Below are 288,358 nucleotides of genomic sequence, written 5' to 3' on the forward strand. Positions count from 1 at the left end.
CTTAAATCAGCAGAAACCCGATTTGTTTACATTTTGGACTTGAGGCCTTTTCAATTGTTGGTCTTGATATGTCAAAACGTGAGTGCCCGTAAAACATCGCAACGCAATTTCAAAACAACAGTCACCCAACGGCTCCCCATCCCACTCTAGCCAACAGGTTTTCCCGTAAACACGCGGTTTTCCTCTTGCTCCACTCTCTTCTCTCACGACGAGCGCTCATAGGGAGAGACGAGAGAGAGGCTCCACAAACGCAGCGAGAGCCCCAACTCATTCGAATCGAGTCGAAAACGGAAACCCGTCGTTCTTAGTTGGAGTTGACTCTACGCGGATTGCGGACGTGTTTGTTTTGTATCGCGTTTCTCCGGCAGTGCAAACTCGGGTTTGGAGCCTACCTACAATAACCTACGTCACTGTGTACCATTTGGATTGGATTGGAGTGTGTGAAGTAGGTAGTGTCCGGCTGGGAGGCATTCCGTTCCCATAGTCAACAACCATCACAGAGCCTCCAGCAGAAGATTCCTATACAGCTGGCTGCTTTTGGAGAAGTTGCATGTGGTGGCCGTTCGAAGTTTGCGCTTCTGGTTACGCGATTTGTCCCGTCTTACGAGCCACGCAAGTTTTGGATCTTTACTGTTTTGTCGCTGGCTATCTTGCAAAAATCTGATTGTGAATACCATTCGGGGAGCTTGCTATAGGTAGTGTAGTGTGCGATAACAATCGAAGAACAAGAAGGTGAAGGCTTCTCACGGTGTGCCTGAAAACGTTGTTAACGACAAAAAAATCTATCAATTGTTCATCATCTCATAGAATTTGAAATACATAGGGTGCCGGTGCCATTAGTGGACTACCTAAGCTATAAAAAATCATAACAAACTAACGAAAAGCCTTAACAGAGATCTTTTGGCGTCAAAATAAAGATTTCAACCTCTACTATATGGGAAAAATATAAAAAGATTTATAAAACTTTTTTTTAACATAAAATCGCTTGAGCCACTATTGGTACACGTGTTCCAGTAGTTGCGCTAGTGCTCCAGTAGTAGACGTTCGGGAATGATACAAGGAATTTTGAACAAACTGGTATTTTTTTTACATAGGTGTAATATTTTTCTTTCGGAACAGCAACTAATATCTTTCGAATGAAGCATAAAGATCATCTCTGGGACTTTTCTTCATTTTTATACATCAATTTCAAAAACTGCTTCCATCCGTTGATCCACTACTGGAACACGACGGCAACTACTGGTGCAAGGGAGCAAGTTTTTTGCGTAAACTTATTATCTATATGACTTTTTGATAAAATAAAAAGCTGAAATTTGGAAAATCGACTAAACTAGAGCCGATCTATCCACCAAAAATAACACATGTCGTTTTTATCGAAAAATGTACGTTTTATGCCATAGTCCAATCTGCTGGTAAACTACAATCATTGGTACCGGCACCCTTCCTATATTATGAGGGGAATGAAACTAATCGTGATTTGAAGGGTTTGGGCGATTTCGAATGATTAATAACATGCTTTAAAATATTCCATTCAGTGCACCAATATTAATTTGTAAAGCAACTAATCAGGTTTGCATTCAGTATTGAACCTTAAGCCATCATTCAATCATCAGTAATCACCAAAATTAAAAACCATTTATGTTGTTCAAATTTAAAGAAATTCGTATGAAATTCTACCACTTGCAATGCCGATCCAAAGAGCAATGCTAATTATTAATTTTCATGAACATTGCTTAGACCTTGAGCAAAATAACTGTTTTTGAAAATTTGTAAATCGATTAAAGCCAAAGCGCTCGTAAGATATGATATGCAACAATCTTTTCTGTGAATTTAGAATGATTTCTTCGAGTGAATTAGGAGTTACACTTACCATTTTTTCCAAGTAGTTTGAATTACAGTAGAAGCTAGTCATAACGACAACTTTTATAGTGACAAAAGCTCTTTATAGAGACATTTTCTGGTCCTTTAAAAAATATGTTGATGTTATACCTATTCTCTATAACGAATTTTCTCTCTTACGAACGTCCCTATGTCGATGCCGTTATAACAAGCTTCGACTGTAGTCGATTTATATGCATTTGTTATATTAATATATGCTATTTATAAATACAAAGGCTTTACAACGGCTGGTATCCAAAGACTACCCTAGGATTTCCTCCAGATGTTTTTCCACTAATTCTTCAACCGAATTCTCCAGTTGTTACTCCAGGGAATCTACCAAAGATTCCTACAGAAAACCTTCCAATAAAATCCACAAAAGTTTACTCCAGAGTTGCTGATGAAATGCATTTCGGGAGTTTTTGGCAAGACATCCTACTCCTTTTCATCCACGCTTACTCTCAGGAATTGCTCCAAAAATTTCTTGAGGAATTATTCAAGAAAATCGATCACGAACTTTTCCATGAATTCATCAGTAGATTCATCATTAAGTCCCTATGCATTTTTTTTCAAGAATTTCTTCAACATTTTACCTGTATTTTTCCAAACATTTCCTAATGAATTTATCAATAAAAAAATCTTAATGGAGTCTTCGAAATTCAATTATGGTTTAACACCAGTTAACACAACAGCACTTTGTTCACGGAAATCTTCCTACACAAACATCTTTAGGGATTCCGTCCGATTTTTTGCAAAGATTTGCTTAAGAAAATCTTGCGGGATATTATACAGATATTCGATTGATTCTTTTTTTTAACTATCTTAGCAATTTATCTAGAAAAGCTCCTAAAACAAAACTTCCTCAACCGTGAGTTCTTTCAAAACTTCATCAAGGGTGATTTTAGAACTTATGATTTCAACAGATTTTACTTCATAATTTTCTTAAGAAATACTTCACGATTTTTTTTTTTCAAATATTTCTTTATTATCTGAAAAGTTTGTTTCACGTTTCAAGCATGACTGGAAAATGCCTGGTCAAATTTTTGAAGACTTTCTTGAAAAGTTTTTAAAATTACGATAGGAATTCCTAAAGAAATCTTAAAAAAATATTTCGGTGTTAATCTATGAAGGTATCCTTAGAAAAATTTCTAACAAATCCTTAGTGATATCTCTGGAAACATTACTGATTGAATATTTGAAAATGTTCTGAACGGGAGTCTTGGATGATGTCGAAATCGATGAAGTTACTGATTGCATATTTGAAAATGTTCTGGATAAAATCCTAGCGGAGTCAAGACTTATTTGAAACAGAAAGAGAATTGCTGAATAAAATCCTGAGGATACCCAAAACGAAATTCTTGATAAAATAGGTATATTTATTTATACATAAAATCTGGAGTAGTTTTTAAATCTTTAGACAGATATCTGAACAAATTTCTGCTGAAATTAAAAATAAAAGTATGGAAAAATACATAGCGGTATTAAGGACTATTTATTTTGTAAAGTAGACACCCTGTGCATGCTATATCTTTTTAGTTTATCAATAAAATCGCATTCGTTTTTATATACATCGTTCGATTTCTAATTGTACGATGTGATAATAAAAAAGACACCAACATAATTATATTTCACACGAATAAAGAACAACGTTTAGAACCGTCGATTTTTTGAACAAATTATTATTGAATAAATTAGCTGAAAAAAATCAAAAAGGGTTTGTTCTTCGAAAGCATCATAAATACGAAGCCTCCTTAAAAATACATATAGTTATTTTTGTAGCAACAGTTTTCCAGATATCATAAAAACAATTCCATCGATTTTTTTTGAAAAAAAAAATATTTTAAATAAAAAGGGAACTGAAATGAATAGAATTTTTAGGTTTAAAGTACGTCCTGGCGCAAGCACTGATAAATATGAAAAATAATCTACGTCTTCAAATTTAGTTCCCACGTTGTATTTGAAGTAATTATATTTCACACGAATATTTTCAGAAAATAATAAAAATCATCAAAAGTAGCAATATTGCTGTATCGAAATCGAATCAATTTTCCATGTATTATTAGTATTATATGTTTTTCATAGATTACCTATTGAAATATTTGAAGAAAACGTTTAAAAACTGCTGTAGATTTGCAAATATGCGTAATTTTGTTTTAGAAAATAGAGATTTTCCAATAAAACAATCATAATGATTAAAATTTATTCCTTCGAATGCAGCTAAAACTTCCGATTTAGCTCTCTATCATACAACTATAGTTTCTTCAGTAATCTAAACCAATTTTGAACACGTTTTTTATTTTACTTTTTTCAGGGAGTAAAAAGGTGATAATTCAGCAAATTTAACCTTCAATGTATAAATCACTAGAGCGAATTAGTGCCAGAGATTGGTGGAATATTATTATCTTTCTTCAGTAGAATAGTGATGGATACCAATAACAATTTGTTCATAAAAATGAGGACTTTTCATTTACTTAAAACTATTCAGTTCTTCAACCGGAAGCATTTGGTTAGATCTTATATTTTCGTAGCATTGTAGAATAGTAGTTGAACGATGCACAGAAAATTGATTACGATTCCATTATTAAACAAAAAATCTATATATCATATTCAAGGTGTCCATTTGATACGATTTTCTAGAGTACAAAGAGAATCAGACAAAATTTTGTGCTGAAAATTAAATTTTGATTGATTGGTCACTTGCTGGTAAAAAATCGAGGTTTGGTTTCAATATATCATCTTCTTTAAAATAGCCCAAAACCCTCAAATCACGCAAACTTTTGATTACCTCGTTGAAATATATTCAAATTCTTGGAGATGATGCTCGAATACTATAACATTCGAGTGGTGGGTGCCAAATGTGTAGACATTTGTTTCTGTTAATACCAATTCCAGACACACCGTGTTCGCCACTTGCAACCAAAGTGCTGCTGCTGAGCTGGAACTGGAATAATCGTTGTTCTTGGTCTTATTGTTGCTCCGAGTGTGTGAAGAAAGGGGAGCGGTTTCTGGTGTGTGAGTGACCTGGCGAAGAAGCCTGCGATAGGCACCTTGCTGTGAAAGGGGCCACCGTAGTTTAAAGGTGATTTTTTGTGACCTCACGCTTCCATAGCTCCAACTCAATCTGCGAATCTGCTTAAGATACCTAATTGAAAATGTGGCGAAAATTGAATCCCGCCACGGGGCATTAGTGCATACACCGTGAAGTGAAGTGAAGTGAAGACCCCCCCTCGAAAGTGTTTGGCGTGCTTTGCCAATTCCCTAGAGCATCTTCTGTTTTTGGGGCCACCGTGACCGAACAGCAGAAAAGTTTCTCCAATTAGCGGAATTTCGGAAGTAGTGTAGTTGCAAAAGAGCCAAGAAAGAGCCCAACAAGAGCAACAGCGAAGCAGGAACGGAACAACGCCGCAAAAAACATGTCATCAACGGAGCTTTATGTGAAGGTAAGTGTAAATACGTGGAACCTTCTTTAGGCTATGGGGGGGTATTTCGTCACTCGACTGTCTGCGAGTGCGATGCGAAACGAGCTGAGCGCTTTAACGCTATAAGGGAAGGAAAGCATGTGGAAGAGTTAGGGCGAGAATTGCGCCAATTCTGCGGGAGATTTGTTTTTGATACAGTGATGGAAAGCCGAGGAAAAATCAACAAGCGAAAATTAGGGGTTTTCCTGAAATAGCGTGATAGCAAACGTCGGAATTGAGCGCGCTGGTTTCGTAAAGTGGAGCATAGTCGATGAAGGTATCGCAAATCGATAATGAGACAAATTTTATTTTGTTAGTTTTTGAATGTGTTTAGACTTCATTCCTAAATGTATGACATTTTTCTACTTCTTGCAGGATATTTTTGTAAAATCAAACTGTATGTTTGGACACTTCTTGTTTAGAATTGTAATTCAAATTGGCGGTAATTTTGTTGTTCTACGATTGAACAAGCGAGAAAGTGACATTTAAAGTCTTCAAACTTGAGTTTTTAAAGCTATCATTTGTGTGATGAATTATTTTGAGTTCTATGACCGAACACTAAATTCTTTAAGCTCGCATAAGTATACTTCTTAATGGATATCATGGATAGGGTGATGTGCCAGTATCCATCGTATTAAGCATTGATCAGTGAGAGCTGCAATTTTCCCAGTATTGCAGTGAATGATGCTGATACAAACCGATGCCAAACAATTCTTTCTTAAAACGGCTTTAGCATTGTACAATAACATTTTGATAAATCTTGATCTCTTTTTGGAAATAATGCAAAGAAAATGCATCTTACCGTATTCTCAGTCCGTCGTATCGTTTTCAACTCCGTCGCAATCAGTTTCCAGATTCGTTTCACAACTCACGGCTCACTGTGTGTATTGAATGGTTAAAACACAACATATCAACGCTATAATAAAATGTTTTACTAGAATATATAGATCTACGGGCATCTCTCTCCATTCCACCAGCATGATGGAATATACTAATTTCCTTAAAAATTAATTGTTCGTCATCAAAATTCAGCCCAAATATATGAACACAATTCCTTTTGACCGTACAATTATGGCATTTGCCCACAGTACAGCGAAAACAACACAATCAAAGGAATCGTATTTTTACGTCGAGCGTCGCGCACACATTGATGCGCACAAGCTTTTTTTTCTCAGTACGACGGATTGAACTTTGTTTACATTCTCAATTATACGCGGCGGTTGAGGAAATTTCGTAAAATTTGCTGATTTATTGAAGTTTTACGGCGTGTGATTGCAATGAAATCCTTCAGTGAAGAAGTACGAAGGTTTTCCATAGTGAAAATAAGTGCCCGGCGAAGTAAGTCACCCACGGGGGCGGGAAGAAATTTGTGTTGGAAAGTGGTGTGGCTCAGTCGATCGCTAAGCATTTCTCTCAAATCGTGTTCGTCCATGCGATTTCGGTGAAAAAGTGAAAAGTGGATAATTGAGCTGAAGTTATTTACCGAAATACAGTAGTTTTATTGCATTTTTGGTGTACAAGTGTACAAACCATAACAGCTTTCACAAAATTACACTTGGATAATGAATCTATGTTGCAGGTAAGTTTGGATATCCGCCGTAGTGGAGCATTTAAAGTTTGATACGACGAATCGTAGCGCTTACGACGAAGTAGAACAAAACCCTATACAAACAAATATTGTTTGTATGAAGTTCTAGCACGTGTTTTTCATGCATCATATCAGTTGGGTGCTGTTTTAAGCAGTTTTATCGACAGACGCACTGCAATTTATGTAGTCCAAAATCAGGCTAAAAACTTCGACTCAATTGCATAATCTGTGAAGGCAGAAACGGCATTTGTGGTGTTTGAATATAACTACTCTAAAGATTCAATGCCAGAGGCGTCGCGTGACCTAATTATCCACCTGTGCACTGCTTACTTAACTTTATCTCTTTTTTGCAATATGTATGCTCCACTGACATGCTATGTTTTTTACTATAAAGAGCGTAATCACCATTCTCGAATATGTGTTTTTCTAAGCTTTTCAATAGAATTAAATATTTTATATTTTATTTAGTAATCAAGCTCTTTAGTTGAATTTATCAATAGAGTTGTATATGGGTACCGTAATTTCGGGTGAAATTGATCACTTTTCACTGTTTTCCATGTCTGTTTTCTATGATGTTGCCAATTCCAAACAACTTAATGCAGGAAAACAAGTACGACAGTGAGCCTCATTGATTTATATACTCACATTTTCATACAGTTGTGATTTTAGTGCTGAAAATCGTCTCTAAAATAAAAAATCAAGGAATTCCATTTCGGGGTGAAATTGATCACCTGTGAAAACCATTATTGTTAGTTTTGAAAACAACTTTACTTATTTAATTTGAGCCTCCTGAATCCAAATATGCTTGCCAAATTCTTAACAATGCATAATTTATGAAAATAATAAACAATTAATTTTCACCAATACCGCAGAAAACGCCTAAATGTAGGCAATTTCTGTAGGAATCTTCTGATATCAATAAAAACATTCAATTATTACAAGAAAATGAACAAATTGGTACGAATTTTGATGATAAAATTCGTTTTGGGGATATATTTAAAGCATCCTTACAAATTTTCAGGTTGACACCATGTCCAAGTCCTTGTTTAAAACTATAAGTTTATTGATGTCTGCCAATACCACACAGAATACGATTATGGAATTTTCAATTATTTTCATAGAAATAAATATTCCTTAACACAAAAAGCTTCACAACATGCAATTCGACAATAGTTTACGCAAACAACGTTCATTTACGTAGGTTACATTGATTTCTGTGCTCTATTAGAGGGAAATAAAATCGTGTGACACAGTGATCAATTTCACCCTACTGATCAATTTCACCCGAATTTACGGTATCCAATTTATATATTCTAAATCTTCGTTAACTAGAATCCTGTTTCAACATTTTCCATGCCCTGAAACTGTTAATCCCCCTTCGCAAATTTTACTACAGGACGAGCTGTCGGGATGAGATATCATTGAGCTTGAAATCTTTTTGATCATTCAGAATATCAAAAATAAGATGTCGATAATATCGTATAATATCGTTCTAAACAAGAAAAAAGTGCGCTTTCGGTCAATGGATCATTAAAATAATCAAAACGGCCGCAATGAAAAGAACAGATAGCGCCACCGTAGTCTTGTGTGTTTGACATAACAGCGATGCTGTCACAATGTTAAATTCCATATACGGTAGCGCCACTGTTTTGATGCGGTGAGTACCGAAAGAGTTACCTTCAATGATCCATTTATTCGTGATCAAACGTCAAAATCCCACCGCAAAATCGCTAGTGTTTGGAGGTGATGTTTTCTTCCAAAATGCAAAATCATCACCTCCAGTTTAATTCTAAACCCACCGTTATATGAATAATGGGGGCGCGTCAGTCGTCGCAAGTTTCTTGTTAACCCTTTCTTTCCCACGAGGTTTTTCGTAGTTTAAAAATATAAAATGTGATATATAGATAAATCACCAGAACAAAAGATGTAAAGTTTTACTCGAAAAAATTAATAGAACTGAGAAAAATATTTTTTGTGATGGATCACCTGTGATCCATTGGGAAGATGACTGCAACTAGGGTAAGACAGAGGCATCAATATTTTTTTCCATGTTATTGTTTTTACTCATACATTTTTTTCATTTACTCATACAGTATGTTTTGCACACCTCTCGTCAATTCTAGAGGAAAATAAAAAGCTGGGAAGAAGTTTTTGTCTTTTTTGAGACACAAGTAAACATCACACTTAGTGCATTTTAATAAACTGAATGATCATTGATATTTGCAAAGAACGGTATTCAACGGGCCAATGTTCTACTCCGTCATACCGTGATTATAGTTGTTGCTGAGTATGTTAGTTTGTTGATCGTCCTCAGCGTCTTACAATTTCCTTTTCAACTTAAAATCATTTTCCAAGACATGGTGATAGTTTTGTTTTCAAAAAGAGAGGTTAGAATAGAATTGACGAAAATGTCGTTTTATTCCCAATGGATCACCAGTGATCCACCTAATTTTCCGCAAAATCAATAGTTTTGTGTAAAGAATATTCTAAAAACTGAATCTTGGAAAAATAATTCAATTGAGCTTGTTTTTATTTTTGTTTGGTGAAAATCATGTTTATATTTCTAAATATAGAAGTTGGAAAATCCACTTCATTTAAATTGGAAAAAATGCTGACTTTATTTCGGTTATTGTGCTTTAACTAAAAATTCAAGTGATTATTTTTGATGAAACTTCGTACATTATTTCATGAAACATATGTGGACATGTGGTGAAAAAATGGATATGATCTAACTTGTACATTTTTATACGACGTACGCAAAGTGGTGGATCACCTGTGCTACCATGGGAAGGAAAGGGTTAAGCAGTCAATAAAAACTGGTAAATTTGTCATCGCAAAATAACCCAATAATCAGTCATCATTCAATGATGAATCCTGAAGAAGTAGTGCCAATTTCAACAGCACTGGTTTCAAACTAATCATGCAATTTAAAACTGTGACTATCTATGGTCACCATGGTCATGTATATCTTCACATAGAATTGAACCAAAACAGTTCGCATCGTGTAAAATACTCGCTTGTGTTACATATAGAACAAGCGTGGTGACGACGATGGCGCTGGGGGTGGGGCGTCCATTCTACGATTAATTATTGCAAAAACTACTGCGCAGGATGCGAAAAGCGAGGTTTGATTACTGAAAGTCAACTAAAAAATAATCCACCTTCCGCTGCCTGAGACACACCCGCGCTTCACACCACAAGCATGGTGATCCTGATTGCTGACGGCGCGAATTCCAAAAGAGAGCAAGCAAAATGAATCTCTCTCGTGGATTGATTTTCTCTCTTTTCATGCCCTTCTGCACTCTCACACTGGTCGACTTGGTTGCTGTAACAAGATGTGCACTGGTCGGAATTGACGCTTTGGCTACTCACACACTGGCATTTGTAGTTCAAAAAGCTCTCTGGCAGCATTGCGTGTACGATACCGGGCAGCCCGTTTACCGATGAAAGTGCACTCGTTGGGTTTCATCGCCCCAGCCAGCAATGTGTAGCGTGGGATAAAGTGTTGCGCAGCATGCTTCGCGCTGTGCGTGAGCAAAAGAATAGTTCTCAGATCGTGGGTGGCACGAAAATGCCTATTTCATTTCATTTGCAAAGCAAAATTTTAACAACTATTTTGATGAATGTAAATTATTTATCAAACTATTGATAATAGTGATACTTGTAAAGGGCTATATTTTGTTAGGTGAATTTATTAATAAATTGGCATTGATAAGTTATACATATTGTTGGCGGTCAGGATGAACGAGATGCCACCTGTGCAGTGCACATGTTGCACATGCGGACGCGACGCCTCTGTTCAATGCTAACATTAACTAATAACTACCAAAAAGGTATTGTATTATGACGTTTAGTTCTAACATTGCTGTTGGTTTCAAAAAAATGTCGAGTGTCTGGGCATAGCGGCTGTCCGGTCATACAGGACTTTTCCCTATTCATCTCAATAGCCAGTGATGTTTAAAGAAACATACTTCACTCATACTTCACTGTCTTCAAATTCTCTGAAAATTCTGATCAGGATTCTGTAAAAATCTTTCCGAAACTTTCTCCAGCTCTAGGATTTTTTTACGGATCTTCAAAGGGGTTCTTTCGTGAAGGAATCCATCAGGTGCTTCCAAATGCAGTAGTACAAGTAGTTTCATTAGATATTCAGTTATAATTTTCTTTGAAATATTACCTGGAATATTCTTGACAATTTCCAGACGGAATCTATGGATTTTTCACAGAAATTTGTGAAGCAAGCCTAGGTGGAATCTATGCGATAATTCGTGGGGTTATCATTAGAGAACTTCTTGGATGTATCTTCAAAATATGTAAAACAATTATTAGATACTTCTTCGAAAAATTTCAGGGCGAATTTTTGAGGAATCTCAGGAGCTTTTGAAAAAAGAAGACAATACTAGTTGTTGGGTCAATAGTTTCATGAATGCAACCAGTATTTTTTCCCTTTTTCCAATTGCTCCTGATATTCCTCAAGTTTCTATCAGAATACTAGTAGTTTCAGCCAGTAGTACCTAAATCACACTTATTGAAACTCTGGCATTTTCACCGAAATCTCCCAATACCTACTATAAAACCATAATTCTGGATAATTCTCAGATTTTCTACTGAAAAATTTCTAAAGAAATCAAGAACCCATTGGAAATCCAGAAGTTTCTATCAAAATCCTAGGCTGGCTTTCAAAATTCCAGAAATTATATTAAAATCACATCGGAATTCAATAATTCCCTCATAAATGGCATCTACTTCTTCCACAGAACTCCCATTTAGTATGGCCCATAAAAAATGCGACAATCCTATTATGTTCCATGTATCATGTGCTATTCTATTTTTATTTGGAAAATAGAAGCGCATCACACATTTTATTTATTATTTGATTTGTTAATCTCTATAGACTCTGTTTTTAGTTTTGGACTTGATTTTATTTATCATTTTCCCCTTACATGAGAGGATTTGGAATAATACCTTCTAATTTTATCCTGCAGTTCAATATCTCTCTAATGGAATAGTTTTAAGCGTCAACGTTTCTTTACAGGCCTTGTCTCGAACATTCGCCTGTATAAATATCATATCGTTAGAAAGGATTTATATCTAGAGTGTGAATATATAAACATATTTCAGCATAAACTACATATTTTGAAGAACCGCTATTGAGGGTTCATTTGAGCGTGATATGCGGCTTTGTCGCGCTTAAAAACTATGAACCGGTGTTCATCTTAGTTGTTTTTTCAAACCTAGAATAATAACTTTTTATTGAACTGTGACGGATTACGAAGCCACATTAAACCCATAAGACACCAAAAGCATGATTCTGGTAGAATATTTTATGTCCTACAGTAACTATAAACTACAAATTCTACAAAAACAAAAAATAACGCGCACAATAGGAATACATCCCATTTTTTATGGGCCATACTGGAAAAAAAGTACACTTACTTGAGCACCAGGATTCCTATTTGGTTCGCAGAATTTCCTTTAAAATCTTAGGTTCCATTCAAAACACGTAGAATCACAGAATACTTCAAGTTCAAAGATGTCTTTGAAATTACAGCATTCCCACCGAAATTTTACAACAGGCACTATAGAATCACATGATCTTTTCATAAAGGAATTTTTTTTCGATTCCCAGGGCATAGAGTATTTTCGTACCTGCCATACGATATACACATGCAAAAAATGTCAATCGGCAAAGAAAGCTCTCAGTTAATAACTGTGGAAGTGCTCATAAGAACACTAATCTGAGTAGCAGGCTTTGTCCCAGTTGAGACGTATAGCCAGAAAGAAGAAGAAGAATCACAATTTCCACCACAATCCCATAATTTTCGTTGAAATGTCAGAATTACATTTGGAGTTTCAAAATTTCTTGCAATATCTAGGTGGATGCATTTTTCAATACCAAACCTTCAATTGAAATCTTAGAGCCCAAAAAAGAAAATTATCGAGAGTTTCTTTCGGAATCCTATTATTTTTTTTCTATCTTTATTAACGAGGTTTTTAGCCCTGGGCTAGTTCATCTCGGGACCAACGGCTTTACTTACCTTCCGAAGGAAGTCGTCACTACATCTTTTTTGTCCGTGACTATCTCGGGGATGAGATTCGATCCCAGGTCCTCGGCGTGAGAGGCGTGTATTCTAACCACTACACCAGGTCCGTCCCCGAAATCCTATTAAAATGCCAGGTTTCTCTAAAAATCTTATAATGTATATTGTAATTTCAGCAATTTCACCGACAGTGTTGAACACACTACAACTACTGCAGAGGGAAGATAAACTCTCTTTGTTACATTGGTCCTTAAAGTTTAACGAGAATTTCTATTGAAATTGGTACATTTCTACCGGAAATTCCTGGTCACATACTAGAATTGAGAAATACCATGAGCATGAGCATAGATGACTGTTAAATTCGTAGTTGCTTCTGCGTGATTGACCAGAACGATCCAAATTGCACATAGACTTAATGAATGGGGCTTGGGATTAGCTCACTACCCTCAATGTGTACAAATCGAGAGCTCAAAATTCAAAAGTATCTAACGGCGCTGGCCACGTTCTTACGGTCATCGGGGTAGGTTAGGAATGTTAGTTAGACAACCATTGTTATTAGAGATCGAAGAATCTTCTGCACCTCCACAATTATCATGGAAAGGATATTGGGTTACTGGGATAAGGTAACGATCTGGGAGTCACCTTTGAATGGTGATGTGATCCATGACATACTCACGCCTAACCGAATTTGCAATATTACTCGATTACGCATTGCTTCTGTAGGCTTCCTTCCGATTACTGCTGTAGACTTCCAGTCCCATCGCTCGCTCTCGCTGAAGCAAGTGATGGATGGACCAAACACTACTCTTTACTAAAATTCCATTATTTATTCAAAGTGATTTCCCAGAGTGCTCATCGAAATTTATTAATTCAGTCGTTTTCATTACTTTGAGCACTTAAATTGGTTGATTATTAACAGAGATACAAGCAAGTAAGTGAATTAAATGGTTTGTCTTGCGTTATTCGAAGCCACAAATTATTCAAATACTCGTAATCTGTCGATTGACATAACTTTGGTGGGCTTCGTGAAGTTATCTGAAATTTGGACTGGATGTTAGTCGAGCTACTAAATGTAATTTAAAAGCCAAGAACTTTTTGATAATGTGGAACAGTCAAGTGTTATTTGTTCCACGGAAAAAAATCCGTTACCGATTTGATGAACAAAAAGGCATGAAATCATTTTTTTTATGTATCATGATATCATGAACAAGTCATAAAACTAAGTATGATTATTCTGTGGTGTTTTCAAGTGAAATAAAAAAAAAATGTTTGCGAAAAAGGATTAATTGGAAACCGTGCTTTTCGGAACTTTGTCATTTTTCGGTGGAATTCTTGGCGCCATTTCCGAGAATTTACAAATTGTTTCACGACTCAATTAATCTACCGGTGCCGTTGGATGTTCCAAAATGTACTTGCAAGCTTTCAACGTTAAGCGAAGATTTTGCTTGATAAGCTCGTTGGATGTTTTAACTCGAATGTGATACGTTTCTCCACCTCTTACAATAGAACGGCTCACTCAAGCAAAATGTTCGAGCTACACTTTCTACGTCAGCAAAATAGTGACACCATCGTAAATGACTATATCATCGCCAAACTATCAATCAGCATTTTGTAAGTTCAGGAACGATTTGCCACTTCAATTATCGCATAAACTTGAGATCTCACCCCTAAAAGCCATTGGTAACCGAGTGTGTAGCTTGATGTTACCGAGCAATCGAATGGATTTACACGTTATTCAATAATGGCTACGATGAAGAGAAGATCCTCCTCTATCTCCCAGTGGTGGTTTCATCCTGGTCCTTTCAATTACTTGGAAACGAATAGCTACAAACTCGGTTACCAATGGCTTTTAGGGCGAGATCACAAGTTATGCGATAATTGATGTTTGAAATAACATTTTCCGTAGAAACCTAAGCACCAGATGTTCGCGGATCTCCAACAGGGATGTGGCTTTCTTGGTGACACTCGTTACGGTTGAAATTTTTGGAATGTTTTTCACGCTTTATTAATCTTGTTTCTGTCGCGGTTGACAATTTGTCACCCCTGGGTAAAGAGCTAACGCTGTGACTATATGCCCAAAGAATAATTCGACACGCCCGCATAAAAAATAAAATACAAAAAAACAGTATAACGTATTGTAACAGTTCCATTAAAAACATCGGAAATACAAAACAGTATTTTGTAAAATAACAATACATTTACAGTACAATATATTGTTTTTAACGATTCACTGTATGATATACGAGGATTTTTTCAATATAATGTATGGGTTGTTAAGTATCGTAACAATACAAATATTGATATTTTCTCATACATTAATTTGAGAACAACAATAAGACTTATTGTTTTTTATTGGTAACAAAATTTAGCAGATTACTGTGAAATATATTGTTTTTGTATTGTTTTGAATGGCAATTTGTGTATTGTTCTACTATACCCAAACAATTCAAGAAAATGCATTTTGATTGGCGGTGAAAAGAATAAATTTTGTATATTTTTGGGTTATCCCCAGCTTACCGGATATTTTTGTCAACAGTAGCAAAAGAGCTTCAACTCCTATATAGAGGTATAGATCTTTACCATTGTTGTATTCTTCCTTAGAAAATCATGGTTTAAATCACTTTTTTACAAGACTAAATATTTTTACTTTTTAACTATTTTTCACTCAATATTTCTTGCTCTCTGAACTTGTTTTGTTTACTTCTGTCAGTCAAGCTACACAGGAAAATTTACACGAAAATAAATTTGACCAAAATTGTAACGTATAAAATAATTAAATACCAATACCGTGTTCTGTTACAATACATTAAATTGTTATTGAATTGTATATTCAATCAAGAATAATGTGGCGTCGACATTCAATTACAATACACTGTATTGTATCTAATACGTTATATTGTACATTATTGGTTTATTCCATTCATTAAATGGTTTGTTTTTATTCGGGCGGTTTATTCCAAAACAATAGGCACAAAAGCCGGAACGATTACAATCTTCATGTTATTTGTTTACCTGTGACAAATATAACCTGGAATCTTAATTGACGTATAATGTTTGTTTCCATGAAATGAGTTCATGATTCCAGATCCTGCTTCATGATTTCATGACTCAACTTGCCAGTTTTCACAACAAAATCGGAATAATAAACGACAGGGCTCATTTTTTCATGAACTGTATTTTTTCTAAGATGAAATTGCAACATTTCAGAAATAAGAATAATAAATGACCGGTAACTAAATCCATAAATATGTAGTACATATGATTTCATGAATTTCATTCGTGGTTCCATGCATATTTCGTACTTCATAATTTCATGTCAATTTACACTTTTCTTCGCTAAAAATTAAAAAAGTAACTTACATTTGATTTCATAAATTTTAGTCATGATGTATTTTCATAACACAAAAATACACGTTCCTCCTAATGTCATGACTCTTTTTACTTGTTTGGATACGCATTTTTCAACTGATCTACTGAAGTCAAAAATCGATCTAGTCGAACTTTTCAAAGATCATTCAAATCGTTTTCGCTACTTCGCGTTCCCCTCACGATGTCCATACCGATCAACTGCTCTCCTTCGCTTCCAGCCCAGCAGCAGCAGTATTCTGCTCAATGGAATGGAGCAAAAGGAAACAAAACAGAAACCCAAATGGAAAACGGCCCCAAAGCCAACCTAGAAAAACGGAATGGAGTGAAGAGAGCAAAGGTAAAGTGCCTATCTCTATACCTTCCTATAAGGAAAGGTATTCGATTACCAATCCGGCTCTTGACTGCCTCCCCCAACCTTACCCCGAACATCCTCAACACAATGAGCTCCCCGCCAATCAGCTTACCCCAACGCTAAGTTACCCGAGCAAGAAAAAACTGCTGCTGAATATCAAATTGAGGTGTTGCATACCAGATAATTTACAATACTTACTATCGATAGCCCTACACAAGAAGTAAAATACCAAAAATAATATATCTTGCATATTGTACAAACACTAAACTGGCAATTGGATCAGGTTATTGCAATACATGACGGATTTTTCATATAAAACCGATTTTTTTCAATAGTGGCGTAATACCTCAAATAGACCTCAATAGCTTATCAATACTTCATTGAGTTATTTTTGATTTTTTTAAGTAATAGAGTAAGGTGGGGCAAAAGTTCGACCTTAGTAGTAAAATCAAAGTTTCCAGGAAAATAATAGCAGATGAAACAAAACAAATACCATACAGCGAACCTTCAACATATTGGCTATAACTTTGCTGAACAAACTTGTGTCAAAATATTTACCCATTTTTAGTTATAACAGTTTCAAAATTGATTGTCTTAAACGAACTTTTGCCCCACCGATGGGGCAAAAGTTCGAATCTAGTGTGGGGCAAAAGTTCGTTGGCTAAAACACAAAATATCAATACTTTTATGCCAGGCATACTTTATACCAGCCGTAAACTTATGTTTGCCGAAAAATACACACTAAATTTTCATCAAAAAATGTCCAAAACAGGGTTAGTTGTAATACACCCAAAAAATAGCAGTTTTTCGCAAAACTAAGGGAAAATGTAAAATTTTTGTGACATTTTTCGCACGATCAGGCAAATTTCGCTACATTTGAAGATAATATGTAGATTTCAGGAAATTTGAAAAATTCTCCGTGGGTTTATACATAGGTCGAACTTTTGCCCTGCAGATTCGAACTTTTGCCCCGCTATGGGCCAAAAATTGATCCCAACTATTTATAGAAAAACTAATACACGTCAAAGCATCCTTATGATATGCCTAGAAACGCCCTTACATAAAATATTGAAAAATATTTTATCTTAATTTGGTTCCATGCATCGGAAGTTTGACCAAATATTACAATATTTACGTCGAAAAACAACAAATTGCCATAACTTTTCCAAATCTCAATCGATTTTTATGATATTTGGAGTGAAAGTCTCTTACTTGAATAGCATTCGAACCACCATGACATTTCTAAGTTTTGATTTGATTTGAGCTAGAAATCTTAAAAAGAAACTCTTGCCCCACTCGAACTTTTGCCCCACTTTACTCTATTTTAAAACCTTAATAATACCAAATTGAGGTATAGTCAATACCTTGATTACTAAACGATATCTAGTTATGGTATAATACCGTTTCTGCTCGGGTAAGGGGTCGATTTCGATCGACTGCTGGAAGTTTGTCCGGCTGTCTCGCGACTGGCTGCTTGTTTGCTAGTGAACCCTGGATGGTGTCTGCCAAACCAAACCGACTACTAATGGCTTCGAGTTCGAACTTTCGATTCGGTCATCGTCATACTTCTTGGATCGGTTGTTTGCCAGCAATGCATTGGTGCTGGTGCTGGCTATAGAGATGACAGTATGCGCTTCCAAAAGGTTGCGATAATCTTCATGGCATCGGTTATTACGGAGCCACTCAGCGTTGCGATTGGTCATTGTGTTTGTTTACTGTTCTTATCTGGAGGGAAGAGGCTTACTTGACAAGATAAATTTGGCGAACGACAATAATTGTGAACAATTATTGTGAAGGGAATCATTGTGGGATAAGCTTCGAGATTACTAATATTGAATTGAAACGTGTATTTGAGTAGAGGTACATAAAATCTATTCATAATTGACCAAATTAGGTCAAGCTTAGTTGTTTAAGACTATCTGAATCTACATTGAAATGAAACAAAACTAAAATAAAAAATGGTGGCTTAAGGGGACACGGGAGACCGTGTTATTTTCCCTATCTTTTGTCTCACTATAACAATTATCATCAAAACTTTGCGGAAGCAAATCTCGAGTTTTAGTGAACCGATGAAGCTGAAAATGTATTAGGTTGTGCACTACATATATAGAAACATAGTGATACATTTTTCGCATCGATATATGGAGTGGTTCTTGGGATTTGCTTCTTCAAATAGATAGGGTGATTATGATGACGTCCCGTGCGGCCTTAAAGCTACTTAGAAAGTTGTGAAGAGCTGATTTTATATGAATTGCAATGTCATTAAAGTTCTTCTTCTTCTTCTTGTTCATCTCTAGGACAGAGCCTGCTTCTCAGTTTAGTGTTCAATTAACACTTCCACAGTTATTAACTGAGAGCTTTCTTTGACAAAGTTGCCATTTTCGCATTCGTATACCGTGTGGCAGGTACGATGATACTCTGCCCAGGGAAGTCAAGGAAATTTCCATTATGAAAAGATCCTGGACCGACCAGGAATCGAACCCAGACACCTTTACCATGGCTTTGCTTTGCAACCGTGAAATCTAACCACTCAGCTAAGCAAGGCCCCTCATTAAAGTTGAACAATTGAAATCTTTGTTCATAATTTATTGTACTAAAATTAAAATATTGAATCATAATTGAATTGTGCTAAGTATAAAGCGCATTGCGCACATAACCATAAAAGTTCACGGTGGAAAAAATCGTGTGTTATTCAGCATGAGATGACGAATAAGTGCAGCGAAGACACCAAACCGATTCGACGTAATCCCGCACTTATATTTACGATTCCTTACTTAGAGGAATGCAATTTATAATATTTAGAAAAATGAGCTCATTCAAGCAAACTCGAGCAACAACAAAAACTGAGACTTTTTCATCACCAAACAACCCAATTAGCAAGATTGCGAGATAATCTTACTGAGATTACCATTCTGAACACAGAGAACCTAATTTTATTTATTTATTTATTTATCTAGGAGAAAGCTTTTGGAGGGTTAGTTGTTAATTTTCTCAATTTCTTGGCTGCCCATATTCGCAAGATTGACGTAAGCGCCATTGCCAATTTCAACATTTATTAAGCGTATGACTGCAATTAATATGATTTGATATCTATAGGGCGTTTGGTCTTACCCTTATCTAGATATCTGCGTGAAAAAAAATAGATGATTTGTTTTTTTGTCGTTGAAACAACAAAAATATGCCGAAAATGTCAGTGATGCTTACGTCATCCTTGCGAACATGGGCAGTTGAGCGTAAGCATGGTTTCGGAGCTTATAGTTTAAATGTCACTACTTGAAGGTCATAAAAGTCGCTTCTTCCGGAAAATATAGAGTTTAGTAGAGTTCGACGATTACAGTTATTAGTGGAATATCGAATATTAATATTAGCGATACTCCAATTATACTTAAGTCGCTATTATTATAATCTGATAACAAAAAGACACAAATTTGGATGCGTTCATCAAATCAGAACAGCAAAACAATAAATTTTGTAACAGAGTTCCGTCATTCTTTAAATATACCACAAATTATTTTTAAGGAAACACTGGTATATCTTTTGAAAATGCTAGGAACAACTCACTCAATTTTTAAAACAACTCAGTGATGATCAGTATGCCTAAAGAATAATCGATAAATGAATTGCTCAGGATTTTCTCAAAATCTCACAATTTTTCTTATCTTTAAAAACACGGGGATCATTAAAACGAACAATATATTTGGAAATCATAGAGATTTGCCATATATGGTTTGTAAACTGTGCATATATGTTATTTTTTTTACTTTTTTATAATCAAAACTTAACTTACTTTCAACTAATCAACACTCTACTTAGTCTGTATATTTAGAGATGACCAAACAATGAATCATTCTTGTGCACACTCACATCCTTCTTGACTTTAACAACGTCCCGAAAAAAAGTGTAATGACATATACTTGTGGGATTCTGTGGATATCCCCAAAAACTGTACGTGTTACGAAAGTTCTGAAAACAGGTCTAAACAGATCTGCGAGTCAAAATTTGTTTGAAACATTGCAGAAATCAAAGTGCGTGAGAAAAGTTTCAATTTTGTTGACTAGGAAGCTGATGATTTTTACTAGAATACATTTAAAAAATCCACCAAGAATGTCTTTATAATTCCTATCAAGAACTGCTTCGGGACACCTTACAGGCATGTTTTAACACTTGTCCGCCTAAGATATTCGTCACTTACACGGACGACGAAGCCTCAAAATCAGTTGGAACGCTAAATTCCACCCACTATATCTCGGCTGTCCTGAGCCCGATTTACAAAATTTTGGCACCTACAGAAATGTATGGGCTTCTAGATTCATGATAGATTTTTGAAATATTTTTGGGAACTACTGTTTGATTTGTAGTACTTAAAACATCGGAGCAAGTCCCTAAAATAAAACGAAATTTTGCAAATGCCTGTACACAACTTGAAATTTATCGCGATAACCTCTAGATTTTTTTTTATTGTATGATGATTGAATTAGCGTAATCAAACATGTGGCATTGAATTTTTGATTTTTAGCCATTCAAATAACTGCAATATATTCACAAAACTGCGTAGAATACAGAAAAAATGCATTTTCAACTATAACTTGAAATTTATCGCGATGACCCAAACATTTTATGATCTTAAAATATACTCATATTTAAGGCCATCAAATTTGCAGAACACTGATAATAAATTTCGGTACGGAAAACTACAATATTTTCACAAAATACTGAAAAAATTCAGAAAAATATAGGTTTTCTACAGTAATTTCTTATATATCGTAATGACTCATCAGTTTTATAATTCTAAACTCTTTGTATGTTCATGAGAAACAAATTTGCTGAACATCGTTGATCGCTGTTTGTTCAAAGAACTACAATATATTCACAAAACTGCGTAGAATACAGAAAAAATGCATTTTCAACTATAACTTGAAGTTTATCGCGATGACCCAAACATTTTATGATCTTAAAATATACTCATATTTAAGGCCATCAAATTTTCAGAACACTGATAATAAATTTCGGTACGGAAAACTACAGTATTTTCACAAAATAGTGAAAAATACAGAAAAATATAGGTTTTCTACAGTAATTTCTTATATATCGCAATGACTCATCAGTTTTATAATTTTAAACTCTTTGTATGTTCATGAGAAACAAATTTGATGAACATCGTTGATAGCTGTTTGTTAAAGAACTACAACATTTAAACAAAATCTTGTATAATACAGAAAATTCTTAAATTTCTTCTGCAATTTATTGATTGCCTTTAGATCAATTAAAAGATTTGAAGTATTTTTAGTTATAAACATAAATATATTCACAGAACATTTTTGATATATTTTAAAGAACTACAACAGTTTCACAAAACTATGAATAATTCAGGGAAATTACGATCCTAACAACAGTTTGAAATTTATTGCAATGATACATGGATTTTGTGATTTTAAAATATTGTCATATATAGGGTTATCCAGTTTTCACAATATAATCGATATAACTTTATTGAAAGAACTACAATATTTTCACAAATTACCATATAATACAAAAATATTCTGTTGCTACCTGCTATTCTGTTGTGTATTTTCAATAAAAATAAGTGTGCTCAAAATTATTAGAAGCTGTTTGTTCCAAAAACTACATAATTTCCACAAAATCATGTATAAGAACTTTTCGTTCGCTGTCAATTCTCACCATTCGACGTTTCGTCACCCAACCATAAAAAACAATGATGAATCCAACCAGTTTTTGCTGTTTTTTATAATTTTTTTATTAGCATCATTTCAAACATTACATTAATTTCTTATATCTTGCTGTTCTGTGTTATTAGACAATCAACTAATTTGTATATGAAAAAAATAGCTAAAATATGGAAAAATCAAAACTTCACCTATGAGATGAACCAGCCTAGGGCTGAAAGTTTCAATAATAAAGAAAGAAAAAAAAACTTCACCAATATTGTTAAACTTTCTAATTATGAAAACATAACCCAATTACTGAACTGCAGCGGAAATAACATTCGATTTGCATAATCTGCTGATTTAGGTGATAAATTCTAGCAATATTAACAACTTCAAATGAAGTCGTCTGACTTTACTTTTATGTGACAAAATTATTCTTTATATTAAAAACACAAGACGTCGTGAGCGGCTATAGGATTAGTAGGTATTTTGTATGTTTCAATAATCGCTCATTCAAAATATTAATTATTATGTATACTGATTCTTTATGCTGAAGTAGGTATAATTTGACCATAAAAAATAGCAGGATAAATAACGAAATTCTAATTATGTAATGCTTTTTATCCAGTATGTTCGTCACGAAATCGGTTTACCGTGAGCGGAATAGGAACACTTAGATGCAGTAACAATTCCAATTAAATATTTTTTATGAAAGTATTTCAAATAATTTCTTTATTAACGCTGATCATCTATACGTGGAGCTACAAACTCAATAACGGTTTTCAAAAATAAAATCAATTAGTCATCTTGATAAATATGAAACAAGAGCAGAAATAGTATATTTTTGTATTACATGGTATTTTGTGAAAATATTGATGTTTTCTAACGAAACTTCATCGGTTAATTTATACAAGCTTGTCAACTCTAAATGATAACATTTTATTTAACATTTTCAAATCGTAAAATCCATGGAACATTGTGGTCAATTTCAGGTTGTTATTATGGTCTAACTTTTCTGGTATTTTCCACAGTTTTGTGTAGATGTATTAGTTCTTTAGAAATCACCAACAATGTTCTGCAGATATATTTACTTTCATATATAAGTATGATAAAAACCCTTAAAATAATATGGTTTTGTGAATATATTGTAGTTATTTGAACAAACAGCGATCAACAATGTAAAGGAAATTTGTTTCTTATGAACATACAAAGAGTTTAAAATTATAAAACTGATGAGTCATTGCGATAAATAAGAAATTACTGAAAATATTGTATTTTTTCCAACAGAAATTTATTATCAGTGTTCTGCAAATTTGATGGCCTTAAATATGAGTATATTTTAAGATCATAAAATGTTTGGGTCATCGCGATAAATTTCAAGTTATAGTTGAAAATGTATTTTTTCTGTGCTCTACGCAGTTTTGTGAATATATTGTAGTTCTTTGAACAAACAGCGATCAACGATGTTCAGCAAACTTGTTTCTCATGAACATACAAAGAGTTTAAAATTATAAAGCTGATGAGTCATTGCGATATATAAGAAATTGCTGTAGAAACCCTGAATTTTCCTGTACTTTTCAGTATTTTGTGAAAATATTGTAGTTTTTCCAACAAAAATTTATTATCAGTGTTCTGCAAATTTGATGGCCTTAAATATGAGTATATTTTAAGATCATGAAATGTTTGGGTCATCGCGATAAATTGTAAGTTATAGTTGAAAATGTATTTTTTCTGTATTCTACGCAGTTTTGTGAATATATTGTAGTTCTTTGAACAAACAGCGATAAGCGATGTTCAGCAAATTTGTTTCTCATGAACATACAAAGAGTTAATAAAACTGATAAGTCATTGCGATATATAAGAAATTACTGTAGAAACCCTGAATTTTCCTGTATTTTTCAGTATTTTGTGAAAATATTGTAGTTTTTCCAACACAAATTTATTATCAGTGTTCTGCAAATTTAATGGCCTTAAATATGAGTACATTTTAGGATCATAAAATGTTTGGGTCATCGCGATAAATTTCAAGTTATAGTTGAAAATGTATTTTTTCTGTATTCTACGCAGTTTTGTGAATATATTGTAGTTCTTTGAAAGGCTAACAATGAAAAATTCAATGCCTTTTGTTTGGTTACACTAATACGATCGTCATATAATAAAAAAATCTATAGGTTATCGCGATAAATTCTAAGTTATCTACAAATTACTGCCGGTTAGAAATTTTTTTAGGACTTGCTCCGGTGTTTTAAGTACTACAAATCAAACAGTAGTTCCTAAAAATATTTCAAAAATCTGACATGAATCTAGAAGCCCATACATTTCTATAGGTGCCAAAATTTTACAAATCGGGCTTAGGACAGCTGAGATATAGTGGGTTGAATTTAGCGTTCCAACTGATTTTGAGGCTTCGTCCTCGGTGTGTTAAGGAATACCTTCATATTAATTGTTCCCAGAGTTTTCCCAGAAATTTTCTCTTGGAAGCAGGGCTTTTTAGAGACTCTATTTTAATACAAGTCTCTATTTTTAACGGAAGGTTCTCTAAAGACTCTATTTCAAACAAAATGGTCTTAACTTAAAGTCACGTTTTTCCTTATACTGTTTAAATAATAATAATAACCTTTAGAGACTGTTACGCGACTATTTCACGGGATAATCATTTTTGTCGCCGGTTTCTCGTCGAAAAGTTTCATTTGTGCTAGTGATTGCTTCAGAGATATTTCATCTGGCTTTTTGGGGTTCCTTCAGAAACTCTTCTAGTGATGTCTCTTCCTATTATCCCAGAAATTCTTCCAGCGGTGTCTCAGGGACTTTAGAACTTTAGAAACTTTAGAATTTGCTCCAGGAAATGCAGAACTATTCCCAACGCTTCTTTTTCCAGTGATTCCCCATAGACTATCTCAGGATTTTCTCCAGATTTATTTTGAGTTATTCTTTCACCGTTTTCCCCAGTTGTTATTATAAAAAAATAATTAAAATATTGATACAGGTCTTATTACATGATGTTTCATATCTGATTTTTTTCAATTGCCCATGGATTTTTCCAGGAAGATCTACATGAAGTCTTACGCCAATATTTGGCATAATTCTATCAATTCATCAACATATACACCAATTAATTACTCTAAAAATTCCTCCAAAATCCGAGAAAACAAAATGCTGTTCAAGGATAAAGGATTAATTATGTAGTTCTTACAAATAATTTCTCTATTAATTTCTAAAGTAAAACCTACATAGATTATTCAAAAGTTTATTTAAGATTGCATACCTGCTAATACTGCAGTAATCATTCCAATGATACCTCCGATAATTCCTACATAAATTTCTTCAAAGAATATTACCAGAGATTTGCTTGAGTATTTCTTTTAAATTCTTTTAAATTAGCTAGGAAATTCTCCAAGATTTCCTCAAGGGGTCAGGATTTCTTTCCGAGAACCTTGTAGGAGCTTAACGAGAGTTAATTTTGAACTAAATCAAGTTTCATCAGATGTTACAATAGGATTTCCTTTTTAAACAGCTCAAGGTTCAAAACAACCTACAAATTTCTGACAAAAATCCTCTGGAAAATGACTGGAAAAAATATTCGAAGACTTTCTTGGGAAACATATCAAAAAAATTGTGAAAGAATTTCTGATGGAATCTTAAGAGGAATCTCTGGATAAATTTCTAAAGACATTTTTAAAGAAATTTTAATCCTGAACGATAATTTTGTTGAAATTCATTGGATTGAATGTTCTAAACTAGACTCTTGGAGTAAATCCTAGAACAAGTTATGGTAGAATCATTGGATAGATTCATGGAGGACTTATGTTTTTCTTGGAAAAAATACCGAATAATCTTTGGAGACATTTCTAATGGAATCTCTTGGAGTGATATCTGACGGAAATTTTCAGCAAATACCTGAGTCAATTCCTACATACATCCAGGAGTACGAGTAGTAATATTTGTGGTAATGTTATGAGGAATTCCCAAAAAAAAAACTTAAAAAATATTCTTGAGGAAATGTCTGCGAGATTCGCTGAGTATAGACATCTTAACTCCCAAATCCCATTAGGATTATTTTTCTTTGTACCTATAGGATTCCTTTTTGGTCTCTTTTGGTTCCTATTTGGTCTCTTTTTTGAAGCAAGATCTCTAAAATTTTTATTTTCAAGACACTTGGTCCACTACCAGCCCTGCCTTGGGGTTCCTGCAGAGCTTATCCCAAAATATCATAACTGAGATATTTCTGACAGTACTTAATTTCCACAGCGATTTTTTCAATAATTAATCCTGAGTTTTAACAACAAAATCTCAACTTTTGTAATACATAAAAGCAGCGAACGAAATCCCTAAAGAGATAAAATCCATTTTTCTCGCTTGTTTACCATTGGAGGTGGGTGTTTTATTTTACTGGCTCGATAAACAGTCCCCGAACATCCGATAGTAATAGTATCCCCCAGTTTTGGAGCTTGTTTTGAGGCGTTTAATCATGCACTGCTATCCCTCCCGATATAATCAGAGCTATAGCCTGTTTATCCTCTCATGACGTGCAGCAAATCATGATTGTTGATTGCTAAATGAGAGATTCTCTCATATCTTACAAGAATTCCTGTTTCACACACAAACTTTTAAGTTATCGCAAATAACTTTTTTTTTTCAGAAAAACGAGATTTCATTCATATTAAAGTATTTTGAAAAAAAGTCAGTTTTACTGGAAAATGTTACACTAAAAATTTGTTTGTGTTCTCAAATTGATCATACAGTTGAATCTCCACAACTCGATATACTATATAACTCGATGGATTTTTCGGTCCCTTCAAATTTCCATATATCGTGCCTCCCATGAGTCGATATTTCTATAACTCGCTACAGCCACTAGTCGATGTCTTGTGAGAGGTAAATTTCACTCCATAACTCGATGTCTATCTCAAAATCTTTTTTATTTGAAGAAACTTAATCTTATTCTTGTTTGGAGGTGACTAAATATTTGCAAGTTGTAATAAAAGTTTAAAAACGAAAATAATAAAAAAATATCAATAAAAAAATATCGTAATTTTTGGAGCATCTCGAAAAAATTTTTTAAATAATAGTTTGTAAAATACTATCAACAAAATCATGACGGGGTTGGTGGTCTGATGGCTACCGCTTCTGCTTCATATGCAGAAGGTCATGGGTTCAATCCCAGGCCCGTCCCTTTCCTCGTACTTTGTAGTTGTATATCTCTCACCTGCTTCTATCTTTCATTCTAAATATATCACACTCAAACTATTCGTTCATAGCAAACGCTAGAACCAGAGACGGACAAGAAACCGTTTCTCTAACGCTTCCTACTTCCACGAACTGGCGTGGATGCAGTGGAATATACGGTCTACGTGTAAGTCAGTTCAATGCATCATCAATTCCTCCCCCTTCCCTTCATTGGTCTGCATTCTGACGTGGCAGGTACCATTGTTGCCTAAAAATAGAAGATCACCAGCACTTATACACTGAGGATGCCTGTTAGTCCCAAGCAGTCATTCGGTTGGTTCCTTGTGTAAGTGCAGCTGATCTGGCGTTACTGGAGTGCATCCACGGGCGGCCAATCAAGCTCAAGCTCAAGCTCAAGCTCAATAGTTTGTAAAATACTATCAACAAAATAATATTGCTTTCTCACAAAAGTTATCAAATACGTACTGGAAATACAGAAATTTGTTCCTTCGATTCTGTTTTTTTTGTTGGTATATTTTATAATTCGATAGTTCTATAAGTCGATGGCCCCTTAAATATCTAGTTATGGATAGCCGACTGTATTTGCAGATCAGTATGTAGCTCTCAACTGGAAGAACGCAATGGACTCTCGCCAGTCCAAACGATTCATTGAACCAGATGCCTATCAAACACAGAGGTTATTAAACCTCAATAAACACGATCTAAGTACTTATACTGGCTTATTAACAGGCCACTGCCCCAGCAAACGTTACCTCAAAATTATAGGTAAATTGCAAGAAGATATGTGTCGTTTCTGTAAATTAGAAAACGAGAGCACTGAACATTTGTTGTGCAAGTGTATTGCACTATACCACAAGCGTTGCAAACATTTAGATAAAGGCCTGCTAGAGCCTAATGAAATTCGAATCTACCATCCAAAACAGGTACTAAATTTTATCCGAAATGTAGTACCTGATTGGGATGCACGCCAATAGCTGTGGAGATAGTTACTTCATATAGTAATATATTTCTACAGTACGGCAAAAACAAAGAGGATAACACCACAATAGATCAAATTAATGGTCGCAGTAGTAAATGTAGCTCTCAATATATACACTTAAAATTATTGCTCTTTGAAAATATTGCTGATTTCGTCAAAATAAGAACATTGTGATAACTCAAAGTTTTTTTTTGAATCTGTAAATTAAAAAAAAAAAATAAAAAAAATTTAAAGTTATTAACAAGCTTTGTCAAAATTTCTGGTCAGACGAAGCACTAGAAGCCGAGCTGCAGGTCTCAAACTTAACCATTTTGTATGGAGAAACACGAATCTCTGAAGGAACACCCAGAGAAACAACTAGGAGTATTCATGTCAGAATGTTCAATGCATTTCTTTTTATTTGATAAAATCCTGGAGGAAAAATTAATAAAGAAATCCTTGAACGTATCTTGGAACGGATTCCAAGCAGAATTTCAGATTCTTGCAGAATACTTAGATTAGATATTAAGGTGATTATAAAACGAAGCCAAACTTTGAATTTTCAAGTGCACAAGACGAAAGAATCTGACAGCAGATCGCGTTGAAAACCAATCAACTTGCTTGCATGCAGGTTGTGATCAATGGGATAGATTTTCAACGCAGAGCGCTGTTTGGTTCTCAAGTCTTGTGCTCTTGAAAATTTGAGGTGTGGCTTCGTTATATAATCACCTTAAGATATTGTTGTAAGCAAATAGATTGGTATTACACTCTTTCTTTTACATTTGTATAACGATTGAATGGCAAACGATTTTCCTGAAGTTTTGGCAATTATTTACATATTCTCGACATTTTTATCAAAGATCTCGATTTAAAGCAACATTGCCTACTAATTTAAGTTGGAGATAAATTAGTCATGCATGAGTCATTATTTGCCATAGCAAATTCACTTTCTGTGCGACCAATTTTGATAACCGTATGTACTTAACTAAAAAAAGAAATACAACACCGAAACCAGTCACCAAGCTTTATCATAAAAAAACACCTGCTTAAAAACTCTCACTGCTTTTCTCCCGCTCTCGTTAGCGTTCAAAAGTCAACAGCATAGGGGAGACCACTGATAAGAATCCATGAGAAATTTTCAAGGCCAATCATTGTGTACGATAGCATGTTCCACTTCTGACGTTTGTGGCGTGGCGATGCAGTCAGTGTCTCATTTCATCCATCCATATGTTGTTGGCCCGAACAAAAATCAAGTTGTGAAAATTGTCCAAATTGGAGAAAAATTCACACCAATTATAGCTAAATTGCTCTGCCATTAAGTTTATTGAGCTTTTTAAAGGCAGCTTGTTCGCTGTTCACGGGCTCGTTTTTATTGCTTCCGATCGATCGACAAAAAATTGCGCTCCATAATGAAGCGTGAAATATCGCAATTTTAGAGGTATTTAAACATTGACACATTTTTGGCGCGTGCCATCGCCGAAGCTGAAAACAGGAGAAATGATCTGGGGTGACGAAAGTGGCCAAGGGTAATCATCAAAATAGGAGCACTTTCACAGTCATTCACTGAAAGCGTCGGGAGGGGCTGGATTTGAGCCTTTGTGGCGTTAGAAAGTGCACAAAGGAGCGAATAGGATACGACAGACTACAGTGGGCTGACCCTTAAAAAAAAAAAACAAAAAAAAAGAGACCAAGAGCAAGAATCAAAAAAAAAAAGCAATGAAATTAATTTTCAGTACGTCGACTGGCCCATAGAAGCCCACGAGTACGCCAGCTTCATTCAGCATGAAGTTGAGAAAACTTTGGAATGCTAAACGTTCGGTGCAACTGGGAAAATACTGAAAGAACATCAGCTGAGATGCTTTCCTTGTCTCAGTTGGAATGGTGTGCCACACAGAAGAAGAAAAGCTTGGCGTATTGTTTTGTCCGTCACTGTGTTTATCAAATAATGCTACAATCTTTTGATCTGTTTTCGAAGAAAAGAAAACTTATGCACCCCGCATATGCCAGCTGTGCTGCGAACAGCGTGACCTGATGCGAAAATTGCCGCTGCTGCCCCTGTTATTATCTATACACAGTATCGTATTCCATGCTTTTGCCATTATTGCGACCTGCTGCTGCTGCTGCTTAGTTGGGGTCTCGCCGTTTGCATCGAATCGTCGGTCGTCAGTCACACCATGCTGCAACGTTTTACTAGGTCGCGAAGAGCAGCACACCCGCACAGAAGAAAGGTGAATATCATCGCATCAACCACCCCCATGCTGTGTGCGTTGAGGGTGTGATTATAATGAGATGATCGAAGCACCTAACAGTGCGAACGGGTGGTCCCTCAGTAGATGGTCCCCTATAGACGCACTTGTGGCTTTTTTGCCGTTTTGCTATAAATCGTTGTGGAATAAAGGGTGTCCACGAAGAAATTGCCACACACAAAATTGATTCGCAAAATTCGAGTTTTCATCCAATTGCCATCAAATTTTCAGGGATTGAAAAATAACTATTAAACTTCATTTTACTCGTATTTTATTCACAATCCTTACGCAAATGCCCGCACCTTGGCCTTAACCCCGGCCATGAGATTCTGCATAACCTGTGAATCAACCGTTTTTTGCATGTAAACCCATAAAACAAGAAACGGTTGTATGAATATGGGCAGTATAGTAGCATATTTAACCCGTATAGGCCTGAGTGAAGCCAAAACAAATAAAATTCTCACCACTCACTTAGCGTAAGCAAATTTCAAGTTACCGGTAATTTCCGGAATCGGTTATAATGTGGCTACTCTATTAAATATTTTTTTAAAAGAACTCATTAGTGTAAACCTTTGGGAAACAATTGAATTGAATAACCAGATTGCTTGTATTTGATTGATCCTGTTAACGGACATTGTTTGGGTTCTTTGGAGCATCTGCAACTTACCTGAAAAGTGGCTAATTTGTTTTTAGAGATTTATCCTAATCTAATGGAAATACATTGGTGAGAACGATGATGTTTGATATCTACTTTTCAAAGGTTGAAACGGTTTAGTATCCAACAAAGCTATAGTCAGATCTTCTTCTTTCTGGTGTTATGTCCCATGGTGTAAATACCCTGCTTCTCAGCTCAGTGTTTTATGAGTATTTCCACTGCTATTTACTGAGAGCTCTTTGCCAGTTGACCATTTTTGCATTCGTATATCGTGTTGCAAGATGCAAAGATACTCCATGCCCAGGGAAGCCGAGAAAATTTCCGTTAAGAAAAGATAATCGACCGGCGAGATTCGAACCAACGACACTCAGTTTAGTATTGCTTAATAGCTGCGCGCTTCCCGCTACGGCTATTTGGGCTACAGCCGGTTCTTCTGGCATTAAGTCCCTTCCAGTGCATTCGAAACGGTACAATAGGGTAAAAGCGCCGGTTTTGGACAGTCTAACAGAAAATGTTTTTTTTTTAATTATATAAGAAGCCCTATTTATACTACAAATATGTCAAAATCAAGCCTTTAATTCATTTTATGTATGATAAATATCGAAAGTGAGCTGAAACCCTTTTTTTTCGTATTGAAAATCACGTTCGGCCAGAGATTTAGCTTCGGTTCCTAAATTGGCCAACCACATTGATTTCTTATGAGAGTGGTCAAATTAGGAATACCTTGGTCAGATAAGGTGTATAGGAATTACAATTATAAGGAAAATGTTTTTTTTTCTTCTGTTTCGAATCAATTCAAACGAGTAAATGATTGTAGCTCTATTGAGTGAATTGAGTAGATCGAACACAGAAGGTTTCATGCTGATTTGCTATGTGAAACTATGTATAATACAACTATGGCCGCAACAGGCGTATGGCCAAAGCAGGTGCTTCTATCCTACTCCTCATTTAAAATGTTTAATATAGAACCTTAATGATAATAAATCTTCGAGCTGTTTAGTGGAATACCTATAAGTAGATGAAAAACCGAATTTAGTACTATACCTTTTAATTTCACTAGAGTTTGAATCTTTTGACAGATACACGTATTTCGACCTCAACTGTAAGGCCGTCTTCAGTGTCGTGTACTAGAGTCGACTCTAGTACACGACACTGAAGACGGCCTTACAGTTGAGGTCGAAATACGTGTATCTGTCAAAAGATACAAACTCTAGTGGAATTTAATGGCAAGGTACTAAATTCGGGTTTTCGTCTACTTAAACCTTAATGATTCATTCAAGTTAAAATGATTTTCATTGCAAATAAATACTGCTAACTTAGCATGTCCAAAAAATATCTCTTACCCAACCTGACCCAGTGTCCAACCGGAACTACTCCTGCCACAGCAATAGCCCTCTAACCAGTTTTAGTATAGTATTCACAGAGTTTTAGCTTTTTGGCTTCACTCAGGTCGATACAGTTTAAGAGAAACTATTTTTATTGAACTATATAAAAGAAGAACTAAGAACTCTTTTACATCAATCCAAAGATTTTGGTCTATTCTTCATAGGAGTCATAAATAATTAAAAGTTATGTAAAAATAAGATCATGATTCGTGTTTTCCGGCGCCGTGAACCTTTTTGAAGCTACGATCCCTTTTGAAGCTCTTCAAGCATCCCACGAACCCTTTAGAATTAACCTTTTAACGTTTACTCAGTTCGATGTTATAATGTAGATAATGGAATAATACTATGAGCTTATTCGAACATTCATACATCCTACTTGTTGTTCCAACAGTGTAACCATTGATAAACAATCATAAAACTATTGATTTATAATCATAACTGTTTTTACTATTTCGATAAATTTAGACAACATCTTGCTTAGTCGAAGCAAATTTTGTTTATAGCATTTGTTCTTTTTCAGAAAATTGTCGTGAGTGGGAGTAGTGAAAGCCGAGTTCCATACAAAATGCTCAACTTTGGCATGCTGTAACGCTGTTCCTTTGTGAGCAATCGGCATGAAATTTTAGCAGAGAACTACAAGTATACTCAAATTCACTTAAATTTTTCACACTACCGGTTAAAAAGTTAAGCACCAAGTCAAATCGCTCAAAATAACAGTAATTTTAATAATTTTTTGAGCTTTGAATTTTTCTTTACTCATTGTTTCAACAATTTCCAAGGCATTTGTTTGATTGGTATTGAACAAAAATAACTATTATTTTGAGTGATTTCACCTGGTGCTTAATTTTGTAACAGGTAGTATGAAAAATTTCATATTTTGTTATACAGTTGACTCTTCACATCTCGATGTTCTACATCTCGATGTCTCTCCCTATGTCAATAAATTCATAAGTCCCTTCAGTCTGCATACATTTTCACGCTTCAGATCTCGATATCCTCCTTATCTCGATATCTTCATATCTCGATGTGTGTCTATTGATTGTTCGTTCTCAATTTTCTCTCATTATGTCGATATGATCAATATCGATGGTTACTAGACCAAAGTTTATGGGATTCAAAACAAATTAGGAGCGCAAAATGACGTCTGTTCGTGTATTACTTTATTACTTTATTGGCAACGGAGTGTTTTTCAATCTAGTTTTCATCAAAAATTTGTTCTTTGTTTCGATCTCTCCCTATCTCGATGGTCTCTTCGATATCGAGATGTGGAGAGGTAATGAACTGTAATGAAATTGAGTACATTTGTAGTTCTCTGTTTGTTCATGCCGATTGCCCACAAAGAAACAGAAATCGGCTTTCACTACTATTATCATGAATACAACTGTACAAGTATTATGCTGCGATCCTTTAGAGAAGTGCATCAAGAATATAGTTAGGATTCTACCATGTATCTTTCCAGGAGTCCGATAACAAAGTTCCGAAATTGATTTTACCAAAATCCAATAAAATACTGCAGGGCAAGTTTTACTCTACTTGAATTACCTTGGCACCTCCATAACTCACTTTAACATAGGTGGTCTTGTTTGAAAGATGCTTATACGGTGGTTGGCTGAAAGATGCTTATACGGGGCATAATTTTTTCCAAAAAATCTTTCGGAAAACCCTTCATCTAAATTTATCAAATGTGTCGGCAATATATGTCTTTTTACTTTAAAAGATTCTAACTATTAAAATTGACAAAGATTTTCCCCAAGTCTAGATTTTCCCCATAAGTTCAAACCATTACCACAATATTCGAAAGAGAAAGTCATCAAGTATTTCTAACTAATATCAGCAGACATTCAAGAAAATCTAATCTAATTTCAATTTTCTTGTCGGGAGCTCTATAAAAATCTTCTCAGATATCCATCAAGAATCTTCACATAAAATGTTCGTCACTTTAAATCATCCATTGAGAAAAAACGACAATTATTTTCAATGGCTTCGTCGACCCCCTGAGTAGCCGTCTACGGACCCCCGGTTGTATGGGTGTATGGGCGGTTTCCATACAGACTGGCAGCCAAAAATATTTTTTTCCATCTCATGTCGAGTTTTCGAGACTAACTTTTGAATAGGACCTATAGCGAAATAATATTTTTTGTTACTAATGATGTATATAAGCCATTTATGCCATTAACTTTGTGCAAACCATTATAAATATTATAACTTACAAAGAAATGATGATATGAATGATTTAGCTATATTCAGTCATTATTCAGAATTATTTTTTAGCTGTTTTAAATAGAAAATGGTTAAAAATATTGGAAAAATACAAAAAGTCCTAAATAAAAAAGTGCTAATTTGTGCAGCTAAATTCTTCACGATCCTTTAGTTTACATCTCAAAGTACCCTTAGATAAAAATTTTAGCCTGGGACAACTTGGGACAAAAAAGTATGGGATGTGTAAAGATTCGATAAAAAATCAATAATATTTTTTATATTTTTTTTTTTCATTGCACTCCCCGCATTTTTCCGACCTAAGGTATGAATGTTTATTTCATTTTATTTTTCTTAGATAGCGTTTTGAATGAGCTTTCGGACAGTGTATAAAAATCTGCATAAAATATTACGATTATGCAGTATATTGTATTCAATGTGTACCTTGTGTTTGCACTGAATTTTTTATTTTTCTTAAAAACTTTAACTTTGACATACTGTATCATTTCAACTATAAAAGATCTTGCCCTTATATTCCAGGAATATCTTAATAGAAGTGTTTACTATGGAATGATGTACAAGAAAAAACTATCAAAACAAGTTTTTTTTCAATTATTGGGGGTCTACGGACCACCGGTTGGGAAACCCTGTACGGCTCCATCCCATTACCCCGAATGCCACTACCCCGAAAGCCATTGACCCGCATGGTTCATTAGCCCAAAGGCCACTACTCCGAATGAGTCATTAACCCGAAAGTATAAAATACAGTACAGTATCTTGTCTTGTGGCCAAAAAATTTTGAAGATACTGTAATAATGTAAACTAGTAATTAATGGTGTGTAAATTTCGTCGGTAAAATGTTCACCGTAAATTTTTCCTTCTTCTGTATGTCAGCGTTTCTTTCGAAATATTCTTTTGGCAACTATCTTCTTCTTTTTCTTTTTTTTGGTGGTCTCCCTATTTCAATTTTGTTTTTGATAAATATTTCTCTTTCTTATGGACGAAGGTTTTTGTTGTTACAGTGATTATTCATGTCATAGCTGCAAGCATTTTATCATAGATTTGCCCTTCTTTCATAAATAAGATGTTCTTTCAAGTTATCATTGGAGAAGCTGGTCACTAATATCTTCATAAAGAACAGCAAATTATTTTTGTAGCAGGATATCTTTACAGTTTTTATTAAAGTTAAGGGTTAGTTAAGTTAGGAAGAATCGATCATTTGTCATGACTGAAATAGCAGTTTTCATTCTGATTGATCAACAAATCAAGAAAAAAAGAACGTTCGTGAATCATAATTAACAAAATCACGAATGGACGTTTTTATTTCTAGAATTTCTGTCCGTTTGAGAGAAATTGCCGTTTCAGTTTTGGCAAATGAACATTAATAAATCAAACCTTAATCCTGCTATAATTTTGTTCAGAAAATTTCACTACTTTTATCTTTTTGTGTTAAACAGTCAGGTCTTTTATGGATTTGCTCACCACTATTCTACCATCATCATTTATTCATTGTCTTGAACTTGGGTTTCAAGTATGCCAGCGAAACGATTGTTCATATCATGTTGGTCTTCAAACGGGTCCCATAGAACAAGACTCGTAGCGATAATATCAGAGAGATCAACCATTGCCATCGTTTAAAAGACAAAATCGTTGGGAAGATACCCAAGTGCCGTCACCTGAAAATTACGAGTGAAATGGTGCAAGGTCAAGACTTTACTCCATCATTATTTTGCACATATTATAGCTGTCCTTTTCAAAATGAAACCACCCTTCTTTCCAAAATAGGCTGTTCTTCAGATCATTACATTGTATCTGTGGGAATCTCTAAAAAATAGAGTACAAAGCCAAACGACACTTAGTATGTAAGAAATATTTGCTGAAAACATAGATCCTTAAAGATAAAAAAGATTTTAATCTTAAAAAAAAGTTAAGTCAAAGTCATTCGATGCTTATATGGAACCGTACAACTCCCTACCTTCTAATCAGAATTAATCTAAACGTGTTATGCATTCGGGGTAATGGCGTTCGGGATAGTGACCTATTCGGGGTAGTGGCGTTCGGGGTAGTGGCGTTCAGGGTAATGGCGTTCAGGGTAGTGACATTCGGGGTAGTGTCATGGAGTCCCCTGTAACAGAAATTAGAAAAAGCGCTACTATATACATGCTTATATAGCAGACTCTAAAGTATACACACAACAAATTCTAGCCACGAGTTTTTAGCTAAAGCTCTTCAATTTCTCATAATGTAAAGTGTGCAGATATACCGCTTTTCGACACAGCCCCCGTTTTTTGAAAATATGCCCTGCGCTGAAAAGCATCCCGCGAAATGTCTCGCATTTCACTCAAATTTACGAGAATGTCCCTCATTTATAGATAAGTTTTTACTAAAGCCTATTTTGCTGCTATCATTCAAAAATATCTGTGACGTTACCATACATTGAAAACTTAAAATATTTCTTCGCTTAGCAGATACATAAAATATTTATCAAGTTTCAATGATGAAGACTATGCATTTGCAACAGAAACAATTTTATAGGTTGATTCATTATTTTGGTGCCTATCTCAAACGAACTAAAAAAATCGTTAAAACTAACGAGTACCAATTAGTGGAAAAAAAATCTAGGGAATACTTAACACTGGATTTCTCATATGTGAAACAATAGCTCTATTGCGTTTACTCATATTCTTATTTAACTGTATTACGATTCTCTGAGAATTTTTCGCAGAATAATCCATTAATCAATTGCAGTCGCAATACTATGTAATAATCTTTCTTATGATCCTGTGAGATTAAGATCGGGATTTCTTCAGAATCTTATGTTTTGGAAATCCCGAAGGGCTATGAGAATTTTTTCTAGGATTCTATGAAAATCTGTCTCACATATTTTATCTGAAATCCATTGAAATTTATGAAAGAGTTCTCCTCTGAATTCTATAATAATATATGTATTCCCTGTAATTCCGGAACTCTGTAATAATTATATTTGCTTCACGAGAACATGCAAATCATACGAACAATTTTAAACATCAAACTACAATTTAATCGAAAAAACTATACTTGGGCAGTCCGGCTGGGTACAGATATTGAAAAAAACATATAAATGTCTTGCATTTGCAATGGCAAACTTTCTCCAAAATATAGATTTATATCGTTTACATACGATATAAATCTATACTTATTGGAGAAAGTTTAAAAAACTTATTTTCGTTCAAATGTTGCAACTACTTTACTCATTTGAACAGTTTCATGATCGGACATTAGGTTCTATGTATTATTTACCATAAAAAACAATTAAATCTTATTTTAAATTTGAAATTTGTTTTTTTAAATAAAACTCTATGGAAATACGTGTACAATAGAGCAGTTTTCATCACATGTTGTACATTTTATTCAGAACTGTAGGGGGAAATATGGTTAAACTCAAGAAGCAAATATATAACTAAGGGTGACCTACTTGCGCCAAACTACGCTATCCAACGAGGTCGATGACAAGTAAGACGGATCAAGTGCTGTGAGTTGCTGAACTGAATGGGGGTGAAGATGAAATATAGATCACCCAAATTTAAGCTCTCTTAAGCAATCGATTCCTAACCTACGTCACGTCTGATGCGCGGGTGTCGGCCTTCGAATAGTAAATCAACCTGCTGCTACTGTTTCGAAGTTTTCAAGCAGAGTACCGACGCGTTCACGGTAGGTTGCCTAACCAACAAGGGGGCTTCTGGGTGTAGGTCTCGATGGACTGATTTAGATCACTTCAACGCTTTTTGTACCATCTTTTGGTTGGGTTGTTCAAGACGTTGGTGCAGGTGTGCAAGAGTAAGCGGAGAACGAATGGAGTGCACGAAATTCAATAAAAAATAGGTAGTTGCCTCGTTGCGTATTTATCAGTTTGTAAACATTGTGCAGCAGAACCCCTAATTTGACACGTTTCACCAAAATCGTATGATTCAGCCAGTGCGAGCGTTGTTCGATAGAAATAAGGTGAAAATTGACAGAAACAGGTGATAAGTTAACCTGTTTGCACGTCTGGGTTGAGTTCTTCCAAGTTTGGAGGTATGATTCATTCTCTAGAACCGTTAGGTGAAATAGAAGACTCTTGAAGCACTTTATGAGTGATCGATTTGAACATTTTTAATTTTCTATGCTAATTTAAACTTAAGGCACACTTTGAATATTAAATCTTATATAATAAAAGAACATTAAATTAGATGCGTGTCTGCCAAAAACTATACATGTAATGTGTCAATTTATGAGAAGATTTACAAGTTAATTATTTAGCATGGCATTTTTGGTCAAGATGGTTTTATAAATAGCTATCTATGCAATAATTTTCTTCAAAATACTCATATCTGAATAAAATTTCTTCTAAATTCAGTCCATCACAATCTGATTCAATCTAAATCCAAACTAAACTTGATTTTACGAAAATTACAACTTAATCCAATCCAAAACATTCAATTCCAATCCATTTCAAATCCATTCAGAACCATATACTATCCAAATCTATTCCATATCCCATCCATATCGCATATCCAATCCAAATCCAAAGCATTCATTATTTCACCAAAAACAACACGAACAGACCATAGCACCTACGAATCATGCTTACCCAAGGTCAAGTTCATATCTCTCGCACCGCAAACAGCATCTTTTGTCGCACATCCTGCTGTAGCATCGACCCCCTCAAGCTACTGGTTCATCAGACGTAAACGTACGATTGCATAATACATTCATTCCAACCCATACACGTGCAGATGCTATGACCAATGGATCGATATGTGCCAGTCTTCTCTTCGTCGTCGTATGTCTATGTAGTTTCCTCTGTAACCTAGTGCATGCCCTAACTGCGCTCCACCAGACAACTTGACTACTGGCTTCCGTTCTCGAAATTGCAGCAGCAAGTGTGACATCACGACAATTAAGCTACAATTACAGTCTGCAGTGAAGCAGCAATATTTATCGAGTTTCGGCTCAAATTTAGGCTGCTTACGGGTCGAATTATGGCTTCCCAGGAAAGCGTTTGATAGCAGCATTAGCCAAATATGTCGATGCGACAACTATTGAACCCGACTTGTTACAAGACATTTGCATTTCTGATGGTAATTCAATCGTCGGCTGCTTGCCCTTCGCTACCAATTGTTGATTGGAGTTGAGGATAGTGGAATAAAATGTATGGTCCCAACTTTTGTTGATTATCTACTTGCACTAAAAATACATACAAATTCAAGTTTTACTGAGAAAAACTCGGGGATAAGGTTATCCGAGCAGAAAAAAAATGCTGCAGAATATCAAACTGCTGTTAGGGTGCCAGTACCAATGGTTGTAATGTACCAGTACATTTTTCGATAAAAACGACATGTGCTATTTTTGGTGGATAGATCTCCTCTAGTTTAGTCGATTTGCCAAATATCAGCTTTTTATTTTATCAAAAAGTCATATAAATAATTAAGTCTACGCAAAAAAATGCTCCCTTGCACCAATAGTTGTCATCGTCTTCCAGTAGTGGATCAACGGATGGAAGCAGTTTTTAAAATGGATGTATAAAAATGAAGAAAAGCCCCAGAGATGATCTTTATGCTTCATTCGAAAGATATTAGTTGCTGTTCCGAGGTAAAAATGTAAATTAGGTAGTCTACTAATGGCACCGGCACCCTAAATGTCATGAAAATCACGGGAATTAGACAATCGAATATTGCTAATATCATTTTTTTCCCTGGAAAAAGTCATCGGGAAATGTTTTTCTATTATCAGTTGACAGTATTTTCCGATACGATTTTTCGCATGGAAAACAGCTATAAGCATTTTAAATTTTCTAAAATGTTGACATTTAACAGCACTAGGGGTTTCTATACCAGATAATGTTCAATACTTACCACCTGAATAAGGTATGGAAGAGTCCTCAAATAATTATATCTCATGCATATTCTACAAATACCTTACTGATAACTAAATCAGGTATTTCAATACCTCAATAATACACTGGGGTTGAATTTTGAGAAAATAGAGTCTCTCACTTATCGCTCTCTATTCAGATCGGGGGCGAAAATGTTGCATGTAAAACTCATCTGACCAAGCTCCAAACCTGAGGGACACTATTCATTATCACATATTTGGGAACTATTTATAAGGTCAGTAAAATAAAACACCCACCGTAAATGGTAAACAAGCAAGAAAATGGGTTTCATCATCGCTCCTTCTATGGGGCTCTCATTTGCTGTCGTTATTAATCAAGCTTGTAACAGCTTGCGAAACATTGCCGATCATGGACCGATACAGGTATGAAGTTTTTCTTCGCTTGCTTTAATCGTGATCGAATGAGAACGAATTTTGCCGAATTTTGTAGTTCCCCGACTAGAGGCTTGTAACAAAAATATAGTAAAATTTTATCAGAATATGATATGCATATCATATTATGATAAAATTTTGTTAGGCTCCGTTATCCATAGAACATAATATAACAGAAATATAACATAATGTGTTTTATTTCCCTTTAAGATATTTTTTGTTCATTTTTAATAACTTTATAACAAAATAAATACATAGTTATGCATTTCAATAATATGCAATATTATCGTATATCAAACAGTATTATAATTTTGATACTTTGTATCAAACATTATAACTTGGTTTGTTATGTTTTTGATAGAATTAAAACACATTTTGTTATGTTTATGTTACTACTCATACACTTTTTGTTATAATTTTAGTTATTTTAACAACATCCTGCATCAAGTTTGCAACAACCTATGTTCGAAAAAAACTTATAACATAATAACATATGCTGATATAATTTTGTTATGTACCCTTAGTCGGGTCAATACCTCAAGCAGTACTCTTCTTCTTTTTCTTATTGGTATAACGTCCTCATTGAGACATGACCTGCTTCTCAGCTTAGTGTCCAATGAGCACTTCCACAGTTATTAACTGAGAGCTTTCTAGAGCACTTATACAATTGAGTGTGATAACCACTATACCCAATTACAGTACAACACTAAAATATGCTTCATAGGTGCGAGTGATTCGCTATTTCTCGGGTGATGGGGACATTTTGAACACCTTTCCCCAACGCGGACCTAGAATCAAGCCAAAGAAACGGAAGCCCGTCAATAGCGCACAGAAGCAAATGCCAGGCACCGTGTCCGACTGGAAGACCCAGACTTCCAGATCGGCTTACGGTGCGTAATATGAATGGCAACCATCCATGCCTAGTTTCAAGGATAGGTGCTGACCGTAGCTTACAGTATTCAAAGGAAACTTGACACCCAATCTATTCAGCTCGTTACTTACATGTTGATGTAGTTTCGCGTTCGTCGACCACCGAGGGCTATGACCTTGTTCGCATAGTTGACATAAGCGCCAATATGATCAAAATTCAGTTTTTTTGCTATTCGTTGTTTACCTAACAATATACTCGGTGGGCACGCGAACAACACATAAATTTGTACGAAAATATTCGAGTTACTAGCTTACCCACGTGCCAACATCATTGGAAAGCTAAACCCATGAACTATCAAAGGTTGTCTATGATCAATTCTCGATATGATCTAGAATCTTTTCGTTTTTTAAATTTCTTGACTTTCTCGTGGCCCTTCCATTACACATTCATTTACTAAAGCTATCAGTACAAACTTTGCCAAATGTGTAAATATTTGGCTAAGCATATATCAACAGACAAACATCGGTTTCAAGTCTGTTAAATTCTGAGCAATGTCAAACATTTGTTTGGTTCTGTAGTCTGTACCAATCCAAGCCAAAAATTTGCTATAGTGTTTTGCTTAAATATTGCAAAATCAAAATACTGCATTTAACATGTGGCCAATATGCTTATTTGTTGTAGTGTTCTACTCTCATGTTTTTTTGAAGATTGTTGTACTGTTCTAAAGGGCTGTTGTAGTGTTCCTGAAACTGTCATATGTTGAACTTCATCTTCATCAAATGTCTAGTTTTTTTAGAATTGATAACATATACAAGATTACAGCCCCAAATCGGAAAAACGCATTTTACCAGCAATGATGGTGGTTACGTCAACCATGCAAACACGGGCAGTGATGAACCAGGTTTGTTTGATGCGATAAAATATAGAACGCCCTGTCGTCGTCGTCGTTGCACGTACTGTTTCGTGCGAAATGGTAGTTTATGTGTGGGCACGTTGTTATCCATATCAGTTTTTACACCATACTGCTAGTCGATATGTCGCGCAAATTCGCTGTTTGACCGAGTTTTTGTTCGATAGTGGTTTAACTATATTTTGGCTTTACATTTCTGCAAATATGGAACAAGGGAACGTTTATTCTATCATTGATATTTCTTCAGTTATCTAAGTAGAGCAAAGGCCGCCTGTCGAAAGGCTTGGTTTTGCCTTCTAATGAGTAACGTAGTTCAAGAGCCTTATTCGATGTTGATTATTTCAGCAGTAGATTGTGTATTAAGCTCACAGATAAGCCATGACGATTCTTTTTATCAATTTTATCGATTTTGTAAGATTATATGAAACTCTTTCTGTTCAACGGCTTTTAACTATTTCGCTGACAAAACTGCATTCAATCAAAAGTGAACAAATTATGTCCAAAAGTCTCAAAAGTCTTACTAAATCTTTAACATAAAGTTGTCACAATCTCTTAAGGGTTTCAGAAATCAGGCAGGATTAGTACCGAAACTTGGAAAAGACTCACTTATTTCCAGATTAAAATGACGAAAAATCCTACACAGCCCGACTAAGGGTACATAACAAAATTATATCAGCATATGTTATTATGTTATAAGTTTTTTTCGAACATAGGTTGTTACAAACTTGATGCAGGATGTTGTTAAAATAACTAAAATTATAACAAAAAGTGTATGAATAGTAACATAAACATAACAAAATGTGTTTTAATTCTATCAAAAACATATCAAACCAAGTTATAATGTTTGATACAAAGTATCAAAATTATAATACTGTTCGATATACGATGATATTGTATATTATTGAAATGCATACCCGACTAAGGGTACATAACAAAATTATATCAGCATATGTTATTATGTTATAAGTTTTTTTCGAACATAGGTTGTTGCAAACTTGATGCAGGATGTTGTTAAAATAACTAAAATTATAACAAAAAGTGTATGAGTAGTAACATAAACATAACAAAATGTGTTTTAATTCTATCAAAAACATAACAAACCAAGTTATAATGTTTGATACAAAGTATCAAAATTATAATACTGTTTGATATACGATAATATTGCATATTATTGAAATGCATAACTATGTATTTATTTTGTTATAAAGTTATTAAAAATGAACAAAAAATATCTTAAAGGGAAATAAAACACATTATGTTATATTTCTGTTATATTATGTTCTATGGATAACGGAGCCTAACAAAATTTTATCATAATATGATATGCATATCATATTCTGATAAAATTTTACTATATTTTTGTTACAAGCCTCTAGTCGGGAGGTTAATCAATTACCCTTTTGAGCAGGATTACACTAATTTAATTTGATGTATACGAATCCGACCCAGAGTTCTCACAATTTTAGCCGACATTTTGGCTAAAATCTGAGTAGGGTTTCCATAAAATATATGACAGCATTTTTACAGAGTTTTAAGCAGTATTTCAAAAAGAGTTCCTGGTGAAATTCCAACACAATCTTTGACAAGATTATCATAGAAACCTCAAAGGCATTCTTGCACAAACCTGAGCAGTGAAGTGAAAAATGATACAACTGTTTCCTTAACATCAGTGGTTCTTCACATTCTTAAACCGTGTATACTTTATAGCTTTTGTTATAATGTTGGGGTTATAATGTTTCATAAATCACTCAATCCTACCCAACTCGAAGATGTTTGTTTTGTAGATGGCTTTGTGATGTTTACACTGTTCAGTCATGAAATTTGTTGTGTTCTTATGATTCCTACAATGCCTAGAAAAATCAAAATTATCTTATTGGTGTCTATCCATCCGGGAAATCCGGGAAAAGCGGGAAAAACTGAGATTTACAAACGACCGGGAAATATCCGGCAATTCAAAGAACACCCCGGGAAAATATGTATTTCAAACATAAAACTACCGGTATGTTTAAATTTTAACCAATTCGGGTGAAAATAGATTTTTTTCCCAAAAGGTTCACTGCCTGTCACTCGTACTTCGCATCATGACTAACTTTTAGTGAGCTGGTAGAGAGGTAATTAACGATTAGGATCAGACGGATTTCACGCCAACTCGACAAAGGGATTGGCAGCACCCCTTCAGAATTCGATGAAACTTTCTGGGTGTGAAGACTATGTGAAACTAAGATAATCTACATACTTTGTTTTTTTCAAAATCGATCTAGACTAACATTTCGAAAGGGTTCAATTTTTTTTTCTTTTTTTATAAACCCGTATAACTCGAAAACGATAAGACCTACAAAAAAGTGTTGTATGGGGGACTGTCGTGAAATTTCCTGACGTTTTAGAGAAAAAAATGGAAAAAATAAAAACACATTTTCTACACTGAAAAAAAATATGATTCAAAACTTTAAAGTCGATTTAAAAAAACGGCCAATTCAGATTTTGATCATCCTTAAGCATAAAGTTTCGTAATTAAATTTACTAAAAGTCGTCCATACATTGCAAATTGGGCATATTTTAGGGAAAAAAGTTTTTCTAACTTCAAATTTTTTAAGTCCCAAAGTTTTTTTTTACTTATTTTTATAAACCCGTATAACTCGAAAACGGTAAGACCTACAAAAAAGTGTTGTATGGGGGACTGTCATGAAATTTCCTGACGTTTTAGAGAAAAATATTGAAAAAATAAAAACACATTTTCTACACTTAAAAAAAAAATATTCAAAACTTTTAGGTCGATTTAAAAAAACGGCCATTTCAGATTTTGATCATCCTTAAGCAAAAAGTTTCGTAATTAAATTTTTTAAAAGTCGTCCATACATTGCGAATTGGGCATATTTTAGAGAAAAAGGTTTTTCTAACATCGATTTTTTTAAGTCAGAATTTTTTTTTTAACTTATTTTTATAAACCCGTATAACTCAAAAACGGTAAGACCTACAAAAAAGTGTTGTATGGGGGACTGTCGTGAAATTTCCTGAAGTTTTAGATAAAAAATATTGAAAAAATAAAAACACATTTTCTACACTGAAAAATAATTATTCAAAACTTTAAAATCGATTTAAAAAAACGGCCATTTCAAATTTTGATCATCCTTAAGCAAAAATTTTCGTAATTAAATTTACTAAAAGTCGTCCATGCATTGCAAATTGGGCATATTTTAGGGAAAAAAGTTTTTCTAACTTCAATTTTTTTAAGTCCCATGACGACGGGGTTGGTGGTCTGATGGCTACCACTTCTGCTTCATATACAGAAGGTCATGGGTTCAATCCCAGGCCCGTCCCTTTCTTCGTACTTTGTAGTTGTATATCTCTCACTTGCTTCTATCTTCCATTCTAAATATATCACACTCAAACTATTCGTTCATAGCAAACGCTAGAACCAGAGACGGACAAGAAACCGTTTCCCTAACGCTTCCTACTTCCACGCGCACGCCTTTTTTACGCCTGATATATAGGCAGTCTGCTAACCACAAAAGCAAACCTTTCTGCCATGCCTTTCCCCAATCCATACACTCCCGCATGAACTGACGTGGATGCAGTGGAATATACGGTCTACGTGGGAGTCAGTTCAATGCATCATCAATTCCTCCCCCTTCCCCTCATTGGTCTGCATTCTGACGTGGCAGGTGCCATTGTTGCCTAAAAATAGAAGATCACCAGCACTTATACACTGAGGATGCCTGTTAGTCCCAAGCAGTCATTCGGTTGGTTCCTTGTGTAAGTGCAGCTGATCTGGCGATACTGGAGTGCATCCACGGGCGGCCAATCAAGCTCAAGCTCAAGCTCAAATTTTTTAAGTCCCAAACTGAAATTATTTTTTTCAAATCTTTTGTTTTAAACCGTCAAATATGATTGTGTTTTCAAGTGATGAATGAGTTTGAATCAGAAAATAGATTGTATTTTTTATTGAGAATAGTTAAAAAACGGAATTATACAGTGATTATGTTTTTTAAATGCAGGCAATCAATGGACTTCGCCTCTGCCTATGAGAAAATCAACTCCGTCTAACAATCCGACGGATTTTTATGGTTTGAAAGGTATTACAACAGTATTGCAAACATTGAAAAGTAACAACCTTATCCATACCCCATTAAATTCTCTTCTAGAAAAAGTTTTGTGAAAAAAAAACTTACTAAACGTACCTGCGTTAAACGCCAGATGAATAAGAAATAATGAATATGTTTGTATTGTTATCTACCTAAAAAAAGTTGATAAGCTCATAACTCATGATTTTATTGCAAATAACAGTCTGCTTTTCTACGAAACAAAAAAGACTCCTTAAAACAAGGTTAAATACTGGTAATTAGCGGCTTTCCTGAAAATTATAACGCTGCTCAAGGATATCACTGGAATAATTCCCAAGCAACGATACAATAATTCGAGATTTACCATAAAAAAGATAATAAATTGGAAAATGTTAGTTTTATTATAATATCAGACCCATGACACAGTAGCAGTTCAGCTATTTATTTCAAAATTGACAAATTTTGTTAAACAAATCAAAAGTTATTTTTAAGTCAGATGGAGCTGCAGCTCATTATATAAAAAATGTCAGCTTATGTAATTTCAAGAAAATACATGGATTGGAAGCAGAGTGGCACTTTTTTGCCACATCCCACGGCAAAGGCCCCTGTGACGCTATTGGTGGCATTCTCAAGCGAATGGCAAAAACAGCAAGTCTTGCAAAATACTATGGAAACACAATCGCAATTCCGCGAGAACTATTCGACTGGGCAGTGAAACAAACTGATACATGTATCACCAAATTAAATTTCTGTTATATATCTAATGAACAATATGTGAAAATGTCAGAGGAATTGGTGGAATTTTTTGATAAGGTTAAAACTGTCCCTGGTAACCAAAAATATCATTGTTTTATGCCTATTAGTGATACACAAATTGCAACCAAACGGTATACCAATTCAGAGGATGAACCAAAAATATTCAATTTATTCAGTAAAGCCCAAAAATAATGTAAATATTTATGTGCAGATACTACGTTTTAGGATAACCACGATTTTTTTCATAAGCATAATATTGACCCTTTCCAGACACCTGTTATGATTGGCTTTGACCAAATAAGAAATTAAATATTATTGTGATATCTTTCCAACTATAAAAACCCATCGGATTGTTCGACGGAGTTGATTTTGTCATAAGCGGTTTGGTGCGAGATCAATTGAATTTAATTAAAAAAAAAAACTGTATAATTCCGTTTTATTTCTTTTAACTACTCTGCCGTTTTACGCATACTTGTCCCACGGTCCATAGGGTTTACATAAAACATGGGACAAGTAAACGTAGAAGGGCAGTACTTCCAATAAAACAAATATGATCTATTTTGTGATTAAAACTCATTTATCACTTGAAAATATGATCATACTAGACTATTTAAAGCGAAATAAAAATAAAATAAAAAAATAATTTTGGACCTAAAAAATCGATGTTAGAAAAACTTTTTTCTCTAAAATATGACAAATTTGCAATGTATGGACGACTTTCAGTAAATTAAATTACGAAACTTTTTGCTTATGGATGATCAAAATCTGAAGTGGCCGTTATTTTAAATCGAGTTCAAAGTTTTGAATCATATTTTTTTTTCAGTGTAGAAAATGTTTTTTATTTTTTCTTTTTTTTTTCTAAAACGTCAGGAAATTTCACGACAGTCCCCCATACAACACTTTTTTGTAGGTCTTACCGTTTTTAAGTTATACGGGTTTATGAAAAAAAGTAAAAAAAAAACTTTGACCCTTTCCAAATGTTAGTCTAGATCGATCTTTATAAAACAAAATATGCAAAGTATATTAGTTTCACATACTTTTGACATCCAGAAAGTTTCATTGAATTCTGAAGGGGTGCTGCCAATCGCGTGTCGAGTTGGCGTGAAATCCGTCATCTTTGAAACATTTATAGAAGGGTACTTAGGGATAGCTGTCAAAATTCTTGGTGATATTCTTGTTAGATTTCCATTTAAATCCGTTACAAATTTTCAATGAGATCTTCGCTGGAATCATAACGGGAATTGAACCAATAATTGACCAGTTTCTTAAAAATTCTTTCTGGTTATAAGATTGCTAATAAGGTTTTTAGACAGCGTCCATTTATTACGTAACGCTAAGACCCCTACCCCCTCCGTAACGCTTTTTGTATGAAAAAGCAAATTTTTGTATAAGCCGTAACGCTCGAGCTTACATCCTCCTCCCCCAAGAGCGTTACGTAATTTGTGGACTGCACCTTAGTGGATTCTAGAAAAGATCTTTGGCTGATTTTGTTTGTAAGTTTGGCATATTTCTTAGGATAAAAGATCTACTAAAATGCTGGACAGATTCCTTGGCGGATTTGTGGGGTTGTTGATGATATTGATTCTTGATGAAGCTTTGTCGGTTGCTTGTTTGACTAGTCCTTGAAAGCGTAGCATAGACTGACTGTACATGTCAATGGTTGCTACTCCGTGATTGATCCGAACCGGTAAGAATTCCCGACTAAGGGTACATAACAAAATTATATCAGCATATGTTATTATGTTATAAGTTTTTTTCGAACATAGGTTGTTACAAACTTGATGCAGGATGTTGTTAAAATAACTAAAATTATAACAAAAAGTGTATGAATAGTAACATAAACATAACAAAATGTGTTTTAATTCTATCAAAAACATATCAAACCAAGTTATAATGTTTGATACAAAGTATCAAAATTATAATACTGTTCCATATACGATAACATCCCGACTAAGGGTACATAACAAAATTATATCAGCATATGTTATTATGTTATAAGTTTTTTTCGAACATAGGTTGTTGCAAACTTGATGCAGGATGTTGTTAAAATAACTAAAATTATAACAAAAAGTGTATGAGTAGTAACATAAACATAACAAAATGTGTTTTAATTCTATCAAAAACATAACAAACCAAGTTATAATGTTTGATACAAAGTATCAAAATTATAATACTGTTTGATATACGATAATATTGCATATTATTGAAATGCATAACTATGTATTTATTTTGTTATAAAGTTATTAAAAATGAACAAAAAATATCTTAAAGGGAAATAAAACACATTATGTTATATTTCTGTTATATTATGTTCTATGGATAACGGAGCCTAACAAAATTTTATCATAATATGATATGCATATCATATTCTGATAAAATTTTACTATATTTTTGTTACAAGCCTCTAGTCGGGATTGTATATTATTGAAATGCATAACTATCTATTTATTTTGTTATAAAGTTGTTAAAAATGAACAAAAAAATATCTTTAAGGGAAATAAAACACATTATGTTATATTTCTGTTTTATTATGTTCTATGGATAACGGAGCCTAACAAAATTATATCATAATATGATATGCATATCATATTCTGATAAAATTTTATTATATTGTTGTTACAAGCCTCTAGTCGGGTTGCACTTCGATCCAAATGAATAAGGCTTGTTTGACTAGTCCTTGAAATATGACAAATTTCTTACGAGGTCCCTGACAAGATATTGTATGGATTTCTACAGATTCACAGCAAATTCTCCAGGAACCAGTCATGGGCCACCTCTATCGCATAATCCCGAATGCATTTTTAGAAGGTAATGGGTTGGCTATTGAACGTTGCCCTTTTGTGGAAGTTTACATAAACAGAGCTGAGTTTGTTTATATAATTCCAAACTATCTCTGAACTTGTTATAAGTTCTAGGGGGTTGAAGGGTTTTTCAGATATTTGAAAAAAAAAACATATTTTATATCTTTTTGTTCAAATTTTTTTCGAAATTCAAGACATTTCGAGGTTAGTATTTTATGAATTTAACAAAAAAAAACATAAATAAGTTATATTTAGTACTCCAAATTTTACAAACATATTAAGAGCAAAATCATTTTGCCATCCGTTTTTTAATTTCTTGGGCATCCGGGAATTGAAAAACTTATTTTGAATGAACACCCTGATTGTAATGAACACAAAACATCTGCTTATTCTTCTTCTTTCTGGCGTTACGTCCCCACTGGGTCAGGGCCTGCTTCTCAGCTTAGTGTTCTTATGAGCACTTCCACAGTTATTCACTGAGAGCTTACTATGCCAATGACCATTTTTGCATGTGTATATCGTGTGGCAGGTACGAAGATACTCTATGCCCTGGGAAGTCGAGAAAATTTCCAACCCGAAAAGATCCTCGACCGGTGGGATTCGAACCCACGACCCTCAGCTTGGTCATGCTGAATAGCTGCGCGTTTACCGCTACGGCTATCTGGGCCCCTACATCTGCTTATAAATCATATGATTTCCTTTTCCTGAATGTAAGATACCTGAATGCCTGCTATCAGCATGTCCCTTTTCCTCGAAAATAATCTTCCATGTTCAGCATTCTTGTCCCATGGTGGCTGGGGTTTCCTCTTTTAAAAGGACCAGTATTTTGAACAAGGTGGTGATGTGATTCAGTGGCAGTAAACTAAAAAGTGCAGGCAGTAATTATAGGAAGGAGATAGTATATTATTCTCTACTATATACTTCTTATAAAAATGACGACAACAACAAACAACAAAAATAAACTAATAATTAAGTAAATAAAGAAGAGTGTTTATAAGATTTCCACTTTATTCACCATCTGGATACTATAGGGAGCTCTGTACTGTTTTGTATGAGATGTAGATTTTACGGGCCTTGTTTTTTGCAACATTATGAAATAATGGAAGAGACTGAATAGTTTTTGTGCAGAGCCCTTTGAAGTTGTGCCAATTATGAATGATGTTTGGGGGAATGGGTTATTTGAGGAAAAAAGGTATTCAAAGAACTGGCTTTCGGTAGAGTTGCATAATTTTAGTCACATCAGTTGATCCGTCAGTTGATGGCTGATATGTATACAAAATCATTCAATGTCACTACCGAGCAAGCAATATTGTTTCGATATGACAGCTAACAGTAGTGATCTGACATCGCACATCGTTCAAAATCACTGCAAAAATGTATCTACATACGTAGGTTAACTAACATTCAGTTTTAGTTTATCTGCTGGGTGAGCAGAAGAAAAGGAATTTATCGTGTTTCATGTCGTTGTTCGCGCTTTTGATTTCAATGGGCATAAACTGGCCTTTTTCACAATATTTTTGAACAAATTTATATTTTTTCCTACAATCCATAATTAGGACGTCTTCAACATTGTCCATGCATAAAAGTAGTCGGAAAAAGATTTTGGGCTATTTAAGACCGGTGTCCGCGATTCGAAGCATCGGGACACTTTGAATCAACACGGTATAATAAGGCATGATTAATACACATGCACATAATACACAAATTTTAAAATCGCGACTAGGGAAAAAAAAATGCTCTTAGTTAACCCGTTAACGCCCAAGGTATCTCACAATTGGAATTCAGCTCCGTTTTTGTTATTCATAGTCGTATTCCCATAAATTAAACCTTAATTCACCAAAAAAATTCAATTCTATGGTGGGGATATAAAAAAATTCTTGAAAGTGTGTCGTCCATATCTAGCTGTTCTATAAGTTTATTTTCGAGAATAATCAAATATATTTTCATGCAGTTCGACCCATTACAATGTAAACAAGTTGGAAAACAACTACTGGTGAGGGGTAATTCGTAAATTACGTCACGTACAGAAGAGGAAGGAGGGGGTTACAATGAAACGTGACTACCCGTATAAAATTTGGAATCCATACAAAAAGGAAGAGGAAAATTGAGGAGGATGAATATGGCAAAACTTTGCGTGGCGTAATTTATGGACGTACCTTGATAAAGAAATTGCACCATAAAGAATAAAAATTTCAGAGGCGAAAGGTTCATGCCAGAACTAAATCATTTAGTGACTTCAATTCAATTTCTGCTCTACCACGTAAGAAAGATACAGGCATACATACATTTCCATACATGTACATGTACAATTATGCACACTTAAACCATTTATACCAAAAATTAAATAAAATCTTACATCAAATATTTTGATTTAGAAAAAAAAAAACGTACAGATGTTTCAGATTTATATAAATTATATAAATCTTGCCAGCTGATAATGGAAACATAACTATCAAAATATTTTTTTCTGGGTCAAGTTATTAGTATACAATGTGACTCGGATCTGACAGTGATTGAAATATATATTTGGCAATATCAGAATTTCGTTAGTGCTGATCAAAAGTTAGTTCTTCAGTCCAATGACAGTCAAACATTGGACTCCAACTATTACATGCTTTACAGATGTGAATACTTGAAGCCAACATTATTCGGCTATAACGTTGAAGTTACTGCATCACTGATGCATATATTCACATATTTACCGATAGAACCGAATCCACGCGGTCCAAGATTTTTGACACTAGAGCTGGCCAGAATACCTGGGGAGCATACTGAAGCGTGCCCGCTCAAATGTCACAATTCTTGGTCTTAGTGAGTTCAGCAAGGAAGGCTCTTTACTGCTACCTCAACGCGTCGCTGGTTCTAAAAAGTAAACAACCATACAAAACTACGATCAAACAATGGTGAAGGCGTAATCAATTTTCTCGAAAACATTCATTTTGGGAATTAAGTAGAATTTTCTGATTAAATTGGCAACAACGCACTTCAGTAGCGCGTAGTAAATAACTGCTTGTAAACAATATCTTTCAAGCGCATTTATTACTTTTAATTTTGCGAAAAATAATTTTTACTTTTCCACGTTTAAGTCATAAAACTGGTTCTGGACTTAGGTTGGCGGCTATTCAATTTTACTCTCATTTGACAGCCGCCCTTCACCCTTGGAGTTTAGTTCATGGATGGATAAGTCAATTTGTCGTTTTTTTCGTTCATTACTCCCTTCAAAAGATCAAAAGATCTAAATGGTGTCAAGGTTCATCTAAAAACGTAAGGAGCATTGCATCCGAAATAAGCGATTGTTGCTCGGATCGATAGTAAGTATCCATTGTTTTGATCTAGGCTGACCAATTTCTTATTGGTTGTTTCCTTGATGTTTCGCACATAATAACAATACCCAGCTAATATGTTTTTTAGCGAAAATATTTCCTTTTATGTCGAAGATACCAATTTCGAGAGTTCGATTTTTTTCAGTCTCATCGCTGGACTGACATAAAAAAATAAAATATTTGACCACTAACGCCACCTTGTGAGTGTTTTCCAAACTAATATGGTTTTAGGCGAATAGGATTCATTTAATTGTTCAACATTGTCCATGACATAAACTTTGTATCTAATCACTTGACTGAGATATTAGCAAATAAAATCTTTGCCCACTAGCGCCATCTTGTGGTTGTTATAAGGTTTTATGTGACTAAGTATCATTTAGTTGTTCAACATTGTCGAAGACAACAATTTTGTATCTCATAACAAAACTTAGATGCAAGCAAATACAATATTTGCTTACTAGCGCAATCCAGTGAATGTTTTCCGAACTAATAAGTTTTCAGGCGAATAGATCTCATTCAGTTGAACACATTTGTCGAAGACACCAATGTTGTATCTCATCACTGAACTGAGATATAAGCAATCAAAATGTTCGACCATTAGCGCCATCTTTTGAGTGTTTTCCGAACAAATAAGGTTTCAGACGAATAATTCTCATTTAGTTGATCAACTTTATCGAAGACACCATTTTTGTATCTCATAACTGAACTAACATATAAGCAAATAAAGTTTTGGCTCACTAGCGCCATCTTGGGAGTGTTTTCCGAATTTATAAGGTTCTATGCGAATAGGTATTATTTAGTTGGTGAAGCAAGCCATTTTAAAGTCAGTAAGCATCGAAGCAAAAAAAAGGTAATATTTAGCACCATTTTTGTATCTCATAACTGGGCTAAGATAAAAGCAAATAAAGTTTTGGCTCACAAGCGCCATCTTGGGAGTGTTTTCCGAATTTATAAGGTTCTATGCGAATAGGTATTGTTTAGTTGTTCAACATTGTCGAAGACAACAATTTTGTATCTCATAACTGGGCTAAGATATAAGCAAATAAAGTTTTGGCTCACTAGCGCCATCTTGGAAGTGTTTTCCGAATTTATAAGGTTCTATGCGAATAGGTATTATTTAGTTGTTCAACTTTGTCGAAGACACCATTTTTGTACCTCATAACTGGGCTAAGATATAAGCAAATAAAGTTTTGGCTCACTAGCGCCATCTTGGGAGTGTTTTCCGAATTTGTAAAGATCTATGCGAATAGGTATTATTTATTTGTTCAACTTTGTCGAAGGCACCATTTTTGTATCTCATAACCGGGCTAAGATATAAGCAAATAAAGTTTTGGCTCACTAGCGCCATCTTGGGAGTGTTTTCCGAATTTATAAGGTTCTATGCGAATAGGTATTATTTAGTTGTTCAACATTGTCGAAGACACTAATTTTGTATCTCATCGCTGGACTGAGATATAAACGAAGCAAATATTTGTACGCTGGAAAGTTGTTTCATATGTTGCTTATAAATGCGACATTTGTTGGCGTCTGTGCGCCACCTGGTGAGTTAATTCTGAATTAAAAAGTCAGCAGTCCTGTGATCAACTTTGCAGAAGACAGTTTTCTCCTAAACCTCTTTATTTTCAAGATATTTGCACTACAAGTACTGTCCTATTTATAGGACGCTGGGCGTTCGGGGCTTCTGTCCTATTTTTAGGACGCTGGGCGGATATGGGTTAATAACTGTGAAGGGCACTTAGAATACGAAGCTGAGAAGCAGGCTCTGTCCTATTGGGGACGTAATGCCAAGGAGAAGAAAATGTAATATGATTTTTATGATGTTACTTCTTCTTTCTGGCGTTACGTCCCAACTGGGACAAAGCCTGCTTCTCAGATTTAGTGTTCTTATGAGCACTTCCACAGTTATTAACTGAGAGCTTTCTTTGCCAAATGACCATTTTTGCATGTGTATATCGTGTGGCAGGCGGCACGAAGATACTCTATGCCCTGGGAATCGAAAAAATTTCCTTTACGAAAAGATCCTCGACCAGCGGGATTCGAACCCACGACCCTCAGCATTTTATGATGCTAATTCATGCCAATATTCGTGTTCAGTAATTTGTGATTATTATTAATGTTTTATATTTATCAGAAAATACTATACCAATCTCACACTCTTTTCAATCTATCTCCCCCTCAGGACGCCCGCGTCTGGATCCCCCACGCAGAGAACGTATGGCAGGGAGCGGTGGTGCTGCGCGACTACAAAGAAGGTGACACCACGTTGGAACTGATCACCGATCGCAAAGAATCACACACCGTGCAGCTGAAGTCGCCCAGCGATCTGCCCCATCTGCGGAACCCTGCCATCCTCATAGGACAGAATGATCTCACGGCGCTGTCCTACCTACACGAACCGGATGTCCTGTACAACCTGGAGGTTCGGTTTTGCGACCGTCACAACATCTACACCTACTGCGGTATCGTCCTGGTGGCGATCAATCCCTATGCGGAACTTCCGCTGTACGGAGCGGAACTTATACGAGCCTATCGAGGTCACTCGATGGGCGAACTGGAACCACATATCTTTGCCGTGGCGGAGGAAGCCTATGCCAAATTGGAGCGTGAAAAGTGTGATATTAGTATTATTGTTAGTGGGGAGTCAGGGGCGGGAAAGACCGTATCGGCCAAGTATGCTATGCGATACTTTGCCGCGGTCGGTGGTAGTGAATCTGAAACGCAAATCGAGAAGAAAGTGTTGGCCAGCAGTCCGATCATGGAAGCGATCGGCAATGCGAAAACCACCCGGAACGATAACAGTTCTCGGTTCGGCAAGTTTACCAAGCTGCTGTTTACGAATAACCTCTCGATGATGTCGCTGACCGGTGGCACCATGCAGACGTATCTGCTGGAGAAGTCGCGAGTGGTATTTCAGGCTCCTGGAGAGCGAAACTACCACATATTCTATCAGTTGTGTGCGGCGCGGCAACAGTGGCCCGAGTTGGTGCTGGATCACCAGGATAAGTTTCACTTTCTGAATCAGGGCAAATCGCCGGATATTGCGCGAGTGTCGGACGAAGATCAGTTTCGAGAGACGATAAATGCGTTCAAGATATTGGGTTTCGATGATGGAGAGATCAGTGACATAATGAAAGTGTTGGCAGCGGTGCTGCATTTGGGTAACGTCGCGTTTACACACAAATTCAAGAAGCAATCACAGGAGGTGGACCAGGAAGCATGCAACGTTTCGGTAAGTTGGCGTGCAATTTTGATTGACGAATGATTAACAAACTAATTAACATGGTTGAGTACATCTGCATCATATACTGTATCTAATTAATTTTAGCAATAACTTTCATTTTCGTTAATTTGTCAGACAATAGAAATTTACTGTTGTATTCGGATATTTTTCAAAACTATTTGACTATTGACTGTCCAATATAAAGCGCTTAAAAAAAGATCGAGAATAATCGCTATCCCTGAGACAAAAAGTAATACCTTGATAGGAATTTTATATTTCATTACATTAAATGGCAATAGATGGCTCTTTTTCAGTGGTAGTAAAACGAAATCCTGAAGCAAAGAAAGCACCATGGAAGATGAAGTAAACACAAAAAGTTATGTATTCACATTACGCTTGATTTTCAATCACTACTTTTTCCATCCAGTTTCCTTATTGCTAGTAATTTACGTTTACCATTATTTCCCATACGATTTGACAGTTCTCTACTACCATTCTTCCATGTGCTTGTGTTGGAAGTTTGAGAAATTTGAGAATCCAGCGTAGCGCGATCAGTGAGTGGAATACACACATCAGTGTCGCCGCCCAGCGGCCAGCGAGAGAAGCTGAATGTTCGAAAGGTTGTTGACTGTACTTTTTGCCGCTGGCTCCAACTGTTAGCGTTTAAGATCAAAATAAACAGTCGTTACTCTATTTCTTCTTTATGGTCTCCTGAGCAGTCATTGTATAAATCCTTGAAGGATTTAAAAAAAAAACATCAGGACAATTTTTTAAAGTAATTTTTGCAGAAAAGGTTTGAGGAATACCTAGTATAACCGCAAAGCCAAGAATCTTATGCGATTGTGTAATGATAGTGCCGTTTCTCTGCACTCCATATCACCCCATAGCATCCTTGCCTGCAATGTTAAACAGCAAATTCGAAAATGCGTCTCCTTGTTTCAATCCGTCAAACGCCACAAACGAGGTCCATCTCCAATCGAACCATCCAGCGTTGCACGTATCAGCTAAATAAGTTTCGCCGGAAAACCATGATCAGACATTATCCGCCACAGCTCATTTCTTTACGCTGCCTTGAAATCAATGAACAGAAGGAGAGGCCTGCATGTTATACTCTCGGAATTAATCTAAGATCCTTCGCAAGGTAAACATCTGCTCCGTTGCTGATCGTTCCTCACGAAAACCTGTTGTTGTTCGCAAGCGAAAGAGCGATGGTGGATCTATCCTACTTCGACAAAGATTTCCCCGACAGCGGAAGATCTCTCGAACCGATGCTATCCGGGCAGATGCTGAGGTCGGTCCTGCCCGGTTCACTGGCGCCCCGACGACCATTTGCCGGTGCAACTACGCGATCTATTCAGTTAGTCTCCGATTCTTAGCCTACTCCGAAGCTGGCCGGGCGATTCCGCTAAAAAGATGCTTCCGGTACACAGGCGCCCCGATGACCATTTGTCGGTGCTGTTTCGCGATCTACTCAGCTAGTCTCCGGCGAAGGATCTAGCCTACTCCGATTTGATGGTGGGCAGTATGGTGTCGAGGTCAGTCCTGCGATTCCGGTGAAAGAAGGCTTCCGATTCGTAGATACCCCGACTACCCATCACCGATACTACGTGACGCTTGAATTACTCGGCCATTTCTATTTCCAGCGTCTCCACCGTTAGTGACACATCATCGGCAAAACCAACAATCTTCACCTTCGAGGGTCAAGACTCCTTCGTACATCCCGCTTTAAAGAGTTGACCGAGTATGGAACCTTGAGGGACGCCCGTTGTCACTTGCATTGGCTTCTGCCTTTCATGTGTTTCATACACCTGGATACTGCTCTGAAAGTAGCTCTTCAGGATCTTGCACAGATAGTCGGGAACCTGAGTTATGTGTAGTGCTGCGGCGATGGCTTCCCAGCTGGCGCTGTTGAATGCGTTTTTCACATCTATCGTGACCACAGCGCAGTATCGATCTCTTCTTTGTTTCTTCTTCGACACCTTTTCATCACACTCGTATACTGCTCGAATTGCGTCTACCGTCGATAAGCCTTTGCGAAATCCAAACTGCAACCCGCGCTTACTCTCCGTACACTTCGTCAGCCTGTTAAGGATGATTATTTCCAGGTATTTTACTAGCGTATCCAGTAGGCAAATGGGCCTTAACGAGGCTGGATCTCCCAGTGGCTTTCATGGCTTTGGCAGCCTGGAAAGTCCTTTGTCATGGCACTTCTGCAACACCTTTCTGAACATGTCAGGGGCTTTCTTCGTTTTTAGTTGTTTCGCCGCTTCTACAAGCTCGTCGCTAGACACTTGCCGTTTCTCAGGACGTTGGATCGTGGTTCAGGAAGAGACCCTCCACGATTAACTTTGGCTTGTTTGGGCACATCACAGCTGGTGTCGCTGCTTCCCATAACGACTCGTTCTCCAAAAAGTGCTAACGGAGCCTTCATTGCACAATCGTACATCTAGCTTCGCTAAAGCTTCCTGCATTATATATCAACTTGCATTGGTCACTCTGCTGCCCCACATCACAGCCCAGGCGTATGATGTCATCCAACTGGTAGGCATTTCTTCGTTCTCCCATACCTTCAGAAGCACTCGGTGGTTGGATTGCTAAAGCTGTTCACTTCCGTGCTTGAGAAGCTCGACTGGGATATCGTCCTTCTCAGCTGCCTTACTGGTGTTCACCTCGCTGAAACCCTTCTCAGCCTCTCCTATAGACGGTGGGAGCACACGTTGCATAAAATCTCCGCATAGCTTACCAGTGCATGCTATCTTTAGTTTCAACTACCAAACTTTCTTTGTGCTGCCTTTTCTTTATGCGGTGGATTCGCTTTTCTTCTTTGTACCGCTCTCTGTTCTGTCGGTTACTGGTCACAAGCATCCAGTTTCTGGTGGCATTCTTCATGTCTGTCACTTGTTGGCACTCTTCATCGAACCAGTCGTTTCGTCTTTGAAGTCGTTGGATATTGAAGCGCATGGTTCAGTAATTTCTGGAACTCTTGACGCAGGATAACCGCACCCGAATTTTAGCAACAACGAGATAATGATCCGGGTCGATATTAGGGCCCCGAAAGGTGCTTACATCTATGACATCTGAGAAATGTCACCCATCAACCAGCACATGGTCTATTTGGGAGCAGGTATCGCCAGATATTCTTACATTCAGAGTAGGTACTGGTGATTGCCATCCTTCTAGCAGCAGCGAAGGTTATGAGCCGTAGTTTATTATCATTGGTAACGGAATGAAGGCTTTCCGTTCCAACGGCGGGCCGGAAGAAATCTTCTTTTCCGATCTGCACATTTCCATCGCCAATGGATTCCATCGTAGGCCTTATCTAGGCTTTCATAGAACTTATCCATCATGTTATTGGACTTATCCTTCGTTGGCGCATATATATTGGTTGCGCTGTAGTTGAAGAACTTGCGATTAATTCTCAACATACAGCTTCGGTCGCTTATCGGTTTCCACCGAATTACTCGCTTCATCTGCTTCCCAATCACTATAAAGCCACTCCACGTTCTGCTCTGTCGCCGCCGATGTAGTAGATGTTGTAGGTACTTTAATAAATTGTTGGCGATGAAATCTACCGCGAGGAATTCACGTTCTCCGGTTTTGGAGCAGCGTATTTCTTGGCTATCTGCCACGTTTACGCCGACATTCCGCAGTTCACGAGCGGATTTATTCTAATATTCCAAGATCCGATTTTCCCATCGTTGTCCTTTATTTGTTGCCGTGTCTGTTACCGTAAAATCTATCCGTTTGCTCTACTTTTGCCTTTTGGCAGAATATATAGCAGACTTCAATATTTCTTCAACGAGTTGGGAAATGATGGCTACATCTATTTCGTGCAAAATTTTACGAAATCTAAGAGTATTCCCTTTAAGAAGGGAGTAAGATATTCAATGATCATTAGAATAAAAAAAGTTAACTGCCAATGAATTCCAAATACAAAAAGATTTCCACCTCCAGCAAAATCGTAATACGTCCAATAATCATAATCCTTACCCGCAGTCCGACGACCTGCACGTGAACATCTTCAGTGACATCCTGAAACTGAACCGGGACGAACTGCGGAAGTGGCTCATCACGCGCCAAATCGAGTCCATCAACGACACTGTGCTGATACCACAGAGCAAGGCCCAGTCCGAGGCAGCCCGAGATGCACTGGCCAAACACATATACGCGGAAATGTTCCAGTACATCGTACACAAAATCAACCGCAATTTGGCCGGTGGCAAGAAGCAGAACTGCTTCATTGGTGAGTATTGAGGAGTTGGAACGACGCTTTGGACAAATTAGTTAGGTCTAATCTTCCCCCAGGTGTACTGGACATCTACGGCTTCGAAACGTTCGAAGTGAACTCGTTCGAGCAGTTCTGCATCAACTACGCGAACGAGAAGCTTCAGCAACAGTTCAATCAGCATGTCTTCAAGCTGGAACAGGAACAGTACCTGAAGGAGGGAATCGAGTGGAAGATGATCGATTTCTACGACAATCAACCGTGCATCGACCTGATCGAGACCAAACTGGGCATTCTGGACCTGCTGGACGAAGAATGTCGAATGCCTCGGGGATCGGATGAATCATGGGTGGGGAAACTTTTCGAGAAGTGTAGCAAGTACAAACACTTCGACAAGCCCCGGTTCGGGACGAGTGCATTTCTGATCAAGCACTTCTCCGACACGGTCCAATACGAATCGTTCGGGTTTCTGGAGAAGAATCGGGACACGGTTTCGAAGGAGTTGGTGAACGTGCTGCGGTTGTCCAAGATGAAGTTGTGCCATAAACTGATGACGGCCTCGGATGAATCGCCACAGTCGGAGGATGGAGAAGTGGGGAAGTCCGGTGTGAAGCTGGTGGTCAGTGCCGCCAGGAGTCAGGTGAGAATTAGCGACGGAGTGGTTTTGTTTGTGATGTTTCGTCTAATGTGATTGTCTTTTCTTCTGTGTTCGTGCTGATTGTAGCCGGGTGATAGAAAGCGAAAGGTTAGTATCGTCATTTATTGCGTCCTAAATATAGGACTACAAACGAGCGAACCGAACGCCGAACGAAGACGTTAATGTTTGTTTGTTCGTAGTCCATCCATGCACTATTTTATGTTCATGTGGGGACCACAAATGCATGTCGCTGGCTGGTTATTGGGTGGCGATTTGTCCTTTGCGGCGGCTATTTGATACTAATAGGATTATTGTCGCGTTGTGTCTTTTTTTCTTCTTCGCAGCCAATGACCCAGAAGCAACAGAGGAAAACAGTCGGTTCGCAGTTCCGGGAGAGTCTGACCCTGTTGATTACAACGCTGCACAATACGACGCCACATTACGTCCGATGCATCAAGGTGAGTTTTAACCATTTGTTTTTAGTATTATAAGTGTCGGCATTATGCTTGTTTTATACAATTCATATAAAATTTTTGATATTATTTAAAATATTTTTTGAATTGTTCGACATTATGAATGTTGACGTAGTTTTTAAAACTTCTATCAAAGAAATTTCTTCTTGAGACAAAAATGCACAGCAATACACTTAAGGTACCCCGGGGCAAGTGAGAATCAGGGGTAAGTGGGGCGTTTTGTCATAGCTCACTTAGGAAAAGTTTTTCATGGGGGTATTCTTCTAGAAAGTTGAAGATACAATGACAAGGAATGTATTTAGTACTAAACATTAGACTGGCCCAGCTCAGTATGGGAGAAAAATAAAGTTGTATGATTCCACGGGGCACCCCCCAGGATTATTTCTTGGGGTTAGAGGAAGCCTTTCTGAAAAATTTAGCTCATTTGGTCGTTCCATGAGCTGGCGCAATTGAATTGAAGTTAATATGGGATTTTCAGCTCAGACATATGAGCAACAGCACATCATCTACTGTTTGGTTCATGGAAATTGATGATCGCGTTGAATTGAACACAAAATGTCAAAAACACTACTTGATGTAATAGCGAAGAATATTGTAGAAGATTGTACCATGATCAAAATTAATAAAGTTGGTGTTTTAACCATCTGAAGTATATCATGCAATACTGCTTGTATTTCTTCAACATAGCTTGGAGGTAGCCACTAAGCGCTTCATAGCCACCTATGACGCTGGGCGAGCTGAGGCACATGTCGCATGCATATAAGTGACTGTACGGGAGTGCGGATCTAAGCCTAACTTTCAACAACTGAAAGAGTAATGAAAATGAGATTAAATCCAGATACAACCTTCTGCAATTATGTTCATTAGGGTATCAACTAGTGTATTTGTCATTCTGAGCTTATTTGAACGCGAACAATTAGTATACGGAACGAAACAGTGACATAGGATCAATTTTCAATATATTTGAGAAGAATATCCCATACAAACTTCAAATCGAATGCGCCAGCTGGTGGAGCAACCAATTGAGTTGAAATATTGAGAGCGCGTTTTTCTTACCCTAAGGCTCATATCTAGGGGGTGCCCCGTTGAGTTTTACAACTTTATTGTTTAAGGGCCAGTCTACTAAACAAATTGTTATTTTTATTACCATGTGGTTTATGTAACAGTTGTCAGTTCAGCGCCATTTTCAACTTGCATGATAAATTGTGACACGTTTAACGTCTTGCATTGAATCGCAAAAAATAAATGTGTTATAAATCGATTTTCCATCAGTAAGCTACAATTTTAAGTATTATTATAAGCTGCTAACGATAAACCAGTATTTTGTTTTCATTTCATATGAAATTTTTGATGATCTATCTTACCCCAAAATATCTTTGTACCCGGGGTAAGTGAGTCCTATCAAAACAAAAACCAGAATCAAAACTTTTCGTATACGTTTCATACATTTTCCTAGAGAACATCACTAAAACATTTAAACAAATGATTTTTATCAAAAGAGATCAATCTCAAATTACGTAATTGTATAAGAGGTAGAAGAAAAGTGTAATTATCCTTTATTTTGTTATTTATTTTTTTATTTTTGAAATACGACTTCATACAATTGAACAAATACAAAGGGGAAATTTTAAATACATTATGAGAACGATTACTTTTCTTTTTTATTTGAACTTTATTTGTTATTTCTACCAAAATAAGTAGTGATGGAAAACAATTCCACCCCATTAAGTTGTTTTCTGCCATGCACATAAATAATCACAAAACAAAATTTCGTAAATTATTGATTGTTTATGTGCTACATTTTAATTAACTACTTATAAATTATTTATTTTGAACATGTTTAATTCCTGTTTACGCTTTTATTGAGGAATTTTCAGTTAATATTAAAGGTGAAGTGACATACAATTAAATAAAGGTGTTCTTCCTAAAACGTTGCGTATTTTATGGTTGATCCCTTATGTACATCAAATATGTACTTAAAATTAAACATCTATGATTTATCAATCCTATTATTGTAATGGTTGACTTACTGATGTGGATTGACGCATGAAACTGGATGTGTCCCACTTGCCCCGTTTAGCGAGGTAACTGCGTCCAATGGCTCATGCTAAAACTTTCTTCCAAGGTTTGTACAATTTCGAAATTATTCGATCAATTTCATGCACACACCAGAAAATATATTGGCAAAATGTGATTGTGTTGTTGGATTTGAAAAATATTGACATTTGAAAATTTTATTGAACAATTTGTTTGAACTATCGTTTTTTTCGTTCCCACTTGCCCCGCGGTACCTTATGTAATTTTCAAACAAACTATGTATGGTTCGTCATTACAAGTGTCGGCATTATTCCTGTTTCATATGATTTAAGGCTCAAGAATCCATCATTCAATCATCAGCAATAATTAAAAATGAAAAACCAGTTTTTTCGTTCAAATTTAAAGAAATCCTCATGAAAACCTATCATTGCATTATACATGGAAAGTGTAATGCAGTGATAGATTTTCATGAACATTGCTTTAAATTTGAGCAAGAAAACTGGTTTTGAAAATTTGTAAAACGATGATGGTTATTTTCCTCTTAAAATATATGCATATATTTTTCTCTTTTCGCCATTAATAAAAACTTCTTTTGAATGGTTCGACATTTTAGATGTTGACGTTTATTTTAAATCTTTTACCAAAAACTTCTCGAGACAAAAAAAAACTAGCTTTAAGTATAAGTCGTATTTTTCCTCCTTATCCATGGATCGCATCACCAACCAAAGGTGACTCCCAGATCTTTTCCTATTCCACTAATAAACACCCTTCCCGTGATGATTGTGGAGATGCAGAGGTATTCTCGGTCTCTAGAAGCAACAATCATTACACCCTAACATTCCTTCTCCATCCCAACTGACTGTAAGGACTTGGCCTGCGTCGTTATTGATCAATAATATTTGATCTGCTAGAATTGCACTCCGAGAGTAAGCGGAAACTCCCATCCATTATTCATTTGGATTGTAGTGCAATTCTTACCAGTTCCGATCAATCACGGAGTAGCAACCATTGACATGTACAGTCAGTCTATGCTATGCTATGCTATGATAAACAATCAATTTACTATTGAAAAACAACTTAAATTTTTCGAACTGATTTCGAAAAATTTAGTCCATTTGCAACATTGTTTGTTCAAGCAGTTTCCTTAAAAACGCAATTTTCGTAAAGAATAGTCGAACAAAATTGTAGAGAAAGAAGGGTTGACAGCAAAACACAAGTGTAATTTTGCGGTGAATTCGTGGTGCAATTATTGAAGGCTATTTTGGATGAATTCTTAGCTTAATAGGAATGCCTTGAGTCGTGAATGTTTTCGTTTTTGTTGATTTATCGGTAAAATTAGAGAAGAATTGTTTTTGAGAAATTCATAGATGAGTTTTTGGCAGAGAAAAATACTTTGCGAAAGTGTGATGAAGTTTTGCAAAAAAAAATGAAGGATGTTTTTCTATGTCCATGATCCGTTTCAGTATGAACTTTGAATGTAAAATTTTGTGCAATTTTATTATAAATAATTCTAATTCACACGTTTTTATAAGGTCAAACAAATCTTCCAAGAATTATTCCAGAAAAAACTTGGAGTTTTTCCTAAGAGGTTTCTGAAACAAGTCTTGCAGAAAACTCCAAAATATTTGACAGGCCCAAGTAACCAAATAGCACTTCAATTCGCCCTGCGTGCTTATATAGTGCTATAATACAGCTGACATGCCCTATATTAGCCGTATAATAGCCCTATATGGCCAAAAAGGAGAATCAGTGGGCTAGTGTTTACTTGGGAGTAATGAAGAGTGACTTACGAATTTATTTTTTATTTATTTATTTTTTAACCCTCTAATACCCAACCCCGCCTTTAGACGGGGTACACTTTTGGAATTTTGTGTATTTTTTCGTAGCTCGGAAATCAAAATGATTTTATTTTTGGCTTATACCTTGACTCATAACACGCATATAAGAAAAGTTTTTTATGACTTTTGAAACTTTTTTGTATTTTTAGAAATTGTTTGAAAAATTGCATTCTTATATAACCTACAAATGCCTGGGCTTCATTTAACGAGTAATATAAAAAATCGTACCTTTTATATTTTTCTACAATTAACCTATCACAAACGAAGAGCTTGGTGGTAATAAAATCATTTCAAACCTGTTTTTCCGTTAGTTACACGGAAAATAAAATACGCTCCGAAAAAAAAATAAAAATTTAATATTTTCAAAAATACCGTTACAATTTAAATTTTTATTATTGCCAAAAATCAACAACTAGAAAAGGCTTCAAGAAAAAATGAAAAAAAGCTAGGGATGTTCAAAAATAAAAATTATAAAAATCAAAAACCAAAATTTAAAAATTTGCTAATAAAAATAAATAAATGCTCAAAACGTGTTTAGAACGATTTTAGATAACGAAAAATAAAACTTAAATCGAAAATAAAAATTTGGGTATTAGAGGGTTAAACAAAAAATTTTGAAAGAGGGAAAAGCCCCTTTGAGTGATTTCCTTATAAAATTCTTCTCAAAAAGGCACAAAACCTCTTTGTCTTTTCAAAATTATATTACAAAATGATAATAATAATAACATATAAATCTAAAGGCTCAGGCGGTATTTATCCATTGCAGAGCCAAATATCTTGAAAAAGGGCCATGACTCGAAATCAACTTGATGCCATCCTTAAATGAGTTTATTGAAAATGTTTCCATCAAAACTGAAAAGAGGAAAAAGAACGAGTGAATTACGAATCATTGCTGTTCTTTTTTTGAATTTGACTCCTATTTAAAACTATTTGAGTAATCCTCGAATTAATTACTGTAAAAATCTGTGGAAGGATTATTTAGAAAACTTCAGAAATTTACACATATCGCTCTCTGTAACAATCATGATACACAGCACATCATGAGAGTCTGTTTATCATCTTCTGCTACATCTCTGATCAGATCAAGGGGATAATAGTTCATAATAAAACTAATCTAAACAAGCTTCAAACCTGGGGGATACTCTTACTATCGGATGTTTTGTGGATTGTTTATCATGCCAGTAAAATGAAACACTTACCCCCAATGGTAAATAAGGGAGAAAAGAAAGTTTGATTATCGCTCTTTCATTGGGGTTCTCTTTCTTTGCTGTTATTTATCAAGCTTGTTACAACTTACGAAACATTGCCGATCATGGACCGATGCAGATAGGATGTTTTTCTTTGTGCTTCAAATTCAAAAGAGAACAAATTCTGCAATGTCTAATCAGCACACAAGATGATCCCACAAGGTAAAAAACTTATATCTTGTCGTTTTCCCTACACAAAACTCACTTCATGATTATTGCGTAAAATTACTCAGAAATAAGATCAAATTACAATTAAGATCAAATACAATAATTAAGATCAAATTATAAGAAATAGACAAAACGTCAATTTTATCTGACATCTTCCCCACGTCTTTTGTACATAAAACAAAATGCATGGATCATGGTCTAAAATCCTTTACTCGCTACTAAGAGCCATGTGTATTTTTTTAAAGAAAGGCGAAATCTGACTAAAGTTTACTAAAAGAGAGGGAATCTGTCCGATGTCAAAAATTATGTTTTTTTTTATTTTGAGCATTCTTCAGAATCCATCTGTATCGTCGTTTAATCAATTAATGTTCAGCGATCTATTGCGATATCAGAAGCCTCGAACGCCCAGTGATCTGTTTTGAGATCAGTTACTTTTATTAATCTTTTATGAATTTTTAGACAAAATGGAAGGATAGTATCTTCGGCCAAGGTGGTAGTTGGTCCCTAGTGATTTATCCTACCTCCGTTCTGGTCACGATCTTCAGATTATCGTGATTCGTCAACATTCGTATTGATAAAGTGGAGGGACATGGTTGAAATGGAGTTTAAAAGAAACGAATGTCAGAACAGGTATCCACCGGCGACGCCAAACGGACCAACGTAATGTGGTGTAATTTGGGATTTGTGGATTGAATACTGATATTTTTTGCCAAGCATCAATATGGGTGACTTTCGAGGATAGCGAAACGTAAGAGGGGTTAGGACAAGGTTGTGGATTTACTTGGTAAATCCATCATATTGGGGTTATGACTCTGTGTCTTGTCAGGAATAAGGTCTGATTGGTATGGTAGTATGCAATAGAGTTCGGAATTGATAGACAGACTTTGAGGAAAGAAGTTTTGAACGTAAGGCAGCAGCACCTTGGATCTTGGAGGGCGCAGGTCTGGAGAGTTGGGCAGCTGTTCATACTAGGTTACATTACGTAGAAAGTGGAATCTGTTTTGCCGTGCACAAATTATGGGAAGTATTTGAAAATGTTTTCTTGTTCAGATTGGGTAACGCAAGAGAGGATTTTTAGCTCTGCGTTATATTAGGAGGATATTATAGTGCATGGTCTACTGATGACTGTGTATTTTAAGGGTGATCGAATGAAAGCTTTGTTGAGTAAAGTTACCGTTGAATTTTTGCAGTTCGTAATTGTTTTGAAATGTTTGTCGGACAATAAGAAAATTTTCTAGGGTATTTGTTTGGATGCTAATGCATTATATTGATAAATCTAATTGTTCGTATCACACGCGAAGCATAGCATAACCCAATGTATAATGAAATTAGGTTCGAAGAAAGGATTAATATTTGATCACTTAAACTTTACGCTGCAAGATATTCTTAATCGTTTTTCTTTTCTTCTGATGTACAGGAATAACTGGTATATTTAGCTAAAATAATGAACAATCATACGCATAGAGCCTACGGGTCATACAGTTAGGATTGAAATTAAAATAATATTGCGCATTTCTTTCACACCACAGGTTTATCGCAGAAGTTTTTACATGTGCGCAGGCGTTGGTAGAGGTGCCCGATTGCGTCGAGTCGGGTCGGTGTTTTCAGCGGACTCATTTTTCGCAAATCGAAGGGCATCTCTCTGAGGGCATCAACATGATTCGATGAGGTCCCACACTTTTATTTGCGCTTTTGCACTTGTAAATGTCTCACTAAATAGGAATACTTTGTGTTAGGGAAAGTGCAGGAGAATAAAATATAATTCATTAGAATTTTCTGATAGAAGCAGAGTTCACATAATAGATAAACACTAATGGTCATATTTTTATATTTTCATTTCATCGCGGTCCTCATTGCTCGAGCGGAGACGACAAAACTCGAGGTGGATAGAATCGACGCAACTACGACACGGAAAAGAAACAGATGAGAAACTATCGATACATTTATTCAACTATAAAAACCACGTTTTAACGTAATGACTTTATTTCTTCTCGTTTCAACAATCCAACAACCAAACCATCTCTACTATCTTTTCATTTCCTCTTCGTTACATTTATAGTCCCTCTGGCACTGAATCGAATGACGCATTCCGCTTTTTATTAACGATGTCTTTGCTGTACGTTGAGCATGGTGTCGTAGGTGATGTGCTGTGTAGAACATCGGATGTTCTACACGGCACGCTACTTCCGGCATTTTGTTTGGCGTGCGGGATAGGCAGTGCTAGTGATGATATGAAGGCCGCTATTCGGTTTAGTGCCAGAGGGACTATATCTATTTAATGTATCTGAAGCTTGTGGGACCGCTTTAGTCCGGCGCCTGCTTGTGGAAGATCCCGGTGTGCTGAACGGTATAGGACATGTTAACGGGGGAGGCTTGGTAGGTCCTCACCCAGCCCGTGTCTAGATGGGCAGATAATTGTCTGCCAGGGTGTGGATAGAGCAATTACAATTACAATTAAAATGGAAGGATAGTATCTTCGGCCAAGTTGTGAAAGAGCTCAAGAGCAGTCTAATGACAGGTTTTTTTTAATTCAGATTTCTTCCATTGCGCTTTACAATAATCTTGGTATGGATCTTGGGTCTCTAATGCGGCTCCTGGTATTTCAGAGTGGATCCTTTGACTCCCATGTGGATAGTAGCATTGGAGTGTAGATCGTAGGACTTCCGTGTGGATTCTGGGATTGTAGAGCGGATTGCAGAGTTCCAGTGTGGAAATTGGGATTCCAATTTGGATCCTAGGATTCTAAAGTGGGTCCTGGAACTCCAGTGTGAATTATGGTATCTCAGTGTGAATTATGGTATCTCAGTGTGGATCTTTTGATTACAGTGTGGATCCTGGGTTTGTGATATGGATCCCTTTATTTTAGTGTGAATCCAGGGATTGTGTAGATCGTAGGATTTCAGAGTGGATCCTGGGGCTGTGATAAGTACCCGTAGGGTGACAATGTGGATCTTGGATTTCAGTGCGAATATTGGGATTTCAGTTCCAGTGTAAAACCTGGTATTCCAGTGTGCGTCCTGGGACTTCAATATAGACCTTGAGATTCCAATGTGAATGCGGAGATTCCAGTGTAGATCCTTAGATTTCAATATGAATACTGATATTCCAGGATCCTAATATTTCAGTATGGATCCTTAGAAATCCAGTGTGGATTCTGGGATCCTAATGTGGATGTTGGGAATCCAGTGTGAATGGGATTACATCGAGGACCCTGGGATTCCAGTATGAATTCTTAGATAGTAGTGTTTATCGTATTTATATTCTAGTGTGGATCCTCGGATTTCAGCGTGAGTCCTAGGATTTCAGTATGGATTATGGTACTCCAGTGTGGATTCTGGGATTCCAGTGTGGATATTCATGTTCTAATGTGAATTCTGGTATTCTAGTGTGAATGCTAGGAATCCAGTGTAGGTCTTGGAATTGCAATGTGAATCCTGGTGTTTCAGTGTGAATTTTAGTGTAGATTGTGTAACTGTATTGTTGATCTTAGGCTTTTTAACATGAATATTGGATTTCCCGTGTAGTTATAGTTCAGTGTGGATTCTGGGACTGTTGTGTGTTTCGTAGTATGTCAATGTGCATCTTGGTATTCCAATATGGATCCTGGGATTGGAACATGGGTCCTTAGAATACCAGTGGGGATTATTAGTTTTCAGTGTAAATCCTTGGATTTCAGAGTAGACCTTGGGATTACAGTATGGATCCTGGATTTCAAATGTGTATTTTGGGATTCCAGTTAAGATTCTTGTAGTCCAGCTGGAATACAATATTCCAGTGAGGATTCTTGTATTTCAGTTATGATTTTTGTATTCCAAAAGGAATACTGGTATGCCAGAATCTTGGGCTTTCAGCAACAATACTGCGGGAATTCTTCGAGAGTTACGTTGAAATACTGTGCAAATGTTGTGGAAATATTGCGGAAATAGTGAGCAGTGATCGGCAGTATTACGGGAGTGCTGGAATTCTTGTGTATATCTTGTGGAAATTTTGGAAAGATCCGATGTGAATTTTGGAAATCACGTGAGAGTTATGTAGCAAACAATTAGTATTCCTGAAAGAATTGTAATTAATCGATCAAAGATAAATGATATATTTTTGATCATAACAAATCAGTGAATCATAGTTTTACTAAAGATTTGGAGAATACGAACGTCACACGGACATCATCGTTGTTAAGATTGAATTAAATACTAAAATCACTTAAGTATTCCGGAGTTTTCGATTCATATTACAGTCAACTCTCTCTTACTCGATATTTCGTATCTCGATATCGGGTTAGAGAACCATAGTGAAAGTTGATTTTCATGGCTACGTCGATGATCCATTTGATCGCAGTTGCACCGGTCTTGTGTTCTGTAACTCGATGGTCTCTTCAATATCGAGTTATGGAGAGTTGACTGTGTTTTAAAACATGCAAAATATCCTTCTGGTATTCATAATACACCCATATAATGTTCTTATCTTTCGCAGCCCAACGACGACAAGGCCGCCTTCCAGTGGGAGGCTCCGAAGATCGTACAACAGCTGAGGGCATGCGGCGTCCTGGAAACGGTTCGCATCTCGGCGGCCGGTTTCCCATCCCGTTGGACGTACGAGGACTTCTACGACCGGTACCGGTTGCTGTGCAAGCGCGTCCAAATCGTAGACTGGAACGTGAAGGCCACGTGCGGCAACATTGTGCGCAACTGGTTAACCGACCCGGACAAGTACCGGCTGGGCAACACGCAGATCTTCTTCCGCGCTGGTCAAGTCGCTTATCTGGAACAGTTGCGAAGCGATCTGCGCAAGAAGCACATCATCAAGGTGCAATCGCTGATAAGGAGATTTATTTGCCGCAACAAATATCTGCGACTGAAGCGCACGGCTCTGGGGCTGCAGAGACACGCCCGAGGCATGCTGGCCAGGAAGTACGTTTTATTTGGAAGATTTGTGATTTCTGATGAAATAAATATCTTGTCTTTTTCAATTTTCAGGAGAGCGGACAACCTTCGGAAGAATCGGGCAGCTATCAAAATTCAACGGTACGTTCGGGGATGGTTACAGCGCACCAAGTATCGACGAATCCGTCGAACGATTCGTGGGCTTCAAACCTATGCCCGCGGATTACTCGCCCGGCGAACGTTCAAGCAAGTGCTGGACAACTACAAAGCGACCCAGATTCAGCGGTTCTGCCGAGGCTACCTGGCGCGAGAAAGAGCCAAACAGCGTCTGGCGAATATCATCAAGTGTCAGGCAACGATTCGTCGATTCTTGGCTCGTCGTATGTTCAAGCGATTAAAGGCAGAAGCCCGGACCATTTCCCACATTCAAAAGATGTACAAAGGTCTGGAGAACAAAATTATCGAACTGCAGCAGCGTTACGATCAGCTGTCGAAGGAGAATGCTGCTCTGAAAAAACAGAATGCCGACATACCGGAGATGCGGCAGAAGTTGGTCGCCATGAAGCAACAAGAGAACGACCTGAAGGCACTAAAACTACAGTTGGAACAGAAGGACGAAAAACTACTGGTGGTGATCAAGCAGTTGGAGAACGAACGAGACGAGAAGATGATTCTGTTGGAGGAGAAGCAAAAGGAAGAGGAAGATCGGATGAAAGAACGGGCGGCCATGGAGCAAGACCTCGCAAAAATGCGAGAGCAGGTCAATGAAATCAGCGACGTCACGAAACTGGAACGAGATCGACTACTTTCACAAGCCGATTCCAAAGAGATTCACGTAGCTTACCAACGGATGGTTGAAGACAAGAACCAGTTGGAGAATGAAAACAGCAATTTGCGAAACGAACTGCGCCGGTTGCAGCACATTGTCAGCAACTCTCACGAACTGAAAACTCACTCTCGATCGGTGAGCAACGCTTCCAGCACCAACGAGGAGGACTACGGATACAATTCGGGCAAGAACACGCTGGAGATCCGACGATCACCGCAGTCGTACGAAGGTGAAATTAACAATAACTCGAAACGAAACAATAGCCTCAGTAGCAATGTTGTTACCGGAGGTCCCAATGTGGTGGTTTCTCCATCAGCAGGCAGGGTACCCCCGGTGGTTAACTCCATCAGTAATGGGCCTGTTTCAATTGGCAGTCCTCCCCCCTCGATTGGTGGTAATGTTTCTAGTCAAAATAGTATTAGCGAAGTACCTGTACGAGCGCTGCCCAAAGATATTTCGCTTGATTTCGAGCGGCTGCTGAACAGGACTCCCCTGGAGTCGTTCAGTCTACTGCAAGGTAGGAACGTGTTTTGCGTTTGAATTGGTGTGATCAATGGCTTTTGACTAATTACTACTAACCGAGGTAAATTCAGTAAAGTAATAAGTATTCAGAGATATTGACTAATAAGTTTGTATTTCATCCAAAGGGTTTGTTCTGCTAGGATGGTTTGGTGCGTCGAATTGTTGCTCTCCTTCTCTATGGTTGTCTACAAACCCAATGGATTAATTTAGTATTTTACAGTATTACTAATTTTGTTTCTCTAATTAACCATTTGTGTTTGTGCTCTTTTTTACTGCATCATTGTAACTTTTTTTTAACTGTTTTTTTTTTAACCTTTTTTATATGAGTATCATTCCGAACGTTACCTTCATATCTCATGTTTAGATAACACTATAATCCTAATTTGGTAAAACTAATTGAGGCTACTTATTATCTTCCTGGGATTCCTGAAAAATCAGTTGAGAAATTCTGGTATTCCAGTCCATATCTTGAAATCTAGAAGACATTTTTAGATTTGATGAGAGATTTTGGATTCCTATGAGAGCGGTGTGGTAAAAACCTGAGAGAGACTCGCGAAGAGGAAAAATATCAACGTCATATGCAGCCCAGTTTCCCCTCTCACGAAACGTCAAATGCAGCCCACCGTTTTTATGGCTGAAAAAGTGAAAAGTATTGTGTTCAAAGTAAACTGTTATTAAAAACCTCAGTCAGCGGAGCAGTTTTTTCCAAAGTTGCTGATAAATCTAAGCAGAAGATTAATTATTTCTAATGGCTGCTACGTTTGCTGGCATGAAATTTCACTCAAACGGCTATCAATGATTCGATGTGATGCAAACTCAATCATTTTTTGCTGAGAAGTTCATGTGAGGATTTGAACAGCATGCGCATAATTGATATACAGTCAGGTCTCCTATTAGACACATGGTTGGGGGGCGTAATAGGAATCTACGTTATAGGAGACCCAGGGCTTATGGGATTTCATCACTTTGGGGGTGTCGTTGAATATCTCGTATGCCAAAAGACATAGTACAGTACTGTCTTCGGCGAAGTTTCAGTACTAAATACGATCTACCTTTAGGAGTTGAGGATCATCCTTTTAGTTGAGAACTTGGCCGGTAGGGGCGCTTTTTCTGATTTGCACTATATGAACCATGAGGGATAAGAATGCAAATTTTTGTAACATATGATATCTCTGAATCCTGATGTTTTGGAAGGTTGGTGTCTTCGGAAGAGTTGTTAAGTAGCTCAAGGGCTGACATGTGGTGGTCATTCTGATACGGAATTACGCCACCAGGCGGCGCTAGTGGGCATGGAATTTTTGTTTTGCGCATAGCTCAGTAGCCCGACCACTTAGAAAGATGGCGTCTTCGGCAAAGTTGCTCAGTATCACAAGGTCTAACATTATTTGAGCCGAAAGTTTCGGAATTTTTCCACTAGGCGGCGCTAGTGAGCAAGGAATTTTTATTTCGTGGATAGCTCAGTAGTCTGACCACTTAGAAAGTTGGCGTCTTCGGCAAAGTTGCTCAGTATCACAAGGGCTAACATTATTTGAGCCGAAAGTTTTGAAATTTTGCCACTAGGCGGCGCTAGTGAGCAAAGAATTTTTGTTTTGCGCATAGCTCAGTTGCCCGACCACTTAGAAAGATGGCGTCTTCGGCAAAGTTTCTTAGTATCACAAGGGCTAACATTATTTGAGCCGAAAGTTTCGAAATTTTGCCACTAGGCGGCGCTAGTGAGCGAAGAATTTTTGTTTTGCGGATAGCTCAGAAGCCTGACCAAAGTTGTTCAATATGACACTAGGCTATCGATTTTTCTCGCATTGTCACGTTTAAGTAAAAGTGCCTGGAGAAAAATATATACATTATTTTACAATCGGATAAAAGTATGGCTAGGGTCCTAGTATTTTCGACGGATTGGGAGAATTTTTGATCAATAGTTTGATATGAGAATGAGTGAGGATCCGTTTACTACTCAAATATGTGATCGTTAGCTTTTCATATGAACCAGAGAAAAAAATATGTATGTTTATTTTTATTTCGTCATTGCATGAACTTCATTTCTTGAACATTTTCCAAGGTATGGATTGGATAGAAATGAAGTTAGGTTGGAATGTAAGTCATTACTAAGAAATTGGGAAATCCATTCGCCAACAATCTTAATGAGATAACTATGACTGGCCTTATCTCTTTAGTTACACGACACTGTTGTTTGAATATTTTTAAAAAATAAACCTTCTTTTTCATAACGATAATTCAATCTTATGAAAAAACTTTCTCTCCCGATTTCTACGTATATATAAAATCTCGAAACTTTCGGCTCAAATAATGTTAGCCCTTGTGATACTGAGCAACTTTGCCGAAGACGCTTTCTTTTTAAGTGGTCAGACTACTTAGCTATCCGCAAAACAAAAATTCCATGCTCACTAGCGCCGCCTTGTGGCAAAATTTCGAAACTTTCGGCTCAAATAATGTTAGCCCTTGTGATACAGAGCAACTTTGCTGAAGACGCCATCGTTCTAAGTGGTCAGGTAACAGAGCTATGCGCAAAACAAAAATTCTTGGCTCACTAGCACCGCCTAGTGGCAAAATTTCGAAACTTTCGGCTCAAATAATGTTAGACCTTGTGATACTGAGCAACTTTGCCGAAGACGCCATCTTTTTAAGTGGTCAAGCTACTGAGTTATGCGCAAAATAAAAATTCCATGCCCACTAGCGCCGCCTGGTGGCGTAATTCCGTATTAGAATGACCACCATATGTCAGCCCTTGAGTTACTGAACAACTCTTCCGAAGACACCAACCTTCCAAAACATCAGGATTCAGAGATATCATATGTTACAAAATTTTGCATTCTTATCCCTCATGGTTCATATAGTGCAAATCAGAAAAAGCGCCCCTACCGGCCAAGTTCTCAACTAAAAGGATGATCCTCAACTCCTAAAGGTAGATCGTACTTAGTACTGAAACTTCGCCGAAGACAGTACTGTACTATCTCTTTTGGCATACGAGATATTCAATGACACCCCCAAAGTGATGAAATCCCATAAGCCCTGGGTCTCCTATAACGTCCTGGTGAGTGAGCGTAATAGGAGTGCACGTTATAGGAATGCGTTTAATAGGAGACCCGACTGTAAACACAAAGTGGAATAAGAAAAAACTCAGCAATCACAGAAAAAGAAGACCGTCTTCGCGAGTAAAAACTACAATGAGGATGCAGTTTTTTGGTGGATGTCCTAGGATACCGGTAGTTCCTCTGAGACTTTGATATGAGTTCTGGTAATAAATCTTCGAGACCCTACACTACCCGTCGATAAAGTTGATCAGAAGGTCTTGGACTTCCGAAATGCAAACAGTTTGGTTCGACAATTTGCCGCTAGGTCGTGGTAGTGAACATGAGAAATTTAGAATTTAGAGTCAATTCTGCATTGTGATCCAGGTGAAATAGCAAGTTCGAGAATTCGATGAAGTTTTCCAGACAGTCAAAGAAATCAGGAAGGCAAACAGTTTGATTAGTTATTCTCCCGCTGGGTGGCGCTAGTGAGCATGTGAATTTGAGCACATTGAGCTTGAAATTAAAGGGATCATCCTGTCATAAAACACATAATCAGTGTTACTGCGGCCCAAGGTAGTAATGAAAACCAATTTCACTCTGGTTCGTCAACTTGATATCGAGATATGAAACATCCAGTTATGCAGGGTTGATTGTACTTATACCTCATGATTTTGATAAGATAGGATGTGCATAATGTTATTCAGAGAGCCTTTGGCATTTGGAAGTAGAAGTGATTAAGGTCAAAATCATATCATATTGAAAAGAACAGGTATAATCCATAGGGGTGACCCATTTCGCATAAAGACGTTTCGCATAAAGCAGTTTCATACAAGAACAGGTAGCATTTTAAAAAAGGCATATAATTCGGATTATGCCAAATGTCCATTATACCAAACGTCCGTATGGGAGTCCGGCCATTTGGCCGAACGCCGTTTGGCTGAACGCCGTTTGGCTGAACGTCGTTTGGCCGAACGCCATTTGGCCGAATGCCGTTTGGCCGAATTACGAACAAAAACATCAAATTGACTCATCGCTGAATGTGGCCCAATAACTAATTAATTTGTTGATTTGTATTATGTGACGGGACGTCATGTTTGTCACTATATAAGTGCTCTAAGAGAACAATAAAATTGATCTGTTAATTCAGGACAAGACTCTAAGCCGATGGTTAATTCGCATGTGGGTTACCAACGTTGTGCTAGGGTTTCAAGTGTCTTTAATGGTTTTCATCAGAAATTTTTCCTTCTTTCAAACCTAGGCTATTCTTTTGAGTTTCATCACTATCGGCAATAATTCAACTTATATTTTACCTTCTTTAAATCATTGGCAGTTCTTTGTAGTTATACTGATAAAACGTTCATTTGCATTACAATTGCTTAAATTTTCTCAAAGATTTTTCCTTCTTTTGATCAAAGGCTGTTCTTTCCGGAGTGGTATTTTTCATATTTATTGGAATTGAGCATTTTAACATGTTCATAAAGTGTCCTATTAAAAAAATATTAATTCAGCTTGAGTGTTAAATTAGGTGAGATGTCATTCTCCTCCATGTTTAAGATAGCATCATGTGAACTGATCTCTGCACTATTGCTTGCGTATAGCGACTCGGTGAACACTTACGTAAAAGAAGCTCACTATTTCTCCGTTGTGAAAAGAAGAAGCCAAAACTTGTGGTCGCTAAAACTATGAAATATTTCATTTAGTATGATTCGAAGGAACTAAGCAACCCGATCCAGCAGAAGTACGGAAAAGTTATAAATCGTTTTAGTTACTGTCAAAATCTGACTACAAACGCGATGCAAAAACCTCTGCTGGCAGCTACCGTGAAGGCCCCATACTCTGCGCACTTAAGGCTTTTCAAATTTCAAACAGCTGTAATTAATTGAAAACAAAACACAATCCTCTGAAATTTTGGGAGCAAATACTTATTGATTTCATGTATAAGGAAAAAATATAAAAGCTTCACTAAGTAATGATTTTTATTGCAAATTTTTAATTTTTCTCAAGGGTGTCCGTGTTCCTAACTCTGCGCACTTATTTTTGCAATGCTCCTTATTCTGCGCATTCAGGTTCCTAACTCTGCACACTCGATACATTATTTATAACAGTTGAAGTATTTTGCTAAAAGCATTACTAGCATTCAAACTCTGAATTAATCTTAATTTTCTTGCTTTATACGGCTTTACGTCCCCAGTGGAGCGTGGAATGTCTCTAACATAGAAGTTTATTAAGTGAAGTGAATTTTATCTTTAATTCAATCCATGATAATTACTGTTACTGAATGCCATTAAGTGCAACTCTCAAAATAATCGAAATCATCGTATGATTTCCAAAACATGTAATTAACTTAGTTTTCTAAAATCCAAAGCAACATACAAAAAGGGTACAAACTACGTCTTTTTTGCATTCTCCCTTGGTGTGTAAAGGAAAATTAGCTTTGACTGTTTATGTATTTGCACTAGAAAATATAAAAACCAAATTTTCTTTGGTTCGGTTCGAGTCCGGGTTTGAGGAAAATTAATAAGAACCTGGTTCTGGTTTGTTATAAGTGGAAACCGAACATTCCTACTAAATACGAAGAATAGTTTAAGCGAAAGGGTATATCCATTCTTAATGTATTGTTCTTCACTCAATCGAGAAGTATCGCCGCCCTGTATAAGCGTGACATTATTAATGAACGATTCATATTTCAGATCAATAACATTACTTTATTGGCGTTTCTATATAGCAAATACGATTAAACCTCGATGTTTCATTACTGGATATTGACTCATGAAACTATACAAAAAATCAAAATTATTCTATTGCATGGTTAGGGAGCATTCAAAAATTACGTCATCATTCAGGGAAGGAGGAGTCTACGAAAATGTGACAATGCATCCATTAGGTACTGTTAAAATCGCGACAGGGGACGGAGTGTAGAAATCCTTAAAATATGTTGGACGTAATTTTTTAATCTTCCCTTACTATAATTGTCCCCTTAAACAATTTACCAAAGCATTTCCATTCCATATCTCGATGGTGTCGACAAGTCGATGGTTCCCTTCAATGTTGAAAATAACTGCTGCGCATAGTAAGGGACATAGTTGAAAAATGGTTCCTTACTATGCGCACTTAAGAAGAATAAGAAAATGAAGAGAAAATAAGTTGCAATTTACCAGTGATGATTGCTCGATAAATAAACTAGTGCCTACATACTAAAAATCTGAAATATATTCTCTTTAACTTGATTCAAATAACTTGAGTGATGAGGTACTCCCTTAGCATTTTTGCTAACGGGCAGTCAATTTGGACGTTTTTTAATAATTTTAAAGCTATTTTATTTTTTATTACAGTAATAAACGTAAATTTGTCAAGAAAATTCTTCGCGTACTTTTTATTACTATTGTAACAATATATGGATAACAAATTTTAAACAAAAATTTAAATGATTTACCAGATTTTGGTGGATTTTGGTAAAAGTGCGCAGAGTTAGGAGCTGCGCAGAGTTAGGGGCCCTCACGGTATTACTGCTAGCAGAGAAGTGAATAATGGCTTACATGGCATTCGGCCAAAAGACCCTTTCGGCCAAATGGCGTTCAGCCAAACGGCATTCGGCCAAACGGCATTCTGCCAAATGGCGTTCGGCCAAATGACCCGGAACCTCCGTAAGTGAAACGTCAATATGTGGAATGTTCCACCCCCGTAATCCATTTTATATTCAAGCGATTCAGATCTGATTCATATTCTAGTAATTCAGGTATGATTTACACCACGTGCGAGTGATTTAGGCCTGGCTAACATCATATTCAAATTATTCAAGTAAGAATCACTTTATATCCAAGTGATTCGGGATTGATTGTATTTATAACCAAATTGTTTACCTTCCGGATGGCCTTGACTTCCTGAATAACTTTGCTTATTATCTCCACCTAGCGGCAAAATTTTGAACCAAATTTTTTGCTTTTCGGATGTCCTTAACCTTCTGAGCAGTTTTGCCAAAGACTCGACCTTTCTGTCTCATGTGGATTACAAAATAGAACATTCTTGAAATGCTCAACTTTACATGCTACCTAGCGCCCCCTTGGGGCATAATCGCGTACCAAATGGTTTGCCTTTGGGGTGCACAAATTACGTCACGCTCCAAGGGGGGGAGGGGGTCGAGCCAAGCCTTACAACATTTTTGGAGACTCATACAAAAAGTGTGACAAAAAAGGGGGGGGGGTCAAAAGAGTTGAATTTCGACGTGACATAATTTGTGTACCATCCCTTTCTTGATCCGCTGAACAACTTTGCTGCAGATCGCTTCTTTGCAAATCATAAAGGTCGCGAGATATAGCGATATGAATTTACTTGTTGTGTTTTTAGTGTTACAATACTTTTTCAGAGAGTCCGTATTCATGACGGGTAGTGTATAAGTAGATGTAAACCGAATTTCTTCGGAAAAAAAAACTTGCATTGCGATAAGAGTTCCGAGACTTTGATTAAAATTCTGGCGCATATGGTTGATATTCCAAATTTTAAATGTACCGTGATTTTGATAGGAGCTATTTCCATCCAACCACAGGTAACCACTAGTCCACTTATTCGCCTTTTTGGCCTTATAAAACTCTTATACGGTTAATATATGGCATCTTAGCTGTATAATAGCACTATATTATCATCGCTATCGTTGAAGAAAGATCTATGAAAAATGACAGACTGGTTGGTCGGGTAGCTGAAAATTAAACAACTCGTTCTCTTTACCATTCCAATTGGGATGTAAGTTGGTTGAAACCCGGCCAACCAGTCAGTGATTTTCGATAGCGATCGATATCGATTCGTTTTAAATCTTTGGCGATCGCTTTCGCTTGACAAAGATCTATAAAGAAATAGTAACACTGGTTGATCGGGAACAGTCCCAGTTCGCGTGATTCTGTGATTTGACTTTTACTTCCGCTATTGGGTTCAAAAAAATCGAAGACTAGGATCCTAACAAGGATCAATAGGTGTAAAAAAATACCGAAAAAATATTTTTCAATAGTACTGAAAGGTCCTGTTAACTGTTTTGAGTAGTATCAAAATTTCCTTCAGCGGAAAGGATTTGTTCACTTTTTCCAATAATTTATTATTTAGGTAATTCCCCCTTTTTACTATTGTTTCATTCGAAACCTTTCTTGCGAAACTAACAAATGGACTGCATCGTCTTTTTGATTCTATTAATTCCTTGAAGATGTTTATTTTTCTCAAACCTTTAAGTTGAGATTGATCTTATTTCTTCGTTGTTATTTGTTTTGCAAATTAATACTGAAACCCTAAGTAACTAACATTGTACTGTTTAACCTTTGACTCTAGATCACTCCTCATACAACCTCAATAATCTTATTATCTCGCATAATTTACATCTCAGATCATTCCACACCCAACAACACAGAGTCTCCAGAGAAGGACCAAACGGCTATAATCTTAAAAATGCGCAAGCTTTTCGAGGAAGAGAAATCTAAAAGCGATCAGCTCCGCAAGGAAATCGCCCGATTCCGCAAGAGCGCTTCCTTCAGTACGGAGGACTCGATCCGCGCATCGGAACTGGAGGTGGAGATCGAAAAGCTTCGCCAAGATTACAACCTGCTGAGGAACAGCATCAAACGCGGTGTCGAGGATCGTGAACTGGAGGCACAACACAACGCCCTGCAAGAGGAACTGAAACGGCGACGAGACGAGTGCATATCGCTGAAGGCCGTTTTGGCACAGCAGAGCCACTCGCTGAGGACACTGGGACAATCGCAGGTTAATCCGAATGGAGACAGCAGCTTACGAATTCACGATGAAGGAGAACTGATGGAAGCGTTCCAAGCGCAGAAGTTGGTCAATAGGCAGCTGGAGTCCGAACTGCGCGCCATGATGGATGCAAGCAACGAAACACTGGTCGAGAACAATAAGGTAATCGAAGCACTTCGGAAGGAAGTTCAGGAACTTCAAATGATCCTGCAAGGAAGACTTGATACTTCAAACGAGGATAATCTGGAAGCCTTGCGGCAAAGTGATCAATATTTGAGGCACGAGTTGAAGAAATCCACCGCAGCCTATGTGGACCTCCAAGAACAGGTGAACGAGCTGCTGGCGAAGATCAACGAACTGACGAAGAAAAATAATATCCTGTCGAATCGGTTACGAGACAACGGAATAAACGAATCCATCATAATGAATGAAGAGTTCCAGTCCATGGTTGTGGTGAAGAAGAAGGCGCAGTCATTCCAAGGTATTCTGAAGTATCGACATGAAGATGAGAACAAGATCATTCAAAGGCTGGTGACCGACCTTAAACCAAGGGTAGCGGTTACGTTGATCCCAGGTTTACCGGCCTACGTGGTGTTCATGTGTATTAGATATACCGATTCGGTTAACACGGACCAACTGGTACGATCCCTGTTGACACGGTTCGTGCAGATGATCAAGCGGTTGTACAAGCTGCCCAACGTTGCCGAAGTTCGAGTCATGTGGCTAGTCAATACCCTTACGTAAGTTTTATGGTAACTCTGATAAATACTTCAACTAACCTATGTTCTTTCCCCCCATCGCAACAGCCTCCACAACCTGTTGAAACAATTCGGTGGCTATGCGGAGTACATGCAATACAACACCGAGGAGCAGAACCAGCAGCAGCTGAAAAACTTCGATCTGTCCGAGTACCGGCAGGTCATCTACGAGCTGATCATCCTGATGCACGGCGTGCTTCTGCGGCAGGTACAGGAATCGATCAAGCAGTACATCGTGCCGGCCATTCTGGACCACGACGAAACGGCCCGGGGCAAGAGCCGGGGGCGGACGATGTCGCTGGACATGTCGCCGGAGCAGAGCCGGGAACCGAAGTCGTTGGTACAGCAGTTGGACACCTTCTACAAGCACCTGAGCAGCTTCGGCATGGAAAGCAACTACATCGAGCAGATCTTCAAACAGGTAGGAGTTGGGTAATGTGTTGGGGTTGCACAGAAGTGGATATTTTAAAGGTCAATAATACATAGTTATTCGACGGATCGAACTTCGCAACTGCTGTTCCCTGTCGTACAGCATTGAATGACAATAGGGGAAAGTGGGGAAGTTTGGCCACCTTAAGAAGAAGTCGATAAAAGTGTTGAAAATATTATGGAAACTTTGGGTCTTTGCGTGATTTTCAACAATTCTTAGATCAATACACTAGATCTGTATGATTTCCGTTGTCTTATAAAATTCCCGAATAAATGATAAATTTTTCAAAATTTGTCATTTTTTGAGTCGCTTTTTTACCGTTGGGGTGAAATGAGCACCCTATTTTTGATTGTAAAATTTTCTCATATAATCTAAAAAATCAACTATTTTTTTCATCAAACTTGAAAGTTATTAGTATTTATAAACACTCCGTGCTAAAAGATTGAATTTTAAAAATTATTCTAACAGTCAAATTTCATCATTCTAAAATGATGAAATTTGAAAGAGCCATTCGGGGCAATATGGGCAATTTTTTCGAACTTCATTTATTTATTTTTCTTTGAGTTTAGAACACTAACTTGTAGCATGTCTATCGTTTCATTTCCTTGTCAGCTTTAGGGTTGCATGTTATTTCAGATGAATTTCCAGAATTTATACAGTTTTCAAGGGGTGCTCATTTCACCCCATTGGCCAAATCGCCCTGACTACCCCTACTGATTATATTTGTTTACCGGAAATAGGCCTTGACTGAATAAGACTGAACTGAATATTTTCACCTGCCAACATAACAGGTGAAAATCGTCAGTTCAGGTTCAGTTGTTTAATTTTACCATGAATTCAGTACTAAAAAAGCTAAAAAACCTCTGCAAGAATAGATTCCGCAAATGAACTGGCGGAGTTCCGGGAGTATTTCCAGATTAAATTTGTGGAAATAGTTTTACTAAATCACAGAGATAATCACTGATATAATTAATGAAATTTGGTGAAATTTCTAAGGAAATTTATGGAAAAATATTTAGAGGAATTACCGATTGAATGACTGTAGTTTTTTTTTTTTTTCAATACTGGATAAATTCCAAGATATATCATTAAAGATGTCCCTGGAGGCATAACGGGAGCAATTCCTGGAAGAATTACTGGAGAAATTTCTGATGAAATTTCAGGAGGGATCTTTGGAGAAGTTTAAGGGATCCCTTCAAATACTCCTCTACTGATTCTACCAGAAATTTATTTTTGTGTTAATCTGGGAAATCCTCAAGGACCTCCCTCATAAATTATTCAATTATATTCTAAGTAGCTACTACAGGGATTACTCCCAGTAATCAAAAATGTAGCCTATGTATGTAAGTACAAAGTACAAAAGCGCGACAGCCCGAGGGTTAATGTTGGCGTAATGTACCAAGGGCCCAAAAAATCTTAGAAATAAACTTTGATAGATGTCTGATCGGATTCTCTTAGAATTCCGCATTCAAACTTGTGGTCATTTTCTTGTCTCTGTTCAACCTCTTGTTGATATTTTTCCAAGCATGAGTCTCTGAAGTGCTTATTTTTTAAGCCTACACCAGTCATACGTTTCATTCGAAACTGTTGTTGAGTTCTACAGCGAACTATCTAAATAAAAAGCACTATTGCTTTTCAGAATCTGATAAATACACTTTTTCTATTACTAATCGTTCTCATCCCATTCACAGCTCATGTACTACATCTGCGCCGTTGCGGTCAACAGTCTCATGCTGCGAGGTGACCTATGCGTGTGGAAAACCGGCATGAAGATCCACTACAACGTGGGCTGTTTGGAGCGGTGGGTCCGATCGATGGCCATGGATCCGGACGTGTTCAAACCGCTGGAACCGTTGTATCAAATTTCACGCATTTTACAAGCCCGCAAAACCGTTGAGGATGTCCCAACGTTACTGGAACTCAGCTCGTGTCTGACGACGGCGCAAATTCTGAAGGTTTGTTTTGTTGGTCTTATAGTATTTCTTGTTACAATGCTCAACCAACGTCCCAATTCCAGATCATCAAATCGTACACCACGGATGATTGCGAGAACGAAATTACGCCGCTATTCATCGAGACGCTGACGAAGCAGTTGAACGAGCGGTCCAGCCAAAGCGAGGCGGACACCTACATGATGGACGAGGAGATCGTCAGCCCGCTGGTTGTGGTGTACAAGTACAGCGAGATCAACCTGAAGGAAATCGATCTTCCCGAGGAGCTGAACCTGGACGGTTTGGTCACCAAAATCTAAAGACCGAGGGTACAACAAGTAGCATTCATGTTTTAAATAGGATAATTGACATATTTACAGATGTATTCCAAAGTAGAATGGAATGGTCCCAAGGGCCCAACTTCTATTACAGACCAAGAGCGAGAAGTTCGATCTAAGCATTGTTATATAATTCAAATGAGAGTTTATCGTTGCATATTTACACGGTATTCGTTTGTTAAAACCAATACGAAAATATAAAACTATTTTGCATCTCTATATGCTGTTAAAAAGTCATGAGTTACTTGCGTACAAGTATGACACTGATTGGCCTTCATCATGGTTCATTTTGAATCACAAATCAACGGTTTCTATCGTTTTTTTGAATACGTTAAGTGCATTTATATCAACCCACGCGCATTTCTCGCAATTTGTATCATACGTTACGTTTTCTATTTCTCGTTAAGCCTAGCTATTCCATAAGTTGTTCAATTGTTATTTATTGCTGAAATGAGTAAGTCTGAATCCGTGTGTGAACAAAAAAGGCGATCAAAATATATATATTTATTCAAAACTGACCCTAATAAAACAGCACCTAGCAAATAGAGATTACACATTTCACCACAGCAAAGCGAAGCAAGGAATGGAAACAATAATCATGTTACTGTAATTAGAAACGAAAGTACATATTATGCCGTTAGGAAAACTAAATAGTACACACATACACCTGTTAAAGCAAGTATTTCTCCTTGTTAAAGCATTTATCGTGATATAGATGAAATTTACCTAATGTACTTACAAAAAAAGTGAGTATCTATTGAGCTAAGCGTTCGTCAGCAAATAAATATGGATGCCTAAATGCTAACGGAAGTGTTAATCCTGAGAAATATCCGTACTTTGTACAGACGATAGTTGTCTTCTGGGGAACTAGTGTACGTTGTTTATGTTCTCGTTCGTGATGTTTTTGGAATTTGAATATTTAACCGCTTATTTCTGTTGTTGTAAACAAACTTCAAGATAAGTTGGTGAAGATCGCAATTGAATTTTGGAATTTTTGGATAGCTGTCAAGAAGAATTTTTAAAGCAATCTCTGTTGAAATTTTTGGAGGCATACTACTGTAGAATTCCTGATAAAATCTTGGAGGAAAATATTTAAGAACAGCTGAAGAAATCCTTGTTTGAATTTCTGGAAAGCGGAGCATATTTTTGAATTCTATAGGATTAAAATGAATTGTTAGACAAATTTCTGAATAAATTTGTAAAGAAATGCCTTGATTCCAAGAAGAATTTCGTGTTCGGGATATTAGTAGCACTAGAGTTTACCTCTGGCAAAAAAAGGTACAAGAGTAATTCTCGCAGAGACCGGGCTACAATTTACTCTTGGGTCTTTCAAAATGTTTAAAATTATGCTCATTCGAAAGCTCATGTCGAGTAACTAAAGCAACTACATATAACATATTATAGTACCAGTACAGGCAGTAAAGTTAGCTCTTCAAGCTTTTACTCCATTGATCAATATGAGTTACTACCAACACCCTAGAATAATACCAAATGAGATACTATTGTTATGCAGGCTATATAAGCGAAGGTCAAATAAAATATTGTGCTCTTTCGACTTCATAAACCAAGTGTGTCTACAGGGTGTCCGCAAATTATCCGTACAAACTTTGAAGACATGGCTCTATACAATCAAGCATAATAAATTCAAAATTCTAGTATGGATTTAAACATTGGCGTATTATATCATTAAAAAGTAAGTTTGACACATTTCCGATTTCAAATATTTGTAAAATCAAGCGAAATGTGTAGAGGTGTCTTAAAGGGAGCTGTTTTTCGAGCTTTATGACGGAAGAGAAACGTTCATAGAACTCACTGGATTTGAACCGTATAATTTTCTATTTCCAGTTTAACTTGAAGCCACTAAACTAAGGTTGCTTCAAATAATAATAGAACATTTGGATTCATTTCTTGTGGATTTTATGGATAACACATCTCCAGTATGAATAGCGACCCTCAGGAAAAACGTTATCGGAAAATAATAATAATTTGCCTATCTCAGTAACAAGCAATCATTTCGAAATTATTTAAAGTTGTATTTTGTTTTACCATATAGATGTATTATTAAAGGTACATGGACATTGATTTTTTATTATTTTCAATGCGAGATACTTTTATTTTTTTTGTATACTTTTTAGTGGCGACGACGGATTAAAGATAGTAGCGAAAAATTTTAAGTAAAAAATTTTGAAGAACGCGGGTGTTAAGCCGAAGTAAATTTGAGTAATAGTTCACTTCAGTTAGAAGACCTTGGCAGGAATCTGTGTCTTCTGGAGAGCACTGATTGCTGAATAGAACAAAGACAGTGTAACAGTACGCCATTAGAGCCAGTAGTCTACAAGGCCATTTTGTAGTTGATCTGAAGGCCGGGTTGAACAGATCAGTGTGCAAACATAAAGAAGAACGTGTACTGAAAAGTGATCAGAACCTCGTTTGCTGGCTTTAATTCTGTAGAGGATTATAAAAAGACGTTTCCTAGTAAATGTGCATATTTCGAATCGAATCTTCTGAATCATTTCCTTCGTCGCATCAGCCACGCCATCTCCTTCGCCCCATCAGCCAGCCACCTAGCCTCCTACGCCGCTCAGACAGCCTCCTACGCCATACCAGCTCGTCGCCTTCTCTATCATTTCGGGCACATATCCTGGATTCCTTTTTTTTCGGATTGTTTACATCGATTCGATCGTTTGGAGCATATAATTTGCATTGTGGTTTGCCTCGAAAGGTTTCATCGGCTAGAGCATTAGAAGCCCGAAAGTGTCGGAATCATCAAATACAAAGTAAAAGGTACGTGGATTTTCTTTTATCTACCTTTGGCTGCCATTATTTGTATTGTTCTATAAAGATCTTTTGTTTCTTTCATTACGGTTCAGCCATAATGGCGCTATACGGTACGGTCGACCCTTATGTGCCTGGCACAAGTTTTGCGAATTATGTCGAGCGTCTTGAATATTTTTTTCATCTAATGACATTCCTGATGGTCGCAAAAAAGACGTTTTAATGAATTTATGTGGTATGACTGTGTTTGACGAACTTAAATTGCTTTTTCCGGCTACCGACCTAAAAACTATTTCATACGCGGAAATTACTAAGAAGTTAAAGGAACGATTTGATAAAGTGGGGTCAGAGATTTTATTGAGATATAAATTCCGGTGCAGAAGACAAGGTCCTAGTGAAAGTGGCGAGAACTTTATCCTCGCAGTGAAACTTTTAGCTGAAGCTTGTGATTTTGGACAGTTTCGTGACACCGCTATTACAGACCAACTAGTTTTTGGAATTTATGATAAAGAGTTGCAGCGTCGTTTATTAAATGAAGATGATTTAGTGGTTAGAACAGCTGAGAAGATTATTAAGAGTTTTGATATGGCTAATGTTAGGTCCCAAACTATGAATGAAGAAACCGGAGTTAATTCTGTCAAACATCGACTTGGCAGGAAACCCTTCGATGACCAGCGAGATCGTAGAAGAAGCAGATCTAGAGGTAGAAACTTTTTCAATAGGGATACGCGTTCATATTATAGTAACCGGAAAAATTTTAGTGATAGGGAAAGAGTTATGTCTGGACAGCGTGAACCAGGTCGTGGTCGATATGCTAATTTTATTTGCAATTTTTGTAAATTAAAAGGACATATCCAGAAGCATTGCTTCCGTTTTAAGCAGCAGAGTCAAAATCAAAATAACATGGTCAATTTTGTAGAGAAAGAAGCTAGGCCGGAAAACGTACACGACTACTTCAAGAGATTGAAGTTTGACTATGACAGCGACAGCGAGGATGAAGAAGATTATTATCCTTGTTTAATGGTTGCTTCTGCATGTCACAACAGCGAACCTTGCCTCCTAGATGCTAAATTAGAAGGAAAAAAATGTTTAATGGAAGTTGACAGTGGGTCAGCAGTTTCCATTATGAATAAAGCTGATTTTCTTAACAAAATTGGTAAAGTTGAAATGACTGAAAGCAGGAAAAGACTAATTGTTGGTAATGGATCCAAACTGAAAATTTTTGAAAAAGCTATCATAAATGTTTCGTTAAATGGCAAATTAGCGCATTTGGAGCTTGTGGTTTTAGATGAAAAACACAAGTTTACCCCATTAATGGGTAGAAGCTGGTTAGATGTTCTATGCACTGGTTGGAGAAACAGTTTCGCTAATATTATTCATGTTAATAGTACATCTTATGCAAGTATTGAAGATAGATTGGTAAATGACATAAAATCGCGTTTTTCGAAAACTTTCAACAAAGATTTCTCCTCCCCTATTAAAAGATTCGAAGCTGATCTTGTATTGAAAGAGAATCAACCCATTTTCAAAAAAGCTTACCAAGTGCCATCCCAAGTAACACATCTAGTTATATAAGAGTTAAAAATTCCAGTTTTTAACACATTCTGTTGTATTTTTCTAGTGATATTTACTTTATATCTAATACTTGTATAGCTAAAACAGCGCAAAAAATGGCGGCTTATATAACATCTCATAAGTTTGACAACCACTTATAATCACATACCATTCACGATTTATAAACATACTCTCAACATAATAAAGATGAGAATATGAACTATAATGAACAGTTGTTATAATTAGGTTATTTTTCAGCAATAAAGACCCACAATTCAAGTGTATATAACGACATACTTCATATGCTGTAATTGAGCTATTTAAAAGTACAAACCACATATATGGCACAAGATGACTAGATTATAATTCAGGCAAATGTTCTGGTTATTGTGACGTTATTTGAAAGCTATATAACTTGCAAAACACAATTATATTACATACTATCTGCTTGAAATGTCCAAAACGAAGGAACTTACAGGAATAAAACACTAAATTGCCTCCAAAAATACATGGCTACCAAATCTGACAAATGTTTCCAAACTAAAAAATCTAAGATTGTTTTTCATCACGGAGATGAATCAAATTAAAAAGGATGGTGATCAACGATATTTGAGAAGTTTATTATGCGATTCAAAATTAATGGTGAAACTTTCAATTTCACTTTTCAATAATTCATGGGCCATTATAATAATTCCTAAAAGTATAACGAAGCCACCCAAAATTGTGCAGTTTTGTATAATTTTCTTCAATGCTCACGAAAAAAAAAAGATGGCAGATTTTTAATATGGCTTACAGCGCCGTCCAAAAATATTGGAACGGTTTAATTATTTTATTAAATTTTTCATACTCAATTGTTTTATATCGCTGTCAATGACGCAACTTATCAAATTGATTCTGATTTTTAATCAATTTATTTAATTTAATATAATCGATATGCAAATTCGATTATATTTAATTAAAATAGATTCGAAGTAAGGTGATTTAAGCTTTCAACCGGTACTGTAAGCCTGATTATTTATTTAGCAAAATGTGAAATGTTTGTGTATGTTGATTCAGATATGAGTTGGAATTACGTTGTAATAACGTCTCCAGAGCACCTTAACTAGAGGATTTAGATTGACGTATAATAACGTTCATAATACATCATAAGAACATATTTTCAACATATTATCTAAAAAATAATTCTATTGTTTTCTCAATAATCTTTATAACACCCAAATAACTTAAATATAGCTTCTTGCTTAGTGGATAGATTTGAATCTGTCAAACGTCAAACATTACTCTACAAATTTCAACAATGTGAAAATTGCAGTAATGGTGAAAGACCTCACGTAGTAGCCATTTGTTATTTTCGACGATATTCATCAATTTGAGAGCCTATTCGACTACAAAAATTTTGGCCCGCACAGAAGAAACCTGCTTTATTTTAACACTAGTGAAATATACATTTGGATCATATGTTTTCTGCTACCAGAACAAATGTTGTAATTATGGTGCCGATATACACAAAATACTCTGGACTACGTGAAGTGCCATCCACGGTTTTAAAACCGTGCGTTTATTTTCCAATGTGAATATATCAAAATTCGTTATGTGCATGGGTAAAACACCGAATTCTAGTTGAAGAAGCAAACGCAGTTGGCAGAAGTTTTGTTCACCTAAAAAAAATATTTATTTTGTCAATTCGCAGTACACTCTGAAACTACTCTTTCACAAGTTTATAGTATCAAACCGATTGTTTTTTTTTGTGATAATGAAAACAACCGAACTTAGAAAACCACCCGCTAACGATATCATTACGTTCAATTTTTCTCCACAAGGTTTGATTATGGTATTTTTGTCCCAACTTTAATAGCCGATTTAGAATGACACACAACATGTATCGACGATGATGGGTTTATTGATGTTTGAATCTTGTAAAAAGATCGTTTAAAATGCATTATTACAACATACATTTTATTATGTACGTTTGTAGATCATCCAATCGACCAAGTCAGGTTGTCATTTTTGCATTTAATGTTTTGGGATGACTTGTTTTCTGATAGCTATTTTATAACATTTATATAACACAAGATGTTATGGTATTCACCATTTTAACTCTTATATGACAAGATCTGCTATCTGCTGTCTGAAAAGATGTTTTCGGTGTTACTTGGGACTTATAATCACATACCATTCACGATTTATAAACATACTCTCAACATAATAAAGATGAGAATATGAACTATAATGAACAGTTGTTATAATTAGGTTATTTTTCAGCAATAAAGACCCACAATTCAAGTGTATATAACGACATACTTCATATGCTGTAATTGAGCTATTTAAAAGTACAAACCACATATATGGCACAAGATGACTAGATTATAATTCAGGCAAATGTTCTGGTTATTGTGACGTTATTTGAAAGCTATATAACTTGCAAAACACAATTATATTACATACTATCTGCTTGAAATGTCCAAAACGAAGGAACTTACAGGAATAAAACACTAAATTGCCTCCAAAAATACATGGCTACCAAATCTGACAAATGTTTCCAAACTAAAAAATCTAAGATTGTTTTTCATCACGGAGATGAATCAAATTAAAAAGGATGGTGATCAACGATATTTGAGAAGTTTATTATGCGATTCAAAATTAATGGTGAAACTTTCAATTTCACTTTTCAATAATTCATGGGCCATTATAATAATTCCTAAAAGTATAACGAAGCCACCCAAAATTGTGCAGTTTTGTATAATTTTCTTCAATGCTCACGAAAAAAAAAAGATGGCAGATTTTTAATATGGCTTACAGCGCCGTCCAAAAATATTGGAACGGTTTAATTATTTTATTAAATTTTTCATACTCAATTGTTTTATATCACTGTCAATGACGCAACTTATCAAATTGATTCTGATTTTTAATCAATTTATTTAATTTAATATAATCGATATGCAAATTCGATTATATTTAATTAAAATAGATTCGAAGTAAGGTGATTTAAGCTTTCAACCGGTACTGTAAGCCTGATTATTTATTTAGCAAAATGTGAAATGTTTGTGTATGTTGATTCAGATATGAGTTGGAATTACGTTGTAATAACGTCTCCAGAGCACCTTAACTAGAGGATTTAGATTGACGTATAATAACGTTCATAATACATCATAAGAACATATTTTCAACATATTATCTAAAAAATAATTCTATTGTTTTCTCAATAATCTTTATAACACCCAAATAACTTAAATATAGCTTCTTGCTTAGTGGATAGATTTGAATCTGTCAAACGTCAAACATTACTCTACAAATTTCAACAATGTGAAAATTGCAGTAATGGTGAAAGACCTCACGTAGTAGCCATTTGTTATTTTCGACGATATTCATCAATTTGAGAGCCTATTCGACTACAAAAATTTTGGCCCGCACAGAAGAAACCTGCTTTATTTTAACACTAGTGAAATATACATTTGGATCATATGTTTTCTGCTACCAGAACAAATGTTGTAATTATGGTGCCGATATACACAAAATACTCTGGACTACGTGAAGTGCCATCCACGGTTTTAAAACCGTGCGTTTATTTTCCAATGTGAATATATCAAAATTCGTTATGTGCATGGGTAAAACACCGAATTCTAGTTGAAGAAGCAAACGCAGTTGGCAGAAGTTTTGTTCACCTAAAAAAATATTTATTTTGTCAATTCGCAGTACACTCTGAAACTACTCTTTCACAAGTTTATAGTATCAAACCGATTGTTTTTTTTTGTGATAATGAAAACAACCGAACTTAGAAAACCACCCGCTAACGATATCATTACGTTCAATTTTTCTCCACAAGGTTTGATTATGGTATTTTTGTCCCAACTTTAATAGCCGATTTAGAATGACACACAACATGTATCGACGATGATGGGTTTATTGATGTTTGAATCTTGTAAAAAAATCGTTTAAAATGCATTATTACAACATACATTTTATTATGTACGTTTGTAGATCATCCAATCGACCAAGTCAGGTTGTCATTTTTGCATTTAATGTTTTGGGATGACTTGTTTTCTGATAGCTATTTTATAACATTTATATAACACAAGATGTTATGGTATTCACCATTTTAACTCTTATATGACAAGATCTGCTATCTGCTGTCTGAAAAGATGTTTTCGGTGTTACTTGGGTAAGGTGTTCTGCTCATTGGACTTAACAACTGCTTATACACAGTTAGAATTATCTGAAAAATCTAAGGAATTTGTAGTGATAAACACTCTTAAAGGTCTTTTCAAATACAATCGACTTCCTCAAGGGGCATCATCTAGTGCTGCCATATTCCAGCAAATAATGGATGAAATTTTAAAGGATATAGAATTTGTATATTGTTATTTAGACGATGTCCTGATTGCTGGAAAAAATCTAGATGATTGTCATAAAAAGTTGATGTTAGTATTAAAACGCCTGGAAGAATTTAACATCAAAGTTAATTTTAAAAAGTGCAAGTTCTTCGTTACTGAAAATTCCACAGAACTTAAAGCCTTCCTAGGTTTAATCAACTATTATGGAAAAATTTTACCTAATTTAGCTACAACTTCATTTCCTTTGTATAGTTTGTTGCGTAAAGACACTCGTTTTGTTTGGTCCGATAAATGTGACGAAGCTTTTCTAAAGAGTGATGATGATGATGATGATGATGATGATTATTTAGCCACCATCAGCGCAAGGATTACCTATGGCTGCAGAATCATACCGGGATGGTATGATCTACCTGATGGTTTGTTGTAGCAGGGCTAGTTAATATCTTTGAAGACCTTTGGAAGACAACACTAAGGCTGTTTTCTCATGACAAAAGGCTGGCGACCCCACGCACTTTCATCCAGTCACGAAGCTTTTCTAAAGAGTAAGCAAAAACTTTTAGAAGCAAATTTATTGACGTTTTGCGATCCAAAAGAAAACATTGTAGTTTGTTCAGATGTCTCATCTTATGGCTTGGGAGGTGTAATTTCACACATTATTGATGGAGCAGAGAAACCTATATGGTTTACTTCCTTTTCATTAAACCAAGCACAAAAAACTTATCCAATTCTGCATCTAGAAGCTATGGCAGTTGTTTCAACCGTTAGAAAGTTTCATAAATTTCTGTACGAGCAAAGATTTACAATTTTTACGGATCATAAGCCCCTAATAGGAATTTTCGGGAATGAAGGTCGTAACTCTATTTCAGTGACAAGACTTCAGCGTTATGCAATGGAATTATCAATCTACGACTATGAAATTATTTATAGACCTTCCAATAAAATGTCGAACGCTGATTTTTGCTCACGCTTTCCACTAAAAAAAGAAGTTCCTAAAAATTGGGATAGACATTACATTAATAGCCTCAATTTGTCTACAGATCAGTGATGAGAAAAGTACTGGAGCAAACATTTACCGCCTCTACATTTACATCTTTCTACACGACCATCAAAATCCAAAGCAAACCATGACCGTTCAAAACCAAAAAATGTCACGGCTCTTCAAAACTGTAATCTTCTTCTTCCTAACGTTTTTCAACCCCGAATGCGAAATGACTCGAGCACAGTGGTGACACGATTTTTGCGGTTTTCGGGGTTTTGCATTTTTGCTCGATAAAGGTAGCATGAAATTGAACTTGTTTATATGTATCGCCACGGAATGATTGTGCTCTTTCTGTTAGAGCTAATAGATTTCAATTAGTTGAAAACACTGGCGAAATATTAGCGATTGAATGATTTAACACTTTTTTCAATCATTCACTTTGGAATGGCTGCCCGAAAACGGTCATAGTGGAGAGACAAAAACAGTCAAGCAGTGTGTGAACCGTTGGCAGCGCAACGCCTGATGGTATTGATGCTGCTGCTGCTTTGTGTTTTGGTTGAATGGCAGAATCGATGAACTGTGGTGAATTGTGGTCACAGTTCCCAAGACTGCTACAGATATGCCTATTGATCATAGAACCGTTGCAATAGAAACTCAAAAGGATAAACTTTTACTCATATTACTCGATTATATAAAGAACGGTTGGCCTGAGCGAATCGATAGATGTTATAGAGATATTTATTCCCACAAAAATGATCTTGAAGAGGTAGACGGGTGCCTTATTTTTCAAAATAGGATGGTCATTCCAGCTTCTCTGCAGAACAAAGTATTATTGCTTCTACATGCCAACCATGTTGGCATTGTTAAGATGAAGCAGCAGGCGCGTAAAACTATTCATTGGTTTGGAATAAATAGCGATATTGAAACATTTGTGCAAACTTGTGATGTTTGCTTAAAAATGGCAGTGATTCCGGGTCAAAACAAAACGTCTAAGTGGATTCCGGGTTCAAGACCATTTGGCAGAATCCATGCTGACTTTTTTCTTTTTTGAGAGACAAACTTTTCTTTTTGTAATCGACAGTTATTCAAAATTGAAATCTACTGTATGAAATACAGAACCGAAGCAAAAAAGGTTGTTAAGAGATTTCATACATATTTCTCAACATTTGGATTACCGGACATAATAGTTACGGACAATGGGCCTCCATTCAATTCGGAATATTTCGTTGGATTTCTTGAAAGACAGGTAATTCAAGTTTTTAAAAGCCCTCCATATCATCCACAAAGTAATGGCCAAGCCGAGCGTTTAGTAAGAGTAACCAAAGATGTTTTAAAAAAAATCATGTTGGATCCTAAAACAAAACATTTGGACATGGAAGATAAAATTAGTTATTTCCTTATGACCTACCGAAATACTTGTTTATCCGACGAGGATGTTTATTCGTCAGAAAAAGTACTATGTTTCCTTCCTAAAACAATAATTGATTTGATAAATCCGAAGAAATCATATAAACAACAATTGTCAACACAGATAACTGATACAAATATTAAAAATCCGAGTATGAAAAATGTGAATCTTCAAGTCACTAAATATAAATTAGCTACTTTAACAGCAGGGGATAAGGTTTATTATTAGAATCCTAACACTAAAGATATTCCCAAATGGATTGAGGCTGTTTTTATTAAACGAATCTCTCAAAATATCTTACAGATTTCCATCGGAACGCATATCATCTCGGCTCACAAGGGGCAGGTGAACATACCACGCAAATCCGGACCCAGGCGTAATGTTACGTTCCGGATAGGTGGGCAAGATACCCAGACACCGACGACATCTACCAGCCGTGACTCTGAAAATAAATATGTTCAAGATCGTCGAAATGATTTGGGTCGAGAATCGCAACCGATGCTCAACAGAGATAGAGCCAAGAAAAGAAAGTATGGGAGTATCGATGATGAAGATTCGTTCATAGGATTTCCATCCAATGATTATGCTCCACCTCCAGCAAAATGTGAAGTGCATCCAACAGTGTTGCTATCGAATGAAGGCATGCAATCGAAAAGTGAATTAAGAAGATCTAAGAGACTAAAGCGTAAATGTTCGAAAGAAGAATATATATATTTTAAGTGAAATTTTAATTATAGATGAAACAAATTGATTAGTTAATAATTGATAATAGAATCGAGTTAAATTGCATGAATGAAGTTTTAATAATCAGTTCTGATTGATTTGATAATTGTAGTAAGCATTTCATCGGTTTCAGTAAGAATGTTAAATGGTCTAAATTTTTAAAAATGTATTCTATGTTCTCAAGGGGAAAGATATAACATATTATAGTTTCAGTGCAGGCAGTAAAGTTAGCTCTTCAAGCTATTATTCCATTGATCAATATGAGTTACTACCAACACCCTAGAATAATACCAAATGAGATACTATTGTTCTTCTTCTTTCTGGCGTTACGTCCCCACTGGGACAGAGCCTGCTTCTCAGCTTAGTGTTCTTATGAGCACTTCCACAGTTATTAACTGAGAGCTTACTATGCCAATGACCATTTTTGCATGCGTATATCGTGTGGCAGGTACGAAGATACTCTATGCCCTGGGAAGTCGAGAAAATTTCCAACCCGAAAAGATCCTCGACCAGTGGGATTCGAACCCACGACCCTCAGCTTGGTCATGCTGAATAGCTGCGCGTTTACCGCTACGGCTATCTGGGATACTATTGTTATGCAGGCTATATAAGCGAAGGTCAAATAAATTATTGTGCTCTTTCGACTTCATAAACCAAGTGTGTCTATACTTTTTACTACATTCGGTTGGTCAAATTGATGGACCCCCGGTAGTTATAATCAAAACCGACCCCTCTATTTTTGACAGTTCTTGCCTCACTCAAACTGGCATAACTCGAAAATTTATTTAACAACCCCTTCACAATAACATGATTTAGAAAAAGAAAACATCACGCTTAGCCTGCTCAACGCAGCGCATGAGTTAAGACTACACAGAATGAGGCAACCAATGCAGGACTCTCTGGCTGAGTGAAAATTCTGTGTTAGTCGCACTCATGCTATGTGTAAGCGATGTGTTGGCCATTGGCTGTGCGCGGATCGATGGAAATGGAACTGTCAGTCATCTCCCGCGCGGCAGCAAGCAGTTGGCCATTGGTAGGATGCGAAGTTTTCCGGGATTTTTTCAGACGAAAAGGCTGAAGATGAACGCAATTGCGGAAGTTTTTTCCCCATTTGCTTGCGCTTCGGCTATTCGAATGAAAAAATCTCTGAAAACTTTAAAATTTGAATGTATTTCCAATGTTTTCAGAAGCAAAAACAAAAATGGAAGCGTATTCCGCATTCCAAACGTTCCTCCTCTGTGCGCTTTTCACTCATTCGGTTTGTTTACCACCGTTTGCACAAAACTGTGTACAGCCCCCTTTGCACAGAATCTGTGCTGCATGAAGAGAGGCTGATTTTGTGTACTCGGCACTCATTTCTGAGCGGATGAAGTTAAGCGTGATAGGAGCTTCATTCGCAAAAATAAAAATATTTGGCGGCCGTATTGAATTTGGCCGCCATATTGGATTTTATCAGAAAAACTGATTTCTCATTATGTTCGCAACATCCGATTTTAAGGGGACGGACCTGGTATAGTGGTTAGAACACACGCCTCTCACACCGAGGACCTGGGATCGAATCCCATCCCCGAGATAGTCACTTATGACGTAAGAGTTATAGTGACGACTTCCTTCGGAAGGGAAGTATAGCCGTTGGTCCCGAGATGAACTAGCCCAGGGCTAAAAATCTCGTTAATAAAGATAGATAGATAGATAGATAACATCCGATTTCAAAAGTTTTTTCATCACTGAAAAGCTGAGCTAGTTTTACACAAAATATGAAAAAATAGAGGTATATGTTTTTTCAAACAAAAGTTATGTGCGATTTTGTAGACCATTTATTATCGCGCTGGTGTAATTTGCGGTCATATAATGGTGCGGTAGCGATTTACGCTTGCTGTGATGTATTTTAAATGTGAAAAATTAATTCCATAATGCTTAATACCTAGGATAAGTGTACCAGTTATGGACATAGTGGTTCCCTATTTCGTCATACGTGGTTTTTTTTTATGTATTCATATATTGAAAATGTTTGTGTGTTGTAGCAGTTAGATTTAAGATATAGCATCCAAAAAGATTTTAAATGTGAATGTTATCAAAATATTACGTATGGCCAAATAGGGAATTACTATGGCCATAACTGGTACACTTTCCCTATGTGATATTATACGCAGTATCATATTATGTATTAAACTTTATAGCTCAGCTTTCCTGGGATGGTACACAAATTATGTCACGCTAAATTTCAACTTTTTTGACTCTCTCCCCCCCTTTGTCACACTTTTTGTATGAGTCCTCCAAAAATTTTGTAAGGCTTGTCACGCTTGGCAGGACCCCCTCCCCCCCTTTGAGCACGACGTAATTTGTGCATGACCCCAGTGATAAAAAAAACTTTTAAAATCGGTGGTTGCGAACATCAAGAAAATTCAGTTTTTCTGATAAAATCCAATATGGGCGCCAAATATTTTTATTTTTGCAAATGAAGCTCCTATGTTTTTTCTTTCTAAAACCATGTTATTGTGAAGGGATTGTTTAAGAAATTTTCGAGTTGTGGCAGTTTGAGTGAGACAAGAATTGTCAAAAATCGAGAGGTCCTCAATAACGGTTTTGATTATAACTACTGAACCGTAGTCAACAGAAATAAAGTCATGACTTTGATGATATTCATATCAGACTCACCATCTGCTCAGAATGATGACTAAGTATGTTATGAAAATCTGTCATTACGGAGTTAGTTTTCAATCACGAGATACAATGTCGCTTGAGTTATTGCCATGCAATCTAAATGAAGACGAAACTCTTATGCCTGTATTGAATGTTCGACCCCAGGCAGAACCTACACTTCAGGACGAACACCATACCGTATCGAACATGAAGTATCGTCTCAATGGCTAGACAATGCATTTCCATATTCAAACTTCGATTTATTTCACGCTAAGAGTCGAACTGGTTCGAGTGGCAACTGCATGTTAGTCTTAGAGTGAAGTTTTTTCAATCAAAGAACTAAAAAAACGGAAGCGAACTAAACAAGAATTACAAAGATATATGGAAGCGAGTTGTTTATGAAAACTTTGGATGCCTATGAGGATCCGTACGATCAAAGTCTATACAATAAACCAAAACATCCTAATTATTACCTCAATTATTACTCAAAATCTCAATTAAATTAAAAAGACAAACATTTCAATTTAGGTGCCACCAAATTTGACTCCACACCGGGCCCTGAAAACCCTAGCTATGCCACTGCAAGTGATTTTCATAATGATTTCACAAGTTTTTTAAAAACACTTCCAGGATCACATATTTGGAAAAGCTAGATTCTGATTTAATTTGCAACGAAAATTCAGAATGTGTTAATAACTATAACCCAATTAGGGGTGATTCAAAAATAATTTCCACATCAACTTTGATCAAATTTTGAAAACTTGGATTATGGTTAGATTTGCAATGTAGATGTAAGGAACAGCCCACGCAACAGCTTAATTATCACTACCAGGTACCAGAAGATCGGCTCTCGTAAATTGGGAGATTTGATTTGAGGCACGTTCCCCGCCAATCGGGAGCTAACAACGCCATATTTAAGTCTATCTACCCGATGGGAAAGGAAAAGGAAGGGAAATAAGGTTGGGTCACTTGAACTTAGGCTGGAAAAGACTAACGACGTATCTTCTTTCATTTTTGAAAACCATTTTGATTTTCAGTTAAATATTTTTTATTAGAAAACGTAGAAGGTATATACAAAAGTTTTTTTTTATCATTTTCTCATAAATTCGGCAGCATTTGGAATACACAAAATCTGATGCTAAGTACAACAAAGGAGAAACGGCTTCCCCATTGCAAACCGTACGGAACGAGGACCCATGTGTGGCTTCCAGTTCGTTTGCCAAGAGGCAGAGTTGAAAGGGAACTCCACTACGGGTCCTGCCTGTCGTCGATGCAATGGAGGCACGGGAGGTATTATCGAACAAGGCGGCTCACGACAAAGCCATAGCAGTACTGCGAATCCTTTGGATTGTTAGCCGTTGGCGCACTGACTCGCGCCTGAATGGTGTGGATCAAGTATGCGATGGAAGAACATGTGGAAGAATGAAGCCGGAAATGGATAGCACAGGTACGAAACACGGGCGTGGCCTGTCGCAGGACACGGAAGGGGATCGATGAAGGAGACAGACTCGTTTAGTACCAGTATCCTCCGTAGCGGTAGTATGGGTATCCACCTGTTTGAAAGAAAAGGTATGGTCAGAGATTGAAAGTTGAGAAGCTTTTGGGGAACTCACGACCATATCCGTAGTATCCAGGATAACCGTAGTATCCACCGTAGTAGCCGGGGTAGCCGTAGTATCCGTAGCCGAACGAGGACGCACCCTTCAGGTCCTTGTCTTCGGAGGCAGCTTCCAGGTCATCGGCTGGAGCGGGGCCAACTCCGGCTGGGCGGGGAGCAATCGGTTGCCGGGCCGCTGGCTGCTGTGGAGCTGGGATGGCGGATACGAGGGCGAACAGGGCAATGACGGCGAAGAGGATGGTCTGTTTGGAAGTGAGAGAGAGAGAAAGAGAAATTATATCCTGAGTCTTTGTAACAGATTTATGTGACGAACAAATTACAGTAGAACGTGTCGTGAACCCTTTTTATATGAAATTCTCGATAACTCAAAGTAAACTGATAAGACAAAATTGACTCGCTCATTGAGTTTCCTTGAATTCTGAGGTGATTGTGACTTTCAATTGTTTAGTTTTGGTTTAGTTTTTTTTTCCTTAAAAGTGCCCTGCTGTGAATCGCAAGTCAGTCCCATCTGCATTTTCGTCATAATTGAGTTGAGTTAAGTTTTCAACATCTCTTCCAATGCTCTTTCCGCTGCACTAATAAGATAATATGATTTTTTCGGAAAAAAATAGGAAAAAACAGCAAGTCAAATTATCCCATAATGAAAAGTACAGTCGAAGCTCGCTGTAACGACAACTTTTATAATGACAAAAGCTCTCTATAGCGACATTTTTCGGTCCCTTGAAAAATATTTCAATGTTATAACTATTCTCTATAGCGACTTTTCTCTATTACGACGGTCCCTTGCGATGTCGTTATAACAAGCTTCGACTGTAATCGCATATCAGTCCCACTACAGACTTTCGCACCGTGGAACAAAAAAATGTAACTTGTTTTGATCGTCTTTATATTTTTATCGGAAAGATATCGTAGTGAAAAGCAAGTTGTGAAAGTCCCAAGGAACAATTGGTAGCTTTTAAGATACTTACGTGCTTAATACAAGCTGCATAGCAGCAAGCATTGCTGAACAAATTTTTAGTTGAATCATTAATTGAATAATATTAATTTCCGCTTATAAAAAAGCTGTTATTCCACTTGCAGTTTGTGTTTTGAATAAGAGCTGAATAAACTTCCGAAAATGCAAATATAGTAGCTTTTGTTCTACAACACATAAGAAATTTAACAATTGATTGATTAAAAGCTTCTATAGGTTGTAGCCATCATTTTAGTAGAATATTGAACATTTGATTAACAACAAATCGCTTCATTAAGATTGAAAATATTCTAATCCTCTGGAATTTTCGAATATTCGTATGGAAAACGTGTTTGAAAACCTCATAGCGCATTTTCTTAATGCCTACTTTTTACAGATGGCACTGACTTGCGATTCACGGCAGTGCCCACCACGCAAGACAAAATTTCATCTACACAAAAAATAGCCATTTTTCAAAATCGTCTTTAAATATTAAAAATCGTTTTTTTTTCAGTGTAGGCCACAAATGAGATATTTTTAAGTATTTTAATTAAAAAAATTAGATAATATCTACATTACAAGCCATCTATACAACACTTTTTTGTAGTGGCAACGCAGCCATTTTTCGATTACATTATTTTGAAAAAAAAAAACGGGTGAGCAAGTTTGGCACGAATGCGAAAATTACAATTTTGGCATAGAAAGCTCTCAGGTTATAACTGTGGAAGTGCTCATAAGAACACTAAGCTGAGAAGCAAGCTCTGTCCCAGTGAGGACGTTAATGTCAAGAAGAAGTTTGGCACTTTTCAGTCCAGATACATTTAGGAAAAACTAAGTATGCAAAGTGGGTTACTTAGCTGAGTCACTTAGTCACATCCACAAAATTTCTTTTAAATCTGAAAGGGTGCTGCCAGCTCGGATTGCAATTTGGCGCAAAATGGGTCTGTTGGTAAATTGCCACATAGAGTCTCATCGTCGTCGCCAAATGATATAAAAACAAGAAAAAGCAGCATGGTAAAAAAAAACAATCAGTTGATAACATTTACAAACATACAGTTGATAACATAGAAGCTAAGAAGCAGACTTTGTCCCACTTGGGAAATAATGCAAACAAAAAGAATAATGATGGAAATTATTTTGGCTCTCTTCATAACTTGATTCATAAAGCTCCAAATCAATGCATTGGTGATAAAGAAATGTTAGTTGCTTGTGTCCTAGAGAGTCAAAGACTGCGGGAATCTACAATGACCCTGTACTGTTTCGTACAGGGAAAAGTTTTCCTAAGTCTGAATCGCAGTAATTAGATCTAAAAATATAATCCAAAGTAATCCATCGGAAAATTTTCCACCACATTCACCCTAGTCAGCCATCAAATACTGAATAAAAAGGGCCCTTTTTTTCAGTCAGTCGTCAATCAGTACGGACGTGTTTTTTAATTGCTCCGACCCCGCGCGTGGTTTTAATTTTTTTTAATTCGTTAGTTAAACATATTTTTTGAATACGTCATGAACTGTGAAATTTGTGCATTGGATGCCTCCGTCGATTCGGCTTTGTGGACATGTGCGGGGTGTCCACGTAAATTTCATGCCGCGTGTATCGGCGTTACTGTGCACCGGAGTTCAATGCGGAGGAAGGACAAAAAAGTGGTGGACTTCAGCTCATATGTTCTGCCTTGTTGCGATAGCTGCCAAGAACTTCTCCAGGCGAAATTGGATTTTAATCGCCTTACTGAGCAGCAAAAGCTTCTTACCGAGCAGCTCCATGCAAACACCGAAGTGGCTCATCGGTCTAATCTGCAGCAGAACAAACAAAGCATGGTAAATGAAGCTTTCGAAGGGCTCGAGATTTTGATGACCACAATAAAGAATGAGCTTGCTACCATTAACAAAACCAGTAGTCTAGCTGGTTGCGTAGTAGCCATAAAAAACCACATAACGACAATACTTGATACTGTCACTAAAATGACGAACGATAACATATCGAAGTCTTCCGAATCTGTTACACTAAAAGTGGAAAGATTTATTATTCAATGTTCGGTTTTTGAATCAATTTTTTTTAGAGTGTAAAACAGAATCAAATGTTTTATTTTTCTCTGTGTGCTACCGGCGCAGACGACAGGAGGTGTAGAAAGAAAGCGAGGGTTTGTGTAGATTTGGCGCGATGCGAACGGAAGTAGGAAGGAGAAAGGAAAGAAGGAAATCAAAAAAGTAGAAAATTCCGTCGAGTTAAGACGTGTTTGTTTTCGTTAAATAAAATTCTTAAAATACAGTCCACTTGCTTTTCGTCCCTGAACTATCCGAAGAACATTTTGGTCCTTCGAGCCGGATGTCGGATTAGTGGATGGAAGCAGATTAGATTCTCGATTCGTGCGCGGAACGAGAAAGAATCGACGCGAGTTTCGGCGGTTGCGACGGTCGAATCGCGAAGTGAATCCGATTGCATGCGTTGCATCGGATAGTGTTTTCCGACAAACGTGGTCGGAAATTGAATTCTGTTCCCGATTGAGTGGTCGAAGAAAGCTCCCGGATACTTGCGTGTTCCGGAAGTGTGAGCTGCTAATCGGACGGCAGAATACAACTTTGAAAAGTGGAGGTCAAGCCTCAACGAAGAAGAAGAGCGTGAAAATTGTGCGGTAGTGAGAAGAAGAACTAAAAGAACTATTCGCATGTAATGTTTTTGCGTTCTGGTAAAGTGAAGAAAGTGTTGTTTCCGTCGACGCCATTTTCAACCCCGACCGGCGAATTCGGTGTGCATCGTAGTGTGCGTGAGCAGAAAGAGGAAGCCGAACAGCGGCAGAAAGAGAAGAAAATGGCGGCAAGTGTTGTTGCGTTAGAGCAGTGTTGCCACGCTGCAAGGTCGAAAGTGGAGCGAATAAAGTCGGCCATTTTGAATGCAGAACAGGATCCTGAAAAGTTCACGCATCATGGCTTGAAGCTGTATCTGAAGACGGTTGATTCTTCTTATGAGGAATACAACAATTTTCAGAATCGTATTTACCTCACCGAACCACAGAGAAGAGAAGAATTCGAGCCAAAATTCGTCGAATTTGAAGAGCTGTACGAGTTTGTTCGAATTTCCCTCTGTGAGATGATACAGCACTACGAAGACATCGAGAAGGCCATTGCGAACGAGGCAGCGTTGGAGCGAGAGAAGCAGCTGCTGGCTGTGAAGTTCCAATGTAATACTGTGGCAATCGGAGATCGTGCTGGATCCAGTGGCGTACCAGAAAGTGTCGTGCCGTATAGAATGCCACCATCGTTGTTGTTGCAGCAAACACCATTGCCAACATTCGACGGCAAATACGAGCACTGGCACAAGTTCAAGGCGCGATTTTGCGATATTGTCGACCGGTGCACCCAGGATTCCCCGGCGACGAAACTCCATTATTTGGATAAGGCGTTGGTCGGAGAAGCGAAGGGGGCAATCGATGAGCAGACCCTCAACGACAACAACTACGACGGTGCATGGAGAATTCTGGTCGAACGTTACGAGAACCTCTCGATGGTGATTCATGGCCACGTGACAAGGTTGCTGAATTTGAAGCAGATGGCCAAGGAGTCGTCAGTCGAACTTCGAACGTTGATCGACGACTGTACGAAGCGTGTGGAGTCCCTGGAGTTCCACAAGCTCAAGATGGACAAGATGTCTGAAGCCATCGTTATCACGTTGCTAGCGTCAAAGTTGGATCCGAGTACCCGAAGAAGCTGGGAAGCATCTTGTGAACACGGTAAGTTACCTGTGTATAAGGACACGATTGCATTCCTGCGAAAGCATTGCCATGTTCTGGAGCGGTGTGAACAAAATGTCATGCCAATCAAGAGCAAGATCGTGCCGATGAAGACCCAGCCATCTATCATTACCAGTAAGACGCACACTGTGATGATTTCGAAGACGACCGATGGATGTCCCGTGTGCGGAAGTGCTCATTCGATTGATGCATGTGGAGCGTTCAAAAGGTTGAATGTTGACGAGCGGTATATGAAGGCGAAGCAGCTGGGATTATGCTTCAGCTGCCTGCTACGAGGACATCGAACGGTAGCCTGCAAGAGCGGTAAAACGTGTCCAACTTGCTCGAAGAAACATCATGCACTGATGCATCCGGAAGAGAAGAAGCCTGTTGCAGTTGAATTCCCTCAGCCACCTGCGGCAGAGCAAGCAACGAGTTCCTCCCATCCACTGACAGCAGCAAAGTGTACGATTCCAATCGAGCCAATGCAGCCGAAGCAGATTTTGTTGGCGACAGCTATCGTGATGGTGTATGATTCCAACGAAGTAGCGCATAAGTGCCGTGTGCTGCTGGATTCCGGAGCGATGGCAAACTTCATGTCAACCAGAATGGCGGAATTGTTGCGGCTGCGAAAGGAGGGTGCCAACATCCCAATCGATGGAGTGAATGGAATGAAGACTGTCGTGAAGTACAGAGTGAACGCTAGAGTGGCATCAAGAACAACTGGTTTCCAATCATCGTTGGATTATCTGGTTGTGCCCCGAGTGACCGGTGCATTGCCGGCTTCTAAGATTGACAAACACAGCTGGCAGATTCCCAAGTCGGTGGAACTAGCAGATCCGCATTTCTACGAACCAGGTCGCATTGACATGCTACTCGGTGCGGAGCTGTTCTTCGAAGTGCTGCAAAAAGGTAAGATCAAATTGGCCCCGAATCTACCATTGTTGCAGGAGAGTCAGCTTGGATGGCTCGTTTCTGGACCGGTGTCCGACTCTGCGGTGATCGGAACCGTGAAGGTGTGTCAAGCTGGAAAATCGGTGGAAACCGAAGAGCAACTGTGCCAACTGCTGCGGCGGTTTTGGACTATCGACGAGTTTGGAGGTGATGCATCGCCAAGGCCAGACGATAGATGTGAACTAAGTTTCCAGGAGACGCACAGTAGAACCAAGGATGGCCGTTACGTGGTAATGCTGCCATTCCGCGATAATGTTGGAGAGCTCGGAGAATCCCGGAACCAAGCGATGCGACGATTTTTGTCTCTGGAGCGTCGCTTAGAAGGTCAGCCGGAGTTGAAGCAAATGTACGTTGATTTCATCAGCGAGTATCTGACACTTGGTCATTGCCGAGTTGTTACGGATCCCGAATGCGTTAGGCCGGAGTCTGTCTACTATCTTCCACACCACTGCGTGATTAAACCGGACAGCTCAACTACCAAGTTGAGAGTGGTGTTCGACGCTTCGGCGAAGAGTAGTACAGATTTGTCGTTAAACGATGTGATGGAGATTGGGCCCACAGTGCAAGAGTCACTCTTCAATGTGATATTGAGATTTCGCTTGCATAAATTCGTCTTCACCGCCGACATCCCGAAAATGTATCGGCAGGTGATGGTTCACGAGGCTCATCGAAAGTATCAGCGAATTCTGTGGAGAGAAACGAAAAATCAGCCAATGAAGGAGTTGGAGTTAAATACTGTTACTTACGGTACAGCTGCAGCGCCTTTCCTGGCGACACGATCGGTTGTCCAGTTGGCTAGAGACGAGCAAGGAGATTTCCCAGCAGCGAGCGAGGCAGTTGAGAAATGCTTTTACGTCGATGATGTGATGACTGGTGCTGACACGCTTAGCGATGCTAGGCAGCTCCAGCGAGATTTGATCGCACTATTGAATAGAGGTGGTTTCCAGCTTCACAAATGGTGTGCGAATGATGAGGCGTTACTTGAGGACATTCCAGCAGATGCCAGGGAGAAGCAGATGAACTTCGAGGACTGCGAGATCAACGGAGTGATAAAAACTCTTGGCATTCTTTGGGATCCCTCCAGCGATGAATTCCTGTTCCACGTGAAGCCAATTAGCGATGGCTCTGAATTTCCCACGAAGAGGTCAGTGCTGTCCGATATGTCAAAACTGTTCGATCCTCATGGCTTACTAGCACCGGTGGTACTCATCGCCAAACTGGTAATGCAACAGCTATGGCAACAGAACGTAGGATGGGATGATGCGATTCCAAAGGAGCAATTTCGTATATGGAACCGATTCAGATCCGAGCTTTGCTGTTTGAATTCCCTCCGGATCGATCGGCGGATTACTATTGACGATACGGTTGCTGTGGAGCTGCATGGATTTGCTGACGCTTTTAAGGTGGCGTACGGATGTTGCATCTATATGAGAAGCGTGAAGAGTGATGGTGCTGCAGAAGTTCGACTGATTTGTGGCAAGTCACGAGTTGCCCCAATGAAAGAACTACAACGAGACATCAAGGTGGACACAACCCCTGATGAGATGACGATCCCGAGGCTAGAGTTATGCGCTGCGTTGCTGCTAGCGGAACAAGTGGATAAAGTGCGCGAAACCTTAGCATTAACAACCGCAAAGGTGGTGCTTTGGTCGGACTCGAAAATAGTGTTGAACTGGTTGAAACAAATGAAGCCAAATACCCCAGTGTTCGTACAAAACCGCGTAGTGAAAGTAAGAAAACTTTTTGCGTGGCACACGTGGCACTATATTTCGACTCAGCACAACCCAGCGGATTTGGTGTCACGTGGTGTATTCCCTGAGGATTTAATGCGGTGTGAAGAATGGTGGTTTGGCCCAAGTGTGATTCCTATTGTTGAAGACGATGAATGTGGTGTGGTGGAGCCACGAGAATATGCCCATAAAATTGTGACGACTTTGGTACCGGAACGTGATTCTGTAATACCGAAGAAACAACTTGAGCCGTACGAAGTGATCCTGAAGTACAGCAGTTATCGAAAGCTGCAGCATATTTTCGGGTACGTGGTTCGTTTCTTACACAACTGCCGCTTGAAGGGTAACAAGACGACGCGCAGAAGTGGTGCACTGATTAGCGAAGACTACACCGAAGCACAGAAGGCGATGGTGACCATTGTCCAGCTGGTGGTCTATAAGGAAGAAATCAGTTGTATCCAAGCGAATCAATCAGTGAAGGGAAAACTGCGCAATTTGAACCCAATGTACGACGACAACGAAAGGCTTCTGCGAGTTGGCGGTCGCATAAGGAACTCCGACTTGCCGAAAGACCAGAAGCACCCGATGATTTTGCCGGAGAATAACCACTTCACGGAGGTGCGAATAGAAGCGTTGCATCGTGAGCATCTTCATGTCGGTTTGAATGGACTTCTTGCGGTGGTTCGACAGAAATTTTGGCCTGTGAACGCGAAGCGAACTATTCATCGAGTCCTAAGAAAATGTGTAGTTTGCTTCCGGACCAACCCCAGAGACGTACAGCAGTATATGGGCGATCTTCCGAGCTGCCGAGTGACTGCTGCCCAACCTTTCGCCAGGACTGGAATTGATTTCGCAGGACCATTCTTCATTAAGGTTGGACGAATGAGAGCCCAGGTGAAGGTGTACATGTGTCTTTTCGTATGCATGTCTACCAAATCCATACATCTCGAACTGGTGAGCTCTTTGACGACTGATGGTTTCCTGGCAGCGCTTCATCGATTTGCTAACCGACGAGGAAATCCATCTGAGCTGTTCTCTGACAACGGAACTAATTTTCGGGGAGCAGACCGAGAATTTTCCGAACTGTTGAACCTGCTACAGTCTCAGGTGCTTGACGACAAAGTAAACGAGTTCTGCCAGCCCAGAGGAATCAAATGGAGCTTCAACCCTCCCAAGGCTCCACACCAGGGAGGTATTTGGGAAGCTAATATCAAATGCATGAAATCCCATTTGTGCAAGACACTAAACGAGAGCTATTTGACATATGAAGAGTTGAACACTTTATTGATCCAGATAGAAGGTGTATTGAACTCGAGACCTCTTGTGCAGCTGACGGATGATCCCTTGGATTACGAAGCGCTGAGCCCAGGACATTTCCTAGTTGGACGGGAATTGACGGCGATAGCAGAACCGCTGTACGATGATTTGAAGGAGACGAGCTTGTCACGATACCAGCTGGTGCAAAAACGAATGCAGCATTTTTGGCAACGGTGGTCGAATGAGTACGTGACGAGTCTTCAGAAGCGCAGCAAGTGGTACAAGGACCCTACGTTGCTGCGAACTGGATTGCTGGTAATTCTGAAGGAGGACAACATGCCACCCAAGACCTGGAAGTTGGGTCGCATTGTTGAAACGCATCCAGGTAAGGACGGAGTGGTACGTGTGGTTACGATCCGCACTAGCAACAGCATCTACAAGCGACCGACGACCCAGATCGCTGTGCTTCCCATCGATGACTGCACTGATCAAGCAGAGCCCAAGGAGAAGTGAGACCTTCGCCTCACCCGGGGGAGTATGTTACACTAAAAGTGGAAAGATTTATTATTCAATGTTCGGTTTTTGAATCAATTTTTTTTAGAGTGTAAAACAGAATCAAATGTTTTATTTTTCTCTGTGTGCTACCGGCGCAGACGACAGGAGGTGTAGAAAGAAAGCGAGGGTTTGTGTAGATTTGGCGCGATGCGAACGGAAGTAGGAAGGAGAAAGGAAAGAAGGAAATCAAAAAAGTAGAAAATTCCGTCGAGTTAAGACGTGTTTGTTTTCGTTAAATAAAATTCTTAAAATACAGTCCACTTGCTTTTCGTCCCTGAACTATCCGAAGAACAGAATCTGTATCATCAAACTTGGCCACTGAGCTCTAAAACATTAATGATGGCATATGTCAAATCAATCAGCTGCACCTGGATTTGGCAGCCACAACCGCAATGTCTTCGAACCCATATCTAGGCATTGACATTCTCGACGAATTGAAAACTTGGTCAGCGAAAATCATAGCCCCGAGGAGCACTGAACCTTCTACTTCGTCACACGGTTCATGCACCAGTTTGAACCGCGAAAATGATGCCGATAACTCAGGTTGGCGCTGCCTTGGAACAAGAAAGGTGTGGAGGGCTGACTGGACGGACTACGATGCGCGCAAAATAGTCCGCCTTAATCAGCAAAAACAGGCGGCAAAGGCTAAGCGGAGAAGGAAGCAAAAAATCAACCGCAATAACACAGCTGACAACGGAATGAATCATCATCCAAACGACAGTCGAAATCGGAATAGTGCGGGTCGACTGGATGGAGACTTCATAGCGGCAGGCGGTCACAGCTTTCTACCACCGGACCGAGTACTTTTGGCAGCAGCAAAGGAGAGATTTTCCAGACCACCACAGTGCTCATCATCAGGAACACCGGCTGCTCAACGGCCCATACAATTTCAACGAGGAGAAATTTTGAATCCCAGCCGGACATGCGTCGAAAATCAGCAACCTGCGCATGGCAGGCAGTCACATAGGATTTCTACCGGATGCTCATCAAATTCAGCTGCATCATGTGAAGCGTGCCATGCTCAACATTCGTGTTTTCGGCGCAATCGACGCACTCCTTAGAGGTAGGACTCGACTTAACGCACTCTATAGAGGTAGGACAAGATAGAAGTTTACTGTACTTGACACATTCCTCACACAGTGAAGAGGTAAGAGACAGCCAAGAATCAGGTATTCCAATTGACTCAACCCAGAACACTTCTTCAAATCCAACACAAATTGGAACAGAAATCGTAGTATATTGCCAAAATTTCAACCGAATGAAAAGTTCGTTGAAGATAAGAGAAATTCATAACAAAATTTTGAGTTGTTCCTTCCCAATAATTTTAGCAAATGAAACAAGTTGGGATGAAGGAGTTAGGAGTGAAGAAGTGTTTGGGTGTAACTATAATGTTTATAGAGATGACCGGAATTTTGAAACGTCTGAAAAGAAGTCAGGGGGTGGAGTTCTAGTTGCTGTTTCAATTCAATTTAATTCGGAAATTATCAGCACTGAAAAATGTGAAGAATTCGAACATGTTTGGGTGAAAATACTTGTGGAAGGCGAAACACATGTGTTTGCCTTGGTATACTTTCCCCCAAATAATGCTCGTAAAAACTCTTATGATAAATTTTTCCAAATCGCTGACGAAATCATGTCTAAGCTCTCTCCAGAAGTAAAAGTTCACATATTCGGAGATTTTAATCAAAGAAGCATTGACTTTATTCCAGACGCTGACAATGAGTGCATCTTGCTTCCAACCGTTGGTGATAACGAAACATTGCAATTTTTATTTGACAAAATCGCTAGCTTAGGCCTCAATCAAGTTAACCACATTAAAAATAAGCAAAATAACTATTTAGATTTTTTATTAACGAATATGTATGAGGACTTCTGTGTGTCTGAATCACTAACCCCATTATGGAAAAATGAAGCATTCCATACGGCAATTGAGCTCTCAATTTTTGTACACAAGAATAACAGACCTGATGACTGCGAATATGAAGAAGTTTTTCAATATCATTCGGCAAATTATGAAAATATTAGGCAAAGGTTAAACAGGATAGATTGGCAAACGATTTTAAGAAGCGAAAGAAATCTCGAAGCCTCAGTCGACGTATTTTACAAATTGTTATTTGAAATTATTCTTGACGAGGTTCCATTAAAAAGAATAAGGCGAAGAAACCATTCCAAGACTCCAGTGTGGTACAATGAACAAATAAAAAATTTGAAAAACCGCAAGCAGAAAGCACATAAAAAATACAAAAGAAATAACAATAATGAAAACTTAACAAGCTATCTATCAATTTGTGATCTACTTAATCAAGCCATAGATAACGCATATGAGGATTACAACTTAAAAACTGAAAATGAAATAAAATCTTGCCCAAAAAATTTCTTTAATTACGTCAATACAAAACTGAAGTCAGATAATTTTCCCTCGATAATGCATCTTGACAAAAACGTTGGTGATAGCTCCGAGAAAATTTGCAATCTTTTTGCATTTTTCTTTCAAGAAATCTATACTACTTTTGATGATGAAGACCGCGATTGCAATTACTTTGATTTCTTACCAGAATATACTAGAGACATTGAAATCAGTCATATCAACGTAAAAGACGTCATGGAAGGCTTGAATAAGTTAGATGTTTCAAAAGGGTCTGGACCATATGGAATTCCACCATTATTCATGAAGAGCTTAGCTCTAGAACTTACAACTCCATTGTTTTGGCTTTTTAACATGTCATTAGAGCCTGGTACTTCATGGAAAAGCTCATACCTGGTACCCATCTTTAAAAATGGAAAAAAATCTGACATAAGGAATTATCGTGGAATTGCCATTATTTCTTGTATTCCTAAACTATTCGAAGCAATCATTAATGAAAAACTATTCAATAAATTAAAAGCAGAATAACAAATGCTCAACATGGATTCTTTAAAGGACGTTCAACAAATACAAATCTAATAGAATTTGTCAATTACACACTCACTGCAATGGATAATGGTCACCATGTAGAGGCACTTTATACTGACTTCAGTAAAGCATTTGACCGCGTTGATATACCTATGCTACTATTCAAATTACAAAAACTAGGAATAGAGTCTAATCTTCTGAAATGGATTGAGTCCTACTTAACCAACCGTCAACAAATAGTTAGATTCAAAGGAAGTAAATCGAATCCCATTCAAGTCACCTCTGGAGTCCCTCAAGGTTCCCATTTGGGCCCTCTTCTCTTCATACTGTTTGTCAACGACATCTCTTTGATCCTTACACACATAAAAGTTCTGATTTACGCTGATGATATGAAACTTTATTCAGAAATTATTAATAAAGAGGACATAAATATATTCCAAAATGAAATAGAAGTCTTCTACACCAGGTGTAATAAATCCCTGCTGCAATTGAATGTAAAAAAATGTAACTTAATAGCTTTTAGTAGAAAACGAGACACGCCAAACGTTACAATCACCCTAGGAAATCAGCCAGTGGTAAAATGTGACAGAGTCAGAGACTTAGGTGTCATCTTAGATTCAAAACTAACATTCATTGATCATTATAATACAATCATCAACAGAGCAAATAACATGCTTGGATTCATAAAACGGTTTAGTTATAGTTTCCATGACCCGTACACAATTAAAACGTTATATACTACATATGTAAGGTCAATAATTGAATATTGTAGTGTAGTTTGGTCTCCTTTTTCAATAACACATGAAGAACGGATAGAATCAGTACATAAACAATTCCTACTGTTTGCCCTACGTAAATTAGGTTGGACAAGATTTCCTCTACCTTCTTATAAAGCACGCTGCATGCTTATCAACATACAAACTCTAAAAGTGCGTCGTGAATTCGCAATGGTGTCCTTCGTAAATGATATTGTTTCACATCGTATTGACTCCGCAGAACTCTTAGCAAAACTAAATTTTTATGCATCCTTCCGACAACTGCGAAACCGGAATATATTCCTTACGTGCCATCATCGTACTAACTATGCCAAATATGGGCCTCTTAATCAGATGATGGCAACATATAATAAACATTGCGCTAGTATTGACTTCACAACGACAAAAACCAAATTGAAGCGATATTTCAATTCAGTTCGATGATTGTAAACTCGTTTATAAAACATTGCAGCATAAAATGTTCCTTTATAATTCCTGTTAGAAATAAGAAAAACATGTAAAATTAGTGTGTAATGAAACGGTCTACTATTGATTGACGACAAATAAAATAAAAAAAATAAAGGCCTGTCTTAATTTTAGTACCAAACGCTAGGATCAACCCCAGTGTCGACTAAATGAACGTCAAACATGATCAAAAGTGTCATGGTTCACTTTGTCTTAAGCTTATAAAACCCACCAATTTAGCCTCATGATGTTGGTTTCGCATCTTTTCATAAGAACTATGCCATTTAAAAATAAATAACTTCAAAAAGTATTAGCTTTTGAGCTTCTCAAATATCATCCAAAATAACCTATTTTTCAACGCTTAGGGTCAGTGTGCCCGAATTCTAATTGGAATGAACATCGCATGTAATTTTATTTGTAATGAAATTTCCTTCTTTCCCATGGTACTTACAAAGCAGATGTTAATTGCTATTTTAAAAAAATATTTTTAAGTTGACCGTCATGAGAGGATGCTTTATAATTAACAAGACTCATCACATGCGGAGCTCTTCACTAGTCAATTCGAATAAATAAAAAGTTTTGTTTGTGTCTTTTCAATATGATCTGTGTATTACTCTTATATTACGGCGGATGTGGAGAATATTACACAATATCAGCACTGAATAACGGTAAAATCTTGATGTAGATGTAGTAAAACAATACTCAATACGCCGAAAAACATGTTATTATTGAATATTTAAAAATTTAATTTTGGGTGCAAATTGTCAGCTATTCCCGTACTTAAGAAACCACTACTGGTGTCTCTTTTTAGTTTATTCTTATGATATTGTTGATAATGTTTATATTTTTATAAATATTACTCCAGCAAGTTTCGCCAAATACAGTATGGCCCATAAAAAAATGCGAAAATTGTTTGAACGTGAATATAGCATCCACAAGCGTTATTTTCATTGTTTATGTTAGTGAATGTAATTTCTGATTATTTTAGTATATTCTGACATAACTTCGCTATCCAGGACAATTTTTGTCATATTTTTCTTACTGTCCTAAATAATGTAATAAAGCAAAGAAGTTCAAAGGTTTTGTCCACCCAAAGCAAGAAACAGCGTCTGATTGTCGTATACTCTGGTGATAAACTTTCCACCTTCAAAATTCACACTTTATTGTTGAAAATTTTAGTTTGTTTGGTATCAGAGGATGGAGGAGTTCTTATTGAACGTGTTTTTCATTATCACAATAAAATATATTGCCAGGGTAATAGTTTTGAGGGCATTTGCGTCTTATAGGTTTGATATGCCTTTATTTTTTGTTAAAGTTGAATAAAAAATAAATACGGAGGCCTATAACAAATTTTTGAGGATGAAATTTGTTCCTTTGGTTAGAGACAACTTATATCAATACTAGTTCATAGGTTTTGAGCAAAACGGAGCCGCTTATCACACATATATGAAGGTTCAATAAAAGCTCTCCAAAATTAGTCGTTTTTTCGAAAATATGTTTAAGTCTCCAATAATACAGGTATGAACCAATTCTATCATTTGATCTGGGCGTATGCTGGAGACAAGGCCTGTGAAGAAGCTGACGTCATTGTTGATGTTTTAGAAGCTTTCATCACACAGATATTGAACTCGACGTCCGCATGATAAAATTTGAAGGTATGCTTCCAATTCCTTTCTGGTAAGGTGAAAGTAACAGATAAAAATCATGTGCAAAGCGAAACACTGAGTCTAAATAGATTATACAATACAAGTAACGAATAATATTTATATTTCATTCACATTTTCTATGTAAAAACTACCATAACACATGATATGACGATTTTCGCATTTTTAATGGGCCATACTGTAGATGACACACTTGAACCAATAATTAAAGATTTCAGCCAAACTAGATTTCGTATGTATAATTAAAAACCGTTCAAATGCCACAACAACTTACACATTTGAAGAGTTTCACGATGTACAGTACGTTAGAAATATCTGTTCATAATTTAATTAATAATTTTTAGGATAAAAATGTCGATTTTAGTTGAAATAGGTATAAGTTTACCAAATTGTCCATATATCACGCCGATCGAAAAAAAATGGGCAATTATAAAGCGTAAATCTAATAAATGAGTCAAAATAATAATAAAAGATCTATAAATATTCGTGATAAATGGTTAATGAGGTAGACAATGCAAGAATTTTTGGATAGAATTCAGCGGAAAGTTAAAACAATTCTACTAAAAAGCTAATCAATATTTTTATTTTATTTTTTAGCTTTCATTGAATGCTACAGAATAATGCATCAAACATTTTTGCACGTTTTTTTTCCTTTTGGAAATTCATTCACTTTGTGTGGCCAAATTATAAGTGAAACAAACACTGCAGAACACGTGTTTGTCTCAAGCACCAAAATACCGCTAATTAAGAATTGTTAAATCCATTCCCGTCGAAAATATCATAGCACATCTGGTTTTTGAGATATAAAACCCTGTAAAGCCTGTGGCTATTGAATATACAAAATTTGACTGTTTCAACCAACTTTCATGCAAGATTGCCAGGTTACATGGCAATTTATTTGCTTAATTTGCCATAGAATTCAATACTTAGCAACGAAATTCATAAAATTCAATGCTTTTTTAGTGGTTTAGAATATGACAGAAACGAAGAATTTTGTATGGAGACTATGAGTTTGTTGAAAAAATAGATTCATTCTAAATTTTATCATACAATTTCAACCAAATTATATCTTAAATCAAATTGATTGATTGATTTGACTTTATTAACGAGATTTTTAGCCCTGGGCTAGTTCATCTCGGGACCAACGGCTTTACTTCCCTTCCGAAGGAAGTCGTCACTATAACTTTTTACGTCATAAGTGACTATGTCGGGGATGGGATTCGATCCCAAGTCCTCGGCGTGAGAGGCGAGTGTTCTTACCACTACACCAGGTCCGTCCCCCTCTGAAATCAAAGTTAAAGTCTTATTTTGCACACTTGGTGGATTAAATCATATTCTAAATTGTATGTATAAATCAATGAAACCAATGTTTTATGCAACTTTGGCAGCTTGTTCCTGAAAATTGTGACGTGCTGGAACATTTCTGAAAACGGCATCAAATTCAGCGACCCTAAATCTACTAAAAACCCTTGAGACACGCAAAAATGTCTGAACCGCCTGACCGATTTTCAATTTTCTTAGACGAAATGGTTGGGGCTCTGCTAAGCCGAACCAAGTGCCATTTTTCCCGAATTGAGTTTTTTACACTAGAGGACTCAAATAACCATAACCTTTCTACCATAAAAATATCGAGTCATTTGAACAGTCCCTTGTAATCTTAGATCACAATTTTTCTCTGGAAGGACATGCAAAACTGTAATTTGTTTAAGCCAGTGTGAACCATAAACCAACGCACGTCATCAGAAGGATTATTAAGCAAGATTTTTTTCAATTTCCTTCTATATCCTTACAATTTATTCATTCAAAGCAACTCATAGAAACAAAGGCCAGTGAAATTGGGCAGCAATTGACTAATTAAAATTAACTATTGTTTTGGCGGCGTCGAACTATTTTCTTTAAAATTTTATCCAGCTACACCACACCAAGTACTGTTTATCTGAAAATCACATTTTGACATGATGTAAAGATATTGACATGCAATAAATACTTACATTTGCATGTTATATAATTTGTTAATTAACTCACACAGGAGCCGTAATGCAATTAAAAATTAATTAAACAACTGATGTGGACTTGGTGCGCTTTAGTTGTTCAGAAAATATTTAGCGTTTTTGCCATCAAACCCCGTCAGACAGAGTGCGCTTGACTAGTTCCAAGTTTATCATCCTTCATTCAAAAAGTGAAGATGACTTAGCGTCAGCACACTAGATCGACACTCAAAAGGCACAAGTTCGAATCCCGACGAAACTTTTTTTCTGTTGTTCTATACGATGGTAATAGATATTAATCAACTTTTAGATTCTGTGGTTATTTTTATATTGCAGTAAGACATCAGCAGGTTAATTAAAATGATGGTCATTTCTGGTGTACACTTCACGCATTGAACTGCGAACTTGTTCAGCAAAAAGCTCCAAATGCACAATGGTCCGAATCGACAATTTAGCCGGAAAAAAGCATTTTCTCTGTTCTCGTCGATTTTAGACGTTCAATGTCTTCAGAGAAGTTATTCGTAATTGAGTTGTACATCTTTTGAGAAAATTTATGAATAGGGTGGCCCTTATTTAAGTTAAAATTTTGACTCAAACTTTTTTGTTTGATTTAATTTGGGGCTGCGATCTTCTGCAAACTTTTAGAGAATGTTATTTTGGACAACTTTGTCGAAGACACTTTTGATCTAACTCTTCATTTGAGCTAAGTAAATTGATTTTGAATGTTTAAACTTAGGGTGGACCCGAAAAATCAGTTATTTAAGTCTAACTTTTTTATTTTCAGTTTCACGTGAATGTGGTCTTCAGAAGAGTTGCTGAGGAAGTAATGATACATATTATTGCTCAACATCGCAAGTTTGTAATTCTTGTGATTTTGAAGTTATAAGCAAATTTAAGTGAAAAACTATGAAATCTTTAGACGACCATAACTCAAGGAGTTGGTTCGATAAATTTTTTTTAGCGGCATTTGAAAGGCCATACAATAGGCAACTTTTGCTGCAAAAACTGTGAGAACGTAATTTTTGTAAATTTTGAAAAGTCACTTCAAAAATATACTTAAAAAACTCTAAACTCGCCTGTAACTCACAAGATTTTAAAGTTAACGGCATGCTGCCTTCAGCAAAGTTGTAGAATTTAACTAGATCTACAACTTTCTCATACACCACTTTTCGGAAAAATGTGAAACAAAATATGAAGAAATGATGTAGTCTGGCGGCGGGCTTGGGTATTAGAGGATTAATTAAATTTCACATTAGATACTTATAACATAGAACCTTCCTTAAAAATAGCCAAGCCCCAGTTCTGGAGCAACTTGTCCGACATCCGGAAACCACGAAGATACTTTCAATTGAACTTTAAAGATAAGGAAGTGGCTTTAGTGGTCATTCGCCTCATACTTTCGATTTTCATGATTTTTAAATATTTTTTATTTATAGCTTCGAAGAAGTGTTAAAAAGTTACTGTTTCGGCTTTAATTGTTAAAAATTGATTCATTTTCATTTCTTTCAACAATAAAAACCATTTATTCTTGAAAAATGTTGCGATTCTAATTTTTGTATCCTTTTTCGTAAATTAGAGAATTTCTGAAAATGCTTCCAATAAATAACAGAATATTTTGAAGCGCTGAGTAATGTGATCACTTTGAGGGTATTCCTTATATTTAGCAATAAAACAAAACAGTTTGATTACGATTATTTCTTTGCTTTTTGGACACGTTATTGAACACCAACATTAACAACACCAACAAGAGACTTCAACGCTTCTGAAGCGACGAGCACGTTTTGCGGCACACTGTATTTTTGTTAAAGTCCTTAATCACTGATATCACCCAACCATCTCCTGAAAATCAAACAACACTCACAGCTTTGAACGATGCCATTTTTTTCTGATGGGTATCTGACTGGGTTGGTTTTTGTTGCACTTATCACACGACTGGAGCGACTCCGGAGTCTTGAAGTTTGTTTTGGCGCTTGAGAACTGACTGCCGATAAGAAGTTTTCCGGTCGTTTATATAGCTGAAAGCGCGAGAACCCGCCTCAGAACCGTCACACTACTATTATTTAGTTCTGCCACCACCACTAACATCCACTATCATCCGGCCACTACCTACTACATATAGTACTAGTACTTTGCTAGTAATCATAGTTCTAGCCCGGTCAAGACTATTCCCAATGATGATCGTGGGCAAAGGGGGAATGCGGTGCCGATAGTGATGATTTGATTAGACGATTACGGCGCGCGCGTCTTTCGCTGAGGGGCCGCAATCAATGCACAATGGGCAAAAACGGACCCAAAACCGCATCACTGGCAGAAAACGTAGAAGAGAACCATTAGAGAACAATAGTAAAAGTTTGTTTTCAAGGCTACCTCGATGGTCCCTTAAATTTAATTTGCATTGATTTTGAACATCGAGTTATGGAGAGTTGACTGTAGTTGTTATAAATACAGTTAACTCTCCCTCACTCGATATTCCGTATCTCGATATCGAGTTAGAGAACCATAGTAAAAGTTGATTTTCATGGCTAACTCGATGGTCCCTTGGATCGCAGTTGCACTGGTTTTGTGTTCTGTTACTCGATACCTCTCTAACTCGATGATCCCTTCAATATCGAGTTAGGGAAAGATGACTGTAATATGAAAGTATAGGTGGAAAATTTTCAGATTTTCTTGCCATATTGGATACAATCGGGTATTATTGAAGTATACACAGACAAAATATGATTCAGGATAGCTCAAGCTTATTTTATAATATAGGGGGATAAGGGGCATAATGAGCATACGGGGCGAAATGGACACCCCCTCTATCTCTGAGAATATGCTTCATACGCTGCATGAAATCTATATTGCATTTGGAATATTTGACGGTATTAAAGTTTATGTTTTGCTTCAATTGTCCTTTGAAATTTGACTTTGAGTTTTTCTCAGTTTTAAATTGTCACATAAGAAAGGCGGTTGAAGAATCTAATTTTTGAGCAAACTAACGAACCTAGAGAGGTTCTTTTTTGCTATCTTGATTGAGAGAGAGCCCTTTTACATTTCGGAACGATTGACAGTCATTAACTATATTGGAATCACTAAATTTCACGCAAGTGTTCATTTTGCCCCGATACCTTTTTACCAGCCTTGTTTTCGACCCAATTTTCTATCTCGTTCCTCTGACATATATCAATTTTTTATTACCAGTGCCAGTATTAGGTTCGCTTTTGCCCACTGTGCAATGCTGGGCTGGAACATCTTGGTGCCGCGCGCGTTCCATCGGTTGGACGATCAGCCCGCAGCAGCATATGGTGAGCGCGTGTGTCGCGAACAAGTAAATCGCAACACTGCTGCGGTTAGCCGGCCTCCCTGTGGACTACGACGGTTTTGCATTAGGCATGGCACATTTTTCAATGTCAGTTTGCTTGTTTGGCCTGCTGGTTGGTGGTAAACTATTGTTCTAGAAGTGGCCGGCAGCTGGAAATTGGCACGCATTTAGCGGGGCTTCAGTGTGCAACATCAGCGTCATGTGAAGATGCGTTTGTTTTCCTTCCAAGTTAAGTTTATAAGCTCCATATGTTGCACAGAGATTCTCAATTTATTGATGATAACCTCTACATGTGGCGGTGACAAACCTAATTGGGAATTTGATAAGTAAGGGATAGTGTACAAGACATTTGTAGAGCTCGTTCATTTGAGGGTGAATTTTCCAAACTTTTTTTTTCACATTCCTCAAAGTTTTGAAAGTTTTCTGTTGGGGTAGACCAACATATTCCGGTATTGAAGATATTTAGAAAAAAGTGACTATAAAGAGACTCTAAAATTTTAGGCTCCAGAGAAATTTTCAAATACTATTACGCGTCTATTCTTCAAAAATTTCTACTCAGATTCTTCGAAGAAAAGCTTCAGGAAATATCTTAGTGATTTCTTCAGTAATACTTCCACGGACAGTAATACTATACCCCTCCTCTACCAATTCTCCCAGAAATGTTTCCAGCAATTTTTTAAAGGATACTCATAAGACTTTCTTCATGATTTGCTCCAGGGAGTCCTTGAGCACTCTAATGCTACTACCTTCAGTAATTTCCGCAGGGAATATTTTGAATATTTTTCCAAAGACTGTCTTAGGAAGTTGAAAAAAATCTGTACGACTTTTTAAAACTTTGAAATAAACCTTTGTAAATTCTCTAGGAAAAATTTCAGTAGATTGAAGGACTAGTCGAAACTGCCCGAAAGATAATATAATCATAATTTGAAAGTATGAATGTATTTTGTACCATACTTGAACTAAATATGGTCAAACTACAAGTTTGGTCCAGCACCTCCTATCCTCCAGTTTCAGGCAGCTTGATTGTTTAGAAGATATCCTTTTAATTTTTGCACCAGTGTCTCAAATACATTCATTTTTTCAGGGATTTAATCGATCACGGTATCAAAGATGCAATAAGAATTAGAAGAATGAAAATTCAGATCAACACATAAAATGTGATGTTTTTTTATCATTTATGAAAAAGGTTTTTTGATGACCAACTTGCAGACTAAGTAATACTTAAATTGCTCTTGTGAATATTGCAAATGCATTGAATTGGTAATGGAAAATTTTTCATGGAGTAAAAACGTTCAATGATAAACAAATTTACAGACTTCAAGGTATTTCCAGATCGTGTCCGGTATTGGGAGCCACCTTTTATGACAGGTCAAGTTGGTACTAAAACACATCATCAAAATGCAATGTCAAAATTAATATTTAAATTTTCAAATTTATTTTTGTACGCTACAAAAATAGTAATATTTGTCATAAATGGGCACCAAAGCTGCATAAAATCAATAGCTTATGAACAATGAATTTAGCGGCTTAAGTGTCCGGTACTTTGATATCGAACCATTACACTTTAAAAGCACTTTGCAGGGTAAATATTGTCAACATTAACCTCTGCGATTGTTCCCTGGACTACGAAGACATTGATCACATTATTTGGCAATGTAAGAGATTCGAAGAGGCTAGACTATACCTGTTACAAGAACTGCAACGACAAAATCGAGCTCCGCAACCTATATAAGATATTTTGGGAAATATGGATATCATCTCTATGTAAATCGTTAATAATTTTATCATCAAGTCATGAATCCAACTGTGAACTATTCTAATAGTATTCTTACATCATTTTTGTTCATTTTGTACAAAAAACTATCAAAAATGCTATATGGAAATAGATTGTAAACAATTAAAATGAACAACTGGCTCCGTTAAGGTCTTCAAATGAGCCTAATAAACCATTAAGTAAAAAAAAGTGTCCGGTACTGGGGGATCTCCCCCTACTTCTTCACTTCTTCAAAAATATCTCAACGACAATTGTTTTAACACTACAATAATTTTTCCAGGAAATTCTTTCCAAGGATTTTATCCTGAATTTCTTTTTTTTTTAATAAGCCTAGCCTTAATTAGATAATAAAGATACATTGTCTTTGGGCCACCTTTAAATCGTTTCACAAAAATGTGAAAATTTCACAGACATACTATTTTTATAGTAAGGATGGTAAGCATGATCCAATATACCATGGATTTTCAAATATTTTCAACCCTCTGATTATGAAATTCGTATGTTCGTTGGGTTCATATTTTATCATCAGAAAGCTTAAAAATTTGCCATGGGATGGAAGTTAGATTTTTTTAATATAAATTTTTAAAAACATTTCTATTATAAAAACATAGGTAAAATGTTTATATCTAGAGAGAAAAAATCCTGTGTACATTAGATCTTTCTAATCTATCTGGTTCAGGCATAATGAGAAGAATCATCATCATCTTTGTTCTGTTTTTTCATATATTGTTCTATTGATGTTCAATAACATATTGCACAAATAATCGCCAGATCAATAAATCCCGAATGCGCAAATGAATAAAACAGTAAAAACAGTTGAGGACCACTGCATTTGAAGCATATAGCCGTCGGCAGATCCGAATGGGCGGAAAAACGTTTTTTTTTGCATCGAAGATGATGCGCCAAAGAGGAGACGCGTGGTGCCAAGCGAAATAACATGTTGGAAAATTGTGTACACGGTCGGATAAATATTAATGGCCGGAGGCAGTGGGGATGTGGGCCCAGACAAACAGCTGAATACAAACAAATATTTACTAAACGTATATGATAGAATAGAGCATAGTTATTTCGATTGGATATGGAAACTATGTTGCTACTTCTGGGGTCAAGATGTGCGTAGGCGTTGTTCGCGAGCGGGTATGACTTTTAATAATATTGTACACTTGCGGCAGCTTCACGCTTACATAACCACATAGAGGTCAAGTTTAAAGTTTGAGCTAGTTTTTTTAGCGGTTTGTTTAGTAATTAAAAGTTAGAAGGAGCACGTGCATTTTTCTCGGTGTGAAGCAAAACCGTTTCCAGTAGGCAGTGGTTACATAAGATCCAGATCACAAAAATGCATGGCAACGGGATCGAACTCAACGAGTTCGATCTATTTTAAAAAACAATTGAAATATGCACATAAATTAGCACTTGTAAGCAGGTAATGAGCACAGTTTTGCCGCCAGCACATCTGTTCGATTGGTTTGATGATAGACGGATGAAGCGGATTGGTTTCGTTTTCTATCGATATATTTATTTCATTTAGATTACGGTAGTTAGTCACGTTAATTGAATTAAAACAGGGTGCTATCATTAGAACGTCTTTATAGAACAGGTGATCATAAGTTGTTTAAGGATTTCCATCTGCTTGAAGCTTGGAGGTGTATACGCTAATGTATTGCAAATATATGATCTCTACGTGTCTACTAATGTATGGTGAAAGGTGGAGATACATAAAGGTGAAAGGTCGAGGAGGGGGGGTTTTTTCTTGAGGAAATATCGAGCAAAACCACGGTTGGACAAGAAGAGGATTTGAAATAATACTGTATCAAACTTAATATTAAAATATTTAGTGCCCACTATGGGTAAATAAGCTGAAGTCTCATTAGAAACTTAACATCAGAAAGAAGAAGGAACAATTATATCTATTATATCTATTGACTCTGGATCAAGATTCTTGGTTACTACTCCAACATGTCAACCTCATAAATTACTGAACCATTAACTCTATACCAGATTCCGAACACCTGGCAATCCCTCAATAAATATTCATCACTGATAATACCCGATCATTTGAATAAGCTCGGGATACGTCGGGAACGCGATTGTTCAATCATAGGGGTTCGCCACAATTTACAATCTTGCACTTTGTGCGACCAATTTAGACCATGGGGGGAAACGGTGATCAGATTTATAATTTCCCTCCGCTAATTTATTATTCATCACTGTTATGGCAGCCAGCAGCTGGAGCTGGTGTCGCTAAACCCAATGTGGTCGGTCGCGGTTTTACCTTCCTCTGTTGGTTGCATGAACGTAGGAAAAGGTTTTTGCGACTGTATAGATCTTCAATGGTCCATGAATATTATTCATTATTTATTAATATTATAATGGTTGACAAACTATGTCTTGCAAATAAGTAGGATGTTGCAGAACGCCATTAAACGTTATGTACAAAATGATAGTTCCGTTCACTTCTATTTGACAGACTTACACAATATCCTGTGACAGACACAATATCCTGTGGAACAGTTTAGGAAAATAAAACAGAAAAAAAAAATCAAAATCCGATAGCAATTTTGTGACATACCACCATTCCACCATTATTTCAACACATTCAGAAAAACTACTACTTCGTTGATTTTTCATTTGCTTTCTCGCAAAGAAGATGCTTAGCAACATGAAGCATCTCAATGTGACATTAAAATTGTAAAAATGAAGCACAACATCAACACAACATCGATTTTTCAGAAAACTAAATTCACTAAATTTATTGTTTTACCGATACTATTTAAGCCCTTTTTTATTATGAAGCATATTATATATTACTATTATGACTTGCAACATGTTTCAAGTTTACAGGCGTTATTATTAATCTGTAAAAATAATTATTAGAACAGCTTTAGTTTTGGTCAGTAGGTAGCTAAATTGTGTGAATTAAAATTGTATATTTTCCTGTTTTTAGTGCTTAAAGCTAAGTATGCTGCTCCGCTCAAGAAAAGTAAAAATTTCTGCCCAAGAAATGGTCAAGAAATTTCCTACAGTGAGCTCCATTTGAATTGACATTTCTCTTCAACTGCGTACTGCGATCAAAGAAAATTGCTTTTCTTGAGCATTTCTTGCAAGAAATTTCCCACGCATCGAGATAGGCGTTTACTTTTCTGTTGAAGTGCATACTTCGCTCAATGGACCAATGCACGAGTTCACTAATTTGACGTTTGAGCGGTGCCGAATTCACTCGTTGCCATGGTCACGTAAATAACACGGCACCGCTTAAACGTCAAATAGTGAACTCGTGCATTGGTCCATAGTGAAATATGGTGATAGATTGGCGAGTGTTGCAAGTCACCCCGTTTGACGTACTTTATATGATTAGTGATGGTGCATCTATTGTTTGTTCATAGTACGTTTCGTATATTTTATGGGTGCATTCAATGGGCTGCTCATGGACGTCATCACTTACGGATTTGCACCATTGTGTGGAATAAAGCGCGATCGTCTCCCGCGCAGCCCTGCCCCCGGTCGAACGAGCGTCGATGCTGAATGTTTAAGAATGTTCTCAATTCCCATTCCCACAAATTAGCCCACATTTGCGATGCGATGCATTCGAAGAAAATTCTTGAAGTTAACTCCGACAAAACGGGACGATCGGTGTGAATGCGGGACGAGAATTTGTTTGAGGCAGCCAAATGAAGTTGCGTTTAAAGATGGGGAAAACTCTGTGTTTTATTAAAAAGTAGGCAATAAAGAATTTAAAAAATAAGCAATATTTTGATCATTTTTAGCAATACACAGAAGAAATAGCACTGGTGAATGTATTTTCTATCGATAAATTGCTTCTAAATAAACTACTGTTAGTTATCTTTTTCCTGGGGCCTGATAAAATTTTCCCCCTATGTTTGACGTTGATGGGTGCGAGCCTCGTGACCGGGCCAATTTCTGATTGTTAGCCAATCAGAATTCTAACAAAACGCGTCAGTTTCAAAGTAATGCAATAAAAATTCTTTCCAGTGGATCGTGTGATGTTGATTGGGAAATATCAGTGATCTGGTTCGACGACTGAAACAATGTTAATTTTACGATCAATAATTGTCTCGTTTCCCATGAAGTGACAATTTACTCCGGAATCACATCTGCTAGGAACAATGAGGGGAGCAATTTCAAAATGATTTAATAATTTTCATAACAAATATTCTGGTCCAGTAACTTGGTAATTTTCTGGACAAAGGGTGCATTACATACGTACAGCCGAAGAGAGGGGTCAGGGGCCCGTGATTGTCTCCGGCATTCTTCTCAATACTTAATAGACCAGTTGCGTTATGAGAGTAGATGATGAATAAATTTATAGATATAAATTAAAATTTCTGCTCAAGGTATGACGTGAAATCACTCATATTTTTTTGTCAAAAATCTGCCACGGAGCTTGCGAAAATGTGTGTACTTAAAAGTTGTCATTGATCTTTATAGGAATCGCTAAAGCAACTTTTTTTTATTACATTTTATTCATTTAGTTGATGATTTCCATTATATGAATGGTTCTATATTATCAAAATGTTTATTAATTCTTTAATAAATCTATCTAGCAATTTTTCGAGAGATGTCTCCAGAAACCTCTCATGAATTATTTTTGAAATGACTTCACGATCTTCTCCTGAGATTCTTATAAGAGTTCATCCAAGGATTCCTCAAAACATTTTCTAAGAAATTACTGAATCTTCAACAAATTAAAGAAAAAAAAGCTCCATAAATTACTCCAAGAATTCTTTCAAAGACTGTTCTATGAATCGTCCTACAATAGTTTAATAATGATTTTTTTTCTGAATACACCTTCAAAAATTTCTTCCAACTCACATGAAATGAATTCACGCTTTAGTATAACCTTTTGCAAAGAGCTTTCCAAGAATTACTCTAATGATCACTCCAGAATCTCTTCCAAAAGTATTTCTAGGTTTTTTGAAGTAGTCTTCCAAATTCTTTCTTATTGAAAATTCAGGAATCAATTCAAATTTTTTTTGGGTCCTTTATCTTCAAGTACAGTCGGGTCTCCTATTAAACGCATTCCTATAAGGCACACCAGAACGTTATAGGAGACCCAGGGCTTATGGGATTTCATCACTTTGGGGGTGTCGTTGAATATCTCGTATGCCAAAAGAGATAGCACAGTACTGTCTTCGGCGAAGTTTTAGTGCTAAGAACGATCTACCTTTAGGAGTTGAGGATCATCCTTTTAGTTGGGAACTTGGCCGATAGGGGCGCTTTTTCTGATTTGCACTATATGAACCATGAGGGATAAGAATGCAAAATTTTGTAACATATGATATCTCTGAATCCTGATGTTTTGGAAGGTTGGTGTCTTCGGAAGAGTTGTTCAGTAGCTCAAGGGCTGACATGTGGTGGTCATTCTGATACAGAATTACGCCACCAGGCGGCGCTAGTGGGCATGGAATTTTTGTTTTGCGCATAGCTTAGTTGTCTGACCACTTAGAAAGATGGCGTCTTCGGCAAAGTTACTCAGTATCACAAGGGCTAACATTATTTGACCCGAAAGTTTCAAACTTTTGCCACTAGGCGGCGCTAGTGAGCAAAGAATTTTTGTTTTGCGCATAGCTCAGTAGCCTGGATACTTAGAAAGATGGCGTCTTCGGCAAAGTTGCTCAGTATCACAAGGGCTAACATTATTTGAGCCAAAAGTTTCGAAATTTTGCCACTATTCGGCGCTAGTGAGCAAAGAATTTTTGTTTTGCGGATAGCTCAGTAGCCTGACCACTTAGAAAGATGGCGTCTTCGGCAAAGTTGCTCAGTATTACAAGGGCTAACCTTATTTGTGCCGAAAGTTTCAAACTTTTGCCTTTAGGCGGCGCTAGTGAGCAAATAATTTTTGTTTTGCGCATAGCTCAGTAGCCTGACCACTTAGAAAGATGGCGTCTTCGGCAAAGTTACTCAGTATCACAAGTGCTATTTGAGCCGAAAGTTTCGATAATTTGCCACTAGGCGGCGCTAGTGAGCAAGGAATTTTTGTTTCGTGGATAGCTCAGTAGTCTGACTATTTAGAAAGTTGGCGTCTTCGGCAAAGTTGCTTAGTATCACAAGGGCTAACATTATTTGAGCCGAAAGTTTAGAGATTTTATATATACGTAGAAATTGAATTATCGTTATGAAAAAGAAGGTTTATATTTTAAAAATATTCAAACAAGAGTGTCGTGTAACTAAAGAGATGAGGCCAGTCGTAGTTATCTCATTAAGATTGATAGCGATTGGATTTCCCAATTTATTAGTAATGTCTGACATTCCAACCTAACTTCATTTCTATCCAAACCATCCAAACCTGAGACGAGACTCGCGAAGACGGTCTTCTTTTTCTGTGATTGCTGAGTTTTTTCTTATTCCACTTTGTGTTTATACCAATTATGCGCATGCTGTTCAAACTCGCACATGAACCTCTCAGCAAAACATGATTGAATTTGCATCACATCGAATCATAAATAGTCGTTTGAGTGAAATTTCATGCCAGCAAACGTAGCAGACACTAGAAATAATTAATCTTCTGCTTAGATTTATCAGCAACTTTGGAAAAAACTGCTCCGCCGACTGAGGTTTTTAATAACAGTTTACTTTGAACACAATATTTTTCGCTTTTTCAGCCATAAAAACGGTGGGCTGCATTTGACGTTTCATGAGAGGGGAATCTGGGCTGCATATGACGTTGATATTTTTCCTCTTCGCGAGTCTCTCTCAGATCCAAACCATACCTTGATGTAATGTTCAAGAAATGAAGTTCATGCAATGACGAAATAAAAATAAACATACATATTTGTTTCTTTGGTTCATATAAAAAGCTAACGATCACTTATTTGAGTAGTAAACGGATCCTCACTCATTCTCATATCAAATAATTGATCAAAAATTCTCCCAATCCGTCGAAAATACTAGGATACTAGCCACACTTTTATCCGATTGTAAAAAATAATGTATATATTTTTCTCCAGGCACTTTTACTTAAACGTGAAAATGCGAGGAAAATCGATAGCCTAGTGTCATACTGAACAACTTTGGTCAGGCTACTGAGCTATCCGCAAAACAAAAATTCTTTGCTCACTAGCGCCGCCTAGTGGCAAAATTTCGAAACTTTTGGCTCAAATAATGTTAGCCCTTGTGATACTAAGCAACTTTGCCGAAGACGCCAACTATCTAAGTGGTCAAGCTACTGAGCTATCCGCGAAACAAAAATTCTTGGCTCACTAGCGCCTCCTAGTGGCAAAATTTCGAAACTTTCGGCTCAAATAATGTTAGCCCTTGTGATACTGAGCAACTTTGCCGAAGACGCCATCTTTCTAAGTGGTCAGACTACTGAGCTATCCGCGAAACAAAAATTCTTGGCTCACTAGCGCCTCCTAGTGGTAAAATTTCGAATCTTTCGGCTCAAATAATGTTAGCCCTTGTGATACTGAGCAACTTTACCGAAGACGCCATCTTTCTAAGTGGTCAGGCAACTGAGCTATGCGCAAAACAAAAATTCCATGCCCACTAGCGCCGCCTGGTGGCGTAATTCCGTATCAGAGTGATTACCACATGTCAGCCCTTGAGCTACTGAACAACTCTTCCGAAGACACCAACCTTCCAAAACTTAAGGATTCAGAGATATCGTATGTTACAAAAATTTGCATTCCTATCCCTCATGGTTCTTATAGTGCAAATCAGAAAAAGCGCCCCTACCGGCCAAGTTCTCAACTAAAAGGATGATCCTCAACTCCTAAAGGTAGATCGTACTTAGCACTGAAACTTCGCCGAAGGCAGTACTTTGCTATCTATTTTGGCATACGAGATATTCAACGACACCCCCAAAGTGATGAAATCCCATAAGCCCTGAGTCTCCTATAACGCAGATTCCTATTACGCCCCCCAACCATGTGTCTAATAGGCGACCTGACTGTATACGATTACTCTCGGATTCTTCCAGGAATCGTGTCCGAGTTTTTCTAGGGATTATTTTAATCACTTCAGAAATTATTTTTCTGCAATCACTCAAACATTTCCTTAAAAAAATCCTTAAAACTCTTGTGATTCTTCATTTTCGTTTGAATAACTCTGCGATACTACCATGAATAACTGCATAGAACACTTTAAGAATTGCTATAAAAACGCCTGGAGGATTTGTTCCGGATGTAACTTTGGTAGATCCTCAAAAATGTCCTTCAAAAAATCCAGAGTGAATTATTCGTGTCACATATCTTGGTTCTCCAATAGTTCGTTTGAGGTTAACGTTTTCAAATAACTGAAGATCGCTCTAAGAATACTTCTCCTAATTATTCTGAATTATTCAAGAAATTTTTCATTAAATCTTTCCGAAGAATCTTTTAAGAAGTCTTCCGATATTCGTTTCAGCCCAAGGAACAATTTAAACTCAAAGAGACTTAACCCCTCTACCGGCAGCTTAATGCAAGAAAAAAAAATCAAATCGCGGTAACTTTTTTGTTTCTCCGTATTCTTGCATCATTTTTTCACAAATTCTCAAAAACCTCTTCTAGTTTAAGAATCCGTGTCGATTGGTAATCTGGTTTTAAAGCTATTCCAATGTTCCTTGGGGGACCGACATTTTTCATATAAAATGTCTTAGACGGCCACTTTTTTTTTCGTCAACTTTACGTCAATTGGTTAAGTATTCTAAGAGATATCTAAAAATTACGATATGAGTTTTTTATTCAAATTTTTGGCCAGCGTGGTGCCAGCAACATGAATGCTCATTACTCAAAGACGGCTGCACCTAAATGCTTAATTTTTTCACAACATACTCTCAGAGTAGTGTTTGATCCTTCGACCTTGACGCTTGCTCCTGCGGGGGCGAGTGATGAGGGCAGGATCAAACATGTCGCGCGTCGGTAGCGAAGTGTGAAAAAGTGATCGGTTCATTAGTAGTGTTTGATCCTTCGACCTTGACGCTTGCTCCTGCGGGGTGGGCAATGAGGGCAGGATCAAACTTGTCGCGAGTCGTTCGCTCAGAGAAATGTAAAAGCGCCGCGGATCGTTAATAGTGTTTGATCTATTGATCGTGTCGCTTGCTTTTGCGTGGGCGAGTGACGATTATCGAATTATTTCGCGAAATCGGTTAGGCGTGATTATATCATGGATTGCATCTCCAAACATTGGTGACTCCCAGATCTCTACCTTATCCCACTAACCCAATATCCTTTCCATGACAACCGTGGAGATGCAGAGGTGATCTCGGTCTCTAGTAACAACGGTAGTCACACTAACATTCCTTCCCTTCCCCGATGACCGTAAGGACGTGGCCGGCGCCGTTATTGACTTTTTAATTTGAGCTCTCGATTTGTGCACATTGAAGAATGGTAAGCTAATCCCAAGCCCCATTCATTAATTCCCTGTGCAACTTCGATTGTTCTGGTCAATCACGGAGTAGCAACTACGAATTGTACGGTCATCTATGCTTATGCTTATACTTATGCTTTAATTTTTTCACAACATACTCTCATTAATGTAGAAAGAAAAAAGTTATCACGATTTGAGTTTTTTCTTTCGTTAAAAAATGAAGCTGCCGGTAGAGGGGTTAATGATGAGTCATTTTCTTCTTTCTCTTGATTCTAAACTCACAATTTGGGAATTACAAAACTATAGCCTGTAAACCTCAAAATAATGAATTTATGCGTTGCACTATTTCATTTCAATACAATAATTTTCATAGTTTTTCTATTGTTTTCAACTATTTTTTTTTCTGGAAAATGAGTGCTTCGAAAGCCCAAGCAAGACGGTTTGTTTTCGGGACGCCGAGAGCATGTTTCTGACTTCGTTTCGCGCGTTATGCTGGGCAGTGCTTTGGAAGCTCAAGCAAGACGGTACGATTTCGGTTCGGGACGCCGAAAAATTTGTTTTCCGTTTTCGCGATGGGCAGTGCTTCGGAAAACCTAAGCAAGACAGTTCGTTTTCGGGACGCCGAGAAGTTTTGTGGTTCGCGTTGTGTGAGTGCGTTGTGTTCAGTCGAGGATGGACTACCAACTGGTGAGTTCATTTCATGCTTATGATAACTCATTTTTCCATGACAGCATTACTTTTATGTGATATTCAAACAAACTTTTTATGGTTCATCACTACAAGTGTCGGAAGAAGCGCGTACAATTCGAAACCATGGGTAGGACAAATAGTTTGTGTTGTTGTGCTACTTTTCCCCGAACGCCAGTTCCTCGAATGCTAGTTCCCCGAATATCCCGTTTCCCCAAATAGCCCACTTCCCCGAAAAGCTTTTGGCATTCCTAATTGTCATACCTTTTTTTACATTTCAGGGTAGTGAATGTACTGGTCATCTGATATTCTTTGTATGATTTGCGGTACTTACGAGTTTTAGCATCCTCAGCACTTTTGGCAACATGTGTATAGTCGAGAATAATCAAATGCCCCCTTATTTTGATTGCTTATCGTTTTTTCTAGTTCACCATCCTGCCACTCAAAATTATTACAGCACCTATTCGAACTGTACCACTTTTCGGCGAAAAGGGTCATTCGGGGATCTGGCGTACGGGGAATTGACATTCGGGGAAATTACATTCGGGGAAAAGTAGCACAATCAGTTAGTGCACAGTAAAGCTAAGAAAAATTTTCAAAAAGGGGTTCAAACCCAAAAAAGTATAAGTGACATTTTAGTCAGTTTTGAATTGATTTGTGGAAAATCTATTGTTTCCAGGCGCTTTAACAATATTTTTAGGTAATTGCAGTTAATCGGAAATTAGGTTATTGTTCAACAAAAAAAATAGCATAATTCTTAGAAGACTGGCTTGTTTTCTTGACTATTATACAATTTGTATAGAATAAAAAAAATGCTGAAAAAACTTCAAAGTAGATTTACTTAAAACTAGGTGTACGTCACTTACACGCATTTGTTTTTAATTCCCTCATTTTCATGATCGTCATTACCGCAAGACTAAGAAAGTTTTTCGTATATGAAAGGCTGGTAGAAACTGAGTACCTTAAAAATAGAAAAGGCTGAAGGCTGGAATAAAGAAGAAGTCGAAAAGAGACCAAAACAGGAAATACGAAAACAAAACGAGACCCAATAGGAGTCAGGAGATAAGAAGTTGGTTCTTCATAGTTTCTCGTGACATTACGACAAGTATTACTGTATGAGTTTTTTCCAATTATTTTCTCTTGGAATTTCTTCAGCAATTTATTCTGGTATTTGCGGAAATGTTCAGATATTACTCCAGAAATTTCTAAAGGAGTTCATTTAGTGATTGTTTCTCAAGAAATTTCTCCACGGATTTAGGATATTTTGAGGTTTTTCTAAGGAAAATAACGGAAAATAAATTTCTCCAAAGATTATTTAAGTATTCCTCCAGTTTATTTACTGAGGGAGGAAAGCAAACTAGTTGGACGATAGCTAGAAGCTTCTGCAGGATTTTTGTTTGGTTTTAAAATTGGTACAACCCTAACATTTGTTAAATATATCAACTAAGAATGATACACACTTAGCTCAAATCACCGAAGTCGGTAATTCGTTTACCGAAATCTCAACAGCTGAACGGTCGGTAATCAGTTCGGTAAACGAACCGATTACCGAACGATCGGTGATTTGAATTTTTCAGCGCAGATGTCAAAACTACCGATCGTTCGGTGATTTTTTTACCGAAAAGCTGTAATCCATGACCGCCGGTTGTTTTTTACCCCTGGAAGCTTATCAGCAACATGAAAAATAGACAAAATACCACATTATAATCTTCATATTTTTATTTCATCCTCATGATTGTACAACTGTATATGTTCATTCGCGTTTAAGCTTCATTACGACACGGATAAGTAAGGAATCAAGCAAGTCGGAAGATGGGGCCGTCGTTGTTGTTGATGAAAGCTGGCTGCGTTGCTCCCAATATGGGACGAACAAAACGAGTAGCTGCTAGTGCACGGTGGTTTCTTGAAGCCGTACTGCAAATAATTTTGATTTTTACTGAATAAAACGTTCAGAAACTTGTATGCTTACCTTCATCGTAATAGTTTTTACACAAAATGTTTGCAGCTTCTGAAGACTCACCAGGAAAAAAAATACATGATAGCAAGCGTCGATGGCGTTAATTTTCAGATTTACCGATTTCGGTAAACTAACAGATTAATTACCGAAACATCGGTTGAATATTTCACCGTTGTCGGTAATGCTGGAGAATTACAGACGCCTCAGTAAAAATGATGACAGATTCTCGTCAGTTCACTGAAATTCAGTAATTTTGCTGTAAAAAACTGCGTGATTACCGAAACATCTGTAGTTTGATAAATTACAGATCAGATTCGGTGATTTTGTTTACCGAACTCTCACACTCTGTTTGAGTGTGTAAGCTACTTAAAATTCTTTGAGTATTTTTTCAAGAAAGTCCCAACTCCTTCAAGATTGTATCCAGTGATTTATCCATCGATTTCCCTAGGTGATGACCCCCTCTAAGATGCCCGGTCAAATTTTCTCTTGAATTTCACTCAATAACTTCTCCAGAAATTTCTAGAGATTTCCTATAAATTGTCTTCCAGGATTTATTTATGATTTCAACTAGGGATTTCTCTAACGATACTTTCAACAATTGCTCCAGAGATTCCTTATAAGATTTATACAGAAATTTCTCCAGTAATTCTTTGATATGTTCTCAAGTACGTCTTGAATTTTTTTTTTTCAGGAATTCTTCCAGAAATGGAACCAGGAAAATGGCAAAGATTTGTTTCCGAAAAATTGAATCCATGAGGTTTTTTCAAAGAAAATCCAAAAGTGTCCTTTGACAAAACTTTCGTAAGTTTTAAAGTCACCATTATTGAACAATAATCTCTGAAATAATTCCTGGACTCTCGAGAAAGTTTGACAAGATTGCTTGAGAATTTGTTAAGATAATCCAAAAAAATCTATAAAATCTCGGGATAGTAATCCGCTAAGTGAGGATTTTCTAAAGATTTTTTTGAAAAACATTTAACAGAATCTCTATAGGGGCCTTCCTTAGCCGAGTGGTTAGAGTCCGCGGCTACAAAGCGAAGCCATGCTGAAGGTGTCTGGGTTCAATTCCCGATCGGTCCAGGATCTTTTCGTAATGGAAATTTCCTTGACTTCCCTTGGCATAGAGTATAATCGTACCTGCCACACGATATACAAATGCGAAAATGGCAACTTTGGCATAGAAAGCTCTCAGTTAATAACTGTGGAAATGCTCATAAGAACACTAAGCTGAGAAGCAGGCTCTGTTCCAGTGGGGACGTTAATGCCAAGAAGAAGAAGAATCTCTATAGAAATTTGTTTAGGAATGATGAGAGGAATTGTTGATAAAATGCTGTAGAACCAATTGGTGTGAAAACTGAAATAAACTTTCAAAGATTGCATGGGAACTTTTTAAGAAACTTTTAAAATATGTTTGAAAAAAACTGCACTTTACTAAAAACAGCTAAAAATCGATTTTGACCAATTTTTACAAACCAAAAAATGCTAAAAAATAATTTATCATCTAGTTTTTGAAGCATACAAATAACAAAGGACTGAAAATATCATTAAATCTGGAAACTTTGCTAGTAAATTATGTAAGCGCCTTCCACGTCAGTGATAGAGTATAAGTGTCTTTGGAAGAAATGTCAAAAATGTCTCAATAAACAACTTGAAGAAAATTTTTTGATAGGACACGCCTATCAAAAGATAAAACTGATCTAGATCAGTTATAAGTTATCTAGATCAACAAAAAGTAGTACAAATTATTCCAAAATACTTTGTCGGAGACACCAAATTTCTAGGATGCATATCCAGAGTACTAGAGGTTTTGGCCGTCGAAAACACCGATTTGCTCCAGTGTGCGCGCGTAGTGAGGTGTTGGAATCAAAAACATAATACTTCGATTTTACGAACTATTGATCGTTAGCATACATGCCGAGGATTATCGTTGTTGCTATGCTTGCACGATAAGGAACAACAGCGATGCATCAAGGATTTTGTCATGATCACTAGATTTCCCTCCAAGCACGGGAGTGTAGGTTTTATGTTGTTTGAGTAGGTTCAACCTGGGAAGGAGGCACCGATACTACACACGAAATATAGAACAACGTTTGTTTGAACTGCAAGATAACTCCAGCTTGCCAACAACAATCAAGGCAGGCTTGGAGAAAACTGCTAGTTTTCTTTTGTTGTGTACTTTCGATCTTTCCTGACAAACACGGAAAAAGGGCCACAGTTTTCTATGCACTAAATATTAATTTTCATTGGAAAAAGTAAAACGATGCGTTTTTCAATGCGTCATATTCAATCAGTTGAAAGGTGCTGACGTGACATTACTTGCAATATGTGCATGAATTGATTTTCATTCAATTTTTGTCACTTTTGATGAAATTCGAAATTGTGTTTCAATCAGTTACGCGCTTTTTCCATGTTAGTCCAATGTTTGAGATCTGGGCTCACAGTGACAGTTCGTGACAGCGGAATCCCGGCTCACTATGACGTACAAAAATTTTGTATTGGTTTCTCCCTCCCAGGGTTCAACTATTAAATTATTGTATTTTTTATTCGGGAAATACAACTATCGCCAGTTATAATACCAATGCATTGTCTTCTGCTGCGCATATACCTATATGTATTTAAATGTATCATTCAACATTCTCGAGCTAGTGGCATGTGTTACACAAGCCAGATGTTGTCCTTTTGAGGGCAATATTATACTGATCAATCATGTACCTAGCTACAGCGATCACGGTAATACACCCTGTAGTGATCCAACGATTCATCGATCGCTACCGTAAGCGCATTGCTCTTACGTTGGTGTCTTGGTTGAATTTAATTTCCGTTTAATAGTTCAATTTGCGGACATACCACAGAAACCATAATGGCCAATAATGGTTGGTCAAATATATGCCTCTCGCCCAGCACCTGCACCTATGGTGTTTGCAGGGGCGTACGAAAAACCCTTTTTGATTATACAATTATATGCATTACGGCGATGAATCATAAGTTTTGTGCATTGTGAGGTGAATTCTGGTACCGTACAATAGGGTAGCATTGATAGTTATCTGGAACAAAATCTCATTACTGCATTCAGTTTTGAATATATTTATTTTACCCTTTTAACTGATTCACAGAAATTATGTTATTTAGTTCAGTATATGGTGGGTCCCGCATTATGAAAGATACCTTATTTTACGGTACATCGTGAAGAAGGCACATTGAGATCACGTTCCGCGACGAGTTCGGAAGAGATGAACGAAGGCGTAAGCATACAAACATCACAGACAAACAGACGTAACACTTAGAACAAATCTCGATCAAAATCATAGTCACGAGGACATGTATGCCCAATGCTAAAATCGGTGTATTCGGCTGATAGGCCAACAGATGGCGGTAGTGTGCAAACGTCAAACACGAACAAGAACGATGCGAGCGCTGCGGGTGGTGAATCGGCCATCTACCATATTTTTGAACCGACCGTTAAAAAGGTGGTCGATGGCCAATGATGAGAGTGTGACGTCTGTTAGTCTGTGCAAACATGTTGCATCGGCCCCAATATCCAAACGTCATGAAATCGAAAGTCCAATTAAAATCGGAAACAAATGGAAATTCTTTCCTCCGCGATTCATTTGGGGGGTATATGTGGCTTGGAAATCCATCATCGATCATCTAATGATCCTTGAATTGGCATAAATGGGAACTAAACAGCAAATGCATGAACAAGACGTTCCGACCGTAAACCGGACGTAACGCATTGCGGAATGGAGATGGTTTCGGTTGGTTCATGAACTTGCCGCGTTCAGATCCGCGCAATTGACGATGGATGGCTTGATTGGGAAATTGTATGGAAATGACTTAAAATGCTTAATTAGTTTGTTGTAATGTAGCTACACGGTGAGCTTCAATCGGTGCGTGTTGGTCCGATGAGTTATGTATTGGAAAATGTTATCGATCTAATTGGGCTGTTATTTAAAGGCGTCATAAATACGCGAGTTAAAATTACGAGATGCTGTCCAATTACATCGCATCGAATCAGGTGGATAGGATTGAGCGGATGTTGATGTTATCTCAAAGCACTCTAGATACCTATATCGTATTCTTATGGATAATTTCTTAAATGAATTTTTCTCAACTAGTTTTACTCACCTCGAGCTAGAGAATCAAATGATAGCCATTTCCTGGAAATTCAATGACATATTCCAGCGAAGCATTTCAACCAAGTGAATATGAATCTTTTCGAAATTTGAGACAAAACGGTATGTGCACTATTAGAATGTTCATTTTGAAAAGATGTTTGAACTCTTTAGCACAATGTCAACGAATTGGAATCTCCTGACAATAACATAAATCATAAAGCTTCTTAATAAACTTAACCTAACATAACCCCAATATGAATGGAAATCTAATATTAATAATTTTATTTGACATTTGATCCAATGTTTCAAAATTGGATGTTCTATGTAATGTAGTGGGGTAAGATGAAATAAAATGTTTTGAACATGATGTCAATAAATGCCTACAGGATTTTCTTTTCTAAAAGTTCGTTTCTTTTCATACCTTATTGTGTCTGTAGTTAAATTTTTCATAAGTATTAAATTTCACCATGATACATTGCCATTTTATCTTATCGTAACCGTTTCAATTTGTCTGGTATTCCTTATTTTAGTTTCATTCCAGAGAGGCTGTTTCCGTAACCCCTTGGTGGTAGGATTAAGAATCATAATTGTTAGTAAAACCAGCGTCAAACCAAATGAAGCGAATTTCATATAAAAATGCTACCGTAAATTTGGTGAAATTGATTGAACGATTTTATTTCTTACTAAATTAGTACCAATATCTTTGGATTCAGAGATCCCTAATGATGTACGGAAAGTTGTTTTCACATGGAAATAGAGCAGGTGGTAACAGAGATAGTGATATTATAACAGTGACTATCCACCAACGCAACTGTATAAATGATATGGCAACCAGGAAGAGAACCCCATAAAAGCGACAACCGATCGTAAAGCTTTGAGCGCGTTAAAAGAAACGGTACACCTTTTTATCCCTGAAGAAGGTCAAGTCCAAATGCCGAAACGTTGGATTAAAAAAGTAGCGTTTTGATATCTCCGTAAGATGATATTCTTTCAAGGTGATCAACGAAGCAGTCATCTGATATGCACATTTCAATATTTCATTAGCGGTTCTTTCTATAGATAGGTGTTACGGGATATTGTGGAATGTCAATGGGATTGGAAAGGCCATAGGATACGTTTGGCAGACGTTCTGGCACCTATGAATAATATTTTGGCATTGGTTTATATTGAAACAAACTCACCAGATTCTGCATTTGCAACCTCTCTGCAATTCGACGTTCAATCGATCGTCCAAATAAAATTTCTACACTCAGGGTTTTGTAAACGATCCTGATGGCTTTGGTCACCGTAGCTAGCAAAACACTGTACTCATGAATGGAAAAATTGAATGCGGAAAAATAACAAAACCGCATGCTTGGGCTTCCGAATTGCACTGCCCAGCAAAACGCGAAAACCGAACACTCACTCTGGCGGAGACAAAATAACAAAACCGCATGCTTTGGGCTTCCGTATTGCACTCCGCAATTTAACACATACCTCGCATACTCTGAGATAACGCCCTAAAAGCCATTGGTAGCCACGTGTGTAGCTCATTGTTTCTGAGCACAAGAAAGAATAAGCATCCAAACCAACATAACGGGCAGGTAGATAATGATCCTTTCTTTGCCATAGCGTTGTTAAATAACATGAAAATCCATTCAAATGCTCAGAAACAACGAGCTACACACATGGTTACCAATGGCTTTTAGGGCGAGATCAGAAGTTATGCGAGATACAATCACTTAAGAACAAAATAAAACACTCGCGACAAAAAAAATGCTGCCGAAGTTACTTTTGAACTCACGACGCGACCAAAGAACGACAATCTGTTTAGTAAACAAACCGGCGCTTCGTGTTTTTCACCTTCGCCAATTACTAGCTGGTGGTGATCAATCGATAAAGTTTTCCAGGGATTTCTTAATAAACTTCTTCATGGATTCTTCAAGTGGTTCCTCCTGATATTTCTTCTGAGTTCCCTTCAGAAATGTTTTTAGAGACTCTCCCAATAATTCCTCCTGGAAAATCTATATACTTGTAGAGATGTCTCCAAGATCCTCTCCAGTAACTCCTCCAGGGGTTATAATAGGACAATCTCTTCAAGAATTTCTCCAAATGTTCCTCCAGTGATTTATTCAGATATTCTACCATTGTTTCCTCCAAGTATACATGCAAGGATACCACGAGGTAGTCCTCTCGGGATTCTTCTAGGAAGGCATTTCTCCAGGAATTTTTCCAATGATTCGTCTAGAGATCCCTCCAGAAGTTTCTTCAGCAAGTTTGTGGGATTCGTGGTAATGCGATAAGTGTTACATAGCATATAGCTGGATATATCCAAGGAGTGTGGTTTTGTTTTCTACTTCAGTCCGAGAAAATTTTCGCCTGGAATGTATTTCGACTGTGCCACTAGGTGTTGCAAGCTAGACCGTTGTCTAGTGTGGTACTTCTTTCAAAGCGTTATTCGTCCACTGGAAGCAAAAAAGTTACCCACGTAATACTTTAGAGATCCCTTCAGGAATATACTCAGGTAACCTTTCATTGATTCCTTCAAATATTTACCCAGCTTATGAGAACTCTCCAGCAATATATTCAGGAATTTCTCAAATGATTACTCGACAAATATCTCTACATGAATTCATCTAAAGATTATTATAGGTACTTTTTCAGGAATTCCTCCAATGATTTCCTGCAAGAATTTTTCCAGGTTTTCAACCAGGTATTCCTCAAGCGGTTCTATCAAGAATATCTCTAGGGATTCATCTATGAAATCCAAAAGGGATTTCTTCATAAATTATACAAGAGGTCTCTCTAAGAATTTATCCAGATATTTTCCCAAAACTGTCTTCAAGAAAAAAGTTCTTTGAGAAATTTCTGGAAAATCTCACTGAGGTATCGCTGCAGGAATTATTAGCAGGTATTGAATCCTGAGAAAATTGAGAGAATCTCTCACGTATCGCTCTCTGTAACTATCATAACATGCTGCACATTATGAGAGACTGTTTATCGTATACTGCTACAACTTTGATCAGATTGGGGGATAGTAGTGCATGATAAAACCCCTCTAAACATGCTCCAAGCCTGGGGAACACTATTGCTATTGGAAGTTAGTGGATTTTTTATCGTGCCAGTAAAGAAAAACCCCTATCCCCAACGGTAAACAAGCGAGAAAAATGGATTTTATCATCGCTCTCTCTTTGGGGCTCTTGCTCCCTGCTTCCATTTATCAGGCTTGTTACACCTTGCGATACAATGACGATCGTGGACCGCAACAGATGGGATGTTTTTCTTCGTTTGCTTTGATCGTGCTTCATACTCAAATGAGAGCGAATTCTGCTATGCCTGATTATTAGAACTATTTCTAATTAAATATCTTGAGGATGCCGTGGGGAATTGCTGGAGAAAATTTCTAAGCGAGGAAATCCCGGAGAAGTTTATGGAAGGTTATAATCTGTGGAGGGATTCAACGGATGTCACACTAATATTTCTTCCCTTCTCCGATGATCGTAAGGACGTGGCCAGTGCCGTTATTGACTTTTTAATGTTTGGAGTTCTCGAAGATGCACATTGAAGATGGAAAGCTACTCCCAAGCTACATCTCTTAGTTCCTTGTCCAACTTCGATTATTCTGGTCAATCACGAATTGTACGGTCATCAATGCTTATGTTCCGCTTATGCTCATAATCTGTGGAGAGATTCTGAGGGAATCTCTGGAGAATTACATATCAGGAAAAAATCCTTGGAGTAACTAACGTAGCGATTTTCATGTAGGAAACCTTCGAGGAATACCTTGATAAAATGCGTGAAGTTATTTCTTATGAAATCCCTGGAGGAAATGCTGGTGGAATCGCTGGATGTATTTCTGGTGAAACCTCTGAAAAATTTTCGTAATAACTCCTGGAAGAATTCCTGCAAGTATCCTAGGAGGCATTCCTGGCAAAATCACTGTAGAAACATCTGGAGTAATCCTTGGGGTGGTTGTCCTAGTGTAACCTCTGAAGGAATTACTGGAGAAAGTATTAAAGACATATCTGCATGAGTCCCTGTATATCTTTTTTTTTGGGTTACACTTAGTGAAGTCTCTGGAAGAATTTCTGGAGGAATCTCTGAAAGAATATCAGGGGAAATCACTTATTGAGGAAATATTTTAGAAATCGCTTATTGAGGAAATATATTAGTTCCTGGAGCAATCCATGGAGGAAAAACCTGGAAAAGCTCCCGGAGGAATCTTTGAACAAATTTCTAAAAAAAAAATCCCAGTAAATATTTTACTGAAGGAATTTATCAAGGTATCGTTGTAAAGATTTGGAATAATCCATGGTGCAAGCCCTGGAGCAACACCTAGCAGATTTCCTGTAGGGATTGCTGAAAGTATTCCTGGAGCCCTATTGGAATAGGTAAAAAAAAACTGGTAGAGATTGAAATCTCTCCCTGGATGAATCCCTGAATGAGTTCCTGGAGAAATATATGGCGAAATCCCTTAAGAAATCGCTGTAGGGATTTTGAAAGAAATTATCTCGGAGGAATTTCTAGTAAAATACCGGAGATATTTCGGGAACAATTTTCTTTTTTTTTTGGTCAAAACGGAAATTCGGAACCATTCAAACATAATAATTCTATGTTTGGAAGGCCCAAATATCCATAGGGATAAAAGCGTAGCTATTTAACAGGACCATAATTAGGGACATTGGATCGAATCCCACCGGTCCAAGATCTTTTTTTTCTTTACTTTTATTTGTTAGGCACTCCGTGCACTTGGCCACTACTATGCCGAGTATCATATACAGAATCTATTTACAGTTCTTATTGCTATTTCTCTCATACTGAGCAGGTAGAGGAGAGTGCTGTCGTTGATCCAATCCATATCCATATCAAAGTCCATTGGTGTGCAGTGGGTAATTTTGCCATGTTTATTAGACTGGCCCAGCTCAGTATGGGAGAAAAATAAAGTTGTATGATTCCACGGGGCACCCCCCAGGATTATTGTTTATGTGTCGTGTGAGCCAACAGCCTACAAAGAGGGTCAGTATATCTCAGTCACCATCCGATACTGACGAAGGATAAATGTGTTCTTCCCCAATACACGGTTTTTCGTACGGCGTCTTCTGGTGGCTGAACGGAGTTTTTTTTGTGGGGGGGTTGGGATTCGAATCCATGACCTTCCGCTTGTGAAACGAAAGCGTAACCTCGAGGCTACGGGACCCCCCTATTCCAAGATCTTTTCGAGTTGGAAATTTTCTCGACTTCCCAGAGCATAAAGTACCTGCCACATGATATTAACTTGCAAAAATGGTCAATCTACAAAAAAATCTCAGTTAATAACTGTAGAAGCTGAGAAGCATGTTTTGCTCCGGAGGGTGTAACGCCAGAAGAATTTTATGTTTGGTTATACGGATGGTATCTATTTAGGTCTGGCTGAAAAATCATGACTTTTCATCATGACGGTCGCATGATGGTCTGAAAATGTTCACATCATACCCTATCGAAACCGGTTCCAGAATGTTCCGACCAAATACGGCAAATCTAATTGTTGGTCATCTTGACCAATCGTAATGAAAAATCATGAAATGTAAACCGTTGTAAGGTACCCCGGGGCAAAACGATAGTTCAAATTGTTCAATAAAATGTTCAAATGTGAATATTTCTGAAATCCAACAACACCATCACATTTTGGCAACATATTTGTTGGTGTATACATGAATTTAATCGAATAATTTTGAAATTGTGAAAAATTTAGAAGAAAGTTCTAGAATGAGCCATTAGACGCAGTTACCTCGCTAAACGGGGCAAGTGGGACACTTCCAGTTACATGCGTCAATCCACATCAGTATGTCAACCATTACAATAAAAGGATTGATAAATCATAGATTTATAATTTTGAGTACATTTTTGATGCACATAAGGGATCAATCATAAAATACGTAACGCTTTTGGAAGAAAACGTTTGTTTAATAGTATGTCACGTCACACTTAATATTAACTGAAAATTCCTCATTAAAAATGCAAAAAAAGAATAAAACTTGTTCAAAATATATCATTTATAAGTTATTAATTAAAAGTAGCCCATGAACTTCCAATAATTTACGAAATTGTAATATGTTCTGTTATTATTTATATGCATGGCAGAAAACCACTTAATGGGATGGAGTTGCTTTCCGTGACTACTAAATTTGGTAGAAATAACAAATAAAGTTCAATTAACACAAAAAAGTAATCGTTCTCATGATGCATTTCAAATTTCATCCCAGTCTTTGTTCAATTTTGAATTCGTATTTCAAAATTTAAAAAAAAAACAAAAAAATATAGAAGAATTACACATTTATTTTCCCTCTTATGCAATTACGTAATTTGAGATTGATCTTTTTTGACAAAAATCATTTGTTTGAATGTTTGAATGCTACTCTATGAGAAAATGTTTGAAACATGAAGGAAAACTTTTGCTTATGGTGCTTGTTTTGATAGGTCCCACTTACCCCAGGTATGAACATATTTTAGGGTAAGTTAGATCATCAAACATTTCATATGAAATGAAAACAAAATACCGGTTATTCGTTAGCATCTTGTAATAATACCTAAAATTGTAGCTTACTGATGGATATTCGATTTATAACACATTTATTTTTTGCGAGCCAATGCCAGACGTGAGACGTGTCACAATTTATCATGCAAGTTGAAAATGGCGCTGAATTGACAATTGTTACATGAATCACATGGTAATAAAAATAACAGTATTTTTTGTACTTAATACATACCTTGTAATTGTATCTTCAACTTTCTAGACGAATAACCCCATGAAAAACTTTTCCTAAGTAAGCTATGACGGAACGTCCCACTTACCCCGGATTCTCACTTGCCCCGTGGTACCTTACTATACATGCGTAATAGACTGGCCCAGCGCAGTATGCGAGAAAAATAAAGTTGTATGATTCGACGAGGTACCCCCCAGGATTATTCATTAGGGTTAGAGGAAGACTTCCTATAAATTTTAGTTCATTTGGACGTTCCAAGTAAATTCCAAAACATTTTCATCATCCTTAGAATATGCGGGATCCCAATGAGAGGCACTTCTGAGCTTTCTGTATGAACTCTAGGATTCTGATAATAGCTTTCAAAATGCGCTCTTGGATCCCAATAATTTTCTGGGATTCCCAGAGATTTTTGGAAATTATTAGATTCCAAATATTCAGGTAGCAACCTTTAGGTATCTGCGTAATTTATGAGATTTCAATCTAAATATTGGGATTCTGGTGTGAATCTTGAATATTTGGATGAGAACCATTAGAACGCTGATGGAGAAATTTTAATTTTGGTGAGAATCATGTGGTTGGGTGGAGATCCTAAGCAATCCCTCCGCAATACCGAAGAGTCCAACCAGATTTTCAAAGATTATAAAATTCTCATCAGATTTTTTTTTTAAATCTCATTATACCATTGTTTATTATACGATAACTACGGAATAAATAAGATCTAATAGAATCTTAAAGGAGTAGTAATAATGCTATTGCAATGACAATAATATCACCAGAATACGAATAATTCAACATTTCGTCATCAATTCCGAACTCCCCTAGGAAATTCGAGAACCCGGATATACGAATTATATTAAAAATTTATGAGCCGCACTTATATATTATTCTGCCAAATGACATTTGAGTAATTTGATTCATTCGAGCAGATGGCATTCGGCCAGATGACGTTCGAACAAACGACTGGACATCGTCCTACTGGATATCTGCGAGGCTATTTTGGCTTCCTTTCTGTTTTCCCTACTCCGTCTAAAATTTGAAATTGTTTTATGGAAAACCCAAATCAAATTGAGCGATCTCTTCTGCTCAATAATTAATTCATTAAACATAATTTACGACATTTAATTTTTCTCCTAAAGTATCGTCGTTATAATGAAATTAACGTAAATCCCAGTTTACACGACTGGCAAACGAACGATCACACAGCAAAACGGCTATAATAAATTGATTATTAGATTATTCAACCCCAAAATTATCCCCTCGATTTCGTCTCCAGCTGGAAATTGCGTGTTGCCTCGAATGATCATCCAAATTACTTACGTTCGGTGTACTCAACCGTGATTGGAACAATCACGATCGTCATCATCATCATCATGAACGAAAATAAGAAGAAACTGCACAGCAAAGGAAAAACTAGGTGATAATTGAGTCTACCCGTGGTTGCATTCGGATTGTGCCCCGTTTTGGATTGCATAATGATTATGCGAAATTCGTCGCTCCGGAACCGTCTTAAGGCAGCATTACACGACCGCGGTCGACTAGGCGGAAAATCGATCCGCGCCTGCTTTGTTTCCACATCGTCACCGTCACCGTTTCGCCGTTCGTTAAGCTGTTCATTGATATTTTCTCATGGGTGGAAAAGGGAGGAGCACAGCAAATTTAAGGCAATTACGCGATATGTTTGCTCAAACGAAATTACCCGCTGGAAATGGGTGAACCTCGTGGAAACCTTATGCGATGACTGTCAGATCATGCGCGTTCATGGATCTGAGATTACAACCGATACTGTTCGGATATTGAAGTAAAAAGCAATTCGGAGTTTAATTGTAATCGGCGTGACTTTCGCTTCGCCCTCATTTATTTGCTATCGCTTAGTATCTATTAGTAATACAACTCAAACAATTTATTTGCTCTCACAGAGGTCTACGTACATTCAAATGCTGCAGTCATACAGGCCTATTATTCACTAGCTATTGATCATTACACGGTACGTCACATGTCGTCTCGGATCGGTTTATTTGCATTAGGGAAGGAAATTTAAGGTATGATGATCTCCCACAGACGGGAAGCAACAGAGGGATAGTTGGATAGAGGGTACAGGGTTCAATAAATAAATAACTATTATCTATGCGCACAGGGAAAGGGAGACGGTCAGTGGCTCAGTCACAGAACTCCGTCAGTATCACTTGTAGTAGCCGGCGAAAACCTTCTTCCTTCGGTACTTAACTGGAGGTCGCTTAAAGTTGTTTCCTTTGGTTTTGAACTGCTTCCGGGGAATGACTTTTACCGGGTGTAGGCGACGGGTGCGATGACCTGAAGCTGCAACCGGTTGGTCCAAGTGGAAGGTAGCTTTGTCCGTTTCCGGGAGATCTGGATTTGGAGGTTCGGATTTTTTGAAAGTGTGATGCCCTTCGTTGGAGGTCGGAGCTAGAGAACTTTCCGTTAGTTGCGACGGTGATCCCTCGAAGTCTGCTATGTCGTCTATCACCTGCTTGGTGGGTGCAGTGGGTTTGAAGGTTTCCACACTATCTGATTTTGGTGTAATCTTTGGAGCTTGCAGAACTTCCAAATCGTCCAGAGTTATTTTGGTATCTCTTCGTTTGGATAGCGATTGGTACAATTCTTCGTTTCTACGCGGGTAGAATGTAGACACATCAAAAACCTTCAAAGTAGTTGACGGCAACGAAATAGACGGCAAAATGGGGGCAAACGTAGTTGTGGTAAACTGTTCATCGCTATTTCGTCTCTTACTGTAGAAATCTACCAGCTCATCTACGGTTGGAGTTCGTTTTTGATCGTCTTTCCTGGACAGCAAACGATACTGCCGATAGGACGGAGAATAACTGGTACCATATGGCTTGTCTTTGGAGCCTTCGTTTCGCGTACTTCCGGAGTTCGCGTTTCGTCGACCCGATTCAGCGCTGCTTCTCCGCACAGATGTTATTAATTCATCAGCTTCTCTTTCCAGTTCATCATATTTCGAGGCAAACCCTTTGTCCGTCAATGGGCTGTCATCATCATCGTCATCATGCGCTCTGGCAGCGAACCTTGGGTAGAACGAAGATATATCGAATATCTGCATATACGACGAGGAGCCGCTCGGTACATCCTCATACGTGAATCGATCATCCGAGTCTCGACGCTGGCTTTTCGGGATCTTGGCAGATGGCTTATCAAAGTTAAGCTTCCTGGCCAACGAAGCCTTATAATTGTCGTGATCAGTCAGGCGCGAATGGTTCAGTTTAGCCTTATACCCTTCAATGTCAACTAGTTTCGATTTGGATAGCAAGGCTTTTTTCGCTTCGTCATACGTTTTCGTGATGTTCAGTCTTCGAGGGAACACAATCTTCAAGCCGTGACTTTCATTGGTAGTATTGGGAGTCGTCTCCGGCTTGGGTTCTTCTACCTTCTTAGGTTGCTTGTGCGGTAGCAAAGGTCTTCGCTTGCCAAGTCTCAGCTGCTCAAGAACGACATTATTTGGCGAAGGGTTCTTCGAATCGGAGAGGTTCAAGTGCCTTGGAGAAACTATGTCGCTGAAGTCCCTTGCTTTTGTTTGCTGTTCTTCGTCCAAGTGCTGTTTAATCAATCGAATCACGTCGCTGAACACGGCTATAGATGCATCTGGCTGTGAAGGTGCCGTATCCGGAGACGACCGAGCACCGCCGACGAACCCTTCCTTGAACAAGGGATTGTCCAAAGGATCTTTTCCGAAATTCTTGTTCTTGAGGCAATCGATCTTGTTACCCAATCGCTTCAGTCGTTGTACTGGATTAAATGTATGTACTCCAGCATCAGATGAATCTTCTGGAAGTTCTATGTCCACCTCCGGACACTGATTGCCGTTTTTGGTTTCGTAGAGCCCTTTGGAAAAGGTAGTCAAATTTTCAGCAAATCGCAACGCCGAATCAACGTTTATCGGTGGCTCCGTGCGTTCGTAGTACGGAAACTTTATTATATCTGTCGGAGGATCAACCACATCGAAGCTACGGTCTTCGGCCTCATCCGGCAAAAACTGAGACGAATTCCTCAAAGCTTCTTCAAGGAAAGCCATCAGATCTCTACCCTGCAATCCCCGTGGTTTAGTCAATGCTTCCGATTGGGGAACCTCCGAAAATTTATCGATTCGCTCGGAAATTATCGGCACAGCGTAAGGCCGCAGCGTCGTTCCATCCTCCTCCTCAAAAATGAACCTATCCGAACGTGATTCGATCAGCGGTTGCTCATCTAATTCAACGTCATCGTAATCGTCATAAGCTAAATTTTCCGATTTTTTCCGTTCAGCTTCTTCATCCTCCTCATCGGAATATAAGTCACCATCCGCTGTTTCATAGCTTCGCAGAGCGGCAGCATGTGGAGGCAAACCTTCATCCGAGTCCATTAGCAGTGCCGCCTCTTCGCTTGAATCCAAAAGATCTTCACCTTTCCTGACAGCTACCAACGCTTCGGCGTTCGGCAACTGCTCTGCTTCGAGCAGCGATTCCGTTGTGGGGTCAATCAAAGCAGTCGCCGGGGCTACCAGCGGTTCTGCGTGGGGCTGCGGTTCTTCGGTACTAGTCATATTCTCCGGACTCACAATACTTTCCGTTGTACTGTTGACCGCCCCGGATACATCTCGTTTCCTCCTATATTGCACTTCTGTTCTCTGCGTTTCATTGAACTGACCGCCATTGTCATTTGGAGCGTCTTGTCTCACCGTAGTTGCTTCCTCTTGATTTTTCTCCTCTGTATTTCTGGTTTTCTTCCCATTGCCAGCTGATTTATCAAACGTCTTCTTCAGGGTCGTCGTTTGCTTTTTCGGTCCACCCCGCTCAGTGAATCGCCGCTGCATCTTATCCGTGCTGAACACTTCTACCTTGGAAGATTCCTGCTTTTCAATCTTCTTGTAATCATCCGTTTCCTCGGTAGATACTATTGTTTGACCTTTTTCGGCGTTCCCGAGATCAGTTTTGTGGATGATGCCGATGCCCTTTTCCCAATTGCTAATGAAGTTCAGCTCGTGCTTGATGGAGCTTTTCGCCGGCGGGAATCCAACGAAATCGTTTTGTAGTGGAAGGGGTTTCTTCGGTGGGTTGTATTGTTCGACCGATTGAGCGAAATTGTTGTTCTGCTCAAATTCGAACTTGTGCGGGTTCCACTTGGGCGGAATCAGTTTGCTTTGCTCCTGTGGATTCCAGTTGGATGCATGACCTTGCAGATTGCCCTGAGAATGGGGCGATGGTGGTGGAGGTGGGCCATAGACTGGCTTAGGCGGTGGACCGTAGACGGGTTTGGGTTGGAATTGAGGATGATTGTTGTAGGAGGATGTATCGCCAGATTGATGTTCATTGAAGAAATCTTTATGTTTGGCTTTAAGGGCGCTCACCTGGCTGCGGAGGGTTTCAAAGTAAGGTATTTCGGGGGCGGGGATGCTAATGGGTGATATATGCAGGGCAGGATCTTGGAACACTTCCAAAGGAGTGACCGGATGGTGAGGAGGGGGATGATTTGGTTGGAATAATTGCGTCTGCTGATGGGTATTGTAAGGAAGGCTTTGCTGGGGGTGTAGATGTGGGAACAAGGGAGCTTGGTTCAGGTTGAACGGTGGCGGGTGATATGGTTGTGCTTGTTGGCCATGACCGCTATGGCCGTTCTGTTGAGGTGCGATGTCTGGTTTAACATTGGTGTTGAGTGGCGAAGCCTGCGTTGGATTTGGGCTTTTGGACCCGTATTTATTCGTAGGGGAATCTATACTGTCGTAGTTGTTGAATGAAGGAGCGTGGTTGTTGGAATTCAGACCACTCAAACTGCTCAATGGGCCATGACTGAAGGTAGCTGGACCGCCGTTCCATGAGGTGCTAATCGTGTTGAACGAACTCTGAGCTTGGTTGTTCAGCGAGGGCCAGTGGTTGAGTGATGCCTGGATGCTAGCTTGGGTTTGTTGATTGAGTTTGGTGATTTGTTCGAGCTGATTGTACTGATTCAGGGGAATTAGCCGAGGTGCATTGGAAAGGGGCGATGATGTCGTAATGGATAGTTTTGGTGCTTGAGGATGTGGTGGTCGCTTCAGGAACGTGTTCTTTTTGTAGTACCACGTATGGGCTCCGGGCCGAAGATTGTCGGAGATTTTGTGAAAGGTTTGTGCATTATTAGATCCGATCGATTGCAAGGTACGTGGTGCACGATTTGCTTCTAAGGAGATGTTTTTGGTGCCAGTTTGAACGGGAAGTGATGGGAATGGTGGCCCTGGATGCTTTGGTAATGGGTGAAGCTTTGCCTTCGGTTGGGATTGTGGTGGAGATGGAGGAGGGAATTTGGTGGGCAAAGTTGAAGGTAGTTGGGGTGGGAGAAGTGAGGATAGCTGATTGTTCTGCAGGAAAGGCGGAACATGGGATGAGAAGGAAGGTGACGCTTGGATAGGATATGGTGGTTGTAGTTGGAAGGGGATTTGCTGTTGGAGTTGATGGGGTAGTTGGATGGGGAGCTGGGATTGTAACTGGGTTGGAAGTTGGGGAGTATGTTGGGGTGGAAAATATTGGGAGGAAAATTGCGAGGGCGGTTGAGATGGGAATGGGGAAGAATATGGGGTTTGGAAGGGAGGAGGAGTGTTGCTATGGGGAAGATTGGAGATGTGATTAGTGTTGGGAGGTAGCAGTGGGGGAAGGTTAAATGGCAGCTTGAGCGTACTTTGTGTAGGTGATGGTGGTGGTTGTAGAGGAGGTGGTTTGAAATCTGTTGAAATTTGATTCACTTGACCCCTGACAAAGCAGGTAGTCACTAGGACGATGAGTGACACGGAAATGAGGGCCATCGTTTAGTTCATGTCAACCTGAAATTGAGGAAAAGTTGAGAAAAACATTGAAGAAGAGTTAGCAATTTGAGAAAGGTTGAGCCACCTTATTGATGTCGTATAATAAAAATAGTATGGTAATTCAAATCACCGAGAATGCAATTGATATTTCCAAAGTATTTTTAGGAATCAAGACACCATCACTGTAGCTACATGTAGGTCATTGTAAGATCATGAAAACGATTTCATTGTTTTTTTTAAAGCGTATAAAACTACATTCACATTCACAGGGGAGTTTTTTTTATTGATAACACTGTAAAATAGGACAACATCGATAAGCATAAGGTAAAACTGAGCAGCGTAAACCTTCTAATAAAAGAAAGTAATTTTTTGTATGAAATAATCGATAGGCCATAAATAGTTCATAAAGATTTTTTTTTGCGAAAATCTATTTCCATTCTGACGAAGAATGAGATGATTCGTATTCAGTATAAATAATCTGATCAAACATTTAAGTCATCACATATGTTCCATGAATGATATAAACCAAGTAATAAACATTTTCACTCAAACTAGGATTGCCTAAAAACGATTTTCTTTGTTTATTTTGTTATTCAGTAAAATAATAGAATAACTGTGAAACCACATTCTTTTGTAAATTGCCTACATTTAAAAGTTTCATGTCCGGATTCAAAGACCGTAATTGTTACAAAAAATAGTAAAATCGAAAAATCAAACAATTTTTTATATACTTTCGACTTTTACAATGTAAAATATCTTGTCCATTATAATATTTTAAGATCACTACTAATTTAACAATTGTTAGACTTGCACTTAAAAACATTTTCTAAAAATTAACAATCCAGATGAGATAGCATATAACAGTTCCACTTTACCTTTAAACAATTCACGATACATTTAATTATTTTGTTAATTCCTTATATGGTTTAAATTTGTACACAAAACTTCATAAATTCTATGAGAATAGCGGAATGTATCATAACCCCAAAAAAAAAACATTAACCGGAAACCATAATCTTCCATGGTTGGCGACCTATTTCAGTACATCAAAATACAATTTTTATTCTCTTTCAATCATGCTTAGTACAAATTATGTCACGCTAACCATAGTCATTCTCGACTTTCCCGGATTCGATAGACTCTTCCTCGAAAGACATCTCCAAACTGCTTTAGATAAAGCTTACTTCTCAGCTTGGTGTTCTAGGATCATTTCTACAATCATTGCCCGTGAGCCTATGCCAACTGCATTCGTTTGACAAGTATGAAAGTAGTCTGAGCCTTGGAATACCCTGGAAACCAGAAACAATTTTCAACTGGCAGTATTTATTTCCCCCACTCTCAACTTTAACTGAATAGCTGCACCTTACCCCTTTAAGTTATGCGTATAAAACTTTAAAAGAATGATCGAAAAGATAACAAACACTATGCTTAAAAAAACATTATTTTCCGGTAATTGAAATTTTGTCATACCCCTTTGGTTTAAACTCATATTTTGGGTGTATTTTGTTTACCGTGTCTTTTCCGAAATGTCAACCCCAGAATAAAAAAGTTGAGTCCCTATGGCGGTTTTGTCGACTAAGTGAACGTCAAATATAATCAGAAGTGTCAAGGTTCATATAATGATCCTTTTTTAAAATTGAAATTAAAAATGACATGAAAATTTTAATCATCACTCATTCATTAACACTCGGACACCTTGAGAATCGACGTTCGAATGTCAAAAGAAAAGTTGCATATTTGTAGCCATAGTGTTAGCCAGTTCGGCAATGACAAGCTGCACAGATAATTTAAAAGAACAGCTTATTTTTGAAAGGAGGGCGAATCATCTATGAAATATAATGAAGATGGTACATATCAACATGATCAAGTATGAAGAAATCTTTGAACCTTTTCGATGCTTAAATATTTTGAGGAAAGAACCTCCCCTGTTCATGTTATTCCAGTAATGTTCAGTCAAAACTGTAGAAATTAAAATTCCGGTAATTGGTCTTTCCGGGTAACGGTTTTCCGGTAAATAACATTCCGGTTTTCTGGTAAATTACATTCCGGGTATAATCGGAAAACCGTAATTGTTTTAGAAAATTCGAAAAAAAATACCAAAAAATAGGCTTTAAAATGTAGTAGCAATGATATTTCGATCAAATTTATTTTCTAGCTATTCACCCAATATCCGATATGAGCTGTACGCAATTTTATCCTCGAATATGTATTTGTTAAGTTCTAGGTAATTTTTAGAAATTCTAGTTTCTTCCTTGCCCAATGCCTACGCCAAACGGGGTAACTTGCAACAGGGGTGAAACTAGCAACACAGCGACATGTAACTGAATTGACGTTTTCTAAAGCATTGATTAAAATTATTTAATTTTAATTATTACACCGGTTAATGACCTTCGGTATAAAACGATAGGTTTTCGCGATGATTTGGGTATTATTTCTATTTTGGTTGGTATGCTGGAGGAGAAAATCATATCACACGTTTGATCGTATAAAACAAGACTGGAAATAGTTCCGAGTACCACACAAACGGCATACAAATGTTATTCTTGGTATTTATTATCCGTTACAGTATATAATAGTCGACTAAAGGACTATGAAAACGGTTATGACAACCCTTGTGGGGTAACTTACAACAGCAATGTCAATCTCAATGACAGGATTTTTGTGGACCCAATACAATACAAAATCAATTGATTTATTAATCGGATAGAGTCAATACTCATTCAATCAAAAATAATGATCAAAAATAATGATTTTTCAAAAAGTATGATACCTAGTTTCTGTTTACTGCTTTTAACGTAATTAATAATTGTATGATAAAAAAAACACGGTATTGATGAAATTTTTGATGGTAAGCATTGTGTGTTGCACCCCTGATGTGGGGGTAGCATAAAAAATACATATTTTCAGCCACTCCTGATCCCAGGAAACCAAATTATAATAAAATAAATACCACATGGTATTCTTTACGTGGCGATTAGGATACCAGACTGTATTTGATTCATCTGAGTCCCTAAAATTTTCATCCAAATAGATTTGAAGTTGAAAAGTGTTGCAAGTTACCCCATTTGCCGGTGCCTTTGTCGAATGTTATAAACATGCTGTTATGAGCAATGATGCTGGAGGGTGAAAATTTTCTAGTAGTGGAAGAATTCGCATATCTTAGAAGAGCACCAATTTTCGACCCATAATAAGTTTTCAACTCACCCATACGATTTTGGCCTACTTTGTATTATAATTCGATAATTGAGACAGAATTATCGTAGGTCGACAATTAGTGCTCTTCTCCTACTGAGAAAATGGTGTTACACGCTGGGTTTCAGTGCTTTGATATCAAAATTTGTTCGTTTCGTGCTGTTTGAAAACTGAAAAAAATTGACGTATCTACTTAAATTGCAATGTTGTTATCTATTAACTAATATGATTTTGGATATGGAACAAATATTTGGATCACGCAAGCATGATCGAATATAATCATTATTTGAAAGTATGAATGTATTTTGCACTATACTTAAACGAAATGTGGACAAACCAAATTTTTGGTATGATATCTTTGTAGTTTTAATCTATGTCTAAAATACTTTCTATTCAAATGGATTTTGTCGATCATGGTATCAAACATGCAATAATAACACTGCGGAACACGTTTTTGTCTCAAGCACCAAAATACCACTATTTACTTAATTTACGATTGCTGAACCCATTACTGTTGAAAACGCAAAATTTGACTTTTTCAGACAACCGGCATGCAAGTTTACCAGCTTATCCAGGTTTTTAAAACCGCTAATGGCTGCCGAAAAAAGGCTCGCTTTCTTGTAGGGATAAGTCGATTTGACGTTTGGCTTGGGTAGTTTTGTATTGAACGGACCCAAGCCAAACGTCAAATCGACTTATCCCTACCAGAAAGCGAGCCTATTTGCGGCAGCCATTAGCGTTAGAGATGGGCAAATTGGTCCAATTTTGGAAGCGAATCGTGGGTGGCTCACTCACAAAAGTGAATCGACTCTTTTAATTGATTCAGTGACTCATTAAAAAAAACAAAAACAAACATGAACAAAAAATAAATAAACACAACGTCACATTTTCTGAATGATATCATTTTTAATGTATAATGTAAAGCTACTCCAAATATTTATTATGTCTAGTACTTTTGATTGCGATAAATCCAACCCAAAAATTCTTGTACTCCCTTCCGAATATTGTAGAGCTAGTGAATCGCAACTCTTTTGAAAAGAATCGTGATTCGTTCACTCATTTTTGAGAGTCGACTCTTTTGAACGATTCGCGATTGAGTCGCCCATCTCTAATTAGCGCTCGTAAAAAGCTGGATATGGCATAATTTGGCAAAAAAATCGAATTTCTTGTGTTAAACAATACTTATTAACAAAGTTCATAATAATTTCGAAGGTCAAAAGTTATATTTTGGGGGTTCATTTGCATTTGCATTCATTTGAATTTTGCAAGTATTTTTAAAAAGTCTACCTAACCGAAATTTAGTCATGCAGTTTCACCCAAATAATATCTTAAATGGTAAATTAGATCAATAAAAAGTTTGATTGATTAAACCTAAATTTCAAGAAAACTCCTTAATAAATATCAATATCGGTTCAAATCATGGCTTATAAGCACAATTTTTTAAGATTATTTCAATGTAGGGCTATTGTTCTAAGTAATGTTATCGATTGTTTTCAAAAATATAAGATATACATGTTTGTTGAAGTTTTTTTTTAAATGGATCTTCTTATGAGGTGTTTTAACGAGGCACGGGTCAAGAGTCCACTCGTATGGGGCAAGAAGACCCGCAAGTAATATGCAACAAATCTTGTATATTATTATTACCCCGCCTGAACGGTACTTTCAAGAGTAAGAACAGATAATAACTGAGGGATAAAATTAGACTTCATAGTAAAACAGTAATTTAACAAATTTGATCAAGGTTTCATCCTATTTGACTGTCAGAAGTAAAACTTTTCAGAAACCTTTTTGAATATCCAAAATAGTTTTATTTTGCATTTCCGTTGCAAATCAGTCTACATTTTACGAAGAGAATGGACAACATAACGGCCTACTTTTCCTACCAAAAAACAGTGCTAAAAAGTGCTATTTTTCAGCACTAATATCAGTACCGAAAAGTAGCACTTTTTAGTACTGTTTTGCGAATATCAAAATGACGTCGGATTGCATCCATACTGTGAGGGATTTTGTGTTGAAATAGGATGTACCAATAGAATATGTAAGTTCACTCCAAGAAAGACAGGAGCGATGGGGCGATCCGTCCAGTAAACGTAGGGGCAGTAGTTGAATCGGCCTAAAAATGATCGGAATCGGTTGTGTAAGCAGATTGCCACATGAGAAATAACTGTACAACACAGAAGAATATTTCATGCGGCGTCTTACCTTGCCCATTCACGAATTTAGAATGTAAGGAGATCAGTTTGATTTTAGGTGATACGTGAAAATTTGTGACTATCATGTTATACTACTCCATCACGGCCTACCTGATTGAAAAATATCGAGTCGCTTAAACGGATGAATGCCATGTGTATTCTCTTGAAATATGATTTTGTGTTTTAAACTGATCTAACTCAAACGGTATTTTTCGTAATTGCAAAAAATGTTGTATGCACTGTATGTGTACGACTCGTGCTGAAAAAATCATCATTTTGCAACTCGTTGCATAAATAACTATTTTCATATTTTATTTATTAGCAAAAATTGTTTCAATGCAATATTGAACAAGAAAAACAAAACTTTATCTGATTTCATTTGAGAAAATTGCAGTGTCACTCTTGCCCCATAAGACACTGTTTTTATACATGCAAAACTTAATGTCAAATGAACTTTTTCGAAAAAAAACTTCACAAATGTATTAAATAATCGTAAATCATTAATACTGTGTGGAAAAAATAATGTGTTTTTAATTGAATGGGAGTCAAACCTTATTTCCCAGTCTTCTATTCTTATAATATTTCGCAATTTTAACATTGGCGAGTTAAAGACATTTTTTATTAATTTTTCGTAGTAAAAATTTGCAACTGTAATATTTAAACAAACTTCAATTAGAACTCAGTTTATACTTATCCTGGGATAATCATCAAAAAATTGATTTGAACTACATGAAATTGGAAATGGCATTCTTGCCCCGAATGACACTCTTGCCCCATGTCCCCCTAAACATGAATAAAATATTTTTTATATAAATTTGGCGCCTTGTAGTTCAAAATTATGACGCGCTGGAACATATCTGAGAAGGGACATCAGATTCAGCAAACCCAAATCTACTAGAGACACATAATTTGATCTTTGATACACGCAAAAATATCAATGCAAGTATTTTCGTAATCTATGCATGCCTCTGCATGGTTCCAACTTCTTGGGAAATGTTAAGATTTGTTGAAATACTGCTTCAATAAACTTTGGAGTTGAAATATATAATCAATTATACAATAATTTCAAATCATCCAACTGATCCCAATGATCGCCCCAAAGAACACTCTGTTCCATTCAGAACTTTTTTCTATAATTATTAACGAGATTTTTGGCGATGGGCTAGTCCATCTCGGGACCAACGGCATTAATTCCCTTACGAAGAGAGTCTTTGTAACTTTTACGTCATGAGTGACTATCTCGAGGATGGGATTCGAGGCGTGTGTCCCTCCAACTAGAGCTCTCAAACTTAAGAGTTCCCGCGAAACAAACTTTATTTATGCACGATATTTCATGTTGAATGTCTATTGTATTGAATATCACTCCAATCCACAAATTGGCCTCCACACCAATAGGTCTTCACAGTTTATGTTAATCGATCATTTATTTGGCTTTGTTTCTCTTTCACCATTTGAAAGTTTTTTTTTGACACTTAATGGTTTATTTAGTCCTTTAGTCCTTATAACTTCATTTGTTCATATGATTGATTTGTATAAAACAATATTACGCACATTTATAGCATTTGTTGAATATATCCTTTTTTCGATTGGACACAGCTTCCAGTCAGCCAACTCCTTTCGTTATTCCTCCAGCACCTTTTTATCAGAGATCCTTGCTTCCCGTTCAAATTTATGCACACCCGAAACTCGATCGCGACCGTCTTATCACTAAGGACACAATGTCTTATCAATCACGCCCAATCACTAGGGTTCGTTATGCTTCGCCGCTGTTAACGGTATCAATAATGACGGAAGACTAGCATGGTTTTTTGCATGCCTCAAAACATTTATAGACTTCAATAGAAATGATTTCGCTCTCGAGGCTGCCGAAAACTGTCAGAGATACCACGAGTGCTGCCACAGATCATCGAATCGGCTGCTCCTAGGATCGACACACGATCGTGGTGTATACCTCGCAGGTAGGAGACGATAATTGCTCCATTTGGTGGCAGGTATGTACCACCGATCGCAACTGCGTAAGGACTGTACCGACATTTTCGATTGTTCTAGAAAAGATGAGTAGATCTCATCAACGATTTTATGGTTCTAAGTTCTGTGTAGATTCTTTATGTACAATAGATGGTGCTATTTTTCAATTATTTGTTTTAAAAACTTCAAAAATAATTAGCATTTGTCACACATCAAATAAAAATGACAGAAACTGTGCAAAAATGGCTGATTTTTTTAGTATTTCATATTCTGAAACATATTTTTCAATCATATTACTAAAAAAATACATAAAAATAAGCCGCATGTTAGTTCAGTACCAATAATTGATGAAATTGCTATTTTCAACGTACCGTAATTCGTGGTAACATCGATCAGTGTTTTAGATATTTCTTAAAAATTCCTTTCGAAACTGCTAATGCTGCGAGTTTTTCTTTATCCCATTAGTCCGCTGATCATTCATGTAAAAAACATTCAATGTGAGGTGAAAATGTTGTGAATCGAACTGTGTTAAGTACACTTCTTTTCAAATATTACGTTTGCTGGAAGCCTTTGTCCGAATTTTAAAATCTTTTTTGAGGTTTATGACGTTAACATGATTTTCAATAAAAATATTGTAATCATTCAATTGTATGCAATTGGTTAATTATATGCCGAGAAAAATCAGATTTTGTGCATATTTAAAATGAAGAGAGTGATCAAGTCTCAATCAACTTTCAATACAACACAACATTTTTATAAACTTGTTGCCTTATCATGGAATGCCCCCAATGTAATATTGATGTTTTGCAAGAACTTTCGGTACACAAATGAAGCTTGGAGGACAAGCATCTCGATTATTGCTAATTTCTTTTCGATACAGTTCTTACGCTCCTTCGGCCTTGCAGACCTGCGTGGCTCTGGGGTCTCTGCGTGCATGTTTTCCACTCTCACTCTCGCGGAAAATCGCTGCTCCCACAGACGTGGGGTGAATTCTGTGTTTTGATGCTGTTTTTGAAAAACCCAAAACAAATCGATCGTCGTCGAGGTGTGATAAAACCACTCACACAGTGGTCTCAATTGAGGGAGGCTGGGAATTCACCAGATTGTTGAAAATTTTCTCGACTTGATAGACATATCATACAGTCACAATAAAAGCTAAGAGGCAACTGCGTATCGTGCCCTTGTGCTTTACGTAATTATGTTTTTTTTTTCTGCTATTGGAAGTTTTGAAAACTACCTAAAATAATGGAACACCACCACTCAGTACTACAAAAACATTACTTCTCAGTATTATTTTCCCACTATTGATATTTTGTCGATCTTTGTTAAGACCCGTGTCTTCAATTTATCGTTGGACCCGTTAGCGAAAGCCAGCGGTTGTAATCCTGCTTGGATACCGTCTTGGAAAAAAAAAACTCTAAGAAGGTCACGTCTTCTTTCGTTTATTCACTAAACATGGTTGCAACTACAAACTAAAGGAAGAGTGAATCTCTGAATTCACAACTTCCTTCTAAAAAAGTGTTATTTAAAACTGTCACTAAACGTAGCAAGAATGGAAAAAGGACGTTTCTCCGGAATGCGCACTTTCTATGCGGTGAAATAGATAATGTTGATAATTACATCGAAATGAGCAATCAGTTCGATGCTCTAGACGTCTAGACAAATTTTTCGAACACCAAAAAGAAGCAGTCTTTAGCCTAGGCTCTTTGATTCAAGTGAGGAAACGAAGAGTGCCGCCTATCGTGGTCAGTTGTTGTTCCGAATTTGGAGAATTTAGGCAAAAGATCTTGAAGTCCATTACGGGAAGCAAGGTTTCCTTCCAAATCGCAAAGAAAAGAAGTTTGTCGCGTATTGCCGGAAGCTCTTAAAGATCGCGAACTACTTCTCAAACATGATGAAAAGAAGAAACTTATTTTTTTTACTTATGACGACAAAACTTTGTTCAAAGCAAGGTATTTAGAAGGGAGGTAGTCCAATGTGTCAGATTTCCCATTCCGCCATTTTGAAATGCCAAGTGACAGCTGGCGAGTTTGTTTTGGTTGTTTGGATATCAGAAGCATGGCGTGACACAGTAGGTATAGAATGTTTGTTTTACACCCACATTTGTGTGGTATACGCGGCAAAGTATCTGAATTTACTTCACTGTGTAATCAACTGATAGTAGAATGACTTAACTTACGAGATAAAGTTACGAGAATACAACCGTCATCGTCAGACGGTGACACCGTGGCGCATCTTCTCTTTCATCGTAGACCATCGGTGGTGGGTGGCTTTCGCCCGCTGCACAATTCGAAATTTCCACATTTACATGCATTACATGCAATTGTAAACCAATTTTTCAAGTAATCTGTTTTTCTTCGACACAAAACACCGGAATACTACATTAAAGACGAAAATTTGATTCGCGACAAAATGCTGGAGAAAATTTTCACTTCACTGTGTTTATGTTTGTTAAACATTCTCTAACAATACCATAGAAACGGTTGAGTACACAAACCCGCCAGCTAGCCAACTCACCAGCTGTCACTTCCGCCTTCCCCGCAGCTAACCACACTGCGCACCCACTGACCTAAGACAAGACGTGACAGGTCAAAGTACAAAAACGAAACCAATGGGGCTCTGCACAGAAATCTGTCTCACTCTTTCACTCCTTCATAAAATTAGTAAACAACAAGGCCAGTAAACGTCAAAACCTCATACAAAATCAAAACAGTGCAGAGCCCCATTGCCTGTCAAAAAAGACCACTTCCCATTGGTCGTTTTGGCAAAGGCCTACTTTCACAACGTTGAGTTGGATTGCAACAGGGCACTTTGTTGCTAGCCCGACCGTGTTGCTAGTTCATAGATTAGAATTTTTATCAAAAGTTCGGAAAGTTTTCATGAAATCTTTTTGTTTCAAATCTATTTATATTCGAACTCAACTTAAAAGCATAAACTCCTACAATGCAAAAATGAATTAAAAATACTTTATTGTAAAGGCCCAAACGCAATGATAGCGGAACGGCAACGGAATGCGGAACCGGTTCGCCAGCATGAATCACACCATCTCGTCTGAGCTGTCAATGAATGAAAGTTAACCAACACTGAGTCGACTAGCATGCTATAATTCATTCCGGCGAACCGGTACCGCTTTCCGTTGCCGTTCCGCTATCATTGCGTTTGGGCCTTAACCAATATAATGCTAATTATGTGAATTCTCTCTGAAAATGTCGCCAGTTTTGAATTTAACCCTGATTTTTTAAAAACATAGCATCCTCTGTTGTACTAAATGAATTAACCGTGCAAGAAACAATCAAGTTATGAGTTTTGATATTTAAATTTGTTTACAAGATTTTCTTCAAAAGGATACTGGTAACACTGGATTTGGTATCGTCAAGGTTATTGACTGAAAAACAACGGGGCAGTCTTTGTTGAGCTGTCACGTCCTGTCCTAGCCACTGACTGCTAAGATAGTAAACCTGTCATTATAATAATCTTGGTTCAAAGTAGTCTTGAAAGGTATCTGAAGTGACTATAAGTCAAATGAAGAGATCAAAAATGGAATAAACGGTTTACTTAGATTTCCCCAGCTATTATGAAAAAGAGAACCCAATCTGGCATTCTCCGGCAAGGGCTTTCTCAAGAATATTATTCAGTTCACTTTAATAAAAGTGATCTAAATACAGTCGACTCTCCACATCTCGATGTTCTACATCTCGATATCTCTCCCTATGTCGATGATTTCATAAGTCCCTTCAGTCTTCATACATTTTCTCTCTCCATATCTTGATATCCTCCTTATCTCGATATCTCCACATCTCGATGTGTATCTGTTGATTGTTTGTTCCCAATGTTCTCTCCATATGTCGATATGACCAAAGTTTTGGGATTCAAAACAAATTAGGAGCGCAAAATGGCATCTGTTTGTTTATTACTTTCTTGGCAACGGAGTGTTTTTCAATCTAGTATTCATAAAATATTTGTTCTTTGTGTCGATCTCTCCCTATCTCGATGCTCCCTCCGATATCGAGATGTGGAGAGGCAACTGTAATATTAAAACTTTAGAAAAAAAAAACAAGACTTATGTGTGATGTCCGTGTGACATGGGAACGATTCCAGAAACCTAGAGGTGCTAAATGCATAATTTGCGGAAATTCTTCTCACGCTAAGAAAGTCTGTCTTGTGTAGGGAGATACCAAAAAGCCTGTATGTGCGAATTGCGTTTTTCGTTCCCAGAATTCCTCAGGTAGTGTATCCAATAATTCTCATTTTTCAGCTAACGATCGCTTGCCTAATATTCATACCCATCAGGTAAATTATAATCATGCTCATTGACAAACTTATTCCGTCAGATAGCTGTTCGAATCTTTTAATTTGGAATGGAAAATCCTATGCCGATATCGTAGCAGGTAATTTAAATTCCTCCCCTTTTCATACTACGAGTAATCGCCCTTATTGCTTCAAATCAAATGGAAATACACCTAGAAATATAGACCGTTGCTATTAAATGAATACTGAATCATAGTATTCCATGTTGAGAAATACGTAACGCTTTTAGAAGAAAATCTTCGTTGGATTCGATATAACATAATACCTAAAATTTCTTGATTTTTTTTTTAAGAAAAGCGTGGTCAAAATGTTAGATGGTCAAAATGTTTTCTTATGAACGTCAACCATTATGAATAACCTTTGAAAACTTTTAATTAATAAAGCAATTGAAAAAAGCCCTTTTATTGCTGTAATGTTTCGCAGAACACCGCTTATGAGATGAAATTCCACGACTACTAAAATGGAGAAAATTAAAGGTAATGCTATTAAACAGGCAACAATTCACCCATAGTTTCAACTACGTATATGTTAAAACGAGAAATTGTATTTTGAAAACTTCAAAATATGATCAATAGTACAAATAAATGCATAGGTTATCCTTCTTTTCCAATAATTAAGTAATAAATGAAGGATCCCTTAAAACAAATGAACCAATATGTGTTTATATGTAAGAAGCTTTTAATGATACTCAAAACTTGTGCTTCCTGGTGATGATCCGATTATTATCACAATTATTTTATTTCGACGTTAACTGTACCGCAATTTCATACATCTTTGTAAAACCAACTACATTTTTTTTGTTTTTGATTCATTCCTTGTCATTATGGCTCGAACGTTCAAGAAGAATACCCCCTTGATAATCTTACAACAAAATGAGCAATTCTTTGTTATCCCACTTACCCCGGATTCTCACTTGCCCCGGAATACCTTATATGAATTTAATTTATTAAAAGCTCGTCACTCTCAACTAATAATATTCCCACATAAACCAAAAGCTCTTTATTTGAAACCTTCAAGTAGACATGTTGTCACGATGAGAGGGGTTCCAATAGATTGGTCTCACCTGTAAAAAAGCTGAACTGCTACGGCAAATGAAATGTAATTTGTTTTAGCAAATTAGGATGATAGTGTTGTCTAATAACACAGAACACCTAGATATAAGAAATGAATGTAATGTTTGGAATGATACTAATAAAGAAATTAAAAAAAAAAGCTCGTCACTGCTTCCTGGTGGCATCCGGGTCATTTGGCCGAAAAATGACACTAACGGAAATCTATGAATAGCATGTGAAGATCATATCTCGAAGAGAATGATATGAACCATACGTTATGAATTAAACGAATCTATGACAAAAGGTCGAAGGATAAAAGGTCGAAGAATAAAAGGTCGAAGGACTAAAGGTCGAATGGACAAAAGGTCGAACGGGCGAAAAATCGAAGGGGCAAAAGGTCGAATGGACAAAAATTTAGCAAGAACAAAGAACAAAAAGCAAATTTTCACTAAACCAAGCACAAGCGCTACATCTAAAATAGACGTGATGAAAACGCGCATATTTTTAGAAAGAACGTGCTGATGGAGGTTCAATTTCAGCTGGTCAACGATCCTTTCGGGGTGTAATTTTGATAGACTTTTCATGTCGTAGTGCATCCAGAGTTACTCAGTACGTGCTGTAGCCTTATGTGCAAGAGCCACATTTCTTTCAGGCTCACCAGTGTACTGTACAATTTGAGACCTATGTAACAACAGTTGGTGTTCCTCGTTTTTCTTGAGATATTTCTCAATTCGTCTCATGCATTCCGTCACACGCGCTGCCCAAAAACAGCGCAATAATTGATGTGAAGATAAAATTTTGAAATGGATCGCGCGTCTTCGACCGTATTATGTAGACTGTAGACCATCTAGACACCTACACAATAAGGTAAAAATAGTTGTAGAGACTCTTCGTTACTAAGCAGTTGTTTTACAATTTGGAAACCGATGACGAGCATAGCACCGAGCAGCGCATGTAACGAATCTCTCCTAGTGCGCGCCTTCAAAATTTTTGTGAACTTCCGGTTAGCGCAGAACACTACGATTCTGATGCGTTGAAAGGCGACTCGTTAGTTCATTTATATTCTTCTGAGAATCACGTAACTTCAAATGCATAACTCTAGGTGCATGCCACTCATTAGATGGTTCGCTCTGCCGAGACTGGTAACAATGTTCAAAGCGGCTAGGAGAAGAAGTTTGCCTAGGCTTTTTGCTGCATGTGTTAAAGTGCTATATGCAATTCGCTCTCAAAACGACAATTCGTCCGCTGGGGCGTGCTGCTGTCGTCATGATGATGGTTTCCGAAAGCAATGTCAAACCCATTCATGGTTTCAAAACATTCGGAACAAAATATTTATTTTCACCGCTTAAGTGAAGTATTGTATGAAATTGAATGAGATCCAATGGTAGAGAATTCATTCATCTACCCAATGGTATTTTTAGAGGCAGCGGAGAATGTTCCAAAACGTGTTTTATTCAAGCGTAAAAATCGCGCAGGCGAAAGTTTCAATGAAACTAACCTCACATATCCTGGTTTTCCAACCTCAAACTAGTGCTCCTACCAGCCAGATCTCATTTTTTATGAAAGTAGTGTAATAATACAAGAAACAAACGTATGTAGAACATAGAGATTAGATATTCCTTCCATTTCCGTCTAACTGTTTCACTGTTAACCGCCTTATATAAGGAAAATAAAACATTTTTCCCCACAGCGGCATGTGATGGATGCGTGAAAAATCAAATCTCTCATCCACAGACTAGTTGTGCTACTAAAGTATAGATGGCTAACAGTATGTCGAGTTTCGCGATTGGAGGCGTATAGCCTCTCCAATTAAATTATCAGAAAAGCTCTCAGTAAATGCTTGAGTAGCTGAGAAAAGCAAAGTTGATTCCCTAAAAACAAACCAGACATCAGCTAAGAGTCTCAAAACCATGTGCGGAATCCGAAGATTCGTCTCAAGTCAACTAGTTGGTTTTATCTTTTGGGTCATTGGGACACACTAATAAATTTTACATACCAGCATTGTAGCAATCTAACTGTATTTTAGTTCGAAATTCAGTCATATGGTATTCGGTCAAAACACTGAAGCCCTCTTAGAACACTGAGAACACTAGAAGCTGAGATGCAGGCTCTGACCCATCCTATTATTGGCACATCTAATTCACTTAGGCAGTGGGGTTTTTAAAAAATGATATGAGCTCAGTCATATTTGGCCACAATATGCGTCGTATTAAAGTGCTTCATATAGCAAAGACAATTCGGGTGAGAACATCTATAATTCAATATTCATATCTTGTTCCTGACATACTGCCTGTAGCTTACCTTTTTTCGACCTAACGGCATTCGGCCTAATGACATCCGGTAAAATTCCCTTCCGACCAAATGGCGTTTGGCCAATCGCTAGCAACAATCGAAGATAAAAACCAACCTTTTAATTATTCATCTGAGAACTATTACTTTTAAGGGCTTAATATAATTGATTATTAATACGACGTATTTGAGATTTGCAGAACTTAAGAATAACTTAATGCTAAGGAGTGCATTACTACGTGCGAAGAAAATTTTATATTTATTTTCACAAAAACCACTGTGAACTGTACTCGGGTACCAGATAGTGTGCGGTAGGAGGCCACGTGAGAGCGAGAGAAAACCGAGCCCGATACGCGAACAGCAGCAAATTTTCCACGTCTATGGTTGCGATCGAAACCAAACATTATTAGGTTGAAATTATCTCAATGCGCTTCCGAACAGACGCCAAAATGTGCCAAAGCAAAAATGCGAACAGAGCCCTCCAAACCGATGAAAAACATTGTAGACTGAACCAGACAACGCCTTTAAGGGTGTTGCTATTGTTTTAGCTATATCTATCAGTAGTTCAACTTTAGCTTTTCATTTTACACAATAGTTTGGGTTTTGCGATATTGTCTTAAACGTTATGTCTTGGATTTCCTGCTCTGTTTTTAGTTTGGTGCTAGTCACTTATTACCGGCAGCTGCATAACTTTTGTGTAAAGATTCGGTTATTGAGAGAATTGGGAGATGAGAAAATTGGGTGAGAGAAAAACATTCGCGTTCCGATGCACTGTTTTTTGCCTATTGAATTTAAGACGTTGCAAAGCTTATGAAATTTTCAACCAAATGGCTTCAATCCAAATCTAATAAGTTAGGATATCATGGAATCAATCCCGTCGAAGGAACAAAAACGAAATTATAGTATAAAATTACAACAGTGGCAAAAACCGAAATAGGCTTTAAAAATTGGATGAAGCAAAAAATCAGGCACATGCATACGTGCGCAAATGCTTGCGAAATCCCATGGTGTACATGCAGATAATTTTCCATCATTGGGGAGCCGGCCATCATCATCGGGCTAGAGTTCATGAAATTAATGATGGCGTATCGGTATCATTCGGTCATTTGTTTTTGTACGCACGATTCACATTTCATTAATTTGCGGTTGTGGGTCGTCCACAATCATGTCATGGCTGCATATTGAGTTTTGATGTGTGAAATGTTATACATATAATCAAGTGTATAATTATCAGCAGGTCAGTACGTCAAACTGTGAGAAAACAGGAACAGTCAACTTGGTAAGGTCACGGTTTGTTTATTTAATTTTGAGCTTCTATAAAATGTTTAGTACTCAGATGTAAGTTAAGGTTTAACGAATTATTTTGGTGATAAATTGTGTTTTAAATTTTGAATTCATATGTTCAATTATGCTTATTTTTACCAATTTGCAAAAAATATTATAAACTGGTATACTTACAGTTGTTAGCTCAAAATTTCTGGAATCATAATATGATCGTTAAGTTGAAATATTGTTTCTTGAATAATTATAAATTATAAGTAGACTTTTGAATAAAGATTAAAAGTAGTAGTAATTTATAAGCAATTCATTCGTATCTGTAGATGCATACTTAGTTTTAATCAGTCTTTCACCCATCAAGAGTAAGCTTATAATTTTGAGAAATTTGTTTCTCTATGAACGACGGCACACTCACTATGAAAGAAGTTGAATTTCTTAGAAGCACCTCAAATCAGCCTTCGTGGTGTCAGCTGCAATACTGTAATTCATTTATTGATGTCAAACTATTTTACAAAATCTTGCCCAAGATTCCGACAGAATCCTGCTCAGGATGCCGACAGAATCTTGCTCAGGATTCCGAAAGAATCATGGTCAGGAATTAGACAGATTTAGGCTCACGATTCCGACAGAATTCTGCTCAGGATTCCGACAGAATCTTGCTCAGGATTTCAACAGAATCCAGCTCAGGTTTCTGACAGAATCCCGCTCAGGATGCCGACAGAATCTTGCTCAGGATTCCGACAGAATCCAGCTCAGAATTCCTACAGAATCCTGCTCAGGAATCCGACAGAATCCTGCTCAGGAATCCAACAGATTTAGGCTCACGATTCCGAAAGTATCCTGCTCAGGAATTCGACAGATTTAAGCTCACGATTTCAACAGAATACAGCTAAGGTTTCTGACAGAATGCTGCTCAGGATGCCGACAGAATCCAGCTCAGGATTCCGACAAAACTCTCCTAATGATTTTGACAGAATCCTGCTCAGAAATTTGACAGATTTAAGCCAGTCCTGCCCAACCGAAGACAAGAAGACAAGAAGACAAGAAGACAAGAAGACAAGAAGACAAGAAGACAAGAAGACAAGAAGACAAGAAGACAAGAAGGGCACAATACTGTAGTGTAGAGGGTGCCCTAGTACTCTATAGGCTCCGTTTGCGGTTAGGTTTTATTTAGACCCCCCTAACCATTAATTCTTAGCAAGGATGGAAAAAAAATCACCTCTAGCGACTAACAACATAGTACCGTTTTGACTCATATTCCGAACACTTAAGGCCAACAGCGACTTCAAATGCATCTGATTGGCATAAATTGGCTGATATTGGTATACATTTTAATTTCTTCGCAAAGTCCAACTGTTAGCTGTTGGGTGTACCGATAATAATGTTGATTTAATATATTATAGTACTGTTTTAACGTAAAAGTATGCAACAACATTTTGATTCAAATGCCGAACACTGTGTTTATTCTGTCTCATATTCCGAACACCTTGTTTCAAATTCCGAACAGCACGAATAAATCGTATTCAAATGAATAAATTCGCCAATAAATTCATCTGAGCTTGTTCTACTGGTCTCAAACTAGAGAATCATCACTACTACCGTGGTACAAATTATATTGGAGACGTTAAAATTGAATTGCAATTGACTGCCATTTCCTTGTTATTTGGTGACATATTTCAGCGAAATATTTCAACCGAATCGCCATACAAAAACCGAGTGTTCGGAATATGAGTCTGTTCGGAATTTGAGACAAAACGGTATTTGAATGGTCTAAGATGGCCGTCGCTCTTGCAGAAGCATGATTTGAACAGCTCACTACGCGTGCATACTAAGGATATATGAAGCATCCGATGCACTGTTTGTCGCGGGACAAAGCGTTTGTCGGATCTTGTAACATGTTGCGATTAACATGAATCATAATGCGTTTGCGGCATAATTTTCCGCCCAAACCATGCCCGATTGATTTTCTGATCAGAAATGGCATGCCAGAAGACAAATCGCGGAATAAAAGCTTTAAAATCCTCGAGAAGTTATGACTTAGGTTTGCGAACAATTGATCGTTAGCACACATGCCGAGCGATTCATTTTTCAGGGAGCGGAGTTTGTTGTTAGGTCTTGACGACTAATGGTTTATCGTTGTTGCTATGCTCGCATGATAAAGAACAACCGCGATGCATCATTTATTTTGTCATGATCACTAGATTTCCTTGATTCTTAGGCACGGTAAGCTTAAAGCCGTATGAATTAGGGGTCACCTGTGAGGTGGACTTTTACCACCGGAACAGGCAGTCCGTAATGTTAATTCTTAGCCAATTGAAACAACCGCTACCGACACTATGCGGCTATATAGGCTGTTCGGGGAAAGGGAGTTAACATTGATGATAACTCCGGACGTTCCCTAACAGCCCCCATGTATAAGCTATTACTTTCAAATTATTTGTACCAAATTGTTTTATAATTATGGTTAATAAAAAATAGCCTGATTTTGTTTAATTATGTTATAACTTCCTCATCTAGCATAAAGCGTTTCTAAGAAAAATGAATACCCGTAACGCGAGAAGATCCCCTTTTCATGGTGCGTTACGGGGTTAGATCTACCAATTTGAACTCTAGTATAATCTTGTTTGTCGGGCTAGGGTAACATGTTCTGGTAATTCAAGGATTCACGGTACAAAGTCCTTGTTACTGGTAACAGTTTCTGAAATTAAATCTATTTTACCTGGAAGATGGTTAAAGCCTCAGAGTTCATCAGTCCCGAGGCTATACTTGAAGCCAGGAGAACAATCATGATTATTAACTCAACATGGACTGATAAGTATTGGTAATTCAAGGACTCACGTAAATGCTGATTACTAAACAAAGTTTCTAGCTTCATACGGTTTTGCTGCTAGCACAAAGCCCTTTTTTTCTAGTTTTTTTTTTCCTGGGACTAAACTAAAAGCGAAACAAGGATGGGACTAGAGTTCCGTTACATGGTCAAATATCAGTACTTAGTACCGATTTGGTTCCTAAGAAATTAAATCGATTATGTTTGCTAAGGGGCGCGCCTACGCTGAGATGTAAGTCTCTATGAAAAAATAGCGGAACATTTTCATCACATTCGATTTTTATCAGTCTCTGAGGAATCAAAACAAAAACTGTACAGAAGTCGATGCTTCATCACCTATCAATGGAAATGGAGTAATGCGACATGCACTATACACTAAGGATACGGGCAATGCCACAATAGATCTAAATAATGGTCGCCGTGGCGCACCCGAACAGAAATCTCAGCCTTCTGAGATAACAATGATAGCCCTTAAGTTACATAACAACATCGAAAACGCCATCTTTCTAAATGAACAGGCTATTGAGATATCAGCAAAACAAAAGTAAGAGTGTCATGCACACTAAAGCAACCTAGCAGTCAAATTGCGAATTAAATGAGGTACCATCAGATAGCGCTTCACCTCCAGAACAACTTTACTATAGATTCCATGTTCTAATTTATTAGGATTTTGAAATATCCAGCTTTTTACGCTATTCATGGCTTTTTACAACCAGGGGTGATTCGATTTTGACGTTTCTTGCGCACAGATTTTATGGCAGGATCTTAGTAGCCAGTAATTCTAGTTTGTTGATAGAATTGTCAAAAATTTTCACTGATGTTTGTAAGGGATCTTTTCGTATTGCATTTCTTATACTCAAATTTACATTATCTTAACATCTCATTATTTCAGACGGTTACAGGCACCGCAATTCAAAATATACTTCGATACTATGAACAGTTTCGTGATTGAAATGAAAAATATACCGAATTGTTTTGAAATCATCAACACTATGGTTTCAGTGGACACACAAAACTTTTGGTTGTCGTGATGACCACGGATATTATTCGTATTCTTTACACTGATGTGGCTTGATTGCTCAAAATATCGCATATCTGCTTTTCAAGCAATGGACATCGCACATATTTCTGATCCATTTCACTAGCTGCCAACATATCCAGGGGTTCGATTCAATCAGCTAATTGCTTAAATTGCTTAAATAAAAAAACACCACTTGACCTTGTATCACAAACATTTTTGAATACTTTTCACAAGCCACCTTAAGAGAGATGGTCGGGGTTCTGCCAAACCGCACCAAGCGCCATATTTTCAAAAATGAGTTATTTACCCTAGAGGATTCAGATTATCATAACTTTTCTACATTAAAAATATCGAATAATTTAAACAGTCCTTTGTTGTGCAAGTTCAATATTTTTCTGTGACAGGATATATAAAACTTGAATTCTATCCAGCCAGAGCGAACCATAAACCTAAGCTTTTCATTAAAGGTAATTTAAAATTCTGATTCAAAGCAGCATTTTTACAAATTCATCCTAAAAAAATTGCAAAGTGGCCATTTCGGACAACTAATAGGAACAACACCAACAGATTTTATCATGCAATGTCAGCAAACGGCTATGTAAACCAAACTATTCTTTCGGTGGTGCTGATCTATTTTCATTGAAATTTTGTTCAGCCATACCGCACCAAGTACCATTCAATAAAAATCGTGTTTTTGTATACAAAAATCCTATTAACATGCGCTGAACTCTCGCTTTTGCATTTTATACAATATGTTGATGGATCCATGCAGGAGCCGTAATGACATAACAAGACATTTTAATTTGATGCTGTCTGAATAATTTGGAAGCACTTGGTGCGCTTCAGCTGTTCAGAAAATGACGTTTTCGCCATTAATCCTCTTTCATGAGATGGGCATAGGTTGTTTCGAGTTTTTCCCTCTCAATTCAACAGTTCGAATTGACCGAGAGGTAGCACGCCGAATCCCCACTCGAAGGACACGAGTTCAATTCCTGATACATATTTTTTTTTACGTTGTCCCTAGCAGAAAGTCATAAAAAACAATCAACTTTAAGCTTATGTGACTATTTAAAAACAATAGAGCACAATCAGTTACATGTACAGCGGGAATGATACATTTCGTTCCATTCCTGGTATCTATTTCGCATAAAGAACCATGAACTTGTTCAGCCAAGTGCGCTAAATGCGAGTAACATGGTGCGCTCTGGCAGAACAAATTCATGGTTTTCTTCGATCGTCACATTTTTTTAACTACATCATTATTATCTCTTTCGAATCTTTGAACCAGTGCTGGGAATGGTAATAGTAGTAGGCTTGAATTTCGCGAAAATCACGTGGATTTCCCAGTACAGCAGTTCAAAAACGTGAATCTCATCAAGTAGCCTACACAGAAAAAAATATTTAATTTTCAATGTGATGTAAACTGTAGTCTACTGTAAAAATAAATCAAATTCGTGTGTTGTCACAGCATCATGTAAATTAAAATTAATATACATTCAATTCTCAACTAAAAATGGTTGAATATTACATGATCGTGTAAATTTATAGTGAATTCGATTGAAAAATAATGGTTTGGTCGTTGAAATTTAGGTTTATTTAGATGCTCCAAATATGTGCATGAAAATAAACTTAAATTTACAACATATTTTTAGCTGTGAATGTTGGGTGCATGAATTTTCTAAATCGTTAGTGTCATTGAAGGCTCTAAATGCGGGAAATGCAGCGGGAAATAGAAAATTTTTCTACAGTAATTTTGGGTTGCCCTTAGCAACGGGTGTTTTGCAATTTTCAAGGCTCTTTGCCTACAGTAGCGATGGGCGTGAGTTTCACTGGCTTCTCTGACTACGATTGGCTTTGTTTAGCTACTGTACCGTTTTGATTCATATTACGGACACTTAAGGACTCAATGAAGTATAACCCAACATAGAGCATACAAAATAAATCATTCTGTTTTATTCCTTAGCGCTATCGAGCGTAGGAAGCCCTTATCTTTCGAATGGTGGGTAAAGAATACGCTTCCGCAACTTGAATAATTTTAAATAAATCAAAATGTGTGGCCTTTTCATGATTCTTATTCCGGACGCTTCTTCACTTTTGCCTCATATTCCGGACACTTTGAATCGAATTCCGGACAGCTCATGATAATAATTAATGGAACAGTCAAATCATCAATTGAAATCGTTTAACCACTAAAGAGACATCTAAGGTAGTTGGGCATTATAAATTTTCGAAGATATTTATGGAAAAAGCTTACTAAAACGAGCCTCGAAATTGAGAACTTTTGAACGGCAAAAATTGAAACATTTCGTGTGAAATGTTTCCCATACAAAGTAGAGTGTCCGGCATTTGAAGCTGTCCGTAATATGAATCAAAACGGTAGAATGAATTTCAGATTTTTTCCCAACCCTGCTTTGAACTCGAGAGGGCTTTGATTCAACATAATTTCTGTTGAAATTGATAATCCACCAAGAAAAAAAAGAGATATAATACGTTTAGGATGGCTTGTACCAATTTATTGTTCACATAGGTCCCCAACATTACATTGTGACCAATTCAAGAAAAATTAAAAATTCTTCCCATTCGTAGTGCCTAAACATTTGTGACATGCATGGCGATGATACGAACCATTCGTCTTCATTTTTTTTTTCTTGAATTGCAGGAAATGATGAAACACGTTCAACCAAACCGCACTGAAAACCATTTTTTTCAATTTTTGTTCAGCCAGAGTGAACTGAATGCCCCTTAATTTGAAATGAAATCTATTTATATGGAAAATATATGATGATTTTCCTTAATATTCTATCTTGATTTACTTATCGGACCCAGTAAGTCATTTGTGAGCGGTCAAATTTTTAAAAGAGTCATTTGCGATCTACTCGCAGATGAATGGACTTTAAAGGTAAATATCTCAAAATAATGGTTTTGGCACTTGGTGCGGTTTAGCAGAACCCCGACCAGATGTACTTTAAAAAAAAGCGTTGCTGGAATTGGGCTGTTTAAAAAAATAATACTTCCAGCATAAATTGGGCTCACATCAATTTGTCTATTGATCTTAGTCTGTATCAGTATCAGTAGTCCGCTTAGATATCCTGAGTAGAACTAAGGAATAAATCATTGCCGATACAATTAACATCAGGATTGGTCCACTGTGAGAAGAGGTAGCTACATTACGCAAAGGTTGAGTGTAGATCAAGTTGGTTCAAAACCTATTGTCCCCGACGAGTGCATTCATCAATTCGATATCTGAAATTGTACAGGTCAAACTCGATTATTTGGAGACTCGATTATCTAGGGACTCGATTATCCGGAATTTCAGACTCGTTTATCCGGAATTGGATTTTTGATGTTCTTGTTTTTCAATTTTTATGCATAAATCTGAGATAATTTGGTATTGCAATATACAATATGAATGGTTTTGCAGTTTTGAGCGTGTTTAAGAAAAGGGGGGTTTGAAAAAGTGTTTTTTTGTGTATGCTGGTCAAAACTTTTTTTTTTCTTGTAAAGAACCCTACTGTTCCTAGACATAATTTCTAGCTACACTACCGTATCATATAAATAAAACAAAAAGATAATATTAAAGTTCTTTTATGGAAGATTTTATTTTTTTTTTCTTAGTGATTTGATTATCCGGAGGATTCGATTATCCAGAGTGAAAAAAAAATCGATACTCTGGACAATCGAGTCCGACCTGTACATGACTCTCTTTGGATGTTGCAATCAGTTTTGTTTTTCTCAAGTATTTGAAAAAAGTATAAATTATTAATGTAAGTTATAAAAGAGATAGAAGAAAATCAAGCCCGAACAAGATTCTCAAAAATATGACAACTCTAAGTAAACATGTTTTATGATTACTGAGATATAACCGAAAAATTTGATGGTGTGAGCAAGAAACGTCTAGTGGTGGTGATCCAATATTTTACAGCGGCCCAGCGTAAATAGCTGGATATCGATTTCAAATCTTAGGCTACTCGAACCGTGTATAGTGCGTTCATTATTATGCGACTTCTACGTATTTTTTTTTATTTTACCGCATTTTAAGGAGCCATACTGTAAACAAAAAGTGTTGAGAAGTGTTTTTAAGAAGATTCTTGGGAATACATTTTGTTTTGGTGTCGATAGATATCCTTGTTGTAAAATGATAGCATATAAATTACTGCTCTTGTACAACAAAGTACAACAGCGTGACAGCCCGAAGGTTAAAATATGTTTACCGTAGAGTTGCCTTAACAATCCTTGAACATAAATTTATAGATTTTTTTCTTAATTTCCTGATGAAATTTAACAATTGTTTACTTTTTTGTCTAAGTCGAAAGCTTTTTCCGATGATTTTATTAACGAATAAACGTTTCCATCTATCTCTCTGTGGAGCATACTCATGAAGACACGGCGTGTGTATGGGAAAGGTTTATCACAAAAAAATAGGCATCGCTAAATCTTTCACCATTCGAAAATATAGGTTTTTAGCTTTCATTTGACGTGTTCCCCAAAAAAATCCACCGAGGGATCCCGAACATTTTTTTTATTTAAAATTTTTGTTCTTTAGAGTACATTATTTTTAATTGTAATCATTGCAAAAGACAGCTTCGTTGGATAAAAGTTTTATTTCCATATAAAAGTTCATAAAATAAATATATATACATATCTATTTAGTTTCATTTTGTAAAAAACAAAACTGTCCTATGTGATTTTGAGGATTTATTGAGCTATAGGACACTTATTCGATTAGATATGTTGTTAGTTGGACTGTTCACTTATTCATACTGTGGAAGTATATCTAACCGAGCACTGTTTCTTTTCATGGTTAGAATACATTACATATTCTTCTGCTGCCTGGCATTACACCTCTGCTGGGACATAGCCTGCTTCCCAGCTTAGAGTTCGTTGAGTACTTAGTTATTGATTGAGATTTTTTTCTGCCAATCAACCGTTAAAGATTAAAAGTAGAATGGATCAACATTACAACGGCCTACGGAAGTAAATGGAATATCTTTAACGCCCTGTTATCCAAGCTTTAGCAAAAAGCTTAAAAAATCCTCATTAAGAATATTATCCAGGCACCCGGAGTAAGTGGCACTACACAGACTTTTTTAATAGTATTGAAGTTATTTTGATGTTTTAAGCTTGGAATTTCAAAATTTAATAGGAATATAGTGGAAGATATTTCCTGTTAAATCAAATCATAAAAATAATTCCACCGTGAAAGTGGTTTTCTGACAAGCAGAACAACAATAATGCAATTTTCACAATTATTGCAGTAATTAAAACACGTAATTAGCTTACAAACAAGAAAGTTTTACCATTTAATACTCCTTTTAAATTGACATCATATTCATATAATATATGTTTTCCACATGAAATATGATGATTTATGTGATTATTGGCAACGGTAAGTATTATGAGGAAGAATAAAAAGTTAATTTCATGTGCCCACTTGCCCCGTAGAGTTGCAATTTACAGTAGATTTTTATGACTTTATTTTAAGGGTTTCAATATCTCGAAAAGATACCTTCCCATTCGTGCGGACATCAGCGAATACAGGGTGCAACTTTTGCAATTTTTTGAGCTATTTCATGAAAGCAATATCAATCAAGTGGCTGCATTTATTACTTTTTGGAGCTTTTTGGGGGGTTTTTCGATGATAGCGACTCAAGAGTCTGCCTTGAGCTCTGCCTCTGTTTTTACAGTAGCTCCATGAACTTAAGTCAGGAGGAGTCAAATTAGGATCTCCAAATTCAAATCATGTGTCCTTTTTTATGTCAGATGTCCAAGGAATTTCCGTTGCAGAGACATTTGAACAAACTTCCAAAGATATCGAATTTATCGACTGTTTCGTACTGTTTGGCAAAAAAATGACTCAATGATTCTTTTGGTTTGGTACAAACTGTTAGTACTTACTTGGTCAAGGAATGGCGTTTCTTGAATCTTGAATAGATTTTCTGTTCCTCAAATGTGGCATTTTTGCTTATTTATGAAGCCAGATAGTGCCTGTTGACCACGATATTTTCAAGGATATAACAGTTGAGTTAACACAACTGCAAGACTATTTTCAATTCAAAGAGTCACAATTTTGGCATGTTGTTTTTTTATATCATATTAATTGTGGAAAATATGACAATATTAATCCAGCAGCAAGTGATATTGATTTGTAAAAATGATTCAAAAGAGCTCTATTTCGTATCATTCGTTTGGCAGCGACCATTTATTACGTAACGCTGAAATCGGAAATTTTTGACCACCTCACCCCATCCCCCTCCGTAACGTTTTTTGTATGGAAAAATTAAACGCTATTCCCCCATCCCCCTAGAGCGTTACGTAATTTGTGGAATTTTCAGGATGGTTGATTAGATCTCATCGGTCGAGTATATTTTTCTTACACACAATTTAAAAAAAAAAAACAATCATAATAGGCGAATCAAATTCTCAGTTAATGAGTAACCGAAGAACTCTTATTTGAGGACCTGGCTTTGTCTCAATAGGGGTGTAATTTCAGAAAAAAAGGAAAAGAAAATTAATCTTTTCTAAATATGAACAGAAACAGTTATACACTAGAATCAAATACACACTTAAATCCGAATGCCGATCTCAGCTGTGCAAATCTCGGTAAATGGTCGTTTGTTGACATCTTAGTAAAAGTGACGTTTGGTAACGGCACCCAAAGGTGCTGTTTTAAGTAAACTTGATGTAAGGCTGACATATCAGTTAAAATTAATTTGCTTTCAACTGAGTGTGTCCTCCACTGTACGAGTAAGTGTCGTATCCCCAAGATTACATAGGACAGTTATGTCTATTACAATATGTAATCTTATATATCTATGTAATATCAACTTTCATTTGGAATTTTGGCTACCATCGAGCTTGAGAGAAAAAAAACTGTCTTTTACCATGATTATATTTGAAAATATTGTACTACAAGGAACAAAAATTTAAAATTAAAAAAAAATGTTCGGGATCCCTCGGTGGATTTTTTTGGGGAACCCGACAAATGAAAGCTAAAAACTTATATTTTCGAATGCTGAAAGATTTGGTGATGCCTATTTTTTGTGATAATATTGTTCTACCAGACACGCCGTGAAGACGCTTGGTTGCAGACTGTTTGTTCAAATTTTGGATTTTCATGGTGGTAGTAAGGAAATACTGTAAGGTTACTGTTAAGACTGAATGGCCTTAAAATGCAGATCTTATTACGAGAAAACGACACAAATCCTCAATGTGACATTATGGCATTATTTATCCTTAGTAACTATTTTGTTTCTATTGAGATGTGAATCGCCTTTATTTTAAACAACACTAAACTGCCCTTCTTGTCCCATGTTCTATGTAAACCTTATGGACCGCGGAACAAATATGCGTAGAACGGCTGTAAACAAAGGGCCCAACTAGAGTCGACTCTCCACATCCTGATATTCTACATCTCGATATCTCTCCTTATGTCAATGATTCCTAATGTCCCTTCATTCTGCATATCGTTTCCCTCTCTCCATATATCGATACTCCTTTTATCTCGATATCTTTATATCTCGATGTGTTCATTGTAAATTGTGTTCTTTGTAAATTGTGTTAATTTCCTTTTCCATATACCGATACTTACAAGAGCTTACTAAGATCAGATTTCACTGATTTAAAAAAAAAATGAGACGGAACGAAATTTTGCGAAATGATGTCTGCTGTAACGAGGCGGTTTTCAATCTTGTATTCATTAAAAATGTGGTCTTTATCTTTATGGTCTCTTCAATATCGAAATGTGAAGAGTAGAAAAACAGTTTTTGTTTGGAGTTCTATTTTTAAGCTCTAAAATCTAAATCTTAATTATACCTACCTAATTGTTAACTGAGGCATCGCTTTTGGAGGATCTGAAAAATTTACTGAAAGCGCACCGGCCTAGTTCGGGTTCGTCGCTTGAACTTTCTATCATCCCTGAAGTCTCCGACTTAGAACGCATAAATTCCTTCACGTATCTATCTACACCACGTGTTTGTACCGTTCTGATTCAAATTCCGGACAGCTTCAAATTCCAGACACTCAACTTTGTATGGGAAAGGTTTCAATTGAAATGTTTCAAAATTTGCCGTTCAGAAGCTTACAATTTGGAGACTCGTTTTATTAAGCTTTTCACATAGCAATCCATGAAAATCTACAATGTTCAACTAGTTTTGACGTTTTTCTAACTGTTGTTAGTGTTTATTTAACGATTAAACATTTCCAACTTTACTTTTCACGAGCTGTCCGGAATTCGAATCTAAGCGTCCGGAATAAGAAGCAAAAGTGAGGTGGTGTCCGAAATAAGAATCATGAAGAGAACACAAATTTCTATTTATTTAAATTTACTGGAGTTGTGGAATTCAAATCTTCACCTACCATTCGAGAGGTAAGTGTCCTGATAGCATAATAACGCTGAGATATCATAGAGATTGAGTTAATTTATATGCTTTTAGATGGTTCACACTTCTAAGAGGGCTTAAGTGTCCGTAATATGAATCAAAACGGTATTGATATGCTATAATTCAGTTGTAGGAATAAACAGTCTAGAATACATAAAGCAAAGTTCGTATACGGGCAATATACATAGCAAATCCCGCGCGTAGAAGTCGTAACATGTAAAGTTATCAGACTCCATGCATGGTGAGATTACAGTATGATCATTTTCAAAGCAAACAAAAACGGTGGAAATTAGAAAACCTAATAAGTATTTCAGTGAAGGTGATGTCTCTTGATGGGGACGGGCCTGGAGTAGTAGATAGAACATATATTTCACGCCGAGGATCAAAATTCATTTTTTCTCGAGTGACGACTTCCTTCGGAAGGTAAGTAAAGCTAAAGGGCCCAAGATGACCTAGCCTAGGGTTAAAAACCTCGTTAATGAAGGTAAATAAAAAGATATCTCTAGCAGAGTTTAAACTTCGATCTAATCGAGAATTTGCTTTGCCTGTCACATGATATAAGAAAGCTAAATTAGTAACTTCGTTACGCATTCTTATTATGAAAGCTGTTTTTGAATTGTAAACAGATAAGTATGCATTGTTAACCAATAATTATTGGGAATGTACTTCTCTAAAGAAGAAATAAGCAAACATATCATTGACAAAAAATCACAATTTTGGGTTTTAATATCGTGGCATTCATTTCAATGGCTGATAAATGTTACGCTGACCACATTTCTACGTCGAACAAACGGCCATAATGCGGGACAGTCCCGCAAATTGAGATACTTTTGGTCGCCTTACCTCACAGGTACTCGAAATTTCCAAAACGTTTTGCAATTCAAGGGGGACATTACATCCATTGATCACCCGTGCCAGCAATTATACCCATGTCTGATATCGGTTGGGGTGAATTTCGTACAACAATCTATTTATTCAAAGTTTTGTGCGATGAGCTTGAGATTTGAAGTAAACATGTTGCACTAAAGGGTTAAACATCTGGTATTGGTATTGTTCATTTGTAGTAAGCATTCTAAAGGTCTCGGAAATCTAGTCTAACGTTTACGAAACGCTTCTATTGGATTCCATACCGAATGCACCCGAGCTTTTTGCTAATTACCGACCCCGAGTGCCATCCATTCCGCAGTTCAGTGCAAGCTCCAATCTCGGGCTTTATTTTCATCACTTCTCACGTATGTGCACACCTACATAATTATAGATGTACGGCTGCTCGGAATGGTGATGTGGTAATTTGGGTGATAATTTAGCTATCGGTTCACCCGGGTGGTGGCGTTGTATAATAATGCTCTGCATACACCACTTTACGGAGCCGGAGCTGACAACAGCACAAGATGCATCTTGTTCGAGCCTCGCCTCGAAGGATAATGAACCATTGTACGCAGTGGCACTGCCCGGATAAAAAATTCAGTACGAAAACAATATAACGTATTGTATTATTGTTTAAAACATTAAACGTGTAATACAGTATATTGTTAGAATAACAATACATTTACATCAAAATATACTTGTTGGGGTCAAACCTACGCCACTGTAATCCGATCGCAGGCAACCCTGTTCGTCGTCACAAACACTTATCAATTGACAAGCCGTCAAACCTTGACAGATAGCACTGTCGTAATATCCGCTAACCATTCTTCTCTAAACCATTATTTGTACCACACGAACAAGGCAGAGTCAGAATTTGTAGAAAGATATAGATCGTGAATTCGAACCGTCATCCTGTTGCTTTAACGTTGAACTAAAACTAGGAGACCAATTGTAAGTTAAATTGTATGTATTACTTGAACTACTTACTTATAACCATTCTTAATAAATAGTTGGAGCTCGCTTAACCTATAAAACGGCGTGCTACAGAAACTCCGAAAACGTCCGAAACGTTCCAACACAAATCTCCAAAATTGTGGTGAAACACGCAGGAACGCTTGCACCAGGATGCCGGAGACCGATCTATTTGATTGCCAGATGTGCGAGCTCGCAAATAACATCGATGATATGGTGCAATGTGAGGGATGTACTAAGTGGTCGCATTATGGATGCGTCGGCTTTGACGATGGGAAAAAGGAAGAAAACTGGAGGTGTGCCGGTTGTATTGCGAAATCATCTTCCAATAGCACCGGCGGAGATTCCAATGTTCAAGCTACCGACGGACAGCAGAAGACAAGAGGCTCTACAGGAGGAGCAGAATCCATTAGTGATCTCGCACAGCTTAACCTTAAACTGTTAGAGGAGCGCAAGGCCGTCCTGTTGAGGGAGATCGAACTGCAGCACTCAACTCAGTTAGAACAACGTAAACTTCAGCTGGAGAAGGAGGCATGGCAAGCAAAGTACGATATTCTCAACGCGAAATGTGAATCAACCAGTAGCACGGTAGGAAGCAGCGGTCTCGGAAACTGGATAAGCCGTATGAATCAGGTCGCTGTCAGCCAGTACCAACAAACATCCGTGTCGGCAAGTACGGTGACGACTTCATTGAATCCCAGGATGAGACAGCAGCACACCGCTACTGGAGGAGGAAATGCGACATCAGTAGTAACGACGTCATCGCGACCAGGCTGTTCGCTGTATGGAAGCGAATCGACATCCTTTCTTCCGCAAATTACTTCTACGATCGCCTTGTCTGCAAATCAACCATCAAGTACGTATGCGGTGGGACAAGCAACCAGTTATATGGGAGACTTCCAACCTGGAGTAGGAGCGAATCGTCCGGGATCATCGACGCCAGTGACCAGTGTAAATTGGGTCAACCCAGGGGCGAATCCAACCAGCTCCGCCCAGTGTTTGCCACCATACGTCAGCTCGATGGAACAGCTAGGAGGTCATCCGATGCCATCGGGATACGTAAGCCACCCGTACCAGGTAACCAGTAGCTTAAATAATTTCGCACCAGTAGGTCAGGTAGCTTTTTCACAATATGCTCACAGTAGCGTAGGGTCAGGTAATCCTTATTTGGATTCAATAAATACACGCTATTCCTACGCTCCTCCTCCCCTTCCTACAAGCCTTCCTCAAACCAACCCACACGTCTCACAAGCGCCATTCAGCGCGCAAACGATTCCCGATGCACAAATCGATAATTCGTCACCAACGCCTCGCCAACTCGCGGCGCGACACGTTATGCCGAAGGAACTGCCATCGTTCAGTGGTAATTCAGAAGAGTGGCCCATGTTCTTTAGTGCTTTCAACACCTCCACAGAAGCATGCGGCTACAGCAACGTGGAGAACCTTGGGAGGCTTCAACGTTGTTTGAAAGGTGGAGCCTTGGAAGCAGTCCGTAGCCGCTTACTGCTACCCTCATCTGTGCCACAAGTGATGCAAACGCTGCAGTTATTATACGGTCGCCCGGAGCAAATAATATATGCTCTACTACAAAAGGTACGAGATGTTCCGGCACCGAAAGCGGATAACCTATGTACAGTGGTGACCTTCGGAATGGCAGTGCAAAACTTCTGCGAGCATCTGGAGGCGGCTGGCCAAGTGCTTCATCTATCCAACCCTGTCTTGCTACAGGAGCTTGTGGATAAGCTTCCAGCGAACTTGAAACTCGATTGGGTAACATTCAAGCGACAGTTTCTGGTGACGGACCTCCGCGTATTCAGTCGTTTCATGACGAACCTGGTATCTGCAGCGGCTGAAGTCACTCTCACGTTGGATCAGAAAGGGCCAAAACCGAAGAAGGAGGAGAAGCAGAAAGGATTCGTGAATGCTCACGCTACGCCGTCCAGTATAGTGGTGACGGAAAAGCCGAAAACGGAGTTCGTCAAGGCAGCATCGCCAATTACCTGTTTGGTCTGTGGAAATCCGGATCATCGGGTGAAGGAATGTCCAATCTTCAAAAAGATGGATTCTGACGATCGGTGGAAGGTTGTTCAGACTCATTACCTTTGTCGGGTATGTCTCGGGAAACACGGAAGAAAACCATGTCGGTCCTCCACGCGTTGTGACGTACAAGGGTGCCAATCACGACACCATCGACTTCTGCATAACGAAACAGCAAGTTCATCGCCTGCAACCAAGGCGACAACACAAGGAGGTGAAATGACGCCATGCAGAAATCCTACCGAAGGTGTGAATGCTCATCACACTCAGAGCTCCACGCTGTTCCGTATGTTGCCGGTGCGCCTGTTTAGTAAAGGAAGGAGCGTCGAAACACTGGCCTTTATCGATGAAGGTTCTTCGGTCACGCTGTTGGAAAGGAGTATAGCAGATGCTTTGCAAGCCAAACAAACCGAAATGCGTCTCTGCCTAACCTGGACCAGCAACATCAGCCGTGAAGAGGAAGGTTCATGCCAGGTGGAGGTCGAGATTTCGAGCGTCGGAGGAGGTAAACGATATCCTTTGAAAGACGTTAGAACCGTGGAGTCCTTAGCGCTACCGGCTCAAACGCTGCACTACAAAGAGCTCGCTGATCGTTTCGAGCATCTCCGGAAGCTGCCAGTCTCGGATTTTGAGTCCAAAGCTCCTGGAATACTCATTGGAGCCAAGAATACGCATCTCACCGCCACTCAACAATTACGTGAAGGTCGAGTAGGAGAACCGATAGCGGCGAAAACTCGTCTCGGATGGGCAATCTATGGGTCAATGCCGAACGGGTCGAACATCGCGAGTTGTAATTTGCACATCTGTGGTTGCGATTCCGACAATACTCTGCACGAGCTAGTGAAGCAGTACTTCACGGTGGAGAATGTAGGAGTTTCGGTGGATCGGAGCCCTGATTCGGACGAAGACAAGCGAGCCAGAGCATTACTCGAGAAAACCACTAGACGGATCGAAGGCGGCTTTGAAACCGGGTTGCTGTGGCGCCACGACATCGTGGAGTTTCCCGATAACTACGCCATGGCAGTGAGACGGCTACGGTGTCTGGAAAGGCGCTTTAACACGGATCCAACTTTGTTCAAAAGCGTTCAGCGTCAGATAATGCAGTATCAACAGAAGGGGTACATCCACGAGGCAACAAACGAGGAGCTGGATGCTGTCGATCCGAGAAGGTTGTGGTTTCTTCCGGTCGGAATAGTGCGAAATCCGAAAAAGCCGAATAAGCTACGTATTGTGTGGGATGCGGCAGCAACAGTGAATGGAGTATCCTTGAACAGCATGCTATTGAAGGGCCCGGATCTAGTGCAGCCTCTTCCAAATGTTCTCTGTGGATTCCGAGAACGCAAGATCGCGGTGGTGGGAGACATTATGGAAATGTTCCATCAACTGAAAATCCGAAAAGAAGACCGATACAGCCAACTGTTTCTTTGGCCCAATGAAACCGGTCCAGATCCGAAGATCTTCGTAATCGACGTTGCGACATTCGGCTCCACCAGCTCCCCATGCTCGGCGCAATTCGTTAAAAACTTAAACGCCACTGAGCATGCGGAAGCTTATCCAAGACCAGCGGAGGCGATTGTACGTCGACATTATGTCGACGATTACCTGGAGAGCTTCGACAGCGAGGAAGAAGCGTGCCAAGTCATAGAAGAAGTTAAGTTAGTGCATCGGCTGGGCGGATTCACTATCCGCAACTGGCTCTCAAACTCGACAGCGGTTCTCCGACGGGTCGGGGAAGCCGAGACGAAAACAATAAAGATAGTTGATGATAGCGGATCCCAAGTTGAGCGAGTACTGGGTATGCAGTGGAGGTCGACCGAAGACGTGTTCGTATTCTCCAGCGAAGTTGACGTAGAATCAGTTATCCCTACCAAGCGAGGCATCTTACGATGCGTAATGAGCCAGTTTGATCCGCTGGGGCTCCTGTCACATTTCCTCATCCACGGACGTGTGATAATCCAGGATATCTGGCGAAGTAAAGCTGATTGGGACGACACGATAAACGAAGAAATCCTAGAAAGATGGCGTGTATGGACGACCAAATTCAAGGAACTCGAACAGATCCAAATATCACGTGCCTATTTTCCGGGCGTTACGTCATCAGACATCGAAGATTTACAGTTGCATGTCTTCGTTGACGGCAGTGAGACTGCTTATGCCTGCGTCGCCTATTTCAGAGCCACCATCAACGGAAAGTTCGAATGCGCACTTGTGGGAGGAAAAGCGAAAGTAGCCCCGTTAAAAGCACTCTCAATACCAAGGCTAGAGCTCCAGGCAGCGGTCATAGGCTGTAGGCTAATGAAAACGCTCTGTAGCAGTCACAGTCTACCAATATCGAAGCGAATGCTTTGGACCGACTCGAAAACCGTGCTCTCCTGGATTCATTCCGATCACCGGCGCTACCGACAATTCGTCGCTTGCAGGATAGGAGAAATTCTTTCCAAATCCAATCCTGAAGAGTGGAGATACGTTCCATCAAAAGCAAATGTCGCAGACGATGGCACAAAGTGGGCCAGAGGGCCGAATCTGCAAGCCGATAGCCGTTGGTTTAAGGGTCCAGAGTTCTTATGGAAGCCTGAGGAGTCTTGGCCACGTCAAACTGAACCTGAGGGCACAAATGTCGAAATTAGATCATGCAACGTCCACCAGATAATGGAAAGCAGCGAAATCGTCAATTGGGACCGCTTCTCCAAATTAGAAAGGCTCAGGCGAACAGTTGCCTATCTTTATCGTTTTGCCAACAACTGCAGACGAAAAGCGAAGCAGCAGCCGCTACAATATTCGCACATTACCCGTGAAGAAGTACAAGAAGCCGAGAACGCCATATGGCGATTCGTGCAACAAGCCGAGTATCAAGAAGAGATTATCCAACTCCAGAAAATGAAAGAAGGCCATAAGTGTCGGTTGAAACGAACCAGCCCTATCTACAAGCTGTCGCCCTTCATAGACGAATATGGAGTGATCCGAATGGACTCGCGAATTTCTGGAGCAATCTTCATACCTTACGATGCTAAGTTCCCCATAATTCTCCCAAAAGGACATCGCGTGACAAAATTGGTCGTTGACTGGTACCATCGCTCCTACCTGCACGCAAATAATGAGACAGTCGTCAATGAAATTCGACAACGCTTCCATGTTTCATGTCTTCGGGTGCTGGTGCGGAATTTATCAAGAAATTGTATGCAGTGTAAGGTTCTCAAGGCCAAACCATTGAGCCCACGGGAGGCACCCCTTCCTGAAGCGCGCCTCAGTCCATACACTCGACCTTTCAGCTTTGTTGGACTGGACTACTTCGGTCCAATCCAGGTCAAGGTCGGGCGCTCATTGGTCAAACGTTGGGTGGCACTGTTTACATGCCTTACCATCCGTGCTGTCCATCTAGAGGTGGTACATTCGCTATCCACTGAAGCGTGCAAGATGGCAATACGACGATTCGTCGTGCGACGAGGAGCTCCATTGGAGATCAGGAGTGACAACGGTACCAACTTCTTAGGCGCCAGTCACGAATTGATTCAGCAGATCCAAGAGATTAATCAGCATCTGTCCGCCGTATTCACCAACGCTACAACCAAGTGGGTATTTAACCCACCGTCAGCCCCACACATGGGTGGATCGTGGGAGAGACTGGTCAGATCTATCAAGATCGCTTTTTCAGCCCTAACGACCACCAAAAATCCAGATGATGAGACACTTCTGACGTTGATGATAGAGGCAGAAGGCATAGTTAACTCTAGGCCACTAACGTTTGTGCCTCTAGAAACAGAATCCCAAGCGGCTCTCACACCGAATCATTTTTTGTTGTTGAGCTCGCGTGGAGTCGCTCAACCACCAATGACCATCCCAGAACGTCCAGAGTCCCTTAGGACCAACTGGCGAATGACGACGAACCTGGTGAATCAATTTTGGCACCGATGGGTGCGGGAATACCTCCCAACTATCGCTGTCCGTACCAAGTGGTACGAAGATACTAAGGACCCGAGGGTTGGAGACCTAGCTATCATCGTAGATCCATCGGTTCGAAACGGCTGGCTGCGTGGGCGAATTCTTTCCGTTATCATTGGTCGGGACGGAAGATGCAGACAGGTTCTTGTGAAGACATCTAGCGGTGTACTACGGCGTCCTGTGACAAAGGTTGCCATCCTGGATATTAAGCCAGCAGAGCGAGGTGATGTTGAAGGTAACGCAGTACCGCCGGAAGTGCTGGACCTGCATTACGGGTCGGGGGATGTTGGGGTCAAACCTACGCCACTGTAATCCGATCGCAGGCAACCCTGTTCGTCGTCACAAACACTTATCAATTGACAAGCCGTCAAACCTTGACAGATAGCACTGTCGTAATATCCGCTAACCATTCTTCTCTAAACCATTATTTGTACCACACGAACAAGGCAGAGTCAGAATTTGTAGAAAGATATAGATCGTGAATTCGAACCGTCATCCTGTTGCTTTAACGTTGAACTAAAACTAGGAGACCAATTGTAAGTTAAATTGTATGTATTACTTGAACTACTTACTTATAACCATTCTTAATAAATAGTTGGAGCTCGCTTAACCTATAAAACGGCGTGCTACAGAAACTCCGAAAACGTCCGAAACGTTCCAACAATACTGTTTTAAACAATTCTCTAAATGCTATAAGAGGCTTTTGTTATATAACGTACGCGTTGTGATATACCGTAAAAAACGTTATGATGTATTGTTTATTAACAGTTAACAAAATTATGCAGAAGCAATGAAAACGTTGTTTTTCAATGGTAACAAACGGTTTTAAAAAAAAGCTTATGTATTGCTTTAAATGATTAATTTCATTTACAGTATGCTAAGTGATGCAGTTATGGTTTTCTTTAAAAATACTGTATTTTTCTACAAAACAAGTAGAATATTTTTTTCATTTTAAATGTTTTTCACCATAATTTTTAGGTTTTCTCATTTATTTACCTCTATTGGTCAAGCAACACAGATAAAAAACAGTTGCTAAGCTAGGCAAAATAAGTTGATACAAATTCTAACATTCAAACCATGAAAAACAATACAGTGTTTTCTTACACAATATTAGATTATTTTGAATTGTATCTAAAAGTTCCTCCGTATCGAATAAGTTTTATTGTATCACTTAATGGCACATTTTTAACCGGGTGAGTCAAGCCTAGAAGGAAGACTTTTCATCTGCTCCGCTCAAAGCTGATGCTATACTCTATTTGATTCGGGTGCGTTGACTTTGTGTACTGTCATTTGGACATTATGAACGCGCGTCTACCTCTGTACCGATGTTGAAACCGATCGCTATCAAATGCGGGCAAGGCGGCATCGGCATGGTTTCAGAGCACAGCACATATGGATGACCAGAGTAGACAGTGTTTTATCATTGATAATGCATTTGTATTATGACCGAAACCACAAACAACATATCATCCAACTTGGTTTTAGCTCCAGATTACGGCATCACTTGTGTAGGCGAAGAGACGATATGAAGATATTGTTTCGTCACATCGTGGCCGGTCGAGATTCAAATGGTAACAACTTGGACTTGAGTAAAATTAAGAAAGAGGAAAAAAATCCAAAACAAACAATTACTTGAATCGATTGGTTGGCTGAAGAAATGCAATTGAAGCATTTCGTAAATTACGAGACATACCAGAAAGATAGACGCGTCCTTGTGCTTCACCAACTGCCCTCACTTAAGTAGAGCAGAGTGGAAAAATTTTAATTAACGCTTGAACAAATCGTGGATGGTAAAATATATAATGCTAGCCGTTATTAATTTCATTTTGAATTTCGATTATTTATGTCGGTCATACTATAAAAAGTGACAATTAAAAAGTATGATCGTGTAACCGACCATCACGGTTCCTCACTGAAATTGGGTTGAATGTTTACACAGTAATTGTATTCAAAAAGTCAATATTTATGCCTATAATTGTTGGGCAGAGGTGGACACACCACAACGCAGAACAGGGTCACCGAAGCGGAACGCGGAACCAGGATTTCGGTAGGAAAGAAACAACTACAACTTGACTACTGTACGCAACGAGAAAGCTTTAATAAACACGTCTGAACGGATCGAACATCACATTACGGATGAATGCAATTCTTTCCTCCCTTTCTTCCTTCTACTTGGCGCGCTCGCCGCCTGCCCTACTGGCGCATGCGTCGCAGCCTCACTCATGAAGCTACACACATCCAGTGCTGCCGCTTTGCATACGAGGCACAATCATTGCTCACTCCAACACTCCTCCTCAATGTTGTCCTCGTACTCGTCCGCATCCTGTCTGCCTTCCTTGCCGGGTTGATCTCCTCCTGCTTCAAGCATCAACAACGTAATCAACTAATCGGCCAGGTCGTTCTCCACGATTACTCCTCCTGGATCGCCGAACTTCCCTCCAGTTATCAGCATCCGAATCTGGGCTTCCACTGTTGGACTCCGCCACATGCAGCGGCTCCACTTCCTCGCTTGAAGTGTCCGCATCGAAGTATTCTTCTTCACGTTCATCGACAGTATTCGGCTTCACTTCCGAATATCTGCTCACTACATTGACTGGTGATCTTCTTCCGCTCATCGTCTTCTTCTCGCCAATTATCGGTCGCTGGCCCTCCACTTTCTTCTCAACTTTCGCTAGCTTCAGCCGATACAACGATCCTGACTTTTCTCCTATAACCACTTTCTTACCGGATGCATCGCAAATGTCACAACCATCTTTCTTAAATCTCACCGAAAACTCTTTCGCTGTCAATCTGTCCACTGATACGAGTCCACTCGCCAACGACGGAACGTACAACACGTCGGTAAGCTTTATTTCAACTTTGCTTCCGTTTCCGTCCACGCCATACACAACACCTTCGCCACAACCAGCGGCGGTAACCACTTTACCATTCGCTAACACTACACTCGGGCCTTTTCTTCCTTTCTGCGATTTGAAAAAGTTTCTATCGCTCGTCATGTGTCGACTCGCTCCACTGTCAATGTACCAGCACTTTTGCTGATCCATTCCAGCCATAAAACACACACTTCTGGCACCACAATTTTCGTCCTTCGCTTGTCTCGCGTTTTGCCGCACACGCACTCTGTCGTCCGGCTTCTTCTTATCTTCGCACTCACTTTCTAGCTCCTGCTTCGCTAGCAAAAATGATCGACAGTTGCGACGCAAATGACCGGGCTTGTCGCAAAAATAGCATCTTTTCACTGGTGCTCTATTGCCGAGTCCACCCACGCTTTGCACTTCATTTTGCACTACCACACTTTTCATCGCTTTTGTCTCACATTGCATTTCGCCGGAACGCTCTCTCCGACGCTCGAACTCATCGATCAGCTTCGATTTCACAAGCTGCATCGTGATGTCCACATCGGCACGACTCTCTAGGGCCGTGACCAAACCACCGTACGAATCAGGCAAGCTACGCAGGATCATCGCAATCCGCAGCGATTCCTCCAGCTGTTGGCCTGCATTCGTCAAACGGTCGAACAAATCGTCCAACACCACCAGATGATTCTCAAGGTCACCTTCTTCTGCGAGATTCAACGAGCACAATCTCTTCAGCAAAGATACACGCGAGGTCACCGTGTTCTTCTCGTGATAAGCTTTCAAACCATCCCAGAAAGCTTTCGCACTGTTCGCATTTTTCACCAAACCGAACTGATTGTCTTCGATACACAATCCGATAGTGGCACGAGCTTTCCGATCGTCTTTCGTCCACTGATCGGTCACTACAGCCGGCTTCGCATCACCGACCACATACCACAGCTCCTCTCTCGTCAGGAGCAACTCCATCCGGAACTTCCATATTTGCCAGTTCTGATTATTCAGTCTAGCAAACGCAAACTTGTTCACTTCCGCCATTTTGTCCTACTAAAATCACCACCGCGGAGAAACACACACACTCACACGGCGTGATCACTTTCGCTCTCTCGGAACCTTTTTCCTATGCAATCCGGAACCTTCCCTTCGGCACTGCTGGGCCCATAACCTGTTGGGCAGAGGTGGACACACCACAACGCAGAACAGGGTCACCGAAGCGGAACGCGGAACCAGGATTTCGGTAGGAAAGAAACAACTACAACTTGACTACTGTACGCAACGAGAAAGCTTTAATAAACACGTCTGAACGGATCGAACATCACATTACGGATGAATGCAATTCTTTCCTCCCTTTCTTCCTTCTACTTGGCGCGCTCGCCGCCTGCCCTACTGGCGCATGCGTCGCAGCCTCACTCATGAAGCTACACACATCCAGTGCTGCCGCTTTGCATACGAGGCACAATCATTGCTCACTCCAACAATAATTGAATAATAATTCGACGAAAATCTATGATTATGCCTTCTTTTCTAAATTTCTATCTTTGAAACGGTTGGGTGACAAAACGTCGAAAGACAAAAGGTCGAATGTCAAAACGTCGAATGCCAAAATGTCGAAAGGACAAAACGTCGAAAGGACAAAACGTCGAAAGACAAAATGTCGAATTCCAAAACGTCGAAAATAAAAAAAGACGAATCCAAAACATTGAAAGGACAAAACGTCGAAGGGACAAAACGTCTAAAGGACAAAACTTTGACCTATTCGATTCTTGAGGAATGCGAAGATAATCGATAAATATTGCAATTTCAGAGAAAACTTTCCGTTTTACGGTCCAACGAAAAGCTACCACAGCTGTCACATCACTGATTTGTACTGGTAAATCATCAGTAGGCTTCAATGATACCTTGGATACCGTCTTGATTGTTTGTTTGTTGCTATTTTCCATACCGTTTTCTCTTTCAAGCATACTATGATTGAATTGTTTGCTTCAATGATAGAATGATTTCGAAGCCTGCAGTAGAACCAAAGACAAATTAAAGACTTCCATGTCCCTTGCAGTTGCCCAAAATTTTATGGCTCATAGGGTAATCTAGAATGCCGTGAAAAGTGTACTGCGATCTGTCAAACTTGGGTACCTTTTGCACTACCGAGGGACCAAATGCAGTACTAGAAGTGGTACCCAATCTGAGCCCGAGTGTGGCGGACCTGGTAGAACTTTGACAGCTGCGGTAGTACTCGGCCAAAGGCAAATCAAAGACCCCGATGTCCCTTGCAGTTGCCCAAAATTGTATGGCTCATAAGGCAATCTAGAATGCCGTGAAAAGTGTAATGCGATCTGTCAAACTTGGGTACCTTTTGTACTACCGAGGGACCAAATGCAGTACTAGAAGTGGTACACAATCTGAGCCCGAGTGTGACGGACCTGACTCGGCGGCTACCGTAATATGTAACGTCAAATTTAAACACGCATCATTGTTTTAAACAGTTAAAGCATTGAACAATATTTTGTTTTCTAATGTTATCACCATGGTATCATTATTTATAGCTGGTCTTGGAAGTGATACTAAATTTTAAGTTGTGATTAACTATACTTATCGGAATTGCTATGTATGTAATCTTCAGCTTATAAAATAAATATTGAAGTATCTCATCAAAGTGCTAGTTTTAGTCAAACATTGAAAATCTGAACCCGAAAAGTAAGCTAATAAACTGACTTGCAAACTGATTGAATTACACATATTCAATGAAAGAATGAATAAAATTTTGATGAATAAGATATTCACTAATTATCATAAATTCACTAGTAAATTTGATGAAATTTATGTCACTAGTTTGTTGAAACAATGAGTGTATCATATAAAAATAAATAAATAAAATAAATAAACAGAAAACTTAACCAGTATTAATTTTCATTCAAACAATTGCTGCGTAAATTTTTGAGAAGTTATTTAGCTGTAAAATAACATAATAATGGGGGCGGACCTGGTGTAGTGGTTAGAACACTCGCCTCTCACGCCGAGGACCTGGGATCGAATCCCATCCCCGACATAGTCACTTATGACGTAAAAAGTTATAGTGACGACTTCCTTCGGAAGGGAAGTAAAGCCGTTGGTCCCGAGATGAACTAGCCTAGGGCTAAAAATCTCGTTAATAAAGTCAAACCAACCAACCAAACATAATAATTTAAAAACAAAACTCTATTGAGGTACAAAGATTTTGTTTCAAATAAAAACAAATTGATCTAACGGAAAATGTTTAAGCACCAAATATACAAAACAGTTGCAATTTCCACATTCTAAAACATATTGCTTTGGCGAAAATTAAAATTTTGTTCGCACACTAGTTGTAGAAAACAGTAAAATTGTAAAGTACACCGGGGCAAGTTGAAATGGCTGGGGTTAAATGAAATGGTAATGTATCATAGTGAAAGTTAACAAATGAATTAACTTTTTAGGAAGTGATTCCTGCTCACATCTATTGATATCGTGTTCAAAACATTGCCTTTGATTTTGCCCCACCCGTTACAACTTGTCTCAGTATACCTTACACTACTATTGAGATTTTGTTCATTTGGCGCTATGATAGTCGGTGTCTTTGTTTCCCGAAATGCTTCACTAGTGATCACTGCTTCTTGCCTAATTGATTTGAAATTGACATTTTTCTGGAAATTTGTTCTATGCATACTTTGATAAAAATTGCAAATTTTGTTGTTTCTAATACCGTTTGCATCGCAACGATTTTTCTCCTTAGCAACGTTAGATCCAAAAACTTTCGCTAGTAAAATTACTGCTTTTGACGTTTTGTCCCTTTTTTGACGTTTTGGGTTTCGATGTTTTATCTTTCGACATTTTGTCCCTGAACCCTTTGAAACTACTGATTACACTGCGGAACAAGTTTTGTCAAGCATCAAAATACCGCTATTTACTTAATTAAGGGTTGCTGACTTCATTGTCATTTTCACAAATAGCATAGCACATCTAGTTTTTGAGATATTGACTGTTGAAAATGCAAATTTCGACTATATCAGCCAACTTGCATGCATGTTTGCCAGCGTGTAAGACAATTTATTTGCTTAATTTGCCACAGAATTAAAACTTTAAGTGTATACCAATACTTATCAGCAATTTCATAATACTATCGATGCAAAAACGTTATTTTTTGTGTTTTAGGAGAGTAATATTTATTTTGTCATATAAGAGAAATGAAAGGTTTGTATGGATGCTGCGAGTATGTTGAAAAATCGATTTAATCTAAATTGTATCGTTCAATTTCAATCAAATTATATATGACATGAAAGTTGAAGTCTATTTTGCATGCTTGCTGGATTAGATCCCAAACAAGTTTAATAAATCATATTTTAAATTTCATGAGAATATTAATGAAACCAGTGTTTTATACAACTTTAAAGACGAGTAGCTAAAACTTGTGACGTGTAGGGACATTTCTGAGAACGGAATCAGATTCAGCAACCCCAAATCTACTAGAGACACATAATTTGTTCCTTGAGACACGCAAAATTGTCAGTTTTGTTACGCTGTGTTATAGGGCATTTGCAGCTAAAAACTAAGCTTTTCCGACTTGAATAATTAATAATTAACCTTAAAAGTGCGCATTTGTTAGTTATCCAATATAGCATTTCCCAACAAAATTGTGGTGATTTTTCTACACTACATCTTCAAAGGAGCCTATCATAGAAAACATTTTATATAACTCACGTATTATACAGTCAGGTCTTCCTTACTCGATGTTCCGTATCTCGATGTCGAGTTAGAGAATCCTAGTAAATGTTGGTTTTCATGGCTAACTCTATGGTCCCTTGGTCCGCAGTTGCACTGATTTGTTCTGTAGCTCGATGGTCTCTTCAATATCGAGTTATGGAAAGTTGACTGAAACTCAAAAACTGAAAATTTAAATACAATTTTAATCAAAGAAGTTTCATAAAATTGTAAGGACTAACAAAACTACTTAAAGTCCAGCCCTAACTTTAGCCGTATAGTATATGATAATCATATGCTTAGCCCTATTTTTCAATTTTTTTTTTATCCTTTTCATATTTAAAACAGGTTTATGGAAGATTCCAAAATTCTACGAAAAATTCACTTGAGTTATCTTATGACAATTTATTGGTTTTCCATCTCAAGCCTGTAAATGACTGTGCATGGCGTACCATTGGTACCTCGCGTACCTGCAAGAATAAAATAGACCCCTTTGTGTGGTCCTTAGCCTCTTGTCCAGCAACTCCTATCCCTACTTCCTCGTGGTACTGGCCGGAGTACGAGTAACCTAAGGGAAGATCGGGTAACTAACCCCGGAACTTTGGTCGTATTCTGACAGGGCAGGGGGTCCTCTGTAAATCTAGGTGGTTGGTGTCAGGCCATGCGAGCCAACCGTAAAAACACATCAGCACAGGAACGTCAACGAGAGAATACGGATCAATAAGAACAATCGGCTAAGACCATAGAGACGCAAATGAACTAGCGATTGGAAGCTCGGTACGTGGAACTGCAAATCTCTCAACTTCATCGGAAGCACTCGAGCACTCTCCGATATACTGAAGATCTGCGGTTTCGGCATCGTAGCGCTGCAGGAGGTGTGCTGGACAGGAGCAAAGGTGCGAACGTTTAGAGATTATCATACCATCTACCAGAACTTCAGCAACACACGTGAGCTGGGAACAGTTTTTATAGTAATGGCTATTCGGGAAAACGGGGAACTGGCGTTCGGAGAAAAGTAGCAAAATTGTTTACAGTAAGCTGCTCTTGTTTGTATTCACAGTTATTCTTCTTTCTTTTAAAATTGGCTGTTCTTTCTAATTCATTATATTTACAAGATAAATTGATAGAGTTTATTTTTTTAATAAATCTTCGAGCTGTTTAGTAGAATACCTATAAGTAGATGAAAAACCGAATTTAGTACTATAATTCCACTAGAGTTTGTATCCTTTGACAGATACGCGTATTTCGACCTCAACTGTAAGGCGTGTACTAGACTCGACTTGAAGAAAACCATCGTATGCACACATTCTATATTAACACTAGGTATAAACATATTTCCCTACCCTTTTTTATCTTTAAATTTATGAGCTTTAGGTACATTCCATCCCTCTTTTGTTGAAACTTTAAATACTGAGAGGTACATCACGGGAACGATTATTAGGTACCAAGTTGAATAGCCATGTATTGCCGTTGCCGTTCAACTTATTTTTTTGCTTTCAAAGCATGTTCTCACTTCTTTTAAACATTGGCTGTTCTTCCTAGGTTTATTGACTTTGTTATTATGAAAAATAATTAAACATAAATGCACTAGAAAATTTCGCTTATCTTTAATAATTTGCTTTTACAGCAAACTACTGTTGTGAAAATTTGAGCAGCATCCTAACTCTGAGAAGGGGTTGAACGAGTTTGAAGTTTGTAAGGAGAAGGTCATCCAAATATATAAAAAAAATTCCAATCAATTCCATCTAATTACATGTCCGACCATAAGTGGCGCTATATTTCATGAATTTCTTGATCTATTGATTAAAAGATTCTCCATTTAATAAATGAAAGACTGCAATAAACAGGAAGTCTCGTCGTTAAAAAAAAATTACCTATGAAAACTTAAATTTGGTTTTCCCTTAATTTTCCAGTTAACCGTGTTCACTATTTACTGTTAACCATTTATCTGGATTTTAACAACCAAAAAATCTTGTAATCCGACAGCCTGGCGAGTTTCTCGGGAACAAGTAAAAATGGCTTATGCGCCACTTCCGAGGGAGATAACTTGCCGAGATTGAAAGGTTGCCCAACCGAATTGAGAACCTTCAGGGTAGGCTTCTGGTTTATCCCAAATAAATGGGCGGGAAACAAGCTGGCTGATCAGAGAAACGAAATGCCTTACGACCCACCATGTCCATGATTTTGTGAGCATTATATCTCAGATTCAGTGTTTATCCTGCAGAGTATTCTGCTACAGATGCTGTGAACTGTCCAACACTCGTTTCTACAATTTTATGTCAATGATTTTGTAATGATCCTGCCGAGGATTTTGTGAGAAATTTCACCTATTTTTCAGATGATCCTGCCTAAAATTTTACTAAAACTCTTCTTGAGCTTGATAGAAATTAAGTCAATTTGAGTATCAATCAAATAATGAAAAAAGATCGTAGAAGACAAATTGCCTTTTAATCCTAATAAAATGAAGTTTGAACGCGCGCTTTTAGTCCCAGCATCGTCGGAAAAAAAACGACATTTTTCCTACGGAGAAAGGACTTCTGATGCTTGCTATCCATAAACATTTTCCTCAGCCATTATCTTTCACAAGGTCAAGGTACAACATAATTTGATCAAGAAAAAATCTCTCAATGCACAACCAATTTTTATGGTATCCAGGTTTCAGTTTATCTAAACAGCAAACCTAGATCAATGTCGCTGCTCGGCATTTAAATCCTACGAGACGGCAATCATTCTTGCATGTCATGCATCGAGGCGCACCAAAGTTGTGCAATACTGCGCAGTAAACGATTGGCGCAAAAACTCAACCAAATTGTTCCACAAATTCCCCGCCGTTGCGTAACACGTGACACACAACAACGATCATCATCATCAACAACGACAAGTAGCAAGAGGAGCGATTTAATTTTCTTGGTTGACAATGTTGGTTGGCTGGTTGCTTGTTTGGCATTAACCTTCTTTCTTTCCTTCTTTCACCGACGTACAGTGGTCTAAATTGGAGAAATTATGGCAAAAACTCCGCATTCTCAGGAAACGGACCTTTCACGCCGAGGACCTGGGATCGAATCCAGTCCCCAAGCTGCTCACTTATGACAAAGAGGTTATAGTGACGACTTCCTAGTCTAGAACTAGTCGAGTTTTGAAGCAATAATTAAGGTTTTTGGACATGTGCTGCCATTTAGCGACCAAATATGATTAAACATATTTTTCTTTCAAATTATCGTATGTGCCCTTAACTATCTGATGCTGTAGAAGCTAAGTTTGTTTCTCAACCTAAAACTATGTTTAATTAAGGCTTTGTCAGCATTTCGAACAACTGGACCTCTGTGCGCCATGAATTTGCGCTTGATCGTCGTTTTATGCAGCTCAATCACGCCGCTGCTGTTTTGTGATCAGCGCACAGAAACCAGAGCCAAGCGAAGATCCCCCATAAAACAAACTCATCCGTGGCAATGGCCTCGTCCGTCATCAAATGAAATAAAACAACACCCGGGCGCCCGTTTGGATCGAGCGAAAAAAAGTAAGTTAATCAGCGTTTGTTTTTATTCACCTTAAAATTACATTCACTTTTCGCTAGTTCTCTCGTTTTGCTTGCTCCCTAACTAACTAACTAACTAACTACATCTTGCTATTTTCTTTGACGAACAAATTATTCGCTTGCTCGGCTCGTCTCAGCGCGAAGACTACATAGATCGAGATGTGGTACCTTTGTACAAATGCAGTGTGGATGAGGGTGATATTGCTTTTAACGAAAACAATGAACGAACATTCTTAACATTCTCTTATTGCTCCCCAGGAAGTTATTATCTGTAAATCTTCATCAAATCTGTGCTCACTCACCAGTCGTTTTCTTTGGCTAAGTTGCATATCCTGGCTTAATTCAAAAAACAATCATAGGGCCCGTTTTGAAGATACGCCCTGGTATAAACCCACAAATAGAACAAACAGAATATAATAGATGTTTAACCAGCTTTTTAGTTGCCGTGAATATCAGAAAAATAAAATTTTTAAAACTTCATTCAAAGTTAGTTTTTAGGTTATTTGTCTGGGTGACGTTGAAAAATATCGACAAAATGTTGAGTTACACCTTATGCTTCTCCTACAATACGAACAATAATCTGGTTTGCGGTCTCATACTTTTTGTCAAATTTTACACAAAGATGCATGTTTTCAGTGAAAATGTGTTCTAAATGTTACCGAAAAAAAAGGGTCCTCAAGCCCTAAACAAATTTTTCAACCACATGGTTGAGCTTAAGCCACAAAAACATATTTTCTTAATTTTTCATGTTTTGTATTATTTTATGTCTTAAAACATGTTTTTCTGATTTTTGAAATATTGGTACCCCGCTTGATTCAAATTAGAATTTTTGGTGAATTTTGCTTTCCGTGTACCTTTCGAAATGTCACATAAAATATGTTGCACCAAAAGTAAAAGCCCTGTTGCGTGAACGAAGTAAACGTCAATATGATAAATCTTCGAGCTGTTTAGTGAAACAGCTGTAAGTAAATGAAACTCGATTTTTTTTTAAATTATACCATTTAACTATACGCCTGAGTGAAAGCAAAAATAATAAAACCCTCACTACACAGCGAATACTCAATGGATTCAAAAAAGAAATGTTGTCAGTATACTCGTAGACGCATCTAGTTCCTAGAAGATACAAGAGTTACTCGAGTTACTGAGTCACTGGGTCAGGTCGTTTAAAAAAGGGGTATTTTTGAAACATGCCAAGCTATCTTTATTTATACGCAATGGCAATCATTTCAATTTGCATAAACCATTAAAATTTGATATTGAACATTATAAATCAATAGTTTTAAAATCTTCCGGATGTGGCCACTAGGACTTTATACCGTGAAGAACCGACCATAGATTAGTTGTATATAAAACCGTTCCAACTCACGTAGATATGAAACATTAAAGCTTAGAAAAATGCGTTCTCATTAACTTGGCACAATGTTTAGATAAAAATTGGACATTTTATAATAAATTAGAGGCGTTCCGGGAACCCAAATATTGTCATTTGTAAGATAATGCTTATCCAATATAATCGTTTCTCAAAATGTTCACAATAATCCGTTTTTCTGAAAATTCTTTGATGTAGTGGCCACTAGACTGATGCAAATTTTGAAGCTTTTGCTCCCCACGCTTAAACGCTGTCATTAATGATGAAAATCATTCTCCCAAAATTTGAAGTGATTGGAAAGAAATTTGGTTGCGGACACGCCGTTTGAAGTTTATATGGAAATTACTATGGAAAAGGCAAAACTTTCATGTTCAGTTCTCTATTCGCTCATCATAATAATCTATGGAAAAGTGAACAAACTCTTCTCATGTCATGTGAAATCCTTTCAGCTACAACTTTGCCGAAGACCACATTTTGATGGGACGTAATGATAATTTCTTATTAATGATGTCAAAGTTTAGATCATGCTGAGATGATCATTCAATTACTTTCATGGCAACACTGATTTTTTACTGTAGAACATAGTAGCCACAGTTGCCTGCCGAACAGTTGGCGAAGCATGCTACGTGTGAACCCACTTTATGATTATGACTAACAATTTACGTACAGTCAAAATGTGATCTTCAGAAAAGTTGTAGCTGAAAAGATTTCACATTAGAAGAGTTTGTTATTTTTTCCATAAAATATTATGACAAAGAGATAGAGGGCTGAACACAACAGCTTGGCGTTTTTCATAGTAATCTCCATATAAACTTCAAACAACGTGTGCACAGTCAAATTTCTTCCGAATCATTTCAAACTTTGAGAGGATGCTATTTACCGTGATCAAAATCGTTTAAGTATAGCGGAGCCAAAATTTCGAAATCCACATTATAGCCGAATCCCAAAACTATATACTGCTTCGCGACTAAAAATGGATGAACCAACGTGCGAAGTTCGATTTTTGACCAACTTCGCCGCGTCGCGAGTCACTTCGCTATAGTGCGCATCTATGCCCTTCACCGTGTGCATTATGCGCACTGTTGAGAATCGACTTGCGACGCGGCGAAGTTGGTCAAAAACCGAACTTCGCACGTTGGTTAACCCATTTTCTAACGCGAAGCAGTATATATGAATTGAAATTTTCCTACTTCCAGGGCACACTGGGATGGCAATATATGACAATTCAGTAAAAATAGTAAAAAAATCGATTTTAACCATTTATTATGTGAATAAAGCTTAACAATAAAAAAGTAGTTTAAAAACTTTTACTAGCAAAATTTTAAGATTTAATGATACTTTTAGTGAAAACAGTCCAAAAATAGTGTTTTACAAAATCCTGGATTACTCATGAACCGGTAGATAACGGCAGCTAATTCCGTCCACGACTAGTCAAGATTATAAGTTTCATTGTCGTGAAGAAAACAGAGTGGGCCGAATGGGGCTTTTTTTGCTGGAATAATTTTGGGGTCGTAAAAAACACTTATATCTGTGTGTAATTTAAAATGGGATATGTGTCATTTAAGCTGCTTTCATTTCTAGAGAATAATCAAATTTAGGAAAAAAAAACTATATGAACTTCTGAAAATTCAGACGTATTTCATTTAGTTGTATCGTATAATATGTCTTTTTTAATACAATACTATTACTCTAATAACAATCGAAGGATAGATAGACAGGTAGATACACATATGGGACAAATTATTTTGAATTCCGTTCAAATGTTTTTTAGAACACCAGTTTAGAAATGACTTCTTTAAAACACTTTGTCAACATGCAAAATGTTTCTGAAATACCTTTGAAAAATATAAATTCATGAAAAGTTTATCAAATATAAGCATTTTTGACATATTTTCATCAAATTTTTAACCCTCTCAACAAAAAAAGCCCCACGTGGCCTCACTTGTCTTTCTTCGCGGCAATAAAACTAATGTACTGGACTAGTCGTTTACAAAAAAATAGCTGCCGCCATCTGCCGCTTCACGAGTTATCCTGGATTTTGCAAAACACTATTTTTAGACTGTTTTTACTGGAAATATAATTAAATCTGAAAATTTTGCTAGTAGGTGATTTACTTTGTTATAGTTAAGCTTCTAAGACTTGGTGACAAAAAAAAAATCAAATGGATTTTTGACTGGTTTAACTAGGTTGTCATTTATCGCCATCCACGTCAGTGATAGAGTGTAAATGTCTTCGGAAGAAATGTAAAAAATGTCTCAATAAAAAACCTTGCAGAAGAAATTTTTTTGCTAGGACGCTCCTATCAAAAGATACAACTGATCTAGATCAGTTTTCACTTATTGAAATCCGTTAAATTTCGCTGAGCGGTGAAAGTTTTAGTTTTATTTTTTCACTCAGGCCTATTCGGGGTTAATTTCAACCAGAATTTGTATCCTTTGACAGATACGCGTATTTCAAACTATACTGTAAGCACGCGCGTATCTGTCAAATAACACAAATTCTATTATAGTTGGTATAAAATGGTATAGTATCAAATTCAGTTAACCGTCATTGTTGATTGAAAGTGTCCTTGAAATTTCAATCCATATGTTTAATTGAAATTAATTACGAATTACTTGTTATTTAGGCAAAATTATTTATCAAGAACACGAGCGTTCATTTTACTGAATGAAAATAGGATTTTTTCAAAAGTTTTGGGACTCTATTTAAGAGAATCTGAAAGTAGATTGAGTTTTGCACCTTTTAATTCCACCCTAATTGCATCATCTTTTGACAGTTACGCGTATTTCGACTTCCACTTGTAGCCTTCTTCAGTGTCAGTTACTCGTATTCACTGCTATACGTAGATACTAGTAACTGACACTGAAGAAGGTTCCAAGTGCTGCTAAAAAAACGCGTATCTGTCAATAGATAATGCAATTAGGGCGGAATTAAAAGGTACAATACTAAATCTACTTTTAGATTCTCTTTATTGATATTGTGCTCAGAGGGTTGGAATACGTAAAAGACCCTATTGAAGTTTTTATTCTACAAATTGAGTTGATAAGCTTATGACCAGAGAATGAATTTAACATCCTAACAAAACAAGCACACCAGAAGGACGTCGAAGTATAAAGTTAATAATGAAGAAAATTTTTGGTGGAACATGAACCAGTTTCGATTTTTTTTATCAGTTCAACTTTGATCATCAATAAAATCGAAATCATTATATTTTCCGTGTCAAGCATATCACACGAACGATTTTTGTTGGATGAGAAAAAAAGAATGCTTATGCAAAATAGAATGTAAAAATTCAAGCGTGTGCTAGAATAAGGGCTTAAGTCGCATGATCAATTTCTCTTCATTATTTCAATTTTTCTTTCATTATGACTGAATGACACATGATGTAAGTTATGAAAGAAAAATGTAATTTTACATGATGAAGGACATGAAAACGATGCCGCTATGATTTACATTTCCCGAATCAGACAACATCGCATTTAAAATGTGACACAAATTCACGTCATTTAGCCCGCTTCTTTTATGTGCATCAAAAAGACGTAAAATCGCATGATTTTTTCGGAGTGTGTAGCTATAAAACAAATTTTTCCTAGTTGTGAATTATTAAACACTGTACTTTAAATTAAATTTCAAAATTGTCTTCAAGTCGTGAGTTGTTATACGATGAGTCTTTAATTTTAAAGACAAAATCAAGCTTGCTACGAATTTAGATTCCATGGAACAACTAACGGATGTTCTAAACTATACTACAGTCACCCCACAGTTATAGCACACAGATATGGATCAAAGTTGGCTTAAACGGAAAATATCTCATCAAATCGAGTTGCAAATACGCAGAACACATTTTATCTACGTGAACCACAAATCTGTACAGCATTGCAATCAATCATAACAACTTCTAGCATATTTTATTCGTCCGTATGGAATAAAATGTTTTTCGTATTCATAAAGTCGTTGATTCATAACTGTGGGGCATTGAAACCCGTACCGTAAAACGGGGTAACTTTGATAATGCGGGTAACTTTGATAGTGCGAGACCCACAACATATTGAATGAAATAACGAAGTTTCTGTTAATCAGTTAAGCAAAACGAATGCAAAAGTAAAGAGTATTAGTATGACACTTCATGACAAAACTATTTTCATTGGAATGCACTTGATTGGGGCTGTTTATACGAATATTAAAAATTGACACAATTTTAGCATTTTCGAAACGCTTACAAACAATCTGTTCTACGATCACTATTTGATGTAGTTTTGAATAGTTGGCCACTTATCTTTGACAGCCTAGTTATCATAGAACTTGAATACGGTCTCAAATCTCTTAGCGAATCGCATTTTCACAAACTGGGACCATTTTTGTAATCTAAGTCAAAAATTTCCATATAACGTTAAACGCCTAGAGGTATGCAATGCCCTACAAATGTTCGTTATTCATTCAATTTTGTTCGATTCATACTCCATTATCAAAGTAACCCCAAAACAGAAAACCAACTTTCGATTATATGAAAAATTATATATCCATTCATAATAACTCTTTTGGAAATCTATCGACTGCAATCGATAGCTAGGATGCCAGTACTTGTTTTAAAAATATAAATTATTATTCTTTGAAACAGCATGCATAAATATTCAAGTTTTCTTCGAAAAAACTATCAAAGTTACCCCGTTTTACGGTACCACAGTTATGAATCAACATTAAGACGATTCCGAAAGAAACGCCGAAATGTATACTTTCACTAACATACCATTCGTTTAGTTCACAGATAAATTGCTTTTATAGTGTTCTGATCCATAATATGAGTCGATTTGATCCATAATAAGGACCCTCCTGTTCCACTGATCCACATCTGTGGGATGGACACCGTTTGAAATTTATATCGAAATCGACACTTTTTCGTAAATAACCGCGATTATTTATGTGTATTCTCGAAAACTACTATAGTCGGCATTGCCAGACAGGTAATTTTGTTTTGTACAAGGTCATCATGATTTGTAATCATATTTTATTCTAAAAAATTACTCTTAGCTGATCCATAACTGTTGGGTGACTGTATAGTTCATTATTTTTCTTTAATTTTGTTCCGCGGATTTCCTTATCTTTGATGTCCTTCTATTTCATATACCACTCTGTTTCACTATAAGACTTCAGGTCTTCAGGATTAAGAATCAAAACCAGAAGAAAAAAATTGATTGGGTATGACATACAGTTTCCCCACAGACAAACTGACGTAACATTCAGAACAAATTTCTACAAATTTCATCGCCCAGTTTAGACCATCATCATCTGGTGAGCATGTTGCACGAAAAGGTGTTTCGTGCAACAAGACCGGCAGATGGTGGTAGTGTGAAACGTCGAACGCGAAGAAAAATTATGCGCGCGCCTTTGATTGTGAGATTTGTAACAAAGCGAATTTGAAATGAACGTTAAATAAGTGGTCGATGGAAATTTAGTCTGTTTGGCTGTGGTTTCCTCCTACAAAAAACTAAAAGTTCGAAAGTAATTTTCTTTAAATAAATGAAAAATCGAATTTAGTACTATACCATTTAATTGGCTTGTTTAGTGAATAAAAATTCACAGTTTTTTGTAGCTCGATCGAAAGAGCAAATTTTTCTAAGTATAACACGATTTTATTGCACTCCAATATCTTAATGTTGATATTATAAATCGTTAAAAAAGATTTCAATCCGTCGACTCAATGACATTTCAATTTACATAATGACAGCTTGTCACGTAGTAAAATTTGCCGAGGGGTGATTTAAAAGTGATTTCCATACTAATTTCAAACGTATTTTAAAAATAGTTTCAGGTCACGGAAAATTGTGAAATTTTGGATTCTAGTTCAATTTTCAACGTAAATTCAGAATATGTAAAAAAACTGAATACCCTTAAACAAGCCAATTCCGCTAGAGTACGCGTATTTTGACCTCAACTGTAGGGCCGTCTTCAGTGTCTTGTACTAGACTCGACTTGCATTACTTTTTGCATAGTTGCGCATTGTTATCCAGCTTTTTACGAGCGCTAATGGCTGCCGCAATCAGGCTCGCTTTCTGGTAACTCCATCCAGAGGTTATAAATAACTGTCCAAACCAACTTTTGATTATATAGTTTTTTTTTTCCAAAATACTGAACTGACGTTAGCTGGAATACCGTTATATAACGTAATAAAACTGATTTTGTTTGAAGTTTCAGACTTCTCCCATCAGACTTACAGCCTAGCCATAGAAAACGACTGGTGAGCACAGATTCGATGGAGATTTTTTTTTCGATGGTAACGGCACATAGAAACAAACGTAATACTGATGAAATAAATATCAATCATTTATTAAACGATCATTTCACCACATACAAACAGACGTAAAACTTGAAACAAACTTCTTTAAAATCCATAGCCTAATTCACACATCATCATCTGGCGAGCATGCTGCAGAAATACTGTTTCGTGCAACAAGAACTGCAGATGGCGCCTCTGGTTGTGAGGTTTGTAACATAGCGAATTTGAAATAATCGTTAAACTAGTTGTCAATGAAAACTCCGTCAGAGTTACGTCTTTTTGTATGAGATTTCACATTCAATATATTTGAAACCTCACAACCAGCGTGCGCATCGTTACTCTTCGTGTCTGACGTTTCAGCAACTCAGGTCTTGTCGAACAAAATAGTATTTAGTGCAACATGCTCACGAGATGATGGTGTGAAATGGGCGACTGATTAGCAGAATTTGTTCTGAGTGTTACGTCTGTTTGTATATGATAACGGTCTGTGGAGCACCGCGTAACAACTTCCACCAGAAAGTTGTTCAAATCAAACCTGCCGATCAAGATATGCCACTCTCGACGCATGTAGTCTTCAACCTAAATTTAACTCCCATGGGAAAAATAAATATGCACGCGGGCCAGATTGGCTTAAATCTCTAATTGAGGGGACTGCGAGTGCGAGTTTGTTGTTTCGGTTCCGGCCTGCACGGTGGCAAATGGTGTTGCATTTCATTGGGGCCCCGAACGGCATGGCCATTCCCCACCGCGCAGGCGACCAGCTCTACTCAAGGTAAAACAGTACAAAGTGCTGCAGCTGCTGGGGAAGCTGCACAGTACGAGTGGTGGTGGCGTAGGCAATTAATAATGATACACTATCTACTTAGGAGGGACGTCATTGACGGCAGGGCCCGAGACGACTCACTAATTCTACACTTTTTCGACAGGAGAAAGCCTTCGCGGTCAGCGGCACGTGCGAAAGGCTTCATCGTTTAATGAAGCGAACTTTTGTCCGTACCCCACTGGGGACCCTCTTCAGCTTCTTGTACGGTCGACGGTGAGTTCTTTTCCGTTTTTTTAGAGGCGGAAATTGAGGTGGAGGCGGATGCCGCACCGCTCGCTGATTACTGGCGGCATTCAGGGAAGAAAGTTTCGTTTTTGGGTTACTCGGTGGAAGGGGAATGGCTTCGTACGGTGGCCCAGGCTTCTTGAACGTGGGCTGAGGGTAATCACGAATTTTCTCCTTTACAGCGTATGAATTTTGAGGGAACTGAGGTCCAGGTCGGGGTCCTCGATAACGGGTTCGATCCCGATAAGCGTCGGGGATGCCATCACGGAAATATGATTTCGTCGAGAGTCGTTGCTCATGGGAAGCCTGGTCTTTGGACGGTGGTTTATTGCTCTGCTTTTCGACTAGTCGTTCAGCCTCATGTTCTAAAGCTTGTTGGAACTCATCTTTCTTAGTATCTTCCAGGTCCAGCGAGCTGCCGGAATTTCCCGAGAATATAGTGGGATAAAACTGATTGATGTCAAAAATAGGTAAAGGATACACGGTTGCTAACCGCAGACTGTCGAAAGCGCCATCTTGCCTCCTTTCCACACTCCTAGTTTTGTTCCCTCGCATACTCCTGGGTACGGCAATCATGAACACGTTTCCATTCTTAGACTTGGATGACTTACTGGCGGACATGTGATTCTTGATATGTCTAATCACATCATTATAAACTGCTACTTCTGGATTAGACTGTTTGTTTTTGCCTCTGTTGGGTATCTCTTGTTGCCCCGCATTATCAGATGTTCTACGAACTGGAACAAAGTCATTTCCTTCACTGAAAGCCAACTCCACAGGTTGCGGTGGTATCCGATCCTTGAGGTAATCCGTCACTTCGGTTGAAATATTATCTGCAAGCCCAAGAGCCGTGTCCACGTCTACGTAATGGAAAGCTCGCTTCAGATATGGCGTTGGTTCGTGGGGATCGTCATGTTCTTCCGGGATATACAACGTCGTGTTGCCGATAGCTTCATCCAAAAACCGCAGCAGATCCTCACCGTGCAGCTGCCTAGGATCTTGAGCGTCAAACTCAATCTCATAGTCATCAGGATTGGCCTTCTGCAACCTGAGCAACGTCTTGAAGGGTTGCACGAAATTGACCACCTCGTACTCCGGCGCATCTGGCAGCGTGTGCTGTTGAGTGTACTTCAGCACCTCGCTATGAACATCCTCCGGTCTAGGAGGCTCCATTTCGTATTCAATTACGTGATCTGCTTTAAGAGGCTCGGCAAGAGATTGATCCTTCAGGTCTGTACTACTGCCTAGTCGTGGAGGATTAACTAACTCAATGGCATCTTCTGGGCCGTTAAGAAGGTACTGGTTGGACGTTTTGATGGCTTCGTCCAAAAACTCGATCAGCTCCTGGCCCTGCAGGTTTTGAATCTCTGGGCTGATCTTGACGGTTTTCTCCTTTTCGGGGGGCAAAAATTCCGTTGAATTTTTGATGGCCTCATCTAAGAAGTTCAACAGATCTTCACCATGTAATTTCCGTGGATCTACCAACGCTTCAGGAATGGGTAGCACGAACATATCCGTGTCATTTTGAAACACTAATGCCTGAGCGTACGGCAAGTAAATGGTGTCGTTGCCGTTGTTATCCTCATTGTATTCGTGCTCCGGATAGTACTCGTAATCGATTTCATTCTCCCGACTTCCGTTATCTTCTTCAGAGTCCGCACTTACATCATCATCAATATTACTATCCCGATCCTCAAACGATGCTGCAACATCTCGTTTACCTCTATGCTTCTTGGGTGTTTTGGATTTTGACTTGAATTCTCCAAACGACTCTTCCGCCCCATGATCGTAATGTTTTTCCTCATTACCCTTCTCTGAATAATAGATATTCGTTTTAGAAATGGTGACCTTCTCCTTGATCTTCGGTTCACTCTCTGGCTCCGATTTTTTCACCACCGTTTCCAAATGTCTCACCTGCGTATAGGTCTTCTTCGGTTCAAAGTTCTCGTGCATTCGGATCTCTTCCTCGACATCTTCAAAATCCAGCTCACCTGTCTTCTTTTCTTCATCGGAATCGTAAAAGTCCGCTTCAACGTTCTGATCCCCACTGGCACGTCCCACTCGGTCGTTCTTCTTGAACCGTTTGTTCCGATGGTGCAAAGGTCTGACAGGTCTGCGGTGTTCGTGTCTCTTTTCCGGGGGATACTTGGGATGCAGTCCAAGCTGGTTTTCATACTTGATGAACGCATCCAACTGGTTGGCCGTCACAACCGCTGCATCGGGGTGCTTCGTCTTCAGCAAGAGATCTTCTCCGTGCTCTACGAAATGGGCATCTTCCGGATCTATGATTCCACCCAATGGAATTGCCTTGAACTCATTTTCCGGGGGGAGTACAAACTCGTGACCTTCAGTGTTAGTGTAGTAGTATTTATTGCCCGCATCCGGTTCCGTGTAATATACATTATCTTCTTCATGCGGTTCCAGATTGGCGTGGCCGATATAGGTCAGTTCGTTCGGATGGTTCGAGAACAGGGCCTCATAGTTGTGCTTGTACTTATGTTTGTATTTCTTCTTCTGCTCTACTGGTCTGTGATAACTCGAAGGTTTGGTATTAGGTTGCGTGAATAGACCATATTCGAAGCCTTGGGTATCGAAGAATTCCTTCTGTTTAGCTTTCAGCTTCTGAACGTAGTTACGGATGGTATCGAAGGATGGCGGCGCTGGTGGGAGTAGATTTATGGGGGTGAATCTGATATCTGGTGGATTTTCGATGTGCAATGGGTTAACTGGGCTAGGCTTTAGCTTGGGAATGAATGGTGTATCGTATGGACCGGGTTGGATGCTATGGGGGTCAAAGCTGAATGGATATGGTACACTGCTGGTGGATGTGCTGTGAACGTATGGGGTGTAGGAGGTCGCTGTGCTAATTGTCGAAGGCGTGACATGGTGAGCAAAAGGACTAGTGAAGTACGCACTGTTGAGCGCATTTGGTGAATAATGTTCATGTTGGGATGCAGAGGCATCTCCATGGTCCGGATAGTAAGGAACCGGAACTTGTACCACATTTGGTGGTACTGGTTTTAAGACATCGCTAATCGTATGAAGCAACTGTGGACTCAAAGATCCGAGCATCTGCAGTGTCCTCGGTCCTTTGGGCATCACTACCACTACGTTGTCTATTCTGGCACTGTTGAGATGTGGCATTACCGCCATCATGAGGGCAATGGCCTGAGGTAACCATCTTAAACATAGTTTCTTCTCAGTCATCTTTCATTCCGTTTCAACCTGTACAAAACAATAGAAAAAAGTCATGTTAATATATGTTGTCCGTGGTTCCTACCACTTTAGTCAGTAACCACCCTATGAAATATATGTGAACGTCTTGAAACACAGTTTTCGACTCCTCATAATTAACGTAATTATCACTTAAGCTAACAGTACACGCTTTGCCAAATGTGCAAATATTTGGCAAAGCATAAACCAACAGATAAACATCGGTTTCAACACCGACCAAATCTTTGCGATGAGGAACATTTGTTTGGCTCTGTATCAATCAATGCCAAATATTTGCCATAGTGTACTGATAGCTTTAGCCTCCACCACTACAAACAAAATCAAAGACTTTAATTCACAGAATTTATCATGCTAAAGAGAACTAAATATTCATATCAATAGACGTGTGGACTTCAATTTACTTAGAGTGACGAGTTTCAATTCCGCCAATCGAAGATCTGTTCAAGTTAGCCATACTATTGATTTCCAGCACGTATAATTACCTCGTGCACAATGTAAAAATACAAACAAGTTAATAATAACTGAGGAAGTGCTCATTAGAATACTAAACTGAGAAGCAGGCTACTTCTCAGTAGAAACATAATTAATAAAATAAAAGGAATTTTCCAGAAAACTCGGGTAATCATCAGCAACATTCTTTTGAAATTAAAAAAAAAACAAAGCTAGCTGCCATATACATGCTATATACTGTAGCGTAACGAGTCTTAAAGCATATTTGGAAGTCTCTCAACCCTCTAATACCCAACCCCGCCTTTAAACGGGGTACCTTTTGAAATTTTTTTGATAAATGTTGGGTATTTCTTCACGTGATATGTTTCATATCACGCTTGGAACACATAGCAAACTTAGTGGCATCGTATAGAGAAAGGATATAGCTTTCATTTAAAATCGAAAAAATTTAGGCGGCCATTTTGAATTTGGCCGCTATTTTGAATTTTGTTAGAAAAATCGTTTTTTCACCATTAGCGCACCGCTAGTTTTGAATTCTGAGATCACCATCAGAAAGCTGAGGAAAAATTGCGTAAGATAGACTACAGAAACTAGGTGAGCAATGGTATTTACCCTATCCAATGAACGATTTTCTAAATCATGCACACTAAGCTCTTACGGTGAATTTCACCGTAATCTCAACAGCTGAACAGTACGGTGAAATAAAACGCCGTAACTTCGTCGGAATTCAACGGATTCCGGTGATTTTTTACCGAATAATGTAAAAATTAACCGTACTCCGTTAATTTATTTTACCGAACTGTTCAGCTGTTGAGATTTCACAGGAATCCGTAAAATAATTTAAGTGTGTGTTCTACGATTTCGACGTATATGGCGAGTGCAATCAATACAAAAAAAAAATTGTACTACAAAGAAACAAGTTTTCAATCTTTGGTGTTTTATCGAGTCGAGTAAAGAATAAGAATATTATTTTCAGTGAAAAAATCTGGCGGCCATCTTGGATTTTGACGCCATCTTGGTTTTAAGTAGTAGAATGAGTTTTCACCTTGTTAGCACTCAACATGTTGAATTTCAATGCTACCATTACACTTATCATTCTTCTTGATCTTCTCTTTCCTGACGTTACGTCCCTACTGGAACAGAGCCAACCCCTCAGCTTAACTAGCTTTAAAAAAAATGATCAAATATGATTTTTAACGCATATCTTCGAGTTGAAAAATACCATTATTTATTTCATTTATTTGTTGTAAACCATTTATAGAAATGAACAATCAGTTGAACAACTGAGATAAGATAAGAAAAATAGAATCTGATTGATATTTTTTAACGGAGACCTCATAGTTCAACATGATGAGCACTGATATGGTAAAACATCATTTAACTGCTAAAAACCAAGATGGCGTCGAAATCCAAGATGGCCGCCAGATTTTCCAAACTCGTTTCGGCATTACGTCCACATTAGAACAAAACCTGCTTCTCATCTTTCAATTTCGCTATTTTTCACATGCATGATACTTTATGGTTCAGCAAATCAAGGATGTTTTTTTGCTTCAAAATGTGAGATTTCCATTCTTAATTAATGCACTTTTGTCAATGTTCTACGTTAAAACTACAGATATTACCACAAGACTTACTAATGTCCCGTTGCCCAATCTATAAACTTCATTCAATGTACAACAATGCATATGGTAAAAAAAATGTTTGTTTAATACAATCAATGTTTTTGGCCAGTTTTCATTTATTGAATTTATTTATTCAGTATTACTGAATTCAAAGATAGTCGTAGAATTATTCTGTTGTCAGAAATCGCATTATAAAAGAAAATTCCTGTCTAATAAACTGGATTTATTACTAACTAATAAAGCTGAGTATCAGGCTCGGTTCCAGTAGGGGCGTAACGTCAGAAAAATGAAGAATAATAAGAAGAAGAGTATACGTAACCTTTTTTTTATTGGTAGCCACTAAATTCAACATGCTGAGTGCTATCAAGGTGACAAATTCATTCTTCTACTTAAAATCAAGATGGCGTCAGAATCCAAGATGGCCGCTAGATTTTTTCACCTAAAATAATATTCTTATTCTTTACTCGATTCGAATAAAACACCAAAGATTGAAAACTTATTTCTTTGTAGTACAAAACAAGATTTTTGTATTGATTACACTCGCCATATACGTCAAAATCGTAGAACATGATTTAGAAAATCGCTCATTTAATAAAGTTGCTCACCTAGTTTCTGTAGCCTATCTTACGCAATTTTTCCTCAGCTTTCTGATGGTGATCTCAGAATTCAAAACTAGCGGTGCACTAATGGTGAAAAAACGATTTTTCTAACAAAATTCAAAATGGCGGCAAAATTCAAAATTGCCGTCAATTTTTTTTCGATTTCAAATGAAAGCTATATCTCTTCTCTATACGATGCCACTAAGTTTGCTATGTGTTCCAAGCGAAATATGAGACATATCACGTGAAGAAATACCCAAGATTTATCAAAAAATGGGCTCTTTCGTAAACTGTTAACCATTCCCGTTTGCGGCTTACTTGGGCCAACATAATGTCCAACTGAATGTGAAGACGATCGGTGGATATGTACTTTGATCCCTCTTGGATTGGCTTTTCGGTCAGTAATAAATTTACAAAATTACGTAATGTCCGACGTTTCAACTTTGTAAAGATTGAAATTTCCTACATTTGTGGGGCGACTATAAATTTTAATACGTTTTGTTGATACGCCTCTGTGAACGCAACATAACAAAAGCAATAATTCGAAAAAGTAAAACGGTCAAAAATCGCTGCAGCCGATCTTAAAAGGTCCTCTAAATGTCCAGTTCAGTTATTTTTTCACGAATTTATTCAAGTAGGATTTTAAATGAAGATAATGGCGCATACGTATTCTATGGAGAAATCATTTGCACTTATATTTCAACTCCATAGCACTACTGATGGTAATGCCACATTCCCATTTCCATTTCCATCCAGCATCAATCTGGACCATTACCTCTGTTACTTATATTTGTCAACTTAAAATAATCAAAACATTAAAATAAAATATTAAATTTAAAGTTTTTCGAAACCCATTCCTTGAAAACAAGACTGCACTTTTTGACATTGCTTTATCAACATGAAAAGTTTTGAATTTGAATAAGCTTACTTAGATCGAACCATAAAAAAAACTAGTGTATGCAAAACATTTCAAAAAGGGGTGATTCAAAGTTTATAGCACAGCAGCGTAAAAAGCTGGATAATCTTACAATTAAGGTTTTGTATTAAAAACTAGAAGGAAAAAATAGCATCCCCCTTCGCATCATTACCTCCGAGTTATTTGTATATTATAAAAACTTGAGTCACAATCAGTGAATCAATTGTCAACCAACATGCAGCAACAAAGACATTGTCCTCTTCTATTCTTGTTGCAGTACTCTTATTCCGCAACAACAGTTTATCACAACTTGAACAGGATATGACAATGATCGTCACTCAGTTGCTTAGTGATGTTGTAAGCTTTGCATTGCAATTTTCGAGAACTGTCCCCGTTGTCGAATAACAACTATGAACAAATTTGATTTTGCGTTCAAAATAACTGACAATCACGAGTTGAAAATGTGTTTGCCATTACAATTTTTCTTGAGATTCTATCCTAATCCGGACGAACAATTGTAAGTGCGTTTGATTTGTTCTTTGTTTTGCATCTATTTCAATGACAATTTTATTTACTAGTCACAATAAAATAAAGCCAATTATCTACCATCTGCCAACAATGCACGCCATGGGAAAGCAATGAGTGCTTTCTATAATTGAATTATTAAGAATCGCAAAGAAATGATTGTCAGTCTAACAGTAGATACGTACTGACGAAACTTTTTTAGCGTTGATCTAATAAAAAATATTAACTTGTTTCACGGCTCTTATGCTTCACTGTCTGTTTTATCTGAAGCCACACTTTCGCGCTTCGTATTGTTATTGTTTTTTAGATAATCTAAACGGTCAACACGAATGTACATTTTGCTCCGTCATGGTGACGTTAGTTTTTGATGCAGATCGAATAATACCGTTCTTGGGTTACTCGAACACTTAGAGGTACTACGAATCAAATCAATTTTCCCAAGCCGATAAAGTTATTTGTTGAAAGAATGCTTTTCCTTCCAAAACCGGTTCAATTCGCTTTAATTACATACAGATCTAGCTCGTAGAAATCAAAACGTGGATATATAGAGTTTTACTTTAAACTTCCAATAGCTTCACTATACATATACCAACAAAGAGTTGGTTCATTTGCATACTAGCAGAAACACTAGACTTCAAACAGTGATTTATAATTGGATCTTTAAAATTCCTGGATATTTGAAATAATTTGAGTCCTGTTTGGAATATGAGATTAAATGGTACAAGGTTTTCCTTTTTTCATTTGCATGTGAATAACTATTTTTTTTTTCACTTTCACTTCCACAGTTATTAATTTCTCACTGCCAAATGGACATTTTTGAATTCGTACATCGTGTGCCATTCCCACAACTTTGGCGTTATAACGTAGAGGGTGATCAAAGTATTTTGGACAGAGCGTTACGCGTATATAATTTGGCCTTTTACGGCAAAATCAAATTGAAGTGGCCAAATTATATACGCGTAACGCTCTGTCCAAAATACGTAAAACACCCTACATATATATTTCACATAAACGTTGACATAAGGCAATATTTTGCCAAATGATACTAATTGTCTTCTATATTTTATAATGTTAGGTATAAAAATCAATCGCTAAGTTCTCACAGAAGCTAAAGTCCATCTATTATGGAATGAAAATGGCTCGTTCACTTTGATTCAGTATGATTTCATCTTTGAGTAACAATTTTCCTGATTCAGGATTCTAAATTCTGAATATAAGTAGTTTCACCAAATTAATCCACAATTGGTTGTTAAGTGTGGTGTTTCCTTCAAAAGCTTCGTATCTGTGTGGTTAGTGGTACCAAGCATCAAGCCACATTGATCCAAGGAGTGTGTATTTAGACAAAAGCAAAAAAATAAAGCACTTACGACATCAAGAGTTGAAAATAGCACGTTCAAACAAATACAAATGGTTTAAATGCTTTATGTACAGAAAAAATGGGCTAGTTCTAATTACTACAGTGCAGTATCATTAAAGAATTCCCGAGATGAACTAGCCTAGGGCTAAAAATCTCGTTAATAAAGATAGGAAAAAATAAAGGTCAAAGCAGGTTTATCTATAAGTGTAAACTACCTGGAAGATACTGTCAAGGATAATCAATTGATCCATTCTTTATTCCTTCTCTTACTGTTTCCATTGTTTCTAGTGCCAATTCTGCTATTTCTCACTAAAATATGTGACACATTGTTAACTTACAGCAAACCACTGTAATATAAATTAACTCAGGGAATAATTCTTGACTTCGCACACTGATTCATAATATGTCACCATTTCATCCATAATGTCAAAAATGATCCATAACAAGTTTTCAATTTTTGTCTAATCCTGAGTGAACAAATAACACCAGTGTAGTGTACTAACCGAAATTACAACTTAAAACGGTATGATGATTCTGAATTTAAAAGGTTGGATTTGACACTAATTGAAGAATAACTGGACTTATTGTTGGTACTCTATGCCCTGGGAAGTCGAGTAAATTTACGATACGAAAAGATCCTCGACCTCAGGGATTGAAACCCACGACCCTCAGTATAATCTCGCCGAATAGCAACGCGTTTAGCACTACGTCTATGTGGGCTGGAATATCTATATGAAACATTATTAAACTTTATTGAAGAAACCATGTGATACTCAACACACTTCTTCATGTCACAAAAGTATTGCTCGATTTATATTAGTGTCTTGAGCCAAAGATCCCGATGATTTGAAATAACTGCTAGTGGCATTATACTCTGTACACAACAAGCTTATCCAGGCTAAGTTTTATAGATTATTTACACTGGTGTCCTTATTACAAAAGAACCACGTTCCTATATTAGTACTACAGCTGAACCACATAAACCTGTTTTAGTTAAACCACACAAAAACCGAACCAGTTTAATAACACTCAATCACACTATATCCCATCACAGTCCTTGTTGGCCATCCTTACACATGGGTTTTGTCGATGGGGCCGGCTCTGAAAGATGTTTACACCGCACGAATTTTCAAGCTGTTCGAATCGTATCCTCTCGAAGCGATCCAACACCTGCACATATCTCCCACGCCGTCCTACTCGATCGCTTCCTGCGCCTAAAACAGGATCACTCTAGTTCCGCAAATCTCCCGCGCATGCAACTTGTCACGAAAAACTACAAAAAACTATAGCTTTCAGCCTGGTGGTCGCACAGATTTATATAGACTTTTGATGTGAGTTGGCCTCGGAGCCACAGAGTGCGATTAGCCCCCCTGATACCATACCAAGGCAAAAGCAAATCTTAAGACCCACCTTGGCACACAGCGAGAGTGCCTCTGAGAGCTGCCGGCATGCGCCAGGGGCATTTCGCTCCATTTCTCTCACCCACCACGGAAGCCGTGAGGAAAGCATTTTTCCCAAACCGAAATGCATCACTCTCCTAAGCCAAACTCTCTGCAGATCACCATTCCGGACCGCGACGACCCGTGCGGCAGTCAAACCGATCAAATTCATACTCAAATTCTCTTTCGAAACCCTTTGGCATACCTTACGTCTTCGAGCCGGTGCCGAACAATGCAGTGGTGTTTCCCAAATGTAGTTTGGTTTTAGCTGCGTTTTATTGCGTTGCACATCTGATTGACTATTTAATTTATTTATTTAAGAATTGTGGACGTGACTCAAAGGGTCTTTAAAGGATATTAGGATATAGATCATAGGATGATTGATCGACAGCAATGGCGCGGGAAATCGGTAGAACATGTCATACGCACAATAATACTTGAGTAGGGCAGTCAAAGGATTGTCCTACCCATGATTCAAAATTAAGTGACATCATTACTACAGAACTTCTAAAGCCAGATGTAGATTTTCTTGGATTAATTACCATGAGCATTCCTGGAAGTATATTTTCTTACAAATAACTGGAATATGTATGGAGAACTATCGAGAGATTACTAAAGAATCGTTGGAACAATTCATGGATTAACCCAAGACAAGTCGTCCGGTAGCATCGTGTACTGAATATATCTCGCATACTCTGAGATAACGCCCTAAAAGCCATTGGTAACCACGTGTGTAGCTCGTTGTTTCTGAGCAAATGAAAGAATAAGCATCAAAACCAACATCACGGGCAGGTAGATAATGATCCTTTCTTCCACATAGTGTTGTTAAATAACATGAAAATCCATTCAAATACTCAGAAACAACGAGCTACACACATGGTTACCAATGGCTTTTAGGGCGAGATCAGAAGTTATGCGAGATATGCATCCTAAACAAAGCTCCCTTATTATATACTGCACGAGCATAGTGCTGCTGACGAAAGCTGATGATGTTTTCGATTTTTCAAGGCATTCCTCGAAGAATATGTTGACGATCTGTCGAGCAATTCCTGCAGAACTCCCGAAGCACATTCTCTAGAAGTTTTCGACTGAATTATCGTAAACATTTTTGCAAGATAATTCCTTGATTAGTTCCTAGAAAATGATTACACGCTAACATAAAAGTACCCATTAAATGAGTTTCTTGTACCCGTTATTATGGGCTGTATGGAATTATCAGAAAAAAGGTACTTTTCTGTGACATAAAAAAGAGTACTTTAACCTCATTGTGAAGTATCCTTCCTGGTAATATAAATGGGGAAATAGTACACATGATAGTTTGCAAATCAACTTCGCCATTTTTCAATTTCTGTTTATTTTTACCGCTCGGTGTTAGTGAAACGTTAGTGGTTTTATCAATTGAACGATATATTCTTATGGACGAAAAGATTGCTCATACTATTTTCGACACGTAAGTAGAATATGTGGTTACTTTCTCGGAAATGGATCTACTAATAATCGGTTTTCTGGTTGTAGATTTGTGGATGACCGCATCAGCGTAGTTTATTGCCGACTGCAGCGAATTCATTAGTGCCTGGTTTGTCTGTTAGATGATCGCATACGTGTTGGATTTTTTTTTAAACTTTGAAATAAATGTACGTTGTATTTTATTTCACCCTGATTTGTTGCTTTTCTTTATTATTAAGTTCCATACTTTTTTAATCCAAATCCATTGCCATAACCTCAAACTGCACCATCGCTCATAAAACAATCGGGCTTTATTACTCATGTTCATATCATAGGTCAAGAGTAAAAAATACTCATTATTTGAAGTTCGAAGCTAATTTTCTTTAATGAGTAAATCGACTTTACTCATTTAATGAGTTGAACCGCTTTTCTTGGAAATAGGTACTATTTTACCCATTAATGGGTACTTTTATGTAAGCGTGAACAATACTATGTTAATAAAAATAATTAATAGGTAAATTTTAAGAATTACGCGGAAAATGCCTAAAAATAGGAAATTTGGTATTAGTTTTGATGATGAAATATGGTATGTGGATGTATTTTATGCATCATTACAAACTATCAGGTTAATGTCATGTTCAAATCCTTGTTTAGAACTAGACATTTGCGGGTGTTCGTCAATACTACACCGTACATGATTTTCAAATTTTAGATTATTTTCATGGAAATAAACGTTTCTAACGCAAAAAATCTTCACAACATACAATTCGGTGACAGTTACGACTGACAGCGTTCACTTACTGCAGGTTACATTAATATGTGTGCACCATTAGGAAGAAATAAAATCGTTTGACACGGTGATCAATTTCGCCCTACTGATCAATTTCACCCGAATTTAAGGTATGAAGCACGATTTTTTCTGTTAAATTAGGCAAAATAGAGCAGAAACTTCTCAGTAAATTTTCTTATTGCCTACTTTCTACAAATGGGTTTGTCTTGCTATTCACGACAGTTCAGAAATTATTCGTTCTTATCATTTCAAATTTTGCGAAAAATCAAAAGAAAAAAGACAGATTCATAGCGTTTTGGTGTTTTAATAAGAAAGTAATATAATAATATCACTGACCGTCAATTTTCGCAGTTTGTTCTAGTTTTGTCCCAAATCTGTCCAAGTAAACTGGACCCAAAAAGGATATAAATTTTGATCAAATAATAAAACACTAATCAAGTTTATCAGTCTTGTGTTAATAACCAGCATACAAAAAGTCACTTTCAATTTGGCGTCTAGGACTCCATAAATTTAAAAATGTTCTGTACTTCCGTGGACATGAAGATTTCAACGTTTCTCCTAGGGGAGGGAGGCACAGATACTATTAAACAACACTTTTCCAAATTGCAAGATAACTTCCGCTCACTAACGACAATCAAGGCAAGCTTGGGAAAAATCGCTAGTTTTCTTTTGATGTGTACCTGCGATCTTTCTTGACAAACTTGGAAAAAGGGCCATAGTTTTATGTGCATTTAAATTGAATTTTGATTGGAAAAAAGTAAAAAGATGCGTGTTTCAGTAATTTATATTCGATCAAATTAAAAGGTGCTATCGTGGCATTGCTTTTGGGTGTGCATGAATGGATTTTCAACCGATTATTGTCAACTTTGTTGAAATGCAAAAATATGTTTTGATCAATTACGCGCTTTTTTCATGTTTGTCCATTCTTTAAGATCTGGGCTCACAGTGACAGTTCGTGACAACAGAATCTCGGCTCACTATGACGTACATAAATTTTGTATCGGTTTCTCCCTCCCAGGTCCAACCCATGGTTTTGAATGTGGACTCGCCTTTGATCGACAGTACTGCCCATACCTGCATATTTGTAACATTCGACAAAAGTAGGCATTGAGTAATTCGAATACCAAGTGTGCATTTTATAACAGCATGAGAGGAAACTAAAATTTCGCATACTAGAGGAATAGTCAGAAAACAATTCTGATAGAAATTTCATTGCTATTACATTACGAGGCTCATTTATAATCTCAATGTGACTGTTATGCGGTTATAATTACCAATGTGACAAAACAACTTAGTGTGTTTTTCGAATTTTCTAGAACAATCTCTCAGATTTCAGTTAGTTGATCGAAAGTATTTATCATTTGGTGGCTCTCCCTGGTATTAACTCCAATTTGTCAAAAATGTCGAATGTGACTGTTATGCAGTTATGGGCAGACTAGGTATTATATTAATTGATAAAGACCCAATCAAGATCAAGATCTTTTGAACGAAAAAGATCGATGAATCAACGTATTGATGGGACATTTGAGATGTGTTGGGTAAACTTGATCTTGTGTACATGTAGCTTATGTACGATTTTTTTGAAAAAAAAAGCTAATATCATTGTTTAACACTCACGTCTTGTCGGTCTACTTGTTGCAGGTTGTCATTGTCCACTCATCGTTTGACCAGCATCAAAACAAACACGTCAAATGAACACTGCCGAATTTCAACGAAATGATCCCATTATCCTATTCCTTCCCCGAAAATTATTGTTACCCCTAACCTCGACCAAACCGCTTGTTTTACGGTTCCCCAAAGCTAACATAAAAAATTACGAAATCATTATTAATTTGTAATACATTCAAAAATAGAGTTTCCAATCCCGGGAACATTTCCCGGGAAATGAGATTTCCCGGGATTCCCATTTCCCGGAAAACGATTTTCTGTTTCCCGGGATTCCCGTATTTCTCGGGATTTCCGTATTTTCCAGGTAGTTCTATAAAAAAGTTGATTTTCAAACAAAACCCATAGCACAATTTACTTTCCATATCATTCTAATCAATGACCTCACTAGATATTTTGAAGTTGATTTTTTGTTTTCCATAAAAAAAATAGTTGTTGATAAACTAGATATCGTTTTGATGATATGTTTTTCTTTTTTTAAAGGGGTATGACACATACAAAATAAAGGATTTCTCGAAGGATTTTTTCCATGAATTGAACAGGCTTATAAAGTTTTCATGGATTGAGTAGTCACAATTTTTAACATAAGAATCTAGTTTGGTTTTATTCTACCCAAGTAACCATGGAGCATTATATCATTGCTTATATAAAGCAGCTGCATTGCCGCAAGCCTACCTTTAAAGTAGTTTAAAAGTGGAAAAAGGCCCTCATACAGTCGTAGTGATGCAATAACGTCGATAAAGCAATAAAGCAGTTCATAAAGTGATATTAGTGTATTGATACATTTGTAATGTAGCGTTAATGCATTATTGCCTGACAGCTCTTGAAATTTGTCGAATAAAAGCAATGTTGCAAAAATATGCATAATGCTTGTGGTGTGTGCTTGATATTATTTGAATTTCATACGATTTGTCAAGAATAAGCTCCACAGGGGCTTCTTCTTGACGTTATTTTTTTTTTAAGCATAGCGCTCAAAACTAAACCAACAGATTTTTTTAGAAACACTAACAAATTACTCACAAAAAAGAGAAATTACCATATAAATCCTCTAGTATAAAACTGTAACATTAAATACAAATAATTTAAAAAAGATAATTTTATCAAAATTGCTTTATTTTCACTTTTTAAAAATTTGTCGGGATTTCCCGGGAAGTCAAATCCTGGGAAAATTAGAAACTCTATTCCAAAGATCTCGGCTCCGTAATGTTAATGGCGCATGAGCCTAATAAATAAATAATTAGACAAAAAAAACGTATTGATAGAGTGCGATAGTTTTTTCTTTCTAAAATTTGATCGTTAAAGATAGAACATTAGAAATTGATTCTTTGAAATCGATCAATACACATCAATAAGAGAGGGACCCAGATAGCCGTAGCGGTAAACGCGCAGCTATTCAGCAAGACCAAGCTGAGGGTCGTGGGTTCGAATCCCACCGGTCGAGGATCTTTTCGGGTTGGAAATTTTCTCGACTCCCAGGGCATAGAGTATCTTCGTACCTGTCACACGATGTACAAATGCAAAAATGGTCAATCGGCAAAGAAAGCTCTCAGTTAATAACTGTGGAAGTGCTCATAAGAACACTAAGCTGAGAAGCAGGCTCTGTCCCAGTGAGGACGTAATGCCAGAAAGAAGAAGAACATCAATAAGAGATCGATAGAAGCTTAATAAATCAAAAGTCTTATAACAAAAAGTCATTTGCCATAATACGAATCAGCATAAAGCTCTTTTGAAATAACGATTATTTGCCATAATGGTCATTTAGCATAACAGTTTTTCATCCAGAACAGGCATCTTTTGAAAGAATAAATAGAATTCTGGTTATTTTAAATGAACATTATGTCAAAATTCCCATTATGCCAAATGATCGTTATGCCAAACGAACTTATGCCAAATCGCCCGATACAGAGTTTGATAGATCGAAAGAAATTTTTTGATCGATATATCGATAGAGATTGGAAGACATTTATCGAAACCTATAAATCGAAAGAGATTGATAGAGCAAATCGATAGAAATCGGTATATCAACAAATGCCTGAAATTTACACACTTCCGTGCAAAAGTTTTGGGACACTCCCTAAAAATATACAAAAGTGTTTTGTCCATATCACTGTGATAACAAGTCTATGAATGATTCCGTTATGCCTGATGGTGCTTGGGCGTGTAATTGAACGGATTAGTAAGATAATGTCTAATTTCATTTCTTTATAACTCAGGGATCATTCACAAATTATGTCATGCTCCAAGTGGGGGAGTGTTCATGGAAAGTTTGACAAGCTTTATAAAAACTCCAGAAGGCTCATACAAAAAGCGTGACTAGGAGGATATTTGAGCATATCTAAATTTAACGTGACGTAATTTGTGTATCATCCTCAGCCCACTGCTAAGAAGACATGTTTTTGAAGTGAGCATCAAACTCAAGAGGAATTCCTGATTTTGGCCTAATTGTATCGAAAGTAAATGTTCAATTTATCAAACCGTCTCCGAGGATTAGCCTGAGCATGAGCATGATTGACCGCCTGCAGATGTTACTCCGTTATTACAAGAACAGCTACACTGAAATGAATGGTATCGTAATTCAAACGACATCATAATAGTAAAATTTACATTGAGCAAATATGGGTGAAATTACTGAAAATTCAGTTAAATTGATTGACATTGCATTACTTTAAGAATGTACATGGTCATCCATGCATGGTAAGCGGCGTGTAACTCAAAGAATCATTAGAATCATCATTGATGTAATAGTAGTAGTGTCGCCTTTCCATGTATATTTTCAAAACAAACAAACAAAAAATATAACATTTTTGTTAAGCATATTTTTATGTAAACACATGGGAAATTCAGTAGATTGACGAGTATTGGAAATCAAAATCAACTGTTCAATCGTACATATCAAAAGAATACATTACAATTTAATGAAGGACAATGGAATGTTTCTGTTTTTTACTGGATTTATCGCATATTTTTGTTATGTATCGGTACGGTTTATGTTCGCAAGGGATGACGGTGTTGCCAGGTGATTGGTGACAGATTTTTCTAGCAATTGTTATATGCTTGTTTTCGGAACATTTGCTGCATATTATAAAAACGCATCATTTTGCAAATAGTTTTCCATCACAAGATCACTGATTTAAAAACATTTTAATGATTTTTGTGATCAATCCAGATTAAATGCTATGATTTTACAGATAGAAACACTGACATCACTGCGCTCAATGATCGCGATGATTGTGCACACACGATAGACGCGTCCCGACGCATCGCACTGTGGAGCTTTTCAATTATTTTGGGTGGTCCAAATTGATAAACACTTGGTATGATTTTATGCTTTGTAGAGATGGTTTCTGTAATTTGAGAGAATCGAAAAACAAACAACGTATGAGTTTCAAGTTTCTATGCTTTACCCAACCTTTCCGCACTGAAAATTAATACAACAGAAAAAAAAGTTGGATATTTTAGACAATAAACACAGGCATGTCTCAGTGTGCGGTGGCGGCGTCGATTCGCAGCAAGTGAAAACCATCGCCATAATAGTTTTGAGTGATGCGGTTGATAAAATTTTATAAATATTTGATTCCCGTTTGAAATGTGTTCCTATTAGGAAAGTGAATGAAAGATTTGTTTAGTGGAAGTGTAGTGAACGCAATATGAAATCCAAAAAACAAATGCTTGCTGCAGAATAACAATGGAAAAGGTAAGCACCTTCTATTTACAAGTGTAGTTGTGTGAGGCAATGAAATGCGGCATGAAATCGGAGATTTTTTCTGAGAATATAAATCTCATGTATATTGTTGCTAAATTGATAATGCTGTATCTGAAAGTGTTGATTAAATATTGAAATACCACCTGAAGCATTTTTCGTCGCATAAACTATCCATTAAATCAGGTGATAAGCAGTTATATTTCATCGATGTTGCAAATACCAATACTATCATAACAATATGTTAATGATTTTGGAAGAAGCCATTTTGTGATGGCGCACCAAAAGGCCTTAAGAATCAAATGTTTTAAAAAAGCTCATATATATTTTGACATTTTATGGTTTAATCTACCATCTTTATTGTAAAAATAAAAGAAAATTATTGTTTTCAAAAATGGGTTGTCACTTCTACTATACTATTCCACAGTGCTACCCCCATCGCCCGCCCCCGCAAGAGCAAGCAACAAGGTCGAAGGATCAAACAATACTAACACTCGCGGCACTTTTCACTTCTTCCCGAACGACGCGCGACATGTTTGATCCTGCCCTCGTCGCCCGCCCCTGCAGTAGCAAGCAACAAGGTTGAAGGATCAAACAATACTCTGTTATAATTATTCTGGGATTCTTGTAGAAATAATAAAATAATGGTACTTGATTAAGTTATTGATCTTTTGAAATTATTTTGGTGTCTTTGAGAAATTATTTTTGTAAGAATCTATAAGATTTTCGAGTTTGACATCAGAATCTCAGTATTGAAATCTAAAAAAAATCTAATAATTCTATAATTTTATGTTGCTGTAATCTTAAGATCATGGGATACAAAATTCTCAGAAAAATCTTTCTCAGATTTATCGCAAATTTACTCTACAAATCGTGTAGAGTACATGAATTCGGGTCCATGTTCGATTATGCGATGTATAGTGGGAATGTAGTAATATTCATATTTTCACACGATTTGTCATGTGAATAAGCGACTAATTTGGTAATCCCTTTATTTGCATAGTTTTATTAATTTTACGCTGCTCTCTGAATGGATTTTTCCTAACGTGCAGCATCAGTCACTGCTCACGTTCGGAAGTAATATGTAGGGGGGCTGGGGGCAAGAAGGACACCTTAAGATATATAGGTTCAAATCATGGCTGATTAGCACATTTTTTGAAGATTATTCCAGTGTAGGGGCAAGCTCACCTCTTGTTCTAAATGATGTTATCAATAGATTTCAAAAATATAAGAATTACATGATGATTTGAGATTTTTGAAAATGTCCCTTCTTATGAGGTTTTTCAACGAGGCACGGGGCAAGAGTGCCACTCGTATGGGGCAAGAAGACCACCAGAGCAAAATGCCACAAATTTTGTATATTATTATTTCCCCACCTAAACGATAAATTCTAGAGTAAGTAAAGATAAAAACTGAGATAAAAAGGTGGCTTATAGTTAAAAAGTAATTTTACGAAATTAATTTAGTTCTCATCTTATTTGATTGTAACAATAATAGTAAAAAATTTCAGAAACCATTTTGAATGTCCAAGATGGTTTATTTTGATTTTATTTAGTAGGAAGCATTGATTTAATGCAATATTAAACAAGAAAAATAAAAGTTTATATGAGAAAATTGCGGTGTCCCTCTTGCCCCATAAGACATACTGCTTTTATATATGTAAAACTTAATGTCAAAAGAACTTTTTCGAAAAAAATTCCTCACAGCTATATTAAATAATTAAAATCATCAATACTGTGCGGAAAAACAAATATGTTTCGTATTTATTGGGAGTCAAACCTTGTTTTCCAGTCTTACATTCTTATAATATTTCGCATTTTTGCCGTTGGTGAGTTAAATTTTAATTTTTTGTACTAAACATTTTTAACTGTAATATTTACACAACCCTCAATTAGTACTCAATTTATTCTTATCCTACGTTAAACATCAAAAAATTGATTTGAACTACGTGAAATTAGAGGTGGCACTTTTGCCCCGGGTGTCCTTCTTGCCCCATGTCCCCCTACTACATGTTCGAAAAGTTTTTTTTTTTCATACCAAAAGTGTAGTAAACTTTGTGGATTTTGTTTTTGAGTCGATGCTACATGAAGTAAAGTTAAGCGATTTTAATTCATACCACCCATTATCTGGGGAGGCCTTCCTTAGCCGAGTGGTTAGAGTCCGTGGCTACAAAGCAAAGCCATACTGAAGGTGTCTGGGTTCGATTCCTGGACGGTCCAGGATCTTTTCGCAATGGAGATTTCCTTGACTTCCTTGGGTATAGAATATTATCGTACTCTGTCCCAGTGGGGACGTTAAAGCCAAGAAGAAGAAAGACAGGACGTGACAGCTCAACTAAGACTGGCCCTTTTTTTGTGGTTTCACTCGATAACCTTGACGATACTAACTACCAGTATTCTTTTCAGGCTAATCTTGTGAACAAATTCAAATATCAAGGCTCATATTTTGATTGTTTCTTGCATGATTCATTCATTTAGTGCAAAAGCCTTTTTTAAATCAGGTTCACATTAAAAACCAGAAATATTTTTAGAAAAAAATATATAATTTCCATTATATTGCTCTCAATTAAATATGTTTTATTTATTTCAGCATTGTAGGAGCACATGCGGTAAACTTGATATTTGGTATAAACAGATTTGAAAAATGGATTTCATTAAACATTTTAAAACTTTCGATAGAAACTATAAATTATGGACTAGCTTCACGGCCAGGCTAGCAACAAAGTGCCCTGTTGTAATTCAACTCTACGATGTGAAAGTTGGCGTTTGCCAATACGACCAAATTAGAAGTGGTCTTTTTTGACAGGCAATTGGTTTCGTTTTTGTACTTTGATCTGACACGTCTTGTCTTAGGATTTAATATGAGCCTATGCATGCCATAAAACGTTTGACTTTTACCGCGTGTTTCAAGTTATCCATGAGCGCTAGCGAGACAGCACCAACACACAGCGGGCAGTAAAAGTCAGAAGAACAAAAAAGTTGTGGCACATACAAAGGTTCATAGATAGACATCGACAGATAACTATCTATCAATAGTGTTCGACCGAGATCTATAAAGATAGATCGATAGATTGGTTATGGTATTCTCTTCCGTTGAGAAACACCGGATGATCACATTGAGAAACAAAAACGAATGAGAGCTCTCCGAACTACCGAAATTTAAAACTCACCTCAAGCACTTTCGCGATTTGAGTAATCGAGAGCGAAAGTTGCTCGAACAGTCTCACGCCGGCCGCCTTCCGTGGTTTCCACTCATCTAGCCACCAACTAATGTTACCGATTTTTGAATTCGGGGTCGCCAGCCACCATCCGGCAACCTCATCGTCCGTCGTCTTCGTCAAAGATGATTTGCTTTTGTTGTTGTTTGGATGCATCACCATAGTCGGCACCTGTTGGTTATGGGTCTTCCCTTGCCCCGTTCGTGGTTCGTCATCCATTCGACGGAAAATCACGCGCATCATTTGCTCTCGAATGAACCATAAAGCATGGCACAGCACAGACAAATAGACGCAACACTTAGAACCAGAGATTGAAATTTGAGAAAATTGAGAGTATATCTCACTTACCGTGCTCTGTAACAATAATGATCCGCAGCACATCATGAAAGTCTGTTTATCATCTTCTGTTACAGCTATGATTAGATCGGGGGGATTACAGATAAAACCAATCTGTAGCTACAAACCTGGGGGACAGTATTGCTATAGGATGTTTACGTATTTTTGTCTTTGCCGTCAGTGTGCGCGCGTGGGCCCTATGCACGAGGGGCTCTTAATGGCTCACTTTATGAGTACTTCCTTAGCTTCCTCACACAATTCATTTACCTATGCAATGCACGCGCGGGCGCGACTCTGTGGTGCATATTGCTACCCAGTCTCAGACGATGCGCTTTTCATCAGTGATTTGATCGACCAATTTGTTTTTTGCAGTTCGAGTTTTAATGAACAAGAAAATAGAAACACAGGAAACAATTGTTGGTGCAGTCAGTCGGTGGTGCAGCGATTGTGAACTGCAATTCATTTTCATTTGCTCTCTTCTCAAAAAAATTCCACTCTGGGGAAACTGTGTCATCAAACGATTGGACCGGATGCTCATCTGTGATTTTTTTCATATTTGATCTGCATCAGTCCGATCCACAATACGGTCGAAGACCTGAAGTGATCTTGGTGAACGGTTGGGTACATCGGCCAGTGGACCATTTTTGTGAAATGGTGAATGGCTGTGAATGGGGGGCAAAAATGCTAAAAATGTGAACAACTTCTACTACTTGACTTGTGAAAGTGGTTCAAACTTTGCCATTCGATCCAAAAAAAATAAGCTCGAACATGTTTTTTATTAAAATCCATGCTGGACGGAAATATTTAACAAATCTAATCAGTTTCTTACAGAGCTTTTATGCAGTAGACGCAGATTGTCCAACCAAATTTCTAGGACCCTGCAGATTTTTGATAAACAACCAAGGAGCAACTGAGGGACGGACCCAGTGTAGTCATTATAACACACGCCTCTCACGCCGAAGTCCTGGGATCGAATCCCATCCCAGACTAAGTCACTTATGATGTAAAAGTTATAATGATGACTTCCTTCAAAAGGGAAGTAAAGCCGTTGGTCCTGAGATTAACTAGCCCAGGGCTAAAAATCTCGTTAATAAAGATAAAAAAGAGAGAACGTATAGTCTTACCAGATGGTGTCCTTTGGGAGGACATGTCCTCCTTTTGACCATGTGTTTTCCCGTCCTCCTTTAAGCTGAAAATGTCCTCCTTTTTAAAATAATCGAATATTTGATTTATCCATTAGTTTTCTGCTTACTTATTTTTTAAGAATCTCTAGCTATTCATCAGTCTTGGATACAAATGAAGGATTTATTAGATTGAAACCAATGTTAAGCTTGGTGAATTTTCACTTTTTTCTATACGTTTGTGAGTTTTCAATTTTGAAATATGTTTCGATGTGTCTAAAATTTTAGAATCGAATTTGAAAAAGTTTGTTTGGTTTCTTTTGCTGGGTAATGTTTGATTACTAGATAATAAAGGATTTCTTCATTAGTATGTTCAGTCAACAGCGACCTTTTGCATGCTGCCAGAGAACCTATTGGGTCTAAAATGCTTTCGTGTTTCCAAATAATATTTTTTGCAGTTAAATTTTGATTATATATCATAATGATATTATATTGGGATTATATTGTTGCAAATTTATCAATCAAACTTAAAGGTGTTAGTTTAGTTCTTCTTAAAAATTAATGTTATGAAAATGGAAAATACAAGTCCATGTACGTTCTTATAAGCTTAGCTTAGCTTAGCTTAGCTTAGACAGAATACACATATCAATGGTTGCTAATCCGTGATTGACCGAAGTTAGTGAAAATGCACAAAGAATCAACTAGAAGTTCGGCTGGGATTGGCCATAATCTTCACAAGTCCATGTTCGTTCTTATTCAACAAAAAATAACACGCGTAAAAAAAATGACATTTTTGCGTGTCTCAATGATCAAAATATATGTCTCTAGTAGATTTGAAGTTGCTGTATCTAGTGCCGTTCTCAGAAATGTTCCAGCACGTCACAATTTTTAGCTGCAGGTCGTCAAAGTTGCATAAAACACTGTTTCCATGGATGTTTACATGAAATTTTAAGTGTGATTTGTCAATTTTTTAAGTAATCTAAACCACCAAGCATGTAAAATAGGACTTCAACTTTCATTTGGGGTATAATTTGGTTGAAATTGCACGTATAAATTTAGTTAAAATCGATTTTTTTAACATGCTTGCAGTCTTCATACAACATTTTTCATTTGTCTTATATGGCAAAATACAATGCTTTTCGAAACTATCAAAAAATAACTTTTGAACATCGAAACATTTTATGATCTTTGTTGATAATAATTGTTATGCACATGAAGTTTGAATTCTTGCATGCATGTTGACTGAAATGATTAAATTTTGCATTTTCAACAATCAATATCTCAAAAACAAGACGTGCTATGATAATTTTGAAAACGGCAATGGAATCCGTAACCTTAAATTTAGTGAATAGCGGTATTTTGGTGCTTGAGACAAAAACGTGTTCCGCAGTGTAATGGTAGAGAAATAAACGTTTCTATCAAAATCTGCCTAAAAGAGGCACACCTTCGAAAACGTTATATATAATAATATTTCAGGTTTCGTACGGAATATAAGTCAATTTATTAAACTGAACTGAGAAGAGTAGGCTTTGCCCCAGTGAGGAGCTAATGCCAAGAAGAAGAAAAAGAAGGACTATCTAACATCCCAACGCAAACGGTCCTCAAGGAGCTTTTTGAATGAGATCTTCGAACAAGCGTGAAAGGCTTAACCCGCTCCCCTCCTTCCTCCATAATTTGTGCATGAACCCTAGCCGTTTGAACCATTCTTCTAGACATATACAGTGTGATTATTAATTCCTGTCAGTAAAGTAAACGGTCATAAAACTAGAAACATTGTTGGATTGAAATCTGTGGGAAAAAATCGAAAGACAGAAGGTCGAATGACAAAAGGTCGAATGACAAAAGGTCGAAAAACAAAAGAGAAAGGACAAAAAGTCGAACATCTTTTTTCAACGAAGGAAATTTTTCCCTCCGAGCAAATAATTTTCAAACTTTTGTTCAACCTTTAACAGTTGTTTTGTTTACCAGTTTCACCTTATCAAGTTCAAATATTTCCCCTTTTGCTTTAATTTCCAGCCACATGCGTTTTTGAAAGGCTTCCCTGCTAGCACGCAAGATATCGTGAGGAATTTCGTCCCATTTTCACCTAAAGTTGCTTAACCCTCTAATACCCAACCCCGCCTTAAGACGGGGTACACTTTGGAATTGTGTGTATTTTTTCGTAGCTTGGAAATCAAAATGATTTTATTTTTGGCAACGTGAAGATGCATCGAAGCCAAACCTCGAATTTTCAAGAGCACAAATCTAGAGAACCAGACAACCGTTTGTTCTGAAAATGCTACTCACTGGTCACTCGCTGGTGGTGACCAATCGATTAGATTTTCAGTACGAACCGTTGTCAGGTTCTCTAGATTTGTGCTCTTGAAAATTCGAGGTTTTGCTTCGATGCATCTTCACCCTTAATCTTGACTCATAACATGCTTATAAGTAAAGTTTTTTATGACTTTTGAAACTTTTTTCTATTTTTGGAAATAGTTTGAAAAATTGTATTCTTAAATGACCTACAAATACCTGAGGTTCATTTAACGTGTAATATAAAAAATCGTACCTTTTATAGTTTTCTACGATCAACCTACCACATAAGAGCTTGGTGGTATTGAAATGATTTCAAACCTGTTTTTCCGTTAATTACACAAAAAATAAAAAAAACAAGAAAATTTTAAAAAATAATGTTTTTAAAAGTACTGTAAAAACTTGATTTTTCTATATGAAAATATCAGTAACTAGAAGCGGCTTAAAGAAAAAATTAAAAAGAATAGGGATGTTCAAAAATGAAAATTTTAAAAATCAAAAAACCAAAATTTATACATTTTTGAATAAAAATAAATCATTGCCCAAAACGTGTTTAGAAAGATTTTAGATAAATAAAAATGATATTTAGTCAACGGTTGCTAGTTTTCGATATCATCACAAATGCGATCGATTGTCCAGTGTTTCTTGAGCAAACACCGCTCTATATCTCTCCTCGTAGTTTCCGAAACGGCTACAACAACCCGCTTAACTCATGCATTCGATCGTTTAATGAGATTTGTGATGAATTCGATTTTGATATACCAAAAACGTGTTCAAAAATCGTATAAGTAGGCCATAGTAAATTTAGATTATAGTTAGTTCAGTCTGTACGACTTTCAGTCGAAGACGGTGAAATAAATAAATAAATAGACCGAGATCTTAAACAATAGACACACATGATAAAAGCGCATAATTGATCAAACATATTTTTGCATTTCATCAAAGGTAACAAAAATCGAATGAGAATCAATTCATGCGCATTTGAAAGTAGTGTCACAAGAACACTTTTTATTCTAATTGAATGTAATGTATTGAAATACGCATCGTTTTACTTTTTTCCAATAAAAATTAAAATTTAATGCATACAAAACTATGGCCTTTTATCATGTTTGTCCTGAAAGATCGAGGGTACACAATAAAAGAAAACTAGCGATTTTCATCAAGTCTGCCTTGATAGTCGTTGGCAAGCTGGAGTTATCTTGCAGTTTGAAAAAAGGTTGGTTAATATTTCGTGTGTAGTATCTGTGCTTCCCTCTCAGGGTTCGACTATAGATGTTATTCAGAACTAAATTGAACAATTAGACCAGCTTTGGTCCTGAGTATTTTTTGGATTACTATCAGACCTTCTTGAAATCGGCTCCAAATTTGTGTTTCTTCTAAATTGACACATTTGGGTTAAAAACTTCAGACATGATCAAGCAGATTTCAAGAATATCGGCTACCTGACGACTACTAGATGACAGGTCCAGTGAATTTGCTTTGAACAAGGTTTTTTCAAAATGAGAAGGTTCCGACCTCAAGATATATTGTCGATTATTTGTAATTTTCTGGGTGGCCAATACCCTCCAAATGGTTTTTATCGGTCAGTTATAAGCTTTTATTAGTGAATGATAAAGTTTGAAATAAAAATTTGCCAGTTAAAAAGAGAAACAAAATGATGCTATTTGGGACGGGTTTCAAGAAGGTTCGATAGTAAACCAAAAAGTCACCCAAGATCGCAGCTGGTACCATTGTCTAATTTTGTTCTCACATGACATTCGTAGTCAAAACTATAAAAACAAGTTGAATTGGAGTCAGATATATACCAGTGAACTGGGTAAAGCTGTTAACGAAAAAGGAAGTTGGGGTCATTTTACCCGATCTAACCTAGTAACCCACTGGAATAACTTCGGATCAGTGGACATTTCCGAAACTTCCAACAACCTAAAAAAAACAAGACATCCAAACGATTCCATTGAAGCTTAAACAAAGGAAGATCATCAAAAATTGTAATATTTGCTGTTGATTTGGACACCTGGTTCAATGAGTAGCAATGGAACCTTCATATTTTTTAGAGAAGCATCCCCAAAACCATGATTCTGAAAATATTTTGAAACCTTGGAACAGTCAATTTGTTACGGAGAATATTAAAAAGATGTTGTGCGTATACCCGATCATTTTTCTAGTTGTGATAATCCTATAGGTCGTAAATTAGTGTTCTTTGCCTAGTAGGAACATTTTCTCATCCGAAGAAAAAAAAAATGAAAATCATCGCTTTAGAAGTTTTCGGCATTTTTGCTTTGCAGACAAAACGTGCACTCGCTGTTTTTTTTTTGTATTGCGGCGCTCATTTTAAATTCATATCTAGCGGCGGTGGTAACGCGCAAATAATATGCGCGCAATTCAAACGCAACTACAAAGTTCAAGTAGGCTAGGATTTTTTCGCTCTTCTGGAACACAAATGTTCCATATTTGCTAAATCTGAAACATTTGGTGATTTTTATTATCACTGCAATATGGTCCAAGAAATCAGTTTTACGCGGAAAGATGCATTTTGAGCTTTAGAATGAAACATTAGACAAAAACGGTCTTCTACAATGTTGTTTGTATTAGTAAGGCCCTTTGTTTGGTGTTATTCCAAATTAGGGTGGACCACATTTTCATAGAAATTGTGTAACTAACTTTCTTATTTAGTCGGCGTTAAGTCAGAGTGGACCAAGTGACATTTTTCATATTTTGAGAAAAATGGGTTTAAAGTCTAACGCTCTGTAATTTTTGAACTCGTTAGAATATTTTTTCAATATTTCTACCCATCTTTGTGCTACTTTCAAACTATATAATGTGAAGTGATAATCATGAAAAAATCATAAATACGAAGAATCTCTTATAGAACGATTTTATGATGGACTATGTGTACTTGGTCCACTCTGACTGAACTAAAGACCACCGTTCAGTGAGTTGGTTCACTCTGACTGAACAATTTCTAGGAAAACAACAATCATTCAATGACTAGTTTTCTGGCTCTAGAGTTTTCAATTCAAATTTCTCATCAAAGTAGTCTATGAAACACTTTTAAAGCTTTGAAAAATGCGTAATTTGGTGAGTGACGAAACTCTCTATCTCCTTCCGTTTGGGAGTTATTGTTGTTTTAGTCTCAAAAACATGCATACTTTGATTGAGAATCCTCTAAAAACAAAGGATTTTCACTTAAATTAACACTCTAATTCTTCACTCGACTTGAAGAAAACACCAACCAAAACTTGTTTCTTTGTTGTACAAAAAATGGGCTTTAGGACATTTCGTCGAATGACATTTGGTCGAATGACGTTTGGTCGAATGACATTAGGTCAAAAGTACATTTGGTCGAAAGGACATTTGGTCGAATGGACATTTGGTCGAATTGCTTTGGAACTTTTTTTTTGCTGGAATGACGTTTAGTTGAACAGAAATGAAAACTTATTTTTAAATGGTTTATTATCACTCGGTGAAATTAATTATTGTTTTCTAACTTTTGCAAAGTTGGTGAGATAATGTATTATTTTAAGTAATCTGAATCGTTACCTGTTGTTGAATAAAAAATGGGACACTGTATGTCGTCTTATTCTCAAATTCCATACATCTCTTGATTAAATTAAATTTTCGGAAATAGTTGTTTTATACATTGACTGAAATATTTAGCTCTAGTGAATTTATTATTCTTCGAAATTATCATCATTCTTTGAAAAAATGCTCAAGTTTTTATTTTATTACTCAACGCTGTGAAGGCTTGCATTATTTATTACTCTTTTGAAATGTCATCGTTCTTTGTAATGAACTGCTGATCTTCATCTGATGGAAGAATTCGGAGAGAGTGCTTGGGATCTTTCTTTGAATTCCGGGTCTTTCCGCTTACGGAAGTGGGTAAGATTTTTGAATGCGGAAATCATAATTAAAACGACAGGAAAAAGTTGTTTTAAGGAAAACATTTATGGCTATTTGGCTTATTGTTACTTCCAGCTTAATAAAATTCCTCAAGCAAATATATGGCTTTGATGACCTCGGATGAATAACATAGTTTGCAGTAGAAGCTTTGAATTATTAAAAATGAAAATTGTGCTGATTCTATGAATCGGGTAAAGGAAGACGAGCTAACTGAGGAGACAAAAAATGGCTTGCTTCCATTAAAGATCAACTTATCTCGAATTGCAAAACATGCCTGAACGAAAAAGCAGCATAAAACATTAAAAACGCAAGAGGTTGATCAATATGTTGAGAGAGCGTCCATCAAATTGAATATCAAAATTTTGCTAATCATTCAGAGATTGTTAGTAAAATGGCTGATACTTTTTCAATTATTCAATCTCTCTTGTATTAGCGACAAAATGCTACTCTCGACTAAAGTCAGACTAAACGTTAAACTCTGTTTCCATACGATTGAGATTCGACCACTTACCTTTCCACGAAATGTCGGTTCGACCAAATATCATATGCTTTCTGTTGCAACTAAACCTTTTCGACCAAATGTCCATTCGACGAAATGTCCATTCGATCAAATGTACTTTAGACCAAACGTCATTCGACTAAATGTCATTCAACCAAATATCTTTCGACCAAATGTCATAGATTCCAAAAATTGATGTTTTCAATTATTTTTTGTAGCCTATCCTACTCAGTTTTTTCTCATCTTTTTGATGGTGACCCCAGAAAACGAGCGGTGCGCTAATGGTGAAAAAACGGGTTTTCTGACAAAATTCAAGATGACGGCTAAATTCAAAATGGCCGCCAACATTTTTTAGTCTCTGATCGAACCTATATCCTTCCTCTATACGATGCCACTGAGTTTGCTATGTGTTCCAAAGGAAATGTGAGATCACCAAAAAAAGATTTATCAAAAAATGGGCCTTTTCGCAAACTGCTAGCTAGCTGGCGGACCCCTCGCCAATTGTAGAACATCAAAAAGACAACCCTTTATTTTTAGCATATAGGTACTAGCGATTAATTAGCTTAGCTTAGCTTAGACTGACTACACATATCAATGGTTGCTATTCCGTGATTGACCGAAGTCAGTGAAAATGCACAAAGAATCAACTAGAAGTTTGGCTGGGATTGGCCATAATCTTCTTCAGTGTGCATAATTCAGTGCCTCTATTTATACAGGGTCAATAACGGCGCCGGCCACGTCCTTGCAGTCAGGTGGGATTGGGGGAAGGAATGTTAGTGTGTAACCTTTGCTTTTTGGAGACCGTGTTTGCCTCTGCATCTCCACAAAGGTTACTGGGAGGGATGTTTGTTAATGGGGAGGATCGTTGGGTCACAGGATTCACTTTGATAAGCGATTAGACCATGATAAACAATGATTTGTGAGATATATACATGCTTATACGTAAATATAATATTTTCATTTGATATGAACAATTTCTATGTAGAGGAAAATTATGCCAACACTTGAGGTGACGAACCATTCAAAGTTTGTTGAACAAATACCTAAATGTAACATTCCTACAGCTGTCAGGACGAAAGCATGTGTTATTATATTTTACTCATTTGAAATGAAACAAAAAACTCGATTGGTTGGGACATCATAGAACACTCTTATTCTTATGCCGACACTTACAGTGGCGAACCATCCAAAGTTTGTTGAATAAAGTGAACCTTTCGCAAGTCTACACTTGTAGTGTTGAATCATTCAAAGTTTTTTTAATTACAAAAATAAAGGTATATAAGAGGTGTTCTGAAAAAAAAATGTTAAACATAAATAAATCATGAATCAGAGTTTGTGTCGACACTCACAGTGACGAACCATCCATAGTTTGTTGAAAAATCATATTTACATCCCACCATTGTAACGATTGAATGTGCAGTCATACATATTTTATAGATTAGAAATAGTAGCATGAAACGAGCTCACCAATTGATCCGTTATCCTTGACTGAGCAGCCACAATCCACTTTCGGCTTCACTCGTTTGCTCGGCTATAAAAAAGCACTCAGGAAAAAAAAATAAGCGCGCGACCCAAAAAGAATTAAAAAAAAACTGTTCGGGCTTTCTTGACGCACTGCCCAGGAGCAAGCGTCAAGGTCGAAGGATCAAACAGAACTAACCGATCGCGGCACTTTTTCAGTTACTCCAACCGAACTCACCGATCACGCCACTTTTTCACTTACTAGACCAACGCGCGACATGTTTGATCCTGCCCTCGTCGCTCGCCCCGGCAAAAGCAATTGTCAAGGTCGAAAGATCAAACAGAACTCCATATAGGTACTAGCGATTAATGATATAAAATTGGAATTCTAACGATAGGTAACAAAATTTGAATCAAAGTTTTCGGAATATGAGACAGAATAAACACAGTGTTCGGCATTTGAATCATAATGTTGTTCCAAACTTTTACGTAAAAAAAAAATACTGAATAAGTTAAAATGAACATTTTTATCGACACACTCAACAGCCAACGGATATAAGAGCCGGATCCTATTCTTGGCACTTTTTATTCACTTTGGCAGTGCGGTTTTTGAAAGCTACGGGGCTCATATTCGGCCACAATACTCGTTGCGCTTCTTATTGCCTTATTAGTTTCAGACAATTCGGCCGAGAAAAACCCCCATGCCAAAGTTAATCATGGAAGTGGTTCTGCACCCTACTTTGAGAAGAAATTAAAATTTTCTCAAATATCAGCTAATTTTTGCACACCAGATGCATTTGGAGTCTCTGTTGGTCTTAAGTGCTCGGAATATGATTTAAAAAAGTACATGTATTCGAAATTTTAGAATTTAAGAGTAATGATATTTTTAAAATCATTACAATATTAATAATCAAAATTTGTTTCAATTGAACTTAAACGCATATGAATTTTTGCAGTTTAACTTAATAACTTGAATCAGCCGGCAGCTAAATTGAGAAAAGTGTTTGCTCAAACTTGTTAGGCGCGTCGTTCGCGGTGTGAAAAAGGGTTGCGGATAGTTAGTAGTGTTTGATCTTTTGATCTCGTCGCTTGTCCTTGCGAGGGCGAACGGTAAACATTTATTCAGCGTTCAATGAGTTTATCGAATAATATCGCGAACGGTTTGGCGTGAACATATCATGGATCGTATCACCAACCACAGGTGACTTCCAGATCCTTAACTTATACCACTAACCCAACATCCTTTCTGTGACAACTGTGGAGATGCAGAGGAATACAAGGTCGTTAGTAACATTGGTTGTCTAACTAATATTCCTTCCTTTCCGAATGATCGTAACTACGTGATCAGCAGGCGCAGTTATTGTCTTTTTATTTTGAGGTTTCGATTTGTCCACTTTTAGAATGGTAAGCTAATCTCCAACCCCGTTCATTGAATCTCTGTGCAACTTCGATTGTTTTGGTCAATCACGGAGCAGCAACTACGAATTGTACGGTCATCTATGCTCATGCTCAAGCGACCCGTGTAATCAAAATTAAAAAAGTGCATGACTTGGCCGCAGCTTGGAGATATCATGCGATTGAAGATATCATGCGATTAATCTAGATGAACAGCTGAGATTCAAAACGGAGCAGTTCTTCTCGACAATGCGTATTTTTACGACCGAATCTTTCGACATTCTACAGTTAGATGCGCTTATATGCTAAAAGTATTCATGAGCCCAACAGCTTTAAAAAAAACACGCATGACAAAAAGAACGAAATTGCCGAAAATACAACAAATCCCCCTAATTAATGATAAGATAAACTTGATGAATTCAAACGATAACCACAAGCAAACATCATCGAATATAATTTCATTTACTAATATCCTAGAGTTGAGCGGTAATTTATCACAAGAGGTTACAAACATCAAACAATCAACTTATCACATCCGTCCAGAAAATCCGGTAACACATTGTGCCTCCAAACTTCCGCAAAGTCTGATGGTGAGCTAACACTGGTTTCGTAAATATTTCCATGAAGATCCATCGCCCAGTTCACCTCCGGAACTGTGCGTATGGTGATGGTCAATCGGTTTTTGCACTTACCCGCTCACATATTCGTAATTATGCATTTTATTTTTATTGGTTTCGACCGAACTGATCTGACCGTCTGATCCGGTTTGGGTCATGTTTTTTTTTTCTTATCATTTTTTTTTTTGGGTTGCAGAAATTTAAAGTTGATCCGCGTAGAGCTTGGCGGTGCATGAATGGGTGAGATGAGTAAATCAAATAACAACACAATTTGGAGTAATTATCATTCATTCGCTGGTAGGGTTACCAATCGTTCATCTGTAAAACAGTTGAAAAACTTTCTTATTCCTTTATTACTATTACAAAAAAAAAAATTAAAAAAATTACATTGATGTTCTGCAAAGTTTTCTTCCTGGTATTACAACAGCTAGTCCATATTGAAGCATACAACATGGCAGGCCTGAAAAGCTTGTTTCTATTAATACCAAAGTTTTGATTTTCTATTAATAAGAGGATAAAGACATTGTATATAAATGTTACTTTTTTTGTGATTTTAGAGTTCTGATTATTATTATGAAGTGTACGATTTGACAGAAAACTTGTTCAACTTGAAATCAAAGTTTTGATTTTCTATTAATAAGAGGATAAAGACATTGTATATAAATGTTACTTTTTTTGTGATTTTAGAGTTCTGATTATTATTATGAAGTGTACGATTTGACAGAAAACTTCGAATTATTCTAACAATGTATGCTGGAAAATTAAAGTTTTTTTAATGTTACGATTAAGCTTCCATTCCAAACACTGTCGAATGTTTTTTTCAATTTCTAGTTGAGCAAGACCAGTAAAATAGCCTTTGGATTTATTGGAGCGAATTAAATTTGTTACACAAAAACTTGATTAGTGGTCGATTGTCCTTGTCAGAAACCTGGTCATTGGCAAAAAATGAATTTTTGTTTATGTGGACCATCATTCTGTTTAAAATGACTTTATCAAAAAGTTCCCTAATGGAGGAAAGCAAGCTGATTGGACGACAGTTGAAAGCTTCTGCAGAATTTTTGTCTGATTTTTTAATTAATACCTCCATTTATCAGGAAAATATTCCAACTGAAAATATTTGTTCAATATGTATTTCAACCGAGATAAGCTACTTTCTGGAAGTTTCTTAATGAAGATGTAGAAAATTGCACCATCGTCAGAGGCTTTCATAGTTTTGATTTTTTAATAATAGTTCTCATTTCTTTCATATCAGTTCCCAAGGAATTTTTGAAAATTTTCTGATAATTGAAAATGCTCTAAAACGAAAAAAAACTTGATAAAACGAAAAAAAAAAACGACGAAACTGGTAACACTATCATATGGTTGAACCCCCGGAATCGCAGTTGATCGCGAATTGATAGCCAGCGTGAAAGACATAAAAGAAATTTCTGCATGAGGCCTGGTGATGGTTGCCATTAGGGGCATACCGCAGCCAGATTGCACGCCGTCGATTGATCGAACTATTTGGTTGCAAAAGGCGGAGGCGTTCGATCTGGCTGGCGGTTTTTCATTTGTTCGTCTATGCGTGTTCATATGTTTGTCAAGTGTTACGTTGTATTGTTAATGTTTGTTCAAGGTGCGCATCTTCATGAAGCCGCGGCTCAAGTCTTTTGGTCGGTAGAAAGTATGTCTTTGACCATGTTTCATCTGGGTCGCATTCCAGATAATGATGTTTGGTTCAATGTCTTCTGTTGATGATTTGTTTGGGCCAGAAACATATTAGGCATTGCGCTATCACGCTATTGCATAACGGAATAATTGTATCTTTTCTAATTGATTCCTCGTCATGAGATTAGTCAAACCCATTCGATAGAGGTTCCTCTGCTCAATAAATACGCAACATCATCGTCCATCGTTATACTGCACCTGTTGTGCATCTTATGTGAAACCAAGTCGCAAATGGCTAATTCGTCCCCAACTATAATAGGTGTTTTGCAATTTACTCACAATGTCTATGGCGTAATACAACGGAAAGCATGCAAAATTCCGGGCAAATACGGGCAGAGGTGCCGTCTCATTACGAACTGCTACCGGCTCCAGAAGAAAAGTGGAGTTTGCTAAAACCATCTCTTGCAAGAAATTGGCGGCAACAATAGTTAACCATCGCTAGCAACCATTATCTTGATAATTCCGAGATGTACCTACTAGGCCAACCGATGCGAATTGTGCCTAAGTGTGAAAATGTATTGACAGCCATGGGTAATTTATTAGCTTTTTTTACTTCCTCTGCAGTAACCAGAGAAGATCGATCATCGTATGCCCTGTGCTTAATTAACCACTCATTGGTAAATAAAATCGAACTTTGCAAAAAGTTGCATAAAAAAATAATAAAAATAAAATATTGAAAAGACACAAACCTGTTCCACCGTTCCGGCTAACACATTAAGTAGACCTTAAAAAGGATTATAAATTATGCTCCATATAAATCATATCTTACAGATATGAAAATGTGAGTATCTAACATCCATAAAAACAGACTAACTCCACGGTAGGTATCTATCATCACAGCATTTCTTGTATAAATATGATAATAAAACGTTGTTTTGAAAATTGATATTGACTTTATCAGTAATTGATTTTTAATTATTTTTGTAGGGGGTTTAAACCGTGAATGCGTTCATTGATCTCATGCTAATTTTATTAAATATTTATCTGTCCAGAACCATAAATCTCCAAGAAAAAATCTGGTACGAAAACCTCTCAAATTTAAAAAAAATCGCCTGTGCCGCTTTTAACAGCCTATTCAAAGTAATCCATACTCTTAGATGTCAATTCTTCAGAATAAAACGTTCATTTTCGGGTTTCTAGTAAGGTGGGAGGTTAGGTGCCGGACATATTAGACGGGATGTGCAAACCAAAAATTATTCAAAGTGTAGGATTTTATACTTCATTTCAACATAACATCACATACATAAATTTTCATAATGAAACGATCCTGGAGCGGCCAGGAACAAACCCAGACATGGCTTTGCTTTGTAGCCGTGGACGTTACTACTTAATTATCTATTGTAAAGCTTTGGATGATGGATTTGGTTCCCGGCCTGATAAAGAATCTTTTAAATCGAGAAATTGCATCGACTTCCTGGACGTGTAACTTTAAATTTCACATCTAGAGGTAAATACACTGTTTCGCTTAGAAAATATAAAAAACTAAAATTAATAAAGAGTATTAAGCTGACTTTTTTTGTCAGACATCACTGAATTTTAGCAACAATTTTCTTAAACAACTTTGAAATTAATTTGTAAAATATTGCCTTCTTCAACACGATCTCAATCTTTTGGGGACCGTCCATAAATGACGCAGCATTTTAGGGAGAATGAGGGAGTCTGTGATGAACCATATACATTAAAACCTCAATTTACGAAATCTTTTTTTACGCTAACTCCATTTACGTAACTTTTTTACGAAGTGCGTAAATTGAGTTTTAGACAAGTATGTTGGAAGTTATGTAATTGAATGACCTCCGGTTGGGGAAAATCGTTGGAAATCTTTACAATATGAGTATTTTCGGAACGGGATGACGAAAATCGATGACACAACATATTTTCGGAACGGGCACGAAAAGGGGATGACGAAAATCGATGTCGGTTTTTGGAATTCAAGATGGCAATCTCCGGTTGGGGAAAATCGTTGGAAACCCATGCAATATGGGTATTTTTGGAACGGGCACGAATAGGGGGTGACGAAAATCAATGTCCGACGCCATTTTGAAATCCAAGATGGCGACCTGCGGTTGGGGAAAATCTTTGGAAACCCATGCAATATCCGTTACAACCAACAAAATATTCCAATGACTTTCACTAATGGTTGAGAGACCGTACCATATATAAAAACTATCGATAGACCATTGATCACGCTTGTAGATCCTAAGGCCTACATTCGATGAAGCCGTTGGAGTACCTATGGTATCGGTTCAAGTTGTAACAATACTCATTTTACTGTTATGAATGATAAATGATGACTAAGATAAATGGTAGAGACTGTACCATATTAAAAAACAATTGATAGACCATTGATCATGCTTGTAGATCCTAAGGCCTATATTCGATGAAGTCATTGGGGGACCTAGGGCACCGGAAAAAATATAACAAATCTTAATTTACTGCTATGAATAGATAAAAATCCGTGCCATATCAAAAAAGCATCTAATGATAATTGGTTACGCTTGTAGATCCTAAGATTCAATAGAGATCTTGGAGGACCAAGGAGATCCGCACAATACAATGCACCATTTACCCACATGAATGGTTAAGAACCTTTGGAAATTTTAAAAACTAACCTTAAATCACTTATTACGGTTGTAGATCCCAAGGCCTACATTCAATGGAGTCCTTGAAGGACCTAAATCATCCGTACAAAGCAATAACATGTTCCGATGACTTAGATAAATGGTAAAGAGACTGTACCATTAAAGGAAGAGACGTGTTGTTCGGAGCAAGTAACACTTTATTCTGTCACAATTAACTTATACTTCATTACAGCCTATATGTTGTAATTAAAAAAACAATCGATAGACCATTGATCATGCTTGTAGATCCTACGGCCTATACTCGATGAAGTCATTGGAGGACCTAGGACATCGGTAAAAGTTATAACAATACTCATTTTACTGCTATTAATAGATATGGGCCTATTCCATATCAATCTATTGATAAATCAAAAGCATCTATTGATAATTGGTTACGCTTGTAGATCCTAAGGCCTATATTCAATAGAGATTTTGGGGGATCAAGAACATCCGCACAAATTGATAGAATACACCGTTCACTCACATGAATGGTTAGGGACCTTTGGAGTATTTGAAAACTAACCTTAAATCACTTAATAAGGTTGTAGATCCTAGGGCATATATTAAATGGAGTCCTTGTAGGGCCAAAAACATCCGTACAAACCAACAAAATATTGCGACTTAAATTAATGGTTAAGAGATTGTGCCATTTTAGAAAACTATTGATAGACCATTGATCACATCTGACTTACCTGAGTTACCTCAGGGATGTCAAAAATCTTTGTTTGCGGATGACACAGGCCTCTCCACCAAAGGACGAAGCCTGCGTGTCATCTGTAGTCGATTGCAAAAAAGTTTGGATATGTTTTCTTCATACTTGCAAAAATGGAAGATTTCTCCTAATGCTTCCAAAACTCAACTAATAATTTTCCCACATAAACCAAAAGCTCTTTATTTGAAACCTTCAAGTAGACATGTTGTCACGATGAGAGGGGTTCCAATAAATTGGTCAGATGAAGTTAAGTATCTAGGGCTCATGCTAGGTAAGAATTTAACTTTCAAAAATCACATTGAGGGCATTCAAGCCAAATGTAACAAATATGCAAAATGTCTCTATCCACTTAAAATCAAAACTTTGTCTTAAGAACAAGCTTTTGATATTCAAACAAATTTTCAGGCCAGCCATGTTGTATGCTGTACCAATATGGGCTAGCTGTTGTAATACCAGGAAGAAAACTCTGCAGAGAATTCAAAATAAAATTTTGAAAATGATTCTGAAGCTTCCTTCCTGTCAAATAAAATAATCAATAATTTCAGGCAAAAATCGATACAATCTTCTATTGCCACGATTAATGCGTTATATGGTTAGGTTAAGTTAGGTTAAGTATATTGAAAACGTTTTTTTTTTTTCTTATAAGCAGGTGAAATCAACTCACCTGTAAAAAATCTGAACTGCTACGGCAAATAAAATGTAATATGTTGTTAACAAAATGTTAATAAAATCAGATTTGTTTTACCAAATTAAGATGATAGTGTTGTGTAATAACACAGAAATAATGAATGTAATGTTTGGAATGATACTAATTAAGAAAATAAAAAAAAAAGAAAGAAAAAAAAATCAGAGGCAGGGTTTGCCTCATCAGAGATGTAACGCCAGAAAAAGAACTGAGAATGGCGGAAAAAATGGTAGTTTATAGCTAAAAATGTTGGTCACTAGCAAGGCAAAATCTTGTCATTCATCCCTGTGCAAAAATCACGTTTTGATTTATTAATTTAGATTCTGCATCAATTACAGTTTTATCTATCGGTGGGGTGGATAATTACATTTTTTATTTCTTTCTGCGCTTCATTTAGTAAGCGCGTAATTCAGGGTTTTTTCAACCGGTGGTCCCTAGGTGGTAACTTATTTTATTTAACATTCAAGAAGGTCAGCACTGATAAAATACATTCTAAATCAATTTGTTTATTAGAGCTTGTCAAGTAAAATTACTCGATGTGTAGTCATTCTTAATTTTCTTTTTCCTGTTTTGCTTGTTTTTTTTTTTTCCAGCGTTAGCTTGAATGTCAAGCTGGTTCAATGAGGAAATAGGAAATTACTTGCATAGTTTGGTATAACTTTTACAAATTTCGGCGATCATCAAAATTCCTTGGGTCTCTGGTAAATTATTGGTGAAATTAAAAAATACGTTTTTTTTTTGTACTCAAACTAATCGCGAATCCACTTGAATTTACCAGCAAGATTTTTGAGAGATATAGTTTCCTGACGAATAGCCAAAAAAATAAAGGTAGATACCTAACAGTATGTTTAGAACAATTTTTGATTATATCTTTCCGGATTTCTAGTGCAATTCTTGGAAATTCCTCAAATCTTTTTGAAATTTGTTTGAGATGCTTGCCGTGGGAATCTTCCGGGAACTTTGCTAAATAAAAGTTAAAAAAACGTTAGTTTACTATGTGTTTTTGGAGCGGCTGAAGACGGGGTTGATAGTCTAATGGCTACCGCTTCTGCTTGAGCAGCTACAAAAAGGTTGGGAATTTTACAACAATTTTAATCTTTACGTTATCGAGTTCCGACATTTTCAAATTTTCACATTTCGTCAATTTCCATTCGATGAAACCACCTTCAGTTCACTTTAAAAAGGTGCTAGTTATTTGTCATAAATGGACAATGCTGAATTCGGAACCATACCGGAGATATTCTGGGTTGTACTGGGGTCGCGAGGATGCCAAATTTTGAAAATGTTATTATTCTTTTTATTTATTGCAAATACACAACCAAAGTTTTTATGTAAAACCTAAGATAATGATCGATTGTCATCATTTGAACATATTTTGAATTAGTGGACCGTTCCGGAACACCGTAGTCGGTTCCGTCAGGGCCCTTTTGGGGACATTTCCTTTTCATGTCCAAAATATACCGTGCGACGTACGAAATTCGAAATAAAATATCAATAAAGGAGGAATAAACTAAATGTCAACAGATTTGACCACTTCAGTGGGCCTGACACGTTTTACGTCCAAAACATACCGCGCGATGTCTCAATCTTCGCGAATTCGAAAGGACATGTCAATAAAGGAGGAATAGACAAAATATCAACAGATTTGGCCACTCCAGAGCACCTGAAACAGGTTCCGCCAGGGCCTCTTTTCTGACATACCGTACGACGTATCAATCTTTGTGAATTCGAAAGTACATGCCAATAAAGGAAGAATTAACTAAATATCAACTGGTTTGGCTACTCCAGACGACCTGAAACAGGTTCCACCTGGGCCTCTTTGCGTACATGTCCGTTTTATGTCCAAAACATACCGTGCGATGTTTTAACCTTTTATGAACTCGAGGGAACTCAGTAATAAATGAAGCATCCGTTTATCATCAATCAATTTGGTTCCGCCAAAGCAACTTGGAACAGGTTCCGCCATAGCTTCTCTGGTGAAATTTTTGATTTATGCCGTGAAAACTAATGTGATCACTCCAGAGCACCAAGCACAGGCTCCACCAGGGATTGCATGGAGATTTTCCGTTTAACGATCAAAGCTTACCGTGCGTCGCCCACGTTTATAAGCATTCGAATGAACCTGTCAATATCATTTAGCATTAAAAAAAAGCAGATATCAAAATGTTAAAATATTTACAGTTAACTGGATTGTTGAAAGAATTGTAAAATACACTACTCACCATAAGTAAGGAATCGTTGCAATGTATTGCAGCACTTTTAAGTTCAGCATCACCCAAAATCCAGTGATAAAAGTTTTTTCAACAAAAATAAAAAAATCGCAGGGGCTCGAAGACGTATTTTTTTAAGATGACCTCAAAAATAAATTTACCTTGCACTTCAGAATCACGAGATAGTTTTTATTTTAGGTAGGGTAGGTGTACCAGTTATGGTCATAGTGGTTCCCTATTTCGCCATATGTGATAAATTGAATGTCCCCACAATTTGAAAAGTTTTGTGTGTTTTAACCATAAGATATAGGATATATCTTGGTGTTAAAACATTGAAAAAGATTAAAAATGTGAAAATCATTGAAATATCACATATGGCCAAATAGGGAACCACTATGGCCATAACTGGTACATTTTCCCCATGTAGTGTTGCAATACGCGATTCCATACTTATGGTGGGTAGTGTATTTGAATTGATGCGAATAAACTGGCTAATTAAGTTTAAAGCCCCAAAAATTAAAAAAAAAATGCATGGATCATAAAATTTAAAAAAAATGTAGGAAAGATCCTTGCCGATAATAGGTTAAATCTCGAATGGATTCCAGATTAGATGTTTGATAAATTCCTGGTTAGATTATTGTTTAATTACTGATGAAATCCTTTATTACCGAGTTCTCTTGAATCCATAAAGATTGACACATCGCCCGGTATGTTTTAGACATAAAACAGAAATGTCCCCGAACAGGCCCTCGTGGAACCTGTGCCAGAAGCTCTGGAATGGCCACATCTATTCGTACCGAGTTTTTTCTTCTTTCACAGATATGTTCTCCCGAATTCATGAAGATTGAGACGTCGCACGGTATGTTTTGGACATGAAACGAAGATGTCCCCTAAGGGGCCCTGTCGGAATCGACTACGGTGTTCCAGAACGGTCCACTAATTCAAATTATGTTTAAATGATAACAATCGATCATTATCTTATGTTTTACATAAAAACTTCGGTGTTGTAACTGCAACAAATAAAATAATAATCACATTTCCCAAATAATATCTCCGGTATGGTTCCGAATTCAGCATTGTCCATTTATGACAAATAACTAACACCTTTTTAAAGTCAACTGAAGGTGGTTTCAAAGAAATCGAATGGAAATTGACGAAATAGCAGCTATTTAAAAATGCCATGTCTGAGCTCGGTAACGTAAAGGTTAATATCGATGGATTTTCGTTACAATTGGCAGCAACACTGACTGCAATCCATTTTTATGAATCTCAAAATGCATAGTCCTTCGAAAGATCGTTGATTACGCCCGTTGATTTTGAGTTTATTTTCAAGGAGTTATAGATTTGATTATTAAGAACAAGTGTGGTCATTCAAATATTACGTAACGCTAAAATTGCCAATTTTAGACCTCCTCCCTCCCAACGGATCAACTTTTGTATGGAAAATTTTATGTATGGGCCGCAACATTATGAAAGATGCCCTCCCTCTCCTTTAGCGTTGTCTGAAGTTTATTACCCCTGGTGAAATTTAGGTTGATTAATACAAAATAGTGATGGAATTAGTAATTGCAATATTTGATCTTATGTTTATCCTGAATTGGTAAAGATGAATGCATTCATAGGTGGATGTTTCTTATTATATTATGCCACTGCTCAGTCAAACTTTTTGGCAACTCTCCGTTATCCGTTTTCAGATTTTATCTCTTTTGTCCATGAGTAATATTGAATTTCTCCCCAAGATGTAACGTTGCAAACTAATTAGTTTTATCACGCCTCTTCTTCGTGGATTTTTGAAGATCGCTTACAACCAACAACATTATACCGAACGAAATGGGTTTGTCTCATTAAAAAGCGAGCGAAAACAGATTGCCCCAGTCCGCCATGGTTTAATTGCTCTATCGATCCTTCCGCATCAAGCGGAAAGAAAGATGATGGCTATGAAACGCCCGACACCTCTTTTATGCAAGTTACCATGCTGTTTGTGTACACGAATATGACACATGTGAAAAATCATATAACGTCAATTAATTTTGTTGAGTATAATGCAGATCTTCGAGCAGAAATCGGAAGTCTCATCTTCATTGTTCATGAAAGTCTTGCGTAATACCGAATGGCAGCTTCATTCCAAGAGACTTTACGAAAGAAGCAGCCTTCTGCTGGATTCTCACGCCAAACGGCATCTCTGCATTCATTATCGTGACACAAACGGATCCATTATATGGTATGCACATTTGCTCGTATAATGTTGATGCCGTTCGCGTGACAATGCAGCTTGTCAATCGTCATATGTCGAACTCGTCCTTGAGATCATCAAGCTGTGAATGAGTCTAGCATAAGCGTACATACCGATCCCATCCGGATGCACCCGGAAAGCAAGCTGATCAAACAGTTTGCAGACACCTTCCATCGAATCGATTCGTTAGAACAGTACTTCCCACACTGTGTGCCGCGGTGCACAGTCACTCCTCACCATACAAAATATTAGGATAAATCTTGAAATAAATGTATGTATCATGCTTATAGCCGAACATAAGTAGGGTCTTTGGATTCAGTGTTAAGGGCGACTCGATGATAAAAAGTTTGGGAACTTCTGCGTTACCTTTGCCTTGCCACAGGGCACACATCCGACGCCTGCTTTATGCGTACTCTGTTGATCGCTCGGCGACAAAGCGACATTTCAAAGTCAAATTCGATCTCACTGTCATGGCACTCTACGCTCCGCTGCCGAGGGTGCTGACTAATCCAAAAGAATTCGCATAATTACCAACTCGGAACCCACCCATCCAGAGATGGTCCTACGAAGGTCAGCCCAGCCGTCTAATCGCTACTCTCGCCAGAGACACAAGCGGGAACCGCCGCCGCCGTCAGTAACTAACTATCAATGAAATCGAGCCACGTTCATTGTTTTAGCAATGGCGAGAATCGTGACTCTAATAAATTAAATAATCTGATGGAGTTGAAAAATAAAAGCGAGAGTCCATCGGGCAACCATCGCTGGTAATTAGTCGCCGTTATTGTTAAAGGTGAGAATTTTCCGGTACTACCCGATCAGAGGGGAAGAACAAGCCTATGAGAATGCTATTCCAAAATTAGCTATAGTACCTTGTCTTATATTTGACTTTGTTATTACATTCAACTTCCTATAACTCGATTTTGAAGGGAACAACGAGTTAGAGAGGCACGAGTTATAAAACACAAAACTAGTGCAAATGCGATCCAAGGGACCATCTAGGTAGTCATGAACAGGCATTACAGACGTGAGCGAGCTTCATGAAAACCAACTTTTACTATGGTTCTCTAACTCGATATCGAGATACCGAATATCAAGTTAGGGAGTGTTGATAAGTATACATACCTGTTTAAGACCATACTACAGTCGCCTCTCCACATATCGATATCGAAGGGACCATCGAGATAGGGAGAGATCGAGACAAAGAACAATTTTTTGATGAATACTAGATTGAAAAACACTTCGTTGCCTAGACAGTAATACACAAACAGACGTCATTTTGCGCTCATAATTTGTTTTGAATCCCAAAACTTTGGTCTAGTAACCTTCGATATTGGTCATATCGACATACGGAACGAAAATTGAGAACGAAAAATCAACAGAAACTCATCGAAGTATGGGGATATCGAGTTGTGGAGAGTGTAAATGTATGCAGACTGAAGGGACTAAATCATTGACATAGGCAGAGATATTGAGATGTAGAACATCGAGATGTGGAGAGTCGACTGTATGTTTAAACAACGGAGTAATCTGCTTATGAGCTGTTCTTTTTGATTTATTACGATATGATACGATCAATAGCTAAGATTCTTAAAAAAAGGGCACGACTTTGAAATGACGATATTGGTATTGATTTTTGGTATTGTTCTCTTATGAAGAGCATAGCAGGTATTTAATTTCAATACCAGGATATGGTATTCGTTTGCCATGCTTCTCTTCTCGGGTTGGGTCGATATCAACCCCATACCAAAGGCGAGAGCTTCTGCAACACGAACAGTCATCAGTTGGTGTGATTATGAGTATGATACGATAGATAGGTACCTCTGAACGATTGAAACGTGATTTGGACAAACCGTCAACAAGCTCGTCTATCTCCGATCCGATCGATAGCAGAACGTTTGATAATGACACACTGTATGTTTCGGAGCCCTCTCTATTCAGCTGTTATTTCGAGATTTATAGTTACTGTTAACGGTAACAAATGGATATTCGAAAGCAAATGGGTTATAATCGAGATGATGAGTGCGATGAATGGATGCGCTTATGTAAATCTTTGATTAGTGGTATTCGAGAATATCGGAAGAATGTAATTGTTGTCGGTTAAGCGATATCAAACAAGACGATAATCATGGGGAATATGACAAGGGCATGATTGATAGATGACTTTGAAAAAATGAAAAAAAGCTTGGCGGGTATAAGCATATGCAAACTAATAGTCCTAAATATGGACATTTACGAAAAGTATTATCACAATATGTATTACTGGTGATAATATCGTTGCCGAGGTATTATCAAAATCCAAAATTATTATCATCTATTCAACTCTAATTAAATCTAGTATTTATTTAAATAGTTCAGCGTAAAAACTAGGTTGCTATGGCAAACCATACATCGTTTCATGCAAACAAAAACGCTAACCTTCAACAAATGTGCAAAGAATTTTACTGAAATTTTTAACATATGCAGGAATACAGCCGAATTTTCAAAATTGTATTTTACCAACAGTTACAGTTTTACGCGGAAAGATGCATTTTGAGCCTTACAATCAAACATTAGACGAAAACGGTATTCTACAAAGTTGTTTGTTTTGGTTGGTTTGGTGTTATTGAAAATAAGAGTGGTCCACATGCTCATAGAAATGGTATACTAACTTTCTTATTTGTTGAAATTATAGTATACATGCTTCAGCAAAGTTGTAGAGCATTCAACCTCAAACAACTTTTCCAAAACAAGTTTTTTGTAGCTTAAATTGACCGATTCAAAGCTTATTTCCTATGATAATGTAGGGTGATCCAAATAAAACTGTTTTTTTTTAGGCTCTTGCGTTTTCAATTCTAATATACAGCGTTGCGTAAATCTCAAATTCTCAAATCTCATGCTCGAGATTTTTCAAGCTTAAGTTGTAGCTCACGCAACTTAAGAGCCAAAAAATTATGTATGCGTTGACTCATCCGTTTTGCTCATTCGCTTGTATTTTCAGTTTTTTCTACGCAAAGCACTTATTTTTTGTTTTTTGTTAGAAGTATGAGTAACCTTTTTAATATAAACAATAACATTGGGTTTTGACAGATTTCCGATGGGTTTTATGATTGAATCATGATTTGCTCACCAATGGTTTTGCATCAAAATTTCACACTTGAGTTTCGCTCTCGCGGGAGAACTCAATGATTCAGATTTGAGTGTGCGCAAAGACAGATCAAAGACCTCCATGTCCCTTGCAGTTGCCTAAAATTTTATGGCTCATAAGGTAATCTAGAATGCCGTGAAAAGTGTACTAGTGCGATCTGTCAAAGTTGGGTACCTTTTGCATTACCGAGGGACCAAATGCAGTACTAGAAGTGGTACCCAATCTGAGCTCGAGTGGGACGAACCTGGTGTGCGTCTACCAACACTGCTAATATATCATCAAAGTACTTAGTACTTTTAGAGCTTTGAAAAGTGTGTAATTTGGTGAGTGCTCATTCTCTTTCCGTTTGGGAGTTATTGTTGTTTTTCTTGCAAAAATATGTCTACTTTGATTGTGAATATATCTGATTAGGGCAAACATAAAAAAATCTTTTGTCGGCTTTCAAAATACAAATTTTCAATATTGAGTTTGAGAGAGTTGACTGTAATATAAAAAAATGCAGATATGTTATTTTTGTGGCTCTAGTGAAATGCCTTGAAAAACAAAGATTGTTTATCAAAAAATGTTCCATAACATTTGAACTGGAATAGATATCAACAATCTTTTTGCATGAAAATTTACGTTTGCTTAAGTTCTGAAAGTCGTTCATAGACTACTTTGACAAGATATCTGGAATAGAAATTATATGTCAATTAATCTATTTTGAAGTTTCGTTTCGTTTGTTTATTTTATAATTTGACATTTAGAGCAAGGAAATAAAATTTTAGACAAAAACGAGCTTAAACCAAATTGTTTCTTAAAATTTAGTCTTTTGTTCAGTGTTATCTAAAGCTAGGGTAGTCTATAATATCACATAAATATTATAATCAATTTTCTTATTCGCAAAAATAATGATATGTACTCTTAAGAAAAGTTGAGAAACGTTAAATTTTGATCAACATTGCCATAAAAAGTTTTTCTGTAGCTCAAAATTTAACCGATTTAGGGTTTTTCCCCAATCAACGTAGGGTGATCCAAGAAAAATAGAGTTTTTCAACTCTAGTTTTTCATTTCGTTAAAGTAGTCTATGAATGACTTCTAGAACATGAGGAAAATCATATTTTCATGCAAATTATTGTTGATATCTAATTTAGTTCAAAGGTTATTGAAGTTTGTCTGATTTTTTAGTATTACACACAATTTTATGCTGTCTTTTGAATGCCGTCAAAATATATTTATGTTTGCCCAATCAGAAATTCTCAATCAAGGTATGCGTATTTTTGCAAAAAATAAAAAATAAAACACACAACATTAGCTTCAAAACGGAAATAAATAGCAAGTTACTTGACTCACCAAATTACACATTTTTCAAAGCTCTAAAAGTGTTCAATAAACTACTTTGATGAGATATTAGAATTGAGAACGCTATAGTGAGAAACCCAGTTTTCTTTAGATCACCCTACATTATCATAGGAAAAAGGCTCTAAATTTAAGCTACAAAAAATGTTTTGGAAAAGTTGCTTGAAGTTAAATGGTCTTCAACTTTGCTGAAGCATGTATACTATATTTTCTACAAATAAGAATGTTAATATATTATTTCTATGAAAATGTGGACCACCCTAATTTTCAATAACACCAAACCAAGGGCCTAACCAATACAAAAAAAAACTTTGTAGAACATCGTTTTCGTCTAATGTTTTATTAAAAAGATAGTGTTTGAGCGTTTCACCCCTACCTACGCCAGTGGATATTTCTGCTGCTGCTCAACCAGACTGATAGCTCGAGACCTGGGAGGGAGGCAAAGACACTACACAAGAAAATTGATACAAAATTTTGCAAACTGCAAGATAACTCCAGTTTGCCAACGACAATGAAGGCAGGCTTGGTGAAAATCGGTAGTTTTCATTTGTTGTGTACCGTAATCCGGGGGCAAATTGATAACGATTTCACAAATTTTTGTCATGTTTTCTTTTGGAATTCAAAAATGATCAAATTTATCTCGGTAAAACCAGTGCTTCATTGATCTCTATCAGTTTATGTAATCGATTTTTTATGAAATAAAATTTAACATTTCATAAAATTACTTTTAATATCAAAAAAGGAAAATGACACATTGGGGCGTAATTGATCACTATATAATAAAGCATATTTTAGAATGTAAATTTACCCTATCTACTAAATTTAGGTCTCCTGAATCTGATATGGATATCAATATTCTTACAACTCGCGTATATCATCATTTTATTGCAAAATTAAACTTTGTAATTCTGCATTATACGCCTAAATGTATGCAATTTCCTTTGAAATAAGCACGCTATTAAACAATAAACGGTTTTATGAGCAAAAAAAACTATTCTTGTAATGCTGTACGATTTGAAAAATGAGTTCAGCAGTTCACACTGAAGATTACACAACATTTTTAACACTCAAAGTTTACATGCAGGCTTAGCACCAGCGGATTGTTTAGTACCGACATTTCCAATAGTGTTGCCAAACCTTCAAAAATTGTGAATATTTTTATTGCAAGACTGACCTTGATAAAAATGAAATAGTTTATAATCATCATTAGACATCTATAAATTAGAAACCATGGAATGTCTGTGATGGCACCGAAGTATTAAGCATCCTTGAAAGAAAATGCTTTTTGGTACCGACCTGATCAAATTCACCCCAGTGATCAATTTGCCCCCGGATTACGGTACCTTTGATCTTTCTGGACAAACATTGAAAAAGGGCCACAGTTTTCTTTGCGTGAAATTTTCAGTTTATTGAAAACAGTTAAAAGAGCCTCATTCCAATACGTTGTATTCAATTAGAATACACGGTGCTCTCGTGACATTACTTTGGAATGTGCATGAATTGATTCTAATTCGATTTTTGCTACTTTTGATGAAAACAAAAATGTGTTTTGGCTAATTACGCGCTTTTATCATGTTTGTCCATTGTTTAAGATCCGGGCTCACAGTGACAGTTCGTGACAGCTAAATCTCGGCTCACTGTGACGTAGAGAAATTTTGTATTGGTTTCTCCCTCCCAGCTCGAGACCAGACGAGATTACATAAGGCATTATACTAGACGGTGGATCTATCGGTGGACGAACAATAGATGCTTTAACTGCCTCACTGACGTTGTCCACTGCCGCCGAGCCAACAAGCAGCGGTTTAAACAACATCTACTGGGCAATTGTCTGATCGAGAAGTGCGAGAGCACATATCTTCCTAGCTTATCGTTGTTTGATATAAGCAATGATGTCACTGATATTACTCCCAGAGAACGGAGGAAGGTTGGATTGAGCTGGTGAGCAATATCAGAGTCAGTCCGCAATATACCTACTATCGGTACGGTTGAATGGTTTTGAATCCCCCAATATTTTTTAAGTTAGGTTAAGTTTAATTCAATATAAGCGCAGTGAAGTTTAGAACTTTAGAATAAATGAGCACTCTTGGTCCGAAATGCACAATTCTGCCTTATTGCATCCCTACTCGCATGTGGCGCTATATTGTAGCTGCGAAGGTGCAGTTTCATTTACTCTTGGATATTTAGCTGGAATGTGGTCGCTTTGGAACCTTGGCGAATCCTGGAGCGGTTTTGCCAATCGAAGGAGGGTTCTGGACCCGTCAGATAGAGAGATAGAGATCTAGACAGATAGAGAGATAGTCAAGTCCGCACAGAACATAACGCGGACAGAAGGAATTACGGATTAGAACGGAAAAAAGCCGAAAAGGCATTCATCTCGGTGAATGCAACAGCCGGTTCACAGGAGACGCCTAGGAGCTACCCAATCACCCGCTTGGAGAAATGATCGAAAAACATCCCAAAAAGCAGAGAAGCGAAACTGAGTGCGTCAGCGAACAAAATAACGGCAGCGAATGGCGCACCGTGAAAGGTCAAAAAGAGAAGAATGCAGGACGTAAAGAGAAGAATAGAAAAAAGGAATCGAAGAAGAAAGAAAAACGGCAGTCACCTCCTGAGAGGTTCAAGGGCGATGCTCTTATTATTGAGGCAAGTGACAAGACAACCTACGCGGCGATTCTCAAGAGAGTGAGGGAGGATCCAGAGCTGAAGGAGCTGGATGAAAACGTGGTGAGAACCAGGTGCACCCAGAAAAGTGACATGCTCTTTGAGCTCAAAAAAGATCCGTCGATCAAGAGTTCGGCCTGTCGGGAACTCGTCGCGAAGTCGCTGAGCAACGAGACAAGTGTGAGAGCCTTATCCTAGGAGGCAGTGATGAAAAAGTTCACGTTGGCAGGGACTGTCTGAAGACACCTAGGTGCGTGCTGTGTAAGGAGGAGGATGGTAATGTCCATACGACGGGTGGCTTCAAATTCCCCAAATATCAGAAGGTGAAGGCAGGACAGTAATGATGATGAAGATAACGCAGGTGAACCTGCGACGCCGCACAACTGTTGTGGCAGTCATGTGCAGCTGCTACGCCCTATATACGAAGCTGGCGTTTCTATACTATACTCCACATAAAGGATAGTTTTAACAGTTCAAAGTGCAAAATACTACAATATTTAGGGTTTGGACACTGAAATACGTGTTAAATTTCAACACCGTTCTTAAGTCCTCCATAATAGGACGGATACCTTATATCCCGAGATGATGTCAGAAACCGCAAGCGTCCTAAATCAGGACTACATCGTGCAGAACATGTGCCAGCATGAAAGCACTTGGAATGCGGTGAGCAGGGGGATAACGGTGATTATGTCGTTGCTGCAAAGGAGATGGCGTGAAGGCCAGAGAGCTCCCGCGGTCGGAGTAGGGTAGATCTTCCGTCGAGGACTATACCGAGTTGTATCGGTAATAAGTCGTCGGGCGCCTACGAACCGGAATTGCAGAACAAACGTCGAGTCGGAGTAGGCTGAGCTCACCACCGGGTCTAGCTCAGTAATTCGCAAAACAGCACCGGCAAATAGTCGTCGAGGCGCCTGTGAACCGGAATTTTCCCTCCACCGGAATCGCAGGACCGACCTCGGAAACTAATTGAGTAGATCACGTTGTTGCGTTCACCGCCGGGAACTACTCTGAGTAGTACGTAACGTATCACCGGTCGTCGGAGCGCCAGTGAACCGGAAGTTATCCTCCAACCAGAATCGCTGAACTGACCGCGGCATCCAACTGGTCAACCAGGAGAGCTGGAACAGCAGCAGCGGAGAACGAGTCGTCCAGTAGAAGTTCAACAGGGCTCTGACGCGAGAGAGAGAGAGAGAGAGAGAGAGAGAGAGAGAGAGAGAGAGAGAGAGAGAGAGAGAGAGAGAGAGAGAGAGAGAGAGAGAGAGAGAGAGAGAGAGAGAGAGAAGAAAATAAATACAGTGATTTTAGTTCAAGACACGACTATATTTCAACAGCGATCGCTGAAGGCAATTTTGCAAGATGTTTTACTACGTTCAAGTAGGAAGCAACTTTTTTTTTCTTGACTGGGTTTTGATTTCAGGCTGTAACTTCCATAATAATCGCTGGATTGGGATTACGAGCGATCTGGCATGCATGCCAGAAAAAGTTATGTCAATCGTGCAAGAATTTTCTGCGTGTGCAGAGAAAAGACCCCAATTTAACACGTACACATGAACGAACGATATCCACGTCATTGAGATTGATTGAGATTCCAAAGTCTAAACTCTAAATTCCGAAACCAAAATTCCAAATACTGAATTCAATTTCAAGTTTCAAATTCCAAATTCCAAACGACTTAAAACGGCTTAAAACGAATGACAACGGCTTAATACGGCTTTAAACAACTTAAAACGGCTTTAAACAGCTTAAAACGCCATAACATCTCTCAAAACGGCTAAAAAATAACTAAAAATGGTTTAAAACGACGTAAAACGCTTAAAACCGACTTAAAATGGCTAAAAATGGCGGCTTCAAACGGCTTAGAATGGCTAAAATAGCGTAAAACGGCTAAGAATGGCTAAACACGGCTTAAACTGACTAAAACGGATTTAACTGCCTTAAACGACCAAATTTGGCTAAAAAAGGCTTAAAATTACTTAAACCTAACTAAAAATAAGCCACTTTTACTTAAAACGGCTTAAAATTGCTTAAAATTTGCTTAAATTTGTTTGAAACGGGTTAAAACGGCTTATAATGGCTTAAAATGGCTTAAAACGACCTAGAACGGCTAATAATGGTTTAGAATGACTAAGGGCCGATTTCTTCACCTCTGATTAATCCGTAAACCACGTTTACCCGATTCTACCCCATTACCCCGAATGCCACTATCCCGACTGCCATTACCCCGGGGGGGGGGGGGATTCGGGGTAATGGGGTAGAATCCGTTTACCCATATGATTAAACCAGATTTAGGGGCTGAGCGATGGTGCAGCAATCGCCTATAAGAATGGCTTACTGCTAAAAAATAGCTTCGAATAGCTAAAACGGCTAAAAATGGTTCAAAACGGTTTAAATTGCTTAAAACGGCTAAAAATGGCTAAAAATGGATAAAGATGGCTTAAAATTGAGTTTGTGATTTAGATTGAGATTTAGATTTAGACTGAGATTGGGATTTAGAATGGGATTGATATTGAGATTGAGATTGCGAAAAGTCATTCTAATTTGAAAATATTAGATTTAATATGTTTCTATTAGCTCTCAAGAGTCGATATCGAATGGAGAATTTACTAAACTAAACTAATCGGTCTACCTTTCAAAATGTCGTTCTAATTTAAAAATACTTGGAACTTTGAGTTTGATTTCCACCAACTGATTGAATTTTTTCATCGCATTTAGCAATGTTTGCCATGAATTCGATATCATTAATTCAGTGAGGCGTGGACTGCTTCCACGGCTCCCACCGTTCGGCATGAGTCAGCACTATTGATTAATTCACGCCGCAACGTCAATTTCGTCTATTCATTCCATTGATTTACAAAACTATGTATGTCCGGTTCAAATCAATTTCGGGTTAATTTTTGCCATCATACACCGTCATAGTTGGTATGTGGTAAGTTTAATAAAGTGCACGTTTCCTCTGGTGTTTTCTTGCAAGCCGCCAGGTCTGTCGTCTGTTTTCCATGCCATTCAATGGTTCAAGCTCATCAACTGCTCTCCCAAGCGCATATTGCACAACGACGATACATACGAATAAAACTGCATCCGAAAAGCAACGAAATTGCTAATTAAAGAGAAAAGTTATGGTTTTCCAAAACAAACGAATCAAATCAAACCAATTAGAAGCTGATAGCTGATATTACTAAAAAAAAATTCGATATTGTGTTCCGCAGATAGCAGTGTCAATGATGAACAGCTTTTCATGAGTTCCAAAGCCGCAGCAAAACATGTTTTTCAGACGTCTTGAGAACCAACGCAAATTTAACACCATTGGAATCGATTCACAACACTAATCGTTAAATAATACCAACGGATTGGTTTTGCAGCTCCGTGGTTTACAAAGGGATTGAATAAGTCAGCATCCGCCCATCGTCGTCGTTCATCACCGATTGTTTCGAATTTATTGTTTTGGTTATCGGTTTTGTGGAGCACGCTCTGAAATGGAGCACTTTTGTAAATCATTAGCTACCTATATTGTGGTGCGAAAAGCGATCGAGCGTGAATGCAGACGACGACGAGACGCACTGGAAGATATGTAAATGTTGGGAATTATGACAGAAAACAAGATAACTGTTGCATTGGGTCATGGCTGATCGGACAACGCATATAATATCAATTTGCTGATTATACAACTAATTGTCGTCGTAAAACCTTTATAACAGCTATATACTATATGAAACGACATTCTTAAATGCTCTTATGTTGCCTACAATAAATACAATGTACACCTAATCACCGACTGCTAGATTTTAATAGAGTCCTGCATAAAAATCTTACAATTATACAAATCTAAATCAATTCTATAAACAAAAATCGTAAGGTTCTTACACAGTAAATTTTAAGATTTAAAACAGAAAAAAAAATTTGAATGCAGTATTTTCTACATTTTTATGATCTTATACCGATTATACCTATACAAGGTATTTTTTTTTATTTACGAGTTGTAACAAAATACAGGTCGGACTCGATTATCCGGAATTTGTTTTTTTTTCTACATTCTTGTTTTTCAGTTTTAATGCATAAATTTGAGATAATTTAGTAATGAAATATACAATATCAATGATTTAACAGTTTTGGACGTATTTAGATAAAAGAAGGCGTTTTGAAAAAGGTTTTTTTTGTGTACGATGGTCAAATTTTTTTTTTTCTTCTCTAGATCCCTAATGTTCTAGAACAATTTCTGGCTACTTCACTGCATCATATATTGCGGCGCTCATTTTAAATCCACATCCAGCGGCGGCGGTAACGCGCAAAAGAAATGCACGCAATTCAAACGCAACGTCAAAATTCAAGTAGGCTTGGATTTTTTCTTTCTTCAAGGACGCAAATGTTTCAAATTTGTTAAATCCGAAACATTTGGTGTTTTTCATTATCACTGCGACGGTATATCGATATTTTCAGATAATCGCATTACGTGGATTTATCTTGCAGAGCACAATATAAAAACAACAAGAAAAGATAATATTTAAGCACTTTTATTGCTTTTTTTTGGTGATACGATTAACCGGAGGATTCGATTATCCGGAGTGAAAAAAAATCGATACTCCGGATAATCGAGTCCGATCCTTATACCAAAAATACATAGTACCTGAAATTGGGTGAAACTGGGCAATGTGTCATACGACTTCATGTCTTACAAATAGAGAACCAATTTCAATATAACTTGTGGGAAAGGACCGTAGTTAGTCCTAAATATTAATATCCATTTGTAGTTTCTGACGTGTTCCAAAATGTTGATATCTGTGTAAAATATCTGATTTTCCTAAATCCTGTTTCATATGATTTACACAAAATTTTAGTTTTAAACATGTATTTACCCACGGTGACAGCTTGAAAGTTTGAGCAGATGCCTGAAGATATGGAATCAATGCCGATTATGGACCCTTTGCGTATAAACGACTTAAGACGACTTACAAAGAGTTACATATTTCTCAGGAGCACATAGGTGAAGGGGTGGTAAAATGAACACTTTAAGGAAATAATCCCCAGCAAACCAGATATCATTTAAGGATGTGAATTTTAAATTCTATATTTGTGTAGTTTACGTTGGAATTGGATATGAAGCAAATTTGAATTAATTGAAATTATTTATGGAGTCAGTAATATGATCTGATTGAAATTTGCATCTAAACAAATTCCAACTTCATATAACAAAATATGTAACTTCAAAGTGTCATTCCCTTGCGATTTCTACTTTACCTGATTTGAATCTATTATAATCTTGAATGAGAGATTAGATATGAGTTCATCGGATGTAAATGTAAAATTATACAGAGGAGGAGTGAAGATCGCTGGATGCATCCCAAACCAAGCATAAACCGAACAAGCGGTACATATAAATAAATTGATACTGGATATTAAAACATCAAAGGTTATCAGAAAAGCAACGACATCACTTTTCATAAGATTTCTGCTTATTTTCTTCGATAACCACTTCACTATGAAATGGACGTACTGAGTCAGCGTCTGGGGTCATAAATTGGACCGTATTTGCTCTCACGGTGCTGTTACAGTTGCATACTTACGTTTACTCGATAAAAATCACACAGGATGCTTCAACGTTTTACTGATTAAATATTATAACTTTTATTGTAAAAACATGAAAACAGATGGTCACAAATTTGCAACCTGTTTCACGATTTTTTATTTGCGTTCCGTAACATAGTAAAAATTAAATCATACAAAGTGCAACACACAGTCATACGCGTTAGTCATAGTAAAAGCCAAATCAATTTTATTCGAGTTGTATTGGCCGTGATGAATCGCCTTAAATATATGTAAAGTTAAATAGTTTAATACGCCCCCGAAGGAAAAAAAGTGCTCTATTACAGTAGCAAACACATTAAGGTACCGTGGGGTAAGTGGATACAGAAAAATCAATAGTTAACTTCATTGTTATGTACAGCTAACGTGAATAATGTAACTCAAATTTTTTTCTGTGGATAACAAGTAAGGGACTATTATACTTCAAATCGTCATTTATTTCGATTTTTCTGATTGTTATGTATTGAGTATGAAAGACTTAAAAATTTGCGCCAAATGATCTACTAGCCCCACCATGGTGGGGTAAGTGGATCACCTTTAAAAAAAATCTGTTCTCGAAGCAAATGTCGTGTGATTATGTTTAATAAGAATAGTATTACCCTCGCTCTTGTTATTAGTGCTACTAATGTTACATTTAAATACTTTAAAATTAAAAAGTATCTTTATTAAATCAAAATATTATAAAAAGTATGTATATATCAATTCATACTAATTTGAACAAAAAAAAACATTGTAACTAGAAAAATTTGGAGAAAATTCATCAATTTATACGCATAAGTTATACAGAAGTATTGTAGGATTATTCTTGAAGATATTTTCGAAAAACACTCTTGGTTTAAAAATATTAGTTACATTTACTCTTGAATAACAAACTGAAATCCTTCTATTTTATTTATGAATATATGTGTATCATCTGTCTAGAACAATTTATATGGTCAAATAAGGTACGATACTACGCTTTCGATTGGAAAATAAGTATATTTTGCTCTTTTACAACTCAGCTTAGATAAACCACGAAAAGTTTCGTGTGAATTTTGAAATTATTATTCTTTTTATATTATTTTATACAAGAAAGGTTAAAAAACTTTTAGGTGGATTAATTCAAATTTTCTATGGTCAATTTGACAAATTCAAGCTGGGAATGGAACAAAATAGAGAAAAACAACATTTGCGGATATTATAGCTTTTTTAATTCTCGTAAGCAGTCTGCCAATAAATGATAATTATTCTTGATCCACTTACCCCACCCCATTAAAAAGTAGGGGTAAGTGTACCATGTCCAATATATTTGTATTTATTTATAAAAATGACATATGTTTCACTGTGATTCATTCAATTAGAACTGAAATGCTCATCATGTGTCGAAAAAATAATAGAATTCGATTTTAGACAGAGATACAATGAATTTTTGATTGATGGAAAACAATTTTCAAATTAATTCCTTTTTGCAGCTAACAAGTTTGCTTGTGTTAGTGTAGGTGTAGTACCAGTTTTGCAATAGTTTCAGTGTGGGCGTAAGAATATAACCTAAAACGAAGCAATGGTGCGAAAACATTCAACATATTCAAGTATTTATGCTTTATATTGACAAATGATCCACTTACCCCACTGCTACACTTCCCCCATTGTACCTTACATCTAAAATCTGTTATGTCAAGGTGTTGTTTATTTAATTGGTCATGCTCTGCACGCAACTTTCTTAAAAGAGTACCGTAATCCGGGGGCAAATTGATCACTGGGGTGAATTTGATCAGGTCGGTACCAAAAAGCATTTCCTTTCAAGGATGCTTAATACTTCGTTGCCATCACAGACAATCAATGTTTTCTAGTTTATAGATGTCTAGTGATGGTTTTAAACTATTTCATTTTTATTAAGGTCAGATTTGCATATCAATATTCACAGTTTTAGAAGGTGTTAGCAATACTGTTGGAAATGTCGGTACTAAACAATCCGCTGGTGCTAAGCCTGCATGTAAACGTTGAGTGATAAAAATGTTATGTTAGCTTCAGTGTGAAGTGCTGAACTTATTTCTGAAATCGTACAGAATCACAAGAATAGTTTTTTTGCTCGTAAAACCGTTTATTGTTGAATAATGTGCTAATTTCAAGGAAAACTGCATACATTTAGGCGTATTATGCAGATTTACAAAGTTTAATTTTGCAATAAAATGAGATATACGCGAGTTGTAAGAATTTTGACATCGTTTTCAGTTTCAGGAAACGATTTTAGTAGATAGGGAAATTTTACATTCTAAAATATGTTTTATTTTATAGTGATCAATTTCGCCCCAATGTGTCATTTTCAATTTTTTATATTAAAACTAATTTTATGAAATGTCAAATTTTATTTCATAAGAAATCGATTACATAAACTGATAGAGATCAATGAAGTACTGATTATACCGAAATAAGTTTGACAATTTTTGAATTCCAAAGGAAATTATGACAAAAAGTTGTGAAAAAGTGATCAATTTGCCCCCGGATTACGGTACGAGATGTTTTTCGAAAACGATACAAATCATGACGTTTCAAAACAAACCGTGTAGTATGATCCTCTCATAGAAACAAGTTGCACAGCTTAATTTCGCTTAGAAAAAGCTTAACGGTCGTCTTCCGGTAAAAGTTTTTGTAAAAATTATAATAATAAAGCATGGACTTCATTCACAATGAGGCTTGCCTATCGTACGGAAAATTTTTATCCATAGTCCTGATTTTCGCTATTTTTGGAATATAACGTCTTAAATAACATATATGGAGATATGTAATCATATTTACGAATGAAAATCCTCAATCCTGTGGAAAATAATTAAAGCCTATTGGGGCACATTACATCGAGTTACCCTATATGGTCTCCACATTTGTGCGAATAGAGGGAATTCTTGCATTTTGAACAATTTGGTGTTACCAAATAAGCAAACTAGGTTATGTGAACATTTTTTTTGGTTGGGTTATAATTATAATCACTTATGTATTGGCCTCCACTTATGTCCACATAGAGGGAATCTGTGCATTCTAAACAATCTTTTATTTCCGAATAAGCGTTCAGTTTACTGATTTGAATCTCAGTTACGTGAACAAATTTGTTGGCTGGGTCTTGTTTCTGATAGAAAAACGATTAATTTGAATAGTTCTATCGCACAACATCAAAAATAGGGATGTTATCTAAAGTAGCGGGACGAATTCAGACTAAAATAGCTAAATTTTCACATATTTTTATCGCTAGCAAAAAACAATGCAAAATTTCATTTTACCTGCACTATGTGGGTAAAATGAACAGCTGTTGGTGGTAAAATCAACATCATGCAAAATACGTGAGCAAATCAAATATTTTTGAAAATTTTCATTGCATTTCCGGAAATGAATCTATAAATGATTGTAACACATTAAAAATTAAATCTAAAGGTATCAGATTTGACATCATATCATAACGATATTCACCTCACTGAAAAACCTCAAGACCTCCTTGCTAAAAGTTACGTCAGCTCGTGTTTTCAAACGAGGTTTTCTACAAACACTTCGATTTAGGCTTTAAATAGTCCGTGCGTGATACCGTTTTGATTCATATTACGGACAGTTTCTAATTCCAAACACTCTACTTTGTAAAAAAATAATAATATTTCACACGAAATGTTTCAATTTTTGGCGTTCAAAAGTTCTCACTTTTAAGGCTCGTTTTAATATGCATTTTCCATAGATATCTATGCAAATATTTTTTTTTAATTTCTTTATTAGCATCATTTCAAACATTACATTCATTTCTTATATCTAGGTGTTCTGTGTTATTAGAAAACACTATCATCCTTATTTGGTAAAACAAATTTAAGATTTTATTAACATTTTGTTAACAACATTCTTCTTCTTTTCTGACGTTACGTCTCCACTGGGACAGAGCCTGCTTCTCAGCTTAGTGTTCTTTTGAGCACTTCCACAGTTATTAACTGAGAGCTTACTATGCCAATGACCATTTTTGCATGCGTATATCGTGTGGCAGGTACGAAGATACTCTATGCCCTGGGAAGTCGAGAAAATTTCCAACCCGAAAAGATCCTCGACCGGTGGGATTCGAACCCACGACCCTCAGCTTGGTCTTGCTGAATAGCTGCGCGTTTACCGCTACGGCTATTTGGGCCCCATATTAACAACATGTTAACAACATATAACATTTCATTTGCCGTAGCAGTTCAGATTTTATATAGGTGAGTTGATTTCACCTGCTTATAAGAGAAAAAAAAAATAACGTTCTTAATTTACTTAACCTAACTTAACCTAAATATATAACGCATTAATTGTGGCAATAAAAGATTGCAACGATTTTTGCCTGAAATTATTAATTATTTTATTTTACATTTGTTCCAATGTTTCAACATTGGATATTCTATGTAACTCATTGGTATTATACCAGGGAGGAAGCCTCAGAATCATTTTCAAAATGTTATTTTGAATTCTCTGCAGAGCTTTTTTCCTGGTATTACAACAGCTAGTCCATATTGGTACAGCATACAACATGGCTGGCCTGAAAATTTGTTTGAATATCGAAAGCTTGTTCTTAAGACAAAGTTTTGATTTTCTATTAATAAGGGGATAGAGACGTTTTACATATTTATTACATTTGGCTTGAATGCCCTCAATGTGATTTTTGAAAGTTAAATTCTTATCTAGCATGAGCCCTAGATACTTAACTTCATCTGACCAATTTATTGGAACCCCTCTCATCGTGACAATATGTATACTTGAAGGTTTCAAAGGAGAAATCTACCATTTTTGCAAGTATGAAGAAAAAATATGCAAACTTTTTTGTAATCGACTACAGATGGCACGCAGGCTTCGTCCTTTGGCGGAGAGGCCTGTGTCATCCGCTAAGAAAGATATTTGACTTCCCTGCGGTAACTCAGGTAAGTCAGATGTGAAAATATTGTATAATAGTGGTCCCAAAATGCTGCCGTGAGGAACACCAGCTCTTACAGGAAGTCTTTCACATGCAAATTAATAATATCCTACTGGCTTAGACCTCTCTTTAGTGGCTTATCGATTTCAATTGATGATTTCACTTTTCTTTCTATGATTTTCATGAGCTGTCCAGAATAAGAATCACAGTGTCCGGAAAACGAGGCAAAAGTAAGGAAGCGTCCGGAATAAAAATCATGAAAAGCCTACACATTTCTCTTCATTTAAAATTATTTATGATGCAGAATCAAAATCTTTACCCACCATTTGAAAGTTAAGGGTTTTGTGGGCTAGATAACGCGGAGGATTCATACATAATGTTTCATTTTATATGATTTCTGATTAGTTACACTTACCTGAGGCCTTAAGTGTCCGTAATATGAAGCAAAACGGTAAATATGCATTAATTTTTTTTTCTCGGTAAAAGGCACGGTGTTCATTTTACCACCCATGTTCATTTTGCCACCACTTCCCCTAAATGTACTGACGAGCCTCCAGCCAATGGTCTAATCCACCGGTGTACTAAATTCACTCGGTCTGAGAATGGTCTTATCCACTGGTGTACTAAACTGACTCGGTCGAAGAATTTTGACACTAGAGCGGGTCCAGATCACGTGGGGATCATACGGGAGCGTGCCCCGCTCAAGTGTCACAATTCTCAGACCGAGTAAATTTAGTACACCGGTGGATTAGACCATTGTGACACTTGAGCGGGGCACGCTCCCGTATGATCCCCACGTGATCTGGACCCGCTCTAGTGTCAAAATTCTTCGACCGAGTCAGTTTAGTACACCAGTGGATAAGACCATGGTCTAATCCACCGGTGTACTAAATTCACTCGGTCTGAGAATTGTGACACTTGAGCGGGGCACGCTCCCGTATGATCCCCACGTGATCTAGTATCAAAATTCTTCGACCGAGTTAGTTTAGTACACCAGTGGATAAGACCATGGTCTAATCCACCGGTGTACTAAATTCACTCGGTCTGAGAATTGTGACACTTGAGCGGGGCACGCTCCCGTATGATCCCCACGTGATCTGGACCCGCTCTAGTGTCAAAATTCTTCGACCGAGTCAGTTTAGTACACCAGTGGATAAGACTATCGTGATCGAACGTCAACATCCCACCACAAAATCGCCAGTGTTTGTAGGTGATTTTAACCTCCAAATTGCCAAATAACCTCCAAAACACAGGGTGGGTGGCTGTCAACTACAAACAAAGCTCGCCTAACAATCATCTCTCGGGCGGGCCGTCGCAAACAGCATCATCTCTCACGCGGGCCGACCCAAACAGCACAGCTCGAAACGCGGGCCATGCCAGACAGCAAATGCTGATGCATTTCAACACTCAAACAGCGGGATGCTTAGCAGCGTTGTGAGCCAAACGAATACACCCACAAAACATGAACGGTAGGCGAACCTCGTTGCGTATACCCCCCTTGCCAAAACATCACTTCCAAGTTAGCTCTAATAACCTTCGTTATATGAAATATGGTAGCGCGTCGATCGTCGCAAATTTATCGTTAAACAGTCAAAACCGTCTCTCAGCTCATCGGAATCCTAGTGAGCTGCGACTCGGAACGCATGAGACCTTATTGAGACACATCTCAAGAAAAATTAGGCGCATTCATTGGCTTCTCCTACAATCATTAAAAGAATAAAAATGCTTCAAATTGTATTCAAATATTAAACGCACACTTTCAGATACAGTATTATAAATTTAGAGACATACACATGAGATTTATATTCTCAAAAAAATCTCCGATCTAATGCCGCATTTCATTGCTTCACACAACTACACTTGTAAATAGAGAGTGGTTACCTTTTTCATTGTAAATGTGCAGCACACATTTGTGCTTTGGATTTCATATTGCGTTCACAACAGTTCCACTGAACAAATCTTTCATTCGCTTGCCTTAAAAGAACACATTTCAAACGGGAATCAAATATTAAAATTTTATATAATTTTATTAACCACAGCACTCAAAACTGGGGGGTGATTTTCACTTGCTGCAAATCGACCACGCCGCCGCACACTGAGGCATGCATGTGTTTATTGTCTAAAATTTTCAACATTTTTTTTTCTGTTGGAGTAATTTTCAGCTCAAAAGTCCAACCTTCCAAAGCATGGAAACTTGAAACTCATACATTATTTGTTTGCGATTGTTTTAAATTTGTGTTGTGCCTGAGTACGTGAGATGTCTCTTATTGTGCTATGATTAATTGTAGAATTCGTTAGTAAACGTGTTGCCGTTAATTCATTCAACTGTGCGTTTGATTGACTAGTTGTGTGTTTTCATCGCTCGCATTAAAGTTTTAGAGAAAATATCGAGCATTGCAGAAAACGAAAAGAAATAATACTCACTACTGCCTTTGCACCGAAGTCGAAACGCAAGTTGTTGATGTTCAGAATGGCTGATAATAGAGGTGGGAACAATCGACCGATATGCAAACAATGCACCACACCGATCGAGAGAGATACTGACAGGCTGACAGCGTTGCTTGTGAAGGTTCTGCCACAATGTATTTCATATCATTTGCGCAAAGCTACATCATGAGGTAGTTGCTTGTTACCGATCCACTCCTAATATTTGGTGGCTTTGCAACCAGTGCACCCCGCTAATGCGCGAGATGAGAAATGAACGTATTTTGAATACAAAATCGAAGTCTGCTATTCCTCCAGAAAAGGTGGATAACCCGAAAGCTGCTCCAATGGATGAGAAGATGAACTACGGTAAGGAAATTTGTGAGCTGAAATGCCAAATCGGAATCATTCAGGAGAATCTTTCGAACGCTTCAATAGCAAAAGCGACTGATGAATCATTTGCCAGCCTAAACCTGCACCCTCTGATAGCACGATCTTCGCCGTTCTCTTCGTCGCAATTGTTGCATGGGACTAAACAAACCAGTACTTCAAATGTAACCGTTTCTACGAACGCACCGGATGAAAAATTTTGGCTGTTCTTCACGAGGATTAAAAACGATGTAACCGAGCTTACGATGTCCAGGATGGTTCGAGAATGTCTCTCTTCAGATGCCCCAATCGAAGTAAAAATGCTTGTCCTAGCGTGGAAAAATCCATCAATGTTGCCCTATATCTCATTCAAGATTGGAATCGATGTCAATTTCAAGGAAGCTGCTTTACGTTCATCAACATGGCCTGTTGGATTATGCTTTCGAGAATTCAGAAACTGTGTTTGGGAACCTATTTCTTAGTTAGTTTGTTCTATTAATGATAAAGACAATGCCTCTGTGTTTGCAATTACTGTGCCTGTGTAGCGTGCTTACCTTGTGATAATTGTTATGATTTGTTCCATTCGTTTGATAAGTGTTGCTGCATACTAGTGAAATACTCATTTATGAACCCGATTATCAATTAGATCACAAAGATCCGTTGAAATAAATACGAATATAGGTCTAAATATAGGTCTAAATTACAGAAACCATCTCTACGAATCATAACATCATACCTAGAGTTTAATGACAAGCTTCACAGTGCATCGGGACGCGTCTACCGTGCGTGCACAATAAGGCTATCTGTTGCGATTGGAAATTCCGGAGTTCTTTCAGCAGAAAACACGTCCCGATATATGTGTTAAGCAGCTTAAAGCTAAAAGTATTTTTTATTTAGGATCAGTTTACAAACCAGCTTTACTTTAATTGTACTTACAATTCAGTCTCCGACAACTACTCTTCCAATTCACAACTTGTTCAAACGTATTTTAATTCCTTAATCTGTAAATTCACACTTTTATTGACCTAGTTCATAAGATATATGTAATTCAACTTACAGTGTAAATATAAATATTCGCAATAAACCGTAATTTATCCAAAACAATTTCAATTTTCAATAGCCGACCAATCAACTTTGCTTATCATCGTTGTTATCAATCTATGACATATCGCTTATCAGCTTGCCCGTCATCATCTCAAACGTCAATCCACACTTGGGCCAAATGGCTCACAATGGCTCTTGGCAGGGGTGTCCTTTACGAGGGGCTGTTGCGGTGAACATCCTCCCCGCCGTGTCGCACCAACATCCGGACGGTCGTCACCAGAACTTGCCACGTCTAGCACAGCCAACTTCGTAGCAGGTCTCTTCAAAACACCACTTGATGTTTGTACTTCCGCTCTGCGCGTTACTCCATCCTTTCCCGGAATCGTATGGACTACTCGCCCTCGTATCCACCGATTCCTGACATTTTCATCCGCTATGTAGACAAGATCTCCTATCTCTATCGGTTTTACGTCTTGGAACCACTTAGTCCGGCGTATGATGATTGGTAGGTATTCTACAACCCAACGTCGCCAGAAGTTATCCAAAGTGTGCTTCACTAAATTCCAGCTGTTCTTTAGCGCCATTCCTATGTCTGTAGGGAACTTCTCCGGCTCTCGCACGCCACTTGAGCTCAACAGCAGAAAGTGATTAGGAGTCAGTGATTCACAGTCAGCCGTCTCCAGCGGGATAAACGTTAGTGGTCGGGAGTTAATCATGCTCTCTGCCTCAGCCAACACGGTAGCAAACGATTCATCGTCCAATTTCCGTTCAACGGGAACACACTCTAGTGCAGATTTCACGGCGCGAACCATCCTTTCCCAGCAACCTCCCATATGAGGAGCGGCAGGAGGGTTGAACCGCCACTGTGTTTGGACATTCGTGAATGTGCTGCCCAATTCAGTATAAATCTTGCTGATTTCAGTTTGTAGATCTCGATTAGCTCCTACAAAATTTGTGCCATTATCGGAGTAAACTTCCTGGGGGGCTCCACGCCTTGCTATGAATCTTCGAAAAGCTTTCTTGCACGCATCAGTGGACATGTTTGTGACCACCTCAAGATGTATGGCCCGGATTGTAAGGCAGGTAAAAAGACAAACCCATCGTTTCGCTACACTTCGTCCAATCTTCACTAAATAAGGCCCAAATAAATCTACGCCAACGTACGTGAACGGGCGTACATATGGCTGTAATCGCACTGCTGGAAGCGGGCCCATTTTTGGAGCAATAGGCGTTGACTTGTACACACGACACCACATGCAACGTTTTCTAGCTAGGCGAACTTCTACACGCAAACGAGGCACGTGGAATCTTTGACGTACTTCATTAACTACGGTTTCATCATTGGCATGGCCGTACTTCCGGTGGTAGAAGTCCAACAATAAATCCGTTATTCGATGATTTCTGGGCAGAATAATTGGGAACTTCGTATCGTAGACCAATGCGTGCGCATTAGCAGCTCTACTGCCAACTCGCAATACTCCGAATTCATCGGCGAATGGTGACTGCTTCCAAATACTGCTAGATGCTTCTATTTTCTTCTGGCACGCCGTACTAAGTTCCAGATTACGCTTCAAAACTGCAGTTTCGTTCGGGAATGCTTCATTCTGTGCGATCAACCACAACGTCCGCTCTGCTTTTCGTAAATCCTCGCTTGTCACTCCAACAGTATCTGCAGACCTGGCACTTTTGACTGCGCGTAGGTTATCAACGAAGTGGTGGACGTACGCTACCGCACGCAGCATTCTATCGTATCGAGAAAACCTTTCCACGTCCACTATTGGCAGTCTGACTTGATGGTTGCACATGTACGTTTCTCGCAATTCGCTGTTGCTTTCATCACTGTTGTCTTCTGGAACCGTCGACCAATTCGTTTGATTGCTGTACAGGAATTCTGGTCCTTGGAACCAGCGGCTATCTGTGTTGCATGAAGGGCCTTTCCCCCACTTGGTAGCTTCATCAGCCACGTTGAGCTTTGTGGAGATCCACCGCCATTCATCGACCTTTGAAAGGCTCAATATTTCGTCTACTCTGAAGGCGACAAATTGACGATACCGTCGTGTATCCGATTTGATCCACGAACACACCGTAGACGAGTCACTCCAAAAATGGGTTCTTTGAATCGTTAACGAGTGATTCTCCTCAACCGTCTTTCGCAAGCGTGCTCCTAGCAACGCTGCCATCAATTCCAGCCGTGGTATCGAAATTTCTCGAAGCGGTGCGACCTTCGTTTTCGACGAAACAAGCGCTATTCTGATTTGACCGTGGTCTATGATGCGGAAATAAGCTACGGCTGCGTAAGCCTGAGCGCTAGCATCTACAAACACATGTAGCTCCACGTTTTTGTAGCTCTCTGGGTCGTATCCCGGAAAATAGCACCGAGGGATACGCAGTCCGTCCATCTGCTTGAGTACCGCTATCCACTCCATCCATCGTTCAGCAATCTCCGGCGGAATTTGATTATCCCAGGCAGTTTTTGTCCGCCACACATCCTGGATTATAACCTTCCCTTGAATTACGAACGACGCAATCAATCCCAACGGATCGTAGATGCTCATAACCAAACGCAGCATTTCTCTTTTAGTTGGAATCGCGGTGTCCTCCAGTAGGTTACGCACTTTCTCCCAAGACTGTATCGAAAACGTAAATACATCGTCTTCTTGCATCCACGCCCATTGGCGTAGCTAGGATTTTTTTCTGGAGGGGGCCTAGGGGGGGCCTGGTAAATACTTGCTTTACAGAAGTTATATCTGTAGTAAAAATCAACATTTTCACATTTTTCGTTGTTTTAACAGATTTGTACTGATTTTAATTATTCGTTATTTTGTCTTATTTCACGGCACATCAGTGGTATTTGTAAATATAAATTTTCGCTACGGAAAAAAAATCATTCCTTTTGTAATCCAGTCAAAAATCCTTCAAGAATGTTAGCAAAAAAAAACTGTCCTTCGTTATTCTTCCTCGATTTTTTCAGATATTCAGCCATGTGCTTTATAGGGATTCCTCTGAAAATTCCTACGGAAATTTCCTCAAAAAATATTGTTGTTTCACTAAGTTTGTTCTGGGATTCTCGTGGAAAATCGTTCCCAGACTGTCTGACCTCACCAGAAAATTTCTCGAAAACTCTCTATCGAACTGCTTAAAAATCTATTGAAAAATTCTGCCAGAGAATGTTTTAGAAATTCTTCTCCTGGAAGGTCCTCTTCGTACTTTTTACATTCAAATTCCAATTGTTAGTTTAAAGTATCCTTCAGTTTGGTTCATTGATAATTTGTTTCGGATTTTCAGGAATTACTGAATTCTAGAAGTCTCACCAAAACCATCTTCAAGATCACCAAGCAAGGATTCATTCCACGAATTCTAAAGAAAGTTTGCCAACAGTTTTTCCAACTTTGCTTTTGAAATTCTACCTAAAGTTTCTCTACAGGATTGTTTTTAAAAAAAATCGCAGCAAAAATTATCCAGACTTCCAGCAAAGAAAAATCTTTCAGATGTTACTCTAAGTACTCCTCGCAATGTTCCACGAGAATTTCATGAGCAATCAAAAATAATTCAATTGGGAAAATGTTGTTCATGTTTTTCAAAGATACTCTGCATTTTTTCACAGATATATATTTTATAGATTTCTTTAAAATCAAGGAGCAACATCTCGCATTTGTTCAAAACTCTATCGAATATATATTTTTTTGAAATGACTAACTAAGAAATGTTTCAAGATAGAATTAATATTATTAATATAAAGTCTTAGAGGAATAGTTCAACTGTTGTTTCAAAAGCTCTTCCGCGAAAATACTCAAAGATTCGTGATTACTTCAGGGATTTCTTAGAGAAATATATCATTGTTTCCCTAATATTCCCTAAGAAAATGTCCATCAGATTTACTAAGATTGAACTTCTCGAAAAGTTTCTCCAGAAGATCCATCAAGTTTCTTTTCAGGTTCTAGAATTAACTCATTTTTTTCGAATAGTAATCTCAGGATTCTTCCACAAATAACATATACAAATTTATCTGCTCTTCATTTTTCTGGTTCAAACACTACTCCAGGAATATCTCAATATTTTCATGGATTGCTTTACTTCACTCCATATCAGATTTCTAAAGAAGCAGATAAAAAAAGGTTCAAAAGAAATTTGGTGGTAATTTCTTAAATAATTGCAGCTTAAATATAATTTAAAAACAAAATCTGAATTCCTGTAATTAAATTCAAGATTTAAACCGTAAAATTTCTGAAACTTGTTGACAATGTACCTCACTGAAAAGCTTAAGTGGTTTTGTAGGATCTACTACTAAAAATCTTGTTCTTTTTTCTTCTTCTTTGATAATAGAAAATAATTGGTGTTGAAACGGATCGAATTTTTACTGCAAAGGTTTGTAACTTAAATCTTAAATAATATTTTATATGCACTCCAAAGTTTCATGATGATGAATATATTGATGTAGAATTTGTTGAGAAATTCCTGATGGACTCTCAGAAATCAGGAACCATACGAATAAGAAATCTGTAATTTTTAAAACTCTTATAATATACCCTTTTTTAGATTATTTAAAACGTTGCTTTTTGGAATATGGAAAGATTTTTGTACGAAGTTTCTCAAAGCGTCATGCGAAAGAAGAAGAAACAACAAAATGTTGAAGCAGGTAAAAATAGATGAGCAATAAAGATAATTTATAATCTTTTCTCTAGAGGTAAATTATAGGATAGTTAAACTCTCTTTAATGGATTTACAAATAAAACAATTTTCTCAAGAAGTTCCATCAAGATCATCTAAAGAAATTATCCTTGAAATATATCCTTCCTTGATTTTTGGATTCCTAGATTTCTGTCAAAAAGCCTCTAGAAATTCCACCCTCGAATCGTACAAAAATTCAAATCAAAAACATGGATTCCGACAAAAAACAAAAAGATCAATACAATTTCCATTGTGAATACCTTAATAAATCCTTTCTTCTTTCCTAGTTTTCTTTTCATGTTTGATGTTTCTCTACAGATTTCTTTACCACTATGTTTGGGAGCAAAAGTTTTCCTGGGGTTTTTCAACAAATTTCTTCTGAGCATTCGAAGGCAAAGGACATTTCAAAAAAAAAATCTTTCCAATTCTTGAATAATCCGGGAATTTGAAGCAAAATTTCTAAAAAAAAACATAGAAGAATTTATGACGCAATTTGTGATTTCTTTTTGAAACATGATGAACTTCGCGGAAGAATTTGTAATAAAATTTGTGGGAAAACTTTTTTAAGAATTTTACAGCAGAATTTTAAGTAGAACTTCCAGCAAAATATCTCTTGACAGAATCAATGATTTTTTGGAGGAAATACGAGAGGAAAATGAACATTTGAAAAAATAATTAACATTTTTCAGGTAAATCCGGGAGCATATTCAGGAATCAATTTGCTAATAAAAGTAGACCTAGAAGGAATGCATGACCACCAGGATGAATTCGCTTTGAAAGTCCCACAATATTGTTTGACTAATTTCCAAAAGATTTGCAAAAGTTCTAAAGCTACCCTTTCAATATTCCTTAAGAAATTTGATTAGAGTAAATTTTTATAAAGAATATCGAAAAGTTTTATGAGAAATGTTACTACAAATCTGTTGAAAACCAATCAAATAGTTTATGAAATAATAAGTTTTCCTGAAATAATATAGCAATACATTTATTCATGCGAAAATACTTGAAAAGTTGAATCAACATCAAAGAGGGAATTTATTGCTGGAATGCTTAGCTTAGCTTAGCTTAGCTTAGACTGACTACACATATCAATGGTTGCTATTCCGTGATTGACCGAAGTCAGTGAAAATGCACAAAGAATCAACTAGAAGTTCGGCTGGGATTGGCCATAATCTTCTTCAGTGTGCATAATTCAGTGCCTCTATTTATACAGGGTCAATAACGGCGCCGGCCACGTCCTTGCAGTCAGGTGGGATTGGGGGAAGGAATGTTAGTGTGCAACCTTTGCTTTTTGGAGACCGTGTTTGCCTCTGCATCTCCACAAAGGTTACTGGGAGGGATGTTTGTTAATGGGGAGGATCGTTGGGTCATAGGATTCACTTTGATAAGCGATTAGACCATGATAAACAATGATTTGTGAGATATATACATGCTTATACGTAAATATAATATTTTCATTTGATATGAACAATTTTTATGTAGAGGAAAATTATGCCGACACTTGAGGTGACGAACCATTCAAAGTTTGTTGAACAAATACCTAAATGTAACATTCCTACAGCTGTCAGGACGAAAGCATGTGTTATTATATTTTACTCATTTGAAAAGAAACAAAAAACTCGATTGGTTGGGACATCATAGAACACTCTTATTCTTATGCCGACACTTACAGTGGCGAACCATCCAAAGTTTGTTGAATAAAGTGAACCTTTCGCAAGTCTACACTTGTAGTGTCGAACCATTCAAAGTTTTTTTAATTACAAAAATAAAGGTATATAAGAGGTGTTCTGAAAAAAAATGTTAAACATAAATAACTCATGAATCAGAGTTTGTGTCGACACTCACAGTGACGAACCATCCATAGTTTGTTGAAAAATCATATTTACATCCCACCATAGTAACGATTGAATGTGCAGTCATACATATTTTATAGATTAGAAATAGTAGCATGAAACGAGCTCACCAATTGATCCGTTATCCTTGACTGAGCAGCCACAATCCACTTTCGGCTTCACTCGTTTACTCGGCTATAAAAAAGCACTCAGGAAAAAAAAAATAAGCGCGCGACCCAAAAGGAATAAAAAAAAACTGTTCGGGCTTTCTTGACGCACTGCCCAGGAGCAAGCGTCAAGGTCGAAGGATCAAACAGAACTAACCGATCGCGGCACTTTTTCACTTTCTTCAACCGAACTCATCGATCACGCCACTTTTTCACTTACGAGACGGACGCGCGACATGTTTGATCCTGCCCTCGTCGCTTGCCCTGGGAAAAGCAAGTGTCAAGGTCGAAAGATCAAACAGAACTAACTCTCAAAGAGGGAATTTATTGCTGGAATGAACGATTTTGTTGCATTTTTCACACCAGGTTAAATTTCTGCTATTCGACTGAAAAAAACTTGGTCATGCCTAAATTTCTTAAAAGTTAAGTCTTATTTAAAAAAAAAATCCCGCTATGTATTGTCTGAGAAATTCCTTTAGTAATGTTGTCTATTTTACCAATTATTTTTTTTCGGTCATTACACGAATTGAAGTAAATTTATGGATTTCTTTAGTAAATTCTCAAAAGGGAAATCATCCTCACCGGACACCTCGAGCAGGGTATCCTCGAAAAAATTGAGAAATCAGAATGCAGTGAATATGCTGCTTTATGCTGTAACAGCATTGTTTGGATTATTAAAAAAACTAATTTTGGGAAGCATGTTTCCAGGATATTTACGTTTTTTTGTATCACGGTATTTTTTGCAACGGCCATCTCCGAAAAATTGCGCTCATCACATATAACAAGAAGCTAGTTCTAACAATAATCATCCGTTTGAAAGTCGGACAGTTAAGCTTTCGGTTGTCGCACGATTCAACGAAATCAGAACCGCCTCGCTGATGCTGTGAAAACCAAGCGAGGTTTTCTCACAAATAACGTAACTTCTGAAGAGATTTTTTTGTCCATAACAAGAGCCATGTACCTGATACATAAGATTTTGCTTCATGTTAGTTTTTTTTTATTTTTAGTATCATCAAAATTTCTGGGGGGGGCCTGGATAATTCTGGAGGGGGCCAGGCCCCCCTGGCCCCCCCTGTTCCTACGCCAATGTCCACGCCATTCCCAACACCCGCTCGAATGCAGTATTCTGTTCCGATAGCATGTTTTTCGCTGGCTTCCGATTAGCTTCGCTTAACTTCTCGAGCACGGTGCTGTCGCTAGACATCCAATTGCGGATATGGAATCCTGCACGCTTATGTACCTCTATCACTTCCATTGCAACTTGAACTGCTTCCTCTGCCGTATCAAAACTGTCCACGTAATCGTCTACGTAGTGCCGTTTTTTAACGGCCGCTGCTCCTCGTGGGAATACTGCTTCTTGTTCGTCCGCATTCATATTCTTGATATACTGCGCGTGAGCGGGCGAGCAAGCCGCTCCGAATATCGCTACGTCGGATACCATGGTGCTCATCGGCAGATCTGGGGAGTCTCTGTAAGGGAACAACAGCGCACTACGATCCTCCTTGCGAATCGATATTTGCAGGAACATTTCTCTAATGTCTGCGGACACTGCTACTTGCCGCTCCCGGTATGGAAACATTACGGACAATAGCGGGGTTAGAAGATCCGGGCCCTTGAGCAACATGGAGTTCAACGATGTTCCGTCGACTTTTGCTGCTGCATCCCAGATCACGCGAACTTTTCCAGGCTTCTTCTCGTTAATAACGATTCCAATCGGCAGGTACCATGTACGGCGAAGATCGTATTCTTCAAGTTCATCCGTCGTTGCTTGGTGGATATAGCCCTTGACCTTGAAGTCCGCTATTTGCCTACGAAAGCTGTCGTAAAGCACTGGATCTTGTTGTAAACGCTTTTCGAGACACTTGAACCGTTTCTCGGCCATCGGTCGACTGTCTGGGAATTCCACGTAGTCATGTTTCCAGAGCAGGCCCGTCTCGTACTTGTTGTCGCTCAGTCGCCGCGTTGTCGCTTCTAGGATCCGATAGGATCGTTGCTCCTCGACGCCTTTCACCGCTGGCACCACCGCTACACCTAAGCTCTCTACGTCGAAAAAATGGCGAACGTATTCATGTAGATCAGCGTCTGTTGACTCCGCATGAATGTGGAGTTGTCTATGCATCGTAGGCTTTTGCAGACTACCACTTATTGTCCATCCAATTCGGGTCTTCGTTGCAATCGGATCAGTCAATTTGCCCTCACGTAGTTTCAACGTAGCTAATAAATGCGAATTGCTCTGTCCAATCAAGATTCCCGGTACAGCGGAGCGGAAACTCTTGACCGGCAGTTTGCTGAGGTGTGCAAACCGTGTTGAAAGCTCAGCATAGTTCGTTGTCTGTTGTGGCAAGCCAAGATTCTCAACGGTATATACTTCGGACAATCTGTGTCGTTTACTGCCACCTGCTTCGGATATCTCCATCATGACGACTTCTGTTCCAGCAATCGTCTTGTTGATGCCTCCAGTCCATTCGATACGCAACGTCTCCGTCTCTCCTCTGGCTCCAAGAGCATCTGCTATTGACCTTTCCACGAGTGTCACCGACGATCCATCATCTAGGAATGCGTAGGTGTCGAGCTGCCCCTTTGTTCCATACAAAGTGACTGGTAGGATACGAAAGAGTGTGGACGACGACAATTGACGATGAACTGTTACAACGGCATTGGTCGTCTTAGTTTCCGCTGGTGGATCGAAATGGAGCAGACGGTGATGTCGCTTAGGACAATCATTAATTCCACAAACTTCCCCTTTGCATGGCCAACGCGCGTGGGATGTGAGACAACGAGCACAAAGCCTGTGTGACTTTACTGCTTTCCATCTGCCATCTAAGTCGAGACCTTTAAACGAGGTGCAGCTCTCGATTTGGTGATTGTCAACGTTGCAAACGGCGCAAAATCTGCTGTTGTTCTTGCTGACATCCTTTTCCTTTTGTTTCCCACCATTTGTTCCAACTTTCTCTGCGTTTTCTCGCAAAGTTGCTTTGGGCTGGTCCGTGGAAACATGAGTGTTGACAAACGATCTTTCTTTCTGTCGATTTCGCTCCTCCTTTGCCGGTTTTTGCGTCACGTTAACTAGCTGAGTAACGCCACTCGCTGCTGATGATACTTTTGCCATGTAGTCGCTGAACACGTTTAGATCTACTACCGGAACTTGTTCTTGGTAGAGCGCCCAGCTAAACTTGACTGTTGCGGGTAGTTTGTCAACCAACTCTTGAAGAAGGATTGGATTCGCCAGATGCCGCTCTAGGCCAACTGCTTTCAGGTGCCCACAGAGATTCTGGATTACCAGTCCAAAGCTGACCAGAGTTTCCAACCGATCCGGTTTCGGAGCAGGAGTTGCCCGAACCTTGGCGATCATGTTGTTCACAATCTGTTCCGGGCGGCCGTATAGCTGCTGCAAAGTAGACAAGACCTGAGGTACTGTCGACGGGTGGAGTAAAAAGCTGCTGACAGAGTCCTTAGCACTACCTCTCAGACTGCGCTGCAACCGCAAAAGGTTCTCCGAGTTGCTGTACCCACAAGTTTCCGTTGAATGTTGGTAACTACTTATAAACAGCGGCCAATCGATTGGATCCCCGGAGAAAATTGGAAGCTCTTTGGTCACAACCTGTCGAGCCGCTAACTGCTGAGGCGAAGGGCCGAGGCCGCTTGCATAAGGCGGTACCAGAAACTGAGACGACATTTGCGGAGGGATATTTGAACCGGAAGAAATCATATTCGAATCACAATGAATAGGAGGATTCATATTGATCATCCCACCAACAGTCTGTCCCGATAACGGAGCGAATTCTCGGCCGTCACCCGACAGAACATTATTGACCGATACCCAAGGAGGGGGTGGAGGAAAAGAGGGGTTTAACTCACTAGCGGAAGATAATTCTGTGCCCAGCGTGTTTGGTTCCAACCACGACGCTGGGGGCGGAGGTAACGGGGGAGAACTGCCGCTGTCCGTTGAACGATCTACGTTGCGACTGATGACCTGTTCCACCTGGTCGTGCAAATCCCAATATTCCTTTTCGGCCTCTCTCCACCGCCGAACGGCTTCCTGTTCGCTTCGACGAGCCGCTTCAATTTGATCATGCAATTGATGTTCCATCTCGCGTAAGCACTGGAGTTCATTCTCCATTTCGGCTAGTTGAAGCCGAAGCGCTTCGCATTCTCGCTCGCTTCGAATGAGTTGGACCCGCATATCTGCTTCCGAATTGCGAGTACGTTCTTTCTCCTCGACGAGCTGCGTTTCCAGGGTCTCAATCTTAGCTTTTAGTGTGGCTTTCTCTAAATCTCGGTGTTCGATCTGAGTGCGCAAATCTTTTTCCGATTCACGAACTCGTCTCAGCTCATCAGCGTGCTGTTTATCTAAACTGCCGATTTGGTGAACCAGCTCCATCTCACGCTTTCGCCGCGTGTCCATATCCGTTCTATGTTTCACCATCAACTCGTGGACGACCCTTAGTTCCGCTTCGGATTGTTGGTGATGTAGCAGGGCGTTCTGCTTTCGCAGCTCTCCGGTTTCAGCACTCCAGCGTTTGTAGCAGTGCCCACCAAAACGATTGATTTTCGGTATCGCGCCGGTTGGCGGCACCTCTTCCAGCTTCAGGATGTCTTCATAGGGCTGTAGGTCCACAAGAGGCAAATTAGACGGATTTTGACTCGGATCACACTTGTTCAGATTCAATCCGACGGCTCCCTCCGCGAAATCCTCCGAATCTTCAATTGTGATGCTTTCTACGGTTTGTGGGATCGATCTCACCTCTGATCCCGTGTTCGCCATAGGTGCATCACCGAGTGGAGGCGACTCGTTTGCTGTTCTTAGGGGGGTCGAAGAGGGGTGTACTCCCTGCGCGTTTACCAGACTTGCCTCGTCCGGATGACCAGAATTCGCTGACGTTGAGGCTTGTATTTGTTGAACGGTGTCTCCACAACCGACAACGCCCGACCCCGTCTGCCTTACCCAATCTTCCGTGCGCTGTATTGAGTTCTGGCTGCTTCGCATACTACGCACACTTCTCTCCTCGTCATGATCCTGCCGACTCAGCAATGCGTGCCTCCGAGCGATGAATTGTTTTTCACGCTCCAACTTTTCTTGAAGTTCTCGTTCACGAAGCTCTCGTTCCATATCAATCCGTTCCCGGCTGAGATCCTCCATTAGCTTCTTCTCATCAGCCATAAGCTGTAGCTCCCGCTCTAATCTCGCCCTACGGATGCTCGACGAACTCGAAATGCCGCTAATTACGCTCGGCGTTGGCTGCGGTACGGAATCCCCACCCGGCATACATTTCCCACACACGAAGCTTATGGTACGTACCGTGGTCGTGCTGACGTTTGCACAGGAGAAATGGAACCAGATACTGCACTTCTGGCACTGTACCATATACTGCTCCGAGTTGTTCGGCCGGTTGCAGCCGCCGCAATCACGTAATTCGCCTCCGTCGTTATCCATCATAGATGGGATGAATGAATTCCTCGATGAATGACTCGACACCCTATCATCACCACCAACGTTGGGGTTAGCATTCGCCTGCTGCGCCCTTGTCTGTGACCGGGTTTGTCTCACGTTTGGCTGTGAACTCATCGTGTACCGGTTGAATTCTTTAAGAATTGTTGCGATTGGAAATTCCGGAGTTCTTTCAGCAGAAAACACGTCCCGATATATGTGTTAAGCAGCTTAAAGCTAAAAGTATTTTTTATTTAGGATCAGTTTACAAACCAGCTTTACTTTAATTGTACTTACAATTCAGTCTCCGACAACTACTCTTCCAATTCACAACTTGTTCAAACGTATTTTAATTCCTTAATCTGTAAATTCACACTTTTATTGACCTAGTTCATAAGATATATGTAATTCAACTTACAGTGTAAATATAAATATTCGCAATAAACCGTAATTTATCCAAAACAATTTCAATTTTCAATAGCCGACCAATCAACTTTGCTTATCATCGTTGTTATCAATCTATGACATATCGCTTATCAGCTTGCCCGTCATCATCTCAAACGTCAATCCACACTTGGGCCAAATGGCTCACAATGGCTCTTGGCAGGGGTGTCCTTTACGAGGGGCTGTTGCGGTGAACACTATCCATGAGGACTTTCCGCGATAGGACTGACAGCTAAAAGTGTGCATGCAGCTGAAGCGAAGGGGTAAACAAAGCGTGCGAGTGTCATCAGAGCTTTACTTTTTCTTTTGTAATCGAACGGTCACTCCAATCGCGATACGTCAAAAACTCATGGTAAACAAAAAACCAGCTGATCGCAGCTGTCTCATGGATTGCCTTATCATCGCGATCGTTGAGGGCAGGGATGTCAGAGTTGCTGTTCGTAAAATCATAGCATTTTATGTGAATCGATCACAAAAAACATTGAAATTTTATTAAATCAATGATCTTGTGATGAATAACTTTTTACAAAATGGTAAGTGTTTATAATATGCAGTAAATGTTTCGAAAGCAAGCATATAACATTTGGTAGAAAAATCTGTCACCTACCACCTGGCAACACTGTCATCTCTTGCAAACATAACATATCTTGCCGATGTATAACAAAAATATGCTATGAATCCAACATAAGACAGATAAATTCAGTTGCTTTCCATTAAATTTTAATGTTTCCTTTTAATATGTACGATTGAAGAGTAGATTTTGATGTCTAAATTTCCCACGAATTTATATAAATACAGTTAACTCTCCCTTACTCGATATTCCGTATCTCGACATCGAGTTAGAGAACCATAGTAAAAATTGGTTTTCATGGCTAACTCGATGGTCCCTTGGATCGCAGTTGCACTGGTTTTGTTAGTTAGTTAGTTATCTTTATTAGGGAGATTTTCAGCCCTTGGCTGGTTCATCTCCGTACTGGTTTTGTGTTCTATAACTCGATACCTCCCTAATTCGATGGTCCCTTCAATATCGAGTTAGAGGAAGTTGACTGTATATGCTTAACACAAATCTCGCATACTCTGAGATAACGCCCTAAAAGCCATTGGTAGCCACGTGGGTAGCTCGTTGTTTCTGAGCACAAGAAACAATAAACATCCAAACCAACATCGTAGGCAGGTAGATAATGATCCTTTCTTTCCCATAGCGTTGTTAAATAACATGAAAATCCATTCAAATGCTCAGAAACAACGAGCTACACACATGGTTACCAATGGCTTTTAGGGCGAGATCAGAAGTTATGCGAGAAATGTTATATTTTTTGTTTGTTTGTTTTGAAAATGTACATGGAAAGGCGACACTACTACTATTACATAGATGATGATTCTAATGATTCTTTGAGTTACACGCCGCTTAACCCTTAAGTCGTTTCACGCTGTGTTAGATTTAAAACGTTTTAAGCCGTTTAGGTCTTAATGTGCCGTTTAAAGCTATTTTAAGCTGCTAAAAGCAGATAGTCTTGATCGTCTAGCATACAAGAGTCCTAGGTTCGAATTCCAGCCGAGCACGTGGATTTTTTTTTTCATAATTTCATCCATAATTTAAACATCCTTACCACGCGTAATGAGTTAATCAATTTAATAA

The 288,358-nt window shown here is 37.6% G+C and overlaps 3 protein-coding genes across 12 annotated transcripts; 1 reads left to right on the forward strand and 2 right to left on the reverse strand.

Moving 5' to 3' along the window:
• Nucleotides 1-294: 294 nt before the first annotated feature.
• Nucleotides 295-87,082, forward strand: LOC5571874 (unconventional myosin-Va). Of its 9 annotated transcripts, none has more exons than XM_021840715.1 (13): nt 295-695; nt 4,771-5,318; nt 56,166-57,215; nt 61,203-61,449; nt 61,512-62,071; nt 62,156-62,176; nt 62,413-62,526; nt 72,302-72,738; nt 72,805-74,057; nt 82,457-83,564; nt 83,631-84,003; nt 85,704-85,967; nt 86,030-87,082. In XM_021840715.1, the coding sequence occupies exons 2-13, from the start codon at nt 5,292-5,294 to the stop codon at nt 86,261-86,263; spliced, it is 5,688 nt and encodes a 1,895-aa protein (XP_021696407.1). In that variant the 5' UTR covers nt 295-695; nt 4,771-5,291; the 3' UTR covers nt 86,264-87,082. The 9 variants fall into 9 exon arrangements, with proteins under 9 accessions (XP_021696407.1, XP_021696416.1, XP_021696411.1 ...); XM_021840724.1 differs by having other exon boundaries at nt 72,805-73,769; XM_021840719.1 differs by having other exon boundaries at nt 4,860-5,318.
• A 14,644-nt stretch (nt 87,083-101,726) lies between these two features.
• Nucleotides 101,727-121,247, reverse strand: LOC110675502 (shematrin-like protein 1). Of its 2 annotated transcripts, none has more exons than XM_021840726.1 (3): nt 121,114-121,247; nt 102,311-102,554; nt 101,727-102,247 (listed from the first exon to the last, which is right to left on the reverse strand). In XM_021840726.1, exons 1-3 carry the CDS (start codon nt 121,129-121,131, stop codon nt 102,207-102,209), a joined length of 303 nt encoding a protein of 100 aa, XP_021696418.1. In that variant the 5' UTR covers nt 121,132-121,247; the 3' UTR covers nt 101,727-102,206. The 2 variants fall into 2 exon arrangements, with proteins under 2 accessions (XP_021696418.1, XP_021696417.1); XM_021840725.1 differs by having other exon boundaries at nt 102,308-102,554.
• An 87,600-nt stretch (nt 121,248-208,847) lies between these two features.
• LOC110675503 lies at nt 208,848-220,162 on the reverse strand. The gene is made up of 2 exons (XM_021840727.1): nt 219,787-220,162; nt 208,848-213,234 (listed from the first exon to the last, which is right to left on the reverse strand). Exon 2 carries the CDS (start codon nt 213,214-213,216, stop codon nt 209,926-209,928), a length of 3,291 nt encoding a protein of 1,096 aa, XP_021696419.1. The 5' UTR covers nt 213,217-213,234; nt 219,787-220,162; the 3' UTR covers nt 208,848-209,925.
• Between the last annotated feature and the right edge of the window lie 68,196 nt (nt 220,163-288,358).

Source organism: Aedes aegypti, chromosome 2 (genome assembly GCF_002204515.2).
Source record: "Aedes aegypti strain LVP_AGWG chromosome 2, AaegL5.0 Primary Assembly, whole genome shotgun sequence".
In the NCBI taxonomy this organism is placed as follows: domain Eukaryota; kingdom Metazoa; phylum Arthropoda; class Insecta; order Diptera; family Culicidae; genus Aedes; species Aedes aegypti.

Coding starts and splice junctions, on each gene's coding strand:
- LOC110675503 (XM_021840727.1), bottom strand. CDS start 213,216: ATGACTGAGAAGAAACTATGTTTAAGATGGTTACCTCAGGCCATTGCC.
- LOC5571874 (XM_021840715.1), top strand. CDS start 5,292: ATGTCATCAACGGAGCTTTATGTGAAG. Junction 61,450..61,511: donor GAAGCAGAACTGCTTCATTG/GTGAGTATTGAG, acceptor ATCTTCCCCCAG/GTGTACTGGACATCTACGGC. Junction 72,739..72,804: donor CGAGGCATGCTGGCCAGGAA/GTACGTTTTATT, acceptor TTCAATTTTCAG/GAGAGCGGACAACCTTCGGA.
- LOC110675502 (XM_021840725.1), bottom strand. Junction 102,248..102,307: donor TGGATACTACGGATATGGTC/GTGAGTTCCCCA, acceptor TCTTTCAAACAG/GTGGATACCCATACTACCGC.